Raw genomic sequence first — 285,955 nt, forward strand, 5'->3', positions numbered from 1 at the left:
ATTTAATTGTCAGGTAGTCAGCTTTAGTGCTTGTCTGTTGTCCTTCTGAAGTCTCTGCATGTTTATGCAGTTTCATTTTTTATTTTTAAGAGTAGTATTTTTGTTTTGAAAGATGAACAAAAAATAATGTCTCAGAAAAAAACGACCTGGAGAATCCTGATTGCAACACTGAAATTGCCAAGGGAATCCCAGTAGAACTGTATGAACCGGGTGGGATAGCATGGCTTTAATTTGGTATGCAGTTTAAGTGCAATCAATAAAAATCACCTTCAATAAAGCATGCTATTATGTCTTCTGGTTCTGATTTGTGATAGCATTAATGAGCTAATTCTTGTGCTCTCCTTAAACTGGTTCATCCTAAATTCACTGGTTGTTCTTTATGCTTCTTTGCAAGCCTAGGACTTGATGGATTTATTAAACGAAAAAATCAGCAAGATGGCTTTTCCTTTCCCACTCCCCACTCTGCACTGGGATGCTATTTTGAAAGCTTAACAGCAGCAGTAATGAACGCCTCTGTGCGTGCTTAGAGATGATTATGTGCAGTGTTTTCAATCTATTTTTCCAAGGCTTGCCATCTGATGCCCATCTTATATCTAGCCTCTCTCTGCTGGGAGAACGAGCACAACAGATCACAAGGGAAAAGTTCAGTTCAAGAACATATGTTTCAGCAAATAGAATGTACCCTCTGTCTGCCAGCTGCTTCCCTCTTCTTTGCTGTGTTTTTTGTTTTTTTCCCCCCTTACTTTGAATTAAGTGACATATTTTTGCCCCTGTAAGAAGCCATGGAGGCCTGGTCTGAAAGTGAACTCCCTGTTCAGTGTTCCTGTTTGAAACACTGAAATACACCTGTTTGCTAAGAACTTGGGTAACTGGAAGAAAACTGGAGAATATGTCCCAGCTGTCAGCTGGAAGAGGCAGTGCTGCTCTAAAAGGCAGGATGATAGGACTCAGATCAGCTCAGAATTCCTCTTTTCAGGAGGAAATGAGAAAGGATCTCATTTTTGGAAATACTGAAATATGTCATGGCACTGAGATCGCTTCTCTTGTAGGAGTGTTTACTGAACTGAGAGTAATTTGGTGTAGGACTGGGCCCAAAATTCATTAAAAAGGTGCATGTACTTGAGCATGTAAAAACTATGTATGGGCATAACACATTACTCTGCCTGTCACTAAGAAAAAGCAGCTTTGGCTAGTGAAGAACACCCAGCATTAGGCGGCAGTGACTTCTGAGTGCACACGTCAGCTCTAACACTGAGCCCTGTCCATGGTCTCAAGAAAACTGTCTGACAGCTCTGTTTCTCGGCTTCTGTAAAATAAAGCTGGTAACGCTGTCCAAAGGTCTCATGAGGTTTCATTTACCTATATCTGAAAAATTCTTTGAGATTCTATGCTGAAGATATCCTAAAAATATCTATCAAAGGCTATGTAGCTGGGACTAATACAAGAAGATGTAGATGACCTCCTTTCTACAAATGCTCATGTGGCATACCAAAAATTATCCTGTGTTCAGAAAGAATTTTTTATTTCATTAAGGGCACTAACACATGGTGTTCTAAAATAAGACAGAAATAGTTGCAGCCATATTGCTTATCCCAGAAATCCGATGTTTCTAGAGACAATGCCAAATGCTAGGCATATTTCTCAGTTGTTCCGACTCCGATGTCTTATGAAATATGAGATCATCTCTCCCGAGGGACATAACATGATCCAGCAAAGGGCTGAGCACCCTTAGTTGCTACAATAGTCAGACAGATTTCTATGGTTGAAAACAGCTTAAAGTGTAGGAAAAAAAAGGATAAGAACTAAACTCTGCATGTCCTACATTGTTGGTATCTGCTTAAAACCAAAAGTAAAATTTAAGACTGAACAAGAAAAGGAGGGAAAAATTGTCAAGACCTGAAAAATCTGTTCAATGAGGGAAAAAAACCTTCTCTGAAATTTAAAAATAGAAAAATTTAACTCTGATCCTAATCCATGTCATAGCTGTACATGACTTTATTACAGACTTCTATATGTTCTTTCTAGAGGCATTGAAAGAGATGAGAACATTTAGACACAAGGAAATGTAATTATTTGCAATTGAAATAGAATAGCAATCAGTTTATGCATATACTCTTCCTGTTGAATTAACATTATTCTACTGAATTAAATTATTTTCACATGCTATTGTACTTTCAGAGGTAGCCATATGTTTTTCACATTTCATTTCACATGCTACTTTTTTTAATCATCAGAATTTAATGACATAAAAATTGCTATCTGAGTTGACACAATTATTCCCTCTTGATGATAGTCTTTAAGTAGAAACATAATTTGACAGATGAGAGTGCTGCAGCTCACTGCTTCTCACAGACTTAAAAAAACTCTTCCTGAAAAACTTTGAAAACTAGTCGATGGAGGAACAATTTGTCTGCTCTATAATTTATTTGCTTTTCTTCTTTCTTCTTTTTTTATGCCTAGAAACATTTGTATGAAAACAGGAATTTAGTTGTTCAAGAACTCATTTACTCCTGCTGTGCAGTCATCATAAGAAATCATAACCCTCTCTTTTAATAGCAAATTAGGACTAGGTAGCAGCGTAGATCAAATAAACATTAGAAGATCTAAGAGCCATATTAGATTTAATACTAGATTAGATTTAGAGGGCTGGATTTAACTGGAAAAGTATGCAGAGTTCATTTCAAAATCAGTAAAATCTTGTTGATACATATTTTTGGCTGAAAATGAGGAAAGTATGGTGAAGACTGAGCTGTTTAACGGCAGGTTCATCACAGCCGGAACATAGATACAGAGATGACAGTAGACAGAAAAAGTATTCCTGGAGTTTCCTACAGTCTTGACTGGGGAAAAGCCGTTCTCGCAAGATCTCTGTCATTCTGGACGGAGCTCTCACGGAAACAGTTATTCCTGGAAAATTTCAACAGCATGTAAAACAGACTGAAGTGAGAGATTCCTTTCCATTTCGAGACACTAGCTGGAACCCAGATGGAAATATGAACTTGTGTTCAGGAATTCATATCCAAGACTCTTACCATCAAAGTTGCCAAGACTTCAGATGTGAAGTTTTGGGTTAAACCCATTTCGCATGTTCTCTTAATGTTAGATTAATCTGTTTTAGGTGTGAGCATTACATCAGGCCTCAAAGAATTATGAGAGTTAGTTAATTCTTTAGGTATCAGAGGCACAGAAAGTTTTGCATTTCAGGAAATGTCTTTTTTCCCTTCCAACTTTTTATTATTAAGATAATTTGCATGAAAACAACGTCTTTTTGCTTGTGAGCTTCTGCCCCCACTGTTTTATTATTCACGCGGAATAGTCATTCGTTACATATGAGGTCATTGTTATTTGCTATTGAAATTATTTTAATGTCACAAAAAGGATTAAGACTTCAAGTGAAGAGTGAGCAATAGGAAAACCTGATCACCTAAGCAACAGAAGTCCTATTTTGTGCCTGTATGTCTAATAATACCTAACAAGGCAAAAAAAACCCCAAAAACCCACATCACAGAGGGAATGATACATACTCTTTTTTTCCTAAATGAAATGCTTTTTTATGCCTTGAAAGACTTGCAAAGCTGGTGGGTTCTGCATTTTTAAACATTTAAGGTGTAATTATTTGTTAAGCATCAATGACAGGTTCAAATGAAATGATCTCGTTGTGACAACGACGAGCAGTCTGGGGTCTTGGTGCATCATTCGGGATCTTTCCCTCGTGCAATCCCATGTTTCGGGAGCTTTCTCGGGAGGATAACGGGAATGGGGGTGGCCTCGCGAGCGCTGCGGCGGCCAAGGCTATGGCGACAGGGTGGTCTGGTCTCCGGTCTGCCACCAGCTCCTTCTCTGACCTTCTTGTTCCACCTCCCCCCCTTCGTTTATCTCAAACCGCAGCTTTTCGTGTCACTTAAAGCTGAAAAGCTCCTAATGCATCTCCAGCTCCTCTGCGCTTTACTCCAGTGTCAATATTACTGCTTTAGGGCTCTGTCAAAATGAGGGAAGGAGAGGGCTGGAAAGGCCGTTTGGGGCATCCGCGCTGCGCTGCCCCACGGCTGCCCCAAGAAACCCGAAAGCTTTGTGTCGCCTGGTGAAAACCCCCGGGAGGCGGGAAGGGGCCTGGCCCGTCCCTCACGGGAGAGCCTCCGGCGGCCACGCAGCCGTGCCTCTGGCACTGCAGGCTGCCCCTGAGGTAAACCCCGCTCGAAATCTGCCCTTGCCCCAGAAGGGAGCCTAAAAAGGGTGTTTCCCCCCCAAACGCAGCCCACCCCTGGCTGCTTCGTCCCGCATCGCCTCAGCGCCTCAGGAGCGCGGCGCGGCGCGCCAACGGCCCCCCCCGCGCGCCAACGGCCCCCCGCGCGCGCCAACGGCCCCCCGCCGCGCGCCGCGCCCCGGTCGGCAGCAGCCGTGGCGGCGGCGGTGAGGCGCGGGGCGGCCGCCAGAGGGCGGCGGCGGCGCTGCGCGCGGGGCGGCGCGGCCATGGGCGAGGCGGAGGGCGGCTCGGCGGGCGCCGTGGAGAAGCCGCCGCTGCCGGCGGCGGGGCCCGGGGCGGCGGCGGCGGTCGCGGCTGCCGCCGCCGCCGTTGCGGCCGCCGCCGCGGCAGCCGCGGCCGCCCCGGAGCCCGGCGTGCCGGCGGAAGAGGCGGTGGTGGTGTGGAGCCCCGAAGTGGAGGTTTGCCTCTTCCACGCCATGCTGGGCCACAAGCCCGTAGGTGAGAGCAGGCCGCGGCCGAGCCGCGGGCTCGAGTAGCGGCGCTGGCCGGGCAGCAGAGCCAGGCGGCGGGCGAGGGCCGGGCGGGCGGCGGAGGAGGGACCCCGGGGGCTGGCGGACCCGGCCGCGCTGCGGTGCTGCCCCTAGCGGCCTCGCGGGCCCGGGGCGTCTCCGAGCGAGCGGCGGCGCTGCACCCCCTGCCCCCTCCGGAGCAGCCCCAGCGAGGCAGGGTGCAACACTGGCTGTGCCAGGCGTGGCTGCCCGCGTCGGCATACGTCCCTCTCTCTCGTGCTGTTTGATTCCCCCTGTAACCATATATCTATATATATATTTTTTCAACTGTGTAGCACAAGTAAAGCTGTCAGTAGTGTTGATTGCTCCAAGTTCTTCCCCCAGGTGTGAACCGCCACTTCCACATGATCTGCATCCGAGATAAATTCAGTCAGAATATCGGACGGCAGATTTCCTCCAAAGTCATTTGGGACCATCTGAGCACCATGTACGATATGCAGGCTCTTGTGAGTATAAAAGCGATGCAGGAGCGCTCTTGTTTCCTTTCTTGTTTGGGAGTTTTGATAGGCCCAAATCACTTGGCCTCTCATGGTGCTAAGAACTAGGTGTCATTTCGGTGAGTTGTTGGGAGTTTCCTTGTATGAAAGTACATTAGGCGGGAGGCAATGGAACCTGCGATGATTTATTTTTTCCATGCTCAATTCTGACTTTTCTGTAATTTTTAGTTACCTAAATGCAGGTCCTGCAAACCTTTACATAGGTACTTTTCTCCCTGTTTGGCAGTTAGAGTTTATAGTGTGTATAAATAAGAATTTGTCAAGATCAGGTTCCAGGGGTACCTCGTCATGATTGCATTTGTCTTTATATTAACTGGTTTGACATACAGAGCCTCCTGATTCTCCAGTGTCTGAAGCATTTTTTGAAGAATTATTTAGCTACTAATTGCACATAAAGTAGAGATTGGGGTTGTATTTCTAAATCTATATTGAATGTTTTATCAAGATCACTCATAGAAATCTTTCTTTTCTTCCTAAGCACGAATCTGAGATTCTCCCGTTCCCTAATATAGAGAAGAATTTTGTTCTTCCTGACGAAATGATTCAAGAAGTGAGAGAAGGTAAGATGTGATAGCAGTCCGTTATTCCTGCTTGCTCTAATCTCAGTTCAGAACAGGTAGCTTAACAGAACTCCAAAAAAAAAGAAAATAATAACGTGATAATCCAAAGCCATTCTTGGCCATTCACCAATGGTGGTGTGCTAGGGGCATCAAGGAAAAGTGTTAAATAGGTACAACTTTATCTCATGAATTTTTAATCTGCTCACAGAAGGTAGCTGACAGGGAAAGGATCGCTCTGCTTGTGCTGTTCATATTCTCTGTATCAGCCTCTGTGATTGACCACTGTCAGAGATACGCCAGTGGACTACACAAGCCTTTGGTCTGATTCCACACAGTATTTCTCATAGTATTAAGTATCAATTAGGATTGGATGCTACTAATGGACAAACAGGTTCTATTTATACTGCTAAGATGCAAAGTCTTGTCTGGGTGTATGCAAGATGTTTATTCCTTTGCAGGCCAGTGTGTATGTCTGACCATGTATAGTTTGCTGTGAATTTCTTGCACCTTTGTGTGTTCAGTATTATGTATGACATAATTTTGCAAGAGATGATCTGCACGCTTTTATGTGGTTCACTTTGTAGGATCTTTCAAGAGCAGTATCTGTGGAGCTGATGAAAGTAACATTTCTGAATGTTATTTGTGTAGATTTCCTGTATATAATCTATATATAATAACATTTCTGTGATAAAATTTTCCATACATGTAATGAAATAAGGCAGTTAAGTAGCAATTTGGCTAATTTTTAAAAGTATGCTCCAGGAATATACTCTTACTGAATATCTGCAGTTAAAATAGCTAGAGGAGCTTGCTGCTTGGCCATGGACTTTACCAAGTACTTCTCGTGCTGGTGTAATCATTTCATTTTTATTGTTAGGGTATTGGGGTTTTTTTAAGATGGTTCATATGTCTTCTTTTTAAGAGCATTACTGCTTTTTATGTCTGAAGACAGAGATTTTTCATGTTTTTGTTGTGTAGTTGCAGCACGTACAAATTGATTGGAAAAAAATATTAAATGCTTAGAGATATTTGTAAAGGTTCAGTGTGGTTTCACTGCAGTATAAAATAACTTCTTCATGTTTTTATGTTCTTAGGATTCAGTTACCTCGTACTTCCAAAGCTCACTCACTCAAGATAGGCATATCTGTGTTGTCTAATCTAGTAGAACTTTGCACCAGTTTGAGAGAAATCTTGGATTAAACAGTGCAAGTTGCATTTTCAAAACTTAGCTGTGTGTCTGTTATTTAGTACTTGTTATCCAAGGTAGGAGCTAGGGAGCTCGAGCATCTGCACCGTTAATCAGACAGTTTTGGGGATGTATTAAACCACAGTCGAATGCTTCTCAATCATTAGGTACAACAAAGCTTACAGTAATTGTTCATTACAAAATCATAATAAATCTAAGATACCGCAATGTGTTTTGCCTACTTAGCATTTCACTCTGTTTCTGTTAATAATTTCACTGGAATATTTGCTGTGTGGTATCTGCCTTGGTATCTTGTTCAGTCCACTTGCCCTATGTGGTGCTCTGAGTATAGTTGTTTTTTTTGGATGTTTTTCAATCATAGTCCTGAGGAACATTTCTAAGTTTAATATTAGAATGTTGCACTGAATGTTTGTGAACATTGTGCCCATATGTTGAGGTGACTAACCTGAAAAATGTATATATGGCTCTTTAAAACCACCCAACAGTTGCTAACAATGCTTTCTGTAGGAAAAGTAATGATCGAAGAAGAAGTGAAAGAGGAAATAAAAGAAGAGATGGAGACTCATGCAGGCCCAGAAGAAGGTAAATTTGTAACTCTACTGTGTAAAGTGAGATTAAAAAAGCAACTGTAGTTCTGAGAGATGATGTTAAATTGTAAACCCTGCACTTAGTGTACTTTGATGTGATTTTGTACAGACTGAGCATATGCCCATTGCCAAGAACTAAAATAATTTTAAAATGAACAGAGTAAGCAGTTGCCAATATCTGACACTTCGGAAGATTTCTCCTTTGCTCCTAATTCATCTGTGCGAAGTTGCATAGCTTTGTTTTTTCTATTCAAATATGTTGTTGACAAAACCCCCACGAGCCTGAAATAATCTAAGGATCTCTTTAAAAAAAAAAAATTGAGTCCAGTTAGTCACTGGAAAAATTGAGGACCTACAAAGCAAAAAAAGATTGCAAGAGTATATGCTTAAATGGGAAGAAGGGGGTGTCTTTTTTTGTCTGTTTTGTTTTATTCTCATTATCTTGCTGCTTTTAAATATGAGGCTTATTTTTGTAACACTTTTCTGTAGAACAAAATCAAATGTAAGCAGTAGAGATCCTGCTATTTACCTTAATGGACCAAGCCAACTATTAACTAGATAATTTCATAATTCTTATACCATAGAATAAGTGGTGTTTGGTTTTAAGACTGAACATAATAAATAATCTAAAAATGTATTTTTAAAAGATACTAAATCTCACATTTTGGGTACTCAGTTTTAAAGTCCATGAAGTGATCTTTGCTGACTGTGAATTTCATAGGTTGGTCATATGTTCTGTAAATGTTCCTATTAAGTATTCTGATTTTAAGTGCTGTTTAATTCCACTTAATGAATTTTACTTTTAGCTTATCAAAATTCATGCTTGGTTTTAAAACAAACAATAAAAGCAAGAAATGCTCTTTTACAGAACATTTTTCCTGTAAAAATTATAATAACAGTTTAAAGATCTTAAAGATAGTATGAGAATTGATTGGTTAGGAAAGTTTTAAATAATATAAGGAAATGTGATATGATTTTTTTGCCTATGTGTATATGTCTGATTTGGAATCACACTCTGGTCCTATTTCAGTTTTTGCACCTTCTGGAAATTTAGGAAAAACAAGTGAAAAGCCAAGCGGCAAAGAAAAAGAGAAGACTTCGTCAGACTCTGGGTCCAAAGAAGGACCCGATAAGAGGAAGCGCAACAGAGTCACTGAAAAGGTCTTAAATGCAAACAGTAATCCTTCCAGTCCAAGTGCTGCAAAACGACGCAGAACGTAAAGCCCTGAAAGAGAGAAGTATTTAACTATGGAACATGAAGAAGGAACGTTTAAAAGTGGACACCAGGAAAGACATTACTTGGACTTTCTAAGAGAGGAAAAGGTATCTGAGCCAGGTATTTGAAGAATCTGCACATTGGCTTTATACATGCAAGAGTTTGCCTGTCTTTCCCGATTTGTTTGTTAGTCAGCACTGAGTAGCTGAACGATAGCTACCTTCTCAGGGCATTGAGAGAGGACGCTGGCAGCTTTATAAGTTTATGCGTACTTAACAGTTCCAGTGGTTGCCTTTTAAACCACTAACACACTGTGTCAGCACAGCTCATGAAGCGAGTGCTCAGTGAAACAAGGAAGCTCGATTCATGAAAAGCTTAGGTTATTTCTGTAAATTTTGGATCTTTTTCTTGCCTTTGTTTTGTTGCTTTCTTTGAATATTACAGACCCTCTATGGGTAACATTTGGCTGTTTTACTTATTGCAGACGTAGCGTTTGTATCAAATGTCTGGCTTTGTTGGTTCAGTAAAAGTCTTTTAAATCCAGATTACTAATGAGTTGCATTTTTCTTTCATATTGTTATTTTTGCTGGAGGCAAAATAACCTGGATCCTTGGTGGTGTAACTTTTTTTTTTCTCCAGTCTTTATAAATATATATACTTTAAGTGAACTGAAAAAGACAATGCCTCTAGCCAGAATAATTAATCAGTGTCCTAAATAAAATATCTGGTGGTGTCACATGATATTGAAAGGGATCAGCTGAGTTGTGCATAAACCTAGAGACGCTGTTTTATGCATCTGTACTATAGTAGTGTATATAATAGTGGGTTTTGTACTTTATTTAACTTTTTTAAAGCAATTTTATTAGATATTAAGTATTGCAAAATTCATCCTGTTCTACAACTTAAATATTCTGAAGTAGTTTTAGTAAAAAATTTACTGATGTATTGTAATGCTTGTCTTTTATATGCTACAATATTAAAATTTGATAGACGTTACTATTTTTGAGTTGCCAAGAGGTGGTTTGCACTTAACAAACACATGTTAAATGGTGAATGAAGCAGGCTGAAATGTTACTCAATTTGTTTCGCCATATTAACTGTCATTTGATAAATAAAAATAATTCTTAATCTAGTAGTATTGCCTTCAAGGTTAAAAGCTAGAGACTTACTAGCTTTTGTTTTTACTCCAAGTACATAGCCAAATTCTTGTCTGTTTTATTCACATCGCTTGTTTTATACCAAGAATAAATCTGACACGTTCATTTTACTAAATGGTAGTCGTTGCATAACTTAATTAAAATTTGGCTTGTGTGGTAGTCGTTGCATAACTTAATTAAAATTTGGCTTGTGGCTTATTTTTTAGTGTTATTTAGGTATCTTCTGCTTCTAGTGAAACTACTCAAAAGCACGAATCTGCTCTGTAGGAGCCTAAATATTTTTACTGATCTATTTTTTAATGACTGTATCTGGATCTTGTGAACTAGTACCCTAGAACTTAATATGTTTGATAAGAAATCCTGGCCTGATAGAGTCCGTAGAGGGTTTGCTGTTGTTTTCCAAAATGCAGGATTGTCTCTGTTCTGATTAGCGTAACACAGTTGTGAAGTATTGAGTTCAGAGCATGACTTTTTTTTTTTTATCTTTTGATAGTTCATCTGTTTACCGTCTCATTCACACTGGTGAACTCTAGAAAGTTAGAACACTGCCAGGATGTTACTGGATGGCTACTGCAGCTGCTTCCACATGTGCTTTTACAGCTTGACGCAAGCTCCCTGTGTCCAAGGTCTGAGGTAGCTGGACATGAACAAATTCCAAACCAGAAGCCATAAAATCCCATTAATTTATTGCTGTGCATCAGCTGCTAAGCCCAGCAGAAGGTCAGGTGACATAGTTATCAGCTGCAGAGCTCCACAGAGCTCCAGTTTGTGGGAGAGATGCCACAGGTGACTCAGAAATTTTCCAGGTGGATAGAAATCAAACTGTTTTATAACCTTGTATGAAGAAGTTTCTGCTTTTAATTTTGAAGTTAAAAAAAAAAATCCTCAAGTTAATACATTGGTTGGTACTATCAAGTTGTTTGAAGTTATCATATACTTCACTTATAGATGTGTTCCTAAGTGAGTTCTGAAAGTTAACTTTTGTTAACTCTGTTAGCTTTTGCTGTTTCCTTGAGAATTAAAATGCTCATTACTTTGTAATGATCTGTATAGGTCTTAACCATAATGTGCAGATTTTTTAACTTTAAGGTCTCACGGCCTTGCGGGTAAATCCTTTTCATCTGAGGGATTCTGTTCTAAATTATTTGCTATATCAATGCAATTTTTTTATAGGTTAAAGTACAAGTGTGTGATTATTGACGTGTGATGCAATTTCTTCATACTACCCCTGAAGCAGGGAGTCCGCCTGGGATTCTTTACTCTGCCTAGCAAAACGGATTTTTAGCAGTTCACTGGCTGTGGAGTTAGATATTTGAAAGATGTAAATGCTGTGCATGACCTGAGTGCTGCAGCTCCCTTTTCCTGCCTTCTTGTTCTCCAAGTCTTGGCTTCTTTGGAAGATTGTTCTTCTCTTGAATTTTTCTCTAAGCAGGATATTATCCACTGGAATGCACTGATATGGGGTCCCCTGTTGCTGCAGCCCCCCGTTGCCTGGATGGTTTAGATTTTGCTGTGCCGAGGAAGCTACGCGCAGAGCCCTCGCTGGATCCTTCGCCCCGCGGGAAGAGGAGAGCTTCCAGCATCCCGTCTCCTTCCCAGCAGCAACCCATGGCTCCAGTTGGGGCAGCAGGATGCGACCCAGCCGGGGCGCGTATCCTCCGCACCCGCCGCTCTGCCCAGTGCCCGGGACTGACAGGCAAGAGCAAAACGGCCTCTCGTCTTTTATTGTTTAATTTATTTTTTATTGTTATTTTTATTCGTTATTTTTATTTGTTAGTATTATTTCTTTCCACCTGTCTCCCGGGGGGGAGGGGGGGAGCAGCGGTGGTGCTGCGGGGGGGGGTTCCGCACCGCGCAGCCCCCGCGCCGGCCCCGCCCCTCCCGGCTGCGCGGCGGCGCTGCGCCAATGGGAAGCGGCGCAGGGCGGAGGGGGGCGGCGCAGCGCCAATGGGGAGCGCGCCGGGCGGAGGGGGGCGGCGCCGCGCCAATGGGGAGCGGCGCCGGGCGGAGGGGGTGGAGCGGCGCCCCGCGGTGCTGCGCGCGGGGCTTTGTGCGGCGGCGGCGCGCTGCCATGGCGGTGTGGTTGGGCCCCGCGGCCGCCGCGGGGGAGGCGCGGGACGAGGCGGCCCTGTGGCGCTACGACTCCACCTGGGAGGACGACGACGAGGACGAGGAGCAGCAGCAGGAGGAGGAGGAGGAGGAGGAAGGCGGCGGCGAGGCGGCGGCCCGGGCCGAGCCGCAGGACGCGGCGCCGAGCGGGTGGCGGAGCTGCCGGCAGGCCGGCGGCGCCCAGGTGGGTGCGGGCGGCGGCGGGGCCGCGGGACGGGCCCCCCCCGCCCTGCCCTGCGGCTCGGGGCCCGCAGCGTCTCCCCGCCCCGCTCTGCAGAGGCGGCTCTTGGGGCGCTCCGTGTCGTGGCTGCTGCCCCGGGAGGCACCGTAGCCCCGGGGGTTTCACCGATACTTTTTTTATTTCCTTCCGCTCGCACCGGTACGTGGTATCCCTCTAGGCCGGCTGCTTTGTTATACTGCCTGTATTTTGGGGCTTTTCCATGAATATCCTAATTTCCAATCAGGAACCGGAGCGGCTTAAAACACGTAGGGGAAGTCGGGATTCGCCGCCGCGCTCGCTGGCGGGACGTTGCTTGGCCTTGCCGGGGGCAAGTGCAGGTCTCGGCGGGAAGAGACGGCCGAGGGCCGCCGGAGATGGGCCTGCGGGGGGGCCGGGGGCGGAGGCGTCGGGACTGCGCGGTCCGCTCCGGTGTCGTCGGGCTGCCACGTGCTCCCGGTGTTCGCCCCACCATTCCCTGTAATCGGGTGCTTTATCCCATAAACACAGGTTCTGTCTGTGGCAGCCGCCCGTTCCCTGCATTTCTGATAGATCCTGTTGCTGACTTTATGAACCATTTACTGATATTCTTCTGCAGCTCCCTGTATTTATTTACTTATATTTTTTTACATTATGCACATCTTTGTATGGTGTGCTTTCATACGGTCTTTCATGCCATCGGTTAAAAAGCACCACATAAAATTTGTTCACTTTCGAAAACGGACCGTCACTTTCCATTTCTTCCAGACACATTTTTCTAGCGGGGCATGTTACAGAACAGCCCTGCAGGCAGAAAAGATCCGTCCACGTTTCAAAAATGTTACATGTGCAGTTGTAATGAATGCGGTAGTGCTGCAAAATGTGAACACTTGTCTCTGGTGCCTTAAAATGATGTCAACTCAACTCCTCCCATTTTGGGGAAAGGGAAACTAATGAGTTTCACATGAGTTTCACTTCAGTGACTTGTTTGTGTTCTCAGACTATAAACGGGCAGATAAAGCTTTCTAATTAATACACTTGAAGAAGTTTAGTATTAAGCTTCAAAGCATTTTATAAACATAAAATCCCCTTACAAAATGGGATTTTAAAGAAGTTCACATTTAAAATTTTTTTTTCCAGCATAGTATTCCAAGCGCTCATGACTTCCCATGAAAACACATGTGCTATATTTTGCAAACAAAACCAAGGTTTAAATACAGCAGATGGCCATGGCCATGAATGTCTCTGCACCTTCATGGAGTTTACTTCAGGCCTTAGTTGTGCACGTAGATCTGTGAAAGGTCACCGGTATTTTAGGCCTATAAGACTTAAGGGACAGACAGGGACTTACTCGGGAATGGTTTCTGTTACTTCCTTGAAAGCACACTGTCAAAATTTTTTGTTCATTACTGGATTTTTGGGTTTTTTTATGAGTTTTAAACTTTGGCAAATGCTTCTAGAATTTTCAGATTATTCTTTTCTCTCTTTTCTTCTTTTTTTTTTTTTTAAAGTAATTCCTCCTGGATTGAGACAACAGTAAATGCAATGACTGTTTTTCACTCCAGTGAATGGAGTTTTCAGACTTTGCCTTACAGTGGAGGATGTTGTCCCTGAGACGTGTGGCCTTGGAATATTGTTCTGCATCTTTAGAGAGCAGCTCTTCCTTCAGTGCCGAATGTGTAGCCACCTCTGTCTGGCGGTGCCTGAAAAATCTTTGAGGGGGATGAGAAGCAATAGGAAAAGAAACTGCAAATCTGGTCTGTTCATGCCTCTACAACTGGCCAACGGCTTGCATCAGTTTCCAAGACTAGTTCCTACTTCTGTTTTTATTACACTAATTCCAATTCTTCTCCCTTCAGTCTAGATGGTATTCTTTATTCCAGAAGCTATTAATGTTTTTATGCAAAACTCAGGTTAGAGTTTTTTATTATTATTTTCACTATGCACTTTCGAAAATTACCTGAAATTCTCCTTTTATGTTTGCATGTCATTTGTCTCTCTACAAATACTGCATATTTGCAATCTGAGATTCTTGCAGGCGTGTCTTTTCAGCTTTTTTTTTTTTTTTTTTTTTTTTTTCCCATTTCAGTGCCTATAGCTTCTTCTAAGAAAGAGTATTGAAAATCTTGGCATTCATGATCATTTTAGAAGGTTACCTTTTAGCCCACTGTGAAGCATGGGGTTCATGTTCTGTTGCTCAGAGCCACAGGACAACAAGTCCTGTTATCTTCTGTGTTCCCATAACTTTCTATGAACTAAAGATTTCAGTTACTCAGCTGCACTTCTTGGATGCTGTTTTCTTTCTCATTTCTGTGTCTTGCTGATAATCTGCACATTGTTTCATCCCGTTTACTTGCAGCTGGCTTCCAGTTCTCAGCCAAACATAGTTCACGTTATCCTTTCCTGGCTTTGTTCTCTGCTTTTTTCACACGCTTCCCATGGCAATGCACATTGTGACTGATGTGTTGGGGAGAGAATCCATCTAATATTTCTCGCAACACTGATAAGCAATATGTAGGTCTAACTTATGCACACAAATTTCATAATCTTGCACTTCTGTTTGTCTTTCGCATCTGGAAGGAAAGAGAAGGTTATGTTTTCTGTGTGACTTGGGCAGAAGTTTAGACCCAGGAACACCTGCTTGGACAGGGGGCTGAGTTTTCTCTTTGCTTCTCCATCCTATTCCCTCTAATGCTTTGCTCCAGAACACCTCTGTCCTGGATCCAGCATCTTTCCAAGCAAGCTTTGTTACCCCTCCTTTATATTCTGCGTTCCTTGCAGCCTTGTCCTACATCTGTCACTGCATCTACACCTGCTCTCCTGCAAACCAATACTACTTCAAAAGTGGAGCTTGCCTGCTGTTAGCCTCTGCTACCTACCTGCGTTAAATGGCAGTATCTTGGAACCTTAAATATAAGGAACATCTGGAAGTTAATTCATCTGCAATTGGTAACAAAACTCTCATTAATTCTGGGGGCATCAGCATTTCGTCTCTGAAGTACAAAACTTTTATCATCAAAAGCATAGATGAATTTGCTAAATCCTATTTCCTGTTTACAAGTTGAACAAAGAATAATATTGACCTTTTCTGGCTGAACATAATTTTCAGTCTTGTTTGCAGCCTGTTATTTTTTTTTTCCAAGTGTTAAGTTGGTAGCAAAGTCTATTTTTATGTTTGTGTGAAATTTCTAATTTTTATGTTTGTGTGAATTTCTGCATTGGCAGTTTGGGTAGATTATGTGAACGGACATCAGTGCTTGGATTTCTAATCATGTCTATGTCATGGGCCATGTGGTTGCGGAAAAGTTCTTTCACCTGTTTCAGCCTGCGTTGTCACGTAAAATGGAAACGTGCTGCAATATAGACAGGCATTATTTTAGATATTCATAAGTTATTAGATTAAAAAAAAATCCAGCAGTATCTATTTAATTCCTGTCACAGAAATATGAGAGGGTCATAGTGTGTAAGTGTATGTTTCAAATATAACTTTTTAAAATTACGTATCGATGACCTCCCTCTATGGACAAAGCTTTGATCTCCCAAATGTTCATGTCTCATGAATTGAAAGTACTAAAAATCAGCAGGGCTTGGGAGTGTATGACTTCATTACTAGGAGATGTTACAAAATCTAATCCAGTTCCTGCCTTAATAATTAAACTAGTGATCACTATTCGCTAGATGTGGTGGTTTTGTTTTTTATTTTTCTCTGGTCAAAGGAGATCAAAGTATCAAATGCAGTTCATAAATAACTTGGGAGAGCATTTGCTGCTTCTTTCTTCTAGGTTTCTGAAAATGATTATTTTGCAAGAATCTGCCCATCTTATCCCTATTCCACAGAGACCCTGCCCTCGCTGCCAGCTAGCACTGAAGGCTCTAACTCCAGTGTGCTTTGCATCGGGCAGGTCGTCTTATTCACGAGCAGGCTTCTTCGTTTTGGTGGTTCTGCCTTGACATTCCAGAACACTTTTAAGGGTTTCATGGTTTGGGGCAAGAGGTTTCAGCAACCCAGCAAAATTAAGCCCATCTCTTCTGCCTGTGAATTTTAACAAAAGCTTTCTCATCGCTGAAGTAATCCACTTTAAAAAAAACAAAAAAACAAAAAAACACACAATTCCATTAAAATGCATCTTAAATGATGTCATACTCACAACTTGAGGAGGTAATGAAACTGTTCTTTGTGATTTCTGTCTAACTGCTACATTTGTAAACATGTTTTACGCTTCCAGGGTCTCTTGGGTTTGCAGGTGCTTTATCCCTACTTAACTTCACTGATGTGAGATCTGGAATAAACGTAGCACATCTGGGTAGCAAGAAGAACCTGACACCTAATTGTCAGATGAACTTGGCACCACAGTGTTTTTTTAATAGTGATTTGAATTATGAATAAAATCATGTGAATTCAGCTGTAACTAGGTAAATCTGTCACTTGGCAACTAATAGGAATCATGTGAATCTCTGCTGTGGGTATCTTCATTTTGTATGTATCCTTGTTTTATTTGACAAGTTCGGTTGCCTTTCAGTTTCCTATTAAATGCCTTCTCTTTGTGTGTGCAAAGAAGATCAAATCCGTCACTGTTGTCTCAGAGGGGTTTTCAGTTAGGCTTGAAGTAAAGCTTGCTTGCTTTGGAAAGATGAACAGTAACCAAGATGATGGTTGTTATGGGAATACAATAAAATAAATATCTCATGTAACCCTGCAGGTCTGTTATCTTCCACTGCCTAACTGGCATGAGGCAGGAAGACTAGAGCACAAAGCAAAGAAAAAGAAAACTTCACTTCAGTAATGTCTAGAAGGAATAAGAATCCTGATTTTTAAGTGATCTTTCTACATTTTGAATTCTACAATTTAAAGTATGAACTCTGTCTTGACTAGGGTATATAGTGACTATTTCTGAGAGACAAAGGGCTTGGTTTGTCTTTTTAAAACCTTAGAGTTAACAAGGAAAATGGCATTTTACAAATCAGGGCTTTCCAGGTAGTTCTGACCATTTCCATTCTTATGGCTTGTAGGAAAACACCCATCTGCAATAAAAGATAAATATGAAACACGAAGACCATGATTAAGAAGACCAGAAAGTAAAAGAAATCTTTTGGTTAAAGGAAATGGTGTGAATTCCTTTTAGTCCAAAATTACCTTCAAGAATGCAGGGAAACAAGTGCAGTAACAGAGTGGCTGTGCTCATATGGGTGCTGGAAGTGCACGGTGGAGGGTGCAGGAGGGTGATAGCCAGAGGAACAATTGTTAGAGATGTGGAGTTCAGCCAGTGGCATTTTTGCAGGAGAGGTTTTAATTCTGGATCATTGATTTGTCTCTTTTCTCTAGTTCTTAGGCAGACGCAACTGGAATGCAGCGAAAGACTTGCAGAGATACAGACATCATTACCCGGTATGCATGTGCTCTCATGGCTCTTCCTCATCAAGTGCTAAGTTTAAGATGAATTCCTGGATTTGAGGACATGCTTTTGTCTTTATTTTCACAGGCCCAGAATTTCTAAGAATTTAATTTGTGAGGGGGAAGGGATAATGTGCTCGTGGGTGCATCAGAAATAAGCTGTTGCCCAAAATGTGTCTTGAGTATTCAGCTGATGCTGGAAACATGAGGGAATTCAAGAAGTGTTCAAGTGGATACTGCATTTTAAAAGACTGCTGCTTTTTGATTGCTTGTTCTCATCTCCAGGGTTTGGTAGAACCAGAAAATGACGAGGAGGAAGAGATGTGGAACTTAAGCTTTTACAAAAATGAGATTTGTTTTTTGCCCCATGGTGAGTACCTTGCTTGACTCCTCCTTGGTACAACTGTACTGTGACTATTTGAATTGGTGGAAGAGTAGCTTTGATCCATGTGGGACAACTATAAAAAGCACAGAGGAGTTTCCATTTTAAAATGTAGAATTTGCCAGTTCTTCCTTGTTCCTGCCACATGTTCCTTCATTTTCTGTTTGCTGGTAGAAATCTAGCCTTCCCCCTCCCTGTCTAATTAGATGAACTAGTACCTGCATGCTAACATCTGGCTCCGAATAATGGGCCACCTTGGATCTCTGGCTGACTTTAAATTTACTTTTCATTTGTTGTCATTTCTTTCTGTCTCACTCTTTCCCTTTCTCTCTAGGTTTACATATTGAAACTCTTCTTGAGTCTTGGTGGGACAACTATGAAGTTCTTGAAGAAAACCATTCTTATATTCAGTGGTAAACTCCTGCATGCATATAGTGTCTCTCTTCAGATGTGCCTCTTAAAAGAATTGATTGTATCTGTATTCCTGAATTCAGCTTCCCAAAAGGCCTGGAGTCAAACTGCACTCCGTAGTCAAACTCGCACCCGCTTTATTTTTATGAGTTCTTGTAGAAGCAATGAGCTGGATATCCTGAAGGCACAGGTTTCCAGTGCAGCTGTGGTGCCAAATCTCAGTCATGCTTGGTTTTCCAGTGTACTGCAGGACAGAGTACTATGGCAATGAGGGAGATCCAAATAAGCAAAGGCTGCTGATTGCACCTTTCTGTAGAATAATTTTTTTTTTTATGAGCAAGACTTTTTTGTCATATAGTAAACTTCTGTGTCCATAAGGGTGTGAGTTCTTCTAGAGATGCCTGTGATATCACAGTTATTGGAATCTTTGTTAATTTTAATAGAATGGGTACCCCGGGTTGGCTGTCATTTTTGCTTCTGGACAGAAAATTTCTTTCTCTTCAGGTTATTCCCTTTACGTGAACATGGGATGAACTGGCATGCCAAGCCACTCACACGTCAAGAAATTGAGGTATTTATTTTTATTTTTTTAAACCTGAAGGTTTAAAAAGGATTTTAAGGATTTTCCTTAGGTGCCTTTACTTTTCTTTCTCCGATCCCTAGTGTAAACAGAGCTCACTCAAGTGCTTTCAAGTGCAGCATTTGAATGTCTTGACTCTCTGTCAGTAGCTACAGCAGCAAATCATGTGTTTACTGAAATAACCAACCCTTGTTTATTTTTCGAAGGCCACTTAAAAAACTGATGCAGATAATTAGGTAGTTGCTACTTTTATCCACTGGTGTCTCTTGCCTTTTAGGCCTTTAAGAAGTCCAGTGAAGTTATGCAAAGGTTCGAACGTGCTTATCAACTCATGTTGAGATTTTATGGAATCACTCTGACTAACCAGAAAACTGGAGAACTTGAAAGAACAGAGAATTGGAGTGAACGATTTCAAAACTTGAACCGGTGAGTCTCTATACTACTGGGCATTTACTATGGCCAGACATGTTTTGAGAAGAAAAGTCATACAAAGCTGAGAAGACTGTCAGCCCTTGAGGAATGGGCACTGTTGTTGATACAAAAGTCAGTTAGCCAAGGTATTCTCATCTTGGCTCTGTCTCTGACATCAGATCATCACAATCTTTGCCACTTTAATATTACATGAAATGTGCAGAGGTTCCAGCTGAGACTGGTGTTCTATATCCAGCGCGTCAGTTAACAGCAGGCATTTTTCATCTTGGTCTTCTGAAGTATGCAGTGTAGACTTAGAGACACTGATATTGGCTATTGCAGGGCTTGTGTCTGAAACCGTATTTTAAGCTGTAATCTTAGAAACCGCTGAAGCAATTTTTACAGGTAGCCAAATTGCCTTTGTAGTGTTCTTTTAAGCTACAAAATAGGAGTGTTTCCATGTGCTTCCCTGATTGTTTATAAAGCTGCCTTAAGGCTGGTGAAATGCTTTGAATCCTTGGTTGAAAAGTGCTCTGTAATTTGATGGTGATGTTGTATTATTGTAGGTCTTATCATAGTGAAAGTAATGACCCTTAATATTCCATACTTCCTAGTGATATTAAAAGGGGCTCTAAACGGACTGCGCATACCCCCAGATGAAAAATCAATTTGAGGACTGTAAAGTACAACAACTCTGTGTCTAGCTTAAGTCTCTAAGTCATGAAACTCTGGAATTATCAAGGGAAGCATCCTTACATGCCTGTGTTTTTATACTCTTCTACAGGCTTACCCTGCAGGCCACCATCAGGGACAGGATATTGGGCTGCGTGGACTTATGTGTCTGACCCAATATGGTGGCTGTTATCTTCTGATGGATGATGCAGAAAGCCAGAACCTTTCCAAGCAGTTGAAATGTTTAATGCAAGCAGTCCAAGAAGGGCTAGGAAGGTACTTCTGAAGGTAGACAGCTGCAGTAGGTGCTTTAAAAGTAAGCCAGCCTATACTCCCATCCCCATTGCCAAACATTCTTTAATAGATCATTATTAACAATACACAAAATACTTTGCAGGTACCCCCGAGGTTCATTGTAACTCCAAGCACGTAAGATTTTCCCTAAACAGCTTTGTGTATCTGTTTCTCTCAGGTTTAGCCACAACAATTTGCGGATTACTCGCATCCTGAAGTGCCTGGGGGAGATGGGATATGAACACTATCAAGTGCACTTGGTGAAGTTTTTCCTAACAGAAACTCTTGTTAAGGAGACGCTACCAAATGTCAAGAGAAGTGCCTTGGATTATTTTCTGTTCACTATCAGAAGCAAACGGAAGAGAAGAGAACTAGTCCACTATGCCTGGCAACACTTCAAGCCTCAAAGCAGCTTTGTATGGGCGCCACAAGACAAACTACTGAAATACAGACCCTGCTCAGTCAAGACACAGCTGTACCAAAAGGACGAAAGTAAAGAGGAACCTCCTGGAAAAAGAAGTGATGATTCTGTGGAAAAGGATCAGAAGGATCAGTTGCTAAAGGAGGAGCAGAAAGTTGGAGATAATGCAGACTTACAGCCTGAAGAAGTGAATGAAGAAGATACAAGACAGAAGTTAAGTGAATGTGTTTCGGAGGGAGGAGATGGTGAAGGAGAGAAAGACGCTTCATTTGCCCAACAGGAGGAGAAGGATTTGAACAGTGATGCTGAAGTGCAGAGTACGGCAGAGAACGATTGCACAAAGGAGAGCAAGAAGAGAAAACTGGATGCAAGTAGGGCAGACACTAAACACAGTGAGCCATTGAAAAGCCCAACTGATATTGAAAAAATTTCCCGTAATCTAGGAGAATGTGCAATTGATGCTGAAATCCCCTCCTCGGTTCCAGTCTTGCAGACAGAAGAGAACCAGGAAACACTTAAAGAAGACACCGTAAGCACTGAAGATACAGCAGCACCAGAGGCAGCTGATGCGGCTGTAAAACGGAGGAAAGTTGATAAAAGAACACTGAAAGGCAAAACATGCACCTTGGCCATTAATCTGAACATGAGACCCCCTGCCCGGTTAAATACACCTGTTGCAAACACTGAGACTGAGGAGGGAAAAGTTAGTGAAAAAAAGACAGCTGTGGAGGAGACCAGTGAGAATGCTGGTGGTGATGCAAAAGGTGGGACTGCGGACTCCACAGCTGAGTGCAAGGTCCCCAAGACGGACCGGATTTATCCAGTAAGCAATGACCTGGAGTCAGGTGGAGATCAGGTCACCGCCAAGAGTGACCAGCACCACTGCAATAGCATGCTCCTGGGATGCAAAAGTGAGGCAGACAAGTTAGAACAGCGTGAAAAGGCAGAAGAAAATGCGAACGAAAAAGTGGAAGCAAAAATCACAGACAAGAACCAAGATCAAGAGAGTCTCGAGCAAAGCATGGCATCAGTTTGTCCTGAACAAGACAGTGCTGAGGCTGCAATACAAAAAGCCGATAGCTGTCAGCATGTGGCAGAACCTGATGAAGAGCAGGCAGCAACAGAGTGAGACAAGTGTGGCAACAGCACTCGAGCAAGCAGAGAAGAGACTGCTTCCACTGCTGGGAGCCAGCTTTGGTGTTATGGATAGCTGAGGTACATGGAAAAATAAATTTCCTTCGACTGATCCTGGTTAAACCCAGTCTGACCTTCACCTTCCACCCTTTTTTCTTTTTTAAATGTTTGTAGTGACTTTGTTGAGAACCAGCCCTTGCTTACCCTAAAAACTCTGATTGAATCATCTTCATGGATGGGCTGTGTCCTATTACTGTTTTTATCCAATATTCAGGACTATTTGGAAGCAACAGGGATTTTTGCACTTTGCTTTGTTTCTGGTATGTCCCTTTTTTAAAGAGAAGAAGAAAATTTATTCTGTTTTCTTGTTGGAACTAGTTATGCATTAAATACAACACTTTTAATGCGGGACAGACAGCATGAGCTACTTTGCTTTCTTTCTATATAACTTCTCTCTGTTACTTTGGAAGTCTGCACCTTCACTGAAGGCTTATTTACTCCTGGCAAAGGTGCTGTGTTTCTGCTTCTTAGGGCAGAAGTTGTAATTTTTGTGGCATTTGCCTGAAAGAAATGAGTACATGCATTTTGCATGCATGTAAGAGTGTAATTGCCCCTCTCCTCCTGTAAGAAAATAGGTTTGAGCTTAGCCTGTCATGAAGAGATACCTTTAGACTATATATATTATGACCTGTATCAACCCCTATGTATAGATATTGTTCCCCATGATGCAAAGTGTGGAGTAACTTGTTCCCTTTGTCCCCAGCAGAAGTTGCCTGGTAGCACTTGTCAAGAGTTGCTGAGAGCATGAGTTGTCTGCCAGTTTTTAAAAGCAAAACCTTCAGACTTTGCTTAAACCTGTCTGTAGCTCTTCTTTCCCAGGGTTTTCCAGGCCTTTGATAGTCTTCCACACACATGTATGTCCGCTGCTGGTTCAAAGGCCTTTCTCAATTGCCAAAATGTTGTTTATATTTGCATCTTTTCAGACTTTGCTGTTAATTTCGAGTGGCTTTGGTTATCTTTTCTGCAGGCCCATTGAATGAAGTTGGATGTGTCAAATTTAAACAACTTCCTGGTTATGGCAGATCTTTTACCATTAATGATCAGGATGTCAGACAGCAAGGGCATGTTTTACTGCAGTGTGTCTGGAAATCACTGGGGCTTTGTTGTGGAGCTGTTAATTGAGACCGTTTAATTGGCGGGGGTAGACTTGTCTGGTTCATTTATTCACAGTCCTAGAGAATTTAATCTGAGACCTTGCCAGCTATTTGCCTGTCTTAATGTTACTGACCTCCCCCATTAGCCATTCTGCCTGACCTATACGGTATTCAGCCAAGTCTGAAGGAGCATTAAACAATTTCGCACTTTTGCTCCTGGAGATTTACAACGGGGGATCTGTTTCATGAAGTAAAGGAAACCATTTCTAGCAGCCAGAAAGGCTGGACTAGATGTTTGCTCAGATTGTGTGTTTTAGTCTTGGGGTTTTTAGGTGCTGTTCACTTTGTGTAGGAGAGGGCTGGTGGCTTGCCCCCTTGCCAGAGAGCTGATGCAGTAGCCCATGCAATGTTAATGTTTCTCCTCTCTCTGCTGCAGCTCTTAAGAAGCTTCGTCTCTCCAGGAATTTGATCTGTGATTTGCCTTCCCAGTCTGTAGGCCCTGATCGAGCATGCTGCAGATATATGTGGAGGAATAAAGAGTTCGTAGTCGCACGCAGGCTGGAAAAAGGCTTAAATATTTTTAAAAACATTTCTTTTTCTTTTATGGAAAAATGGTGTTAATAGCTACTAAGAACACAGTTAACTACAGATATAAATACTTGAACATGTTGACTGAAAAATCTTTCATAAAAGATTCATAAGAAATTGTTAATGATAGTTTTTTGTACAGATTTACAGGTTTTCTTATTTAATGAAGTTTCCATTGTGAATATGTGCTCAGTTGGGGCATAGATCATGAATCTTGTATGGTGATGTGCACCTTGTTTGTTCCTTTTAATGAAACTTCGGTGAGAGCCTTAGTCTGGAGTGTGCAGGCTGTTCCCTGTCATGATCAGGTTTAGAATTTTGGCTGTAGACGTTTGTAGTGGGTTCACAGGATGCGTTTTCCGTCACTTGGAGCTGTATGATGGAGTCTATTATATTAATGTCGCCTATTAAAGCATGATTTCAATGCATACTAGTTTCCACTTATGTTTTTTCATCATTGAAGGCAGGACATGACCATGTATTGGTCCCACCGCTGCACCCTCTAGCTTTCTGCTGTTGCTTGGGCACCTCCAAAGAGCCGGTGCTTGGGGCCGTCCAGCATTCCCAGGCACAGCTGGTAAAGCAGAGGTCAGGCTGGACTCACCTTGAGGTAAACCTGCTGCTTGTACCATCTGGAGATGACGAACAAGCTCCCACCCTTGCTGTAGCACACAGCCAGTAAATGTACGTGGGGAAAAAATGCTCCCCCCCCCGCTTTGCTTAATGATGTACTCTTGAATGTTTTAATATGACCCTGTCTTGGCTCTGTGCTGCCACTCTCCTAAATGTGCGTTGTGGAAAGCTGTGTGATGCCTGGCCTGGCACATGAGAACTTCCCTTTTGAACCTGGCCAAACAGGACTTCTCAGGACCAGCGGGCAGGAGGGCTTCTCTGGCTGGTGTGCTTATGCAGGAAGATTTAGCTACAGTGGGTCTATTCTTTCAGGATGCAAGCGCAACAGCTGCCTTTGTGGTACTCATTTCCGTAAGTCAGTGTGTCCCTTCAGCTGTGCTCCATGTGCCTGGGAATCTGGAGAGAGGAGGACTGTCCATATTCTGCTTCCGTGGAGCAATGGGGTGGCTTGGAGATGACACCCTCCCCTATGGCTTTTCCCTCTTCAGCCGTGTACAGGCTCCGCTCATAGCAGCCCTCCAAGCCCTGGCTTACTATGAGCGATGTGCAGCGATTAAAGCTGCTGGAGCACGCATCTGTGTGTGTGCTCATCACTTTGTCTGTTATGTCATCACTTCAGTAAACTCTTCAAGCTGGAAGTATCATCCCTCCCTCATCTTGCTCAATAAATGCATGTTGCTACTGTGTTGGCAGGCTGCAGTTCCTGGCTGGCTCCCCCAGCAAGTTGAGGCTTTGCAGATATTAAAGCAGTTTATTGTGATTTTTCTGAGGTGGGAGAATAAGCACAGATTCCCTGTTCTGCTCCTCCCATCATTAGTGCCACAGGATCGTGCACTCTCTGAAAGGCGCAGGAGTTCATCCTCGAGGACGGCTTCAGCGGTACCATGGGAAACCAACCATCCCTTCAGCACCAGAGCCGAGGAAGTTGGCTTTGCTTTGCTTTTTCTCTTGCCATCAGTTGATCTTGGTGTCGAAGACGGAGGTACAAGCTCTGTGTGAAGCAATTCCTGCGACTTCACCGCTCTCCCTCCTCTGCGGGGTTTGTGGTGCCTAATAAAGCATTCGATTTACTTTGAAGCCATTTGAACATGTGGACACACACTCTCTTTCTGCCCCTGGCTGGCGGTCTCACAAAACTATGTAGAAACTTGGTATCTCTGAGACCTCCAGCCCTCTGTCAGAGTTGGTGGAATATTGGCTGCCGGGGAACTGGGCAGGCCACACTGTTTGCTCGCGTAAATCTGCTTGCTTAAGGATGCCAAGCTGTATTCACTTGTATTCAAGTATTTCACTTTCAAAGCTTTACTTTTCCATTTCTGCCCTTCTCTCTAACTGAATCCTTGGTCTGTGCGTTCTCCTGCGTCTGCCTTTGAGCAAGCCAGTTGTCAAAGTGAGATTCCCTCCTGTGTTGGAGAAAACTTCCTGCTGCTTGAAAGCTTTTATTTAAAAAAAAGTATGTTTCTTTATCAAAATGAGCTGCGTGATTTCAGTCCTGATGAATCTTTCCACTCTGCCTCTCCGCTTCCAAGCTCTGCTTTCAATGAAAGTGTCTTTAATTGATAAAGGGAAGCGTGAAGCTATTTATGGGAGGTGATCCTTCATTAATGTATTGCTATTTGGCATTGCCTCGCTGAGAACTGTGTCGTCATGTTCTTTTCTTGCAAATATTTCAAAGGTAGATCTTCCTTAGCTTTTTGTGGCTCTGGAGTGTTTCTTCTGCTTCCTCCTTCTTATATTTGTTTGTGCTTACCTTCTTCTCTGGACAGGATTCATCACTTCTTCAAGAAATCAGTCTAGTATTCTGTGAATATTCCTGAAAACATACAGGAAAAAATACAGATGTGAAGAAACGTCCGGAGGTAATAAACCATCTCACAAAGCAAAGCAGCGAGCACATTTCTCCGTAGTGCATGTGGCGTTCTTTACAGGTCTATTAATTTCTCTAGTGAAATCAGATCCTTCGGCGCTGAATAACTCCATTTGCATTGCCTTTTATCTGTCCAGTACTAAGGTGATGGCGGGCTTTGAGAAATGGCCCAAGCGAGACCTAAGGAACATCTTTATCTCCAGTTGGAGCAGCTAAATTTTGCTCCTGCGATGTGTCCGCCAGCCTCTGATAGCTTAGCGAAGGCAAGTCCGGCCCTTCCTTAGGCTCCCTCCCTGCTTGCTCGAGGCTGGGGCTGTCCAGCGGGGCATGAATGAGAGCCTCTCTTCATGACTGCCCGCTGTTCTGCGGCGGGCCCCCTCCTTCTCCCACCTCCTCCCCGTGAAACCTGCTCTCTCCCTCTCTCCTCCGAGCTCGGCCCCTCTTGCCTGCCTGTGCTCCTGAGCTCTGCCCCTCCAGCTGGAGACTCAGGTTTATCTGGAGGCCAGGAGTCTCATTTGTAAGCTGAGATCTCGGAGGAGAAGGAGGGATCTGCTGGACCCTGGAGGAGAGAAAGGGTTTAGCTGCCCAGGAGAGCTGAGGAGAGGCACAGCCTGGGCACCATGGCTGGATTCTCCGCTCTTGGGCTTCTCTTCCTTTGTCAGCTATTAGCCGTGTCATCGGCTCAGGTAAGGATTTTTATTTATGCCTTGTGCTCAAAAAACAGCTCTGTAAGGGAAAACTACATTACAATCTGTGTGTGTTATGCCTGCAGGATGCATATGGCAATAAGTAGGTTATTAAAGTCTATTTAAAATGTGCACGTTGCTTGTGCTGTTACATACAGAGGAGTGCCTAGCAAGCGGGTTTGTTTCATACCCGCATAGATAGGCTTTTAGATCATATCTGGCTGTGTAGAAACAGCCACTTTAAACTTTCTCTAAAAGTATCGCCTTCCCATTCAGGACTGCAGCTATGAGAGAAAAGCCTTGGGAAAGGGAGATCTGTTGGCTCAAGAGAAACAGTTTTCTTTTTCAATGAAGTAACGAGTTGCCAGTGAGAGTAGGATCTCCTCTGATCTGGTTCATCTGAATCAGATAATTTCTTAATCCCTCCCTCAATCAGCCAATTTTTAAATTTTATGCTTATGAAATAGCATATTTAATTTTTGTTCATTTAAAGCATGTGAAGCTATATTTAACTTCCCTACATGGCATTAATATGTTGCCTGGGGAAGTAACTCCTGAGATTTTTCATTGTGTTAGTGAGGAATTTTTGCAGTCTGGCTTGGGAATTCAGAGCTGCCCTCATCTGCTGCGAGCAGAGCTGCTTCCACAATGAAACCTTTGTTCGCTGAAGCTACGGCAAGTTACTCTCTGGAGCCCTCTCCATAGAGAAGTCATTTATTGGACTTTTCTTTCCTTCCCCCCACCTCAGACTTCCTCCAAAATCCCAGATTTTCTTTTAGCATCCTGCTCGGGGAGAAGAGGCTTTCCCTTTCTCCTTCGCTGAGCTTTTCTTCACCTTATATCTTTCTGTCTTCAGCTGTGTCCGTCTGGCTCTTCCATCACCCCGTCAGACAGGCATGGTGAATGCCATTTTTAACACCAAGCACTCTGCACCTATTTTCCCTGAGCTTTGCATCTCCTCCTCTGCCAAAATGAAGTGTGCCTATAGGTGCTGAGAACCAAATCATATACAGCCAAATCCATTTGCTTCCCAGCAACCAGGTCTGGTTCACAGCATAAGCCTTCTGTTGAACGGACTGGGAGCCCTGAGGTTATGCTCGGATTCAAAAGGGTTTTCCAAAGAGCCTTGCTTGAGGCCTGAGCTCCTCTAAGTCTGTCCGGGATAGAGGGTGGTCTGAGGGATGGAGCTTTAGTGCAGATCTAGGCTTAGTGCTGTAGGACTCCCTCGGTTGTTGCTTTAGCCTATGTATTTCTTCTGATGCAAAAATAAACCCTTCTGTCTCTCTCTCTTCCTAATCCTTTCAGAGAGTAGGACCACAAGGCCCTCCCGGACCCCGAGGACCCCCTGGACCATCTGGCAAGGACGGCATAGATGTGAGTGCCATACGGCAGAGGGCAGGCTCAGCCGAGGGAGGGCGAGGGGTGGAGCAGAGGCGCAGCAAACTGCCTCTGGCTTAGAAGAAGCCCTTCTTGTTCCCCAGACCTCCAGCCTTTGGGCCATCCTTCAGAGACGGATGGACCTGGAGAACCCGCCCACCTGCAGGAGCTAATGGAAGTGAAGAAACCTTTTCTGCAAGAGGTGCTGAGGAGCCTCAGTTTTTAGCACTTTGCAGGATCACCCCCTGTTTCAAGACGGTGTTCAAGCTAGTTTATGCACAGGGGTTTATGACCCTACCTGTAAAGTTGCATATTTCTTTTTTAGTGTCTAGGGAGGAGGAGGAATGAAATATGGAGGGTCGAGTCCATGGGAAAAGTGTAGGCCAGCATTACTGCGTGTTCTGTAGTTCTGAGAGGTTTGTTTGACACTTCAGAGGATCCAGGTTTCTGGAGAAGCCCTGAGAAACTGAATTTAATATGCAGCCCTATGTTCTGCTTTTACTTATATTGGTTTTTATTTCAACAACCTCAGTGTGGTTATCCCTAATTTACATCAGTATGAGAGAGGTCAGATGGTCCACGTGTTTCTAGACATGCCAGTATCTTCAGTGGCCACGAGGCAAATGAAATATTCGGGCAACCTTTATTTCAGTGGGCAGAAGATTACTTACCAGAGGACTTAGTGGAGGAGGCAAACTTATCCTATTACTTTGGACTGATGTTTCTGTAGGAATGAAAAGTTTTCCTTCAGTGCATCTGTTGGATAAAGATTGTATTGTGTTCTGTAGTCAGTAGTGGCTAAAAAGAGCATCAGATGAACTTCAGCAAGATGATATTGAACATGACAGGCCAGGTTTTGTTTTCGTTATTCAGTTTGAGTAGTGCTTGTCTCTATAGGCTACTTATAGAATTTTTTTTTAAACACATTTAATGTAACTATTTTGGAATTGGGCCTTTAAGCAGCCTTGAGAAATTCTATTCATTCCATGCAGGCAATTTTCTTTTGGATGAGAAGGTAAAAAAGATATATTGGTTCCCTGGTAAATGGTGAACAAGGAGCTTTTGTGTCTACAGTAGTGCGCTTTCATAGTGGCTCTGTAAGCAAGGCTGATCTGAAGAGAAAACATTGATTTGCAGCTATTCCCTCTAAAGTGTTCCTTAGACTAAAGGAGACAGTTTACTGCAAATTGCACTCTGGTTTTGTAACATGAAAAGTTCAGAGCTGGTACATTGGCAGTTTCTCTCCACTATTTTTCACGATAAAAGACTTAAGGGGGGACGTACGGGAAGAGGGCAGAGGATACTCTTTCAGGTTAGTCACAGTGAACGTGGGGAACTCACTGCAGCAGGACATCTGTGTGGTCAGCAGACTTCAGCAAAGAGTGGCTATTTGTGCAGATAGGGAGAAAAAGAAGGGTTTGGGAGGGATAAAGCCTTCAGGTTGTACAGCTTTCAGGGAACCAGAAAGGAACAAATCCATGCAATTGTGGTTTTTTTTTTTTTTAATTCCTACTTTCTACAGGATGTTTTACCCTTTTTTCTGGAACTGCATCACTTCTGATTGCTCTTGGAAACAGGAACTCAGGGCAATGTTGGTCACATCAGCCTAGGCTGTTTTGTCCACTGCTGAAAGATTCAGAATGTTCGTTGCAGTGCAAGACCAGACAACAACATCTAATTAATATGAAGAAGTTGGTCCTAATTAATCAAGTAAAAGTATTTAACATGCTAAATCTTGCAGTCGTAGTTTGAGGCTTGGTGTGTTGACTAAGCAGGAATAGTCTCTCTTGTTGAACAGGCTGAATCTACATCTCTCTTATGGATATAGATTGAGCCAGGTGTCCTGTTAATGTGAGATGGTCTCAGCTGTTCAGGGACAGACTCCAAGACTGTTTCTGGTATTCAGTAGGATCTTTAGGTCTTTAAGGAACTGCATAGGATAAGAGATCCAGAGCTGAGCTTTCTGTGGCAAGTGCTGAGCACATTGATGCAACCTTCTTGTTTAAGGGCTACCATTTTTCTAGGAGTACCCTCTGAAAAGTTCATGACATATAAAATCCGGCACTGCTCTGCATTTTCATAGCACTGAGTGGGGAGGAACTTATGGAGCCAGAGTGATGGTTTGAATTCTACCACTGCAAAGAATGGATAAATGAAAACATTATCTTATTCTTTAACAAGGAGACTTTTTAAGCATAACCAGAATTTTTCTGGACAGTATCTCTGCAAGTCTCTTGAGTTCTGAAAGACACTCCAGACGTATCTTCACAGATGGCTTGGATGAATGCTGTGTAGCCAGAATCACTGAATGTTTTTTTAGTTAAATGAGGGCAGCCAAGGTGTTCAACGGTCCCCTACTCTTGGCCTTGAGGCAGTGAGCAGTGCATAACATACAGCTGAATTATTCAGGACATCTCTAAACAAACCTTGGATGAACCCCATAAGCACGATTTCTAGAAGCTGCTGCTTTGATTCCTGCCTTTCGTTGGGAACTGCATCATTCAGTCTCTCTGACATCTCTTGTAATTACAGCCTTTAATACACTTCACATCCCATACTCAGTAACAAGCAAAATATCTCCTTCCCAAGAATAGAAACAGCATGTTGTGATCGAAAGAATTAGCGACAAGTTCCTGTGAATTATTTCTGGGGATGTAATTCCCCAAATTGCTAATAAGCCATTGTCACTTCTCAAAAATCACGCTTTTCCACTCCCCTGCCCCCTGGTTTGACTTTAATGCAGACCTGCTAAGAAAGAGTAAACTTCCTTCCTTCTCCTGTAACACTCAGGAGAGCACTTCCTTTTGCTGACAGCAGCTGCCTCTAATTCCCAGTGATCTGGCATTAGGGATATAAACACTGATTAGACGTTTGATTCAGCTGACTGAAATCCTAGTGCTCCTGCCGAGTTCCCCAGGGGTCTGTAACAGCAGGATGGAGGTTTAAGATGGTCTTGAACAGCCTTCGCTAATGCTGTGGCCTTGCTGTAGGTATGTATTGCCATCACGCAAGCCCGAAAAAATGCAGGGGCTGGTAGTGTAGAGTAATGAAGGGAAGGGGGTAAACCACCTATTTTGCCTTTTCTAGCCGCTTTTCCAAACCATCCCTTCCAAATGAACTGCCCCTTTCATTTTCCTGCCAAGGGACCTTCCCCACCTATGATAATGATAACTATTTATGGAACATCTGTGGGCAAGGGACAGCAAAGGAATTGCTTCATGAAGGCAGCGCACAAAGATCCCTCTATTTAATGACCCTCTGGTCTGTGCCTTCGCTCAGGCGCTGTGCGGTATGTAAATCTGTGCCTGCGCAAATCAAGGCAACCAGTCTTGCGAGAGATTTGCCCACGGACTTCACAGTTGCCGACACATTAAATATAGAAACGTGCTATAAATTCCACCGATTTGCTTCCTGCCTTATAACTCCTAATCGTCAGGCCCACAGTGCGGATAGTGTTACTTCTAGCCTTGCTCGGTTAAAAACTATCCTGTTTCCATATAGGTTTTCTTCTTCCAGGGTATCAGCGTGCCCTCCATTCGCAGTATGTGAGCCTCTTGCAGTATGTGAGCCTCTCGCAGTATTTAGTGCTCATATTCTAAAGCCAGAAGGGAGGGCCCCATCCAGAGATCTGGGACACGGAGAAGCAAAGTGATTTGCCTTGGGATAAGATAGGGAACCGAGCCAAGGTCTTTGGCTTTGCAGCCAAGCTCCTTTCCTTTTTTACACAGATGGTTACCTCTTTCAGGAACTAACAATAAAACAGAAATATCTTGTTGTCCAGGGGCCACGCAAGCTCCTGAACAAGAGCTGCTGAGCTGGAAGGAGTGATTCAAAGGCTCTTTAAATTTTGTTTCACAAATACCTTTAATGCTGTTCTTACAAGTGACTTTCCATTAGGATGGGGAAAAAATGACCACTGATTCTGTGGTGTAATATGGTAGGTGGGCTTTGGAAGCCTTTATAAAATCCAGATTGTGTGACTGGATTAGGTAGAAATCATCTGGGGGGGGTTGTGCATTTGCTTTTGCTTTCAAAGTTTAATGGTATGAAGAAAGTGTCTGGAGACAGTTTATTAGCTCTTCATTTGCTGATAGTCTCCAGCTCCTGGGAGTATCACAAATTCATAATATGTCCTAGAGCGCTGGATCTTATTGCATCTCTCTCTCTTTCATCAGGAAGATGTGTGAAACCTTGAGTAGTAAATCAGCTTTCTGTCTGCCCCACCTGCAGGCAAGCCCAAGTGAAAATAAATTCCAAAGTAATTCTGGGATAAATTGCACATGTTGGATGCCATTCAGAATTGACTGATTCTCTTTGGGAGGCTGAGGAATTATATGTGGGTTTCACTGGGTCTACTATTGTAAATGTAGAAAAGGCTGTCCGGGTTTTTCCTGCTTTAGGGTTAGCAGGATCCAGAGCATAGCAGCTTGATGAGGTGCTAAGTGTGGTAAATCTGAGAGTGGGCATGAAGGGAGACCTGAGCTCTAACACAGCTGGGTATGCAACTGTTGCAAAAAGACAAGAGCAGGGAGAGGTTTGGCACTAACATCGGTGTCTTTTCTCTTTCATTTAGGGAGAGCCAGGCCCTCCTGGTTTGCCTGGTCCACCAGTAAGTATTTCTGATCAATACCAACTTGTTTGCTCTTGCGAAGGAAACAGTACACAAGCACTAGCCTTATACCAGGCTCACTTGCGTCTTGATCTGCAGTGGGATTCCCGCAAGGGGCTCGTGTACCCGGGTGAAGATACTCGGTACTGACCCTGGGGACAAACGCATGCTCCTGCTTTGATGCTAGAGGAGGCCATGTCTGAAACAAAGCTCACCCGTCACCAGCATAACAAAAACTGGCACCAAGCCGCTTTGGTCATTTTTGGCATCAGACAGAGTATGCCTCAGCTGCCTAGTCTGCCAGAGGGTGCTGAAAATTGTCCCTGGTGGCATGGCTCTTTGCTTTGGGCCGCACTGTGCTGCATATACCCGGCTCATGACAATTTTCATCTCTCTGGAAGAATTGTTCCCTGTTGGATGCTTAAAGATTAATACATCAATAAATGAACTTCCATCTTCTAGCCTGTATCATCAGGTGCCATGTTTCTGTGGTTATAACATTAAAAATACTTTCCTGTTTATCTGGTTTAGGGGCCAAAAGGTGCCCCAGGGAAGCCTGGAGCAGCTGGTGAAGCCGGATTACCTGGCCTTCCTGGAGTGGACGTGAGTATTTTGCCATCTTCTCTTAGACTTTAAGTATTTTGCATAGGCACGGGTGTTTTCCCAAGCATCTCATCAACTTTCATTGTGTCTACTGGAAAAGCAAAGTGGGTATTGGATCTACATATGTCTTGTGTGATAGAGAAATTTTAAGAGATGAAAGTGCAGTTAGCACGTTGGAAAGATCTCTGTTTTTTGAAATGCCTGGATTTATTCATTCTGAAATCAAAACCTTTGCGTCACAGGTCAGTTATAGGATTTGTTCCAGGTGATCTGTTTGGATCACATAATAGAGTATTTTGCATTTTTATGGCAACAGTGAGGAGAATGTATGTTAGCTGTCTTCATCGTTTTAGCAGGAGAACATTGTGTGCTTACTATGCTAACCATGAAGCAGACCTGCCCCTTAAGCAACTTTTGTCTAACTTAAGAAGCAAAGATGTGAGAAATAACCAAGTAAACTGAAAGAATTCAGGTTTACTTCAAGTTCTACTATAAATACATCCAGCCTCCTAATCTGAGTTCAGGATAAATGTCTTAAATCATGGGGTACAGGTATGGAGCAGCATCGTTCAGGAAGCTGCAGTCCCTAGAACCAGATTGCTTAAGGCTTCCTCTCAAATAACGTCTAGTTAACTGACATCCTTCTCCACAGCTCTTGACCAGATCTTCACATTATAGCGCTATCAATGAGAACGTGGAAGTGAGAGTTGCCAGAAGTAGACTGTCTGCTGCTGTTCTCTTTGCCAAATGAAATTTGGAAGGTAGAAACTAGAACTACTGAGTAAATTTTCCTAGTGGAGAAGGTTTTACAGGATCTGACTCCACAAGGCTATGTTCCCAAAGTAAACCCAAGTCTTTAGAAGCTGAAATTTCACAAGTTTCAGAAACATATAGCTATTTTTTTTTCTTAACATTTGTTAATAAGCTCCAAGTCACAGGTAAAGCAAGCAATATAAAAACAGTTTTCAGATGCATAACTGGTAGGATGGCACTCTTAGAATAAAACATTGTAAATCCTTAGAAGTGCACTGGAAAGCTCTGCAGAAATATGGGCATCTTTTGGTATTTCTGGAGCAAATCTATTGAGCATCCTCCTGGAAATCCAGCCTCATATATTAGCTGAGGCTTGCAGGTCACTGGCCTGGGTTTTTCCCTGCAGATCTGGACAGATAACTGTGTACAGTCAGGTTTTCACAGCTTACCAACCTGCTGCCATGGTAACTGAGTGCGTGTAAGTTTTTAGCTAGCACATTTTCTTTAACAACAGTCCAGGAGGAAGCATTCAGCCAGCTTCCACAGCTAAGCTGAGAGACAGCAACTCAATAAACTGCAGTAATATGACTACTTTGTGGTTGTTCATCCACACCTAAAATGCATAGGGAGCAGCAGAGATTGATTTGCTTCTGGTCCTTCCTATGAAACTGAATACAGAGCGAAAGAACGTGGCTAGGCTCTCCTGAGAGTTGGGCATCCAGGTGATTCGTGATTGTGTCAGTGACTGGGATTCTCTACAGCTCTTATTACTGTGTTTCTTTTCCATCTTCACACTTTCCTTTCATTTTCACAGGGTTTAACAGGAACTGATGGCCCACCTGGCCCAAATGGGCCTCCGGGAGATCGCGTGAGTACCACATTAGACTCATTTAAATGAACATTGTCATCACTTGTAGTGACTTCTGGTTTCTTTGTGAATTGGTGATATTGGGGGGTTGATGACGATGGCTTATTTATCTGTAAACCATTGCAGAATATTAGGACCCTTGAAATGAAGCTCCAGATGACTTTCCTCTAAGCAGGGCATGAGATCCATCTGTCTTTTGTAGGGTTTTGAATGCGCGTGGATGGCCTCAGTGGTGAGAATACCAGTGCAGAACAGATCTTGTGATATTCTGAGTGTCTGAAAAGTTCCTTGAAGCATTCAAGGAAACAGCATGAAACATAGACTAATTAAGAAGTTTATCAAAGTGAAGCTATTTTGGCTTTTATTTGAAGTCTGAGTACACAACCCTGTTACATTTATAATTCCTGCTGCTGTGTATTAACTGTTTAAACTTTTGCCTTTCATTAATTCTGGGGCTGTCCATATGGTTGACTTTATCAGTTGTTTTAGTGTAGACTTTCCCACCCAGCATTGCAAAAAAAAAAAAAAAAAAGGATTTTTTTGCCTCCTGCATACTGCAGCTCTGCCAAAGGCCAACACAGGGATAGAGAAGCAACTGCCTGAGATTTTACAAATGCCCTTCAGATCCTCTGTGATGGGTCCAGAAAGGCACTTAAACCTCTATTATGGCATTAAGAACAAGATGTAAGACAGCCGTTCAGCATACATTTTATTCAACATGACTATGTCATTGTTTCCCAGTGTGGCAAGATAAGGCTTGCATCTCGAGCTTGTTCCATTTAATGACTCATTGGTCTCTTGAATTCAGGGGCTGCAGGAGATGGGCTGAACAGAGATCGCAGCATGGGGAGATAAAAAGAGGTAGTGCTCATAGTGGACTTTTCTAACATGTTCGCTATTTCCCAATAACCCCTTTTTTTGTCCCAAGCAGTTACCCAAAGTTCAAGATTCCGAGTTGTCTCCTTTAGCTGAAGAAATGAGTGATAGAGCCACATGTCTTTGATACAGTCTCCTTCCTTTCCAGTGTGCAGGGAACAGTTTCATTGACCGCTGGGAAAGTCAAATGGCAGGACCCAAGCATCTTAGTCACAGGTCCAAGCCTTCATCCACCAGCACTGCACTAAAAACTCTCTCCTTTGCTTTTCCTCAGGCCCATCTTTCTCCCCAGAGATCCATGACTGTGAAATCTTGACCACTCTTAGGCTGTCTGTGGCAAGAGTCCAGCACCTTCTGGGAGTTGTTCCCTCGTTTTTAAAATAGAGAAGTTCAGGACCACACGCAGAAGACTGTGGGCAGTTTTGTGCCTGGTAGTAATATTTGCCCACTTTAGCACACAAGCTCCTAGTCTGCAGAGTAACTGAGCAGAGTTACTGTAACTACATGCTCAGATTTGATGTGCTTTCCCATGTCTTACAACTTGATCTGTCAGCATGGGGCAAACTTTGGACCTGTTGTCATTTATGGGAGCTTTTCAAGGTCAGTGGTCCATCTTGAAAATTGTTTTAATTGGTCTAATAAAAGCCTGGGAAAAAAGCTCTAATGCTCTAAAAGGACAGTGTCATGATCCTGACTTTATTTCTTCTGTCCTGATTTAAGAATGAACTTCAGTCTTGCAGGAATCACTGAAATATAAGCAGGCATTTACTGACTCCTGTGGGATTGGGTTCATGCTTAACACTATGACTTCTTGTGAATAAGCATCTTTTTCTGAGGTGGAGTGCCTGAGTGTTTGGCATATGGCTGTGTGCTCATAGAAGATGGTCAGTTTTTAATAAAACATTAATAATAAATATTTCTTTTGGTCTATATGCACCAACTCAGCAGACCAGCAGAGATTCATGTCTGACCAGGGATAGAGTACCATGAAGGTGGCATACCAGAATGGTTTTTATCGTAAACACTTCTGTCACTCTCAGAAAACTCAAGTTTTCTCGTGGTTCTGTTTACAGACTGGGATCAGATCAGGCCTACTTAGTCTTTCAATAAAAAATGGCTCATTTTTAGCCAGGAGGAGCTGAGTTCTTACCTCGCTGCTGGATGCTGGTGTCTTTCACTGGAGAGTTTCTTAAGACTATTTTGAAGTTCAGCACTTAACATTATAAGCAATGCTGAAAGCATCAGTAAATCAGCGGGTTTCTAAACAATTGACAAAGTGCTGGTTCTTTAAGAGTACATAATTACTTGTATTTATTTATGGATTCAGAATGTCTTATTAGTCAATGATTTCCCATGCTCCATAATTGTATATGCAGAAATTATATTGCTTTAGAGTAAAAAATTACATAAAGATTGTTTTCTAATCAAAAGAGAAGGAACATTGTTATCAGGAGAATGAGTTGCGAGTCAGACAATAAGTTATTAATGAACTTAATGGAGTCGCATGAGCTTGCTCAGGGAGTGAATGATCATTTACAGTACCAGGAATGTTCACTACTATGTGCTCTATCTTAGACTCTCAAATATCAAAATTAAGGAGTGTGAAGTGCCAGTGCTTGGCACTTTGGGTCTGCCACAAACCTTCTGGCATCTGGGCCAAATTAAGGGGTCTCCGCAGCTGGTTTCAGTGGGGGCAGGATTAGGGTGTAAGTCAGTAGCTGCCAGGAATTCAATGTTTTCTTTTTACAGAAAGAGATCCCAGCTTATTCCATAGGCATTAGTGATTGTAAGGACTTTGGACTAAAGATGAAAGTGACCAGAAGAAATGCAGAGTAACATGCAGCAGGAAAAATGAATGAGCTGACATTTGCAACGGAGTTGATTTTTATTGGATTATGGTCCTTTCCTCACAAGACTGTTCTTAATGAGGCACTTGTGTCCTCGGCATCTTTCTCTTTAAGTTTAACAAGGGAAACATTTCTAATCTCATTTGGTATGCAGAGAGTTAGGAGAGGGCTGGAGTCATCCCTGGGATCACCAGCAAGTGGGTAGTGGTCTGCAATACTTTCCAGGTCTGCCCATCTATCTGCCTTGTTCTTCTGGGCCTAGGGAGGGCCACAGTTTATCTCCACCTCAGGAAAGCATTCCCCAGATGTCTTCTGTGCAGCCTTTTGAGAACCTGTGGGAAACCGGTTTGGAGAATCCAGCTGGCCAGAGTCGCTGTAGTCGCTCTTTGTTCCCTGTGTAGGGAGATGATGATTTTTCTGGCCGGAGTTTAACACAGTCTGTAAATAACAGCATGACTTCTGTGTTTGAGTCTGTCACCTTCTCACTTACGAAGCCTGCCTTTATCACAGAATAACATCAGCTGAGAACAATACGAATGCAAGGTAAGAGCTGTATTCAGCAGGGCCTTGAGAACAATGTGGCTCTTCTACAGCTCCCGAGCATCAGCGTAGCTTAGAAAGATTCTCTGTGAGGGCTGTGTTGGTGCTGTTGAGCAAACTGTTATTTCATTCGTCATTCACCCCAAATTAGACAGGCACTTCTTCACCTTCACCACTCCTTTTTTGTGCTTTTTGAAATGAGTAACAAAACGATTCTGCTCTCATCAGCTGCCTGCCTTTGACGTTGCATTCCCCATCGCGGCTAAAGCCGTTTCCTGACTAGGCTCCAAGACCTGAGGACGCCAGTCGGCAATGCACAGGCAGCACCTCTTGGAAATACCGTAGCAGGTCCCTGTGCACAGTCCCACAGTGAGACTGCCAGTCAGTCAAAATGCTCCTACAGGGGCAGGACTTCTCCACGTGTGGCTTTTGGGTTGCTTTCTTCAGACAACCCACTACCTGGTATCCATAATGAGCGTTGTGGAAATGTTTCCGAGTTTTTTATCCTCTAATGGATCCACTTTTTAGAGGCTTTGTGTTATTTTCCTTTGAGAATTGTTATCGGTCTACAATGGTTTGAATTGGGTCGTACTTTCACTTCCTATGCTGCTGTTGCTTCTGCTTCAGGAGTACTGAGCAACTGCAGACTATCTTGTTAATGATGCTGATTTTTCCACCTGGGAGTAGCAAGCTGTAAATAGTTCATTCCAGGGCCTCTGACAGCTACTAGCTGCAGTTTAAGGCCCTGATGCATTGTTAGTTTGGGTCCTGTCGTTGTATTCTGGCTTCTCACAAGAAGCCCAGAAGCTCAGCTTTGGCAAACTGAATTCAGATTTTGAGCTCTGATCCTGCCAAGATTTGCATACCTGTTTAGCATTAAGCACTAAAGGGGTTTTATTATGCCATGCAGGAGCTATCATAAAATTTGTTTCTTAGAAAACACCTTGTATCTCAGTGAACTGGTTTTGCCAGGCTTGTTGACTAAAAGAAGATATATATATATATATATATTTTTTTTAAATCACTCCTTCTATCTTCATCATACAGAATTTAGTTAAAGCTCCAGGTTTCTTTACATCACACACACTTGACTTTTGTTATGGCATATGATAGTTTTTTTTATAGGTGGTTCTTTGAGTGGGATCAGTTTAATACAGAAATTCTCCCAGCCTGGCCCAGGTTTTTGAACCACTCTGAAGATGTTTCCACATTTATCTCTCTAAGTAACAGTCACAAGACAGCAACAAGATCTGTAGCAAATGGCCTTTTAGACCCTCGTTCTGGTGTGCTGTCACACTTGTGTACTTGCCTGTGTGTGTGTATATATATATATATATTTTTAAGGAGGAGGGAATGACAAGCTTCTTAGTCACTGCAGTCCCAGAGAGTGGCATTACAGTTGTTGATCACCTCTACATTGTGATTTATCCTCTTGCTGACTAATGTTTTATTTATAGTGAATGCTGCATTGTACTTATACAAAAGCTAATCCTCTAATTATTGAAGTGAAGGGGTCTGGGGATCATATTATTCATCAGCAACCACCCCGAGCCTGTATAGTTATTTATTTGATTAGGGAGGAAACACGTAGAAAAAAGCTTTTCTACAGCACCAGTGTGCAGCAGTCCAAATCCTCTGTATGACTTCACCTGCCAAAACAGAACTGTCGAAAGCCGGTCTTTCCATAACCGGTTGTCTTGCTCCATCTTTCTGTAGGCTCAGTGACAATCAAATACTTCGTATAATGAAGACTCTTTTATTTGTTCATTTTATACTCCCATTCACTTTCTGCTTCAGAATTACTACCTATAATTAATTTTACAGTCTACTGTCCAGAGCTGGCGTATTTGCAACATAATAAAAGATTAAAAAGGCCCGTCTGTCATATTATCTTTAGTTAAGCAGGAACTGAATAACTTCAAGAATTACTTCATTTTAGACTGAGACGTAAGATCACCAAACACTAGTCAAGCTTAAGAGTTAAGAATGCAAATTGGAAAAAGCAGATTGGGGATTTGCCAAGGAAGCTAATGAAAAGGCAGAAGCTGCCAAATCAAGATGTCTTTGCTTGAAGGGAAAATGTATGAGTTAATAAAATTCACTAGAACAAGTCCAAAGCTTGTAAATAGTTTCAAATAATTTAGTCATCAGATTTACTTCATGAAATCATTTTAAATTTTCAAATGAATGAGATTGACTTTATGAACCTTTAGATATTCATGGAGACTAATCCGAGGCCTGCTATGATTTGCAGAAATGCATGTTTAGTCTTTTAGGAGCAGCTTGTGATCTAATCCTGACTCTCGGATGTGCTTGGCAAATGATGAAGAAAGTTGCTGAGGGCCAGTTCTGAACATCCATCCTTTTTGTCTTAAAATGTTCTTCAGTCAAGTAATAAATCAGAAACGTCAGAGTCGTTATCCAGAAGTTTCTGTCTTTTTATCTGTAAATTCAGCTGAGTGTCTGAAATCGTGTGCTATTTCTATAAGACACTGCTGGACTTTTCTAGGAGAGCAGATATTGGCATCCTGCCATGTGGAGTTTGTTTTGTCTGTGATCGACCTGCTAATTCATATTCCGCTGTTTGGTTCCTGTAGGGTGGATTAGGACCTGCTGGACCACCTGGACCAGCTGTAAGTAACTTTTAGAGCTGCATATGTAAAGATGATGTGTAATGTTATGTGAAAACCATCACCGAGAAAAGATAGAGCCTAGTATCCTAAATAAAGGGATCAAGTTGAAATGAGTGAAAATATTGATCGAGATTGTTAAATATGTGTGTTTGACCTGTTGTGGTAACCCAGGGCCTGTTCTGAGACCGAGGTGATATAAAGCAATCCAGTTTGGGATAAAGACTGGCATGTCAAATGCTCCCTCTGTTAGATAATGTTTTTCGTATTGTGTAAGGAAAAAAAACTAGCCTCGTTCATATATTGACCTATTCAGCTGCATAAAAATTCCTGGTCATTCTGTGCTTGTTTTGAAATCCATATAGCTTTGTTAAACACCTCATTAACACGTTTAATGTTAGCTGTCTGGGTCAATGGAATAATAGAAGAATCACGCTAAGCTGATGATGATCAGAACTAATGTCTTTTGTAAAAACAACAACAACAAAAAACTCAAATCCCTTCCTTCAAATTAAATAATGAATATATATCCACGTTCACTATGAAGCCTAATGATTTTTAAATGTAACTTCTCTGATAAATCTGTTCCTTAATGTTGCATCTAAAAAAGATAGTATCTTAAGGCTAAGCAAACTAACAGCCTTTTCCAGCAATTATTAATATATCAGTTTCTTGATGAAGTGTTCAAGCAAGCTGAGCCTAATTGTGGAGCTTGCTGCACCAAGTCAAATACTTGTGTTCTTCTGGTGTCATGAGCTGGAGACAGAGTACAGAAGCAGTCACCACACCTTGTTTCTTGCCTGTTTAAATGTGCTCTCCAGACACAGGAACAGAGCAGGAGAGAAAGACTATTGAGTCCTCACAGATGTGGCACTGCAGCAAGTCTAGATGTCTTTTGTTGGATGGCCATAGTTAACTTGATACCCTGCTGTGTTGTCACCACTCATAGTTCTTGCATCATGGGGCTTTTAGCAGGTGTCAGCTGAGGTGAGGTCTCAGGAGGAAAAAAAAAAATCAGGAAAGGTAGATTAACAAATTGGAATTGTCTTCATAAGTGTTTGTGTCCCACTGTCACGTCATATGTGGCTTTCTTTAGAGAAGAAATATCTCTTAGGTAACAGGGATGTAAAGGGAATATGAATTATAAGAGGCAACAAAAGGATTCATTAAAAGACTCCAGCTCTGCTCTGATTGCAAATTACAATAACTGGGGGCAGGGGAGTGCTAAGGAAATGTAAAGAAAAAAATTAGAGAGACATTCTCTAAGGTGCTGCTCTTCTTCATGTGTTCACTTTCTAAGTCATCTTTTCCTGTTTTTAATGTTGATTCCAGGGCAAAGGACTACCAGGACCTCCGGTAAGTAATGAGGCTCTTTTTCAGAAAAAAAGGGTTTAAATTATCCTATTAACTTTATTGGGTACTCTAAGATTTTTGGCCGAGTGCTACACATCCACCCCAAGCCTTAGCTCCTTCTCCTGCGCTGGGCAGAGGGATATGGAGTTCTGTACGTGGGTAACATGCTTTTTTTTATGTTTACCCTGACCCCAGAGCAGTTGGCCACTGGTGTAAATTCAAAGCATGGCAGCCTCACAGCTGCTGGAGGTGGCCATTTCTGGAGCAGCTTTTGTTCGGTGGGTTCTGGGCTACCTCAGAGCTGCCCCATGCTAGAGAGGAGGGAAGGTGTTAGTAACGTGTTGTGATAACAGGAGCATGCTCCGTAGGGAGATGGAGCAAAAGAAAAGAGTGTGCATCAGCAAACTGATTGTTTGGGTGCAGGATTGGGTTCTTCTGCAGGATTAAACAAATTAGTACAGCCAAACTGTTTGCCCCTGGACTTTGGAAGCTATGTGAGGTCACCAAGGGTGTAAAGCTCTTCTCTTTCTTCAACAGGGACCTCCAGGACCCAGTGGACTCCCAGGCGGAAATGGATTTCGGGGTCCTTCTGTGAGTTTCTCCCATCATTTGATTCCCACTTACTGAACATGCTGCAGCCACGGAAGAAGGAGGTTCATTTCTGGCCCATTTTTCTGTGAGCATGATGAGCAAGACACTGTGCAAGCTCTACGAAAGCCCATACTATGCTATTCCCTGTATCAGCTTGAGTAGGGTCACTCCAGTCTACCAGTGCAATGCCAATGGTGTACAACTGCTTGCAGCTGTATCTTCCTTTACTGACTATAAGCAATAACAAAAGAGCAGCCAATGTCACAATAATGGTGGTCAGTTACCAGCTGTCATGCACTTTCTTTATTGAGAGCTTTATTCCACCTCTTTCAGTACCCTTGATATGAAGCAGCTGAGCAAAATGGGTCTGATCTTTCAACCTGACTGGGCCCCTTCTGCAGAAGCAAACACTCATTTTGGGTGCCCGCAGCTCCACTGGAGGTGCAGAGCCACTGAGAGCAGGAATGTGGATGCAGGATGTATTCTCCCATCCTTCTCCCTACACTTGCTCATGTATCTGCTATTCCCTTTGCAGTCACATAATCCTCTGCAGAAGGAGAGGTGCAGTTCAGCCACCTTAGAGATATCTTGTCCCTCATTCACAAATATGCAATGGTATTTGATAATCACTCTTCCTCTCCCTTCGCATTTTCATTCAAGTGGTTCATATGGGAAATGCTTATTTTTTCCTCACTCTTTTTAGGGGCCTTTTGGTCTGCCAGGTTTCCCAGGGCCTCCTGGACCTCCAGGACCTCCCGTAAGTTGAGACTTGCAAATGAATGTGAGAAAATTCCCCATGGGGAGTTCAGGATTTTCTCCTTACTGCCAGAATGTGCATGTTTTATTGGCTGTTATTGCTGTGAGCACTCCCTTTCCGGGCTAAATTTCAGCAGGCCATAAACACTGTGCCCCAAGGAGAGCAGTGACTGTTCCTGGGCTGCACTTCTGCGTGCTGATTATATCCTCTTTGTTGTTTGTGCTATAAGGGGTAGAGGAATCAAACAACATCCAGGCTTTATGGCGTAGACAGATCAGAGTGGACTTTTTGTCCTCTAAAGTAAGAGCTGATTGGATCATTACAGGATTCATCTTTTTGTTGTGCTACACCTCTGAGAGAGGCCCCTCGCAAGAGCGGTTGAGCCTGGCTCCTGTAGTCAAGAGTCCAGCTGCACTAGCAAAGCCCTGGGAGATGTGTTGGGCACTGCGCGTGGCCCAGCCCCGACACGGAGCAGGAGAGTCCTGCCAGAAGGCAGCACAAGAGCAGGTCGCTCAACCTCACAGCAAGCAAGGCTTGAGACTAGCAGGCTTCCTTTGGGTTCGCTGTGGTTTCTCTGGAGAGTCAAATAGTGGTATTGGGAGGTCTTTCCCTGGGAACTTGCCCTGGGCCTGGAGGAGGACCAGAGATGGTGCTGCTTCTCAACCACTGCCTTCACAACCTAAGACTCAAGGCTCATGTAGCTCAGCTATGGGTCTCCAGGGGAGTAGATATGACTGACATGTCTGGTTTGAGGACTGGTACAGCTTGTAATGCTTGTGACGGCTCTGGGTTCAGGGGCTGCAATTTGCACTGTGTGCCTAGGTATCTAGGGTGCATTGATTCAGCTGTGTCTGTAAAGTGCGTTTTCTAGAGATCGTGCTCCCTCCTGGTGTTCATCTTGGTATATTTAAAAGCACATTTTATGAACTGCAGGGTCTTCCAGGCATCCTTCCTGATGGCGGTGGGGATCTTCAGGTAGGTTTTTCTTTATGTGGCATGAAAATATTTTTTGTTTCAATCCCTGATGAGGCTTTTTGTTGGCAAATTTGGATGAATGTGAAATCATTTAACATGCCCCAGTCAGACCTGTAGACACAGATCTAACTGCCGTATCATACAAGCCCCCTGCATGCATAACTGTTTACAAAACTGAGGTGTTCTTTCAAGGAGCTAGATATAGTAGGGCTGATTTTGTGCTTGATCTTGCTTTCCAGTTTGCTTTCCGAAATGCAAGTTTTGCGTACATTCCTCATTTACCAATTTAACAAAAACAACTTTAGTGTTTGACAAACGACAACAGCTTTTCACGCATCTGTTTCCAACCCTGCTTTGTAAAAGGAAAGGTCATGCGTGTTGCACTGTTTATTTCCATGGATGATGGTACTGTGTTCCTATGGGCATATGCTTTGTTTAGACATTCTTCTATTGCAAAAGTCTTGATTCCTTTATTTCAAGGGAATAAAAGGAGTGTTAAGCCAATGAATGATGGAAGTGACATTTCTAGATTTCACAGCTGTTGTTGTGACAGCATCTTTGGTTTTCTAATTGGTGTGCCCCAAAAAAGCTCAGAGTCTGTTTAGACTGCCTTATGGCAAGTCACGTAGAACTTAATAGAAAATGATGCTATTTCTGCAATTTTCATTTAAGTTACCCTGTGGAATATACTAGAAAATTGAATTCCTGCTAAAGAGGCATAGCCTGAGGTTTTATTCAAAGAAACAAACAAACAAAAACTGCAGAAAAAAATCTCCTTCCCTATTTATACAGTTTTTGGAGTACAGGCTCTAGAGCCCCCATTAAATTTCCATGCATGTTCTGTTTTGTTCCCAGTCAAAGTGGATTTCCACTAGGGGCTCACTCAGCCCTAGACATCTGCAGATACCAGCTTATTGGTATTTGGATTAATTTTTCACTAGGTCCCCTTCCCATAATTTCTAATTTTTTTTTTTTTTTGATTCAGTGAGTTGCATCATGGAAATGAATGGTGGTCCACATGAGCATAAAATTAAGTATGTTCCTAATGGTTTGCAAGACACAGGTCCAGCTTCACTGAAAGGCTGTGATTCTCCAGCATTTTGGGCTGTGGACCACTGTCAGCCCTCAGAATTTCTCACAGTCCAACCTGAACCTATCCAGCAAGCTCTGGATTGCAGTCACACTCGAAGTGAAGCAGATCAGTTGTAATCAGTGATCTAGTGGGTTACCTGTGGCCTGAGGACCAGTTTGGGACACCCTGGTATAGCGAAATGCCAGTGAATACATCATTCTGTGAATGAATTAGTTATAGTGGATGTAGAGACAGAGCCTGCTAACGCGTTTCCAGACATGACCTTGTCTCCTCTCCCTAATAATGAAAGTAGCTTCCCCAGATGCATGTGTGTACTTGACAAACCAGAGAATGCTTCTGTTTCTTGCAGTGCCCAGCTTTGTGCCCACCAGGTCCTCCGGGTCCCCCAGGAATGCCAGGGTTCAAGGTAAGAAAATCCCATCTGCAAATAAAAGGGCTTGCCTCCCAAAACAAATGCTTCTATGAGCCGCTGGACTGAAAATATCACTTGAGCTCAGACTGTTTAACATACAGTCCAGCCTCTCCTGTATGCACTACACCTGTCAAAACCAGCCAAGCGTTTTCCTGGGTATATGCTGTTGAGACAGAAACCCCCTAAAGCAGTGAAGTGTGAGACGAAAGAAGGATGAAGGGCCTGATCCTGCCCTCTTTGTAATAGCAGCTCTGCTGCAGAACTCAATTCTGCAAAGTCCTTGGGCCCAGCAAAGTTCACGAGCACTCTCCCTTCAACTGCAGCAAGAAGTTTTACATCCTTGAAGTAAACGTATGCATTTACAGGTTGCACAGGTTTGTGGCTCCATCCCCTTGTAGATGGCAACCTTTGTTAGGTACAAGTTTTGACTACTGATTTTGACAACTGCCATTCATTCTGAGAAGTGAAATTTAACCCCTTGCACAGGGTGAGCATAAAGATAAAGCAGCGTGAAAGCCTTGCAAGATGGCCTTGTTTTTGGACTCAATTGATGACTAAGGAAAAAACAGACAGTAGCACTATAGGATTATCTCAAGATCAGTCTGCTGCCTTTTCAGGGTTCAGAATTGTAAAAAATCTCTTCAGCTCTCAAATTGTGCTCACAGGCCTTGTGAATGCAGAGACACATATTTTACCATAGCGAGACACAACTCACATGACCAATTACAATTTCATTGTTATTTTATTCCCTATGTAGCACCAGACAGCTTTCTGTTTATGTTGTTTGATGCTCGTACATAAATTCTAGGTTGCAACCCTCAAGAAACCTCACTTGGCAGTTAAGCCGCCTCTTCTCCATCCCCACCATGATTCACGTGAGCTCTGTATAGTAGGTGCCCCAGTAAGCAGCTGAAGTAACAGGGACTGGGGTCTTTAGCAAAATTTAGCAGAAGTTGGCAAGGAGTGGAATATATCCTGGGAAGTGCTCTGTTTCTTGTGAACTGGGCTTTTTGCAGGTCTGTTTGGTCTCTGAGCTGAGTCACAGATATCTTTAGAAACACACAATATTTAGGCCGTAACTATTCAAAATTCGTAGCTTATGAAATGGAAAGACCTGTGAAGGTCTTCAATTAGGATGCAAATGATGCATAAGACCTTCTGCATGGTGAGGAATAACATCTGCCATGGCTGACATTAGTCTGAGTCTCTCCCACAGTAACAGGAAGGGAGCCAACACTCCAACTGAATCTGAGTTTTATATAAAAGAGTTCAGAGACATGGATTTCATCGCATGCCTGATGATGCAGACATTAAAGATTTACTTAAATAAAAGGGAGGTTAAGGATGCAGAATGTGATTTTTTTCAGAGCATCTCAGCCTTGTTTTCAAAAGTGCTTGGAACTGGGGTTCTGGTCACTGACCTGTTTTTGAGAATCATATCCAGAGACCTGTAGCCTAGTCTCTCTGCAAGTCACTCCTGGAAACTGAATTTGGATATTTCTTGAAATCACATCAGTTCTGACACAGTGATACCTAGCACAACAGACAGGAATGGTTCATGGCTAGCTAGCCCCAAAACAGGTCTTTTCACAGCTTTACAGCACAGGTACAGGTTTTCCCCAGTAAGTTCTTTGTATGTTACTTGGGTTTAGATCGTGCAATTATCTAACAAAAGTTAAATTTTAGAGCGAGTACTGGAACATGGATCATTTGGGCTCTTATTTCTAGGGACACACTGGTCACAAAGGAGAACCTGGCGAAATAGGAAAAGAAGGAGAGAAGGTAAGATTCATTTTGAGGGGGGTGGGAGAGGATTTTTCTCTTTAAAAGCACCATAACAAAGTGTTTCTTCAAGAAAACAGGAAGAAATGAGGCAGTTGGCTGAATAACAAAGAGGAATTGAGTTTTTGATTGGGTTTGTCATATGACTGAAGTGTAATTGCTTCCATTGCTCTGTATGTATGTCTGTGTGTTAATAGTTCAACAAGATTCATCTTCCCAACAATCATAGTGTTCGAGATTAGCTTCATAAGTTAACTCCTATTGTTTCATATGCAGGGATGTCAGCTCAGGAAAAAGCCCTGCATTAATCACTCAGGTAAATTCCTGACTGATCAAGTGTTCTTGCACGTAAAAGAAATTGTGCGTAATGTAGAAGCAGATTCTGAAGCTTAAATCTGAGTGGGAGGGAGCTCAAGGAGACATAAGATGGGAAGATACCTGGATTTGGGTTGGCAGGCTCAAGCTGTGTCTCTTCTGATCTAATTCATTTTTCTTTCTCAGGGTAGTCCTGGCCCTCCAGGTCCTCCAGGCATTCCTGGCAGTGTTGGCCTACAGGTAACACCTGCTCTTCAGACTGGTTCTCATGATCTTTTTACTGTGAAATTGAATGGCAGCATTAGTCATTTTGCATTGCAAAAACAGCTGTTGCCTCTGTACGGTAAGAGATATGAAAGTCAGGTCATGCTGGTGGGAAGAATCCTGCTGACTTCACTGAGCTTTGAATCAGGTCCTCATATTGGCACATCACTTTGGATAAAATATCCAAGCAACAGCTGCTTTTTTGCTGGTATTCTTTGTCTGAGTTTGAGACTGAGCTCTGGACTGGCTTGAAGAGAGCATGCTCTCTGAACACATGTCCTGTACGGGGGAATCCATACAGTGTCACTTGCTCAGAGATTGCCAATGGGCAAAAAGTCTTGCCTGTGCGTCAGAAGACTTGAGTTTTCCACTGCTCCTCATGTTTCTTAAATATTTCCGCGTTGATGAGTTGCTATATCATTCTGTTTTATATTTTAACAGTTTTGGCTGGGTTTTAATTGATTTGTTTTCTTAATTAGGGTCCAAGAGGACTAAGAGGATTGCCTGGCCCAATAGGTCCAGCTGGTGACAGAGTAAGAAAAATCTTCTGATTTTCTCACCCCACCATCAATTTCCCCCTTGTGAAGCCCAGATGGTGGGTGTACGTTTGTCCTTACTTAGACCACTGGGGAACATGTAAAGATGCCAAGTGCAGGCCCTTTCCTGCACATCCTCCAGGCAGACCATCCCTTCAAAGGCAGGAAGAGTCTCTGGCTCTGAGGGATTCACAGGATCAGGCCCAGTGTTAATTTGAGCATTCAGACAAGGACAAAAGTGCTGCCCCTGCAGGACTGACAGTGCTACAGAATCTTGCAAAAAAGTGAGAAACATTTTGTGAACATTTAACACTGTTCCTGTCTCCTTACAAGAAAAAACCAAAGAACCACTGAATGGACAGAGATTTTCAGGACATAGAAAGTCTCCAGAAACACCAGGGTTGCAGGTCTAATGCTGCACCAAAGACTTCAGGGAGAACTGGATTAACCTCTAGCTAATCATGGCCTTGATCTTTTGCCAGGGTCCCTTGACCACTGGCCTAGAGGTCGAATAGTTTGAGTTTGAGAAAGCTGTGCCTAAATCTAGGAACATGTGTGTTTTCAAGATGGCAAGGCAATGAATGGTATCAGTTATATCATAGAGATAATGGTAGGGAGATCCACAGTAAAAAAATGCTCATCCAGAAGGGAATCTTTTGCAAGACTGTATTACAAACTAGCAAGAAGTATGGGGTGTCTTTCCAGGGTGTGATGTGTTTTCTTAGACTGCAATGTAAGGTAGGGACTTTATCCTGTGCCAGTGACAGCATTACAATGATGTATATTACTCATTGCAGGGTGACATTGGTTTCAGAGGGCCACCTGGAATCCCAGGACCTCCAGGGAAAGCCGTATGTATCCATTTCTTGGTGGACTTGTCTTCCACAATCAAAGCCTAAAGTTTACCTTTTCTGCACTAAGCTCTTTCCTGTCAGTGAACAGTAGGGATGTGTTGACCATCTCAATCAGATTATCCCCTTTGCCTTTTTCCCTCTGGTTAAAGCAGTATCATCTCACGTGACCCAGATTTCACGATGTATTTCCCTCAGTCATGCCCCATGCCCATTCTGCCAGAATAAGTTCACCACATTTCCAATGCTGTCTGTTCTTCACTGCTTTTCCCTGAACATTAGCAGCTGTGAGCAAACCCATGTAGACCTCTGTTTCTTTGCTGTGTTGTACCTGGGTAAAGTTCTTCTTGGGAAGAAGAGATTTGGGGAAGACTCAGTAAGTGCTGTCCTGAGGCTCCTTCCTTTGGGCCTGATCTGTGGTTAGATCACAGCTCACAAGAACTTTTGCTACAAGGCAAAAACGGTCAGTTGTGCATTAAAGATGCAATCCATATCCATTTGCAAAGCTCTGGGGTGAAGAGAAGTGTAGGAGAACACAGAACCTGCACACTTACCTATGGGCAGACCCCTTTACCCTCCTTAATGTGCCCAAATATGAGACTACAGCTGCATCTGCAGAACTATGGACTTTCTAACGGCATTTTCCACTGCCCACTGGCCTGTCACCCAACCTCTCCTTAGTGTGGTTCATGTAACATCCATTTTATAGCGGACACCTTCATTTATTCGTGTCAGGCAACACACCACAATCTGTGATGACCCCAAGGCACCACCCTCTGGGGATCCTTCCCTAATCTTTACAATTACAGAAGAAATTGATCTGAACTAAAATTAAATGAGGTACTTACTGTCCATCAAACATTAATCATGCCAAGAAGGACTGAGACAGTAAATATTTTAAGTTTTTCTCTGACCGTGTTTCTATATTGGTTAAAGAAAATGCTTCAGAAAATGAAGGGGAACATGGTCTCTGCTCTGGGAGATGGCTAGCGAAGCCCCCATTGCGATTCGTCTGTGCATCAGGAGTTACAGAGTGTAACTGAGAAATTGCAGCCGAGCTCTGGGGGATGTGTATGCTTGTGCCTGGCAGTAGCAATGCCAGCAAACAACACAAAGAAGACTTCATCATTCACACGCTTGAAATATTAGTCTTTGTCACTGTGATGAAGATGCTTAATGGCTTTTCCTCTATTGTTACAGGGAGACCAAGGAAACAAAGGACCTCAAGGATTCAGAGGGCCCAAAGGCGATACTGTAAGTGCAGCAAAGCACTAGTCTGCTCAAATATTGAACGTAAGATTCAAAGGAGTCTATCTTACAGCTTTATTATGGCTTGTCCCCTTAATTTATTTTTTAGTGCTTTACAGCATCCTTTCTTAAAGCAGAGTGGAATTTGAGAACTTCCTTGTTACCAGCTGAGAGGCAGGTGCAGGGAGATAACACTGGCAGGGGCTAGCTGGAAGTCCTTGCTGGAAGATAGCTCTTCCGTGTTTTGCTCTCAGCACTCTGTGTGTTTTCAGTTGTTTTATTTGATTCTGCCTGTAGAAAGGGACTAATTGTTCTTATGTATCCTTCTAAATCACTTTGGGAACTGTGAGTGAGAAACACTAATTAGTGGAAATGTTATTTCTAAACATTTTACAATTTTAATTATTATTTTTCTTCAAAGAAAATCAACAAACATACTTAACCAATAGTTTTATGGGAAGCTATATTTCCCTTCATGGGAAATTCTGCATTCCAGGGTGTATTATTATTGAGCCAGAGGTTTTGACAGTTTATTGGATGCACCATGGCTAATCTGCTGTATCTTTTTGCCTGAGGTTCAGGTCAGAAGCAGACTAGAGGTTATCAAGAATGTGCTTGCATCCCTGTCCTTTAACCTATTCTGTTGATCAGATATTTAATCTTAAATATTTCCTCTCAAACACAGCCCACGTGAGAGGGATGAAATTATTCCTCTCAAAAATGAGATATTCACGTCATGTTGGTGCTGAAGAGACCTAAACACTTTTTACAGTCTATAGCACGGAGCTCAGAACAATAAAGAATTTTCTCAAATGCCGCAGCCAGCATTACATCAGTTTACTGGTGTGCCCTAAAAGAACCACTATCCGTATATGAACAAGTCAAGAGCCTGTGTAGACTAGATGAAATATCCCTACAGAGTTTGACTGTTATGTTTGTTTAATGGAGATTTGTAAGGGCTGTGTCCTGGATAACACAGGATTTGTTACTGATTTCTAGGGCAGACCTGGACCAAAAGGAAACCCAGGGGCTCGTGGACTCATAGGAGAACCTGTAAGTCAGTTAAGTAGGATGCAAGTCCCTCTGTCTTGCTTGCAGATAACAAGATAAGACATGATAGGAGAGGTCTTGCAACTTGTAGTCTGTATTATCAAACTTCTATCATGCATGTCTATTTGTGTAACCTTCGGTGTGGTCCTCGTTGGACCAAACCCTAGCTGTCCTGCTGTTAATGACAAATCTCCCTTTCTTCCAATTAGCGTAGAGCTGGGCCCATTGCCAAAAGGTTCTTTGATGTGAATGTACTTTGCAAACCGCAATGTCTGTCATGACCTTAACCTGCCCTGTGCATGGTTGCAGGGCATACCTGGCAAGGACGGACGAGATGGAGCTCCTGGACTCGATGGTGAGAAGGTTTGTAAAGTCCTACTTAAACACTGTGCAGAAAGATTTCTGTTATTGTCCCATGCGTGTTGTGAAGCTACTGATGCTTGTGAGGAGAGAGCATAGCTGGAGAGCTTTTGCTTCTAGAGAGTTTTCCAGTAGTGTAACTAGTGAAGAAGAGAAAAGTTGCTCTCATTAATTAATCCAAAGGAAATTCCCTGAAGAAAGAAGATGCACGTATGGGCCATGCACATAAGATCTGAACTCAGCTAAGTCTCTCTACTTAGTTGTTCCTGTTGGCTGACTCTAGGCCTTCAGGGATGCTTTTTCAGAGCTGTTGACAGAGGCATCTGTTTATTCTAATTGCCTGTAGACAAAGTGCTGTCAGGTGCTAGTTGCCTGATTTTTGAATGATCCCACAGGAACATGCTCTCTGAGTTGCCAAGGAGGGAAGGGTCCTGGATTATTAAGATGGGGAGCTGTGAGAGGACTAGGGAAACGCTTACAGGCAGTGAGCACCCAACTGCCCCTTTTCTTCCAGTGGGTGCCCAGCTCTTGTAGGCACTGTTGCAAGCTCACCCCAAGCACTGCTCAGTGCAAGGCCCATCTTGCACTCTGCAGGTACAACAGGCTCTCGGATCTGCACATACTGGGGTTGGGGGGAGATTTAAAATGCCTGTTTGTGAACGTGGCCCCTATCTTTGTCAAACCATTTCAGAGTAACGGGGGTCCCTCCTAACCTCTCAATATCTACAGGGCGATGCAGCTCGCATGGGTGCTCCTGGAGAGAAGGGGCCAAACGGACTTCCTGTGAGTATGGCAGCACAACCGATTGCCCTCGAGGCGTAACAGCAGCTTGGCCTTTCACAAAGATACCTTGTGGGGAGAGGAGAGGTTTGTTTTGTGCACTGCCTCCCAAGGGTGCCCATTTAAACCAAGACAAAATATACTTTTCCCACAATACAGAGGGGGAGCAGTGTACAAGATGCAGTGGAACACATCCGGAGTAACAACAGATAGTAGCACTAAATAGTAATATAGAAGTACCCTGGCCTTTGGCCAGTCTCGCTCAGTTTAATATCTGAATTTGGGAGGGACTTTCCTTTCCATGTCCCAGTGATTTGCATCCCGTATTCAGGGAACTAAGATCTGGGATACAATTGACCAGGATTCAACAGTACTCTGAGCCATGTCCTTGGCTTACTCAGTGTTCACCGGCAAAATATCTCTCTCCAGTCTTCCAACTGTTTAAATGGAGGTAAAGCATTCCTTCCTTCCTGTCTTGTAGAATATCTTTAACATCCTTGGAGGGAGATTTCTGCAGTGCAAAATGCTGCTGCTATTTTATTTGAATATTCCTCTTCTTTGCTCTAATTACCAAGCAGTAGCATATTCACTGCTAGGACAGTGAATGAGGGAAATTGAAGCCATCATTTTCATGGCAAAAACTGCAGAAATGTAAATCCTCCATTACTTCAAGCAAACATTGCTCCTTGTATGTCAAATCAGACCAGAATAGCAAATTTAATAACTCCACTTCTTCTGACACTGCTTTTTTCTTTTCTTTTTTGCAGGGATTGCCTGGAAGAGCAGGTATTAAAGGCTCAAAGGGTGAACCAGTAAGTGAATCTCTTTAATGATGAGTTCTGATGGGGAAGCTATTAACTGTGTTGTGTCAAGACTTTTTGGCTTTGGGGGATTAGTGCCCCCAAAGGGAGGGTTTACCCTGAAGTGAGGGTGCCCGTGTTCCTGCCCAGGCGGAGTTCCCCGGCAGCGATGAGCAGGCGTTAGGTACAACAACAACTGACAAGGGCCTGCTCTTGTTGAGACAGCTCTTGCAGCTATTTCAGAGAAGACATATCGGATACATAGCCGGGTCACCAGTGGTTTGGTGAATCTCAGAAAGGGAAGCGTGCCCCTCTGTCAAGGTCCTGAGAGCAAGATTAATTTTCTGGGTTTTAAAGGGCTCTAGCAGAGTATCTGCAAGAGTATCTGCAAGCAGAAGCAGGATTTTCTCATCTGTCCTTCTGGAGACTTCTCCCCCCACAACACACACACACATATACCAGGAAAAAAGCCACCACAGAGCTCTAGATTGGCACCTACACGTGAGATGAAAGAAAATCTCAGACAGACCAAGCAGTCTGTCACAAAGCAATTCTGGAAAGTCTCGTCTTTCTGTCCCTGCCATTCCTTTCTGTACTTCCCCCCTCTGCACCTGCATCTTTATTCTTGCTAATCCTTGTGCATGTGAGATAGCTGCAGGAAGACGTTTCTCCTTGCACAACAGTGACACAAGGATGAATGAAGTGGGGTTCCCTGAGCATCCCTCCATCAGGGCTTCCCTGTCTTGCTGGGCCACTTCAGCCTGAGACGGGATGTGGTGGCACCACCCTGGGGCTGACAGCCCTCCCTAGTCACTGATCCTGGGGCAGAAGGTACAGCTCACCCAATCCCTGAATGTCTGTTGTATAGTCTTTTCCCTTCCTGGTCTTAAAACTGTAAAAGTTTAAGTCGGTTTTTATTTCCTCAGCCAAGTTTTAACTCCCTCTTTCACTCCCACGTTGTTGCCCAGTGTAGGACAGAAGTGACTGTCTGAAGATATGCCCCAAGTGAGTGTGTGCTTTCTCCTCTGCAGGGCAGTCCTGGAGAGATGGGAGAGGCAGGTCCCTCCGGAGAGCCAGGCATCCCTGTACGTAACCCTGCGACTTGCATCTGTCATGAGCTCTGCTGAGTGTGTTTTAAAAAACATGAAGCTGGCGCTCATGTGCTGCTCAAACTTAGTAACAAGATCAATGCTACAGCTCCTATAACACACGCCTGCCCGCGGTGATGGGTGGTCTCAGGCATCCCACGCTTGTGGGGAAGCTGCTCAGTGAGCGCGGTGCGATCCAGCTGGATGGACGCTTCCAGGCATGGATACACGTACCCTGTGCGGAGGTGCAAGCCCCCCGAGGCGGGCTGCGTAGCCTAGTCGATGCAGCAGCGGGCAGGGAGTTGGGGATTGAAATAACCTGGCTGCCGGCAGCGTGCAGCGGCTCTGTGGTGGGTTGGGAGGGTGGATTTGCTGCTCCCCAAGGGCATGGCTGACTTTGGTGTTGTTGCCAGGGTGATGCCGGTATTCCTGGTGAGAGAGGCCTGCCGGGGCCCAGAGGAGCAACTGTGAGTACATAACTGCTTCTTAAAGTGTAAATCAAATAGATACTAAAATAGAGTTTGGTACGTGGGATTACTGCCTGGCTAAAATGAAAGGCGGTATTCTCTATGAGTGTTGTCTCTGGGGAGTTTCAGCAGACCCATGAGTGGGTCAGATCCTGCTCTCGCTGACAGCTCTGTGCAAATGCGAAGTGGTTCTTCCCCTTTCATGTAGCAAAGAAAGCTGAAGTTGTCAAGAGGCTTGTGGGGCTGATACAGTCAGCGCAGGAGAGCCTGGACAGCCAGCAATTCCCTGATCAGATAATAATGTTCAGCTTGTGCTGAATGTGAGTTAATGAAGTAATACTCCTATTAAGCTGTTCCAACACACATAGCCACCAGCACATGAAACACGAAATCCTTCCTGTTCCTGTGTTGCTTTCCTTGGAGCCGTAGCAGTTTATTGCAAAACCTGAGGCCGTATAAGCAACAAAACTGGACAGCCTGCATGTTGCTGTATTGAATGACAGGAGCTCGAAATGTGTTAAAAAGTTGGTAGAACTGTTGACAACCTTTTGCCTTTCTTGCACCAAGCTGCACACTTTTCACAACTGCTTGGAAACACCCCAAAATTCACAACCATATGGAATGAGACCAAAACGATTTTCAGATGGGGAATCTGTTCACACATCCCCTATCTCATCTGTCCCCGCTTCCAGCCCTGCTGTGGCATCATCTTGCCAGGAGTTCGCAAAGGAAGCGAGTGTGGGTGAGAGTCACTAGGAAACATAACCCCTTGTACAGCCGGACAGTTTTCACTTTTATGCTGTGAACTGATGACATTCTGAAGCTTCAGGTTTAGAATCCATTGAGGTCCTCGATGGAGCGTTTTATTCCTGCATTCATTCCGTTCCCTATGTCGTCTCAGAGCCTAAGAGATACAGAGCTACAGGAACTGCAATGCAGACCTTCCAAAAAGAGCTACATGGCTGCTTATTGTGTCCCTACTAAATGGCATATGATAAAAACATTTTTTGTTGTTGTTCACAATATTAAAAATGCTAGGATACCATTTATTTTCTCACTTCCCAACTACTGTTGCTATTGTGGTTGGACCTGACCTTCCAGGGTTTTTGTGCCTTTTTTTTTTTTTTTTTTTAATATCTCATTTTGAAATCCAGAAGCCTACAGCAAGACTAACATGATTTCTGGTACGTGTCACTTGGAAGAAATTGAACAATATAATGATTTATTGTTTGTGAGCAGCTGCTCTTTAAATGTCCAAGGAAAGGGAAATCAGCCTTAGAAATAAACTAAATTAATAATATTTGCTTTCCTGTCTCCAAATTTTTCATCAAAATTGGATGCCTGAGAAAAGGTACTGTATTATTATAGCCAAAGAGCAAACATGATTGATTTAACTGTACTGGTGCAGACTTCCGCAGTGGAGGCAATAGCAATCAAACCAATGTTTATTTCTACTGATCTGTGTTGTTAGATTCCTAAGTTATATGAAATGTATTTAAGCCTGGGCTATTAAAATAGAAATTGTCCAGTGTTAAGACTATTTGGCTTAAACTAATTAGACTTTCCTTATCATACCAAATCCAGGGTTATTTTATATTCAGGGGCCATCAAGATCTGCCAAATGTCAACACTTTTAAAAGCACTAGAACAGCAAAGTAATTTTGACACATTTAATGTTACTTTTATAGAGCTCTGTCTTTATAACTCTTAATTTCCTTGTTGAATTAAAAGCAGAAAGCAAAAGTGGAAAGAGTAGCCACAAAAATACCTGAGTAGCTGACTGGTTCTTTGAAGACAGTAGTGTTGTATTGAAGCAGTTAGGCTCCTAGTTCTGGGCTTTCCATACAGAGTTACAGCCACACTGATCTGGTCAGCCAAGCAGGAATAAGGCGACTGATTTAGATCGTAAATTTAGTCACACTTCACAAATGAATTTCCTCTTCCTCTTGGTGATGGCCTGAAGAAATGAAATAAGACAGTGGAGGTTTGGATGCCAAGGTGAATTTGTAGGGCTAACAATTAGGGGAAAATGCATATAGATGCTTTTGAATTTTATTGTAAATAAATCTGGAAGAGTTTTGCAGGCAAAGCAAATACAGACACCTTTTTTAACACAGGGTGGGCCTGTCTTGTAGTCCCATGGATACTTGGCTTTTTGAGTATATTGGAGAGTCCATGCTGACTGAGGTGGCCAGTTTAAAGTTTATTGGAATCCCTCTACACTGCAGCTGGCAGAGGTGGCTGCAAAAGGAGACAAAGCTGAAGTCCCACTTTGTCACAGAAGTTTGCCTAAGGCACCTATTTGAAAAAGGCACTTTAGAAAATTGGATTTAGATGCCTAAATTACTTAGATTTTTATTTTACCCAAGATCTTTATCATATATCTGATTTTTCTCGATAGAAAACAATAGTCTCCTAACAGTAATGTTCATGTTCTCTCTGGAGTGCTGGGCTTTTAAAAGCACCTGCACTAAGAGAAAGCCTAAGAGGCTGTGTTTCCTATATTGCAGGTACAAAGCAAGTGGATGCAATTGCCATTTTTTATGTCTAAGTGCATGCAGCACATGTTTTACAGCAGTTTCTTCCAGAACTGGACCAATTAAATGCTTAGTACTGAGATGGCAGATCCCCTTTAATGTATATTTTCCATGCTATATCATAGTTCCACCTTTTGCTGTCACTGATCTTTTCTGCTCGTGAGTGCGATATGTTTTTAAGTATTAATAATACAGAAATAAGCATTTTTGTTAATAGTAACTATTAATAAAGTTCAGCATACCCCAGGCATCACTGTAATGGCTCTTCATCAGCATTGCCACTGGGAAAAACTGTTCTGCAGTACAAAACTGCATGTTTCCTCTGTGTTAGAACTGAGTCAATTTAATTGCAGGTGTGACTTAACTGTCCCTGAATTATCTTCTTACAAGTGCTTATCCTTCTCATTTCAGGGCCCACTTGGTCTTCAAGGTCCGATAGGCGCTCCAGGTGTGAGAGGCTTCCAGGTCAGTATGCCGGTAACAAGAGTCATTTAATATGCATCACGTTCTGGCAGGCCACTGCTTAATGCAAACCTCTGGCAAGATAATGCCTGATGGCAACAAGTGATGGGAAGAAATGTCTTTCCAGTTGTCAGAACCTAGTTAACACCTTCATTAACATAGTGCGGTAGCAGGAAAACAGAGCCAGATGAGCTGCCTGCTAGAGCAAATGGTATTTAGTGTTTATTTACAGAAAATGAGTTTGAGTTTGATCTGCGTAAAGACATTCTACTTTCTTTTAAACCTAGATATCCTCAGCCTATCTGGTTGAAAAAAGTGTTCAGTGCTAGCTTCTGAGCATGACTATATCAGTCAGGAGTTATAGATGTGATTTTTTTAGAGAAAGAGCGAGGCCAGCAGCAGACTGGAGCACTTTGGCAGCATGGTTGACTGTGGTTGGGAAAGATGGTGGGGCAGAAGTCAGAATAAATCGTACCAACCAAAGCAGAGTTTTGCCAGTGGAGACTGTGCCGTCTCTAGGAGTACTCTGCAAAGCCTTCTGGTGTTAAACCAGGCATTGGAGGCATTGTGGAGCCTGAAGGCTGCTTGCCCAGAAGGTTCATCTGCAATAAGACAGTGTTTCCTTGTCCACAGCACAGGAGATGAAGTCAGAATAAGCAGGAAATTCCTGGGACCTGGAGTCAGGGGACAGTCAGCGAGCAGTTATGGAAACTGGTGAATTTTGGGGATGTCACGGTTTTCTTGTCACTTTAAGCTCTAGCTCTTTTTTTAATTTTCCTAACAGGGTCCCAAAGGTGCCAGTGGGGAACCTGGCCTTCCTGGTCCAACTGGAATTCGTGGAGAGTTTGGTGACAGGGTAAGGAAAGGAGGATGCCTGTTTCTAATTCCTGTTTTGGAGACGTGAAAGAGGACCCCCAAATATTGTGTGGCTGGTATCATCCCAGAGAACACAAGTAGGCTGGGAAAATGCCAGTAGATTGGGCATCCCAATCCATCATTTGTAGCATTTGAGTGCCCAGGACAGACCCTACAGAAAAGTAATCCTGACCTTTGGGGCCTTCAGCATCCAGCCTGTCTCCAAAATTTACTTTTGGGTCTGTGTCTAGCTTTGCTCACATCACTTGGGGGGGCCAAAGTGATGAATAGTTTAAAACAATAGAATTCCTGTATTGAATTTCACAGGGAAGAGAATTAAACAATTAAAAAGTATCTGAGGGACTGAAGAGAATGGAGGCCCACCATGGCCAGCTCCATCCAAAGGAGGGTGGAAGTGCAGGAAAATTAATCCTCAGGACTCACTGCTGAGGAAAAAGAGGGACTTCTCTTACCAAAGGCCTTAGTAGCAGGATGGTCGTTCAAGTCACTGATTTCCCCTGTGAGCTTGGATAAGGGAATTCATTTATCAGGGGCTCAGTTAACTACATGCAAAATTGGGGTTAACAATAATTTCCAGCTTTCCATGAATATTGTAAAAATTAATACAGTAATGATTATGAGGTGTTCAGATAAGGCAATACAGAGGCCAGACACATCCTGAAGAAAAAAGATCCACCGAAGTCTCCCATCCATTCCTATCCTAGAGCCACCCTGCAGCAGCTCTGGTGGTGGATTAGGTGGGCCTGCTCTGGTGTGCTTCTGCATGTCGGTGGGAAGGTCAGGACACATCAACCTTTTCTTAATTTGCTCTATCTTTTATATTAAAAAAAAAAGTGTCCTGTCTTTTTTTATGGTTTGACTCATGTTCCTGTCCATGTTTCCATTCCAGTTCCTGGAAGTCCTATTATTTTTAGACAGAATGGATTATTTTAAAGAGACTTTTGGGATCATATCCTAGCTAGAGTAGCAACCGTTTTTTCCTTCCCTGTTCTGTATATTGACTTCACTTAAGTCTTGCTTCCCATAAGCACAAGAGAGCTGATTTGCCCACTCTATTATTCAGAGGTTTGATTAGGGTTTCTGGACTTTTTAAAATTTTATTTTGCTCAGTGATTTTTTTCTGAACAGCAGCACACATGGGTCCCACACCTCAGGATAAATCCAGCTTTTTATTTAAATGAATTCATTCTCATTTAAAAGAAGCCAGCAGGGCAGAGCGCACAGTGCTCATTTGGGGTTTGCAGGAGAACAGTGGCCATGTGTTCGCCGGCTGCCTTGACTCCAGCTTTAAGGTGAAGTTTCTGTGTAAATAATCACTGCGGCACCTTGGGGTTTCACAATGGCCCTTCTGTGCTAGGCTCCAGGCAGGTTTCAAAAAGCCTCTCAGTCGGGAGGACCGCGAATCTGGAAGGGTAAAACAGGCGGGTTATTGTGGAGCCGCAGGGTCCTGCCTGCGCTCAGAGCATCGCTGCGGTGAGAAATGTGTGTTCGGAGGGGACGTGGCCCCCGCGCCGGCCAGCCCCTTACGCAGCGAGCTGCTCCGAGCAAAGGGAAGGAAAATCTGACGCTTAATGCAAAGGAACTCGCAGTAAAAATATCTAGGTTTTATTCCTGGCTGTGAAGTTAAGTGCATTTACTCTTAAATGTCATTGCTGTTTCTCAGCTCCCCAGTTCATTAACAGCTTTCCCCAGGAAAACGTGCTGTCGTGAGCTCAGGTAGCCCCGGAGACTTTCCGCCTCCCCAAATGCAACCGGCACTTAGCCTAACTTCCATATAGCCTGTACCATCCCGCTGGTGGAAGCGGCAGCCGCCTGCAGCCTTAGTCCTCCATGCAGGCAGCGGTGATGGCTGAGCCGGGAAACAGCCTTGCAATTTTCCGCCCTTTCTGCTTGGCACAAGGTTTGGCCTGGGGAGAGGCAGAAACCTCGGAGCACGTCTCTATAGCTTAAGGAAACAGCCTTTCTTGCTGGGGGCGATGACACCCGCTGTGGGCTGGATGGAGAGCACGACCGAGCCGGTTTGCATCACAGACAGGATGGCACGCCGTCCTGACTTAAATAAAGATAGTAACAGCAAATGCAGGATCAATACAACCCTATCGTCCCGGCTGCCTCTAACCCTTCACGCTCCCCTGAAATCAATTGTGGCTGGGTTTTTTTTTTTTTACTTTGCAAAAAATGATTCCTACCAGCCTGAGTTAACAGGTACTGGCATGTTTTTTCACAGTCCTCAGACTGGCTGTGTCCAGGAATATAAACCAGCATATCAAGAAGTTTATTGTTCTTGCATGAAGAATGTGTGAGTTTAGCGCAGTGGACCATAAGATACAGAACATCATTGAGATTATATAGAAACCATCTTGCTGTTGATGTGGGATATTGGGGAGAAGGTGAATTTGACAGTTATTGCTGATGGAGGTGGCAATGGGCAAACATTTTTTCTGAGGATTTTTATTATATATTATATATTTATTATTAATAAATTCCTGGGAATTCTGAATGCCGCAAGTCTGGGGTAACGTCTCTAGCAGTGATTCTTTGCTACATGCTGGCATATGCTAGATGCCCAGGGAAAAATGTTAATTATGATTAGCTGGTAGAGTGGCAAAGACATGAGGATGGCCAGTGAATGTGGAACTGGTTGGTCTCAGGGCCCTTAAATTCTTGTCGCTCTTTCCCACTGCTAAGAATTATTACTGTGGCAAATCACAGAGTTTTGAATCAAAATATTTAGGGCTAAGTTTTTCTCTAAGAGAGCGTTACCCATAAGTCTTTGGTGACTGACCTTTATTTTATTGCCATAAACTGCTATGGAGCATTGGAACTTCATGAAGTTGGAAGTATAAATCTAGATGACAATAAAATAGTCAGAAAATAATATATTGTATTTGCCATTAGTACACATAAAATGGGAGTTATAAATGGTCTATTCATTCTTGTATTTCTACCTCCCACTGTCTGTTTTGCAGAGAACTTTTTTTTCTTTAAGAGAAATCTCTTTCTTTTTTTCCATTTATTCAGTGCCTGTCTAGAGCAGAATGACATGCCCACACTGCATGAGTTTGTCCTCCGTTAACACTGTTCTGCTGAGCCACCTCTAGGTCTAGGTATTAAAAAATGGTCAGTTTGGAGATGCCAGACCGATGAATGTGCCGTAGAAATCTGTTCAAAGGGTAAAGTGGTTGAATTTGCCCTACAGATTCTGCACTAGAGAAGCAAGTCTCGGGTTTCCTAGCTAACTCTAAATACCCAGGAAAACTGACAGTCCAAGGGGGCCTTGAAAAACCATCCTGACTTTTTGCCCTTGTGGTACAAAAACATTCTCGTCCATTTTATACCATGAGTAAATTGAATCCACTTTTCCCATCATCAGGTGTGAAAGGGAGAGATCAATCGCCCACCAGTCTCATCCTGGACCTTGTCCTGTAATTTGTGGATTTGTAAAATTGCTGTTTCAGGCTTGATATCGAGATGACAAAAATGAAAAATAGATGGGCAGAAGGAAAAAAGGGTTTCTGCCCCTGCGATGTCTGGAAAAAGAAGGCTTTTGTGAAACTGGTTTTAAAAAGGCAAGAAAAAAGAGGATTAAATGCACAGAAGTCATTTTAGTTTTATTTAGGGGCTAGGGCAGAAGATGGCCAGTTCCCGGTGGGAAGTGCTGCTCCTGCAGCCACCCTGCGCTGTAGCTGGCACGACGTGTGGTCGGAGAAACTCTCCTGCACCGCACAAGCCAGCAACTTCAGAGTGCCACAAAACTAACAAGAAGGCTTAAAATCTCTTCTTATTTCTAAGGAATGGGAATGAGACTTGGTCCCTCCTCCTTGATGTTTAGGAGGCTAATTTCCACCCTCTGCCGTTGGAGGGAATATCCGGCCACACCAGGAGTTTACAGGAAAATAACAGTTTGAGCTCACTTGCTTTCTTTTGCTTATTCTCAGGGTCCTACCGGTGTCACTGGTCCCAAAGGTAACCAGGTAAGCGAAGCTGATCTTCCTTCTAAGATAATTTCATGTTGTGATCAACGTTCAACTGTACTTTAGCCACAGCCTGCTTTTCCCTCCCTTAAAATGAAAGTGGAGCAGATACCAACAAAACACTTTTTGTTTCAGTTTTACCTGTGTTGATGAGAGAGACATATAAAAACGCTGTGATAAAAAAGCTAGACTTTGTGCTGTTTATTTTGTAACCATGAGGCATGAAGTATGTAAGCTCCTCGGAGCAGCATTCATTCCCCGAGTAAGTTTAGAAGCACAGCGTTTCACTGGGGCTATTCAAGTGACTAATGAAGAGGCTTCATCCTAGCCACAAAGCTTAGCAGACTAATAGACTAATTTAATCTTTTAATTTTTGCTGCTTAACTTCCATATTTGGATTAATCTCAGTGATGAGTGAGCCAATTTTCATTAAATATATAACTTATGCTAACAAATGACTGTTTTTTTGCAGAAAATGGAGTGCTTTTCCAGCAAGCGTTGCTGGTTTTGCTTGCAGATTTCAGTTGCTGCATTTTGTTGCTAAGGGAAAGATCAATCTAGCCTCCACTTGTCTTGAAATAACTTCCTCTCTAGAGCCGTATGGTCACCATAACAATGTTCATTATCTGCTCTAATTGCTGTGTAATGTGCAAGCTCTGCTGCTTCGGCATAAGATCGGGAAATGCTGCATGCAGCAGCCCGTGGCGGCAGCGTGCAATGAATCGTGTCGCTCCCAGCGATGCTCAAATTGCATGTGTCTCTGTTGGCTTGGGGAAAGGCGATCGACAAATTGATGCTCCTTGTTGCCGCTAGTAAAAGTCACGTCACCGGAGCTTTAGCCACCCTCACGTTAGGGGCTGAGACTGAGCTGCTGCCAAGCCTCTCCCCAGACCATGCGCAGAGAGAGGGTCCTCACCAGAAGGTGATGGATCATGTCTGTTTAAGGATGGGATGAAGCAGCTCTGGAAAGGACTCTGTGCTGAGGACAAAGCTGCACTGGACATTGAATATTTAGCAGCCATTGCAAACCCACCTTTTCTGTGAGTCCCAGAGCTGGGGAACCTGGAAGATATAGATTCTCTGGAAGAAACTTGTAAAAAGTGCCATTCCAGACACTTCATGTCAGAGGCTGAGTGGGGCTGGGTAAACTGCTCCCCCTGAGGAGTGCTTGTTAAGGAGCCTCCGCCTGCCTGCGGGTGTCTGTGGTGATTGACTCTCGTCTCTATGAATCTGGCTTTTCATCCTGCATCTAAGTACCAGCCTGCCGCAAAGGGCACCTAGGCCTTGTGCGAGCTGCCTTCCACCGCGGGTTCCACTGTCAGCGGGGGAGCAGCTACTGTGGAGTTCGGCTTTGGGAAGAGAGACCTTCCTTTTGCAGGAGGAGCTGTATGAGCTGCTAGGTGTGCCTGTCTCCCTTAGAAGCTGAGGCTTCAATACATGAGGTGTTAATGGTGGTGTCTCACTTCCAGGGCATTGCTGGAGCAGATGGCCTCCCAGGTGACAAAGGAGAACTGGTAGGTGTCCTTAAATTCAGTAGAACTGACTCCTCACATAGATGGGCCTAGAACCAAGAATCAAGAACGAATGTGGCCAGTCAGAATTAACCATGCGAGAGCTCCAAGGGCCATCGTTATGCTGCTGGTTGTGAAAAGGCATCCCAAGCCTTCCATCCACCGTGTTCACTGTGTCCATTAGCTCTCCTCTTGTCTTTAGGAAGCCCTGAATAGCCAGCGGCATATCACCACAGAGCTGTCATTTTGCTCCGCAGAGCAGCAGGGCACAGGGAACACTTGTGTTCCTGGAGAGGCGGGGGAATCGGGTTGGGTCTAGACCATCTCAAAATGTAGCCAGGTTGCCCATGCCTGCATTCAGCATTGGTTCATACCACAAGCCTCTTATCAAAAAGTGCTCTGGCCTGTTGTGTGGTCTCTAACATCCAGTTACCATTCCTGGCACCTTTACTAGAAAAGCCCAATAGGTGCTAGGTACGTGTCTTCCCTGCTTCCCAAAGTTTAGCAAGTAGAAGATTTGATTCAGATGTGCACTTTTAATGGCTCATTTTTTCATATTTTCCTTTTATTTCCCATAGGGTCCCTTTGGTCCTCCTGGCCAAAAAGGAGAGGTATGTGTCAGACACCGCAGGCTCATGCCCTGAAAGGTTTGGGAGTAACATGCTTACTGCATCTCTCGATGAGGTATCTCCATAAACTACATCGTGGCATCATTTCCTAGAAGCATGTTTTCCTCACAGCCATGCTATAAAACCTGTGACAATGAGGATTCTTTGTGGCATTCGTATGGTTCAAACTAGTTTTGATAATTTTGTTGCAGCACAGACATAGACTCTAATTATCATGACCTTCATGTCAAACCACCCATGTAGTGTAAGAAACACATGTGGTCAGCCAGCTCAATTAGGGAAACAGGAAGAAAAGCTTAATTAATCCCCTTAAGAAAATAATGGACCATATCTTCCTTTTTAATCTTTTTTTTTTTCCTTTTCTTTTAATTCATTACAGCCAGGAAAAAGAGGAGAGCTTGGTCCTAAAGGTGCCCAAGGACCTAATGGGACTACTGGTGTACCAGGGATTCCTGGACATCCAGGGCCCATGGGCTTCCAGGGCGAGCAAGGTGTCCCCGGCATCACAGGAAAACCTGGCCCTCCTGTAAGTATTATCTGCTTTTGGGGCACAGTCAAGGAGTCGCTAAAGTGAATAGATAAATCGTGGATTTTGGATGCAGATTAAAAGCATAAGGTTTTGTCCTGTGTTTTAGCAGACAAAAAGGTAAACGCACACGCAGCTAACAGTCCTTCAGCAGTAGTTTACCAGTGCAACAAGATCAATGCAGTTTGCAGGCTTCAGAGTTAAAAGCAAATCCTCCAAATTCATACCTTGGAGAATTAATCTTCTCTCACAGTGATATACTAATAGATTTTCTGCATTCATTAGAACGGGCTGCGTTAAGTCACTGTTGTCATTAGAAAAGTGAGTTAGACTAAATTGGTCATTTAAAAATAAAACTCCTATTCACTACTCCAAATGTTAGGTATCTATCTTTGTCCAGAGCTAATGTTTCATCATTCAGGAAAGGCCAAATAACCTTTAAAATTAAAGATTAAATATCTGGCCTCAAACATTAAAATTAATCCCTGCTATTAAGGTCAAGCTATCATGAGGGGGTGTGGGGGGCGGCAGCAGCTCATCCTCATGAGGGACCTTATGCTTCTCAGAACTGAGCTGCTGGAAATGAGTTTTGAGCCCCGAAGTTTCTGTCAGGGAAATCAATATGTGGGTTTGTACAAAATCAGCTACAAATCAATAATGTGGATTTGTACAAGGCAGGATTATTTTGTTAATTGCAGGGCAAAGAGGCCAGTGAACAACATATAAGAGAACTCTGTGGGGAAATGATAAATGGTGAGTATTACTGGGAGAAAACTGACTTTAATTACCAAATTTAGCTGAAGATATGGAGATCCTGAATATAAGATGGCCCCGATATTTTTTATTTCTCTATTTTAATAGGGAAAAATATGTTGACCTTTAATGTAAGGCAGTTATTCAACAGGTCATCTTGTTGTCTGGGACAGTCTTCATTTTTCTAAATTGATTATTTTAAAATCATTTGTCATGGTAACATGCCAAATATACTGAGAGCAGCTTTGATACAACTATCATACGAGCATGCTGGCAAGCACTGGATTGTGGGAGCATCTCCCCTAACCTTTGTCATTCTGAACTCCAGCCCCCATCTTCTCCCCCATTCTCCCAGCTCTTCTCTCCCCTCTGCCACACACTTGGAGCAGGACTCCAAGCTCCCAAGAAACGTTCCTATTTCTTTGATGCTACTGTTGTGCATTTAGAGGTTACGTTCACCACTTGGGATGAAGTTAAACTCTGAAAGCTTGTTTCAGGAAACTTGTTTCAATAATTTAAGTATCGTTCTCCAGAACATTTAAAATCTTTTAATTGGTTTAGGAAGCAGGAAATATCAGTGGCTTAAAAAACCTACAGATTGCTGACCAAAATCTCCATCTGTGTCTAGAGATTTATTATTTAAAAAAGAATAGAAAAAATACGGATGAGCTGGCATGACAGATTCTGTAATGTTTAGTTTCCTTCTGCTAGGAGCGGTAAGCGTGTAGGAGTGGCAGAGAGGAAGAATTCTGCCTAAGCATGCAGCTCGCCTGTATTGTTCAGCTGCTCCCTCAATTAACCACACTTGGTGGCAGATGACAAAAAGCCAAGGAAAGGATGAAAATGCTGGCTGTGCAGTTTTACATTTAATGTTTTTTTTCAGATCAAATTGCACAGTTAGCTGCTAATCTGAGAAAGCCGTTGTCTCCTGGAATGACGGGTCGCCCTGGCCCAGCTGGTCCCCCGGGGCCTCCTGGAACAATGGGAAGCGTTGGGCATCCTGGTGCTCGTGGTCCCCCTGGATACCGGGGGCCAACAGGAGAACTTGGCGATCCGGGTCCCAGAGGTGAGACTAAACAAGTGTTTCCCAGAAATGTCCTCAGCATTTTGAGTTCCTTCTGACCTTTTCCCTTCCTGTGCTCTGATCTGGCAGCAGTATGCAACTTGTTGTTGAAATTCTCTATTTACATTAAAGGTGATGCTGGTGAAAAGGGAGATAAAGGACCAGTTGGTCAAGGTATTGATGGGCCTGATGGAGATCAAGGACTTCAAGGTAAGGCTGTGCAACACTTAATAATCCACAACTAAATTAAAGGCTCTTAATTAGAGGGACAGCTCTGCATATTGTTGGCAGTATATTACATTTAATTTCTCCCTACAAGTATTATGCTGGGGTTCTTTTCCTCTGGGTGGCGTGTTCCAACACATGGGGGACAGCAGGTGCGTACAGCTTGAACAGTGCAACTTCATTAGCACATCCCCTCTTTGTACCTCTCCCATTTCGTCCTAATTCTTTTAGAGAAAAGGCTGCTGGGGACAGCAGGACTCTGTCTTGGCTCCTGCCGACTAATGGCTGTGAAAGATCAGGAACTCTTCTAGATCTGAAAGTCAGAACCCCTCTTAATTGCTCCCAATTAGTTGTCAGTGTCAGGAGGTTACTGTATTCAGTGATACTGTATATACAGTAATTAGATAATGAACAAGTAGTACTTTAGTTCATTTAAAGGTGTGTAACACCTAGGGAGCTCTGGCTCCAGATTAAGACAAAGGAATCATGCCTGTTGCCCCTGACTATTTCCTGCACGCTGTGTCCTGATGGACACTTGTCTTTTTGATGCTGGCAACAACACAGACTACCAGCTATATTCCTTCAAAATTAACTTAATATTTCTGGATCAAACAAGACAGGGTCTGCAGAGGAATCAGGGACCAGACCTTGTTTGTCAGAAACTAACCCAGCAACTTGTGTAATGATTTTGAGAGTACAGCAGTGTTACTGCTCTGCATCTGGACACAATCCCAGTTCCTGAGGTCATGAATCCTTTATCAGAGGATACCATTTATCTAAATTAATGAGTATCTATTAGAAACTCTGAAAGAATATTCTTTATTTTGCTTACCCATTAAAACAGTTTTCTAATTGAGATTACATCTGCACAATGAATATGTTACAGGCACCAAGAGCAGGTTCTCCATCCATATAATTTCAGAAAAACAGAATACTTATTATACCTAGTTGTCCCATATTTCTCCATTAAAATAAGTGCATTAATCCATAAACATGTTTTCTTTTTCCAAAGCTTGTAAAAAGATGCTACTTTGCACATATTAAGATATTGAAAGCATCTGTCCTACTCATGAAATATAAGCAGATCAACAGCAGCTGCAATACTTCACTTATGAATAAACAGGATCAGGCACTTCTTTTTATCATAATTAAGATAGGAATGCAGGTTTATGGACTACCTGATACACCTGTCCCTCAGACGGACGGATCTTATTTTACAGGATTTAAGGAAGTTTCAGTAGCTTGCACCAAAGTTATTCTTGTTATAGAATTGAGAGTTTTGTGAATTATGTTTGGCTTGTGAAGGAAAAAAGAAATTCAAAAATAGTAACTTGTGTCTGTCCTAAGCAGAAATTATTTTTGCTAATAAACAAAACGTACATTTCAACATGAGTAAATTTCTGAAATTAAACACAGGTGTAAAGGAAGCTCCGTATTTGTAATGTCAAGGGGATGTTCTACATCATCGTTCTTTCTGCTCTTCTACCCCTATTCAGAGTCTTAATTACTACTAGACTTTGGGAGGCAGAATGAATTGAAAGAGCTAAGCCCCTCTGCCTCAGTCTTGGACCACTAAGGAGCAAGCTGGGGGCCAGGGAGGAGAGACAGGCATGAGCACTCTTACAGGCACTCTGAGCAAGCCGTAAGCTCATTCCTCTAATACATCCCTTGAGCACACTGCTCGGGGACCGTGCAAAATAATTCTGGTTACAAATTAACTACTGTTATTCATGGAGTGATATACTAACTGAGGTAGTACAAAGATGGAGAACCCCCCTCTAGAATGGTCAGCAGACCTCAGATATATACAGTAACAAATATGTAACACCAAACATGTGCCTATACCAAGGTAATTCTAGTGAATCCAAAGGTACTCTAATAAATCCAATGCACATACTCCAAATCTATGCTAAATTTATTGAACACCTTGTATTCAATGGGCCATAATAAGTCTGATGTATAGACATTCAAAGTATTTTAACAACTTTGAAAATAATAATTTTTTTCTTTTTAAAATAAAGAAGGAAGGAAGATAATATTTCATGAAATCTTTTTCCCCTTCTTGTTTAGGACCACCTGGTGTACCTGGAATAACTAAAAATGGTCGGGATGGTGCTCAAGGTGAACCCGGTCTTCCAGGGGATCCTGGTACTCCTGGTACTATTGGGGCTCAGGGAACTCCAGGAATATGTGACACATCAGCTTGCATGGGAGCTGTTGGAGCATCAACTTCCAAAAAATCATAAAACAACATTATAAGAAGTGGAAAAGTGACTGAATATTTAAGCAAACAGTGCATTGTAAGAAAACAGAGAGAATCCTCCTAGTGATAAATGGACAGATGTTCCTTCTATTAAAATGAATTAAGTGGAGACTTTGACATAGTAATTCAGTTCTATGAAAAAAAAAGCATCAGACAAAAACTTTTATTAAAAGATGCTTTGTGAGTATTTTCTCCTCCCCCTAATTATTTTCCAGAATCTTTACTGCTAAACAGTCTCACCTTCCCTTTCTCCCTTTGTTGAAGAGACCTGCAAGAGGAAGCATTGTTCCTTTTTACCATCATCTCCCTAACTCTGCTAAAGATCATGGCTATTCTGTACAAGCGTTTGAGCCAATTGAATTCCTTGGTACTGTTCCCACTGACTTCAGTTACGCAGGTTCATGCACTAAAGTCCAAATTGTTAAGTTATCTGGGCTCTCAAATGCTATTTACATCAATGGAAATTAGGCATTTAAATATCCAGTGTTTTTAAGACAATGGCCTAAGTGAAGATCATGTGTATTTCCTGTCTACTCTCGATTTTCTGATTGCACCTCAAATATTTGAGACTAGTAAATAGTAAACCTCTTGCAATCAGATTCTGCAAAAGATGTAATGTATATATTTTAAGTTGCAGGGGAGGATTTTTGTATAGTTCCATATAATAATAAAGGAAATTAAGTAACAGCATTCTCATGACCTCTACTGAAGCTATTTGCACAGTGATTGTGAATGAAACCCCAAATAAGAAGGGATACTCTTCTAAAGACCAGCCAAAAAAACCTGTATGAACTGTTGTAAAAATAAAAGGAGATTTTTTTTAACCTTTTCTTTGTGATGCTGTAAGTGTCATTATACACATCAATGCTTTGATGAACTCCATTTACCTGAACTGTTTTTACTAGGATTGTTTGGAAATAAATTGCTGCAAAATTGTGAATATCCGTGATTTAAAACAGTATTTATTTTGGAGACATTTTTGTACTTTAAAACCTGTTAGCATCATCTATTTAAAAAAAAAATTAATAAAGCCACTCTCAGTTCACAAACTATTCTATTTCTGTCCTAAATGCTGAAGTTTATGAACAATTGAGCCATATTAATCTTTAAACATGAAAATAGTTTGTGCATTTAAATAATCTACTGTTTACAATATGCCACTTTTGGACTAAAGTAACAATACAAGAAACTGTTGGACAGTTGTGAGATAAACATTAAAAATAGTACTGTACTTTAAAAACAATGCTAACAGCATTGTATTACTCTTGGGGGGAATGTGTTAAAATATGCCTATCAGTACAATTTAGAAACTATGCACTTATTCAATTAACTAATACAACTTTTAATGGAAAAAATGGACATTATAATGGTACTTTTGCTTTCTTTTTACACTTAAAGAATGTATTTGCATCTAGTCATTAAAGGACTGGTTGATATTCTACAACAATCCGTAACTGTACCACGCCATATTAAAAAAAACAAAACAAAACACAAAAACACAATGCAGAACCGTAAACAGAAAAAGAGAAGATGTTTGCTAACTAAAGGGGGAAAATACTCAGTAGGTGTTGTGACGTTTTCTTACTGCCTCTGGTCCCTAAGCCCCTTTATCAGAGAACTGACTGGTGCTGTTGGTAGTTAATTTTCATTTCCATTTTGAATAAAGAATGTTTTCATTAATGCTCTATTTATGTATTTCTACACATTGTATTTTGCAAGACAGTCCTGGAGCCTATCATATTAATCACATGAGATGAAGCCCAGCACATAAACACAGAAAAAAAGAAAGTACATTGGACCCCTGTTAGTTATCCATACTTTTCAAGCAATTCAAGGTGGTCAGTTCAGACTACTTGATCTCCATAGCCATGCGTATTTTCCTGCGCTGGACATGCTACAAATGAGTCTGATTTTGTTATTTTTAGTCTCCTGCCTGTTTTACCACAGAACACAGTCTCAAATTCCTAAAAATCAAAATACAAAAATGATTATGTTTAATGTAGATATTTATGCAAGATAGTGTTTTTCAAGACACTAGTGAAATGAAAACATACATTACACCTTTAACAGGAAGTGATGGGGCCATACAAGCATCTCTGCAAGCAAGTTTTCTATACACACACCATCCGCTCTCTTAAGATAATTAGCAGAGCCAGAATTACTCCTGGGCTGCAAATACAGATGTGGTGGCATGGGAACTGCTTATAGGGCATGTAGCCCTCTACTACTCTCACAGGCTTTGAGATTGTGAGGGTAATGCAGGTGTGAATTAAAAAAAAATTTTTTTAAAGGAATGTTCAATGTTACGTTGGTCCTTTATAAAGTAAATAGCATCCAGCAAAAGCCTTGCGTGTGCTTTTAGCTATGTTCTGATGGATTTAGAATAGTTCACATTTTTATCAAGAACAAAAATGAAGTTAGATTTAAAACCTTTTTCAGAGAGTCTCCATGTCTTTCATGAATATACTTCAGAAATGCAGTTGTCCATTGTAAAGTTGTTGCCTTATCAGTGTCAGCAGTACAGAATGGAACCAGAAGATTCAGTTCATCACAACAAATCCGAATTCTGCGCCTACAAAAAAAAAAAAAAACAAAGGTTATCACCCTGATGGGAGAGAAGAAAGGAAAAAAGAAGAGGGGGGAAAAAAAAAGAAAAAAAAAAAGAAAAAAAAGACTACTCACATGTGCTACCAGTCATGGCCTTTGGGGGACTTTTCTTTATCTTTTATTAGCTACAAACTTCATGTTTGTGTATTAGCCATGTTATATGCGAGTTATCTTTATAGATTTGTTAAACATTTTGAATTATCTCCTCTTTTTCTCACAGAGTAAAAAATAACAAAAAGCCCACCATCCATTTTTTTCCTCTAACACTTCATCCCCTGCACTGCTTTTTCTTATAAGTAAAACAAAGTATGTCAAATTTACCTTTTACTCTGGATAATGCTGGCAGTATTACAGTATCAGTATTTTAGGCTTCAAAAACTTTGTCCTGCAGCTCCACATAGAAATTTACCTTCTGTCTCTCTCCATGCGGTTATGCCTTTCCCTTCGCTGAGAGATTCCTTCCTGGGTCCCACCTTGTACCTGTACACTTGAATTTGACTGGGCTGACTGCCAAGGACCCTGTGCAGATGCAGTACTTTGGGTATCACGCATATTTTGAATTTCACTAAGAGGTTTTCGATCTACATTTGTATCCAGTGGGCTTATTCGGCTGCGACTTCTCTTATTTATTGCTTGCTTGCATAAGGCGTCTTCTTTGTAAAATAAAGAGGAAAAGAAGAACCTTTTTTATAACCCTTCTATTATTGTTGTAATTCTGATCAAATATTGATCACTTAAAATTTATTTTTTGTCATTTTACTTATGTGGAATAATCTTTGAAGCTTTATTTCCATCCTAGATTGACTCTTATAGCAACATACGTCATTAGGAAGCCCTAATCCTAATGCACTGCTTTCTGATGAAAATTCACCTTGTTTCTATTTTCTTGGGGAACTTATTGAGCTATGCCTCCTGTAATAAACATTTGAGGAAGTCCTTTAAATGTTCTCAAGTTTGATATCAACTGGATCTGCTATACCAACTTTTGGGTCAAAAAGTGTGGACAGAATTCAATTACTTAGACAAGGCCCAAATTTTCAAAGGTACTTTGCAGCCTCAGGTTTTCTCATTTCAAGCTAGCAGCGCTTAACAATTTTGAAAGTAAAGCTAAATTTTGTGTTGAACATTTTTTTGAGAAATCTAGTCCCATATTACCTATAGCATGTCTCAGACATAGTGACATCTCATATGAGTCAGTAAAATCATATTCATTACAGAAAACACACAAATTATTCAGAAAAAAATGCAGATTTGAAAATGAAGGGCACAGAAAGCAAAGTGAAAAGAAGCTAAATGGTTTACCTCCAACTTTAATCCAAACTTGCTCAGGCAAAGCTTTACTCCTAGCACCTACTGTCTGTTTCGTGGATTCAATTTCCTGATGATAACAGAAAGAGAATGTTCTTGGTAACCCAAGGTCTTGATGTTTGGCAGCTTCTAAAATAGTGCACGATGTTCCAGAGGTCTGTGAAAAACAAAAAAGAAAATACTTAGAGGATTTTATATATACATACACACAGAAAGAAGAGATTATTTTGATATTCAGGTGAACTTCTTAAGTCCATGATTCAATGTATTGTGTCAGAACAAATGCCAATTATTTCTGCATCCCAGTCTTGGGATTTTTAACAGCATTTTCTGACATTTCCTGAGTGCCATGCTATTATTCTTGCTGCACAGGTTATTTTGAGTGGGGAAGAAAAAAAAGCTTTTTTTCATCAAAATGAGTTAGAAGAAAAGGAACCAGAAAATTGTCCTTGCTAAGCATTTCCTTCTTGTCTTGTACAGATGAAGGTTATACACACACAGACTCAAGAAAAAAGATATCTTCCTAGTAAGACATCTAAAGTATTACTGATCATGTTACCTGGATGCACATTATTACAAAAAATGTAACTGCCACGCAGTTGGTTGGAGTAAGTACTTTTGATGGTCTTAAAGATTAACGTAAGAATAAACAAATTACATCACTGTAAATCATTCTTATCATGCCTATTCAAACTAATCAAAAACCAAAAAGCATTCAAACATTTTCACACAAACCTCTAGAATTATGTTACACCTAAAAGGTGTAAGTTAACATTGTCAGCATTGGAAATTAGCGTGGTTGTTAATGGCGCTGACACCTGGAATACGCAGAGGTAGAAGACACCACTCGGGACCAAGGTCATTAGATGTTTATCACCGTGAAATCCCCGAACCGCAAGGGAAACGCCCCAGGCACCTTGCGGGAAAGCGACTGGGCTATCCCAGGCACCACAGAGCATCGGCCCATGGTGAGGTTCAGGGGGGCGAGGGCTTAAGGCAAACTAATAGGCTACAATATGGGGTACTGTGCATGCACTGCAGATAACAAGGGAAGCGATAATTCTTTAGGAGTATGTGAGTCCAAATTGACTCCTATGTGGCACAAGTCTAAGGGTCGTGACCTGCCCTCCCTCACGGATTCTGCACACTAAGTGTTTTGCAGCTGGAATAGCTCCTGTCTCCTCACCCATCCTCCACCGTTTACCCACTACAACGGTATAACTAGCAAAGGAAATAGTACCTACCTGTATTTGTGAAGGATTAGCACTTCCAGTACTAGAACATGCGTTCATAGTAAATAATGGATATGTGAACTGTAAAGCAGTAGTTGCAGCTGCAGCCTTACTTTTCACTAATGTAGCACACTTACTCTGGTGCTGGTGAAGAGGAACACCCACCAGTTCTGATGGCTGCCGGATCAATGTTACTAAACTTAAAAAAATCAAAAAAACAAAAAACACACACACACATGCAAGATTGACTACTTGAAAATGAGGAAGGCAGAAAAATATACAGGTACACACACATCTAGTAACTATCATCAAGAAAAAAACCCTTCATTTACTATAAATACAAATCATTATTATCGGCTAGCACCTACTTCGGTGACAAAATAAGATCAGCTGAGGAAAGTATTCTGTACAGTAACATTTCTGCTTTATACTCCAGTAAAATGTTTTGTCAGCACACTAATACAGTTACAGGGCCAGATTCTAAAACAGGAGTTTTGCAGGAAGATTTTCCCATAGCCAGGCCTCCAAACTACATCGTTAATCAATTTCTAATACTTTGTTATGATCTAAAATCTACCTTGCTTTTAGCAAGTAACATGTTAAAACTAGGCAATGTTCTTCTCTCACCTTTACCACTTTATTTTTGATAACAATGGCAATGTAAATAAAGTAATTCATTTTGTATCTATTTTGTAACTATTTTTATTTATGCATTATACAGATAGGCCTAATCTGAGGTTAACAGAGTTGCAGCTGTGTTTTACTGGCACAGTTTAAAAAGCCCAACTCCTCATTTTGCATAGAAGAAACAGCACTGCTCATAGGTTTAACTCAGCAAATCAATTTTGAGCTATATGAACATACATAGCTTAACAATATAAACTAAAATTAATTCCAACACACTTGTTAAGAGTTACAGCAGATTCTTGGGGTTCTTGGCATCTGGGGTTTTCTGTCTGGATGCTGTTGAATCTGTCTTCCAGTCGAACTCTGACTGCAGACTTAGCTCTAGACTCTGGTGCCGGTGCTGAACTGTCAGCAAGGACGTTTTCTTTATTCGTCCCAACAACATTGTCACCGTGTTTAACTCTTACTAAACTGCGTCCTGGGACTTCTACAGAGCTACTGTTAGGCGTTTTATCTGTTTGGTTCAGAGGGAGACTGGATTCACTAAGTAACATCATTCTGAGCTCCTGAAAGTCAATATGGCCCATGCACGGGTTTGAACTGAGCAAACTGCTGTCAGACGGTACTCCTGACTGACAGATCACTGGGTAAAGTGACTGGTTCCCAGCGCTGTTTGACGAATACCCATCTTGACTGGTGTTCAGCGAGGCCTGGTGCAAAGGGGGATCTGCAGAATTACCAGCTGAGAAGAAAGCAGAATTGAGCCTAGCTTCCACTTCACCTTCGCTAGCTTGTGCCTCCATATGGGAATAAAGTATGTGCTGCAGCTGGGTGTACTCTATTTCCGTCATCTCCACCAGGCTGAGGTCTGTGGTGGTGAAGCTAAGATTTTGCTCACCAAAGGAGACGTCACTCGAGCCTCCAGGTCCAACAGCAAGCGGAGCAGGATCGGCAGCACTAGCTGTGCTTGGAGGGACGGAGGGCTGAGCTTCCTCCGGGGCTGATCCCGACATGACTAAAGCAATCCTAATCAGTTACCAACGTATCTTTCAACAGCAAACTGCAAAACATGTAAAAGTTATCTCTAACATCCATTAAAAAAAAAAAAAGGAAGTTGCACCTAATACTGACTCCGTAACTGCAACACCACAAGGAAACCAGGTGGGGAAGGGGCTCCTCACAGAGCGGGACCGCTCGGCCTAGCCGCCGGCTCCTCCGGCCCCTCTGTGCCCGGGCGAAATCCTCCCCCGCCGGCGCCGGCTGCTCGCAGGACACCGGAGCATCGACCACCTGCCAACGCCAGGCCTCCGGGCGGGGCGGGGCGGGGCCCCCTCAGGGCCCCCCGGGCCGCGAGGGCTGACAGAAGCCGCGGGGCGCCGCCCGTCCCTCAGCCCAGCAGCGGGCTCCGCCGCCCGCGGGGTGACGGCCGCTTCCCTCCACCCGCCCCGGCGCTGCGGGGACGGGGGGAGGCGGCTCCCTCCGCTCGCCTCGCCTCGCCTCGCCTCGCCTCGCCGCCGGGCAGCGGCCAAACGCCGGCGGCACCCCGCGGGCAGCGGGAGCGGGGCCAGGGGGGCGCGCGCCGCCGCCGCCCGCAACCGCCGCGAGGCCGCTGTGCGCAACCGCCGCCCGCCGCGCCCACGTGACCGCCGCGCGCATGCGCCGAGCGGCCTGCGCCAGCCGCCCTGCGCCGCGGCGACCGCGGCTTCTCGCCTCAGGTGCCCCCCCCGCCCCCCGGCCCGGCCCGGTCGCCGCCGACGGCCGCCGCCGGGCTCGGGGTGGGCTTCCTCGGCGTGGTTTTGGGTTTACCGTTTCCCTCCGTTTGGGGCTGTGGCAAACCAGCGCAGCGGGGCGACAGGAGAGGCTGCTTCAGCGTGGCACCGCCGCGCCCTCACCCATGGGCACAGCGGGGGTTTCGCTGACGCAGGGCTTACGACTTTGTCAGCACACGGGCTTTTTGCTTGTGGGACCAAGTTTTATGTCCGTAAGGTTATTTTAGGAGTGCGGCAGTAGAGCTCAGCAGGGCCCAGCTGTCCAGGAGCACAAGGCGTGTTGATTTTCAAGGCGGGGTGGGCTAAGTCAGTCCTAGTGTTGTTAAAAAAAAAAAAAAAAACCAAAACAACTCCGTTGGGACTCAGAGATCTTGGAGGGCGAGTAATCCTCTGTCCATGTTGTTCTGTTTTCTGAACTTAAGCTACTGCTCAGTACTCTCACCTTCTAATTGGCACTAGTGGGTGATAGCACGGACAGTATAAGGGAGGCTTGGAGGGAAAATTGTAAGAGAAAAAAAAAATGTAACACTTCCACCTTGTTTCCTTGTTCCAGGATATACTCGTCTCCCTGCTTTATTTCCAGCAAGAATTGTGCTCCGAAGCAGGAGCGTTTTTCCCAGTGTCCTGTACACAGGTTCAATGGGGATAGCGTAAGAATCCATTGCCCTGGATTTTCTGTAATTTGATCATCTAACTTTACAATAAACACTTCAGTAGTTCACCAGTGTGTAGAAAAGTTCCAGTTTTCTCCATCGCAAGTTTTGCTCGCAGACATCATGTGAATGCGTCCACAGTGAGTCGTTCTCCACATGACGAGCATCTAACGCCTGCGAGCAGTGCGCTTGTACATTCTGTCTCTATTATGTATCTACTCGTGGTTGTGCTTTTCAGTATTAAAAACAGATGCCTAGTATGGGAGCCAGATTATAGAAACAAGCCAGAAACAAGGCACAAAAATAATATTCTAATTTTTAAAAGGAACAAACCAAAAAAAAGCCAACTTTCCAAAATCTTTACTCCCTTCAGGAAGTTCAAAAATCAGTTTTCTTGACCTCATTCCTTTAATGAGGTAAGCACTCAGTAAAGGTAAAATATGCCAGTGTTCTCCATGCTGAACTGTACCGTATCACATGAAGTATAGCCAAAGTCTGAAAGTTACATTTGTGACTTCCCTTGAGAAAAAAAAGCAGAAATTTTAAAAGCAGTTTTGTGCATGTTGGACTTTATGTGCACTTTTTCCCTCCACAGTCTCCTTTAGTATGTATGAATTTTGTATATTACAGTCTTTTATAGATACACTATTCTTTGTATTGTTCTAGACGTTTCAGAGGCATTTACGTAAGAATTTAGCAAAATACACTTTCAAAAGCTAATTTAGCTAAGTATACACAAAGGTCAAAATAGTTGTTTCATGCTAATCAAAAGTTTGATTAAAGCTATAGAATCCCTTATTTTCCCTTTCTTGCAATGAATAATAATAATAACTCAGTACCATTTTTAGTCTCTGTGACTAGTTAAATTGTTACGCTCATTTCAGTCTAGATTTTGATGTCCACTGCAGTGCAGAACATAGGAACCTTGCTGCAAAATCCAAGTGCAGCTCATAAATCATATAAAGCTGTGGTTAAGAAATAAAACAGCAGTATTTGTGTATACAATATAGTGTCTGTCTGCATGCAATTGAATTTTCTGCTGTTAGATCTGTAGGAGAATGCATTTACTGTTCCTAGATCTGTGAACAGATTCCCAAAACTGATACGTGGTAATGGAATAGTTGGTATCAATGTCCTCAAAACATCACCTTTCCTTAAACAATTAGGAAACAAAATCTGCATACCATCAGTTTCTTGTTGTGACTCCTCTGTGACTTGTTGAGAAGTAACAGTGATATTTAGAAAATAATATACAGATACAAATTTAAGAAAAAGACAATAGTACTCTGTAGATGTTTATTCTACTTACAGTAACAAAAACCTGTGAAGTCCCATATTTTAATGTACAGTGATATATTCTGCCATATAAAATACAATTTACAGAAATTTCTATCAAGTAAACCTAAACAAACACACTCGATTTTTGCATACTTTTATGTATGTCTTTAAATTAGAAACATCTTATTAAAAAAAAAAAATCTTACACCATAGTAGATGTTTGTATTTAATATCACCTCTCTGCATTTTAATGTTTTGTTTACAGGTTCAGAATACAGATCATCATTTCAACCAGCAAATCCTTGATGTGTAAGGACTTCGAAGATGCACCAGTATAAACTGTAAAATCTGTAGTGACATACATGGCATAAATGCTACTTGTAATGTAGACTTCAAGATGCAAATGTTTATAGGAATCTAATTTTACATTTGCAAAACTATTTTATAAAAATAACAAAATATTTACCCAACTGTTAATTTACATGGTCAAATAAATTAGCAGGGTTTTCTTTATTTCAGACTTTAGAATTACGTACTTGAAGAATACATGAAAAGTAGCAGTGTACTGTATTTCACAGTGAAAACTTCCCCTCTTGAATCACAACATTTAGCATTACCACTCTTTCAAGTTTTATGCAGTTACACCTTTTTCAGTGGACAGTTTTATATACACCATCAGCATAAGTAGGGTCTGACAAAAACCAGTGACACGTTTGTTTTCAGGAGCAAAACACTTTTAGACTGGAAAGTACAAGAAAAATGGAGAAATTTCTTAAGTTTCTGGCAACATTCTGGGAAAAAAAAAGATCCAACTAAATCAGTATAACCAAGTTAGAGATGTAATGGCCTATTTAACCACCTTATTTTTCTTTCCTTTGATACACTAATTCATTTATAGTCTTTAACTCTTTGCCAATAAATGTTTGATGTTTTTAAAAGTTGCTGGTTATAAAGGTGCTACTTTTATATGCTCTTTAATTATAGTTTTGTAAAAATGCAACATTTAAAACTCATCAGCCTCGTGAAAAAACTAAGTAGGACTTGTTTCTTGGTTGTACACTTAACAGATGGATTCCAAAACACAAAATACCTGTATATAAAAAGGAAGATAGTGCACTTTAAGCTTATAACATTCCATTTTCAAATTCTCCGTCAGTTACAAATAATTAATAACACTGTTCTTGTGCAGCCTTGTCCTAAATACACACGACCCATCCATTGTAAAATAAACAAGACGGCAATATTGGACTCCTTTTATAAAGTGTGTGCTGTAGGAACAACTTTGACACCAAAATATCACATAAATGAGATGTAAAGGTATGGCTCCTAAGGTCTTGATTAAATTCTCTTATAAAATTACAATTCAAGTTACTGGAAAACATAACTTTATAATCTTAAAAAGCAATATGCTCTTCTTAGACTTTTTCCATTTCTGTATTGTAAATGGAAATTTTAAGATAAAGATGCAAGTAGAAAAAACAAAGTTTCAGAACAGGTAACGCTGTGAATTTTTTTTGTAAGAAAAACATTATGCACAAAATGCAGCAAGTGAAAGTCCAGTATGTTCTTGCCTTTTATCTATTTGAACATTTTCATTCAGTTGTTCAAAAACTGCTAATTTGTCAGTCCATTTTGTAAGGCTAGTATTACAACAGCATTTTTGTAAAGGTGAGAATATACAGTATACACAAAAGACCCCGAGTCAGTTCTTGTTATGTAATGTAAATTATTTATGGAAAATAACTTCGAAGTATTTCTATGACTGATTAGTGGAAGATGAAGCTTCTGTTTCTGTTGGTTTTTGACCTTCCTTCTGTGTTTCTGGCTTCATCTCTTTACCAGTTTCCCTACTTTTACTCCGATCCTTGCGATCTTTACCTCTCTCTCTCTCACGATCTCGATCTCTCTCTCGTTCTCTTTCTTTCTCCCTGCTTCGATCGCGGTCCCTGTCTTTATCTCTGTCACGATCTCTGTCTCTGCTTCTTGATCTGTCTCTATCACGTCTTCTGTAGGATTCTCTCTCTCTGGTTCTTGCTCTCTCTCGGTCTCTGTTTCTTTCCCATTCTTTAGCCCGCTCTGAATCTTTTTCCCTGTCTTTGTTCTGGTTTCTGTCTCTGTTTTTATCCCACTCTTTGTCTCTGTGTCTCTCCCAGTCCCTTTCCCTGTCTCTATTCCAGTTTCTCCCACGGTCCCTTTCCCAAGGTCTGCCGTGTTCTCGATCCCTTCGTCTCTCCTCAAAGGATCTACCTTGTCGATTATCTGCTTGCTGAGGCTCTGACTGATCTAAAACCTTGTCTTTATTTCCTCCCTCATATCTCTCTCTCTGTCTCCCTTCAAATGTCTGGCCTCTAAACTCAAGATTTTTGCCTTCTCGGAAATCAGATGCTGACCACTGTGCTTCTGACTCAGGTCCTTGTCCAGACATATTGGAAAGAGATGCAGATGGTCCAGCTTCCTCCCACATCTCTTTTCTGTGTGGTGGTGGATGACTTGGAAGGTCCAGGAGTGGTCTTGGGGTTGGCTTCATACCTTGTGATGACTGACCTTGGAAGTGAAATCTAGAAGGGGGAGGCTCATTTTGTTCTGGAAACAGTGCAGGTGTGGCTCCTCTTGGTCCTCCAAACTGAAGCGGTGCTGGACCTCTCTGGTTGGCAAATCTGGGCGGTGGACTCCCTCTCCGTTCCTCAAATGGCTGTGGCAAAAGTCCCCTCGGGCCTGGTATGTGATTTGTAGCTGGACCTCTTTGCCCTTCAAACTGATTTGGGTGAGGCCCTCTTGGTCCCCCAAAATGACCAGGGGGTGGGCCTCTTGGCCCTCCAAATTGAGGGCCTCCTCTCTGTCCTTTAAACTGAGCTGGTGGCGGTCTTCTTTGACCTCCAAACGGAAAAGGCGAAGGTCCTCTATTTCCCATAAACTGAGGGGGCTCCGGTCCCTCAAACTGTCCTGAAGGCCTAATCATTTCATTATATTGGGAATCTGGGAATTCCCTTTGTTCCATGTGAGGTTCCCTATGATCTTCAAACTGAGATGGTGACATTCCTCTTGGAACGCCATGATAAGAAGCGGAGGGGCCCCTGTTCTCACCAAAAAGAGATGGTGGTCCATGCTGCGTGGAAAATAAGGAAGGAATGGGTCCCTTTTGACCTCCAAATCTGCCAGGTGGAGGTCCTCTTTGCCCATCGTTATTTGGAGAACCATGCTCTTCTGAGAACTGTGGTGCTGGTCCTCTAAAATTAGGTCCATGAGGTCCTACAGGTGCATTGAGCATCAGTGGTGGTGGAGGCCCTCCTTTCTGCCCCGACAAAGAAAATGGAGGCCCAACTCTGTTTTCTTCAAAGTGCTGTGGGAGAGATCCTCTTTCTCCCTCACTTTGAACAGCTGCAGATTCAGTTTGTTCTACAAATTGATGAGACTGAGGGTTTCTTTGTTCTTCATATTGCACTGATGAAAGACCCCTCTCTGGTTCAAAGTGACCGGTTGCCTTTTCCTGAGAAGTAAATACTGTATTTGAAAAAGAATCCCTGCCTATTACTTCCTTCGATTCATTTGACCATGATACTTTATGCATATCTTGCAAAGACTGGCTGTCATTTGATGTGGAGAAATTAGGCTGAAAAGATGTACTTGGAGGTGTTGGAAGCAGTACTTTACGTAAAGGTTTGGATGTAGAAGGTTCTCCAGAAGCTGTTTGACTCACATTTTCCAAATTAACTTGAGCAGTGTTTTCAAATTTGCTGTTAGATGCCTCTTTCTGAGACACTATAGAAGCTTTTTCACTTGAAACCCAATTATCACCACTATAACCTGACTGAGTAGTAGAAATTAAAGTTTTATCTTCCTTACCAAGTGGAGTCTGCAAAGCATTTGGGAAACTTGCTGGAGGAATTTCTCTTGTGGATATCTCATTCTGTACCAACTGTGGCTTTATTCGAGAATCAATATTGTCATTAGTCTCTGTTGCCATTCTTCTAGCTTGCCGAGGATCTCTGTTTTGTCTTGGGTCACAGCCCTGGTTTAAAACTTGTGCTTGCTGATTTAAAGATGGAGGTAAATCTACTTTTTGTGTAGTTTGCTGGTTCTGATGGAATAATTCAGTCTTTGTTAGGGAAGATTTTGGTGGTGGTGACATTAAAGCATCAGACACTGAAAAATGTGCCATTGAAACACCAACAGCCGCTCTTTGTTGTCTGAGGGCTTCTTCTTGTTCCTCTAGCTGTCTTTTCTGTTCTTCTATTTGTTTGTTTAATTCTTCCAACATTTTTTGCTGTTCTACCAAGGATGAAGTTGTGGATATATCAGCCACATACGAAGCAGATGTTTCTGAAGAACTGCTTTTAGTGTCTGCGTACATTTTATTAGGTAAATCATCAACAGTAACTTTTGCTTCTTCCAAGATAGTTTCATCCTCTGGATCATAGGCCTCATCTTCTAGTTCTGCTGTATTACATGGCTTTTCCACATCATATAGTTTCTCGCTTTCACCAGTCTGTGTTTCAAAAGCTTTCTCCGGATCATATTCTTCTTCAGGATCATATGGTCTGTCATCCTCCTCCTCTTCTATAGCTCTGTCTTTTGACATCTGTCCGAACTGTTGTACAATGGGATCTAACAGAGGAACGGCTGACATTCCTTCATCAACAGCAACTTGAGCTTCCTGATTTGAAGACTGGACAGTTTCAGAATCTTTAGCAAGAGGCTCAAAAGATTTCTTTTTTCCAAAAAGCGTCTGTAGGATGTGTTCAAGAGGCGTGGCAGTTTTTGAGGATGAAGAATTTGTAGCGGTAACACTTGCAGAAGCAGTAGTTGAAGCTGGTGGTGTTCCAGTAGTTGTGGTTCCAGTTTTAATCGAGGATAGTATTTTTAATACTGAAGATGTAACTGCTGGGGTTTCTGGAATGGGAAGTGGAGGTGGAGGTGGAGGAGATCCAGGCGGTGTTGTACTTACAGTTGAATCTCCAGAATAAAGCGTGTATTTTGGAGTTTTCTTTTCTTGCAAAGAAGATAGTGGCCCTTTAGAGAACAGCGATGTTTCAGTTTCCTCTTGTGTTTGACTTCTGCTTCGCTTTTCTTCTATCTTTTCTGTCTCCAAGACAGTAGTAGCAGGACGTTTCCCTTTTTGACAGATAACTAATCCAAGAATTAAATTTGGACGAGATGACTCAAGACCTGAAAGGGAACACAAAGACTGTATGTGTAAAAAAATATTTTTTATTTTTGCTTTCAGTAGAAACTCCTTATTATACAACGGCAGCTACAAAAATCATAAAGATAACAATCTTTCTAAGTTGCATTAGGTAACCTATTGGCAATTTTCATTAGTCCATAAACATATTTCTCTAAAGAAGTGTTTTAACTCTTCCCTGAATATTTTTAATAAAACATTGCAATAATAGGTGCAATTATTAAATAGTGACTTTGCAAATATCTCTAACAATTCAAATCAAAAAGTTTTTATATTTTTTGTATTATTACATCCTTTTCATTTCCCTCCCCTCAGAAAAATCGTATCTTAACTTTCAAATAGTCTGCAGATATGTGATATACACAGAGATATTAAAAAGTAAGAAAATCTGGGGAGGCAATCTAACTTTCTATAGGGTAAGTCAAAATTTAAGAACCAAAAATAAAAAAAGCAGCACACTGACACATCCATCTAATACTATTTGGGAAAAAAATCACTTTTCTGTTGCAAATCGAGCATACAGCTTTGCTAAACTTTAACTGTATTTCTATTATAATTTGTGCTGTTAGACTATGTCGACATTTATATAGGTCTATACATACTTTGCCTATCTATAAATTAATCAAATAACAGTAAACGCTATAAAGAGAGTCTCAGACAAAATGTGTTTGGAAACAGTATTAAAACTTGTAACACACAATGATTTTTTTTTTCCCCAGTTAGGCATCATTTTAAAAAAAGAAGCAGGAAAACTGGTGACTCACTTAACATACCAAACAAGCAAATAAGAACTTAAGGAGATACGAGTTCAGCATATGTGAAAGGGGAATCTGGGTGTATTTGCTTTCTCTTCAAGAAAAGGGTTAGTTCGGTATGGAACTGGCATAAAGAGGGAAAGGTGATTTTTAACCCTTGTTTTAGGATTCAGTCTTAAACATGGTGCTGTAAGGCCTTTGGATAAATAAGAAACACTATGAATAGAATCACTCCTTTGTGAAAGTTTCAGACTCGAATCCTTGGAGAAGTATATCTAAAAACAACAGGAAGGTTTCCAGTAAAGGGAAAAATAACCTTCAAAGGGCTTAGGTCTATTTCATGGTGTTGTATTTCTTCCTCTTATGTGCACAATTCCCACTGGTAAGTGTAGAAGATAATCATGTCCAGAACAAAGGGCAGGGGAAGAAATCCATTTACAAACAGCTGGCAGGAAATACAGAATTTCTTTACAAAGAGAGGGTTTTTTTTAACTTCTGCATTTAGTGACTTCTGAAAGGTTCTCATTTAGGGGGACCTCATTATTTGCATCCAGCTAGGAAGCAGTAATATAAAAACATAAACAACATGTAAAGTAACATAAATATTCCCTGTGTTAAAATGGCAAGGCAATGATTCTGAAATCTACACTGTTTCTTCTATTCATAATCCTGTAAGTAAGTTTTACAAGTATATTATGCTTATTTATGTATATCTGCATTACTAAATCAAACCAACTACCATTAAGTAAAAATTTTAAGATATCTAATTATTAGCACCAAAAACTTCTTGATACCAGCAAAAAAACCCTAAAACCCATAGTAGCAGATATATTCCATTAGTGAATCACATTTACAGCTATATTACTTTGCTCATAACTACAAGAAAGTGTAAGGGGATTCTTAGATTTGCCATCTAATGGGAAAATTGTCAGCTTTTTCCTTAATTTGGTATAATAAACTTCACCTTTTCTAATTTCTTTTGGTTACTAACTTTACACTGAGAAGTCAGTAGAAGAATTTAGCATATTTTTAAGTTAAATACGAAGCTTTCTCAGTGAGAGGATACTGTCATTCTTACAGTTTAAGCTAAGTTCAGTTAAAACCTACATGTGAATAAGATGAAAACTTGGCTCAGTTAACACCAAGGGAAATCCCAAATAGGAGAACCAATTAAGTAGAGTTCATCTTTAATGAGAGCCTATAACTCCAGGAATTATTTACCATTTATTAAAACAACAATCCCAGACCACAGCTGTTTTATGTTTTTAGTATTTCCCTTCAGTACTTACTATATATTTCATTAAGCAGTAACTTTTGTTCACAGAATGCCCAAATATATAAAATCATCAGTGCTTCCATTTCTTATGTTCAAATCTTATCCCATATAAATCTTGTTTTCCAAATAGCAAATGACAGATAATAAGACAAAGATGGTAATTTTTCAAAGAAAATGAGTTAACTTGAAAGTCTTATGAGATCTCTTGGCAACTAAGGGAAAACAAACCCTCCTCTAAAATTCTGTGTACTTCTGATGGCAACTGGAAATAGTACAGTGAATGTGTTTTAAGCACTTAATGAATAGACCAGCAAAATCTGTTTAGTCACTTGAAATGGTCTTTTCAAAAGGCCAGACAAAATTATAATGGAAATTCTGAGCCTAATCTAAAATATTTGCTTAAGAGATTTCCTGTTGGAAATGGTTCTCATTGTAAGTATATGGAGAAACAAGAATAATGAAATTTAAGTGAGAGTTTTTGGAAGACAGTTGTTTTGTATAATGCATTCTAGTTCCAAAGTGGAATTCTAGAATTAGAATTATTTCACAGTTTCAGTGTTTTTAGTTTTACCTAATTCTGTGGTTGGACATCCTGTTCTACATAGTCCACCACATGCATAAATTTGCACCCACAGGAGGAGCATGGATGCTGAAGTAGGATCAAAGTAGGTAGGACAGGAACTAAAGTAGTAATTATTTTCAGTGAATCTAAAATTATAGGGGAAGAACTGCCTAAATCCTCCAAATATAAACTCACTTGCACCCACTGCTTAAAAGCAATTCTAGCAGTTCTGCTAACTATAATTTACTACCTCAAATGAAATGATATTAACATACACCATTAATGCACAGTTCAAAAGTAAGGCAAGTTAAATTAGGAAAATAATTTATTCACAAATTGAGTCTACTGAGACTGTAATAGTTACATATAGCTCACTGTGTGTGAGAATTTCTCCCCCCCCCCCCCCTTATCAGTATGTGAATTATGAACGCACATTTGGTCAGCGTTGACAAATGCAGAGTATGTCACAAATCTGTGTTCATCCATAAACTCCTAGTAGGCATTTGCTCTTTCTCTGTCTTTAACATTTTGGTTATCTGCTTGTAAGCAGAGATAGTGACATGTGACTAATGTGACTAGTCACATGAACCTCAAATACTGAATAACTGAAATGAACAGTTTCCAAAAAGCTATCAGACAGGATATCTAATGAACAGCAGTTACTGAAAAATTAGTTTTGAATCCCTGTCAGAAACACAGACCAAGTCACTAATTAAAACAAAGTGAAATTTTAACACATTTCCAAGACAAGGAACTCCAGTAAGTGAGTTCGTATCATCAATTATAATTTAATCTGTATAGAATTTGGTCATCATGGAACAAATCTATTAAAATTGTATATTTTGATACTGTAACTTTATACAAATATTAGAATTTACACCTAAACTTACTTTTAAGTTTACTTGTATGAATTTTCCTCAAAAATATCTCTCTTGAAAAAGTTCATGATCGTCTACAATCGTTTTCATAACCTGCAGCCAAAGAGGTATCTTTACTAAATTCATACCCAACCTCTCAATCCAAAGCGATGAAGCACTAAGTGCAGGGTGCTGATAGCTTCTTTTGAATGAAAGCATACAGCTAGACTAGCATTTCAAAGGTCAGTCCTATTCTATTTCAATATCCATAAGTAGGTTATCTGCCTAACTTTAGGTAGTAAGAATGTAAATGTTGGCTGCAGTCTCCAACTACTGGTTGATGACTGGCTTTCACAAGGAAGTGTTTTAAAAGTGCTACAAGCTGTGTCAGCAGAGTTAGCAGTCAGTGCTAAATTGTTTATAAAGCAGTTATCCTGTTGTATATTTGAAGGCCAGATGCTGGTTTTATTGAGTTACATTCTATAAAACTAAAGCCATGAAAATATGGATAAACTAAATATTAGTGTTTGCTGAATATTTTTCTTATCCTTAAATACATTTTTTATTAAATCAATTTTACTGTATTTGCACATGTAATACCCACATCTTCATTCCTTACCATCAACAACTGGTAACAAATTCCCTGTACTGTTAAAGATAGATGCCTAATTTCTGTACATTGATGGCACAACCTGGGGATTAAACCCAGAATACCTGACTATAGTATACATTTTTCAACTTAAAGAGATCAAAACAAGCTATTCTTTAATCATTATCAAAACCATTTAAATACTTGTCCCAATCAGAAACTGAAAACTATCATTCAAGTATCAGTCAAGGGTATTTTAATTTAGGGATCTACATCATGTCCAGCACCGTAACACTGCTGTACATGAAGATACATTTGCTGAATGGAATTGTTTGACAGAGAAAAAAAATGTGGTTCTTATGCCATGTTCTTTTACTATTTCCGCTTTTCTTCATAATATCTGCTGAGATGAAGAAGCCTAATTCAATACAGAGTATAGTTACACTTGTTTTGTTCTACTTGCTGCAATTTTTAAGAGTATTCTAAATAGCATGAAGGAATTTCATGCCTTCATACTTTAAGAAAAACATACTCACTATTGTAAGCTACCAAAAGAGAGATATCAATGCTTGTGGAACGTCTTTTGCTGATACATGACTATTTTATTAAACTATATATTTTTCCATGTCCAACTTTGCCACTAAATCCTTCAGTAAATCACTCTTACTTATGTTCTTCCCATTGGTAATTAAGGCTGATTACACTATCTTTTACAAACTGCTTTGAGATGTTCAGATGAAAGTGCTAGATAACACATTATGTGCGTGCCTGAAATAGACAAGTAAATTCGCAGACAGTAAGCTACTACAAAAAACACCACAGAAGCCTGCTGGTATAGTAATAATTAATCTCAGATGATTTAAGTATAAATGTGGAATCCTTCCTCTTCCTCTATTTTAAAAACACCAATGTGCAAGATTTTTGTAGAGCTTCTAGGTACTATAGCCGTTCAGAAGTCCTCAGTTGCGTTCCAAATCCAGCCCATCAGAAATAAGAGAAATTCACAGATCATATTTGCCTGGTGGAACTGCCTGATACAGATGGAATAACTCCTAACTAGGGTTTACAGAGTGACAGTGTTTGTTGTCCCTCCCTCCCACCCATCCAGTCATGTTTCAAAACACCTTTCACTATCTAGTATAATGCTTTTTGCGTTCTTACTAAATTCTATTTGAAAGTACACAATTAAATTTAAGGAGACAATGACCACTTTCTGTAAAATATTTTTTATTGATTATGTAAGAAAGAGCAGTAAATTCCATCAGATAGCATTTGAAAGTATGGATTACATGTCTTTTATGCTGTGGGTTCAATGCATACACACAAACAGAAAAGCAACTTACCTGACTTTTTCTTCCTGCCTTATACTGCATTCTGGTTTTAAAATATGAATGCCATTTAGCACAACTACAAGGTAAATACTCCTATGAAAGCTTCCAAGTGTGAATTGATGGCAGAAGTCTAAGTGGGTCTTCTATTAATCTTTTAAAACATATGGCCTCTCTGCCTTTGGAACCTCATATCTATTGCTATCCTTTAATCCATTTTGCCTACAGATGTGCATTTCAATTTGAAAACCTGACTCATAAGATTTGCCTCCATGAATAAGGCCTGCAAATTACACCTATGTTTCTTCTGAGTAATTCCCTCCAGTCTTGAAAAATTTCTCCAGGTCAAACTCAGTAAGACCAAGCTGACATTACAAGTTTCTATACTAATACTTAGTGGAGTTTGTCCATATTTGCCAACATTCTAATCTGAGATAAAAGTTTCATTTAAATTGAAACTTATCATGGAAAAAGAAAAGGAAATGTAGAAGGAAACTTACAATGCTAAACATGGCTGATGTTTTCAACAGGAATGTGAGTAGGCAAAGATTGTGTAAATGCCTCCCTGAAGCATGTTATTTAACAACACAGCAAAAGACTGCAGACATTTACAGATGATTCAAAGGCCAATCCTATTCTTGTGTGTCACTGTTCAGAAAGGAATGTATTTCTTCGTTCTGGCTGGAAAAGCTGGTCCAGGAATTAAGACACTGCCTATGTCCCTATGCCAAAAGCATTCTGCACTTAGTTTAATTTTTTGGCTGTGAAATGGAAACAACAGTTTTTGCCTACCTTTCAAGAATAAGTATCAAGGAGTATGAGGTGCTCGGATTCAGCAGGTACAGAGCCCACATGAGTATACTTAAAGCAGTGATCCCACCTTTTTAGCCATAGCCAAGAAACAATAATCTAGACTATGCATTGTTCAAGGACAGGTAAGAGAGACAAGATTTTTCTCATATACTCTTCAGTCTGAGGATGCAGAGCAAGTATTCTTCACAATCTCATTCAGGAAAGAAGAACATTTTACTAATAGTATATAGTTTGTCAATATTATTTTTAAAGTCATATACTACTAATACACCAAAACCTGGCCCAGACAGAATACTCTGTTACTTCTGAATATAAACTCTGAGAATGCTTTATTGAATTTCATCCTGGATTTGTGCTGGGGAGCAGAGGTCAGTCAGCTTCTCAGGAAGGTCAGCTCATTGCATATTGGCTCTTTTGTACTCACTTTTAAATATTTTGCAAATCATCACTATGACAATGAAGCATTGCCTTCATTGTAACCTGTAGTTCTTCAGCTTCTCAACTTTTACTTTTTATATATAAAACAAAAACAGATACTTATTTGGAAACTAAGAATATGTACCTCCTCCACCTGCAGATGGAGATGACCTCAAATTCTGTAGCAGAAAGGTGTTTGATGGCTGAATTCACTCTTGATTCTTCTGTCACCATGTTCAAGCACACCCAAGGAGCAAACTCAAGTCAATCACTACTGCTGGTCATTTTATTAAGACCGTAAGATTGTAATATAATCCACCTATACCAACTACTTTCTGCCACCTACTGACCCAATGGAATATAGATTTTATTTATTCATTTTAAACAAACCAGTTTTCAGAAGTCAGTGCTTTGGCTAGTTTGCTCCAATAGAACATAGCATTTCAAATACCTTGTGCAAGCATATTTGCACACATAGCATCATACCTGATATAATGATAATGTAGGGAAATCAGTATAATTTTTACCTTTGTCTTTGTAGATATCCACTCCTTTGCTAGCTAAAGTAAGAGCTTCCTGCTTGCTTTACACTACAGTGCATAGCTTGTAGGGTTCCGGACAAATTTATCTTGACACAGAGTTAACTTTTGCAATTATTCCCCATTTACATACTTTTAAAATGTTTTTCACATAAAATCCTTTTTTCGAAAATACTTATATTAAACATTCAACAATATTTTACCTCTGACTGATTCTTTTCCATGATTTTACCTACCATTTAACCTCCCCTGTTTTGTTCTTACCTGGTCCCTCAAAGGGCAAGAGTTTGGAAGGAATTGGGTCCTTAGCACTCAGTGGGATCAGATAGAGGTCCTTGACATGTCTGTTGTTATTAGCTACAACACCAAAACGACCACGACTGCTAAAATAGGAGTAGAGAGAGATATAGGCAACTTCTTCTTCTTCTGTTGCAGGATGGAAACGAATCAAACATAATTCCTGAAATACAAAAACAAAGTGGAAAAATTCAACCTGTAACACCCCAGCAAATAAAATGGTAGCTGGCAAGTTCGGGGTGTGGGCGGGAAATCACTCCATAAATTGTATGTTTACCACTCCAAAAATGTTTTCAAAGCAATATTTTAGGTTTAAGAGAATATTGTTCAAACTGTAATTCTACAACAGAATTAGGTTCATCAGTTTCAGAAATACACGTGTATCTTATATCAAAGTATACATCTTGAGGCTCTGAATATTTGAATTAATATGAAAGAAACGAAAAATCCTTAGTTTCATGACTATATCTGCACAGTGTGCTTCCTTTTTTCACTTTTGAAGTGTTTGAAATAGTAAAATCTATTCACACACTTAATGATAATTTCCTATTTTTAAAACTTGTATTTAAATTTTCAGTACTGAATAAATAAATTATGTTCAATTATTAGAACTGAATAGATAATAATAAGCCATTATACAGGGAAGAGATCAAGATGATCAGCAGCTCAATGGACAAACACATTTCTTCAATAAATCAAAAATTTTAAAGGAATAAGTGGTATCATCTAGGTATCATCTCTGACAGTATTTGCTGTTTATTCATTTATATTATAAAAAGTCGTCATTTTATATTGCTGTATTTTTCTGCTAGGTTTTGCATAGGATTTTAAGTGAATACCTTAGAAAGCGAAGATTTGAGTTTGCCAACATAATCCCAGACTGTCTTCGGTGAGATCCTCCCACCAATATGAATTGTATCTGGTAAATCCTAAACAAAAAGTATTACATGGTAGTATGAGAAAAGAGACTACTGTGTAAAAGCCGTGCAGATTGCCCCATCCCAGTAGCCTAGTGGAGAATGCAGCATTATATTTTAGTAAGCTTTCATACATATTATTCTAATTCAGACAGTGTCTTTCCAAATTTCAAAGTGACTAAATTATGGCATATTACTGGAAGGGTAATAGCACACATAAAACAGAGAAGGCAGTCTCAAACAAAGATAGCAGTAAGTACTTTCATACACGCATCAGCTAAATATGTTTCTTAGCTTTGTTTTGATAGGAAAGCCATTATTTGTAATACAGATCTTCTTCACACTTCCAGTTTATCAGAAAGCACCCATGACTACAAGCTACAAGAATTCTAGTTAGCTTCCTGTCATCAGGATAGTGAATTCCATTTTAGCAAAACCAGTCAAGAACTGCCTGCTTTACTATTCAAAGTCCTAAAACAAGTGTTTGAAACTTCCCATAAAATCTACTTTTTAGGGGAAAAGAGAAAGAAAATCTCTTATCTGTTTTAGCACATGCCTTTATACTATCAGATTATTTGAACATACTCCCCACAAAATGCAGTCACCCAACTGTTTTTATTTTGAATTTAATAAAAAAACAGTAATTTTTGTTTTAATGAATGACCTCACAAACTTTTATAATAGATCACATCAGTGATCTATCTAGTGTGAGAGCAGACTATTTTTAAATAATGGCTCTAAGACATCTATTTTTAAATATTGGTTTTAAAACCTCTTTTCAAAGAATGAAGCTGAAATATAGCTATTGTTCCATGTTAGATACTAACATATGTACAGGCATATTAAAAGACATAACAATTCTTCACAAATTTGTGAGGAATTTTTAAAAGGCTATTTTTTAACTACTTTTCTTATTACTAAAGGGATGCCATTTAGCACTGTCAAAATTCCAATACAGCAATATATACAGTGACCACAATCTTCATAGCAACAGGAACTGCAGTATAGATTTATTCTAAACACAAACACAATCAGTTCTAACCTCACTAAGATACTCAAAACACCCGGAGACAGGATATGCTTTAGTGACAAATTTGGCCACACTTTGCATGTTGATAAATCCTTTCCAAATGGTGTTGAGACGAGAGAGAAAGAGAGAAGTATCTCCATCTTGAGGTGAGCGTGACTCTGCAACACTGCAAAACAAATCCAAAATGAAAAGGTTATAGAATATAGTCAGAATGCTCCCTTCTTTTTTCTTCCTCCCTCCTTCTACTCATCAATTACTGTATTTTAAACATGTAAATAAGAGAATTTTTACTAAATGCCTTGTCAATGTTTTCCATTAACTGCATACTAGTAAAAAGTGTAAGAAGCAACTGAAAATAAAATTATAGGTGCAGAGAGGCAAAGACGACGCTAAGAGATTTTTTTTTGTTTTGGTTCTTTTTTTTTAACAAAATTAGGTTAACACTATAATTATTGTGATCCTGACTCTATAGCACTATAAATATTGTGATCCTAACTCTACAATAAACTAATCTGAATTATTTACTTTCCACTAAATGAGTCAAAAACATGCATCTGAAAAGATTCTCATGTTAAAGGATATGACACAAACAAAAATCTTTTAACTGCCGTTTCATAAGCACATACTCCGCAATATTTATTCTTCCTATTGCATATACAGAGAGTATGTAAGAAATCCACTTCCTTTCAAGCTGATCAATTGGTTATATTTGACTTATGAAGTCAAATATAACAGTATTTTAATGTAGGATGAAAATCTGGAATACCTTTACACGATCTCTCATATACTTTTTATATATGAATATATAAACAGACTTTAAGGTCAAATACTTTTATGTTTATGTATCTGCTAACACACATTGTAGAATCTTTGCTGTTAATATATTCTGATGGAAAGTTTTAACAACTAGACAAGGTAAACAATAGGATGATAAATTAAAAATCCGAGTGAGGTTACCTGAACTATGAAGTTGATTGTGCCTTTTTTGGGGGGGACGGACTGACAGACGGACACGCACGCACGTGCACACACGCACAACAACACAAAGACTTTGAAGATAAGCACAATTCGGTAGTTTGGCTTACTATTAAATATACGCACTTGATATTGGGTGATTGAGGAACCGCCAAGTATCTTGGATCTGGTGAGGAGGTTGGTTTTGTTAATATTGATTTGGGGACAGTCATGACTGGTTTTGAGATTTCCTGTTTTGCATCCCCCAAGGAAACTTTGTCAGATGCAGGACGCAGCGCTGAAGTTGTAATACCGGAGGAGCCGCTCATTGCTGTCCTAGGGTCTCTGCCAGAAACTGTTACAGTTGTGACAACTCCTCCCACGCAAGTGGCAGGAAAAGCGGAGGCCTCTTCAGATACAGAAGAATCTGTATTGTTATGGCCCTGTGTTGCAGGAACGTAAGTTCTTTCTAAGCTTGACTGAGAAACAGTTTCTGCCACAGGTCCAGCTTCAGGTTCCACTGTGTTTTCAGAGACTGCCTCTTTGGCTGGCTCTGCTGTTGCTGTAGAACTTTCATGCTTTGGCTGAACTTCTGGTTTTGATTTTGACTCCACCTTTTTAACAGGAGCCATTAGTTTTGACTTCTTTGGTGGTGGTTCATCTTCAGATGCTGAAATCTGACCTATAAATTCATATAAAATGTTTCTGATTATTATTTGCTTTAGCGATGGAATAGGTTGAAGAGAAAAACAGACAGACAGGCAAGGCCCTTAACATAACAATTCTTTTACTTTGCACAGTCAGCACTGTAGATACCTGTACAGATTTTGCAGTTCAGGTCAAAAAGATGGGCTCGATGTTGACTTGTTGTATCCTTTAACATACTGCTAAAAACATCTAGAGAAGGGGCATTGTTTAAATCCGGCGCAGTTCGGGCTGACTCTTGCTGCTCCTAAAAGTGAACACACAAAAAAACCCCATTCTAGTTGATCATTAGTTTCAACCATAATAAAATACTTTGGAAACTGTTAATTAATTTTGGTTCTTTAGAATAAAGGCCTTGCAAAACCACTTTCTCCTTTGAGAAGCACTTAATTAATATTTGTCCTCCTTTCATTCCACTATGTTCTAAAAGAGATACTATCATATTAAGTGTTTCCCCAGCACACTAAATTGTGATATTACGGTTTCAGAGAAAGGGGGGGAAAAAAGCCAAAGGTCAGCTATTAGTCAGAAGTAAGAGTTTTCTCCGTAAATTGAGAACAAGGGCTGAGAAATATACAGCATCTGATTTTTTAGAAGCGTATGCGATATATGTCCATTGTTAGTTTGTTGTGCTCCTTCAAACTACAAGGAAAATATTCATAGCACGCCTACTGTTACCTTACAGTCTGTTGAAGCAATCTGCATTTCTGATAAAAACATGAGGTCCTAGTTACTATTTATCTCCCTCAATGTCTTTACGCTTGAGCAATTCCTAATACTTACATCAGAATCAGACACTGGTGGAGAATCTTCCATATTCACATCTGTCATATTTTCCTGTTTTACAACTGATTTCTTGATTTCATGAGATTTACTTCTTGACTCTGCCATCTAAGAGAAAGAAAATAAGAAAGTTTGGTAAAAACTCCACTTATTTATTTTATAGTACTGTTGTGCACTTTGTTATCTGTTATCTCCATATTTGCTGGTGGTGGAGAATGAATCTAGTCACTGAAAGTTATTAGTATTTGATTGGAAAGAAAACGATGTATAAACATAATACGGGAAGTGATAAGGGTTGTTAAAATCACCCGTAATTCATATCTAAGGACATAATGGAAAACTGTATCACTCACTGCTTTGGCTGGTTTCTCTTTCCATACAGATAGTTCTTTAGACAGAAGTTCTTCTGGTTTCATTCTCACTAGCTTTGACAATGAAATTTCCTCACGAAGAACACGATGAAAAAGTCCCTGAAAACAAAACAGACTTTGTTGCCATGCTGAAGAGAACCTGCTTAGATAACTAATAAGATTTGCATTGCAGAACAGTCAAACCTCTTCCAATTTCTTAATTCCCTATTAAAAACACCAGCTAATTATAAGCAAAGATGAAAAAGTGCAGCAACCAGAAAACAACAATCAAATAAACGAAGTATGAATTTATCCTCATTACTATAAATAACTCTGTGATATAACTGGATAGGAATTCCAGAAACCAAACAGCCACTCCTGTTTCATATCTATTCTAGGAATTAAAGAAAGAACACAGTTTCAAGTCTTCCCTAGTCAATGTTTTCATCTGCATTGGCTTCCTTCTTTTTCTCTTAAAGGATAAACATGATTACATACATAGGTAACATCCAATACACACTACAGAATGCCACAGGAGGAGAAACAAGTAAAATCTCCATTTATTTTAAAAATACCATTCTGCCAATAAGTATTTCAGACAAAATGTCCAAACTTAATAAATATAAATGATCCAACTAAAGTAGACTTTGAATTCTCACTGGATAATTTTTTTTTCAAGATATGAATAGCTTTGGAATAATTTTTTATAGTAAAATTCATAAATCTTTATCTTAAAAACTCTAAATATTGATGTTGGTTTGACAGATATCATTAAAAACTGAAAGTATATTTAAGCATATGTTTAGTTTTTAAAAGAAATTCCAAACCTGATTTTTTGGGTCCTTGAGATTGAACATGATGCTACGGTATTTACTCTTGTATCGGTTGTCCGTAACTTGAAACAAATTAAACATCTCCTTTTCAATATTGAGTGCTACTTTCCCTACTTCGCTCTCTGTCATGACCAGATCATCACTATCATTGACTCTGTTTAAAAACAAACAAAAAATCCCCCACACGTTATTATTCTACTAGGTAAAGCACTATCCCATAATTTTGACTATATGAATTGTAAATAAAACATCTGTAAAACTGAATTAAATGGGACTACTTATTTGTATTCACCATGTGTTTAATGTTGGGACACTCAGGACTTCAAAGATAATCTTTTTTGGAAAAGAGCTACACTGTCCCTAGTTCCCCCAGCCCCACATAGTAAATGTTAAAACAATTTTTTTTCCTCTACTATTATAGCCATTTATTTATTTATTTATTAACAAAAGTTAGCAAACCTTTGAAATCACATAATGTTTTACCTACAGCAATGCCTGGATTGCAGCCACAAGGCCAAGCTAAGGATTTCAGAGCTGGCCCATAAAAATCACCCAGACGACAGCAGAGGCCAGACAAAGGAGCTAACTTACGCTCCTCTCCAACTCAGTGAGGACTATCTCAAAGCCAAATTCTATCTTAGGATCTTGAACTGTGAACTACAGCAACTTCTCTCTACTGTCCACAGAGGCCATGGAAAACAGCCTTTGTGAACTGATGTCAGCCTTTACAACTACTCCTGCTCACAGCACTGAAATTAGGAGTTTCTCTGTCATGAATGTCATAGTGTGCCTATGCAGTTAAGCTTCAATCCTAGATTCCCCCCTGTGAATAGCATTTCCATTTGAGAGACAATACCAGAGTACACGGATCGATAGGAAGCCTTGAGGGCTGCCAATAGCTTTAACAATATTTGGAGGGCACTTTGTGTTTTGACTTTTAGTGGTACAGTTGTCCACTGATGAGAAATTTCTTTCTATTTTACAAAGGGGAGGAGGGTGATTTGTATCTCAGTGAGCCTTTGACCTTTACCATGACATACTCTATACTATGTTCGCCGTAACCTCTACACTTCCCAATGCTGCCATCACGAGATTTTAACTTGGGAGCACCTGCAATATAAATGCTTCTATGCTGTGACTGAACTCTTCAAACTATAATTGCCCTGATATGATCGGGATAGGGAGGTATCTTTTTTAAGAGTTTTTCACATGGACAGTTATTTTGCATCAGGATTTTTTTTTATAAACCTGAAATGCCACAGATTACATTCACAGCATAAGTTCAATACCTCAATATCCCTTGTCAGGAAATAAACAAAACTGTTCAGTCTAAACATTTATTTCCAGTTGTAGATTCCTATGTAAAATAAATGTTTTGAATTCCCACCTCTTCCATAAAATTTCTTTGAGGGACCGTCGAATGTTTTGTCGAATCTGAGAGTTGGGTTGTGACTGGCTAGGGCTAGCTGATGCTTTTACTTGACTACTTCCAGCTGCTGTTGAAGAAATGGAAGACAGTGAAGGCCTTTTGAGTCCTCCACCCAAACTGGAAGATGTAGTTGGTTTTTTGGAAATTGATGAAGCATGAGAAAGAGACGAATGTTTTGAAGAAACACTGCCTGATGAAGGCCAAGTTTTCTTCGGAATTACGCCTTTGAAACTTCCAGCAGAAGGTTTAACTGGGTGTTTAGTTAGTGATGTGCTAGAAAAGGATGGGGACTTCTTTGGAGTAAGATTTTTGGTGAGGGAAGATGTCTGTTTCTCCATTGTAGATGCTGAAGCCACAGCTTTCTTTGATGCTGGTGTAGGTTCTGCTGCTTTTTCTTCATTCTTCTTCTCTTCCTTTTGAGCTGTTAAAACAAAGAAGAAAATACAGTAATGATATCCTATTAATGACGGCTAGGTACCATTCTATAAAGAAAAAGTCTAAGAAATAACATCCTCAGAGAATAGATATCAAGTAGAAGTTTAAGCCATTTGCTTTCACTAGCTTTTTAAGAAGCAATTTTAAAAATTGTGCAAAAGTTCAGTTTTTCAGAAGAAATTTGTATTTGATCCTTCAGAGAGTACTGCTTCTCCAAAGCTAACTGAAAAGTTAAAGACAGCTTCACTTCAGCAATAAAAGTTGAAAATTTATTCACAAGCTGAAAAAGGCACCACCTTCAAAGATTCTTGAATGGGGTTTCAGGATTAAGCATCAAAAAATGAATAAATAAATAATGCAGGTAATCTTAAATTTAAACAGAAAAAAATTCTCATAGCAACATACAGTACCTGTTTATTACAATAGCTGAGCTGGCTAGAGTCCACGAATTTGAGCTAGAATTAATCTGACTCAAGCTCAGCATTACTAAAGTTTAAAAAAAGTCGTTTTCTCCAGACTTTTCGTTTTAAAGAGCAAGCAAAGAGAACCAAGTTATGTAGCATGGAAGTTGCCTAAAAAATTTAACAGAGGCCTTGATCTAATTTTCAAAGCCAGTGATTACTAGCATGAATATCATACTGATGGTACTGCTATAAACTATTATTAGAACTTCCTATTCAGCTCCCAGCTAAACTCTAGAATAATCATTACAATCATTGCTCAGACTGTGGCCACCTAATTCCCATCATTCTCAAACTATTCCATTCACAAGATCCAAATTTGCCATTTAAATCAAACCATTTTTCTAACCGATTGAATAACAGGTACATGTAATGTATACGAAAATGCACAAAGTATGCAAGTAAAGGCTCCAATTTTCACACGCGATGTAGTTCTGCTTGCACAGGACTTTAAAAATAATGATTTCTTTAAACTGCTTTCCATCTGTCCACCTTCTGGCACTTACAGGAATAATTCAGTACAGCAAGGCAAAAAAAAAAAAAAAAACAGTCCAATTCCATTTTAGCTTATCAGAAACATCACTTATAAGGTATTAAAACAAAGTCACAATGGGCTAACACTAACACAAATTTATCAACACAGCCTAAACAAGAAACGACTGTGAGGGAGATTACTAAAAAACAACTCCTGAAGTACAATTGTTTCAATCAGTAAAGCCAAATTTCAACCTTCTTTTTCTCCCAAATCTGTAGAAAATTACTGACTAGTTAACATGTGAATTTTTTACCTGATATCTTTTCAGACAATGAAGATTTGTAAATGAAAGAATTAATCCAGAAGCCCCAATAGCAAAATTTAGTACATTTCCTGGGAAGAAATTTAGTTTACCAAGTGACCAAATTCTCCCTTTTTAGCTTCCAGGTCTGCTGCAATCAGAGCACGAATTATTAAGAAGCATCTTAAGTGTCCTATCTTTTTATATCTTTTCTGAAATGGATTTACAGGGGAAGCAGGCAGAAAGCACACCTACTAAGTCTGATTCAAGAAACCTCAAAACTTTAGCTCAAGTACTCAATGGAAACATGCACTCTTCTCAAAAAGGGGACGATTTGGAGTGCTTAAGAGACATAATATGAATATTCCCTCAGGGGCATATATTGCCAGGTTAAACCACCTTTTTCTCTAGGTCAAGTTCCAGTGTATCCAGAATGCCTGCATATGCTTTGGGCAGGAAGAATGCTCATTAAAAAAAAAAAAGAGACAGAAAAAAAAAAGCAAAAAAAAAGAAAGCTCAGGGCTCCATTAAATTGTCTCTTCTTGCTAGCAGCTTTACCACAAATACAGAAACTGGTGCTAAGATGAACTAAGGAGCAATGCTCTACTTGAACCTCCATATGGCTAAGCTGAAGAGTGTGTTGTGAACTTCTACTGGAACACAAAGAGAAGAATCCAGAAGATTGACAAACATTATACATTTATCCTGTTTATTTTTCCTAAAATTATATTCCAAGTGGACATCTTCCTGAATTTTTCTGAATGAGATCAAAATATTTGAAATGTAAAATGAAACAACTGCCATAATACATTAAATAATTTCAAAGAATGTCAAGATTTTGCCATGAAGTAGAATAAAATGATTTTTCTCACACTATTCCCATACTCCTCCCCAGACACAGTTCTTGGTTACTGGCAGAGATTGAACACTGAGCTGGAGACATCTTTAGTGTAACACATAGTGACTTCTCTCATGTTTCCCCCCTCCCCGAAGTCTATCACTAACACTGCACTATTTGTCAGGACGGTTTTACCGGTAATGAGGAGGTACAGTTTCTAAGAATAAAAATGCTGGGAAGAGAGAGACCAGGAACTATTCCCAATGTTTTGATTTGGTCAAATTAGGCATCCCGGAACTTAACAGAGGCAAAAAGCCGAAGTACTTTGTTTCAGTTAATAGTTTTGAGGAGAGAGAAGACAAATATCCAGAAGTTACGCACTGACAAGGCTGCAGAAATTACTCTACTTCCATTCTCTTTCCTGGTTTATTGTATAGCAGATTTTTATCTTTTCAGCCAGGTAGGACAGAAGCACTTTTCTGTGACTCACTACAAAAGGGAAGGACGGCACATCTCTGGTTTCAAAATAACCACTGTAAAATCGAGTCCTCAGTGCTAAGACACTTTGTTCCTTTGGTTTGCAGAAGTAGTATGAAATTCTAAACTTAAATTTAATCCTCTGTTCTGTATCTTTTTAGTGATTAGTTCAAATTACTTAATAACTGCATTGGTAAAACTAAAAATAGCACAGATGTGGTATATATGAAAAACATATCCATATCAAAAGCCTATGTTACAAACAACAGCTAAATGGTAGTAAGAACACGTTCAGAAAAAAAAGGGGGGGGGAAGGTACAAATAGGCAGACTGAAGTTCCCAGGGCTGAAGTGCAGCAGCATCTGTAAGGGTTCAAGACAAAAGATGCAGAAGCATCCGTTATTCTGCAAGTTGGCATTATGATTACTTAGAAAGGCATGTAATTCTACATTTCAGTAGTCAACAGAAAACATGCAAATATTTCATAAGCTTCATGAAAGTTTAACAATCCAGTAAGCTACAGTAACACTTTATACCAACTAAAACTGTCTACCTGGTAGGACTTGTTGATTACAGAACTTGGCAAATTTTTTTTTTCTACAGTTCAGGTTTTGGATCCTAATGATTAATTCAGTCATATGCAGGTTATTCAGGGTCTCAAAAAGGTCTACCAACTATTTTCTCAAACTTACAGGATATCACACTACGATATTTGGAGGACAGAATCAAATGTGGACGTATTTCAACAAAGCATCAAGGGTCCTTAAAGTCCTACATATGCACATAACCTCTCATATCAGTAGATGAGCTCAATCTTAAATGAAACTCATACCTTAAATTTGACAGTGGGACACCAAAATTTTTGTCCTGCCACATTTTTGTTTTTACTGACAGGATTAGTCTTCTGCCAGATCATCCAGCTGAACCTACTCCCCCTCTGTTGTTGCATGGGTCTTAGGTGCAAGGCATGGGAAACCGAACACGAGGAAGGAGCAGGATTGCCTCTTCTGGTGGCAGCTTGCTATTCGATTGACCTGGCTAAATGTGAAACCACACCCCAAGTCTTACACCATCTTCTGACATACACAGAACTGTGGCAAGTGTGTACTCTTCTCAGGGAGCAGCATGCCAGCTACATATGTGCAATTTAATTTCAGAACAGATGTTACAGTTGGTCAGCAAACTGATGAGACATACAAACGAACGGGTATTCCCTCAGAGCGGGAAGTTTGAGATCACTTTGTGCACGCTGTCCGTGAACAACGGGAAGAGAAGACGCAGTCAATGCCTACTACACATTGGCCACTGTATTTTATACTGTGATGTTTCCAGTTCTTTCAGTGGTCGCTCCAAACAGTGTACCGATGATAAAAACTCCCAAACCACTTTTAAAATAAAAGCATAAAGACGTCTCCAGAATGTTAGTTTATCCAGCCTAAAAGAATAGGGATAGTTTCACCACAGAAGACAGATCAGTGCTAGAAGGCGGCACCCGGTGTTTCTATTCCGGCACTTTTGAACACATAGGTATACCTCCCCTTGCTTGATGTTAGGAACAGTAAAAAAAGGTGCAAAGAAATGCCACTTTCCCCATCTTGTCCTGTGCACCACGTAGGAGGAGGACAGCAAAAGGATTCCTATTGACTGAAGAGGCATGTGCTAAAAAGACCAAGAGGTACAGTTGGAGCTAATGAGTCAGCTCATCTCTAGGGTGAGACCCACAGATGAATCCTCAGGCAGAAAAAGCCACATTCCTTGCAGGGCTTAAGAAATAGCATTACTATAGTATGTCCACCACAGACTTAACTATGATCTCTCCCACTAGATGTCCAATAGATACAGAACCCTTCCCCTAAGGAAGTTCCCATTTAAAGCCAAGCCAAATACTACAACATGTAGAAAAGAATGAAATTCTTTAAGTGGAAGACGACATAACTGCAACATTATCTACTGTGTCACAGCATCGGCTTTTTGGATGCTTGTTAGCTAAATACACTTTGCTTCCATGGGTCTCAACATTAATGTTTCAGCATTGTAATATGGTCATTGAGGCTTAATCTGAGGATGGTGTTCACAGTATAGCACCGTTTACTTTTGTGTGAAGGACTTGGAGGATGCACTCGTATCATCAAGCCTCACCTACACTGGGAGGCTGTGTTTTGCACCACCAACATGGAAATTATCAGAAAGAAACTTTGTTCTTCCTATGAACTCTCAAAAATATTTCTATATAGCATGCAACTCTATTCTGGTTCTTCCCTCATTCCCTCCCACATCATCTCCCTTACTTAGGAATAGTAGCTTTAGAAAATTATCCTCCCCTCCCCCCCCCCCCCAAACACCCCATAGAATAGTCTTAATTTAAATTATCTCATTTGTGACGGGTTATTTTGCTGGTGACATTACCTAGCTACTGCAGTTTTTAAACACCTGAATAAAAAGTGTGCTATTCCTGTTGCTGTGCTTAAAGTTTTCTGAATTACAGTCCTGTAAGCTCTTCAATTTCTTGCTCTAGTTAATGCTGAAAATTTTAAAATGTGCTGTAGATAAGCTGTATGTAGTTATATGTGAAATCTGTTTTGCAATGATGAGTTTGTCGGGCAGTTTTTTTCAGAACATCTTTGCAATGAGAAATTAAATACCACAACTAATAGTTCAGAACACTATTAAAGATTGTGAAAGGTATCTTGGAATCATGCAAGTTGATTGTTACATACTACTAATTATGAGAAGTTTAACCACAGAATTAAGAAACTTAGCATAAGGCTATTCATAGACTAAAACTATTGCCTCTGGTTTCTAATACTCTCTTAAAGTTTCCCTGTGTCCCCCTCCCCCTGCCCATCTACACTTTCTGTAGCTTTTTTCATGCTAAAAATGCCTTAAGGAAGTGTCTGGGGAGGACAGGTTGATGGGTGCACCTTCTTGTCCAGCTTGCACAGCACTTTTTACAGTGTAAGCATTTACATAAGGGAGTGTAGCATCACTACCCTAACACTTCAGAACATGTAACTTTTCAGGTTAGTGAACATTTACAAGACTGACAGGTGGAAACTGCTGAGGCATGTAGGTATTCTACATATACTTTTGATTCTCCTCTCTCCCTCACCAAAATAGAGATTTTTAGCAAAAGTTTAACTTTCAAATGTATGCATGGGGCACACATTCTTGTGGAAGCAACAAAAAAAGTTGGTAGTCAATTACTATTCAGTAAGTGGAGCAGTAATTTTGGTAAAACTCTACAACATAAATAATAAAACCTAAGTAGTGGAGTATAGCAATTTGTGATCTACCTTTTAAAGTGAATCACTTACTACACTTAAAAGGATTTGGTGTCCTTTAAAAAAAAACAAACAAACAAAAAAAAAACACCCACAGAAGTCAAAATTAGAGGGAGCAAATTCACTACACTAGTGTAGCTCTGCTGCTTTTAAAAAGCAAAAGATATGGGTTAGAAGGTATCCTCCAAAAGCCTGTGTAAAGGCTAGCCAGAGCTGACTGATCATGTATTTTGAAAAGAGCTAACCTCCAAGGAAAGGAAACAGCACTGCCCTTTAAGGTCCCATAAGCCCTATAAGGGTCTGATATGAATGCAGAAGTGTGCAAGGACTGACAGAAGCAGTAGTTATTTTGAAATCACAAAAAATAACCAGCAATTTGAGTGTCACTCAAAAACTGGCCAGCATTCTGTACTGTGAAGTTTCGTGTGGTCCTGCTGCTCCATCTTGCTCAGAGGTAGGTAGCTGCACTGTCAGCTTCTCCGTGCAACCGCTTCAGCGCGCAGCAGCTGTCCAGGCTGAACGGTACAGAAGGTGAGGGCAGCCCATTTTGACATGTATCACATAGCAGAAAAGCAGAATCGTTTTGCTTGGAGAGGAAGAAATACAGCACTGTGTTTGCCAATATCGAGAATTTAGGAACAGCAGATCTCTTTGCAAAACTGTTTAAACAAAGGACGGGCAGGATGCCTCGGCTACATGTAAAATTGCAGTTTTTGTAACAGTATCCCCTCTGCCACTCAACCTCAGGAGGTCTTATACGGACTTACACGACAGTTGTGGTACGACCACTTTCTGCATGACGACTAGTGATAGGAATAATTAAGTTAAACTAACCCTCCCACCCCAATGCAGAGGCTGTTACAGAACTTTCAGCCAAGAGTTTTAAAAAGTGAAACCCTTCAATGCATCATGACTAAAAACTAAACAAAACCAGGAGTCAGCTGGTGCTTTAGATGCCAATTATAAAGTGCTCCACAGTGGGAAGTTACTTACCAGTTAAGAGAAGTTCCTCAAGAGTAGCCTTTGCATAGTCACAGTGCTGGGATGCATGCCTGACATCTCAGAGCCTCAGAAACTTGTCGAAGTCAAGCCTGTTAGGTGCCACTGAAGCACCCTCTTGTGGCACTAAGCATTCAGTGCCCAAGGCTGTGAAGGTGAGGTGTAGTTCGTAACCGCTTCAATTCCGTGGCCATGCAATTGTTGCTTTCCTGAAGCCTGTTTTTGCCAACCTTTTTGTCATTTCTCACAAGGATAGTTTAACATTAGTTCTAAGTCATTCAAAAATGTTGAACCGCTTTTGGCTAGGTTTCAATGTTAGTTCTCACTGTTAACTGTCTACACAATATCTTGGAGATCTGGGTCAGTTTCCACTTTCAAGACCAAAACAAACTTTATTATTAAATACTAGTGTTTAAGAGGTGTGCCTCCTGCCCTACTGCCTCCCTTAAAAAGCCTCCGTCAGTTCTAATCTGCACCACAATAAGCAGCTCATAATTAAGGTATATTCTGTGTGCCAGGCACATTCAGGCACACAGAGAAAGTAAATCTGGCTTTAAAGTTAACTGATTTAAGAAACCCTAAGACAACAGCCTTTCCTGCAGCAATTTGTTTGCATTAAAGCCAACACTGTAGTGATGCTCACGCAAATCTGTAGCACACACAGGCAAAGCTTCTTCTGTTTTAAACTACATGACACTATAGTGATTTATCTACATTAGGTGACCACATCTTCAGCAACTATTCCCCTCCTGAGTGAAACAGTGGCAGTGTCCACTGTAATAAAACGGGCCCCTTATTTTTCAGAACCATTTCTGGATTGGCATCATCATTCCTTGCAGGGACAGGCCATCTTCAGGTTCCAAGTTCGGTACAGACCGGCACAGCAAACTGTCAGCACCAAGATCAGCAGCAAAACTTGACTCCAAAGGGTAAGAGTTCACCTCAAAAAACTCCCTTTTATTCAGGGACTAGCAGAGAAAGACCTTTTTCACTGGCTATGCAGGCAAGTGAGTAAGTTCAAAGAACTAAAGTAATATTAGTAAAAGAAAGCAAAACAGCAGTAGAGGGTGGTGAGTCTTTTTTTAATCAAACTTTCATCACTTTCAATGTCGACGACAAGAGGTAAACCACCCTAAAAATCATACTTCATTCAGAATTGTATCAGATTTCTCCCCTCCCCATCCCTTCCCCTCTGAGTGGTTCCTCATACTGGAGCCAAATCCCCATCACGACAAGAGTGCTGGCTTTTTGTTGTCCAAGCGCCATGGGGGTGCTAGGTGCTTGAAAGGTAATACATGAAACGTGCTAGCAGCGGGGACCAGCTTTCCTAACCCAAGACACAGGGCAAATATCTTCATGTGGCTGAGAGCCACAGGACACATGTAACATACCTGTAGAGCAGAGAAGGGGAGCTCCAGTAGTTCACAGGCAGATGATAATCGCTCCCCAAGGATCCCACTGCTCCTTTTAATAGGCTGGGTCCCAGGGGATGTTGGCTCCAGCAGCCACTACCGGTCTGCCTCATTGCATAGCCAGGCTTCAGGTCACCCAGCAGCCCCTGTGCCAGCATGACCCCCTGCCATTCTCGTTCAGCACTGGAGCTGCACTAGCCGGCCACTCCTGTGCTATATTCTTTCCAAAGGCAGGTCTCCAGCATGAATTTTTCAGAAGCTCTGCCAGAATCATCTTAGGTATTCTGACCATCATTTGGTCCCTCAGCAGCCTTTTTGAAAACTCCTCTAATTACAACGGGTTAAGTCTAGACCTAAATATATAGCAATAATGTGCCACAGAAAATTGCTAATGATGTGAAATATATAGTTCCTTTTATTCCCCAGGTAGTATTCAGTGCTTAATGCCTCTTCGTATAGGTCCACTTTGCAGACTACAGCATAAAACAAAGATACCACAGCTTTCAAGGAACTCTTTCAGGTTTTACTTATAACAGTATGGAACTCAGCACAGGCTAGTTTATCCTGTGGGGAAGCACTCCAGCTAAAATTAAGGCATCTGGTTCAACTACAATCAGTCTTTGCAGACAAGTAAACTCAAGAGTTAAGAACGACTCCCCAGTTTAGGTTAACTACTTTTCTAACAGTTAAGCTGAACCAGTACCAGCATATCCATACACACTGTACTTAAGAGTCGCAACTTAAGCTGGTAATCATCTTGCCTGGAGAGAAGCATTAACTAGGCACCAGCCTGTGTGCAGAGAAGGCCTTATTTTTCTTTTTACAATAGTATTTACAGCTTTAAACTTTCATTCTCTCACTCCTACTTTCGTCTACCTCCTGAGCCATAACTCCTTCAGTCTTGAGTACACCACATTTTTCTCCTGCACTCTTTATAGCAGTGTATTGTCTGTTTTTCCCTACCTTGGTACTCTATTATAAAAATCACACAAGAAAAACTACACAAATGACATAGGCTATAATCCATTTTTGTACACACATCACATTTTTTGATTATGGGCTCATGTGGTAACTGTATTCCCTTGACAAAGTCTCTAAATTTTGTTATAGGTGTGTAGGAACAGAGCAGCCCAGGTGCCCTTTATATCTGGAATCATATAACTGTACAAGCAAGCGCTATTCAGTTTGTGAATAGGCCTTGGACGCAGAAAAGCTGAGCTGCAGAAAAAAATGAAGAAAAACGAAAAAAAAGGGATCAAAGTGAAATCTATATAGTCAGAGGTAGCGCGCTACAAACCTGGCCCCCTCGCTTCCCAGTAGGTGGCAGCACAAAGCTGTCTGTCCCTAACTCACTGCCGCAGACCGGGGAGAGCTATGACAGACCTCATGTTTATCATCTCCTCTAAAGAAACCCTTCCCCTTCAAAGTCCCACTCATTAACAAGTTCTGTGAACTACTACTACCAAATGTGGTATTATAGTGAAAGGCTGTAAACTCATATTATATAACTATCTACAGCTAAGTAGATAGAACCTCTTCACTATCCTGTTTCAATCAATAAATGCAGATGCTTAGGATCTTCAAGCAACTTAATACCTTAGCTGAGTAAATAATCAGTTCATATATTTAAGTCTAATATGAGAAGTTAACTGAATGTCAATAAAGATTTAAAGAACTGATGCATACTCAGTGCCCTTATGACTGGCTAGTTTAAAAATCAGGTTACTACCAATGTTTATCTTCTTCCCCTCCTTTGGGCTTATCTTCTACTCTAAAGCAGGTGAAGTACTTGCTCCTGACTTCTACTTGGCAATTAAATATTGCAAAAACAGAGAGGAAGGGGGAAGAAAAAAAAACACGTCTTAAGTGTTGTTCTATCAATCAGAAAACCTGCACTGAAATGCTTCAGACACATATATGCTGATATTGCTGATAAACCTTTGTACCAGCAGGCAGTCCAACCACAGCTGATACTTTCACAAGAGGAAAAGAAAATGATGTCTGAAGTGTTCCTTCACCCAGATGAAGAAAGGTTTCCTTTGATACAGCAGCTTTTTCTGAACTGCTAGTGAAGCACTGTAATTGGTTTTCCTGTGAAATGGTAAGCAATCATGCTGACTCTACATGCAAGGTGGTGATTTTTTTTTCTACAGAAAATAATGCCATATTTGTCTGAGCATCCTACTTTTTGTACCTCCTAGCCACCATTAACAAGAAACTTGCTGTTCATTAGTAGCATTTCTGTGCAGTAGCTGGTTATATCCAATCTGCTCTATACTGTTTTCTGCTTTGTAAATTCCCTCACTGCATTTTTGCCAGTTTTTTTTCTACCATAATTCGTAATTAGCTAATTAACTGAAAAGAGAGACAGAAGCTCTCTAAATCCTTCAGAATGTTTTTTAATATTAAAGAAAAGTACTGGAAATTAAAATGTTGTGTTCCTAACACACTTGAAATGTGAGGGTCTCAAATCAAAAACAGAAAATAGCCACATCCAATCAATTATTAAATCTTTGTAAAAAACGTGTCCCTAACAATTATCTTTTAGAAATCTGAACAGACACCAAGAGTAGTCTAGAACACTTGACAGAACAACTTAAATATTTCATCTTTGCTTAAAAATACAAGAAAAAAAGCAGTGCAGGCTTTTTGAAAAGGGGGGAGGGAGGAAGGAGGAACGGATCCAGACATCTTTCACGTGTATTTCTTAATTCAGGATCCCTCCTGTGTCAAAGTCTGACTGCAGTGTGTTTTATTATGAATCTGTTCTGTCCAGTTTTTCATTACACAGAGGGGCATATCACACTTGAAAATACATGCTTAATTTAAAACTTGTTAATAAGCTTCATGATTTAACAGTGCCATTTGATTTGCACTTGTACCTTCCACTGCCAGAACCTTTTCCCCCTTTTTAAAGGGCAGCAGTGACAATACAGAAATACATTATTTGCATTTTTAAGAATCAAAATAGAATGTATGGTATTAATTAGTATAAAATTAAAACTATAAAAGCTCTCAGTAGAGTCAAATGAGCAGCTGATGCAAACTGCTTTTGTGGTTCCTTATTTCTAATGCCAAAAATTTTGAAGGGTAGGATTTCAATATTTTGGAATAAATGTGTTTTGGAATAAATTATGTTGATTATAAAGTTTCTCCTCCATTGTAATTAAAAATAATGTTTTCTAGAAGATGTATGTTAGACTTATACAAAATGGAAATGTTTAACAAGTCATTCTGGATGGCGTTTCCCCTCACACAACTAAAAGATGCTTTTGGATAAATGAGACAGTCTATTTTGCTTTTGTTACTAATTTTACCTCTCCTTAGACAAGACCTAAATATTGATGATTAACAATGGCTCACATAACAAACTCAAGACTTGCATTACAACTTGAATCTTTGAACAACCACATTGTCTGCTCCTAAACCTCAACAATCCATATACTTGTATCAATTTGAAAGCTAGGGTAACTTTTGAAATTCAATATAGAAGCTGAGCATTGCAGACTAAACGAATACTGATTTTCTTAATGAAATTAAAAGCTACATTTTTGAGATAGAAAGTGATGTATGCTTAATTTGCTCTTAACTATGTAGTTCAAATACTGTCTACAACTTAAAAACTATTTGTGCTTAATATTCATTTATCAATGTATGTTCAAGATATGTCCATTCCTAGTAATTAAATGAATAAACAGGATCATTTTCATTGGAAACATCAAGGTGTTAGTGTAAATCAATAATCAGGCTTCAGGTTTTGGTGTACAAAACTTCTCCAAGTAGGGCCCTAACTCATTCCCCTCCCCCCCCCCAAAAAAAAACAGTAGGAAGAAAAAAAATTAATAACTAAACACCAGCTACTGTGGTAACATGCCAGAAAAAAAAAAAAAATCACTGCTATATATAGTTGCATACTACTCGCACAAAATATCCTTGTTATGTTTTTAATGCAAAACAGATTGAGAGGGGGAAAAAAAATAAAGGGGGGGTGCCTTGAGTGACAGGTTGGTATGCAAATATACTACATGCCCCTACCACCCTGTATATTTGTAAGAGTGGCTTGATTTTCTTCCTCCTACTTAATAAAACTACTGTCATACGTAAGAACATCAAAATCTTGCATCTGACAGGTGGGACAATGGTGATAAAGTAAATATATACATATATCTCAATCAATCATATACTTCAAAAGTGTGTTCGTGTGCGAGTTTGTAAATATTAAAAAACTGGATGGAAAGAGTATTAAACAGAGTAATTCTGCAAATGACGCTAAGGTCACTTAATTCCAAAAGGGCCTCATGTGCACTTAGTCACATAAATAAGGATTTGCAGAACATGGTGTTAGGCTGTGGAGAACGCAAGTGGTATTCAGAAATACTGCACATGGAAGAATCTCATCCTTAGCTCCCTCAAGGCCAATTTTAGCCCAAACACAAGACACCTAGAAATCTGAACTAGTCATCTTAAATGCCTCTTATAATCCACGTTCAGAAATGGACATTACTTAAGAGCTAGTCACCTCATTCTAAGATTAGTATCTAAAACAGATTACGTTTTTGCCTGTTCAAGATATTTCTTTCTCTCCGCAGACTAGCTCAGACTTAGTGCTCTAACTTTTAGATATCTGAAGTCAGAGGACTCTCACTGATTTCCATAATGCCATGCTTCTGTATTTTGAATATCTAAAAATTTTCTAAATAAAGTCCTGTAGAATACTCTAAAGAAGATGTAATAGCAGCTTCTGAGAAAGATTACAGATCAAACCTATCCAACCCAAAAGAGGACTATCTTTTTCCACAAATAAACAAACAATTTACCTCGTAATTTAATAATAGCACAGAGTCCCCACATATTAGTAGAACTTACCTTAATAACAGCAATCTGAAGTTCTTCCTCTCATTTGATATGAGAATTCTTCATCACACAAACTAGGTTGTTTTGTATTCATTATTATAGTCTAGTATACGCACAGATTTTTCCACCAATTTAACTATTTCAATTAGAGGAATCCAATTTTCTACTGTAACTGATAACCTCCAGTGATGCAACATTTAAAAGTAATTAGATGTGCCTAAAACAAAAATCACCCCCCAAAACCTATATTCCTGTCTCCTAGAAAAAAAAATAAACTTATCAGTGAGGAGATTTTAAGTGATATGGTTAAGCTGTAGATATAGCTACATTGAGATAAAAAGAATGATAAAAATTTGACATGCAAAATAAGTGCTTGTAATTTCATTTAGAGCTTTTAATTTTTAGCTATGTTTAAAACGCTAGGATTTCTGACAAAAAAGCTACACTTTCTTTAATAGCAGCTTAAAATGCAGGTTCATAAAAATAACTATTTTAAACATTCACTATAAATAAAGGGCACAGGGCCCAAATAATTAATACAACAAGAATAAATATATACTAAGGCTATAGATCTAAAAGCCTCGGTAGAACACTTAAGTTTAAATGATAATTATTTCATGTGGGCAAATAAAATTAAAATATGTTTAGTAAGTCTAATATGTACTACAATAATAAACTGAGCAATTTAGGGTAGCTTGTGCTCCCTCAATGTTTAAAAATTATATTATTTTAAAAAATCTAATCCTAAAGATAAATCTACATGGTTATAAATTTATCTATCAGTTATTTATATATAAAGTAAGTGTTTAATAACTTGGTTTATTTCTGAAAATAAAGTGCAAAACTGGCTAAAGTGTGGTAAAGAAAGCTGGGAGAACTGAACTTCTGAATTCACAACACTTCAAGTGAGAAAATATTAGACACTAGGTCATGTGTATTGTACATGTGGAAGGCAAAATTTCATTTGTAGTTCCATCACTGCACTATAAAACTACTCAGCTGGAGTCAATGAAAAAACACGTCATTAGTAGAAAGGCTTGTTCAGACTACAAAGCAGCGTTTACTTACCTTTATACGAGTTACAAGGATGCTATTCAAAACCTGCAAAAATATGCAAGGCAATATTTCTGCCTAATATCCACTTAAGATGCGTCCTTCTTTGTGTGGATAATGTGTGAAGTATGAACATACATAAATAGAAAGGAAAAAAAGAGCACTGCCTCCCCCCAAACTTAAGAGTAAAGAATGGTCCTTAAATTATTTCATGTAAGGAAGAAAAGCGGCAGGAAGAAGAACTTGATATACTTGACAGTTAAAAGCTGTTTGCAGAAGTGTAAAGTATCGTTGGATACCAGGTTGAAGATTTCATTCTCGGCACTAGCAATGAAAATGCAAGACCTGAGAGGCAGGTGCCAAATCTAAATTACAAAAATACAATTCAGATTAGTACAATCAATTGCTGATACAAGGTGCACACTGTGCAACCTTTTTGTTAAACTTAACACAAGTGTATTGATACTCACCTTTTCTAGATCAGTAACAGTTATTGCCTTTGTAGGAAAAAATTTAAAGCTTAATCAGGAAGTTTGCATCCAGAAATCAGCTGGGTAGATTGACAGGCTCTAATTAAATCATACAACTATTGTATGATACAAATAAAACTTCTAAGTGTCTCCCATTTGTGTGTGTATATATGTATGAATCTTTGAAGGTGGAGATAAGAAGTTTGGTGCCATATTAGGAAAAAAAAAACCCAAACCCTAAACTCCCTAGTCTTGCAGAGCCAAGAATGGATGGGTATTCAAAGAAAATGTAAATGATTATTCAGGAATATCCCTATGCGATACATACATTTGAACAACAGTGAAGATGAAATGGCAGCAGTCTTTTCAGGCTTTACTGCATTGTAATTATGATCGCTTGCCCAGGATGGTGTGCTGTTTTCTGATGCTGGCTCTTTAGCAATAGGTTGAGTATTTGCCTCAGTCTTGGCAGTTGTCAAAACAGTCTTCTTTGCGTTCCCCTCTTTTTTCTCAGGAACTTGTCTCTTCTGGATCGAGAGAGGCTTAGTACTTGCCTGTGTAATTAAAAGAAGCTTAATTAATAATACTCATCATGAACACCGTATTTTACAGACACATATATACATACATAAACAAATTTATTAATTTGTTATTAAGATAATACAAACACTTGAAATTATGTAATTTCAAATTCAAGTCTTTAAAGCTAAGATAATACATTGTAACTTCACAAGCAGAGTATGGTAAAGAAACCCTCTCAAAACAAGTGTATTTATCAAGTCTTTTTTTGTTTGAAAAATTGACCATTTTACAGCTGTTTCAAAAGGGAAAGCTAAAGAAAGAAAGGATGCAGAAGGTGATTTTTATTTAGTTGCATTTTTTTTGCTTCCCAAAACACACATACTATGCAGCAACATATTAATTCACAAGAACTCCAAATTATGACCAAAAAGAGTTTCAAAAAAGTTGTGCTGCTATCAGAAAATCCTTTCAAGAACCCATCTCTCTTTAGGGGAAATTACTAAGATTTTTTTTAAAGGTAACATGACACAAGAAGTAACATAAAAAGGAAAACATTTTATAGTCAGAAGAATTAAACATGGCCTTACCATAAAAAAGGCAAAAGAAAGAAAAAGAAAGAACTCTTTGATACAGAATTTTGCCATTTTTTTTCTGTCTCAAAAATGAGGGCGCAGGAACAAGCCACTGTGCTTCAGCACAACTGTTTCTATAAAACTGCTCAGAATTAAGAACATAAGCTTACCTGTGGTTGAGATTTTGGCACACCAGGTTTTTCAGATTTTGGTTTGATCTTCTCTTTAAGTTTTGGTTTTGCATCTTTGCCCGCACTTAGAAATTTCATTGTGGCTGCAGCATGTTTGAGAATGCAGTCATTGCTGCAATACACAGAATCAGGCTGAGCCACCTTAAAACAGCCAGGACCAATGCACTTGGATGCACCAGGAGCTTCAATTACCTAAAGATTGAAGTAGAGCAAGTTCAAACTTCAAAAAGACAACAAAAAAACCCTCTCCCTACAGCACTAAGAAACCTTTATACATCATATGGGCAGACTACAGCTATGACTGTTAGTGACATGAGCAATTGCCAGCTTTAAAACAATTTTCAGTCTTGAGATGTCAGAAACAACTACTCATAACAACCCATACAAATTTAAGGATTTCGCTCTTGCCACAGAAAGACAAAAAAAAGTGTTTTTAGGATACTATTGTAGTCTAAAATGGCTGGTCTGCTGGCACTGAACTAAAGGAGGTTGGTTTCCTAAATTTTCAGATCCCATAAGCACACAGATGCTTTCTTCTGGTCCTCTGCACCACATAAGAGAGATCCTTGTAATAATGCAGAACTGGTTTCTCAAGAACAAGGTTTCTAAAAAGCATGTTGCTCATGTATCACCACCAGCAGCTGTCCCCAGCCATGTGTGCATGCAGAAGGAAGCAGTCAGCTATTCGGGTGTTCAGATAATCCTTGCTCTAGAGGTTTACCGGTTTTAGTTTTTAGAAGTCCCCAACTCACATAAACGCAACCATTCTCCTAGACAATTCTGCCATTGCCTAATACTTCTTACACACTGAGTAAGAAGTTCACATATGCAATCTATTATTTTCTTCTATTCCACTTCTCAATTTATATCAAAGCACTTTATACTAAGCACTTCCCCTTCAATATTAAAATTTAAAATACAGCACGTTCCTTGAAATAAAATACATTAGGTCAAAGTCTAGAAATACTGAAAGTTCCTTAGGCTCCAGCATTTCACGTCTAGGTGCTATGTCTTTAATCTCATTTGCTCCCTCTTTTTGATTATTCATAAAAGTGTTATACAACTGACCTAATTCCCAAAAAACTACTGTATCTTTAGACAGCTTTCCCCAAATCAATAAACCACAATTTGTGATTACCAAAGGTAACGGCTTTTCAGCAATATTTCCATAAAAAAAAAGTTATTCACATAGCTTATTTTTTCAATCAAAAGTCAGTAAGACAGCATTAGGCGCTGTGATCTGATGAAAGTGATGTTGGGATTTGCCATAAAGATAAAGATTATGCTTTAGAATACTTTTCCATGATGTATACACTTTAAGTGTGAAGTACAAGAAAAAAGGGTATCAGTTATGTTCCCTAGAAGGCACCTCATACCTCAGACAGCTGAGCTGTCATTTCTAATTAAGGGCAGTTACTCAAGATGATGACAAAATTCCATGGTTGATGTTTGTAGCTATACAATCCTAGGAGCTTTAACCATAGACCAAACCTCTGCTGCAGTAGATGCTGCATGGACAGCAACAAGGAGCCTTTCTCAAAGTGCTTAAAATACTGGTGTAAGAGAACACACTAACATAGGGATAAACTGAATAACGAGACTGTTCAGTCAGCATAACAGAGTGTTTTCAGAATGTCAACATGCTAAATACCAAAGATCTTTTTTGCCCAGAAGGGACAATTATGCACAGATTAAGTGGTGCTTGTTTATATAAGCTGTAGAGGGATCATTTCTGAAAGATGAAGGACAGCATGGAATAAAACACAGACTTGACTGCTCACTTCTCCCAAAAAGTAGTGCCATCTGTCAAACACAAGGAGAGTAGTTCTATTATTTTTCCAAATGCCTAAAGAAATATCTAAAATGCAAGTAATGCCTCCATAAGAGGCGATGAGTTACTTGAGGATAATTATATGTTTTCCTTTTACTAAAGGAAAGATGACTACCATATTCAAGTAACATGTCAAAATGTTAACATCAAAGAGGACCTGGAGATATTCAGAAGCAGAACTTAAAATTAATACTAACACTGTCAAGTGAAATGCAGGCCACCAAACTCAAAAGAACAAGTTGGGCTTTCAGATAAAACTGTACACCGCAGGGGTTTTTTTGTTTCTTATTTTTCCCCGAGAAAAGTTTTTCACACATTTAACTTCAAACAGTAATTATTTATATATTAAGCTCATTTAATGTTCCGATTTATACATTAAGCTCACTTACTTTGCTGATACAGATAGCCCTGCTATTTCAGTAAACTAAAAAGTGTTATTTGATAAATACTTAGTAGAAAATGTACTACGCCAATAGAAAAAAATCTCCAAGAAGCAGCTTATGCTCAAACTTAAGATTGATTCTAGTGATGATTCCAAAGTTTAAAGCTTAGGCACCAACAAATTCATACAGAAAAAAATATGAACAGCTGTAGCATGCTGACAACAAATATGCAAAACATACTCTTCAAGGCATGCTAAGAAGAAAAGGAAAACGTTCAAGTTATTGGCATTACTACAGTAGCTTTAGCAGTACAAAGTCAGTCACTGTGGTATAAAGTTTTTAAACTTGTGTACATTCAATTGAAGAAGCTTTTCTGCCTGTATTTTGAATTAGGCATGAAACTTGATATTGCAGAACTTAAGTTTCTTTTACATTCCATGCCAGAATTGGCAATAATTTGCAATAAACATTTTATGTTACTGTTTCACAAGGCAGCTTAAAAACAATTCTCTATGTATTAACAACTTGAAGGAGCATCAGGACAAGTATCAGAACTTCAAAGACTAGAAGGAAGGACAAGAGGCTGTAATAACAGCTGGAATTAATTCCAACATTGCCACTTGCCAACGCTAAGTAAAAAGTTTCACTGTCATTGAAAGTCTCAAAAAGAATTTTTTTTAAGCAAGAATAAACCATTCCAGAATTCTAAATATTTTTATGAAAACAAGAGCTTATTATTTGATTTCCAAAGTATTTTAAAAAGAGTAAAAAATACAAAGCATGTAATGGGATATTTCCTTACAGTACATACAATTTGTAAATCCCTTATTTCAAAATAGAACTCTCAGTTTTAGCTAGTTCCTGTACTGATAATACTACAGATAAACTTCTGCTAAATAATAATATTTAATGGACTGTTCAGCTTCATTTTTAGTTTTCATAAACAATATCAGGAGATGTACAGACAAAAGTAACCAATTTTCTCAAATATACTTAGTGAAGTATAAAAAGTAGAAACATAAAAAAAAAAAATACTTACAGGTTGAAATATCTTGAGTTTTTTCTTCCCACTTGGATTTGCAGCTTTTTCAATCCTACCCTTGATTCCTTGGTCCTCAACAGACTTTTGTTCAACTGTTCCTATGCTTGTGAATTCTGTGCCATCCACATTTACTTGCCTCTCTTTAGCTTCCTGCTGGTCTGTTTCTGAAATTGTCTCATCCTGTCCCTGCAGAATGGTGCAGTTTGGACAAATATAGTCCTCACCATTCCTTTCCAAAAGCCGCCCTCGAGCCTCAGAAATACCCACACAGTCACCATGAAACCATTCCTCACATCTATCACAACAAATCATAAACCTGAAAAAAAGAAGGAACAGTAGAGCATTATGAAATGAAAGACAATTAAACCTCAACAGATACTTCAAGTAGCAGATCTTAAATACCTTGTCAACATATTAGTATGCTTTATCATCTCACTGTTCATTACTGTGTTCATTAGTTTATCTCCCCCAAACCCAAAAACTTTCAATAAACCCAACAGCTCATTTAGACATACTCAAAAGGTAAGCTTTAGCAGCTAGTTTGTTTTTCATCATAGAAAAATTCCAATTATTTGCATTATATTTTTAGTTGAAAGTTCTGCCTACCTGTTATTATGAGGCTGGCGACAAATACAATACAGTGCATTGGGGTCATAAATCTCACACTCAGGCTTGCTTCTTGGAAAATCTTCAGCTTCTTCACTTGTGATCCCTTTTGCTCCAAGGGCAGGTTTTATCTCTTGAACCTGAAGATCTTCAGCATGTTCCTCTGACACAACCACCTGACTTGCAACCTCAGTGCTGTCTGCAGTTTCAGGCTCTTGTTTTAGAGGCAGTTCAGTCTTGACTTGTTTTTCAGCCTGGTTATCAACTGTTTCTGAAGGACTTTGTTCTGTGTTTTTCTTCCTCAGGCGGTTCTGTATTTCTTTCAATGTCAGCTGTGCAGGTTTTTGCTCAACCCGTTTCTTTCTTAGTCGATTCTGCAGCTCCTTCAGTGTTAACCCATCACTATCACTATCAGAAGAATCATCATCTTCCTCTTCCTCCTCCTCTTCCTCCTCCTCTTTTGTACGTCTCCTTTTAGAGCCTTTCTGATACTTACAACTCCTAGTGCTACTCCTCCGAGTTCCAGGTTTTGTATCCGGAGCACTCTCTACACTGCCTTCTGAGGCAGTTTCAGCATCCGTAGCTGGACAGGACGCTGGTTCACTTGAATCTTCCAGAGCACTAGGAACATTCCTCCTTCCTCTACGTCTTACTGTTGTAAGAAATTCTTCCACTCGTTCAGTTCGCTTTGGTTGCCGTCCACTGCGTCTGAGGTTTAAGCTTTGTTGCTGCTGTTGTGGCTGTTGTTCACTAGAGTCCACATCAATATCTCCTGCACCTTCTCGCTTAGCAATTGTAGTTCTTCGAAAACCCCAGGTTTTCCTGAACTCTTTACTTGTAGGCTTGATAGCTTTTTGTTCCTCCTCATTACTTTGCTCACCTTTCTCATCCAAAACTGATGCTAAAAACAAGGGAATACTTATTAAACTGGTACTGAGGGAAGATGATTTTCTTAAACTTTTTTTTTTAATACAGTATTATTTTCTTTGTGGTAATAGATAAATATATATAACATAAATGGTGTCTATCCAGAAAAGGATGCGGTACATCAGTCCAAAGTAAGTAACGTGCAGCTCTCCACCTCATTTTATGGCCCTGCTAACAGGTAAAACACTTTCCTTTGAATACAGCAGAAGCAATTAAGTATGTAACTGAATGCTGAGCCAACATAATCCAGCTATTACAAACTCTTCTGTTAAAAAAAATAGGATGGACATATAAGCATAATTTCTGCTCAATTTAAAAGGAAGAAAACTTACCAGGGGAACTATTTTCCATGTTGTCAGTATTAGATTCAGATTCTAATGGCACAGGTTGTGAACTTACAACTTGTTCCATAGTATGGACACCACTGTCCCCACCCTGAAACACTAAAGACAAACATAAGGTTCAAAACTTAAGATTCAACAAGATCTATAGCCCAAGTAATTACTAAATATTCCGTTATAATCTCATTTTATTGTAAGGTAAGTAGTATGCAAAATAGCTTGAATTTCAAGCCACTAATGGTCACTGAATACCAACATAAAGATCACTGAATTCCTTCAAAGACAAAGCACTAAGTTGAAATGTACGGCTTTAGATACTATCCTGACATATTTTATTAAATAGTTCAGAATTTATGATGTTTTTCTTCAAGCAATACAAGCAGAGGGACCTATTTTGATAATCCCAAATAATCAATGCAATCAGCTTTCTCAAATTTAGTGCATGCACAGCATATGCACTTTAATCCAAAGCACACACCTTGTACAGATATTTTATAACAAAAGAACCCCAACCTTGTTAAAGCATTGAAAAAAGATAGTGCAAAAGCATGTTACTGAATCAGTTAAAAGAACAGAAAATGTATGCATCTACACTATTTTGCAGATGAGTGTTCAAATTCACTGTTAAAAAAAACTTCTTACATAGTATGAACCTACTGACTGGAATTTGTCTGGGGAGAAACTTACAGCAGTTCCACTCTGTAAGGGAGAACCAGTGCGAAAATCAGGGAAACTATACCATGGAGCAAAACAAGGAATCATCCAAACGTGTGAACACATTTACTGTTTTAAAGGCAAGGATGGTCCTTTATCCTTTATAAAAATATCATTTAACATTTTCTACTAGAAAAGTCTGCTCATGATCTGCAGCAGGATAAAACATGAAGTAGAAACAACAGTCAAAAAAACAAAAAAACAGAAACACACAAAGCTATTGCTGTTTAAATTATATAGGGTAGAGTGGAAAAATAATGAGTTTTCTGATGCTAAACAAAATGTCAAAACCAGAAAAAAGCAGTCTCTCATCATCAACAGCAGAACTGATTCTCACAAAGATTGCTTCTCTAGATCTAACTCTTGTCTATTAAATGATGTAGCTATTTTTAAAATTATTTCAGAAACACTAGTGGATACTCTTCAGGATAAAGCAATACACCTTCCCTTCACAACTTCTTTAGTAAGTTTCACTGGATAGAAGAAATGACATAAAAGAGAACAAAATCAAAACTTTTTCAAGCATGTCTCTGAGGGAAAAAAAAGCTGTTTTGAACTGAACTTGAGAAAGGCTGCTCCTTGATACGGTTATTTACAAAGAGGTTCTCAGCCCACATGATCTACCAAAAATGACACAAGAAAAAGATTCATCTGAGAACCTCCAACTATCACAGATAGAGCTATAAGAAGAAGAAAAAAGTCATGTTGACAACTGAGACTACTGTTTTCAAGTCTTTCCCAGCATACTAGGAGACTCTTATTTGAAAAGAGAGAAAGTACACAACAGAAATAAATATAAAATCAAACGCTAGATTTTAAGCAATTCAAAAATAACCTGGTCTGTGCAAGTATTAAAGTTAGTATTGCATCACATACAATATTTTAAAAGCAGCTGCACGCAATGTAAAGGTTCTACTCAGAGAATGTAGCAGCTAAGTTTTGCGGTTGTTACAACTACATTGCTCATGTACTGTAATATGTAGCAATAAATATACACCTGAATGAATTGGTAAACATAAATAGTATTTTAAAAACAACACCCCCCCAAACCTCTCCAAGCTCCCCTGCCCCCTCCCCCAACATACATTTTTGTAGTGGTTCTATACATCTTCCTGGCTCAATATTTGCAGTTAAGCCAAAAGGGAATGTTAACAGAATCACTAGAAAAGAGTAACTGCTGAAAGAATCAGAAAGATACTTCTAAAAGCTGTACATATTACAGCTACAAATTTTGAGAAGCATCCTTTAGCAAGCTTTTCCTTTTCAATCTCACTGTTTTTAAATCTTGCAGTGTACATTGGTTATGAAATGGCTCCTTATTTTAAATATTGTATCAGCTGCATTACCTTTTTGCCACATCAAACATAATCCCTCTATAGGGCAAACCCTCTGTTTCCTAATACTAGATTAAACAAAATGTTAAAACAGTAATTTAAGACCTGATGCTATGCAAACAATTAAGATAAAGAACTTTAAAATTTGTGCTATGTTTTGAAATACAGCACTTAAACCATTGTCCATAAATCAACTTAAGTGAGATACTATAAATGTATTTGTAAAGATAATAGACCCCAGAACAGTAACTGATTAATTTGAACAGTGCAGCAGGACTCAAAAGTAAATTTTAAGCCTGTAGTACAATAATAGAAAACCAAAACTACTTCAGTCTAATACAAAATGCCATTAAATTCTCTCTCAAAAAAAAAAAAAACCCACAGCATAATGTATTTGGACTGAACCGTAGTTTTTTAAAAAGGCAACACTAAAACTATAATCACACCCAAAAAAAGGCTACAATGGAAGCAAGAATAGAACGGGTCAAAACAACAACAACAACAAAAATTCACATCTTTGTTTACCTTGGAAGATGAAGAAATACTAAAAGTTACAGCAGAGGTAATCCAAATTCTGAGATTTAAGTTCCAGATAAAATGTAAAGAAATAAGAAGAGTCTTCAATGTCCTCTATATGCTTTACCTGACACAGCATTAAATGTTCGAATGGTTTCTCCTTGTAGAGCTGAATGAAAGGGAGAGCCAGAGGAGGGCAGCAAAGGATCAGAGTCATTCAGCATTATCCTTCCAGCACATGCTGAATTTTCTGATTCAGAAGTGCCAGATTGGTCCCGCTGACAACTCAGAGACTCAACTACCATCAATCCTCCTTTTTGTGCTGGCTCCTGCAAAAAAGAAAGAAAACAAGACATCAGTATATTTATGGGCTTAGCTACCACTGTATACTTAAAAGTGGGCTTGTTTTGGCTCTATTACATTATAAAGCAACTTTCATATTTTGCCCGTTTGTCAGTTTTTACTTTCAAAAAGAAACTGAAACAGGAATGAAAAAACAGAGCACCACTACCACCACTTATCAGCAGCTGAGGCCTTCAAATATACACCAAATATGACTGTACTCTCATAAATTTGTTTACAACTCATGATCTTCAGAACAGTAACAAACTATTCAACAAATCTACTTCAATTACAGTATTTAAAAGCATCGTGAGACTGAAATTCAACACAACTGTATATTATGCAATGAAAATATAGAAGTGCTTTTAACCATTAGAATACCCTGGTTTACCATAGGGAATATTTACCAGTTTGTATTAAATTTCACCACAGAAGATGTCTGCAGCTTTGATGATTTAAATCCAGGTGGCTACTCAGTGGTTTTGTAAGGTAGAGCTTCAGAACTGAGGAATGCTCCTTATCACTGTTTCCTTCACTAAAATAGTTTGCAATCTAAAGAGTTTCAGAAGCTTTGTTTCAAGGACACCACATGACATCAATAACCACATATTTTCCCAAGAATTAACCATATGAAAGTATTTCAGAATCAGGAAATTCATTTTAAGCCTCTGAACAAGAGTTAACTGTTTGGTCCAATTCACATGCCGAATGGCAAACTGAAACATGAACATCAACTGCTTGCTTTTGAGCTCATACGAGCTTGAAAATTAGTGGGAAATGCCTGCATCTAGCCTGAAGAAGTCTGCCAAAGCAAAAGAACGCTGAAAAAGAATCGGGGAAGAAAAGAAAGACCAGATGGACAGGATAGGAAAAATTGCTTTTAAACTGGCCTATAAAATAAATCAGTGAAGACAAAAGAGCAACAACACTGGAGCAATGCTATTGGCCACAGACTGTGTCAGGATTTTGCAATTAAGGATGCAGGGAAACTGCTATAGAGGATGTAGAAAATCATTACAACATGAATAATTATTTCAAAGCAGTAAGAACAGATTCTGCTAACATTCCAGGTGGGGAGACAGGCAAATTAAAGAACAAATTATATAATACTACAAAGACATGCCAATATATACTCCCAACTTTTTTCTCCCCCTTTTTAAAGAATACATCAAATTTTCAAATCTCACAAGTCCCCAAATCTTACAGCGTTTTTGCTATTTATAAACACTTCTATAATTGAATGACGATCTCTAGGTGCTCTCCAGTGCCATGTTACTGTCCCAAATATGGGGAGGTAAAGGGGGGAAATACCAACCCTCCCCAAATGTGACTGTCATCAGTGGATCACTTTATTATTTCATGAACAAAAACTCCCAAGATCTGCATGACTATGGAAAAGCAGAATCAGAAAAAAAAAATATGAATAAATAGATCTACATTAACATTTTCAGCTTTCTCTATCTTCTCTATAGAACATTACACACATTACGTGCATTCTTTCTCTCTGCCAACTATTCCCACTCCCAAAATAAAAAGTGGCAGGGTGTGTGGGGGGGGATTACACAGTAAAGAATAATCTGATTTAAAAGACCCTAGGCACTAGATCTCATGGCATTGAATACCTGCACTAATTCGTATTTTGCTCCATTGTCTGAATCAGTGATTATATCCAAGGAGTCAGTCCTTGACGGCTGAGGACAGTCCGAGTTTAAAGTGCCTTGTTCCACGATGTTGCTCTGTAATAACCTTTCAATCTCCCTGTTCAGAATCTCCAATTGATCACACATCATGCAATTTTTAAATGATACGCCTAAAGGAAGAGGGAAAGTCAGCTAATCACTTCTTGTTCAATTCTAATATTAAACTATGAAAACAAACTGTTTCTTGAACAAGTAAAGGCGTATCCTAATGACTTATTTGAGTAACTTATCCAGTAACATACTAAAGAAAGGACTGCCTCCATATTACAAAATTAAGTATCTGTGTGCTTCAACTCAAGGCCACGTGTGCAACATGCTCTTTACATTTATGTTTCAGGCACAGAGCTGATATCACTAAAGCATTCAAAAAAAAATGGAATCAGCATTTTTTCTTCTTAGGAGACATTCTGGTTACTTGAGCATAATATGTTTTACAGTCTACTACAGTCATACCCCACCCAGTGGCAAGACTGCACAGCACACAGACAACAGCTTTAATTTAACATAAAACAGCATTTTGGATACAAATAACAATCAAAAACAACTAAAAAATCTATGCAACTATCATGTTTTTTTGTATTAACAGTCATTAACTCACTGTTAACAGCCTCGAGGAGAAAACTCTAACAGAACTGCAATTTTAAAAGAATTGCAAATTTGATAGGTATACAAATTTAGTACACTAAAACACTAAAATTCCACCCCCACACACATTTGTTAGAAAATGTTTGGATTGCTCTTAACTATACTGAGTATTTAAGGCCTTCGTTTTCTCTCTCCTTAGTTAGTCCAGATTACACTTATTTATATGAATCTGCTCTTGTGGAATTACATCATAAAACATGTTAAACAAATGCCTAGAAGCTGAAAAATAAATTTTATCAGAATGTAAAAACACGAATCCCTAACTCACAATTACACTTCTAAACTTAACACATCTCCTAACACTTCAAGCAAAAATTCTACTATCGCCTACAAAAAATATTTCCTACAACATAAAGTAACTTTGAAAGTCTTAGCATCTCTTTCTCTTCCCAATTCAGTAGGATTTTTTTTCTTTTGTTCCGTTTGTTCTCTAGTTCAGCTATTCAATTATGATGGAGATACTAAGAGAAATGTGGGCTGAAGCAGCAAACTTCATCTTGTTTTGAAGGAACTGTGGGTTCATGATCAACTTAATCTCCTTCTCCCTAATACAGTTCATTAATCATACTCCTGAAACTTGAAAGTTCTTTCTGGGAACTAAGTGGTGTACTTTCCCTAATAAGAGATTTGGCAGAAATATGAATGGTCTATTAGAAAGAATATTATTTAACTTTGTTTTTAAAAAAAGCTGGGAAAAATCTGAAAATGAAAGGGCAGAAGGGCAGAACAGCACTAATAATAAATACGCATACTGTTGCTTATTCAGAAAGTCCTCTGGTTTTACTTAGGTTACTAGTTTCCTTTGATAAGCAATCTCCACTGTGAATATGTGTAATCTTTTAAGACCTATTATAAATAAAATAAAGTTGGAAACACAGAACAAGAATTTTATAAAAGTAAAACTTTCTCTCCTCTTCACAGAGGAGTAAGCTTTGCCTATACAAACCCTAGATTAATTGACTTAAATGGATACATAACATATACAACAGGTCCTCATTAAATGAGGGATTCACAGTGCTTATGAAATCCAAGTTTATGGACTATGGGGAAAAAAAAATGCAACCCTGATGTTACTTCAGCTGCTCCTGCTCCCTTCTCCCCTGCTCACAGTCTATGTCGCATGCACCCGCCTCCCAGCCCAGAATGCTCACCTGATTTCTTGTTAAGCAGATTCAGTTTATTAAGACAGCAGAAAACTAACCCACAAAGAGAGACCCAAAAGGATGAGATGAATATCAGAAGTGGTGCAAAGGCATGGAAGAACAGGGATGGAGAACAGAACCCCTTCAGGCAGTAGCAACCTGCTGTATCAGCTCAGACTTCAACCACACCATCATCCATGCAGCAACAGCTGACCAGATCTCAGGCAGTTAAAACTCTACCCATTCAAAATCAGATCAATGTTTTAAGCCTTGTACAAATTTGTGGTCCACACAGATGACATTTGGCATTTCTGAAAACTAATACAACATCAAACCTTTCAAGTCATATCATATGGGTTCTGTTGTTCAGCACGCTGCAGCTGGATATTTCAAGAGGCGGTACTGCTTCAATGCAGCATTAGAAACTTTAATAGGGTGAATGTTCCAGTGAAACAGAACAGTCACCTATTTAAAAGCGGAGCATAAATGTGATACAGAATGTCTTGAAAAAGAACAGTCAGTTAAAAATAATTTAGGTTTTTCTCCTTTGTTAATTTGGGGATCAAATGCTTCGTTTCCCCAAAACAATTTATGTACTTGAATGCATCTTGGACCCGAACTGCAGAAGCAATCAAAGCAAACATGTATCCTAGCACAGAAAAATAACATAAAACCATCAATAACAATGCATATAAAACCCTGATCATAGGCAAGGTTTTAAACTGAAGAGGAAAATATATTTAACAGAAAAAACAATGACGTTATCACATTATAAAGATCACATGACACAAGCTTTTAATTTCACAATCAGGTCAAGTATTTTCAAGCAGTAAGAAACATGAAAACATGGGGCTGCCCATTCTGCAAGACCACAGAGACTATCACTAACATTCAGCATCCCTGAAGATTCTGTAACTACTACAAACCTGTATGTTATGTGTATGACATTCAGTCTATGTGGTTTGAAGAAATTCTAGAGCAGTATCAGCAACCAATCTAACAGGAGTCAGAAAAGATACTCCCAAATTTCCAAATCCTGCTACTGCAGGATGTTCACAGATGTGTAATACACATTAAAATTCTATCCTCCAACACATCTTCAGTAATCAACAATAAACAAAACGGAGAGGGAAAGCCTGTAACCTAAAACCTCTTTTCTGTAAACACATCATCACTCTCACATTCAAAGAAAACCTTATCAAACGCATACAGCTATTTTCCGCCTTCTTTGCAACCTCAACGGTTTACAAGTCTCAGGCAAAACAGAAGGAAGAGAGATTATCATTTCCCAGTCCTATGCTATTGGCATAGATAATTACAGAATTGGCAACGTGAAGCTAACATTCAGCAGATCCAGGTATCTTCATTAAGCCCTTTTTAAGATGCCTCAGTACATCATCTGATGACGACAGAGTAAAGCTTTTGAAGAATGGGTAAGTTATCACTTTTTTATATCTCTAGTTTTAGACAAAGGCTGATTCAACATTTTACCAACAGTTACTTATGCCTTCAAACCAGTAACCCTACTTGTATTGTTCTCTAATTTGCCCTAAAGAAATAATTATGCATTTGGTGGACCAGCTGAGTGCATTAAGATTTTGTCTTTTTCCAGCTTAGAATTCTAAATGAATTACAGTTTTCCTTTCTGAGTTAACTGGGAAGATTTCACTCTGTAGAAGAGCTTTGAAAGACAGCTTACTAATAGAAACTTCAACTAAACACAAACAAATGTAAAAATTTAATTTCTCCTTAGTCTGAGTACTTGTATGCAAGCAAAGCTACACGATAAAATTTATGATAAATTCTTGATGCTCAGTTTCAGTCTATTAGATATGTTATTTATTCTCTGAGGAATCTATATGAAAGACTAGTGTTAGTTATCCTCTTCTTAACATTAATCTTTGCTAACGACATTTAGACGACAAATATGCTGCACATTATCCCAGGTTGTTGGATGACAGCACTCCAATACTCAGCAAATCTGCTGTACTCTGCACAAGTTCTCATACCATATACTTACCAAGTTATGTAAGCATCTTTCATGAATGCTTTAGCCAAAATGACTAATATCAGGCACCTATTAGTTCTCACATCTCCATACTTGCCCCAAGAACTGTATAAAAGGATGCATTTGCTTTTGAAAGATCTCTTACATGTACTCAGGCCTACAAATGCATCGAAGAAAGCAAGGCTTTCAAAGACTTGTGATGGCCCTTAGTTGCTGCCGGAACTGATTCAGTCTGCCAAGTTACCTAAGGAAGGGGGTTTACATCTCCTACAATAGAGAAAAAGGCTCCCTTTGCTCTCCTTTTAAATAAGCTTCATGCTGAAGCTCCAGTTAATGTTTTATATACATTATGGACATTCAATGGCCAGGGCCCAAGAACGGGACAGAGATCCTGAAAAATCACAAGGATCAATGTAAGGTTCCATGCACTTCCCAAAACTAGGGTTAGTGAGAAGAGCGTCTGCATCTGCAAAGAAATCCAAAGGAAAATAAGGGTCTTGCACTTTCTAGCTATTAAAAGCATGCATCATTCAGTGACCGGTTTCAGTTCCGCGTCCTGATCCAATCTAGACCATGCCAGGATTTAAGATACTAGTTTCAATCAGAATGACTTATAACTAGCCTTTAGTTGTATTTCTCCAAGAGCTCCTCAGGATTAGAAGGCTTGAGATGCAAGGTATTTGGCTAAAACCAAAATACCAAAATATCCAGGACAGTTATCTTAAATATTTAAGAAACTGCAGGATGTTATGAACGGGACAGAAAGCATCCTTTCTGGAATGATGTAATGGTGATTCCAAACACAATTGATACTGCTTACTCACTTTAATCCCTGTAAAACAGGTACAGACCTTGGCCAATGCCTCCTCTAAGTGTTGAAAAATTCCTAGTAAGTGAATGTACTAATATCATATAAAAATTTCTGATTGGCTGAGAATTAATAAAACGACAACATTCCTGATGCAAATAAAAGGAAAGGAGTGGCATCAACTAAGCAGTATCAACCAGTCAGAAGACTGATCCCATGAAAAATGGCTATATTCCCATTTGTCAAGGACAAGATCTGGAAAACCTGTACTGTTTCTATGAAGCAGCAACAAAATTAATCCCTTGAGTCCCCAAACATCACAAAAAGCAGCTCAAAGGAAGTCAGCAGGGCAAAGCCTTCTTTGTACATAAATAAGCAATTTTTTTTGGACAATGGGCAAAGACACAATCTATCCACCCCTAAAGAATAGCAGTAAAAAGGTTTTGCACCAAAAATTATAAAAGCACTGGAGAAAGACATGTACACACAGGACTGCAGTGCTATTCTCTCCATCTGCTCTTCTCAGAGTGATGCAAGAGTACACTCAAGCGAGAAGCAACAGAAAACTGGATCACAAAACATTCTAATGCTCCTCTGAGAAGAACCCACATTGTCCAAGCCTATCTTAAGGCTGGCACAGACAGTCTCTGACATTTGTAGGGGACAGGGGACACAAAGCACAGACCTGACAGAATAACCACATCCATGCTAAAAATGCTCTGCTGCTATACTGCACTAGTTTTTCCCATAAGTACAACTAGGATATAGTTTTTATTTTCATTTAAAATGTATCCACTGCTTACTGATTTAAGTGTCTTCTTTTTAGAAGGAAGCTATCTTTCACAAAGTTGTGAAATAGGAATGTTGTGAATTGGGGAGAAGTAATGAGGGTTGAAGAGTGAGAGAGGCAGCAAGTCATGAGCCTGGAGTCCAGGTCTGGGGAGATATAAGAAAACTGATATGATCCTAACGCCACGCCCGCAAACACTAATTTAGTATCTCAGTACTTGACCACTGTAGACAAGCCACAGTTCCGAGTCAAAAGTCCAGACATCCTTGATAATTACAAACATTTTACGCTAGTTAGAGGTTTAAATTCAAATGATGTTAAAAATTATAACCTGCATAAAATTGTAGCATTTCACTGCTTATAGCTAGACCTAGGAACATTAAAAAAAAAAGAGGAATAATGCTACCAAAACTGTAACACTATTATCTGTAAGCACTTCGCTAGCTATAGTTGAACACACTAAATTAATTCCAAGATTGTGACAAAACTATTAGCTCATATACCTGCAGTATTAACAAGTTAAAAGTTGCAGTTATTTTCTACCTATTCCAGAACCAATACATTATTTCCCATTAAAAAAAAAAGTATTTTGTAATTCGCAAGAATAAATGTAGATTCAGTAATATATAACTCAGTTATACAACCACGTTTCTCAGAAATACGACATCCTAATTTAAGAAGTGCCTACTCTTAAATACTGCATGAAGTAGTGATAGATCTAGGCAAATATTAATAACTAATATATAACTACCGTAGAGACAAAATACCACTCACAGCTAGTTTTAAGATAGCGTTTACTACCACCATAGTATTTCAGTCCCAGACATACAGAACACAAAGTGATATTGATTTGTCAGGGATGACACCACTAACATCTACAATACAGTCTCGTGTCACTCTTCCACTCAAACCTGCTCTTTCTTCCCTCACCTTCAATCCCTCTTTCCAAACACAGGTGGTAGTATCTGAAAAGCCTTATCTTTCAGCAAGAGTGTTGGATGGTATCCCATCCACTTTTCTACCAAAATAATGGAAGAGAACAGACTAGACCAGTATGAAAGATCAGGCTGTTCCAGGGCAGAAATGGTTACACTGGAGTACAGGGGAGAATTTGTACCCTCAGAAGATGGTAGAAAGAAAATGTGTCCTGGTACCCAGGTCACCGCAGCCTCCACCATGAGGAAAGAGCTCCCCAAAGAGAGACCTTAGACCATCAATGAGATCAAATCTACCAGGGGGAAAAAAAAAGGATTTCTGCACCCTGGTTGAGACTCCCTTACCCAATCTCATTGACCTTTACCTCAAAAAGGCTTAAAGGTACTATAAGAGTTGGTGGCATCACGATTTTTTTTTTTTTAATGCTGATATCATTCATGATTCAGTACCATCCATCACTACTACTTTTCCATTGTCAGACATCCCTGAAAACACAGAGAGATCATCTCAATGAAATTCTGTGGCTCACAGACTTTTTGACTTTGAGTGCTACTTTTTTTGTTTGGTGTTGAAGAATTACTGAATTGAAGAATTATTTCAGATGTCCAGTGTATGGTGCAAAACACTCACCCTGTATTGGCATAGGAGAGCCAGTTAAGTACACATTTACAAGATACTAAGTACTATACAGTGGCAGTGCTTATATCAATCACCTAATAAGATTAAAAATGTAAACGATAACTAGGCTTTTTATAATTTCCCAAGATGCAGAAACAAAAGTTCTGTTTTCTTCCAGGTTTATTCTTTAGTCACCCATTAATATAAACCCCCTCTGATGTGTGTCTGAAACTAGCATATACACCACTACCCTTTTCATCATTTTTGTCAGGCTATTCACTTACCTTGCATCGGCCTCATAAGAAGGCAACTGCCACAGCCTTGCAGGATGGATTAACTGAGCACACACAGGACAGCAATCCTGCACATTTGCAGTTAATCTGAGACCTCCTGGAAGTGTTGAATTTAAACTGTGTGCACAGAATCAGGTAACGATGCACACATAGCAGACTCCAGTACACAGTAACAGTTAAACAGAAAAGAAAATGAGCAACCCCACAGCATGACACAACTAATCCAAGCAAAAAAAGCCTAAGGCAGCTCCCTGGCTTATGAAGCACAAGATACACACTCTCTTTATTTTGATGTCTTTCAGACTACAAAATAATTTTCCCAAGCTAAACATTTTTTTTTAAATCTGATTTCAGATTGTACCATACAGGATCAGAACCATCAGAAAAAAATCAAATAAAAAGAAAGAAGCGATGGACTACCCAGTTGGTAGCACAGCAGAATAAAAACATCACCAAGTATTGTAAGTTTATTTTATTCTGGATAAGCAGCAAAAATATGCTTCTTTGAACCAAAGTGAAATTCCCACAGCTAAAATCAGCTAAATAGCAGTTTCTCATACAAATATTCAAGGCACTTTAGCAGCAAGCAAACCAAAAACCTGGCAAACATGAAAATTTTATTAATTAACAGACAGGACCATGATCATGTCTACACTACAGATTTTCATTGTCACAATTGCACAAGTCGGGAATGTGAAAGGGTACAATCCCTGATCAACACAGCAGTGCTGACATGAGCTACTCACACAGATACGATTATACCAGCAGAACTGTACTTTTACCTGTATGATTCATTCTGTTTACAGGGTAGGGGAGCAGGTGTGCACAAGAGCAGTGCAGTTCTGTTTTGTCAGTGTAGCTGCATACATAATAGGAAAACTCTATTAACACAGTAGCAGGACCTTCCAAGCAGAGAAGCAATTTGTGTCAGGAGGAAGTAAAAATTTAAAACTTCACTCAAATTCCCTGTATGAACAAAGCTACACTGGCAAATACATTTTATTGTATTTGTGTATATACGAAAGGTTTTGCCAGCACAGCTGTATCTGTTAATAGCCGGGGAAAGAACTATACTAACAATTGTACTGACAAAACTTTTGTAAAGGACAAACCTAAACATAAGGCACTTTCACACACTGTGCACATCCTCCAAACTGCAGGCCTATAATCCTGTTTGATAAACAAAGTTCATATTCAATTTAGTGTATTCTGCGTTTAAGGAAACATTAACTTATTCTTAGAGGAAAGAACGCAAATAGCATTAAATAGATTCCACCAGTATTTTCTAGTCCAGAGCTTCACTGTTACTTGCAAGACTAGGCAGAGAGACTCTCTACTGCCTTACTACCAGACTGACATTTCGCTTTTTCACCATTCCTATAGTATTTTCTGAAGCCTATGTTCACTTTTTTTCTCTGAATGGTCTTCCCATATCTGCCTAACAATGAAAATTTACCCAAAGACAGAAAAACAAATTTTTTAGTCAGTTTTATTTCTGCTCTTCGGATCCAAACAGTATGAGCAAAGAAAAGGCAGCTAACTGATTTTGCTCATTAAGAAAAGCGCTGCAGCATCACAAGCAGCGTAGATAGCTCTGCTTTTTTTCCTTTTTATATAGTAGAAGGAAAAAAAGGAGGCCTTCCAAGGTCAGAAACTTGGATTCAGAAGAAATTAACCCTCTCCGCCCAGGAAGCCTTCTAAAGGCCCCAGTACAAGCCAATTTTACAAGCCATGGTCTCAAGTTTAGACAACAGAAATACCAATTACAAACTTGTCATTGGATATTACTCAATATACAATAACCTTTAGCATACTTTGCCATTGCTTTGAACAGAAACACATTACAAAAACATACTACTTATCAGTCTAATGTTCATTTATCTGCTACTGAACTTGACCTCTTCAGCAGCCCTGAATATATTTTCAGCAACTGCACAGGAAACGGAGCTCTAGAAAGGTGATTGATACAACCAGACATTTTCCCACTGAAGTACCAAGGGAATTGGTTCTTTACCATGATTGTTAGGAACCCTCAGCTGTTAAGTGAGACAACAATTGTTTATTAGGTTTAAGTCTAAGAGTTAAATACTGTAAATATCTCAAACATCCCATAGCTTGTTTATTTATTACACACATAAGATTACAATCCTAGAGCTGTCAAATTCCAACTTGAATAGTCACACTGTACCTAACTGTCCTTCAACTGCTGTCCACAAACTAATAAAGTTGTGCAGACTTTTGTCAAGTTGGCACTATTGTAGTACATGAAGTAATTATACATATCTTAAAATATTCTATTACAAAAACAAAACCAAAAAAATTAGCTTTATATTGTACTTCAAAAACCTGTATCTTCTGGTAAATCTGGTTATTTTCTGTGCACATAGTTGTGCTGACAACGTGGACTCAGCACAAGTACTTGATTTCAATTTCTGACCCTATCAGCATACCTGTTGAAGAAAAGTCTTGTACTCTTCCATATATGATTATTTTCCCTCTTATTTTGTTTGCAAAGCTAAGATATGAAATCTGAAACCAGTTATCAGTTTCATTCTTATCCCATCAAGAAGGCTTCATAAAATGAAGTGAAATGAAAACAAATTTCTCCTTCGGAATTCAACGCAATAACATACAGTTATTACAGAATACTGATTTTGCTATTGCAAATGCAGGAAACACAATTCAGTTCCCAATTTTGATAAGGGCTTATTCTGAGAACATATATAATGCTCATTAAATATCCTTTGTCTTAGCTCCCCCAATGGAAAATTAAAGTACTTCTTAACCTCAAAAATCTACCAATGCCGTTGAGATTACCATCATTAGTATCTGTGAGGTATTCAGTTATTTTAGAAGCTGTTTTAGATAAAAACGTAATACTGATACAGGCCTTAAAGTGCAAATGACAGTGGACTAAAGATTCAACTAATGAAGACAGAGGCTTTACAGCACACAAATAAGCTACCAATTCTTGCATAAAAAGTTAGATTAATCTTGCTTATATTAAAATCCTCTCCTTAAACTTTTTGCCACTGTCCAACTGTTATAGCACTACAGGAGACACTAGGCAGAAGTGCACCAGAGCGTTAAACTAGTGCAGACATTACCACTTCAGTCAACTAGAAACCATCTAATCCTACTCTGAGTACGGCCCCTTCTTCTTCCCCTTCATTTTCATCAGTTAAGTTTTATAAACTGTCAAGTCTGTAATCCTTGCCTTTCCTCTCTCTCCACCTAATACTTGTAGCTGAAGTTTCAGACTGCACAAAACTAAAACCCCACAATTATAAGTTATAACTATAAAGACAATGACTATTTTTAACTGAAAACAAATAATATAATCCACTTCCAGATAATCTTAATAGTGAAGTAGGATTATGTAGAACAAACAGTATCTGCTGATGAGTCCACTAGGCACTAGAAAATACATATTCAATTTTATTTGGACTACTTCGGACTAACACAGTTCTGTTAGCACTGTTTCCAGGAGTTCCAGGGTTTGTTTGTTTTTTTAAAACATAAAAGACTACACATTTCCTCCTAGTTATATCAAAAGCACTGTGTGCATTATATATATTTTGTCTGAATATTTTTAAATCTATAAATATTTTATGGTGTACATGAAATCACAGCAGAACAAGATTATCTGCATACCAAAAGAAATTAACCAGAATTTTTTGTTTAAAAAGGGGGGCAGAACTCTTGAAAAAAACATTATTTAAGCTCTAGTTTTCAAATCAACAATTATTCTATTTGCAAATCAGTGGAGTCATGCAGTCTCAAAGTAGTCTGAAGACAACATGATCCTTTATTCTTCTACCAAAGTGCATTTAAAAAGCTTTATTTGCAATGTGCTTCTGGAACGGTCAAGGAAAAAAAATACAAAAAAAAAAAAACCCTAAGGCCTAACTCTGAAAAGCTATTTTCAGCACACTTCTATATTTATTCCTATAGAAAGCTCCAAATGTCAAAGAATGGTAATGAGCAGCTGGCATACATAGAAGTGGAGCATGACCCAAAATATCTATTACAATTAACACAGTATATGCTACACTTGTACCGTAACTAAACATTATCTGTTTTCACTGACCAGCAATTCAATTGTTCAAAAGGCTACTAAGTTTGTTTCTAGAAATATCAACAGGACAGGGTGAGAGCTCAACCAGTTCAAATCACCACTTATAAGAAAACTGTGTGTAAAACAGAAAGACAAAAAAGCAAACAGTGAAAGAGTTCTCAAAAAAGGAAGTAATATATAGTTGATCTGCTGTCAAAGAATTTACTTAAGGCTGTGTTCATTAAGTAGTCAAAAGAGCTATTTCTGCAAAATATCTAAAATAGATTAGCCAGCAAAAATACAAAACAGGAAAATTAGGAATCATATATTTACATCCTTTTAAATTATTTAAAAGGAATCAGCAATTTTGCCTCCCTCAAGTTCCTAGAAAAAGAAAAACGTGAAAGCCCATGCAAGAAAAACAGCATGTTACACTGTATTAAGCTACGGAACATACAAACACCATGAAAAGAAATTTATATATATAAATTTTGTAACACATTAAAATGATTTTACGGTTCTTTCCAAATTAAAAATGACAAACTATATTATATTATAGGATTTTCTTCACCTACTACTGAAATATAGCTATCACTTGGAGGTATAAACTGAAAACTACTTGACCTGTCTGAAAGAGAATTTGGTCACCATAAAATAACAGCTTTTGCAAGTAAATAAGCAGCAAACAGGTTTACCATCACCTCCAGGAGACAGCATTTAAATACATTAGTGCAAAAGGAGGGGGAGGAGGGAAGAAAATAAAGTTATTGACTGGCAAATTATTGAGTATTTAAAGCCAGCCAACAAATAGCATTGTCTGAAGTTTCAGGCCCTTGTCCTTTCCTGGTACAAGAAAGTCACCAGAACAGGATGAAATTCACCTTTTCTTGAATAACTCACCAATAGGGAGAACACTTCCTCAACCCAGGAGAGAGAAAAAGGAACTTCTGCTCAGGTAAGTTTTAGTCCCACCCATTGAAGACCCCAGACCCAGCACGAGCTTTCGGCTGGGTTTCGGGCATCCCTGTCAAGGGGAGCTTTGCCCCAGCGCCCAGACCCCCGCTCCTCAAGGCCCCCGCGGAGGAGCCCTCATCCAGCACTGGCACACGACGGAGAAACTGAGCGAGAAAGGCGGAGAAGTCGATCGTGACGTCACGGTGAAGTGTGTCGGCGTCAGGTTGATTATGACGTCGATCGCCTCAGCGCATAACCGTCATCTCGTTTCCCCCAAGATGGAGGAACCCGCCTTCTAGCCCGCTCCGCCCGGGGAGGGCGTCCTCTCCGCTCCGGCCCAACCACGTTATAGCTTACGGGGCGGCGGCTTTTAGCTTCCTTCGGGGCCCCCGCACTGAGTCGCCGACCTCCTCTGGAACCAGGCCAGGCCTCCGACGTGCCCGCGCCCTGGAGCCGCACCGACGGTGCCCTGGAAACAGGCCGCGCCACCCCCGCGGCCCTCCGGCCGCCCTGGCCCGCACCGCCCGCCCGCCTCCATTTTCTAGTCGAGCCCAAGGCGTCCAGGCCGGAGCAGGAGGCCGCCCCTTCTCCGCGACCCCTCCGCCGCAGCGACGGCCCCGCTCCCTTTCTCTTCCCGTCCCGGTGCTCCTCCGGTTGCCTCCCTCACTCACCGCGGGGAGGGGGTGGGGGAAATCTCGCCGCCGCCGAGGGGTCTCAGCCGAGTCGAGCCGCCATTTCCTCCTCGCAGCCGCTCCACAGCGCTGGGCGGGGGCTGCTCCTCCCCCGCTACCATAGAGACCGATATGGCGGCCGGCTACGGCCTAGAACGCCCAACGGCGGCCTAGAACGCCCAACGGCCGGCGCAACGCTCTCCGCTTTGCGCACGGCTCCTTGGAGGACTCGGCGGGCCCGGGCTCCGCCCCGCGGCCCAGCAGGCGGGCGGGGCGCGGCCTGGCGGGCGGGAAGGCAGCGCGGGGCGCCTGCAGGCCCTGCCCGTCGCCCTCCGCTGCTGGGCTGGCGCGCCGGCCCCACGGCCCGCGGAGCTTCTCTTCAGCTCCGGGCAGCCGCCCCTCGCCGTCCTGGGCGGCTGAGGGGAAGCAGGGGCCGAGCTGCCCCGTGCTCTGCTACGGCCTGGCCCTGTGGTACCAACAGCACCTGCTGCCCTTCTCCATGTTACCAAGGAGATGGGGGTGATCTTACCTCATGGGAACAGCACACTTTTATTCATTACTCGAGGCTCAGGAGGGCTAGGCAAAACAGCCCTGCAGCAGGGCTAAACACCATTTTGCTCACAATGACTTAATCCTGCAGGGCAAGTGCAGCTTTCTGACAGGATTAACATGGCGGAGGAGCTCCTGCATGGATCCGAGAGCTGTCCGCACGCTCCCCAGCTGGGCTGATCTCATTGTTTCCAATTTATTTTTTTTCTAGTCTAGTCCATCTGGTTTTGCAAAATCAAATAGCAATTGTTGCAGTAATGTTTTCCCCTGAGTCCAAGTTATTAATTGCTGTGGGAGATGAGTGTTCACTGCATTAGCTGATCCACCACATGGAGGCTTCCCCATAAACTCCATCTCAAAATGGTTAGGCTATTAAACTCTCCGATAGCCAAACTCGGCTATGAACGGGGGGGGCTAACTCCAGTTTCCACATTTTGTTCCTCCTGTCAGTGTTTGATATTTGTAAGGAGAAACACCTATAGCTCAAGATCACTGAGGGGGTCACAAAATTTACAGGATGACCCATGAGGCCATGCAAAAACTTGTGACATGAATATTTGAAGAGCCTTCTATTCAGAGGTGCAGATACAACATTTGGTTCTTTGACTGACCCTGATCCTGCACACTTTTCCTCATGAGCTGATAAATTAATTTCAGTTGGACTCCAGACAGATGCAGTGTTTAGTAGAGATGGTTTAAGGACTAACAACATACGAGAAAACAGGTGTAAAAAAAAATATTCTATAGAACGATTCAATTACATTTTACAGAAATCTACACTCTAGAGCACAATATATACAAGACTTCTGGTGGTAAAAGCTCAGGATAGTGTTAGAAAAGCTATTAGCAGCTGCCTTTTTGCAACAGTACAAAGTCAGCCTCTGCCTGTAAAACTGGGCAGTATTAATACTTACTTCACACGGGAACACCAAGAAGTAAAAACACTGAGATTGAGATCCCTGTGCAAAAGTACAAGACAGCATTATTAAGGGCAAGCAGTAGTTTGTTCTTTGTCTACAGAGTTACAATAAATGAAAGGCACATGGAGGGAGAATATCTTAAGCTCTGGTAGATCAAGCTTCACTGTGATTTACACCCTAGGAAAAGCTAATGGCATGTTGTTAATGCAGGGATTTAGCATCTCAGGAGTGTGCAAAACAAGGAATTGCACACCAAAAGAGTGAATAGGAGATGCCTGCAAATCCAACAGTAAAGCAGGTATTAAATACCTCATGGTCATTTGGTAAAAGGTTTACACCTTAATGTAATACTGATGCAATGTGCACAATCAGTGAATTTTAAGCTACATCTTTGTGTTAAAAATTGCCTTGTTTTCTCTAATCCCAAGCCAGAGTATCTACCTTTGCTGATTAAACACCTATGTCAACTTCAGTTAAATGGTCTCTTCAATATCTCAGCCCTTTCTCTGCCTCATTCCTTTTCCTGCCTCTTTTCTTTCCTGTATTAGAGCCTAATTTCCCATATTTGGAAATTTACTCCTGAGTTACTGATCTGAATTTCCATTTTGCTGGCAGCATATAGAAGTCACCCCTTCCTTAGTGATCTGTATTACGTGATTATTGACTAAGTTTAGGCCCCCTTTTGTATAATGTGATAATAATTTCTAACTGCTTTGAACTCAAAACACTGCTGGGAAATACTAGCAGAAAGATTAACAGCTATCCATCAGCTTCTAAAACAGTCTAATAAGCATCTTATCTAGCTCTCCTTAAGTCCTGGAGAGGCTTAGGCTTCACACATGCAAGGCCCTCATCACTACTCTCCTTAAAACGTCTCAATTGCTTTCCAAAATCTTTTCCACTATTAGGCAGTCAATGCACTGAAACTGTTCTGCAGCTGAGGCATCTTCTATTTTTTTTGCTCAGATTTCTCTAATGTGTTTTTTTTTTAATTTGGGTAGCTGCAAAATAGCCTTACTTATGTTTGTAGTGTGTCACACAAGGGGACCCTTGTCTATAGGCACTACCATAAAGCTACAATTTGTGATACACACTAAGACATTATCTCTGTGATGCAAAGAGAGGGTGTCCCCTAATCTGGGCTCATATGGTGAGAAAATAGCAGAGCTGTCAACTGTACTTTCACTCACCTTTCTCTTCACCAAGACTTTCAAATGTTAGGAGATGTAGAGCCCCAAAAGATGATACTTTATGTTCAGCCTCTTTTCTCAATTCTTCCTCACTGAACGTTCTGGGGAAACCAATTTCAGCAGCCAGGTAAAAACTAGAGATGGAGCTAGACAATGAAAAGAGTAAGGATAAAAGCAAATGAACAAGTTCCCTTCCCTCTTCCATCTGTTTTTTAAACAGATAATTGATCATTTTAAGTCAGGAGAGACTAATTTCTGTCAGCTGTGCTCAAGCTTTACCTTTTTTGTGTATAAAGGCCTTTCCACCTCGATAGTCCAGCATACCACTCAAAACCAGACATCACAGGTGTCAAGGCAGCATATCCTTTGGGTGCTTGATTCTGCAAGGTTGCCGATTCATCATTTTTCATAAGCACTAGGTGAACAGAGAAGTACTTTACCCTCAAGTTAATTATATTTGCATAAGGAAAACATTCCCCTTACTTGTCAGGAGACAGAAGTTGGCAGGGATTTTTTTCCCCCAGTTTCAGGTAAACTTTTCCCCTGAATATGTAATCTTTCACAGAGATTTAATGACTTCTTCAGGGATTAGTGATTTTGGTTTGAGGTTTATTGGACTCCACTCAGCTCTAAATACCAGCTACCAAAATACCTCTGAGTAAAACCAGGTTTATCAGATCAGAATCCAAGTAAGAACTGTATAACTTGCACTGAATTACTTTGGCAGATATATTATACAAGTTTCTTTTATTCTCAATTTTGTGGTCTTCACAAAGTCCAAATTCCCATGTCATTACTACCCTTATTACTATAAGATTATTGTAGGACAACGGCATATCAAAGACAAAGGCTAGTTTCCGAAGAGCAAAACATTTTGCTTCTGTGCATTCTAATCCAACTTTCAAGCCACAGACGTATCCTGCAAGGCTTTCGCTGAGTGATAAAACCAAGTTTTGGTTCCAAGTTTGGGGAGCATCTTAACAGAAGTTAGGATTTACTGCTAAGAAAAAGTGGAATGATGCAGAAAGCTTTTGCCCTGAATTGCTGCATAGCCTTGTCTTCCTACTCCCTTTTTACTTTCGTGAGGCTTAGTATCTACTAGAACAAAGTCCTGCAAGCCATGCATTTTGGTATTCCCAAATCCTTCAGTATTCCAGGCCATGAAGCTCAGGGAACATAAGTGTTTCTCTAAACATATACATCATTAAAGACAGCAAGCAGGTATAGATGGATTGCTAAACATTTACTCAATAGGATGCAAGTTAAAAGGAGGGGAACACAGAAGGTGACTAAACAGATTTATATCAGGAAAGAGTTAGGACAAAATATGTGTCATTTTTCACTCAGGATACTGTTGAACCCCTCAAACATGCAGAATTTTCATCGTATCCAGCACACTAGTAGGGAAGACAGGTCTATATCAAGATAAAGTAATTATAGTTTTAAAGTTATTTATATACTTGGGATCTTACCACATTGGGTTAATGCTACCATCAAAAAAAGTGTTACTAGGAACAATACTATTCAATATTATTTAACCACATAAAACAATTAATGCATCAGAAAAGCACTTTGTTTTCAGCCTCAGTAAGAAAACACTTCATTAGCAACATTCAAAGTGTTTTTGTTGCAACTAAAGTGATTATAAAACCTCTTCTCCTCTCAAATACAGCTCAGTCTCTAAGAAGCTTTGATATTAGCATAAACATAAAAAACTAGAAAAGCATAGGAAAGGGAAAAAGAAGAGAAGACAGCTGGACATTGCAATCTATACAGATAGATTAGAAACTTCTTTTTGGTAATCCTGGGGTCAGAAAAAAAGCCCATTCTGAAAAAAAAAGTGGGGAAAAATGGTATTTTTCATGAGAAGCAAAACCACAAACCAGGATCTGCCTTTAGCCCCTTTTTACTTTTTTTTAGCCCAGAGGACATTAGAAGGATAAATGGAAACTTTCCTATTACAGTTGGTTGAACATCCCAACTTGTAAAAATATCAGCAGTGCACAATCACACATGCTGCCAAACAGCTGCTCATAACTTTTTGATTTGCTTACTCAGTGTGTTATTCTACATACTAGAAAGCAATTACACCTAGTCTCTGCTCTTTACCTGTAAACAGCAGCTGTGGTATGAATTACACTCTGGTGTCTCCTCTCTGCCTGGGTGTGGTCTCCTATCTAGCAAACTCAGGAAACCCTCCTAGAGAGGGGCCTCTGCCTCCTCGCTCCCTCTTTATGGAAGTCTTCTGAGAAACCCCACCTTTCAGGGAGGAGCTGATAAAACCAGACAGGGCATCAAAAAGAAACAGAGATTTACAAGCCTGCTGGTTCAGAAATACGAGAAATACAAGTCTGAATATTTAAGAGAAAAGCTATGTTTGTCTAAGAGTCAAATTCACTGAGAAGGGCTTTTAGATTAAAGCCTGAAGAAAATCCCTTGTCAAATCAGCAGGAATACTTGCCAACATTGTAGCTTTGTCATATGGCTAACGACAGCTGCTGGCATGTATGATTAAATATGGGGTTTTTTTGTACAAATTCTGTATTGTTTACGAGCATAGAGGCTTGTTTGGAGAAGGAAGTTAAAATAATGTATTATTGATAAAATGTAGAGATTCTCCATTTCAATGGGGACACAATTTTAATGAAACAGTTTTGGAGGCTGCGATTATGGCATGGTTACAAAAAAAGAGTGAAAAAATGACCAACTGCATCCTTATTATCACTTTCTACAGTTATATTTTCTAGAAAAATATATTTTCTGGGGGACTACCATTTCTGCTATTCCACACAGAAAAACTACATTTCTTAAGCCCTGCTTTCCATGTAAATATGCAAACCGAGGTTTTTTTTTCTTTTCTACAGTGCTTTCATTCACCAACCCTATTGTATTTAGCTGCACTAACTGGAGTTTATCACTTCTTTTCAGCTGCCAGTGCTAATTTCAACAGCAATCACGAAGCAGAGCCCTCAGCCACGGCAGCTCGCCCTCCAGCAGACCAACATCAACGGAAATTGGTGGCATTTTACATTAATGTACCAAGCTGTGACCTACAGGAGCCAAGGAGGAGACCCAGTTCCCTTTGTGCGGCCCGGCAGGATCAGCAGGGCCGACTCTGCGGGCGGTAACCCCAGGCTCAACGCCCGGCACCTGCCACCTCGCCCCGGCGCCTCAGGCGCAGCGCTGCGCCGCGCAGCCGCCTCCCGCGCACCTGGGCCGCCCCCACTCTATGGTCACCCTGGCGGGGTCTCGCTCATCTCTATGGTACTGGAGAGCCCCCTCTCCCAACCCTCCGTCTCTATGGTATCGCCTCCCCACTGGACGCGTGTGTACATACAGGGGCGGGCGTACACTCTGTCCCGCGCCCCGCCTCTATGGTTGCATTTTCTCGCCGCTCTCTGGGCGCTGATTGGCCGAGCGGGCAGTTCTCGCGAGACCCGCGAGCCAGCGGCCTGGCTGAGGCGGCGGAGGGGGCCCGGGTTCGTGCGTCGGAGCCGGCAGCGCGGCGCGCTCGGTAAGATGGCGCCGGCCGCCCCCTCCCTGCCCCGGGGCACGGGGGCTGGCGCGCCCTTCCCCTGGCGCGGCCGGTCGGGCCGCGGCCGGCCGCTGCGGGCGGGGGGAAGGCGCTGGGCCTGCGGCGAGCGGGGCCGGGCGCCTCGGGGGCCCGGGCCCTGGCGAGGGCCGGGTCGGGGGGCAGCGGCTCGGCGGGGCGGCGGCGGGAGGTCGGGGCCCGGCGGGCGGAGGCTGGGGCCTGTACCCCGCCGCCCGCTTGGGAGCGGCGTGAATGAGGGGCCGCGACCGATCGGCCCCTCAGCCGGCGCCGGGCTGGTCCGGGCTCTCGCCGCCCAACTTTCCGCGGGCCGGTGGCGGCTCCGGCCGGCAGCGTTGGGGGAGACAAACCTGTTGGAAACGGGCTGGCGATGGGGACTCGCGCGGGTTCGCCCGAGAGGGGTGGCGGTGCCTGTGGCTGCTGTTGCTCTTCCTCCTCCTCTCGCTGCCCGCGTGAGACGCAGATAGGTGCCTTTAAGTGATTAAATGCCAGCTTAAATTTTAGCAAAGTGCTTTGCTTCCAAATCTGAAAAAAGACAGTCGAGAAAAAAAACTAGGCAATAATATTTTAGAAGTGGTGTCAGGAGTACTTTTGCTGTCAACACCCAAGCAAAGTTAGCGTAAGTCTTTCATTTGTACATTGGATAACTTAACATGTACTGTTTAGTAGCTATCCCATCGAAGCTTTGAGGAAAACTTTGAAGTGGATGTTGTACACAAGGGCTTTGCTTCAGATGTTTGTTAACAAATTTTCTGTTTTGCTTTCAAACTCTTCGATTCATTTGTGTCATACTGTGATGCTGTGTGTGATGTATAATTGTACTATGGTGATTTGGACTGTGTCTAAGAGAAATATGAAAAGATGTTGTTTAAATCTTGTTTTGATGATCAACGAAAGCAGCTGTAGAGACTGGTCAGTATATGTGAAAGTGCAGGAAAAAGGGGGATGAAAATATAAAATAATGGTTTGGGATAAACAGGCATCTTTTGGAGTGTTAGTTTAAAAGATCTCATAAAAAGATATAAAGGTGGTAGTGACACAGTTCTTATGCACATTAGACTTCCTTTGTCTGGAAATGTGTTAAATGAGATGCTTTTCTTTCCTTGTAGTAAGAGTCCAGGATGAGTTATGCAGAAAAACCTGATGAAATCACAAAAGATGAATGGATGGAAAAACTTAATAACTTGCATATTCAGAGAGCAGACATGAACCGCCTTATCATGAACTACCTTGTTACAGGTAATAACAAGTAATAATGCTAGGAGACTCTTAAATGAATGCCATTTATTTTACCAAGACAGACAGTTTTTGCTAGAATGTGCTACTAGGTGGTGTAAAATTAAGAGTGGTAAGGATTTTGTAATTACTAGTGGCTTCTCTTAGCAACATACTTCTGCTCCTGTATTCTGTTAAGTGGAAACCAACCTAATTAGCTTCAAGTGAGCACTCAGCAGATTGCTAAGAAATAGAAACGACACTTAGAATAGAAACGAACAATAGAAACAACATTTATTAATCCTAACTCTTCTACTAAATGGTATAGAAAAGAGTATTTTTTAGAACACAGTGTTAACAAACATGACTTGCTTCCGTATTTAGTCCTTTGTGCCATTAAAACAGAGTTCAAGGTATGTTGCTGCTGTTAAGTAGCACTCTCAAAGCTGAACAGAACAATTGTCAGAAGCAAATTTTAACTGGCTAGAAAACTCAACTGTAAAAGGACACTATTGTCAAAATAGTCTGAGACCAAAAACATTTACCTGTTTGGCATATAGCCTAACTTAATACTTGGAACAATCAAAAACATTCAGAAATGGGCCCTAGCAATTATGTTGCATGCCATCCCTGTAAGCTATACTGGGGCGGAGGCATTTCTATTTGATCTACACCCCTGTTTACACTGCTGTGTAGCTGAAGCCTCTGGGATAAAGGAAGAGCATCTCAGTGGTATAGTTAAGTATCATAAATCATTTGTGTGTGTTTGAAAGCAGGATTTAGGATTTAGAATAGCTCTTGTAACTTTTTTCCGAAGAATATAGTGTTGGTATGTGAAACAAAATCCATTTTCTTTTTCTGCTTGTTCTCAATAAAACTGTTGGGTCTGTGTAAACAGAATTGGGAGAGAGGGTATAGGGAGAAGGAAAAATATCCAAATTTTGAAAATGGTAATATTTTGGGATAAATATACTGCTCAATTTAAGTGTAAAACAAGTTTTGTATTTAAGAGATGTCGCGCTATAACTTGCATGCTTCCTTAGAGAATGAGGATAGTTGAATTAAGAATTCTAACTAATAACTAAGCATTATTAGATGCCTATTATAATTAATAGATACTTATTAAATAAATAAGAACTTTTCAGAAGTTCAGAATTAATCTTTTAACTGCAAAAATGCACAAGTAATACACCATTCTTTTCATTTAAGCTGTCTTTTTTTTTTTTTTAAGGTGCTTCATAAAATAGATTTTATGGGTAAATTTTTTCTATTTCAGAGGGCTTTAAAGAGGCGGCAGAGAAATTTCGAATGGAGTCTGGAATTGAACCCAGTGTTGATCTGGAGACTCTGGATGAAAGAATAAAAATTCGAGAAATGATACTGAAAGGACAGATTCAAGAAGCCATTGCATTAATAAACAGCCTCCATCCAGAATTGTTAGATACAAACAGATATCTTTATTTTCATTTGCAGGTATGAACAAGTGGCAGATTTCATCTTTATTTTAAGGGTTGCTGAAAGACTGGGAAATGAACTACTGTAGGTTTTAGGAGTGCATTGGGGGGGTTCTGACTGAATATGCCTGCAATTTCAAGTGTTCTTGACATCATTTTGTAGCAAGGGGAAACTTTGTGGCATGCCATGCAGTAACTATCATATACAATTAGTAACATGTAAACTTCTGACAACAGCAATCCTCTGTGATGTAGCAACTTCCAAATTACTGTTACTCTGGATTGCTGGTAGTTCTGGTAGTAACACATCTTTCAAAACCTGTTCTTCACAACTGTCAGCCTTTTCAGTAGATTTTGCAGGCAAGTCTGCTCTTTGTCTCACACGCTTAGAAGTGACCTCAAACTGTCAAATTATGGACTAGTGTTTGTCTCAAATTACATATTGATGACTGAAAGTTACAGTCTTGAAATACTGAAGATTTGCTTAGTAGTTTAGCTAATATTGCTGTATTTCTCATATGTAGCAGCAGCATTTGATTGAACTGATTCGGCAGCGTGAGACAGAAGCAGCTCTGGAATTTGCTCAGACCCAATTAGCAGAACAAGGAGAGGAGAGCAGAGAATGCCTGACAGAAATGGAGCGTACGCTGGCTTTGCTCGCCTTTGATAATCCTGAAGAATCACCATTTGGAGACTTGCTTAACATGATGCAACGACAGAAGGTAGTACTTTCTCAAAAGAAAATTCTCGTCTTTTATTCATATGTGGTGAAACTGATGTCTAAATATTTTTAGAAATGTTTAGAAACATGTATACAGTGGTATGCAAAAGAACAGAAATATTTCTGAAGTGAAATTCAAAAAAACTGTTGCTACTGTAATCAACTGCTTGGCTCTCTTCCATGTGTTCTCCAGCCTCATAGTATATGGAGCTTTTTCCTGACCATATTCTGAGGAATCAACAAACTGTGTGTGATGTTATCGATATTTGTGTGACGTTACTGGTGTTAATCATAGGGAAACTACTGCTAAACTCCAGTGTTTCTTTCCCAGGTATGGAGTGAGGTTAACCAAGCTGTCCTAGACTATGAAAATCGTGAATCTACACCCAAGTTGGCAAAATTACTGAAGCTACTACTGTGGGCTCAGAATGAGCTGGACCAGAAGAAAGTGAAATATCCCAAAATGACAGACCTCAGCAAGGGGACAATTGAAGAACCCAAGTAAAATGTGTGCAGATGGACATCATATAATCTTAGTACTGCACAGTATACATTTATATCAGTCTGTGACTGAAATATTTTTACTACAGTACAGCACTCAATTCAGATTTTTTCAATGAACATCTAATTTGAAGGGAGAAAAGTCCCTTTTAAATGCTGCAAAAACTGCATTGAAAGGCGCTGTATCTCTTTGAAAGTCTGACTTAGGCTATGCACTATAATACATTTTTAAAAAAACAATTAAACAGGAAAGGAAAAATAGCATTTTTAAAAGTACAGAACTCAAGGTTTCTAATTGGCTACTGATGCCTAGTTTAGTGGCCAGCGAGTTAATATGGAGTTATATTGGCAATTATTCAGTTAAGTTTAACTGTCTCCTGTTTGAAATGTGTATATAGAACAGTGAATATTTTCTACCTTTAAGTTATAGCCAGATATACATTCCCCTTAAAAGTAACTGGTCAAGTTTTCATCTATAAACTTTGCAGTAAGGTCAACCTTTTGCCTTGGAAATAGTGTACAAACTTGTAAATCATAATTTAAGGACTTTTTTTTCCTTGTTTCTGACTTTTTGGTGCTTTATATGGTGAGAGCTATGTTCATAATGGATCAGTGACCCATCTTTTTTCACAAGAAGTATTGCTGGAAATAAGTTTTCTCTTAGTTTTCGTGAATGACCAAAATGGCCCCCAGAGGCAGGTAAGGTTTTTTGTTAAAAGGGGCTTTCCCCCTTAAGTGAAGCTTGCAGCTGTAGACACTGCAGTGATTCCAACAGGTTAGTAAAGCTTTGAAGACCACCGGGTTTTTGTAAGCTGAAAAGACGTACTTGTGTTAGGAGGTGAAGTGGGGGGGAGGTATGCTCGTTGAAGCTTCTGATCCATCATCTTGTGCGGGATCTGCCTTTATGCTTGCTGGATAAGAGTCGTAGTTTTAGGGCTACTTAGGGCTATTTTTATGCCTTGAGCTGAGCTGTTTTTAAAAAGTGAAATTTCCATTTTCCCAATTCTTCCATACCTTTCTGAAGAGATGCAGTTCATCTTCACCTGTATTACTTTGTTTACTGACTGTCCTCACTCCAGTTAGGATTATAGTTTTAATGTTTTACATGTGAAGTCCAGACTTTCAAGTCAACAAATTGTGATCTTCTGGGTATGGGATGTTCTGGTTGACTTAATTTTGCAGCACTGTATACTGGTGTATCCAGTAGTAATAAGCACTAACCTTGCCAAATCAGTTTCTAGATTTTTAAGCCCATATATTGAGTTATTACAGACTTGCTGAACAAAGACCAGTCTGATGGAGGAAATAGCTTAACATCACGACGCACTGGCAATTGTCATACCAGTCCCATACTGTACATAATCTAGTCTTGTATGGTAGATATTACCCTGTAGAATGAAACTTAGTTTTCACTTAATTTTACTGGAATACTTATGCATTAAACTGTATAAAGCTTTGCAGATACACCTGACTTAAGGAAACTAACAAAACCTGTTACTGATTGCATTACTGTGAACACTGTTTACTTGTGTAGCTATTTTTTGTGGAGGAGGGAAACCATTGTTTGTTAAGCAGCTATTAGAGATGCAGAGCACCAAGGTTAAGCTAGATGATGGATATAACAAAATGATTTTTGATTTGTTCCCATTTATTACTGATGGTTTTGTTCTACATTTGAGGCTTTCATGGTATGCAGGTCTTAAAGTTCATACATAACCAACAAGCTATCAGTTCCCCCCACCTACAACAGTGGTCTGGCTTTACTTCATCCAGACTGGTTATTCTGACACTTACCAAACTGTTAACTGTTGTGGGGTTTTTTTTTCTTTCTTTTTTTCCAGTTGGTTGCTGTCTAAGAACCATGTATAACTTTTAGTTTGTGATAAACTGTATGGTTAAATGTAACTTTGTTTAATAACAAACTACAGAAACAAAACTGGAATAGCTCTAATTTCTTCATGTATAACTGATCAGCTTTTCTTCTGTTCTGACATTTGCGTGCTGAATCTCATCTAAAGCTTCTCCCGGATGAAGTGGAAAGTGGTGCGTTTTTGTGGCATGACTAGCATTTTTCTCCATGAGAAATGCAGTATTACGGTCCTGGTTGAGAAGTTCACTGTACTTCTAGAACGCTACGTTGATTTCATATAGTATTTGGGCAAAGATTGTGCATAGATTACTTGAATTTTCACTAGCTTGTTTTTTCCATTTAAAAATAAACATGTTTTTTAAGGGGTTTAATATGAAATTAGTATAGAACTATTTCACTTTGTTTTTATGAACATGCCACATTGATAAGCAGCTTTAATCTGTAAAGTTTTTCGTAACTGCAAGAAAATATTTGAAAGCTATGCATTTTAGAGAAAGCATAAAGGTAGTCATAATGGTACTTCTAAGGATCTTTATATTAGTGTATATAAAATAGTTTGCATATACAAATATAATATATAATCTGTTTGAAATATTCTTGAATGGTAGGGGCTGTGAAACATATTATAATTTATGGAAATATTGTACACAGTAAACAGACCTCTGTCAGTACACGAATGAACTTTTGTCATATGCATGAGAAATGTCTTATTTGGTGACTACTAATGAATGGGATTTTGCTGACCCAGTTTTGTTAGATAACCACTTTAACAAATATTATTAAATGCCACTTTGATCAGTTTGCTTTAGTGTAAAAATACATATTTTGTTCAAATTAATTTAAAACAGTATGAAAATAACTTTTGTATGAAGATTTGTTCCAAACTCAGTGGTGGCAAACAAATCTGGTAATTAAATGCGATACACTACACTCATTCCCCCAACCTTTCCTTTGTTGAAAGCAATTAAGGTTTTATCATTAATGCAATGAATATAAAGAAGTTGGGTTGTAAAATATCTTGTCTTATATGCCTTTGCAAAAAGACTTTATCAAGTGTGTTTTGATTAGGCTATAAATTTTACTCATTTTCCAAAACTTACCACCTCCCTAATAACACTGTCTCCTGACTGTTACTGTGTTTCTTTTGTGACCATCAAATCTAAGCTGAACTATGGTTGCTTCTGTTGTACAATGGAGTCATTTGTGGAGGGTAGGGAATAATGGGTGTCCATGAAGATAAAGTACTGGCAGTACTTTCTGAGAAATACTTACCAAACTGTTTAATTTTATATAGCTGGAAAACCAGAGGTTGCTGCACAGAAACTAACAGCAGAATTTAAATAAAGCATTTCCTCTCACGACTTTTGAGGAGGCAAACAGATACAGCTTGAAACCAGGTGAAGTACCTCTCTCTCTTTTAAGATGATTTCATTCCAACACTTTCAGCTCCTTCTACCCACAATAACAGAAAAATTGAAATGGATGTGGAGAGCACTTATGTAGCATTAAAAATGTGTGAAGTTACCTGGAAAGAATTCTGTCTCCTTTCTACTCTTTGTATGTATAGGGGAAGCCATTACATTATTCTAGGATGATTTTTATTGCTTTTTAATTTGTAAAATTTATGCTTTGTATGCTTGAGTATAAGCTTAAAAGCATTACTTAAAAAAATCCTCGACTAGTAGATGAGTGTTGCTCGACTCACTTCAAACCACTTTCTGTCCAAGTTCGTTATGAAGCTTATTAAATTGAGTCGGAGCGTGATCCCTGTGTGTCTTATCTTTGCGGGTAACTGGGCCTCCCGCTGTCCACAGTAGCCAAATGCATCCTTCAGACCCTTATCTCAAAAAATAAAAAAGGATGCAGGGTCATATTTTTGCCCTAACTCTGCCCTTAAACTACACAAGTTGAGATGGGTTCGCAGCTGTATTGTAGACCTCTATTCCATTTAGAAGCAATGTGACTGGTTAGTATATGTTCCTGCCACAATGTTCATAATGAAAAGGAACTAGCAGGGTCTATAGTTGTTGCATGAGCAATGCTGTCCCCAGCCCTGCTTGACAGCTGGTTGCCTTTACATGCTCAGCTACACAGAGATAAAAAACAAAGCTTATGAGCAGTACCCTCACAATGATCTGTATTTCTCAATGGGCACACGTTGGTGGCAGGACCTGTTTCTCTTCCTTTCCTCTCCCCTCCTGCTTTCATATGATGAAGTTAAGGCTAAGGTTGGCTATGCTACTGCTGACTTGCATGCTGATGTCTTCGGGCCCTTCAGAACCAGAAAGCTCTGTGCTTTCCCTGTTGTGCCCCTTGTCTTAAACTGGGACTCCAAGCACGTGCTGCTACCCCACACCCATCTCCTGGAGGAATTCCTGCATGGGAGTCACTATTCATTTAAAAGCAATCTACCTTTTATCAACTTCTCTGCTGATTTGCTTTATTTTTTAGCATATTGCCATCTGCAGCAAGTTTACATTGTTTGGCACTAGAAGCCACATACGTTTTCTTCAAAGTGTGGGCAAGTTGTGTTTAAATGGCTTCTAGATAGCAAGAGGCGCTCAAACTACAACTGCACTGTCCTTTCAGAAGACAACAGTTGTCTTCTGCGGAGTGTGAGAGACTTTCGTGCTCCACTCCCCTCAACCACAGCATTTGTTTTTGATCAGTGCTTAACAAAATCTTTAATATAACCATTCTGTTATTGTGGATAAATTTTAGTGATAGATAACTCAAATATTAACCCAATAATCTTTTGTTTGGTTTAATCTTTTGGCAGGTTAAACTGAGCATATGAAAAACGAGCAGACTGTGTTCTCACATAAGATTATTTTCTTAAGTTAGTGCCTGTCTTTTGAATTGATTCCATTTGCCATTTAATCAGCTCAATGGGAGATTTGCTTTCAGAAAATTATGCAGCAGTGAAAGGAACAATTTCTGTGCTTTCACTTTTTAGACTTATTTATGTGCATGTGGTAGATGCTACAAGCTGGCTGTTAACTTAACACTCAAACGCATTTTTTAACCACAGCTATTTTTGAAAGTGAAACTTGCTTCTTACGTGAGAGGCAAATCAGTCAAAGCAGCTATTCATTGAAGAGACGTTGAGTAGCACAAGGAGGGGAATTGAAGGAGTGCAACAAATACAGAAAGCTTTGTATGCCGTACTAAAATTATGATTTGATTTGGAAGCTGAGCAAGCTGATAGCCAATGGGGTAGTATCAATGCTTACATCTGCAGTAACGGGACTGTAACATAGGCATGTTAGCTCGTACCTGGGTATGAGCTAATCTGTTTTATCCAGCTCTGGTTACTGTATCATGCCTAAGATCTCAGCTCTTGAGTTCTGTTCTGAGCTTGTTACATGCTTTAACTTGTGTAGTTACATCAGCATTCATCTCCTCTCCCACCTAGAATTAATTAATTCCAAACACATATACCATTTAAAAGATAAGGATATATATACCCCTAATTCTCCTAATCCCTCATCACAGATTGAACAATGGTTTCAATTTTAGGCTGCAGTTCTCCAGGACCTGGCTCCCTCTTCTGGAAACGGGCATGTTAGCAGAACGAATAAAAATACTTTCTTTGCATAGTTTCCTGTCCAAATAACTGAAGGGAAGTCTGCAACCTGATGATGACTGAGCCCCACGGTTACCACACAGGGTCCCCTCAGTTCCCCCTTGTACCTAAGCCTGGTGGTATTTGCTTCCTCTGGCAGCAGGAGGACTGTGCAGCCGTACCTGAGGCCTTTTGAGGCAGATCTCCTTCCTCGGAAAAGCTGAGGCAAAGAACAGTATGATTTTGCTTTTGTCATCAGCTCTGGAGACCTCCTTGTTTTGGAGTCATCTCTATGGTGTGTGAAGAACCTTTTATTAGTTCCTGGTCTAAAGTTCAGCTCAATAACGCTTTTACTCATCTTGATTTCAGTTGCTAGCTGCTCTTCAGAGACTTGCAAAGTATTCCTGTTAGGAGAAGAATGGGTGAGGTAGCTAAGCATTAGTCTGCTACAGGCTTCATTTGAATGAGCATTTACAGGCTGCTGGTTTTCCTGGCTGGAGGAGCAGCAGAGGGGAGAAGCTCTGCTCGCTCTCCCGAGGGCCGCGGACGACCTTGGTGGGGCTGTGCCGGAGCTCCTGCTCCCTCCTCCGCTGAAGCGGAGTTTCGCAGTGCCCGTGTCCACGCTGCCGTCGGCCATGCAGTCACCTGAGCAATGTCTTAGCAAAGCTCTTCCTCTTGCTCATTCATAGTCCTGAAGTGAGTCACAAATCCCCTTGTTTTGGACTAAGATAACTATTATTTTAATTACCTCCGTAAGTCTGATTATCTCTCCCACATACTTTAAAGGAAGGCAAAAGCTCTTGTTTAAATCAGGCTGTAACAATACTTACTCCGGTTTCTTTTTTCCTTAAACTCTTCAGATAGTAACATCATACTCGTTTTTAATCCTTAAAACGAGCAGGCAGAGGCTTTCCTGCAGCCGCCCCTGCGAGGGTGAGGGGGCAGGAGGCAGTCCCACAAACCGTGCTGGTGGCATTGCGCTTTCCAGGTGCCCGAAGGAGGGTGACGAAGGCCAGCGAGACATGGGGGAGGCACGCGAAGAGGTGGGGGGGACCCCGCTTCTTCCCCCTCTGTTTTTTTGAACCTGCTCGATTTTGCCGGTGATGCAGGTGTAATTATTTACCGGGGGGGGGGGGGTGGATAAAACGAGGCCCTAATTCTGCCCTGGCCCCCCCCCCGCCCCGCGCAGCGTGGCGGCGCCGCGGGTTCGAGGCCGCCCGGGGGCCGGTGTCGGCGGGGCTTGCCGGGACTTCCCGGAACGGCGCGGCGGGAGGCGCTGACACGTGGCCGCGCCGGGGGGGCGGGGGGGAGCCGGGGCGATGTGAGCCGGCGGGGCCGGGAGGCGCTGCGCGCATGGCCGCGGGCGGCGGCAGGAAGGTGCCGCCGTGCAGCGCCGAGCACGGCCCGCGCCCCGCGCAGCCCCCGGGCGTGCGGAGGGACGGCGGCGCCGAGCCCTACTGGTCCAGGTAGGGCTGCGGAGCGGGGGCCGCGCTGTGCCGGGGCCCGAAACCGGGCAGCGGTGTGGGGGGACAAGGGGAAACCTGGGGCTCCGGGTCCTGGTTGGAGCCTTCGCTCGGGGAGCTGCGGGCAGCGCTGTGCCGGGAGCCGCGGCGATCCGGGCAGAGCCCCAGGAGCAGCCGGGCAGCAGCGAGGCAGCGCTGGCTGCTCTCCAAGTCGAGTAGTTACGGGACGCAAAAATGAGACTCACACCCACTTTTTAAGTCCAAACTGACTGCTTTTAACAGCACGGGCATAACCTTCAAAACCGGTGTTTGGCACCGGTGTCGCTTAAAATTTTAAGATTTTTTTTCCCTCTAAAGAAATTGAAAAAAATCCCTCTCTCTGTCTTCTCTTTTCTAATTGCTCTCTCAGAGTTAGTAAAACCTGGGGGGGGAATTCCCGTCTGGATTTGCATGCAACAAAGTTTCCATTTAGATCTTGTTTCCTCTGAGAAACGTTAACACGTTTTGCCAGAAGAAAACCTCGGTTTTCCTAAAAACGCGAACCATAGATAGCCGCTTTCCGAAGCAAAAGAGACTGCTGGCGAAATACCCACAGAGAAAGATGTGTTTCGAAGTGATTCGGACCGTCGTGAGCAGCGACCGCGGGTAATTGCGGGATTTCGGTTTGCGCAAAGGAGCAGCGGGATCCCCGGAGCTGCAATCGGCCTCTTATCTATATTGCAGCAATTCGGCACAGCGGCGGTCGCGGCCCTGGCGCTGGGCACGTGCATGCGGCTGCGCCGCGGCCGGGTGCCGTTTCGGTCCGGCGGGCGTTTTCCGTGCGGCGGGTGCGAATCGGTAGCTCTCGGCGTTTGCAGCTGCCTCGCGAGCTCCTGCGCGCAGGGAGGTTTAGTCGAGCGGGGAAGCGATGCGGCCTCGACGCCGGCGGCCTGAGGAGAGGGAAACCCGTATCTCAGCGGGTTTATTTTTCCCCCTTTGCTCCTGCTGCTTCTCCTTTCGTTCTCTTGTCCTCCAGCTGCTCATCCTTCCTTTTCCCCCGCGGTTTATCCTGCCTCTCCCAAACTTTCCCGTGGGTTTCCGATGGCTCCGCTGTCACCCGGCTGTTCTCGCTCTTCCAAGAGCAACGTGTTGGGGCTGGAAAAAGCCCTCACGTTTGTGTGACCCATCTGGCTGTTGGATAACGCTTTTTGTCGGGAGATTTTGACGTGCCAACCACGACCCTGTAGCCCGTAGATACGTGTCCGCACCTCCGGCGTGAAAACGGACGCACCGAGGAGAAAAATCCCTTGCTGAAGGTCGCCGACGAAGTTATCGGCGCTCCGGAGATCGCGGTTTGGACGGCGCTTCTGGAGGAGAGATGTGGCACGGAGAGCTCGGCACGTCCCGGGGCGGAGGAGGCCCGGAGACGCGGGGCGTCGCGGCACTTTCCGGCGTGCCGTGCCCCGCTCCTCTCACCGCAGCTCGTGCCCTTTAGTTGCGGGGTTTATTTTTATTGCACGAAGCACGCGTGTGTATTACCAGCACCTTTTCCCGCTTTCTCCGTCCGGCTTGAACGACTCCCTCCAGCTCGTGTGAGCTGCTGAAATCTGCCAGCGTCTCTGCTTTTGCCGAGAGCAGGAGCTGCGGAGGGGCCGGTGGCGGGGCGCGTGCCGGGGGGCAGCGGGAAGGCGGCCGCGGCCCCGGGGGACAGCCCCGGCGAGGGCGGCACGTGCCGCCGAGGGCCGACGCCGCTCGTGACGGGGATGCGGAGCTGCTTCTCCCGCAGCCTTTGCCACCGCCGCTTTGCGCTGAGGTGGGTTTTCCCGGCTGGATATGCTCCCTCCGGAGCAGGCTGCGGGCCATGGCCTCCTTTCTCCTCCCTGCTTGCTTTGTGCATCAATCTCCACCGATGCATCGAAAAATACAGCGGAAGCATATGAGCGTACGGAGCGGCGAGGAGAGTGACTCCGAATGCCGAGAAAGCTTATGCAGAAAATCTCTATTTGCTTCAGGGGGGAAAAGTGCAATTTAGGTCTCTCAGCAGCTAAATAGTAGCAAATACCTACGCACGTTGCAGGCTACTGCGTTTTGCTTGGTCACCGGCTGGGGGAGAAAGCCATTACCTGCAGGCGATAAAGCGATTGCTGCCGGTTCGGGACCAAATTGACATGTTTTTGGTGCAAATCGTCCTTGCGGTGCAAGACCAGGAGGGCCCCGAGGGCGTCCGGTGGCCGAGGCAGCCCTGGCCTGCTCCTTCTCCCAGGCAGCAGATGTAAGGTTTTCTGCTTGCCGCGCTGGTTATTCCATACGTTCACAGGTGCACGCGGTGCAGAGGGCTCCAGCCTTCGAAGCACCAGCCAAGAAGCTTCCCGTTACTCCCGCCAGACATCGGCGCTGAAGCTCCTTATCGGCCTCATCAGGAAATAGCAATAAATTAATTTGCTGCGGGCAGAGCTGCCCGGCGTGTTTGCCTCTGCCTTGTGCCTCCGTCCCTCTCCGTGACAGCCCCTTTGACACCGTTATAAACGGGCTTGTGCCGGGCCAGATTAACCTGCATTTATCATAATTCCAGTGCAGAGCAAAAGGTGCTCGTTTCAATGTAAGAAAAGCACCCGGGTTGTTTCCCGGGCAGAAGGTGGGTTTGCTCAGCGGCGTGGAAAGCGCGGCGGTCCGTGCCCGGTACAGCGCATGCCGCTGCTGCCGGAGCAAAGCGAGCCGGTTTGCTCAGGGCTTCGTGCTCTGGCCATAAATATAATCAAATAAAAGCAATGTAAAGAGGGCGTGCTCTCACTAAGCCTTTAACTCCGTAGTTTGTGGGCAGAGCGGGAGCGAGCTGAGGTTAGCGGGGCTGCAGGCGGAGAGGCGTTTGCCTCCGCGGGGGCCGCGGGTTTGCAGTGGAACGAGGGTCTCGGCGCTGGCGGCAGGAGCAAATCCTCTTCCTCCCCTTCTTCGCGGTGCAGGGAACCAGTTCTCTCACCAAAACTGTGTTCAGTTTTGGTATATGGTATACTAAACCTGGTATTCATATGCCAAAACTGCACCCACTTTTGTTAGCATATTGTTATTAATTTTATCTTAAACTTGCCAGCTTCTCTCTCTGGGCCATTTGGCCACAACATGTCTTGTCTCTCACTGAAGCATTGCTCCTTCTCCCTCGTATTTCGGAAGGGTAACAAGCCATCTCCCTCGGGAAATGAATAGGCAAGCCCAATAACCAGTGTTATAGCAAATACCTGGATAGGGAGCCTCATGCAAATGCCTCCAGCCTCGTGTGCTGACCTTTCCTTCCCTGTCCTGGAAAGAACAGTTCCTAAAGCTTTTGTTTGCGGAAAAAAGTCAAGCAAACCGGCTTTCCGCCTCGGCGCTCGCCTTGCTCCGCGGCTGAGCGGCCCGTTGCGCCTTGCAGCCTGCAGACGGACGCTGTGGTCTTGCCGCTGGGGTCAAACGGTGCTTGCAATAAAAGTTAGCGTGAAAAAGTCACCGCGTGAGATGCGCTGCGTGTCTCGGAGCAGTGGGACTGCTCTGACCTTTAGTTTTTCAAGGCCAACCCATCCGCCCTGTAAGTCCTCGCTGTGCGCGGAGCTGCCTCTCACCGTGCCGCTTCCCCGTCGCCCTCTCGCCCTCGGCAGGCCCGAGTCCCGCGTGTGGACGGTGATGCTGCTGCTGGGGACGTGCCTGCTGTACTGCGCCCGCGTCGCCGTGCCCATCTGCGCCGTCGCCCTCAGCAGCCGCTTCGACTGGGACAAGAAGCAGTCCGGCGTCGTGCTGAGCAGCTTCTTCTGGGGTTACTGCCTGACGCAGGTTATCGGCGGACACATCAGCGACCGGTACCGGAAATTATTTTTATGTTTTCATCTGCTTGGGCTTTTCCAGTGATGCTTCCTCTGCTGTGACCGTGCAGTTCAGGTCTTGGCAGTGGATGAAGGGGAGCAGCTTTATGGGGCACTGCAGATTGCACCGAGCATGCAATTCCCATTGCTCTTCCCATCAGGGCCCCCAGCCGTGATTCACACGCAGTTTTGACTATCCCACTAAATTCCTGGGTCTTAAAATTGCTGCTATACTTACAGCTAGGTATGCACTGAAGAACTTTGCAGAGGCAAAATCTCCAGCAAAGGTGGGGAGTGCCTAGATGATGATCACTGCTTTAACAATTCCTGCACAGCCACCACAGTGGTTATATTAATGGACACTTAGACCAACATAGCATTTTTCACCTGCATAATGTTTCTAATGGAGGTAGTTTTTAGTAGTCATTCAGTTGTTGCAATAAAAATAAGAAAGCCCACATCCTAAAGTGTTAAGCTGATTTAAAAAAAAATAGCAGGTGTAAAGCAGATCTTATTTTAGAAAAGTGATAAATGGCAGTGCTCTTGCATAGTTCACAGCCGCTGCTCGCAGGGAGTGTTATTTGTCCATTAACAAGCAGTTAAATACACGTGGTGTTGCACAGATGCTTGGAAGGGTTTACAGCCAAAATTGCTAACCAGAGGAAGAAAATATTTCTTTTTTGCAAGGAATTCAGCCTTTTTCTGTTTGATCTGCACGGCCTGTGTTCTCGTTCTCATTTCAGCACCTGCGGGTTTTCCACCCTGTGTTCTTGTGCAATCTTTTCACAAGCAAGCCCCCATCACCCTTTCCAGCCACATCTGGGGAAAGCACATGCCTCCATGCGACTACCCCAGTTGGCTTTAAGGAAAGATCTCAGTAATTTCCTGCTTGAGTTACTCTGCCCAACCGCCCTGTCTTTAGTGAGGAGCACTTTCCTACGAAACCTTTTGTGAGGAGCACGTACCTGGAAGGAGTTCGTTATCCATGCAGTGCACTATGCCATTTCGTTACGCTCCTTCATAGTTTGCAAGCAAATGCTTGCCAAAAAATAAAATGTTAACGGACAAGCATGGCTGATGCAAAAGAGCAAATGGAAGCGAAAACAATGGCATTGTTCGAGGAAGAGGGAACAGTGACAGCAGGGCTGAATTCCCCGGCGTAGGAGACCTTCAGCCTTGCTGGAAAGCTGTCTCGCGGCCCTTCCCGGGCATCGCCTCCTCCCGTGTGCTCCCGCCGGCCGGCACACGGCTCCGGTGGAGGGGCAAGGGAAGGGCTTTGCTGACCCTCGTCCCCAAGGGGCTACAGAGGAGAAGAACAGGTTGGACTGAAAAATCACTCTTAAAAACAGGCTAAACCGGGATGAACACTCCTGGGTCTTGTTTGGGGGCCTTTGCCCTTTTGGCCTTTGCTCGTTTTTGACGCACGTTTTCTGTCTTCCAGAATAGGAGGCGAAAAAGTCCTTCTCCTCTCGGCGTCAGCCTGGGGCTTCCTCACGGTCATCACCCCGCTGCTCACCCACGTCAGCTCTGCCCACCTGGTCTTCATGACCTGCTCCAGGTTCCTCATGGGGCTGCTGCAAGGTGAGGCGAGACCGGCCCCAGCACGCGTGCGCTTCCCTGCCAGGGGCTTCCTTACGGGGCAGCGCGTGGGCGGTAACTTCGGGTGCAAGTTCGGTTTGCAATGCACAAACTCTTCTCCCATGTGTTCGGGCAACCACCTGGCTCAAAACTGCCTCCACATCTAGAACTTCTGCAGGAAAAAAGTGCCATTTCTAGATGATGTCACTGCTAAGTCGCTCCCCTGTAGAAATCTGTCTGCAAGGTGTGGGCTGCCACCGAAAGAAGCTGCAGTTGCTTGCTTTGGAAATCATAAACGGTCCTGTTTGATCTTCTATTTTTTAAAACTCCTTGAAAACGCTTTGTGAAAATTGGTCCTTCTCAAATCTTTGACTCCTTTGGGATGATTTTCCTTCCCTTTTGCTGAGCTGCAACAGTGGGGGACTATGACAATAAGTGCATTGGCAGTGACAAATTTACTGTAGTAACAGTGATGCTAGAAACAAAGTGTTAGGGAGAGGGTGCAAATAAACCTTGCATGGACATGGATTCATCCATTTCATTTTATATCCCTGTTTTGTGTTCACCAAAAGTCTCGTTGCCTTGTCTGGGTGTTTAGCTCCCATGGGATCTTTTCAATTTGCTTTGCTTTGCTCGTGAGCGGGTGCCGGGCGACTGACCCGTCCTGCTTGCCTTGCTCCCAGGGGTGTATTTCCCCGCGCTGGCCAGCCTCCTTTCGCAGAAGGTGCGGGAGAGCGAGCGCGCCTTCACGTACAGCACGGTGGGGACCGGCTCGCAGTTCGGGTAAGTAAGGCAAGTGCCGCGTTGGCTTTGAGCCACGAGTGCCAGAGTCTAAGGACAATGTATGTGATGAAATGCCACTAAATAGTTGGAGGCAAAACTTCCAGCCCAAAGTACATGTGGACTCCCGGGTCCTTGAGGATGTTGGCTGCAGCTGAAGAAGCCTCAGGCTGTGGCTGTCGTGCACGCTCACGCACACGTTGCTGAAGAGTTTGTGTTCTCTGAAATGCAGTTTGCTCTTAACTCTGTCGAGGATTTATTTGGGGGTTTTTTTTCTTTGCTTTTGAGCCAGATTTGAAGAGCCTTTGCAACACTTAATGTCTAAGGGGAGCAGCCTGATGCAGCGGGAGGAAGAGGGTCAGCCTGAGACGAGTCACCTGTCCTCCCTGATAAATGGGGATAATAAAACTTTCCCATCTCTTTTAATTTCCGTGAGAACTTCCCTTCTAAATGGAAAGGTTGTTTAAAAGTCAAATAGAAATATTACTGCGTTTAATCACCTAGAATTCCAGCGTCCCCATGTCTCTTGCTGATTCATCCCTTCCCTGAGATGCTTCCTGCACAGCCGGCCCCGAGAAGCACTGCTGATTCCCGCAGTCCGAGTGACCTTAGCCGGCCCTTTCGCAGGCCTGTACCTCGCTCTGTGGTTTCCCTTGCAGCACGCTTGTGATCGGCGGCGTGGGGTCTCTCCTCCTCGACTGGTACGGCTGGGAAAGCGTTTTCTACTTCTCCGGCTTGCTCACCTTGCTCTGGGTTTACTGCACGTGCAAGTACCTCCTGAACGAGAAAGGTGAGTTCAGCCCCGTTCACCTCCCCCCGGCTGCTGCTCGCTGCCGGCACCCTGGGGACGTGGCAGCTCTTTTCTGCCGGTCCCCTGAGTTCCCCAGCTTTTACACAGTGAATTTTGTTCAGGCGTCTTTGTATAACATACAGTGTGTCTGATCAAGGTACTAAACCCAGAAACAAGCTTTTGAAATAGGAGATCAGCAGTGTGAAAGGTCCAAGTCCCGCGCTGGATCTCTGCTGCTGGGAGTCCGATCCAGCTGCTCGGTGCTCTTCAGCAGCAGTGGCCACACCAGGCAGAGCATGTTCTCCAAAGTGGATTATGCTAAAGCCAAGATACTTATTCCAAAGTAAGAGCATCTACACACAGAGTTGTTCAAGACGGGTTAATCTGGAATATCTGCTCCGAATAACTGTCAGGGAGTAATTCCACATATGGGCAAATGCTGGCTACAGCATCATTTGAGTGTGATCGGTCGGAGCCCTGCTCGTAAGGAGCCCGGTGTGTGCCTGGTGCTGCACAAAATTCAAACCTGGCCCCTGTCCAAAGACATTACTGTCTAATTATAGCAAGAGATGTAACAAATAGGGTGAAGGTGGCTGGATGGGGGAGTGTAGGGACAAAGTGAAGGAATCTTGGCCAGTGTAGTAAGCCTTCCAGTTGCACAGGACAGTGCTGATCATCACTTGCTTTGCATATCTTCTTCCCCGCAGAGCTCATCATCCCCTTGGATTATCTAACGAGAGGCCTCTCCGTATCCAAGCAGACCAAAGTGCCCTGGAAGCAGCTGTTCAGAAAGGCGCCGATCTGGTAGGTGGGTGCTGCGGGGCGAGCGTGGTGCGGCCGGCGTCGTCTCTGAGCCGAGGCCGCAGGGCTCGGACAGCACCGTCCCTCCAAAGGCTTTTCCGCCTCTCTGTGCTTATTTGTTCTGTGTATTTGCATTTTTCCCACTTATTTAGATATGTGGGAAAATATTAGCGGGTTTTCAAATCCCTTCTATGTAAACGAAGAACCCAAGAGGTGACCTGGAGAAAAGGTGGTTTATTGCTCTGCGGAGGAACGTTAACCTCGAGTAACCATGGGTGCTTCCGCCGGCGCCGGGTCCCGAGAGAGCCCCGAGCAAAGCCCTGAGCAAAGCCCCGAGCAAAGCCCCTCGGAGCGGAGCAGCTCTCGCGGTGACGGGGACACGGCTGGGGACGGCACTCGCGTAATCGCGGTGGCGATTCGCCTTGCCCGAAACCGTGAGCGGGCGTCGGGCATCCGTGCAGAGGGCTTGGGGCAGCGAAGGGACTCGTGCTGCTACCTTGGGCAAGCCAAGTGCAGTAGTTATCTATGGAAAAACCTCAGGAAGCAACTCCAGTGCCGCAAGGGATTTATTTATAGGCCAGGAACTGAAATATTGGGTTGCCAGAAAGCCTGTTTTTTACCCGGCATGACCTGTCGCTGTCACTGGTTGTTTCCTCCCCGCCGTGTGTTTTCAGGGCTGTCATCATCGCTCAGCTTTCCACGGCCAGCACGTTTTTCACCCTCCTCTCCTGGCTGCCGACTTTCTTCAAGGAAACTTTTCCCGAGTCGAAGGTAAGTCGGCTTTTTGGCAGGCAGCAGAAAGCGATCGCCGGTCTCCGCACAAGTGAGGGAACGGGGGGGATTGGCGTCCCCCCGTGCACCCCGTCTGCAGAAAGCTTCTGCACGCCTCCAGAGCGGGGGACGGGGCTTCCCTGGGATTTGGGGTGTCTGGATCTGGCCCGTGGGATCCTGCACGGCTTACGCACCAATTTAATGCAGCGGCCCCTCCGCTCGCCCAGACCGATAGAGGGTGATTTTGGGATCCTCCATTGCTTCTTTTCGTGGGCACTTTCCTGGCAGGGAAGAGGGAGTCGTGTTTGGTTTTTAGGCTGCTCTTTGCTGAGGGAAGGATGGTTTGCAAATGGCACAGAGCTCATCGCGTTGCAAATGACCACCAGCCTGTTCATTCCTATCTTTACATGGTTTTTTTTTGTTTTTTTTTTTTTAACTGTACTGGCATTGTAGAGCTCAGAGCAGCCCAAGAAAGTTGTAATTATAGTTAATAACATGTACTTTAAAAAACGCTGCAGCGGCTTCCCTCTCCTCAGCATAAATGATGTCCCCATTTTCCAGAAACCTAGTTAATACCTGGGCTGCAAGCTAATATTTTGGTGTCTCCTTGTTCTCAGACACTGGCACAATCTTTTCCACAACGGCTCTGTCAGGTTTTTAAATAACTTCCAGAGCCGCTTCCAAATGCCTCTTAATATTACATTTGTAAGGCGCTTTATGGCATACTTGATATTTATATTAGAATCATGTATTAAACCAGCAAACATATTGTTGTGACAAGATCTGTGCACCTCCGGTAATATGCTTGTGTGGCAGCAATTTGCCATCTGTTAGGCATTATATCGCGGTGCTCTTATGTAAGATGCTCCCTATAATGTTCCTGCATCTGATAATCGCTCCCTAGGTTTTAATAAAACGCGGCTTGCTGGTGCTCGAGCCCCAGGGTTGACAGTAATCCCGAGCGTGGTGAAACCGTGTCACCCGCTGCTCGCGCTCCCTTTCTGGAGGAGGGGACGCCGTGCCCCCGCCGCGCCGGGCGGCCGCTCTGCAAAGAGGCGGCGCGGATGGAGGTGGCTGGAGGGACGGCGGGGTGAACCAGCTCGGGGGAAGCCCAGCCCCGCTGATTTCGGTTCGCGGTGCATCTGGGCACCCGAGCATCTTGAGCAGCTGCAGTCCAGATGCCCAGTAATCATCGGTGATTACAAACGTGGCAAGCTTTCTTAATTGAAAACAGACCAAAGTGTGTTGCTACCCGTAACGTTACCTAATCCCGGCATTAGAAAACCCTCGGCTTCGCAGTAATGCTGCTAAGGAGCTTGAAGCTGGTGTCTGAAATTTTGCTGGCGGTTTTACTGATGACCCACAAGGCAGAGTAACAGATCCCGCGGGCTTCCCGTGGCCGCGTGGCTCCCCGCCCCGTCGCCCGGCTGAGCAGCGGGCTCTGCCGCGGCCGGTCCCTCCGCGCTGCTGCCGGCAGAGCTTCCTGCCTCTCCGCCCTGGAGGTGGCACCGCCGAAACCCAGTTAAACACAGCAAACTAAACACTGCGAGCCGTGGGAGGCGGTTCAGGATCCTGCAAGGAGTCCTGCTCTCTGTTTTTCTCCTTTTTACGGATAGCAAATAAAGCAAACAAGCTCGGCTCCGGTAGCATGCTCCTCTGGGTTTTTGCTCCCTTTTAGGGCTGGGTGTTCAATGTAGTCCCGTGGCTGGTTGCAATTCCAACGAGCTTATTCAGTGGATTTCTGTCTGATCATTTAATCAACCAGGGTAAGAGCTCTTTTGGCTTTTCCTCATTTTTATCCTAAGTTACGTTTACCCTAGACTCTCCTGGCTGGAGAGCAAGGTTAACTGTTGAGCTGTCCTTGACTGGAACGCTTCCTTTCTCTTTTCCAGGGTATAAAACCATCACCATTCGTAAGTTCATGCAGGTAAGAGAAATAAAGCCAGGCGAAGGCAGCTGGAGCTGCCTGCCAGCCGTGGGTGCATGGCAGTCTGCTGGGGAAGGGCGGGCTGGGTCTCCTACAGAGCCCGGCTGGTGGTTAGAGATGGAGAGAAAATAGGTTTTATAGCTTTGCTGATAGATTAGTGATCAAACAGTTTGTCTGCAGAAGGAGCTGCTTTCTTTGTCACAGAAAAGCTGCTGTGGCATTTAATTTTCCCTTTCTTCCAGGTCATCGGCTCAGGTGTTTCGAGCATTTTTGCTTTGTGCCTGGGTCAGACATCCAGTTTTTGCAAAGCTATAGTGTTTGCCTCGGCCTCTGTTGGACTTCAGACCTTTAACCACAGGTAACGAGAGTGATGAGGACACTAGCTGTGGCGCTTAGCTCGTACCCACACTCGTCGTGTTGGGGTCCCCAAGCAGGCTACCTCCACCCTTATGTCAGTGCAGAAACCAGCACCGGTCTGAGTGTCGTACACTGGTCCCTGCAAGGCTGGTGGAGTTTAGGGACCGCCGGGCTGGAGATGCTCCAGCAACACCTGTGGACCTCATCTAGCTTGGGGAAGGGCTAGACACATTGAGGAGGGCACATCTGACCGAGCAGATAGTAGCACGTGAAGCAGAAGGTGAATTGCGTTTTGATCCTTCCAAGTGCTTTAAGTGAGCTGTTTTGAATTGAATCCTTTTCCTTCTGTTACTCTCTTGTGTTGCCCAACGCTCAGCCACTTTCTTTCTTTTCTTTACTGTGACATTTCATGTCTAGGATCCTCTGCTTTTGTCTAACAGACCGAACGATGTGTAAACAATGAAAAAGACAATCATGTTCCATTAAAACAGCCTTTTTTTCCTCTCTGTTTCTCCATAGTGGTATCTCAGTAAATGTACAAGATCTGGCCCCCTCGTGCGCTGGCTTGCTCTTCGGTAAGGCTCCCCGAGGGTTTGTGTCCGTGCTGGGAGGATGCCGCGTGCGCGGGGGGGGCACTGCCGTGGGCACCGCAGCGTTCGCAGGAGCAGCACCGTGCACCGCTGATCTGCATGCGCAGCCCCAGCTTCCCTGTCCGCACGGACCTGCGGCCACGGGGAGTGGGGAACGGCAGGAACGTGCCCTTTCGTTAGTGAAGTGATTGCGTGCACAGAGGGGTGGGAGGAGGATAAGCATTTTGGCCTGATCATTGTCCCGGCCGTCAGCAAGGCACTTTGCTCGGTGCACAGGTCGGCATCGGGTGGGAACCCCGGTGAAGCCCTCTGCGTCCCTGGATTCCTGTGAGCCGAAGCAATAGGGCAATTTCCCTTTCTTTCCTTCCCAGGCGTTGGAAATACCGGTGGAGCCCTGCTCGGTAAGGCACCTTCCTGCAGCTCTTCCTTTGCTGGGGAGCCCCTCGCAGCTGGCGGGCAGGATCTGGCCCCAGCCCTTGCATCCGTGTCTCCTCTCCCGCGCGCAGGTGTCGTTTGCGTGTACCTGGCTGGCTACCTGATCGAAACTACCGGCTCTTGGGCTTCCGTTTTCAACCTGGTGGCAGTTGTCAACAGCGTCGGCCTCTGCACGTTCCTGATCTTCGGAGAAGCCCAGAGGGTGGACACGGACTCCGCTTATATAGACTTGTAGAGACGAGCTCAGCAAGCCAATGAAGGATAGCAGGGTGTCACGTCTATGTGTCGTTGTCGCACAAGTGCCAAAGAACATATTTTCTTTTTGTAGATGTTTAACAGGGGAAAAAAAAGTGCCAAGACCCTATACTTAACGGGTCTGATGAAACCCACAGGAGAAAAGAAATCTAGCGTTCGCTTTTTGCTCAGGGGATGGCTGATGGCCTGGAGAGCCGACCAGCTCAACATCACCAGTGAGAATTGGGGCCATGTGGCTGGTTTGCCCCAGTCCATTTCTAGTGGGCGAGTATCCACGTGGCCAGAACAGCTTATCCCGCTTGACTCTGAGCGATGCCGCGATCTGCACCCTCGCCGTGGACCACCGACCGCTCCTTGAGGGAGAGCTGCTTTCCCTGCCGGGAGCTGCTTCCTCTGTGCTCTGCTGTCCTGAGACCACGCAGAGGATCGCCAGCTCTTGGGCTGCCGGTCCACACATTTCGTCTGAACTAAATGCGAGGAATAGTCCAAAAGAACGTACCTCTGCCCTAAACTGTCCCTGTGTGCCTTCCTTTTGCAGTGTGCTCGACGGGTACAATCGGGTGTAGAAGAGAATGGGTCGTGTGACGAATTCAAGGCTTCCCTTCAGGGGAAGCGTAGATTTCTGGCTGGACGTCTACTGTGGACCCTGGGCGTGAGGTTGCATCTATACTGCCTTCACCGTGCTTGAGCCGAGACTGGAGTTTGCAGGCCAGACTGCTGGATCCAGTTGGGTCCATCCTCGCTCAGGGGTTGTGCCCGAGGGCTCCTCTTCGCCAGCAGCTGGAGAGCAGACCCAAACCGAGGTAGACAACCTCAGAGCTGAGAGCAGAGGACCACCCAGAGCCTGGGCTCGCTCACCCAATGGTGACGTTTGCCATTATATATACACCTGGCAGTATAGACGTAGCCAAGGAATCCTCCGGGAGTTGTTTTGCTGAATGCCGTGAATGTATATGAAGGTCATGTTCTGTACTATGGATCTATAATCCCCAAAGCTTTCTGCTTTAAGTGTCCTCCATGTGCCTTCAACGGGGCGCAGGAGACGTTCCAAAGAGCCTGCAACGGGCATGTTTTCTTCCTGTATTACATGTAAAGCTAATTTCTGCATTGTGGATCCATAGTACCGGATGTGGATCCGTGCTCTTCCCCGTATCAGAGGGAAATATTTGGCTGTATATGCCTCTGAGCCTGAATGTCTTAAGTTATTTATAAATATCTTTAAATTTAAAGTACCAAATTCTATAGTCTATTTTCTGTACTTGAGGCCTGATTCTGCATGCATATTTCATGGAGGACTCCCACCGAAACCCACAGCATTTCTAGAGGAGAAGGTTTTGTCAGCCTACACTCTTTGGTTTTGTGGGATCTATTTTAAATGTGACATTTCGTATTAAATTTGCTGCTTTTCCTCCCACGCCTTGCTTGCAGCCGGAAAGAATCTCTTTGCTTCTCTTGCACTTACTGCAATGCTTCTGCTGGGGCTTGGGCCCGGCTTTCCCGAGGGCTCACTCGGGTTTCGGGCGCAGACGTGTTGGCAGGTCCGTTGCGAGTGCAGCCGATGGGAATCGGGGCCAAGCTTGCGAGCCGGGGGCAGCTCCAGAGCTGCTCGGGTGCAGAGGGGAGGCAGCTAAAACCACACTCGCCACACAGGAAGGCTATAGACCACATTAGTTATCTGCAAAAAAAAAAAAAAAATCCTCTGCCCCTCTTTTTTTTTTCTTTGCCAAATTTCTTCTTGGAGGATATCTTGCAGCCGTATTAAGCTTCTAAATACAGAGGTTTATAATGAAAATACAGACTTTTAATTGCAGAGACACTAATGGGTGCCGCTAATCTAAGCTGAGCTACTTACAGGGGGTATTAAGAGATAAAGATGCAACTGCCTGATGCCTTCACAAGAGAATATAGCATCTGTGTGGCCTGATTTGGGGCCAGAGAGATGGCAAAGAGCATTTTCTCCCTCTGCTTTTCCCCCCCTTGCTACCGTAGGTGCCACCTGTGTCTGGGCAGAGCCGGGACACGGGAATGCCGCTGGGAAATGCCTTTAAAGCAGTGGGTAAAATGGGAGGGGGCACACGGCAAATGTAACCCCGGCCATCGAAGCATCTCTTTGGCAGCACTGTGTCTGGTCCAGCCTGTGCAGATTTTTTGCACGGCCTTTTCCTATACTGACACACACAAAAAGAAAAGTCCCGGATGACCGAACCGGTGTTGCTGTGCCTTCTTTGCTGTTCCGAATAACGCTTTGGTGGGTCATCAGGACTGTCTGTCTCTGTAAACCTGCTAATAAGTTATATATTTGAAGGACATTTGAGGCTTCGGTTTCACTGTGTTCACCCGCCTTTGGCAAAGTGCTGAAACCATTTTGCATACCTCTGCTATTATTAGTCTAAGCGACGTCGCCAAAGCTTGCCGTCCGAGAGGTTCTGTTACGGAAGGACCTACCAAAATAAAGGAAGACAATCATTCGGGAGCGTCTGATTTTCATTTGAGTGCTAATTTGCATGCTCGGTAAGGGACAGCAGAGCCCAACTATACTTCACGTGGCCACCTTGACAGTGCTGGGGAGCAGCAGGCTGGACCTCAGCACACTGCGGGCTACCTGCTCTTCCCCCTTATTTTGCCCCAAAAAAGGGAACTGGAAAAATGACTGAAAACCTGTTCTTCAACAGAGCTATGGTCACTACAGCACTGGGGTCCAGTATAGAGCTAGATGTAGATGGATACGGCCCGGTCTGTATACAGATGGGTGCAGTCCAGTATCAGCTGTTAGGGTGATACTGTAAACGGAGGAAGTCCTCCGTCAGGTGGGATGTGCACCTGCATCGAGGACTTCTCTACTGCTGAACTTTCAGCCACGCTTCGGAGAACTCGTGGTCTTATTATAACAGTGGTATTAAAAGTGCTCGGCTAATGCACACGGGTAGAGAAAAGAAAGGGAGAGGCGCGTGGGGTTGAGAGGCAGCCAGCCGAGGAGGGCAGGACGCCGGGGGGACGTGTGGCTAAACGTCCCCTTACCAGCTGGCCCGCGCTGCCCCACACCTGGGAGGCGGCGGTGGGGGGTGGTTTATGGAGGATGAGGATGAGGAAGGGGAAACGCAAGAGCTGGGCACGTGTCTTTACGCTTTTCTTTCTCACTTGCAGAAACCGCGGCAGGAACCCTCTGCCCGGGTAGGAGACCCAGTGTGGTCTGGTGCGCTTCGCCCTCTGCAGACAGGTCCCCTCCCACCTGGGACGGCCTCAGAAAAATATATAATAATAAAACTGCCGGCTTTTGGGCAGCCTGGCTGCTAGGTGCGTGCAGATGCCAACAGAGGGAGCTGCGAGATCTGCGATGGGCGGCGGGTCCGGCGGCATCCCCCCGTCCGCCCGGGTGCCCCTTGGGCCAGGGCCCCACTGCCGGGAGCAGGAGGAGGGGCGACGAAAGAAGGAAGAAGAAAGCTTGGGAATACATGTTAAAAGGAGAAATAGCCATTAAGGGAATTTTAAAACCTCATCTGCAGAGTCAAGCAGTTAACAGAAAATCTTTCTAACTTCTTCGTGGTACCCCACAAGCGTGCAAAGCCCCGGAGACGGGGATGATCCCTGCCAGGGTCCTCAAGCTGCCACGTCCCGGGCGGCAGGGCTGCGGGATCGCGGCCCCGCTCTGCAGCCCGCCCCGAGGAAGACGCGATGGGGACGGTGCGTCAGGGACCGGGCGCTGGGGATGGTGTTTAAGCGCTGATTACTTGCAGGTATGTTGCGTTGTTGCTGTTGGTTGGAATTGATGGGTCGATTTATATTTAAATGGTTTAGGGCACATTCGGTGCTGGCATAGGCTCTGCAGCGTCGAAAGGATATGGGTTTATTGCAGTTTGCATAACACAAAATCAATAAACACATTCAAGCAGATGGAAAGCAAAACACAGGAGAAAAATAGCACTATTAGGAAAGAAAAGAAACAGCAAAGAGCCCTTTTCGCTGATACTTTCCCACTGAAAGCAGAAGCAGATGCTCTCGCAGCGGAGAGACCTGATGCAGCATCCGCTGCCAGCTCCCAGGGGCCGGGACGTGCCCCGAAGACGGCACCGTCTGCAAAGGGCACCTCGCGCCCGCCACCGTAACAAGCAAAATATCACCCTTTATTGCAGCCGTGACCTATTGCGCGGCACGTAATGAGGAATTTTCCATTTCAAACTTTAATGCAATAATTAAGATGTCCATTAAGGTCTTTACAGTTTGACTGCTTTGTAATTAAAACTAGGGGGGGTGGAGGGTGGCCGGGAGTTGCAGTGGAAGGCGTCCAGCTCCTGGCAGCAGCTCTAAATGCTGCCGGCCCCTTTTTCCTTCTCTGCTCCATTTCTTTCTTCAAAACCATTTTCCTGTTCTTATTTTAACCGTTTGTCCTGGAGGCAGGTGGCTTCGTCGAGGCGACAGTGCAGGAAAATTTCAACAAGAAAAACAACCTGAGTTCAAGCAAGCACGATTGCTCCTAAAAAAGTCTCCCTTCCCCTGGGCCAGCCCATCTCTGCGGGCAGCGGGTGCCGGGCTGCGGGGCGGATGGGCAGCATCGCGCACTGCCACGTCAGCGTCAGCCACAGGAGCTGATATTCGCCTGAAATTTTGATATTTGCCTAAATTTTGTTCCCAGGTTGGCAGATTTTTGTAAAGGATCCAGGAAAGCTAATGATGACTGTGGAAATAGCTGCCAGAAGAGCTTCGGCTGATCCCTCGCATCCTTCCCCAAGTTGCTTCTCCCTTGTCCGTACAACTAGCAATTCACTGGTAACTCACTCTTGTTCTTCCAAACACGATGCTTGGTGCAATCTCCTGGCACTCTGGCATTAATTATTCTCTAATAAATTGTTTTTAATTTCAGCTCCAAAGGAAAAAAAAAAAATCCGCTTCCACGGGAGACGAGGGAAAGGTACACGTGTAGCAATTATCTGTAGGATTTTACACAAAGAATTAGAAACCTAGCGGAGCATGTCCTGCATTCTCATTAAAGGCAAACAGCCAGCGGTTGGCAGGGGATTTTCCTGTGCAACCAGTTAGGCTCATTGCAGCTGTTAAATTCCTTTCATGTTGTCTTTTTTTTTTGTTCCCCTCTCTCCAGCAAGTCTCCTATAAAAAACGCTAATTTATAATCTCGCCCGTGTACGTGTGCAAGCTAGGAGCGAGGTGAAGGCTTGCACGAAACGCATCCTCGACCGCCCGGGCTGGTAGCAGGGGCACGGCGACCACCTCCAGCCCGGCCGGGCCGCGGGGCCGGTGACTCTTCGGGGACGGAGACTTCGTGTCTCGTGGTGGGGGGGAATCGGTGCGCGTGGCCGAGTGAGAATCGTTGATGATTCGAGGTGAACTTGAGATCGTTTTGCAGCGTGCAATTGCTCTTCGTAATAACTCATTATAAACGACTGCGCGGCACTTGTGAGATCGGCGTTCTCCAGCTGGGTAACCGCTTCTAGATTCCTAGAAATAGAAAAAACCCACACACAGCTTGTATTATAAGCAAGGATACAATCAGAGGGGAAAGTGAAGGGATTAGGAGGTCTTCAGATTAGTCATTTTGTAATCTGTGTTATTTCATTCTGATTTATTCTATTCCATCCTGTCCGGGACACTACTACTCTTTCAGAAGCGCTGCAGGCTGCAGTTCCCACCGCCGGCACCTCCGGGATCAGCAGGAGCTCGGAGCGTAAAACCTCAGTCCTCGCGGTTGCCCTTCTCGGCTGCGCATAGGTGGGACGCGCCGCGGCGGCCGGGCTGCCCTGGGAAGCGTTTGCGTGCCCGCGGGCTGGACTTCAGGAGGAAAGGCCACGCTGGGAGAAACCGGCCCTCCTGCACCCGGCTCCGGCCATCCCGGACGAAAGGCTTCGGATCGGGCGACCGCAGCGCTGCGGCATTGCAGAGGGATAGCCGTCCGGTGCGGTTTTGTGCCTGGAGGCAGCGGGGAGGACAGAATTCAAGTTCGTTTCATTGCTATGTTAAGCGATGCATTTCTGAGCATTAAAACTACGGGGAGATTTGGATTCACCTCCAAACCAGGACATTTCCCCGGCTCATGTCTCTGTAATGAGCTAAATGAATAGCTTTAGCCTTGATGTCTCCAAGCTCTGGGCACAGCTCTTTGAGACATACCAGATATCAAGTGACCGCCCTCAGCACCTCCGATCATCTCAGTGTTTTCAGAAACGCACTCACTGAATCGCCTTTGATTTGAGTTAGAATAAAATTACCGAAATCTGGAAACACAGAACCTCTCTGCAGAGCCTCAAGATGGACAAACTCTTCTTGGGAGGTTTTCGAATTCCTTCATAATAGCCTGGGTTTGAAAAACCGCTTTCGGGAGCTGGAAGATAAACACGCCTGGAACCGGTCACATTTTAAAGGGTTTAAGACGGAAACCATGGCCGAAAGAGCCTCATTAAGAGCTATTAGCCACAGGGTTAGAGGATATGGATAAAGCGGTGCAGGATGCAAACCGAACCAGAAGCACAGTTGTTGCAGAACCGGCTCTGCTGATACCCGTGCGGTTGCACGTGGCAGTCCGCCCCGCCGCGCAGGCGACCGGGCACCGCGGCCCGGGCTCCGGGTTTGCATTTGTGGGCCCCATCGCGCTTCACTGGCTCAAAATTTGCCTTGTAAATGCAAAGATAATGCAGTTCAGGGTATTACCAGGTGATTTTTCTCTTCGAGTTTAGTGAGGGGTCCATGGCTGGCAGCTCAAATACAGCCTCTGCTTATGGGTGTATCCGGGGCCACTGGAAACCCAGGGGGGTTTCTTGCTGCGAGAGAGCTGTAGAATTTCCTTAGCCAGAAAGCTAAGGAAATGTGGTACAGAGGGGACATAGCAATGATGCTTCTCCTTGAAGAAGCATCAGAACTGCTATTTTGGATGAAACTTTGCTGATTTTAAATGGAATTTTTCTCCTGCGGCCTTGGATTTTTCTGACACTTGGATTTTAGCACCTACCATTTTATGATAGGTTTAATGCAGAGCCAGAAGCTCTAACACGAGTGAGGAAGGGCATATTGTGGCATTGCTCAGGGTGACAGTGTTTATAGGCAGTATCTTTATCATCGGGCTGGTAAGAGCGCGTCGTCCTTCCCAGCCAATTTCAGACCCCAGTTTCTCCCTTTTCCTTCAATACAGTGTCAATTTTTGTTCTCTTTTGATGGTGCCTATCAAACCTTTCCCTCCTCCTCCTTGGAGATTTCTGGATTAAAGAATAAAGCACAGAACTGATTTCCTGGGCGTGCATTAGCGAGGATTATTCCAGGAGATTCCCCCGCATTTGGTGGATTACTCTTTCCAGGGAAGGGCATCTCAGATCTCCGCCGATACTTCCCTCAAAACGTCCCGGCACACTCGCGGCTTTTGCAGACAGTGGGAGCATCTGGAAGGGCGAGAGCCAAACGGCCGAAGTTCCCAGTGCCGATGCTGATGCTCCAGCGTCTTTGCGACACAGACGTTTCCCATAGAAATGCTATTGGGGCTGTTTCGGGTGGAATTCTGCCTTTGCTTTGAACCAAATGGACCATCGCACATGTCAAACAGATGGAGAAAACACTACTGGCGTCAGCGAAGTCCGATATAAGTCCACACGTATAACGGCATTGCCACCAACCACAGTCCCTGAAAGTGGGGCATAGTGCTCAGGCCATGTCCAGTTAATTAATTTGGCCTCCGTACCCTGTGCAAATATAGCAGATCAAGGGCCTATTACAGTATAAGAGCAATCTGTGCAGCCTTTACAGCAACATGCGCCTCTGTATTAGGCTTCAGAGATGGCTAAAGTCTAAGGAAAGCTCCTGATCCGTCCTGTGTGCAGAAGAACCGCAGTGTATAATTGAGCAGAACAGGCAAAAGTGCTTCCCGGGAGAGGAGGAGGTGAGCTGGTGCTGAACCAAATTGAGACCTCGGAGACCAGCCTTGAGAAGTCAGTCGGGCACGTGGGAACCGGTTGCTCCTCGGTGCTGCCCGGGCGCATCAGAAGGGCTCCCCGTAAGCTCGGCATCGGCAGGCTGCGGTTCAGTACCGGCAGCAAGCGGAAGGGGGAAGAAAAGAATAAAAAAGCAGACTTTATGGGGGCGGAAGGGAGCATTCAGGAGCACTCTCCGTCCATCCTTGGAAATTTTCTGCTGAGTGCCAGCCTTTTCGTCTGGCTGTACCTTGTCATGGTGCCAGTTTTGCAAATGCCACTTCTGCAAGGCAAAACAGATGCTGTAAAGCAAGCCAGGGAACAGCCTCTGCTTTCAAACCACCCTCCAAACTCTGGCAGGCACCGGGTGTTTCAGCCACACTTTTCTGAGTGAGTGAAACACTTGGTTTCAAGAGCGGGTATGATTTCTCCTCCCAGCCTCAGCCTAAGACGAGAGCAGGAAACCCTCAAGCGTCAAAGAAGAGCTGTTTGGCATCACCAGCAGCCGTGCGCAGGCTGGCTTCAATGTTTTGACTAATCTCCAGGGATGAGGAAGGAAACATCAGCTCACCCTTCCTCATAGCACGTGTATCACCTTGCTTGCCGGAGGCCCTTGGGTGTGCTTCTGTAGGTGACCCATCCCTCTCAGATAGTCCAGGGAGGGCAAAGCAATAGTTTGAAGTGCACAGGCAAGATAACTGGTTGACACTTAGCCTGTTTCCCGAACAGTGTCATCCCATCGGCCGCTCAGCAGCGCGTGTCCCTGCAGCACGAGGCTCAGCCGGCTCCGCGCAGCGACTTTCTGCATATTTCTTCTGCAAAAACAGGAGTGTCTCCAAGCAAGGCTAACGAATTACCTGGTCTCACAACTCTTTCATTTCATCACCATTGCCAAACACCAACAACAGCAAATGGATTTGCACTTTCTTGATTCAAGCATCACCAGGAGTTCGGAGGAACAGTTTTGCCAGGTGATGCTCAGTACAGGGCAATAAGGGCACTTTCCCAGGCATCACAGCACTATTTGGGGTGTTGAACTGCAGAAACACAACCCAAAACAAGCAACAAACACAAAACACATGATTTATTTATTAATCCCATCGTACGATGTGCTGTTAGCTAATGCCTCAGCAATGCACTGCCGACGGGCAGCGTAACGCCGAGTATTGCTGTCCTTGATTTCAAAGTGCCTCCTTGGAGTGGAGGCATGGATTGAAACGTCTCCTCGTGGTGCCTCTCGCTTTCCTCTTTTTCCTCAGCATCCCATGGGAATCACAGGCACCTCGATCTTCCCTCCCTTGGCCCCTGTCGCCTGCCTGCGAGACAAAAGCCTCGGCAAGCCCGGTCACAGCCTTTCCTGCTTCGGCAACAAATAGTATGAGACTTCCCTGCATCTCCGTGTACCTAAACAACGGGGACATTTGGGCAATATTTTTCCCTTTCTCCCAATTTCTTCTTTTCTGCAAATGATGTTCTCTCTTTAAAAGATCCCCCCCATCTAAATCTCCTTGGAGACAACAGCTGTTAGAATGGAGCATTTTTGATTGCATATGGATATATTCCACCAAAATTTCTCTCTCAACGAGAAGGCTGGTTTTATTTTCCAAATAAGTTTTGAAAGTCACATCTCACCCAGATGGCACCCAGGAGTACGCAGTGCCGCTTTGCAGCTTTTTAGGACCGATGTGGGGTGATAACCCTCCACCCCGCGCCGCTTGCTCGATAAACCACGCTCCAGCCGGAGGTGTCAAAGGGGAAAAAAAAAAAAAAGATTTTTCCCTACTTCTTTCTAGTTGTTTTTGACAAGCTGGAAGAGAACGGGGAAGGGGGGGGGGAGAGGGAAAAGCTGACGCATGTTTGATATACACTTTTGACAGAGATTTTACTTTATTATGTTTAATTGAAAAGTGTTAAAGCCGTCCGACATGAATATTCAGCTGATGGCTTCTGGTGCCGTTCCAGGAGTTATGATCGCCTGTGATTCCAGCACGGCTTCTCAGCACGGAGCCCTGTCAAAGCGAGAGTGACAGTGGGGAAGCTATTAATTGAAATAGCTTCATTAATTAGTAATTAACAGCAGGGTAATGACTATGTCACACATCGTATTTCAATGAATGCCCTTCATGTGTTATGGGGCCTTTAATTAAAGAATATGCATTTTAATTAAAGGCAAGTTTGGCCCTTTGGCCTCTGGAATACAAAAGATGTCTCTAACTTTCCAGGCTCAGAGGAGGAAAGGTTGGTTTGGGAAAAAAGAGGCCAAGTGCAAGCGGTTTTGAAGGTAAAGCCGGGCAGCTGTGGTGCCCGGAGCTCGGAAAGACAGTCCTCAGGCTGCCAGCGTGCGAGCGATACGACGGGCGTCGAGGGGCAGCCTGGGCAGCAGCCACCAGGGCAGGAGGTGCCAGGGGGCTGGTTACTTCCTCAAGCAAAAAAAAAAAACCCAAACCACAAAAAGCCCCTAAAACAAGCCAAAAAACCCACCCAAGCAACCTCCAAAAGGGTTATTTTGGGGTGTGAAGGGCCAGCAGCAGCTCCGCATCCTCCCAAAGGCAACGGGGACCCGACGTGGGCCAACGGTGGAGAGCGACGTGCGTTTTGGAGGATGGCCGGGCTGATGAGCCTGCCCGCGGTCGGTGCCACCAAGGTCCCCCATGGCCTCACCAGCAGCTCTGGCTGGCTCAAGTCACCGCGATGGCCATCCCGTCCCATCCCGCCCGACCCCGCTGCTCGTTGGCCTCCCCGCGTCGGGGTCCTGGTTTTTTCTTCATCACCTCCACGCATTGATTGAATCCAGCACCCTCCTTCGGCTTCTCCGGGCAGACGCACGGGGAAACCAGGCGGCCGCCGAAGTTAAGAGTTAAACTTTGCAAGCGGAGCTGGGGGAGGGACCCGTGTGAATCGCTCCGAGTGTGGTAATTGCTGTTAATGCCATTAAAAAATTTAAATGCACGAGCGGTGTTTTATGCTGCTGTTCTGCGGTGTTTTTACTGGTGTCACACTGGGTTTGTCCTTGTGTCCTGGATCAGCCATGGCCTGTTCCCCGCAGGTAAAACCAGGGGTGACTTTGGGGCAAGGGGTCATTGTAAAGGGCTTATTTCCGCTTCCCGAAATAAAACCTCAGGGGTGAAATTCCCAGCCAGGTGTGAATGCAAATTGTGCATGCCTAAATGGTTTATGTATTTTGCAATGGCAGGAATTTGGGGCGACTGTGGGAGGATAGGACCCGTTTCTGCTCACCGCCAAGGCCTACGTGTGCACGTTTTGCTGGTGCATCTGCTCAGACGCTAAGAGTATGTTTGAGGTATATTTTCACCTCCAGACCCTCCATCCCTCCAAGGCCCCTTGGGTTCGGTTTCACAGCCTGGGCTAAAGCTGCGACCCAGCTGGAGGGGAGAGTGTCACCACCGCCTTATGTCAAAGAAAGGCCTTTGATGTCACCACCTTTGGTTGCTCGTATGCGATGGCTGCACTGATGTTGGTGCACTTGGCCGTGGCTAATACACGGAGCCCTGGGTCACCTCCCGAAGAAGGCAGCTTGGGAAACCACGGATGACATTTTAGAAGGAAAACAGCTCTTCAGGTGAGCAAGTTTCGGTGTGATGAGAAGCAGCACAAGATGTTATGACTTTTGTAGAAAGAATCAAAGACTCTCGCTTTTCCAGATTTTTAGTGCAAGGATCATCTCGTTGGGGGAAAAATACATAAAAAAAATCCTCATTGTCTTCAACAATTCTGAAAAAATAAAACCTGATTTAGAGCCTTGATAGACTAAGACTAGATATGCATAAGGCTGGGACATCTCAGCCTCATTCTTATTTACAGACCCTGCCTATTTACAAGTTTAAGTGAGGTCCAAACATCCCGGCGATGCAGGCGGCAGCCCGTGTAGACGCCCGACCTTGCCCTGCTCTCCCCGCTGTGCCACTCCAGGACGGCCGCCAACTTGTCTCTTTTCCCCTTTCTTTTTCTTTTTTTAATGCCTTGTTTGTTGTGTACCAGAATTCGCCTCATCATTTTCAAATCAAACGTCTTATTCCTTTCTGCTCCCAGAAATTAAAACGTGGCAAGGTCTTTTTTCTTTTTGAACCGCAAGATTAAAAGTTGTTTGAAGAATAATGTTTTCCTAAGTTTTAGCTGACATTCAATTTTAATGACTTTTTAAACAAAGTAACTATTAACTGTGCATCGTTTTATAGTTTCCTGATGTCTGACAGGTGTTTTTGCCCATGTGGGAAACAGATGCTAATAACATTTTCCCTAATAGCTCATAAATAATAAGCATTTAGCATTTTCCTTTGTATACTGCTCTGTCAATAGCCAATTTACTTTTCAGAAGCCACAAGGTTTTCCTGTCAATCAGTTTTAGCCTCGGGCACTTTTTGGTGATTAGAAACCCCTTGGAGAGCGAGAACTCCAAATTAGTTTTAAATAAAAAATAAGAATATTCATGCTGTTGAACATCTAAAGGTAAAAAAAAAATGATCTGGGTACATAAATATCACTGGTGGGGTATTAATACTTCATAGGAATAGAGTGACCAACTACTCTCTGGAGGAACACAGCAAAGACAGCCCACGACACAAAGAAAGTAATGTATGCAGGAGAAAAATAACTTTTTGTTTGAAAACAGGGAGTATTTTGGGGGGCTGCTGAAGAGCTTTAGCCGCAGGAAAGCTACCCCACCTTCTCGTTTGGAAAATAAGCAGCAAATGCAATGCAGCGCTTAGCCCTTGCCACGGTCTCGCTCCTTCGGCAGGCTCTGGAGCCAGTCCTGACGTTTTTCCCGCTTCCAGAAGAGGAAAGGGGGAAAAATCAGGAGTTTTCCTGCCTGGGTGAAGACCGGCTGCAGGTGTGGGAAGTCTGCAGTGTCTGACACCGAGCCGGGTGCCGGGGGACCAGCGGGGATGGCTCGGAGGAGGCACCGTCGTCCCCGCGTCCCCGCGCAGGCACCTTTTCTGCAGCCCCAGCGCGTGTCAGATGAGGGTCACTGGCCGTCTCCTCTCAGAGGTTTTAGGCTTTGCTGTAATATCTATGCACCTCCCAGGTGAAAACAGTTTTAATAAATTCTGTTTAAACGGCATTTTTCCCAGTGAACACAGTAACCGGCTCTTTGGAAGAGAGAAGAACCTGGTGCTCCCGGATTCAGACCTGTTCCTCACGGTGGGGTGGTCGGATGGTGCAACAGCTTTGCCACAGCTGACTTTATCGAGTCAGGATTTCGGGAGGTTTTGGGGCCTTCAGCAGAGCAGCTGGTTCCGGTCGCTGCTGGAGCTGGGATACCAGCGCGGATGGAGCGCGGCTCTGGCACCGTTTGGCCTTTTCTGCGGAAACGAGCTGAAACGCATTGATTTCACTGTTGTTCATCAGCCTTGCATCACCACGTTGCGTTTTAGTATTCATCCCTTCTGCCAGATAGATTTTTCTCATAACAAGTAATTCATTTTGCAAGAGAAATGGAACGATGCAGCTTCCCCGGCCAGTACAAAAGGCATTTTTATTTTTTCTAGAGAGAGTGGCCTCATCTATCCTAACATATTGACCTAAAACTTCATGGCATGCTGACATAGCTGCAGCCACGCTGAATACCATTAAACCCCAAGGGGCTTTAGTTCATCAAATGTAAACATGAATAATGCAGTGATATAAAAAGCAGGTATCACATCTATACAAGACAAAGGGTCAGAAAGCGAGTTGGTTCTTCTGGTTGATTTTTCTCTTTGAATGAAGGGAAAAGAAACTTTTGCCCTCAAAAGAAGTGTTGCTTCAATCCCTACCAGCAACCTGACGACAGTGATGTGACCTGCGTTCCTTCCTCCCATCCCTCCCGTCTCATTTGGCACCAGCAGCAGCGACACAGCCGCTCCCTTCGAAGGGACAGCAGTGAAATGGTTAACAGCACCGTTAAGTGACTATCCTCCAATTTAGCATTAGCACCGAGGGGAGGAAGCTTCGATTTCTCCAGGCAATCCAGGCTGGTTGCAGACGCAGACGGCAAACATGCTTACCGTTTCAGCTCACACGTGGCGGTTTCCTAATAACAGGGGTGTTAACTGAAAACAGAACGGCAGTAACAGCTGAGTAACAATTACCCGACACTCCTGCTTTTCCACAACGTACCGTGGACTATCCATATTACGTGGATTATCCAACATAATATGGAATATCCACAAATAGTAGGTTGGAAATGACTCTTATGTATCAGACTTCAAAGCCAAAAGTTGGCTATCTGGGAGCAAAGGGGCTTCTGGCACCACGCCAGGGCGCTGGCTGAGCGCTGACTGCCCCGGGGGAGTGGTAGCAAACAGCCCCCCACCACTTACGGTGTTTGCTCAAGACCTGTTGAGTTCCCGACGTGCCAGTCTCCTTGCAGAGCATTTGCTGGGATAGTCGGACCAAACCAAAGCTGGTGCTCGGTGTCCACGGGGTTATAACCCCCTTTCATGGGCTGCACGCTGGTGAGCATCAGAGATTGGGGGGATTTCCGAGGTTTTCTCGCCATGCTGCCGCGTGGGAATTTCCTCTGCCGAGTGGCTCAGCGCTAGATATAAGAGGTTTGAAGGAAACCTGAGACAGTCCCAATACTTTTCTGCCTGCTACTTTTGATTCATTTGCTTCTTGGTAATCTTCTCCCACCAGTGCTTCTGCCAGCGCAACCAGTCCCAAACCTGCTGCTCCCGGTGGGAATCGCTCGAGTCGGCCTCCCTGGACAGCCCCGAAGTGATGGTGATGCTCTTAAAACACACACACATCATTAGGAAACTTTCTCCTGCGTGTCAAAGTGGCAGGGAGGAATCAGGATAATCCCAGCAAGCTGTTTCAGCGTATTTAACCCCGATTCTTTATGCCCTTGCGTTAGTCAGGAATAACGCCTGGTTTTCGTCCTCTCGGTTCCCTTTTTCGGCTTACTACACACCAAACGGAAAACTGCCCCGACCAGCTACCTCGCTAGTTTTTCCTCTCCGAGCAGTTGGGTTCAAACATATGCCATTAGACCTGATGTCCCCAGTTAAAACCCCTGTCACATCACTAAATATTTTAGCAAATAAAAAATTTTTTAAACACGCGGCCAGATGTCCACACTGACACAGTGCTTAAGGCGTTTGACTGATAAAAAGCCAGGGCCCTTGGTAAATGGGGATTTAAAAACATGTCCTGAGGCAAGTGTGTGATATTAAAAACATCCTGGGCTCTTTTGTATGGAGATTTGCATACGTTGAGGTTTTAAAGAGAGTGTCCATCTGTCACTGAGCATTCTCACCACACAACAAAGCATCGATAAATATTTTGAACCACAGTCACTTTTCAGCAGGCACCAGCAAGGAAGCAGAATGGTTTCAGCTGGGATATCCATTGCTTTGTGCAATAAAAGGAGCTGCGGTTTCACTTGGAAGCGGTGTTTAATATTTATGAGGATGACAGCCCTGTACAATTACAGAACTACAACCTGGCCCTCAAGTGGCTCCATAAAAAGTATCAGCCAGCCAGAGCGAAAAACTAAAGCTTTTGTTCCGGAAAGTCGGCTTGTTGGATTTAGCGACGTACATCGCTCGCGCTTCACCAACGGTGGCACATGATTGCCACGTACGTGGCAACGGGCCTGCTCCAGCATCTGTTGGAGCAATGGAGAGGCTCCTGCCAGCTTTAATGAGCCCTGGACCAGCCTGGATGCGTTCAAAGTATCACAGAAGTGGATGAAATGCATCATTCGTGGTGACATGTTGGAAAGAGAGGACCAAAAATTCAACCGGCTGCAGTCCCGTTCAGAAGAGCTGCGTCAGGGGTCATTGGCTGCTTGGGTTTAAGATGATATCTTGTCTTAAGGCTCAGTGTGGGGTGTGTGAGGACACGCGGTGGCAGCGGGGAAGGGGATCGGGACATTCTCGCTGCAATACAAGGCCCAGCGGTGTGCGAGGTGTTTTACAGAGGGGAAAAGGCGAGCGAGGAGGCACGGCTCTGTGCCTTGAAGAGCTTGCAGCAGTGTTTGGGACAGCACAGCGTGAACCAACGGTGACCGACAAGCAAACAAGGTTTCCCATCAAAACACCTTTTTTCAAAGTGTAAAAAATTTCTGACATTTTAGAGAAAGATCAAACTTTGATTTATACCAAAACTCTCCAAATTCAACATTTTTATGTCAGTTTTGCTTTTTGGGGGCTGACGTTTTTCAAGGGGGTGACATATTCCTCTTATTTTCCAACTGTCTAGGAGATCTGAGGTGTCTGACTGAGACAAGACAAAGTCACAGCACAAAATACACTCGCAGCAACTATTTTAGCTAATTAGACAATTGCAGTTTAAGCACGTGTGCATCTGAACAGATTGGTGATCTCGGTAGACTTCCAGTCTGTCCTCCTCATAGTCTGTCTTTCCTTTAATCTGCATCCAGTTCTGAACTCTTTCTGCCTGACCACTAACCCTTTCAAAAAGCTATTTGTAAAATAGGCGGTTGTTTATTGCAGGTTTCTCTGTTTCTCTTGCAAAGCTGGTTCGAATGGGGCAGTGAATATTACGGTGTTTATGGTGCGAGATGCCAGCTGGCAGATGGATATTTTCGTGGGTGCATCATGCTGGTCCTACATATTATAGGAGCAAGTGACTGGATATCTGTCTTGACTGAAAAAGATGAATCTCTTCTTTACAAGCACATGTTTGGGGCATTTCTCTAAGTCTCTTGTTCTGATCCTGTATCGTGGTGGAACTCTTAAATATCTGAGGAAGGGAGAGTTTCAAGATAGCAAGGCAGCAGTAAGAAAGCATCTCTGTTTCATTTGTGGAGTACACATTTATTGGGAAGGCATTGATTTCTTTCTCTAGCAGGCAATGCGTGTTTATTGCTGACTGAAGGCAGAAACACTTTATTTGCAAGCATATGCTACTAAAAGAAACTCTGACTTTGCTGTCTATGGATACAGCAGAGCCTCCACCCAAGCACGGCCACTGATACGATTTGGGACAAGTCCTGTGTGTCTGGACTTTGAATGGCTGCAACGATTGCTCCAGTGGCCGTGGTGTTAAACGCACGATCGCTTGGGACAGCAGCAGGACGCGGCAGAAGAAAACGTATTGACCATATTTTTCAGCAAAGACAGTGGATGAAGCAGATAAGGATATTCAAAAAGATGCTAGTCCTAAGGCTAGACTTTGGAGCAAGTCAACGCTTACCTGCTTGATTAATCTCTGTCTGAAGCCCAAGCTACCTCGTACGCAGCCTGGGACTGCATCCTGCAAGGTCTCCACGTGCTCCCACCCCCGAGTGCTCAGGGTGATTCCCAACCGGGTACCAACCCCCCGGATTAAACGGGGATTTCTGCAGGTCTAGCTTGATGACTGCTGGAAAGCAGGGGAAAGGGCTACGCCGGGAAAGAGGATGGGCTCAAAACTCGCCACGTGCAGGAGGTGTGCGAGGGAGCGTTACGGCTTCCAGCGCAGCGAGGAGCTGGTGAAACAGCTGCTGATTTTCCAGCCTCCGTGGATCGCCCTGGCCCCTTCTCGCGGGGTGGCTGGGCTTGGTTTGCCCCGCCAGCGCGGGCTGGGCACAGCGGTCCTGCAGCACACACGCTCCGGTGGCTGGAGCTGCGGGAGGAGGCACCAGCTCTGGAAGCAGGGGTAAAAACCCCCCAAACCCTCCTAAATCCGTATCCCAGCTCCTCGAAGCTTGCTTACTGCCAGCTCCCTAATTTATGTAAACCGGTCGTCGCGGCTGAATTAAACCCCACAATTAGCAGCCCAGGAGGGCACAGCTGTAATTCAGACAGATGTGCCACTTAAAAATATTTACGTAAAGCTCGCCGGATAAGCAGCGCTCCCGCGGGGAGCCGGCGTGGAGGCAAAGCCTCGTGGCGACTGCAGCCACGTCGCCACCGAGCAGCGACCACCAATTTGCAGGTGCTGGCAGCCACCGCGACAGCCCTCGGGATTCAAAAGCATCCCGATCTAAAGAAGTTAACGGGAAGCGTGATGTTTTCTGGCCTTTTTCTGCAGGCCTGCTCCGAGCCCGGGGCCCCGTGCAGCATCGCCTTGCTGCCTCGGTGGGAAATAGCAGAATTTAGAGATTAATCCGCACTTTGGAAAAATTGGGATTATTTACCCCAATAAAAAGTTTTGCTCTGGCCGTGGGTACAGCTTCCGTCTTTATTTTAACAAGCTTGTGCTGGAAACGTGCTTGTGCTGAAGAAGCTTAGAGAAAAAGGTTTGGTCTGCAAAGATCCATTGCTCTAACGTTGCAAAATCCGTCCCCCTCCTGTGCAACCGGGAGAAGCCAAGGTGCTGCTGCCGGAGCAGCCGGGGCGCGGGACCCGCAGCACCATGCCCGCTACGTGTTTGCTGACCGCTCCCACCGACTCACTCGTTTTTTAATATCCCAAATCAAATTCGAGTGGTTTGCAGCCGTACAAGCCATCTCTGCAAAGCTGCACTTTCTAAGTTTCAAGAAACTCTAAATCAGAGGCTTTGTCTCCAGCTCTGGAGGCACGGGAGGATTCCTCCAAGGGGATCCCTGCGGCGGCATCTCCGGCTTTCTCCGGAGGGCTCGGGAGCCCGGAATAATCACTGAGTGTCAGAAAACTGGGAAAAACGTTTCTAGCAGTGGCTTATCGAATGGAGCCAGTTCCCCCAGATGGTGAGGACAGTCACGCTGCTTTAAAGCCATAGAAAAAGCAGTGACTAAAACTGGCTCAGACCTAGTTCGAGCAGCACCGGTAAAAACTATTCACAGATGTCAGGTTACGGAGTGAAGCTTTTTTCCCCCCCTCAGCACTGTCCTGGCTGCTGGCAATTACCAGTTTCCACCTTTCCAGTTGTAGCAGTTCAAGTTTCATGTGCACTAATTGCAGCATGATGGACGCAAATGCGTTTTTGCAGCTATTTCTTCGGCGTTTGTTGGCAGTCTGATCACGTGCGGTGTTTTCTGCGGTCTTACCGGGGAACCAGCACCTCCGCTGCCTAACGCTAACGTATATTCCAAAGTGAAAACAAATTTCTTTCAGATATTGTGGGAACACCCAGAATGAGCATGGCAACAGATGAGAGAGACTGAAATACCAGATTCACCCGTTTATGAGCAAAAACACGGGAAAAAGAAAAGTGGTTGCCAGGTTTCGGCTCCATTGTACCAGTGATTTGCCCAAAAACTTTCCAAATTCAAATACACTTCATTTTTAAATGAAAGTGCCTTAATCCAGCTTCGGTTAGGCTGTTGGTGCTGGCACGTGGATTGATGGAGCAGTGGCTCTGCTTTGTCTCTGCACAATGGAAGTTGGGAAAAAAAAAAACCCACTGCAGATGAATTTTATTATTGCAGCTTTTATACGGGGCACAAAAGCGTGTGAGTTTAACGCAAAGTCATTACTGCAGTTAAAACCATTAAGTTAATTAATATGGACATTTACGGCTACCGATAAAAGATAATATCAGGGGATTTATAGAAATGATATATCTGTGTATTCTTGCTCCTGAAGCCGCTGGGAAGAGGGGACTCGTGACGGGGTGGCAATGGCACCTGTTGGGGCGAGGGGACGTTTCCGAGGGCATCAGTAAGAAACCCCGTTCCCGACAGCAGTGGAGCTCCAAAAACAACCCCTAAACTTTGCTAATTACGTTGTATTCAGAAGAGCTGCAGGTCCCTTGGCCCTGGCAGTCCTTGGAGGGTGCCCTCTTTGCATCGCCTATTATTTTAACCGTGGAGAGCCCTATATGGGCCCAAAGGCACCAGATGCCGTATATATATGGGGGAAAAGTCCTCCGCGGGTCCTTGTAGCTGGAAAACCTCAGCTTGTCCCTGACTGCTCTTGGGCATCTACTCGCGCCGATGCCGGATAACAGTTGGGCGACGCGGTAATTTAATAAAGCTTTGCAAACGCGGGACTGCAGCCGGTGATAGAGGGGCCGTATCCATCACGGTAATGACAGACATTAGCAGGGTGCCAAGTGTTTTGGGCTCAGCAGATCTGTCACCGGTTTGCAGGCGGCGGCGGTGAGCGCAGGTCTGTGCCACGGCCGCTCTAATTTAGTGCTGTCTGCAAAGCTGTCATTGCGGGAGAAGATTTATCGGGCTGATACGTGTGATTTATGTCAGACGGTCAGCTCCGCACGCTCGTCTGCAACAATAGTAGTTAACAAGCAATTAAAATCTTTGGGCTGCTGTGCTGGAAGCTAGAGCAGAGCGACTTCGAGCTGCTGTTTAACCATATCCCCGCTTAAAAAAGTGCTCGTGTCGGGGGTGAGGGATTTCAGGCCCTCCCGGGCACGGACACTGTCTCATGCTGTTTAAAACAGGGGGAACGTGTTTGTGGGTGTTTTTCCCAGCCCCGGGCAGCTCCCGCGGGGAGCGCAGATGCCAGAGCATCGCTCCCGCGTTCCTCCCGCTCCGCTTTCCCATGGAGACGTGGAAAGCAAATATCCTGCCACCGAGCCGAAAGGCATCGAGGGGACGGCGTCAGCCAGCAGCACGTGTCCGGGCTCCGGCTGCTCCGATGGAGCCGTGGCAGCGCACCGAGCCGGCCTGCTGATTTGCGGGAACCGAACTCCTTCCGAGCCCGCCGTGCTTTGGAGCTAATTTGCCTCATTGCACACACACGGCAGCTCCTCCGTGAGTGATGCCGGCTTAATTGCTGGTGATGGGCCGGGGGGGGGGGGGTTGTCCTCCCACTGCCACCCCGGGCCGCTGTAGATGCGCTCCGTCGTGGGCATTTCCACCTGCTGAACGCCGCAGTCGCTTTTCCTTCTGTCTTTTTGCGGCATTTGAGTTTGCGTTTGAGAGATGGGATTGTTTTTTCCCCTGGGAAATGGGTGCAGGCGCCCGGGCACAGCTGGCGTTTCCCAATGCACTCATACCTAGCAATACTTTATTATACACCAGTATACTGATACCTAAATACATTCAAATCCCTTTCCCTTGTTTTGAGCACACATTTTGGCTCCTATCAGAGAGGGTACATCAGGGTTTCTGTGCTTTTCAACCCGCCGAAGCCGGGATGAAGCAGGGGTGTCCCGCAGAGGGGCGATGCCCGGCGCCGGGAGCAGCCGTCAGGCTTTTGCACGTCTTCTCTCGCTTCGTCCTGCAGAGACAGTGTTTAATCGTCACTGGTGTCTCTCTGGGGCTTGAGGAGCAAGGCAGCTCGGCTTCCCGGCTCCAGCCCAGCCTCGCTGGTGCTCAGCCAGGGCTTGCTGGTATTCACAGGCCTCCCGGCCGTCCCGTCCTCTCCCACCATCCCAGAGGCCGGATCCCCCCCGCAACCACCCAAGAAAACCCTGGGATGCCACCAGCCGAGGCATCGGGATGGGTTTGTGGCTTCTCCGGGGGAGGAAGGTCGAATAAATGTATTTCTGCTCCTTCAAAACGTGGAGCGGTTTCCTCTTTTTGCGAGGCAGGAGCTAGTCCAAACCCTCTGGAAAACCTGCTGCTGCGTAGAGGTGATCCGAGCTGACATTGAGAATTGTTTGATTTACAATAACAGAGAGATAATATTTTGCTAAGCCTCCCTGTAATATAATGTGTGTCATTTTAAATTTCCCATTACACCGAGCAATCTAATAAATAAACGCCCGGGCTGCAATAAACATGAATCACTCAGCGTGGAAAAGCTCTCAGCAGTGCCCTAACAAATATCTTCTTCCTAATGTTCCTTGGAAGTCACCGATTAATTTGACTTTCAGCTCGCCGGCAAACTCTGCCGAGATTTCACGAGAAATCAGGTTTCCAGATCAGGCGTGTGCCGCCTTGCTAAGGCTACGGCTCGAGCCTGGAGGTTTGCAAGTTCCCACTCAAATAGACTTGGCTACCGGGATTTTTCTCTCTCTCTCTTTTTTTTTTTTAAATGCAACAAAAGCAGTTGTTCTACATGTCGCCGCAGCGAAAGCCACCTTGCGAGAGCAAGCAAGCAGCTCGTGCGACTTGTCCCCTAATTCCTGCAGTTAGCCTTTCGCCGGATTACGTGCACGTGAAGGTATTTTCACTATCTTCTGCCCTCCTGCCAATATCTGTTAGAATTTGCCGTCGAATGTAATATGAGTAATGTCGGGAGAAACAGGTCAGGGTTTCAGATTAACACCAATAACCATAATGAGAACAGATGCTTATATCCATCTGGAATGTAGATTTAATATGTTAAATTCATAGCTCAGCCCATGAAATGCAATCATCAGATGTTTACTGGTCCCAATTTAATGAGCGATTTTGGATTAAACAGGGGCCAAACAACAGGCCACCAATCTATATTAAATCTCTGCAAAATGAAAATTGCAAAGATTTACTTAGGGTCATTACACAAGAAAATTTAATCACAACCTCATCCATAATGTCACATCGTCATCAGACTGATAATTGAAATGCCATGTGAGGGATTATGAATAACCCTCTGTTTATGAAGATAGCTTTCTGATTATCTCTGTGTCCTGTGACTAACATAAAATATGATTTGTGTTAAGGTACGTAGTCCTTGCCTAAAAGAAACCCGTCGGGGATTTGCGGGAAAAGTCTGATGTTTCACTTTCCCTGCTGCTGACGGGAGAAGGCGGTTGGGCACCGTCACTGCCGCTGTTCTCCGGGGCGGCGAGGGGCAGCCGGGAGGAGGGACCGGCATCGCGCGCCGTGTCCAGCAGCATCCCTGCGGCCGGGGGTGCTCGGAAGTACTCGGCGCGGGGTTTTAGCGAGCAAACATCGATTTGCCGAGAATCAATATTAATTTTTCAAACTGTATGTTCTCTGGGGCAAGAAATGTATCGTCAGGTGTTTACTAAACAGTGTGTTTGGCATGTTAATAAGAACACACTCTTGATTTTGGTATGTTATGAAATATTAAACTCAGATATCTTACAATTATATGACGTCCATATTGTACTGCGTTATACAACACAGCTCTAAGGAAAGAGCGCATAAATCACCGAATTTCTAACAGCAGTTGGTTTCACAAGCGCATCTACTTGCTGTCTCCCTTGCAGCCCTGAAGCCGAATGCTCAGTTTTAAGGGTCAAGAAACGGCGCAAGTCAGCGACAGGCTCCTGGGGCGAACACGTGCACGTGCTGTTGCTGGGTACATGCTGCTCCTGCCCTTGGCTTCCAGACTTACACCCGCTTCGTAATTAAATTCCTGACCCCGCCGGTGGTACCCAGGCCGTGTCCATGGCCTACAGCCCAACACTCCCAGGAAAAAGATGCTACGCGTTTAAAATGTGGATCTGATGTATGTAAGTATAACGTATAACTGGGGAAAGCAGCGGAGCAGCCTGATGCACCCGCAGGAGTACGCGGGGTGGCTTCTCCAAGCTTTTCCATCAGCTTGGCTCAGGTCAGAAGACGCCAGGCAATGTGACAGAAGTGCGGACAAAACGGATGCTGCAAGTCGTCACTGAGAGCATTTCAGGAGACGCACGCTGAGCTCCCAGCCCGGAGAGCACGGCCGGGGTGCCAGGCCGTGGAGGCCGGACGAGGTGCTAACGTCGCCCCGAAAACGGGCTCGAGAGCGAGCGAGCACAGATGGAGACTTTTCCACCAGCCCGGATCAATGAGCGGACCCCGGCTTTCATTATTTACACAGGAGCACAGATAAAGCTATTAAAAGCAAGACATCCGCAGAGAATGGGGAGCCATACGCTGTGCGTAATTCACATCAGAGCATGCACCAGCACTAACATAACCAATGCAATTAAGTGCAGATAAATAGGTAAGGAACAGTGTAATAAATGAACGAGTAGAAAGGCATCTCTCTCTGCACCAAGGGAAGAGAGGCTGGTAGTTTAGAAAAATTCCTCGTGATGGAAGGCTATCTGAGCATTGGAAAACCAAGGACCAAACCCTGCTGTTATTTCTGCAAGTCTTTGGACTTCAGGGAGAACAATTTACAGCATTAGCTGTGGGTGAAGTCTTGCCCAGGATGCCAAATGACCAGCTAAATTGCAGGAGACAACCTGCATAAAGTGGCTAATAACGGGGTGGACGTCTTATCTTAGTTAGACCTCTGTTCTAATGCCCCAGGACTTGAGCGCACAGCGATTTCCATCTGCAGGTGTTGGCTGCCCGCGTGGACGGGGGACCCCATGGGCAATGCCACTGCCTTGGGCACCCCGCTTCAACGGGGGGGGGCCCCGGAGCTCTTGCTGTGAGTCGGGGGGTCTCCGAAATCGCCAAGCGCTGTGGAAACATGAGTCGTGAGGATCGGCCCGGCCCTTGAGAGAGAAACGTGTTTTCCGCTAAAGCCACAGAATATGCCCCGAGCCTCATTTATGTGCTGATTAATTCCTTATTGGCTAATAGCATTTTTATGGGAATTAGTAGGAAGGAATGAAGCGGGTGATATCCCTAACACGCAGAGTTTGTGCTTGCCATGCCACCCAAAATACCGAAAGCTGAGGAATTCAGAAAACTCCTGCTACTGGAGGCAGCACGACCCCACCTCTGTCCTCGATCATCGAGGAGCCCCTCAGCCCTTGCTGCCCTCCACGGAAGGTGCCTTTCCATCAGAGACCACGGATGGTTGGTGGCACATCTCGTGGCACACCAAAATGCCACCTCCCAGCTGTTTCTTGGTGTCACCGTGGAGCAAGGTCCTGCTTTTCCACGGTGATGGTGGTGTGCACCCAACATGCGCAGGCTCTGCACATGGTCTCCGCATCGGGAGAGGGCAAGAAGCAGGTGACGGCGCCTGCAAACGGGCAGCTATGGGCATTTTCTCGGGAGCTGTGTGTTTACCAGGCTTATCCAGGGTCACATTTCCCCGGCACCTTCTCTCCAGCGAGCTGCTCCGCGGAAGCACAAACACATCCTACTGCTGCCAGGCAGCCGTCGGCTTTGCAGACAGCTGTCCCCGCGCGATAGTCAAACTCCTGGGCTCTAATCCTGCAATTACCCCTTAGGGAGGTCATTATACACGCACCGACACAGCAAACCCGGGTGTAGATTGATTGCTTTCGTTAGTCCCTTCCTCTTCCCTAAACTCCGGGTATCTGACCGCGTTTCTCTAAGCAGGAGGTGTTGGGGCGCATTCAGATTTTCGGTGCCGGCAGGACGGTATCTGCGACTCCTTCATTGAACAGTTGGGCCGTGTTGTGCGCCTTGTTGCTGAGAGTAACTTAATGATGAATCATTATTAATGATTGCTGGCATGTGGGAAAAACGCAAAGGTATTAAGTGAGGGCCAAGCTATGCACGTGCTGGTATGGACACACACGTGCTCTCACCCGCGGGTCTCCCTGTGACTGTGGGAAACAGGAATGTAAATTCAGATAGAGCGACGGGGACCGAGCTCTGCGGGGTGCAGCAGGGCTGGAAGAAGGCTGGAGTGAATCCCGTGCTGCAAAAGTGCTCGTCTGAAGGTGACAGCAGCCACGAAATGGAGGTGCTAAAGAGAGCTGACGCATCGGATAAACTCCAGCTGTCGCCTCCAGTCTGTGCAGCTCCTCCTTCCCCTGCCTGGTCCTCTCCTCTTGGCTAATATCCCTAATGAGGAAGATTGAAAATATTTTTTCTCCTTTTGCTTTCAGCCTCAGAGGTTGGTATTTCTTTTTTCTTCTTCTTCTCCTTTAAACCTTCTCTTCTCTCAAAGAAGAGGCAACTGAAAGTAAGGAAGAGTCAGTGGTTTGCTGCTTGACATGTTTTTCTCTAGAAAGCCTGAAAGATCCCTTTTGAATGCTTTTATGTATCCTCCAGGTAAACACTCTCCTGCCCCCGAATTCAATACTCTTTTTTTTCTCCCAACCTCAGTTTAAAAGATTGGATTTGAAGTTTTTTTTCTTGCTCCGAAGAGCCTTATGTTGCAGAGCAAAGGACCACAAACTGCAGTCTTTAAGGTCACACTTGGACCACATCAATTCTGAGACAGATTATCTTTGCTGTATTTTCTGGTTAAAAGTTTGGTGAGGTGGTAGATAGCAGTCTGCAAACAACTGCAAACCACACCAGTGGTACCTAGTCCAAAAATGAATTGAATGTAGCAGATTTTTTCCCTTAATTGTTTCGCAGTGTGATTCTCTCATAGCTTAACCTCAGCCAGGGCAAAGATGAGGTCTGTGTGTGCAGACACCGTCCTCAACGGGTCAAAGGATGCTGCAGAAGGCGAGGTGGGCAGCGCAGGACGCAGTTATCCACCTCAGCTCTCCCGGCAGGGTAAGGGGGTCTGCCTTGCCCACGTGCAAACCTCTCACGATTCACTCAAACTGCTAACAGTGATGCCCATCTCCTCAAAGTATTTAGGACCCTTTGGGACACTTAATTTTGCCTCAGTAAGCCCGACCGTGTAAAGTCAAGCATATGTGTGCGTACAAGATCGAGGGCTTTAAACGCGCAGTCGTTGCCCTTCTGCTGACAGTGACTGCATTACGTAGCTGTGTCTCCATCCATAGCTGTACCGAGCCCCTGATCAGTCCGTCACTAGAGCTCACGATGCTGTTTTGTGCTGAAAAATGCAAGCCTTTTAAACTGATTTCTACTCCTGTCTCAGGGGTGCTGTGGAGAGTTACCCAAAAGTGAAGAATGTCACTTCTTAAAGTCTTAAGTTGTCCAAGTTAAATGGTTGATAAATTAATGGAAATAATCTACCCTATTTTGTTTGATATAGTCCACTATCACTTAGAAACCTCATAAAGAAAATAAAGCAATGACAAAATGTTGTAGATCTGGTCCCTTGACCCTGTTTTCCTCCAATAGTAGTTATTTTGAAAACATACTCAGCTTACTTACATGAACAACACACACAGAAGAGTTGAAAGTGGCACATTATCTTTCCAATGACATATTTAGCCAGTTATTCAGGCTATAATGAAGCTGCGTAATGAAGTCAATGTCCTTGAAAGTTCTTCATCAATTTTTTTCTCATCTGTCAGCATATCCACTTGCCGACACAATATTAATTAAACACAACATTTCCTGGAGTGTTGAAGTGAAGTCCCATCACTGATAATGAACAGGTTTAGGAGAGTCACATCCCAACAAAATTACTTTTTAAACCAGCCTTATTAAGCAGAAAATTAGACCTAAATCACCCTACAACATCCTCATTAAAAGCCACTGATCCTTGGCTGCTTCTATGTTCTAACATCTTTAATTAGCAAACTGCTAGTCTATCTGCCATGATAAATGCTATTAATCTTACCTTTCATTTGCTTTCTCTTAACCTATCATTTGCCCACTTCGGGGAGACACACGCTTCCACCAGAATTCATTTTATTGCATCTAACGTCCTTGTAAGGATGAAAAATGCCGTAGTCACGGGTTAAACACAATGACTCTCTCCGCCCTCACTCCATCACTGAATTTCAGGATCGGTAATCTCTGGGATGGCAGAGCTGTTGTGGTTTGGGGGACGTTAAGGTTGTTTTCCCATAGATATTTATGGAATACTGTTGTCAAACTTTGAAAAGAAAAATCCAGGGCCACTGTGGATCAGTTCCCAGAGAATGCCCTCTCTGCTGCCCTGCTTAAAACTGGGCAGAGGTATGGACTCCAATTAAACAAATCTTCTGGGTGTCCGTGAAGGTGCTGCCCAGGGAAAATAAATGCTTTAAAAACATCGTTGCACTTTAGAACTGCAGCAACTACAGCTCTAACCTATGCGTTGCCTTTACAAAGTGTGACAGCTTCCCAGCTTCCCGCGTATTTGTTCACAGATGCTCCAGAATATATCAGGACAAATAACATACTGCATTCGGCCACTTTCACATTACATTAGTCAGATGTACACCTAGAATGCAGTGCCATACTATGTATTTCAGAAATGCTTTATTAATTACTATGTTCTCAGGTACAAAATGCCATTTTATATGTGCAGTTATTTTTTCCAGTTTATAACTGTGAAAATCAGGAGTTTCACTATACTATTATTCACTGGATGATTTTTACAATGTGCATCATCTTCATATTGCAAGAAATACCATCATATTCAGCTCACTCCAGCGCAACAGAGAAGAACATATTTGACCTTAGCTAACCAAATATTTTGTGTGATTAATTCAGTTCACATTATTCAGTAGTTCTTTTCAACAGACCTCCTGAAGAGCGTTCTGATCTGGACCTTGTATGTACTGACTGCGGAAACTGTTTGTTGCAACCTTTAAGAGCTTGACTCCAGGGCTTGTCAGCACAATTTACTCCATTTACCCCTGTTCATGGATTTCTCTCTTTTTTTTATCCCATATTATTTAGTGACCACAGTTACTTCCCACACGTATAAACACTTCCCCTTGGAAGCTTTAATGAAAGCTGCTTTTAATTTCACATTGCCTTGGGTTATTCTTGCTGCTGATGGGCTGCTCCTTGTTGGGCACCAGGTTACTGTAAATGCTAAGAAACTGCAACCTTTTAAATTCTCGTGCTAAGACCTAATTCTAGCACCAGGCATCTACTCTAAGCTACCTGCGTAGCATCCACAGGCAATGTCAAGAGATAAGCGTCCCCAGAAGGCAACTTGTCCGCCGATTCTATGGTGACATGAATTACCCCTGGGAAACAGTTATCTATTATCCCTCAGCACGGAGACAGCCTAAGCTTAATTAGCGGTCTAACTTTTAGATGGTGAGTTAGGTAAAATAATCTGTCTTTCAGTGATTTTTTTTTTTTGGCCTGGAGTGGGTGAGACACGATTCACATGCAAGAATCATATTTGTGAAGCTGTGCTTTTCTCATGAAATCTTTTCTCTTTGCCCCGGATAAGTTTCCATCATCTTTCCATCAGAAATATTTTTTTTCCTCATGCTCACAAAGACACGTGACGCTCACTCGCACCAATGCAAAACCAGAAAAACTACTCCATAAATTAGTTAAGAGGTTTTCCCAGGGAAAATGAAGAGGCAGAGAACGAGAAAGAAAGAAATATAATTTCCCCTTTTAAACTCTTGAATGAATGAAGATACCCTGTCCACGACCGCTATGATCTAGACAGACCCCAGAAATCCAGATCACTGAATTGTGATGAACAAGTTCACAGGAATGGTGGGTCTCCAGTCTGTCCCAAACAATTCAGGTCTTGATCTCAAAATTAAGGACCACACTATATTTTTATATTTGGGTTAAAGACCTGCCGTCCTGTGCCTCCAAACATGGGGTAAACCAAGCTTGAATTTTAACAGCTGGTCCAAACTAAACCCTGAACTTGGGGTAAAATCAGGTCTGAATGAAAATCAAGACTAAAACAAACCTTGGGTTGAAATCAAATAGAGCATTTCAGGCCAGCAACTGGAATAAAGGAGAATGAATCACAGGCCAATGTAGGAAATGGACTGGACTCAGTAGAGAATCAGCAGATTTTTTTGGTGTAAAAAATCAGACTTTTCCAATCAGACCGGACTGGTCACAAGGCGTCCTTGCCCAAGAGGATGCCCTCGCACCGCTGCCAGGCTGAGCCCCTCTCTGCTGGCCAGGCCCCAGCCAAACCCCGGCCCCCAGCCCCTCCGAGGGGCTTCAAAGGTTTTGGATAATATCCTGAAGTGCCTAAGTGGAAAAAATGAGCCTCGCTGCTACAGCAGGACCTGATGGGAATCACACCGTGCGGAGCGGACACGCCACAGCCAGCGAACGGGTGGCTTGCAAATGAGCACGGAGGCACAGCTGGTGCATTTGCCTGTGCATCTTTGTTAAAGAAAACACCTCCCGCGCCTCCCCTCGCCACTCGGGGTGTTGCCTCTTGGCTAGAGCACTTCTCATGTCACTTCCGAAAAGCCTTTAATACCATGGAGGAGGGAAAAATAGTAGTTTCATTTCAGGCAGCTAAAAACAACCACTCGAAGTGCATTGGCCAGTCGAAACGTCCCCCTGCCACCAGCAACGTGGGGCAACCGTGGCCAGGGCCACGCGCAGAAACCAAGTGCTGGAAGTCGCCTGCCTGAACAACGCTGCTCCCAGGAAGGGAATTTTGTGAGACTGGCCCTTGTCTCCCTGGAAAAGGAGAAGGCTCCCCGAGATCGGCAGGGATATCGATGCAGAGCTGGTGCAAGAAAGGGATTATCTCCGTGGAACGAAAACCAAAGGTTGGGTATCAAACTGAGGGGGAACGCAGATGTACGAATAAAAGCACCGCGGGACAAGAGAGCAAACAGGGGCAGGTTCAAAACCAAAGGCTAGGCTAAAGCAGGGATGTGACTACATAAATAAAAAGACGCCTGCTAGAAGCACCTGTTTTCCTTGTAAAAAGAAAAACAAAGGGTGGTTAAGGCAGTAATAGCACCTCCTCCCACTGTGTATCAGTCGTTCGCATTTCCCGGGGTTATCAGCTTTGTGCAGGACTCTTGCTGAGGCAGAAGCCTGTGGGCTGAACGGTGCCAGAGATGCAGAGGAAGCAGCAGAGCACAGCCCTGGGATGACACTTACTGTTGCAGATCGGCGTTTTCACAGACAGGGCCAGACTCTTGGTTGGAGTCTTTGCCATCTCCCCGTTGCAGAGCTAGAAGCAAAGAGCATTTAGACAGAAGCTCAGAAAAAAGCAGCAAGCGCGTTCTGCAGAGAGGGCAAGTTTCCACAGCAAAGCATTTCATAAACCCTGGCCCAGATTCTCCCCCATGGCTCGACTGCACTCGGCGCAAGACAAGGGCTGGAGAACAAAGGTGGCTTGAAGCCACCTTTATGCTTCTGCACTCTGGAACCAGCCAGGGACCGGCTGGTCCCTGGGGCAGGTTCGAGTCGCCTCGGGCTACTGTAGCGGCAAGAGATTGCTAGGAAATAGCCAAGATGCAGCGACACCTCTTCTTGCATTGGCTGCCGCTGTCCCAGAGGGAAGCAGGAGGTGATGTGGGTGACCCCACCACGGCAGCGGAGGCTCCATCCTCCCAGGGACTCCGGGCGTGCACGGAGAGAGCAAATGTCAGCGCGGGTGTCGCTGAGGATGTAGCGTGACGTGCTGCTCATTTAGGAAAGCAGCAAGCTGAGACTATCCGAGTCCAAATATGGTGAGCCACTCACTCGAGTCAGTGTGTGTCCACAGGCAGATGCCTTGATCTTTTCTGTGCCTCAGGGCAAGGCGACTGGGGAAGGAGGTAAAAGGCAATAAGATCTCACTAAAGATCAAATGCTGCTTCCAAATTTGTTTTAACTGTAAAAACAAAAACAAGTAAATATTTACAGACATACACATGAGCATGCAACTGTCAGGATGGTTGAGCATTAATTTTTTACATATTTTTATAGAAGTGATTGTGTTTCTGGGCTGAATCAGAATCCCACCGAGGGTAAAGAGGGGAGATTACTCGCCAGCCTGAGAACTTCCACAAGCAGCCTGGTCCTAACAAGTGCGCACAGAAGCTCAAAACGGAAAGGGAAACCTCTTGCCGGACAAGAGACTTTGGTTTTGCTTTTAATGAAATAAAAAGCAAGACAGACCCCAAACATCTGCAGAGGAGAGAAGCATTTCAGAAAAGGTGCTCTTTGCTATACTTCTCACCCTCCAAAAAAGGGTATTTGTGAACTGCTGCAAGAAAGTTTAGTGCTTCTCTTTGCAGGCACCTGGAAGAGGAGTCAAGCGACTGGGGAATAAGCTTGCCTATGCTGTGCAGCCTCCCAGTACCGAGATTATTCTATCCAGTGCCACATCCAATTGCAAAAGGGAATGTTAGGAGTAATAGAGCTCCTGTAACTAAAGTGTTTTCTGTCCTCAAATCTTTCAGGAAACTGATTGAGGCAAGAGAGGAAAAAAGCCAAGGGGAGAAAACTTGTTAGAAGTAAAATTGTATTTTCTTGGACATTGGAAAGGATGTAAAACTAACCCGGGGCCTCCAAGTCAGCAGCCATTTTAACATATTGCAAGAGATTTTCATCTTTTTCCCCTACAGCCTCAGTTTGGCTGTAAACACCGAGCACACCCACTACGGCTGTCAGCTGTGTAGTCTGCTTTACACTGAAGCTGCCAGGAGATAAGAAATACTTAAGGTAGTATAATTCTCAAATTGGTGGCATAAGGATTTCTTCATGACATCTCTGCGAATGGCGCGATGCGTGACACTTACTTCAGGTATCAAGCAAGACTATCAGGTATCAAGCAAATCAATAAAAATACAACCAATACATTTGTAATCCATTCAAAGGAAAGATACACTGGTTCTGCGTCGTTCTTACTACAACGTGGCCAGTGACAGAATGGGAAGCTAACAACCTGTCCTGTCCCTTCCCAAGACCCTGATTTTTTTTAAGACAGTCAAATGTAACGATTTAAAATATTTTTGATGGATTTGTCATGTTGAGCAGGTCAGAGCAATTTTCCAGGAGTCCAACAGTTTGTATGCAATGACATTTGCTGTGCTACGGTCAAATGATATTGTACAAAGCTTCATGACAGCATAATAAAAACATCCCAGTAACACTACCAATGATCAGTGGAAAAAAACCCACATTGGAAAGACAGATATATTCATGTGTGCACACATGCATGGGTGTGATACATGTGAAAGCACTACAAATGCACTACATCAGCATATCATGCATGTGGATGTGCATTTTCTACAGATACACATGCCCACACATACAGCCAGCTTTACCAGCGTAACCTAATTTTGCATTTTTTTTCAATAATCAATTGACTGCCGTTTGCTTGGAGGCAAATACAAGCACAATAAATTTCCCTACTGGTATCGGAAAAGAGGAGAAAATACTACCAGAGTATATGGAAAAGTTCAGCGCCAGTAAATGGGTAGGAACACCATTACTGTGATTACTGCTTGTGCAAAGATATGCCTGCCTCAGTGTCATCTCCGATACTACATCAAGCAAAGGCTGGTGGGGGCCTAGTAGTCCTGTCGCCCAACTGAATGTGACCTTTTTTGGGTGACCGCGTCGCGGTTCTGGTGGGGGTTTTCCTCCTCCTATGAGAAAGCATGAATAAATAAGAAGCGCAGATCCTAGGATGCAAAGTGAGGTATTAATAACGGCAGAAATTAAATAAAAAGCTTCCCCCCCCCCCTTTTTTTAAAGGTCAGCATTACAACTTTTATGGCATTTGCAGGAGAAAATGGAAGGGGCTAAATATCTTTGGATGTGGAGAGTTTTAAGCCACGTAATGATGGCGATAAAAATCTATAATGTCAGTTGCCTTGTGGCAATCAACAAACATTTCGCATTATGCTTGCATCTTAAGGTTTGCGGCCAAAAAACAGATTTGCCTCTGTCTCATTAAAATAACGAATGCAGTCCGAATGGATCTGCAATGATTCACTGTACGTCACACTAAATCACAACGCTTTTTGGAGCCAACTGACTATGGCCTCATTACTTTAGACAAAAGTGGGCTTGGAGGAAAAAAATGGGGTGATGTTTTTTTGCTCAGCCATATTTTTCCCTTTGATATACTTAAGGCAAAAGAGCAGACAGGTTTTTTCCCATCGGTGGCTGTGGAAGGTTGGGTTATATGCATAGTACAATTCCATATTAATATATGTAAACACAGGCAATGTTAGTGCTAGCGCAGGGAAACAGAAATTAAGCCAATATAAATGTCATTGATGAGGCAAATTTTAATGAACATCAATCACTGATGAAATTAGAGACTTAAAAATGAAAAGAAGCTGTTAAATAATACAAAAATACATATTTAACGGTTCCATTTGGGCAGGGAGCTTGAAAAGTAGCATGTTTTCATTCCCTGTTGTATAAGACCTTACGTATTTGTGGTTTGCCTTCTGCTCGTCTTTGCTCTGCATCTTCACTACCTTAAGTATAACATAAAAAAAATTACAAATCCCTTTTTTCTTTTTTGTCTTAAACAGCTTGCATAAATACCGCTACAAATCGCTGTATTCTAATACTAACACTTCAGATTAGTCTACTTAGCTTTCAGGAAATTTTGAGAATTATGCTTGAAACTTTATCAATTGGGGAATAAACATTAGCTCAAATTTTACTGTTCTTAATTTTGGTTAAGAAGATTTAAAAGATTAGATTGCTTTAAAACCGTATGCATTTATAAATACAAATAAGAATTTGAGGTAACAGGTAAAAGAATGAACATTCATGTGAGTTTTGACTATGAAAACACTATATAAAGGTCATGGTGAAAATCATACTTTGAAATGTCTATAAATGAATGGCAGAGATCTCAAATACATTCTTCGTTTTGATAAATATCTTCATTTTCTTTTATAAATATATGCTTTATCATAAAGAGAAAATGCTTGGTGCTAAGCTATTTAAAAAAAATACATGCAAACATATCACTAATCTGATAGCAAAATATTTTGATATATACCCATTAGGACTTTTTTATTTCAGAGAGGAGAACAACTGAATGAGAATTCATGGAACAACTGATTTAAATGTTACAAATCCCTGAATTTTTCATCTCCCTTTGAATGGAATGCCAAAGGGGATTAAAGACTAAAGATGTATCACAAACAAATTTACATTATTAAAATTACTATAATCAGAGTCTTTTCTAGCATTAATCAGGATTAGTGAAAACAAACAAAAAAACTTTTCTACTTTGCAGTACTAATCAAAATTCTATCAAATGATGGATAACAGAGTAAAAGTAGTTTTAAAAATTAAAAATACCAGTTGGCATATTATAATATTCTTTAAAATATTTTCACCCGCTTGGGATCAGAACAGCTCTTGCAATGTTTTACATGCTAAGTCATATGGCAAGCAACAACACGTAAAAACCATGCTGATAAATTTCAATAATGGTGTAAAGTCCAACCTCTTGTATTTGGGAGCATGTCGAAGAAACACACCATTTCGGTTACATGCACATCATCCACAACCGTGTCTGGTTTGCTAAGAGGAAGCAGAACACCTTGCTTTCGATGCATTAGCACTACATTTCAAGAGACTTAGTATATAGAAAGATGCAAACACTTTTCAAGCTATTTCACTTGCCCCTTAAGTGTTCCAAATTATAAATACGCGGTGTTATGTCTTGGTGGTCCCTAGTGCTTTGCAGACTAGCCTTATAAAAGCAGAAGGGAGAGGTATAAAACCAAATGCTGGATTTTGTCTTTTTAAATTATATGCTAAATTTATCTGAGTTGTGGAAAACTAGAGTAGAGCCTTACTGTCCAGAATGTGGTACGTGAGGAGTCAGCCTGCCAATACAGGCACTATTACCCTTACACTACTGAATTGGCAATAGACAGGTTTGCTCTAAAGAAACATGTAGGCTTTTAAGAGAGGTCTTCATTCACCGGTGCCTTACTCATGACAGTGAAGCTACAAGGCTAGCACAGTAAAAGGATAAAACTTGTACAGATTTTTCTGGTCCTCTGCAGTCTTTTAGAGGGCAACATTATGCTGGTTTCAGAAGCCGCTGCTGTGCTCTGGAGCATCAACCCCATCTTGCTTTCACCAGAAATGCTGTGAAGTAGTAATACAGCAGCAGGATTGGTCCCTACATTCATTTCATTCTTCAGCTTCTATATATACATTTCTATGATTTGTTTTCAAATAAAGAACAATCCTGAACACAATCTGCGAACAGTGACCATCCGCTTTGTAAAGTCCGGGAAGCAAGCTCAGCAAGGCAGCAACATTTGGATATTCTGACTTTCCGTCAGAAAAGCAGCTATACATACTTAAAGGACAAGAGAGACAACATGATTCTCACTACTTCTTTCTATAAACCGCAAGTGATTGAACAACTTTTTGCTGATACCCAGCACAGATAGCTGCCTTCCGGGCCCTCCGTCTTCAAACCTGTTGCTTCCCCGTATTTGGTTAAACAAGATTTTACCTTGCAAGCTGCTCAAGACTGCTAATGTCAAATCTTGACTGATGCAATGCAAACTGAAAGCAGTTTCCAACTTCCTATTAATAAGATGAGATTGATGAGTAAAACGTTAGTTTTGGTTAGTGACTAGAATTATGTATCTCTCAGAAGCAGACAGTTGAGCAGCATCTCCTCTTTGCATCTCTTCCTAATGACATCTCATACTGATTATTCTTGAAGTTTAAAGAAACACTAAATGAGCTTAGAAAACAATATATTATCTTTAATTAAAAGTTGGCATTTGGTGCGTTTTCTATGAAGTATGAACATACCAAGATATCCAAGATAACAAGGTTAGACAGAATACATGATCTGTATTTCAGTTCCATCTGAGCATACACCATAAATCCTTCCTTAAAAAAAGAAAAAAAGCAGCATATTTTACAAGAATATTTTAGCAGAATAAAAGATTTTCAGCATATTGAAGTCCACTCTTTATATTCTCTGAAACAGCAACCAAAAGCAGACAGTTAAATCCTAACATGGAATACAAAATCAAAGTTTTTTCATACGCCAGAGAAGGGGAAAACCAAATGAGAAATTACAGGATCTCATCCCCAAGACAACCATGCACATTTGCACGGTTAACACTGACGGTTCGCACACACAAATGCAATAGTCAGATGCTGGCTTATCCCCTCCGCACCGCCCCAACAAAACCTTCTTTCCTGCAGTTTTAGGCATTCACTTGGCAGCGTTTTTAGCAGCAGCACAACACAAAGCGCAAATCATACTGAAATTGATGCCTTCCTGTCAACAAGAGATGAGAAGGGCTCAGTATGGGTTTCAGCTCTGTATAAAAATTAGAGTTAAAATACTGCAAGTCCATGGTGGCCAGAAACAACTCGCAGAACTGAACTTTCAGATTAACTGAGAAGTTAGTCAAGTTTGTTTAACATTAATTGGGTATCTGTTGCAGGAAAAGGAAGCGTTACTATTAGACTTTTTTTAACATTTGAATTAATAGAACTGTACTTCTTCAAAGTACATTTAAACAATGTTTTACGAGTTACTCCAGTATCGCTTTGATAAGTTCTACATTTTTCCTTTTTAATATCTAGCCCTTTAACCGTACTTAGATACTCAAGCTTGCGACTTTCTCTATGCAATTTTCTTTACTGCAGGTTTTATCTTCTGTATTTGAAATTCAGTGTTTTAGCCTTCTGAGTACAACATCATTTGATTCTAAGTGGTTTCCCAAAAGAGCCTTTTGAATATTTCAAGGACTCTCAGAAGGTAGATTTTCTTTTTTAGTCTCCAGATAGATATGGTAATATAAGCAAGCTTTCTTCTCATGGAAATTGTAGGAAAAGAGTTAAATAATCACTGTACTAAAAACATAGTTCCAAAATATAACTTTTTTCTAAGACTGACGATTTTTCCAGGCTCTGAAATTACAGGTGAGTCACTTTTTTGGTCGTAATTATTTTAAAAAGAAGCAATTATAAAAACTGTTATTAGTACAAGTCTTTGACAAAATGAAATCCATATTTAATATTAAACTTAGGTAATTTATTTTCCAGCTATTTTAAGTCTCAGTGAAAACAGAACAGTTAAACTATTCTCCATTTAAATATCCCCAACTGCTCAATTTCCAGTAATTTTAACCAAAATTAAATATTTACCTTAAAATCGTGATTCTGTGCTAAACTGACCCTGAATTCAGAATAGTTTTAGGCAGCAACTCAGTCTGCAGAATTTTAAGTGACCTTTGCTGATTTGCAGTTTCCAGTCATTTTTGCTTTAGTAGGGGATTTGGTTGGCTTTAGCTTCATCAGATGCCTTGCAAGAATATTTTCAAGACTTTTTTTATGGAAAGAGGTACAACAGATAAACTGTTCTGTAAAACTGTTCTGTAAAAAAAGACAAAATGAAGATGTAAAAATGGAAATGAGCAGGAACCAGTTTTAAGCATATGTCTTTACGAATGAGGCTTAATCACACACTTCATTTTCCAAACACAAAAAGTCTCTTGGAAATGTATTAATTAAAATTAAGTGCCATAGACAAGCAGCTTTAGAGGGACGGCAGTCCTTTTCAAATTAGCATAACAGTAGCGACAGCCATGGAAATTGGTTTAATAACCTTAAATAGTTACACCCCAACCCTAACACAAATGGCCACGGACAGCTCCAGCCCCTGGGGCTGCGGCTGTACCAGTTTACGTGGTTGTTCTGACATTGGGTGGGTAACTCCGAGCTGAACACAAATCACTGAACGCACCTCAATTATGATTATATAATGATTAGTGAAGCATACAAGGCACCAAAGCATTAAATGTAATAAAACAGAAAACCCAAGCAAACCAACACAACAACAAAAACTTAGCCGGTATGGGACTCACTTGGTAACTCGTAGCAATGCAGCCAGCACTTGGCAAGAGATTATTACTTTAGTGATGATATTTAAGTGGCCCGAAGCCCACACAAGTCTACAGTCAAGTTGTAGATACAATAGAAAACCAAGCAAAAGGGAAAAGCAGTCTTTAAGCAATTTCCTTCCCTGCCGTGTTTTAAATGGGTGCCCTTGGAGCTGAGCTGAAAGTACAATAACCCCTTTTAAACACAACTCCAGCTTCGAGGGCAAAGCCCTCCCCAGCAAGTGTCCAAGCGCACAAGGTCAGTCTCTACCTACGTAACTGTAAATGCTGGGCTTAAGTGACATTTTCTGTGTGCTCAAGATCCATGAGACAAACTGGAGAAAAGGCAAAATCCTGCTGATAAGGAGTCAGATGTCCAGAAGCTTTTTAAGCTTTTTCATTTACCTAACTACCACGCTGACCCTCTGCAAAGGACTGCTTTGCTTTGCTGCCGTCCCTGTTCAACCTTACTTCAGCAGGAGCTTTGCTTAGACTGCCAACTGGATTAGAGACATGTAGGACAGAGAGCAGGTATTCATGTCTTTTATTTATTATAAATACATATAAATACGTTAAGTGACCTTTTGTTTTGTTTACCATGATGAGAGATGACTTTGGAAAACATCCGAAAACTCAACCAAGCTGAGCAACAGGCAAAAAAGCAGGCAGCAGAATACAATCAAGGATTTCTCTCAGTTCACGAATGGGTTCTTGCTTTGTTTTAAAAGAAAGAACACATAAATGCATCTTATTCAGAAGCACCTGTGGTTTTATCGGTACACCACGCTCCCCCCTCCCGTGAGCCGACCGACTGACATTTGGGATTGGCAGGTACAGTCAAATCCCAGCTGGGTGCACAGGACCCCCCTGCTCCAGATGCGACTCTGAAACCTTGCATAGCTCTGGGGCCTTTTTGTTTTTTCCCTTCCTTCTTTTTGAAAAACTTTTTACCCAGGTCGATCATTCTAAAGGAAACCAGCTGAGGTTTCTTTTCCAGCTCCACCTCTCCCTTTCTACAGTTTTGTTTAGAAACTGCTGGAGAACTGTGCGGTGAGAGCAAGCGGCAGGGCAGCGTTACGCTCGCAGTCTGTTAACAGGCTGGGAAGGAAATAACTCTACACAAAGTTGAGCCGGGGAGGGGGGGGGGTTAAATTAAATGAATTTTAAAGTGTGTTTGAGTCCAAATAAACTGCCAAATATTTCCAAACCGGGGGAGGGGGGGTGTTGCAGTTATTTAAGAAAGACAAACAAAAAGAAAACCCGGACTTAACTGATGGTAGGAAGCCAGCGGGAAGAAAAGCGCGCCGAAAGACAACGCGACCCGACGGCCCCCCCCCGGCGGGAGTCAGGGCTTGTCGCTGCAGTGTTTGCAGAGGGCGGAGGCGGCTCCCGTGAAGGCAGTGCATTTCTCGGGGCAGCCGGGCACGGCGCCGCCGCCGAAGGGGTAGACGGCCGACTGCGCGAAGGGGTTGAGGGTGGCGGGCAGCGGGGCGCCCAGCGCCTGCCCCTGGTTCAGGTAGGCCACCAGCCGCCGCATCTCCTCCAGGGCCTGCGCCTGCATGAGGATGTAGTTCTTGGCCAGCAGCAGCGTGGCGATTTTGGAGAGTTTCCGCACCGAGGGGCTGTGCGCGTAGGGGATGACGGAGCGCAGCCCGTCCAGGGCGTCGTTGAGGTCGTGCATCCGCCGCCGCTCCCGCGCGTTGATGCTGAGGCGCAGCGAGCGCTGCTCCTTGGGCTTCTTGCCCAGCGCGCCCGCCTTCAGCTTGCCCTCCCGCTCCAAGGCCGCGCCGCCCTTCCCCGCCGCCTCGAAGCCGTCCTCCTCGTCGCCGCTCTGCTCGCCGCTGCTCTCCGCCGACTTGCCCAGCGCCCCGCCGTGGAAGTCCGCCCCGCCGCCCCCCGCGTAGGCCCCCCGCGGGCCCTCGCCGCCGCCGCCGCGCACCGCGCCGTAGGCGAAAGCCGACGGGCCGTAGCCCGGGGCCAGCGCCAGGTACGCCTCGCCGCCCAGCGACTTGAGCTCGGCCATGGCCGCGGCGCGGCCGGGGACGGGGCGGGGGGGGTCCCGCCGGCGCCGAGGAGGAGGAGGAGGCGGCCGCGCCGCGCTGCGCCCGGGCTGGGGGCGGGCTGTGAGGGCGGCGCGGCCCCGCCGCCCCTTATATCGCGGAGAGAGGCCCGCTGGGATTCCCCGCCGCCCAATCAGAGGGGCCGCGCGCGGCAGCGGCGCCGCGGCGACGGGCGAGGGGCTGCCCCAACGGCCGCGTAACGGTCGCGTAACGGTCGCCCAACGGCCGCCCGCGCGGCCCTGCCCCCGGCGCCGCCCCGAGCCGCGCCCCGGGAGCCCCTTCCCTTCGTGCCCGGCCTCCCTGTGCGCTCGCCCCGCCGCTCCTCTTGGAGCGGCCCCGCTCCGTCCGCGGGGAAGCGCCGAGACGCAGAGAAAAAAGTTTTCTCGCTGTTTTCAGCCGCGCTTCGGTCGTGTTCCTGCCTCATCTCGGCCATCGCGGGATGAGAACCCGGCAGGAGCAGCTCCGGCCTCCCCTGCCCTGCTCCCCGGGGCAGCGCGTCCTCCGGGCCCCCTGGAGCATTTCCCGGAGGGGCTGGGGGCACCGCCTGCCTCGGGACAGCGTGGGGGACTCTCAGCCCTGCTTGCTGGTCCCGGTGGGCGGCGGGCACTGGTGGAGGGGGAGTTATCCCGGCAGCGGTGCGGCAGGCTCGCTGGGCAGCTGGGGCTGGGCAGTGCACTGCGTACAGTTGTCCAAATAGAATAAATGGGAGAAAAGATCGTCACCATCAGCAGCCTCCACACTCCGACAGTTTTGTCCATGTGTGACGGTTTCCATGAAAATGATGGGCCTCTGGGGACGAAAGGAGACCCTGTCTCGGGAATCTCAGAGAAAAAAGCTGTGGAAAGTGGGAATGAGTTACGCACTCTTATGATTTGTGTTTGCAGGCTGCGACAGACTGCGGAGTAGCAACTCACAGTACCACAGCCGAGATCAGCTCATGTAGCACAGCACATAAGCAAGAACGTTATCTCTGCCTCATCCAAGTTGCAACTGGGAGCTCGAAGGGAAGAGAAAGCATCATGACTTCCTAGTTTAGTATCTGGCTTCCAATATCAAAGCTCTTTTGAGATGTGAGAGCAGATTCAGTTCTTAGAAGGTGGCTTAACTGAGCTGAAAGTTTCCTCTTCTAAAATTAACAGGAAAAGGAGATTGTTGAGCCCAGCCTGTGTTAGACCCAAAGCAAATTAAGCACTTATTAGGGATGAAAATACATTATGGAGAGCTTTCCAGTCTTATGCTCAGAGAAAACCAGAGGAATGAACACCCTGACTTGGGACCAGCAACCGCTAACTCGTACATGTTGCAATAGGAGGCAAAGTCGTGCGAGGTCTCGACAGCTGGGGGTATGGCTTGCTGATCAAGTCGTTTTGATTTAGGTAAGGATGACAGAGGAGGCACCTGTTGTGTAGAGAGATTTCCAAGGCAAAGGCCCCGTCAATTTTTATTTTCTTCAAAGACTCACTTTGTTCCTTCATTCCACGTACTGGAAAAAGAAATTTGATGCTTGGTGACTCCATCCAGTTCTGAAGGGACTCTCTGTCCTTCTCAGTTGTGAGTACCAGTAAATGAGTGCTAAGCTCAGAAAGGAGACAAATCTCCTTTCCTAAACCATTTTGATAGCATGGTGGCCTGCAGTGCATGAGAAATCATTACTCTGAAGGAATCTTTGCCAAGACTCGGAGAGTGTCTGACCCACAGAGAAGTCTCTTGGAGAATCCAGAGCAGTGACTGGCAGTGTCGCAGAGACCTGCATAGAGAAGGGTAAGCAAGGTAATTTGCCCTACAAACTGCTTTGAGATGCTAGAGAAGGCCTAATCTTTACATTACAATAGAAGATATGAGTCTCAGCTTTTGTTTTAGGAGTCTGAGACCACCCTGTGGTACTGAGTTTCACTATAAAGATGATACAAGAACATGCCAGGCTTCATCCAGACATGATACGTGCTCTCAAGCCTCAGACTAGAAAGGATGGGACACACTGTGTGCGGTGAGGTACAGATGTGAGCAGGTGGATATTGCCTAAGGGCATACACAACCAGTTGATGCAGATGCACCTGGTAGCCTGTTTGCTGTAGTAAACAGTAGCTTGGGTATTAAGGTGACACAAGGCTTTTTCCAGAATGTGGTTTTTAGCAGGCCCTCTACAAAGAGTAGTTAGCGTGTTCTTTTCCCATCACCTCCCTTTATGCCATGTGCTAACATGAAATGACAAGCTTGTCTCCCTTCCTCCTCCACATCAGGGCCACGAGTGCTGAGATCTGCAGTGACACATGCACACTCACCCGGATTGATGGAGCTCCTGCCGCTGCAGAGTGAGGCTGTTCCTGTAAGTTTAAAGGGTCGCATTCCTACATTATGGGTTAGTGGAGCACATAAAGCTAGCTGCTGTGCAGGCCTGGCCCTCAGTGCGTGCACAAGCTTTGACCATTGTACTTTTCCCTGATCTCTTATCACACCTCCCACATCTAAATCTGTTGCAATATTTTCATGTCTCTCTCTTTCGCTGTGCTTATCTGGCTTATCAGACCAGGAAGACTGATTACTGGTTTTAGTCACTTGATTGTTTTATGAGAATTGGACCACTTAGACTACTGATTGGGCAGATCACTGTATATATTCATGGTGGCTTTCAAATACAGGTGACTGGAGCGAGACTTCTGCTTGCTTCTGAAGGCAATCCCATATTGGAAGCGATAATAGACAAATAGAGGGATGTACTAGAAAATGATCACTGGCATAAATCTTTCTCATGAAAAATGACGAGCAGGGATTGTTAAAAGCAGGATTGTCCCCTGCTAGAAATGATTTACCTTTTTTGTAATGTGTTCAGATCTTGCAATGAGAAGGACTAGCAGTGTTATAACATTTTAGGAATTCTGGTTGTACAGACACATTACAAGTAGCGCTAGATTCCGAAGCATGCCCTGTATCTAATAAGGCTAATCCCAAGAGAAGCAGTAGGCTGAAAATTGGATGTAAACACCTTTCAGACAGGCTGTCTAGCACTTTGATAAATAGACAAGTTCTGCAAGGGCTATTTCAACACTGAAGGGCAGCTTGGGAGGTGTATCAACTACAAGAGGATGGAGCGGAAGGATTTCTTGCTTTATATGTAATCCCCAAATCCACAGTTAAAAGAAATCATTTGTAGCCTATATGAATCTGAAATCAAATCTGGTTTAATGTGCTGCAAAAAAATGCATGTGTAAGGATCCATTTAGAAGCTCTACCTCAAATTTCAGCTGCAACCGTGAATATTTGAAAGTATTTGACCTGATTTCTCTCTGAATACTGATGTAACTGCAATCTGAGAAACAGGAATGTATTACGATTTGGCTTTTGACATGTTGGACAAGAACAATAACTAAAAAGGAAGATTAGAAAAAAAACAGCAGACGGGAGTGACTCATGGAAGAAGGTTGCAGGAGATAAAATCTCTTCCAAGTGCTTTGGGAAAAATGGACATGTGCAATAGGAAGTAAGTTCATCAGGTACTATCATGTGTTTGTCAGTTTTAAAGTGGCATTTTTCTTCTACTGTTTTACATCTTCAAAACTTGGTATGAATATTTAATAGTTAACAGCAGACTATTATAACTTCAGTTATACCCGTTATTATAGCTGTAAGTTCCTTAAGGCAGGACTCATTCCTTTATTAAGACTGAAAGAGTCACAACCGTTTTATAAATAGTAAGTAGTGCCAATGATTTGATTATTGCATTCCCCATGTCTACCTCTATGAACTAAAGGGATTTCTGTTACCTTGACAAGGCAAGACTGCCTACAGACAGCAACACTTGCAGCTTAACTGAGTACAAGGACCAAACCACAAGCAGCGCGGAGTGCCAAGGCTGCACTGACCCTCGTTCGCTGCTGGGGCTATTTCAGGACTACAGCTCCCATGCTCCACTGCAGCTCGGAGACTGCTCTGATCCCTCTGGGGAAAAAAGTGAATTTGGGGGGTTGTAGCACCTGCTACTACAGGAGCTTAAGTACAGTTTATTTCAGTTTTGGTACGAAGAGGGGGAGAAAAGGATCAAAATAAAGTATTTTTTTCCATTTTCAATTTTCTTTTTAAAGCCACACACCTGTGTCAACCAATGCATCTTATGATGCCGCTGCCTGCAGTCTGAATCTCTAGAGAACTGGAATGAGATAAGACTAGGCTATGGAGCCCAAATCTTTACTCGGGGGCAAGTGTTGCCTGTCACATTGCAGATAATGGGACCTCAGTTTTTAGCGTGGACCTATTATCTGAATGATTAAGAAAATGTGTTGCAAAGACTGTCACATTCTTTTTAAAAAATGATGGTTGTCCTGCTGGACATTACATCAGGGACATTTTTGTCCACCAGGATTGTCTGAGTTCCCATACTGTCAGAGGTCAGTTCACAAATGGGTATTTGCCGGGGAGGCGGGCAGCTGCGGGGCTGGGGCTGGGCAGCCCTGGGCTGGCAGCGGAGAGCCCTCGCCTCTGTGAAAGTCCCATGCTGACACCTAGCGACCGCCTTCTTCAGAGCCTAGAAGTCAGCTGGGCACCCACCTCCTCTCCCCACAAGATCGAGACAGAGGTAATGCAAAGTGGAAAATGTTCAGAGAGGACCAGAAAGAATAAGGGGCACAGTAAGATCCATGAGTTTTTATGGGTCTGGGGTTGTAATCCCACATCCTCTGTTTTGGATACCTGCCCCGTAAATATGACCTTGTTTCTGGTGGCAGCTTTTGCTGCAGCAAGCCTGACAATCTTGACTTTTTCCTTTTATTTGGACAAATAGATGGAGAGTGGAAAGTGAAGTGGCATTCAAGCAGCAAGGCATGAGTAGATCATTTCCTGTGGAGTCCAAATGATGCTAGGGCAAGAGGAATAACTAGGTGACAAGCTCAGCTGGAACTGCTTGGAATGGTGGGTGAATACAGTCTGCCTCTTCCCTCAGGTGTGATAGAAAGAATCAGCAAGAACAAGCAGGTAGAAAAAGCACAAGCAAAGGCAATGCTGTGCTGCTTCTGACTCTTTGGAAGTGATGGAGTAGGTGGAGGACAGAAACTCAAGGCAGGGAAAAGCAGGCAGGGCTCAGTCTGCTGAGCAGCAGGCTGGTGTCTGGCCAAACACATATATAGGACTGGGCTAGCTGCAGGTTACAGCTGTCTTCTGGAAGCATCATAGGAATATAATGAGAACTGGAGCTCACTCAGGTACTAACAAGAAATTCGATCCTCGTTGCAAAATCAGCCTGAGAAGTTAAGGGATACAAAAGGGGTCTGTGTTTGTGATCTTCTGCCTTGCAGTGGCTATACTAATTACATATGCACAATCATATGAAAGACAGTGTAAGGTTCCTTTATTGACTGATCTTGCAAAGCCCACCACTATTCCTAGAGTTTGTAAGAGCATCCCAAAAAATCTCAGTAGAGTAAAATGAACACCATTGTGTTGCTCTTTAGGCACAAATGATGACTCTAGATAAGGCCTCTGTAAGAAGCTGTCCCTTCAAGGACTGGCAGGGAGCTTTCTGAAGGGGACCTTCCAACAGAGAAGGTGCAGAGATGCATACAACTTTGAAAGTTAATTTGAGGCAGTTTCTTCAAAGTAAGAGTCTATTTCAGAAGTACAGGCTCTTAGGTTTTGCTGTGCTTATGTCAGATATTCATACTTTCTCCTCTTCACTAGGTGGCAGCAAGAAGATGGCTATAAGAATCTGGAGGATTTTTATTACAATAAGCAGAGAGTTTACAGCTGGTTTCCTGTTTGAATGGTTTTTCCTTGAGCAATCCCATACACACACAGTCCTCAACAACAACAGCAACAAAAAAACCCCACAGCAAGTCTGTCAAGAGCACTGGCACAGATGCCTGAAACATCTCTCTTCCAGACAGGAGAGGACAGACTGCAGAGCTATGGGATTCGCTGCCTGTCTCAGCACAGAAGGTGAGATTATTTGGTCTGCAGTTCCCTCTACTGGCAAGTTCTCTACTTGCATCAGCCAAGCTCAAAGGCAGCCTGGTAACTCAGGCAGAGCTCCGGCTGCCTGGAGCAGCCACATTACTCAGGGGTACAGGTAGAGCTGAGGAGGGTTAGCACAGCAAACAGCATGGGGAGGAGAGACAGGACCACATGGTGGTCATGAAGTAGCTTTGTATTTGCTGCGTTGCCTGGCCACAGTAGCTTCTGCCTCTTATGAGGGCAAAAGGGAATCGTCTTTCCTTTCCCAGGGCATCTAAACCCAGCTTGAGTTTGCAGCTAGGGTACTGGATTTACAGACCACATCCAGTTCTTTCTTCCCCCCAAGTCCCATTCTCCTTTTCCACTTCTTCTGTCCCAGCCCCCTCAGACTGCCAGCTCTTCAGCACTTGGACTAGATTTTTTTTATGCCAGATAGCAATGCAAAGAACCCTTGGCTTCGGCTGCACCCTCTACATATTTGCTGAAGAGTCCTCATCATTGCCTCAGCTAAGGTAAGGGACATGCCTGGAAATCCACTGAGCGCTGCAGAGACACGGGAGAGCGTACATTTTCAGGGAGAGTTTAAATACTCTTATGCAGAGCTATATCCTAGAACACAAAACCACTACTAAAGAGAAAAGAGAGAGTGAAGAGGGCCCCAGCTGTCCCTGCGGAGCCCAAGCAAAAATACTGCTTTCTTTTGCAGAGATCAAAGCAAAAATGCTAAACATAGCCCCTTTAAGGTAGAAGGAAGGCTCAAAGCCTGCCTCCTTTCCTTCTTCACAACACTAGCTGCCTCAGAGCAACGCTTACAATGTGACAGTGCCTTCTGGTAGCACTCCACAGCTGGGCCAGCAGCTGGGAACCCTTTCTTTGCCAGAGCACAGGAGGTAGCCCTTCTAGGGCCCTCCGTTGGTGCAGGGGGCTGCGTATCACCAGAAAGCTGGTGCTTAGTTTGCCAAGAACAAGGTATTGACAGATGCAACAGCAGGCTGAGGGCAGGGATGGGCTGATGGCTTAGAGCTGAATGACTACGGTTATGGCATGGCTAGCGGGATATGCAGTGTGAATAACAGTGCACTGTCAGGTGGATGCAACCTGGGAATCGTGGATCTTCGTTCTGTGCTCAAGGGTAATACCAAGGGCCTGTTGCCATATCCTCAACTCTCAGTAACATTGAGGGAGGTGTATGGGACTCTACTGCTAAGCACTGTCTAAGACATTGGCTTCTCCTGTTGAGTGTGCCCATACGCCTGTTCCCTCTCTGCAGAACTAACCCATGCATTAGGAGAGGTCATAACTTGAGAGGTCTGGATGTGCCCGATGGCCTTTAAGAAAAATTGAGGTGCAGAAATGTGCCAGTCTGAGGCAGGGCTTTTCTTCTAGGGCATCCTGACAGTGCATGCAGGACATGTTACTGTTCACAATGCTGAGTATGGAACTGGGGCCACATTTTTTTTCAGAATGGTTTTGGAGTAGGGATTTGAGTTCAGAATAAGGTCTAGACTTCTTTCTCAAAGACAAATGCTATACTCCCTTTCCTGCTTTTCACAGGAAGGAGGTTTCCACTTGTCTAGGTGCTTTCAATCCCATCGTGCAACCTGAATATTCCAACCTAACGAGTGTGGGAAAAATTGGCTGTTCTAATAAGACAGGGGAGCAGTCGAAAATGGATTAAGTAGGGATTGAATGTGTCTTATGAGAGCCTGGCTATTGATTTCTAACCCTCCCATTCTGACGTTATTGCAGAAATGATTTTCTTCTGCACCATGCAGAGATTAAATATTAATAAATAGAAAATTTAAAAAAAAGGAGAAAGAAAGACCAGATCCCAAGGCATCCCACTGAACAATTAAAAAGCAAATGAAGGATTTCTAGAATGAAAAACTGTTTCCTCAAGTTTTCTTGAGCCCAGAGTAGAAACATAAGGGGTTTTGGTGAGATAATTTGTAATATTTCTATTTAGTGTTTTGTAGCAGAGTTCTGTGAGTTTGAGCCACATCCCATTGCAGTAGGTTCAGTATAAGCATAGAACAAAAAAGATGCAGATTTACTTGGATCCCGTTTACCAGTGACCCATTTACTCACTGGTGATGAAGTAAGGGGGAAAATGCTCTCCTCTGGCTTCACTTACGCTGCATCCTGCAGTCAGACTCAGTTCCATTAGGTGTCTATTTATTATTTAACATGGGGAGATGGAGAGACAAGGCTGACCAAGATGATTTTTATGTTCTAGACGTTTCAGTTCTCAAAAACATTGCACAAGCTGCTACTTCGCATGAACTCTGTGGCTCCCAAATGAAACCCACGTCCTTGAGTCTCTGAAGCAGGAGAGGAGCTGACAGGCAACCTTTGCATGCAAATGAGGACTCCGACTGTGCACAGACCTTCCGAGGAAATCTGCTCCCCACTTTGAGTTCCCCTGTGAGAACTGTGTTTCTCATTCTGCCCCATCTCTCCCCTCACTTTAGGGGAGCTGGGCAGTAATAGAATGAAGAAAGGGCAGTATTCTCTCTGCAACACGATACACATGGAAAACGCAAATGAAGGTTTGGAGATGGTTAATGTAGAAGACCATTCTTTTTTAGGAAGTAGTTAGTGTGAGAAGGAGGCTTGCTAGGGTCTTATCCAAAGGCTGTAGAAGTATATGTGTGTCTGCCACTCATCATGCATGTTTTCTCCCAGCATCTTAAAAGGTGGTTCGTGTTGCCACTCTACATCATCCAACAGAGAGAAAATCAGATCTGTGAACTATCTGCCATTTCCGTCATGCATTTCCGTCAGATGTTTGTCTTTCTCTGCAGCATCCATAGAAACAGGCAAACAATCTGCCAAAATGTGGGGCTGCAGGAACCAGCTCTGACCTTGAATGATATTGCTCTCTCTGTCGACCTTCATTGCAGCGTTCCTACCTCCAATGGCAGCATGCTATATTGCAGGATTTTGTGGTCATCACATAGTCTGCAAGCCCTAGGTTGGGGACAGCTGGGCTGCATCAGGCTTGCTTTACTGTGTTGGTTCTTCTTGTCCCCACAACCCTAGCTATGAATGTTGGAACCATTCCATGCTGCTGACGATGTTTTCCTGGCTGTTATTTTTTTGAAGCAACAAATTTTCATTCACGCTGATGCAAATTCAGAGCAAAATTAGTGACTGGAGACAACAGAGGAAGGAAGAGGGACTAACTCCAGGGTTTTGTGAGTATAACCAAAGGCAGGATTTGGCCCACTGCATTTCTGCACTCCCCGTCTGCAACAGTCAGCAGTGTTGCTGGCTGGTTTCCATTCTGATCTGATAGCTTTCAAGCTGCACGAGATATATGATCAATGCAGTACATCCCAAAAAGGCCCTTCTAGGACAGGCTTGTAGCTAAACGTGCCTTCTGTTCCTGTCTCTGTTTTTTTTTTTTTTTTTTTTTTTAATGGTCTCCCTTGAATTGATTGGCCTTGGCTGGTTGTGGCAATGCCAATGTCAGTTCTTTGTGGCCTCAGTACTCAGCCATTTGAAGTCAGTGCATTGACTTTGGATCATGTCCTCATGTTACTCACCTCGTTATGGTCCTGTGGCCTATTCTTTGTTTCCTCAGCAAAGCAACCCCGGCCAGGACTTTCAAGACAAATGGGCAAACCTGTGAGAAAAGAAACCTACAACTTGCACAGTCCTTGGATGGCAGAAGTGCTGACCACCTTCACCTGATAGAGGAGGAGGAAAACAGTTGCTTCTCTGGATTTAGGAAAAGATGGTAGATAAAGTATGTGAAACACATGGACAAATGGTAGCCTGGCCCTGTGCTTCAGGTACTGGCATAGGGCTGAGCAGATGGGGCTCCAGTCTTTACTCTTTTACAGGTTCCTTATGTGCCTGAGGTGACCCAGATGCTTGAAATCGGTGGGAGTCAGGAAACTAAAGACTTGTGAGATGCAGACTTTTAAAGTGCTAGAGCTTCTGTGGCTTAACAAATGACAGCCCATCAGCAGAGCTGGAGTATCTAGTCATGTATACTCTTAGTCTGCTCTGAAAATAAAACACCCTAACTTGGAGAGTAGTCCAAGAATGCTTCTATGGACAGTTACCAGGAATCAGCTGATGGGTGGTCACAGAGTAAATCAATTGCTTTCTGTTGTATCTCATACCCTCAGCTACTTTCCGTGCTTCGGTAGCTCATCTTCAGAGTAGCAGTGTTTGCAGTCCTGGGGCCTGAGAGGCTCATACAGAAATGATTGTAAAGCACTCTGATACTGTGGTAGTGCTAGATTCCTATCCATATTCTCCAGTGTTGCCTGGTAAGATGGTACAGTAGTAAAAAAAAGGGAGTAAATGCCCTTCCTGGATGTGTTAAAAATGTGTGTGTGCAGATTATGCACCACATCACACCTAGGTTTAGAAGCAACATACGGCATTATTTGGCAGACACTAGGCAATATTTAGTGACGATGCTAGCTATATATAATAGAATTAAGGAGGGTGTGAGAAAGCAGTACCTCCTCCCATCTGCCCCCTTAAGGGAAGCAAATGCTTTGCTATAACACTGTTCCCCGAGAGCTAGAACTTTAGCAAATAAGGGACTTTATTAAGTTGTTAATAAGATTTCATTTTCTCACTAATGCTACGGTGCTACATTATTAATTTAAAACTGTATTTAGCCTGACATGCTAAAGTGCTAGGCCTCATTATTAATGCATAAACCCATGCCTCTGTTGTTTAATTAAACACCATGATTATGAAGTTCTGATGTGGTTTAATGATAGCAGGCTGGAGTGGCAGTACATTCCTGTGCTCAGATCTCCCCCATTCCCCCCCTCCTGCTACTTTCTCCTTTCATTTCCCTTTAAAAGCACAAATGCAGTTGTTCTGCTGAATAAACATCACGTGACAAATTATGTTGATCTTTCCAAGGTGACATAGAATTACATTTTTATTTTCCTAGGCTTAGATTCTTACTGACCATAGATTTCCATCCTCCATTTTTTTAATAGCTGTAAAGATAACTCTGTTTCTATTCCCCAAAAGACCATGTAGTCCTGGCTCCCAATAAAGTCAACAGGAGTTTGTGACTGATTTCAAGGGGGCAGAATTTCACCCAAACGAGAGAAGGACCTAGAGAAGAAGCCCAGACCATTGTTGTACTTGTCTGTTTAAACGTGGTAGTGTCTAAATAGTAGTTGTCTTGGAGATGGAGCTTGGTCAAGGGGAAGATGATGAGTCAGTAACAGAGCACCTAAATTTTTTTTCAGAGCAAGACAAAAGCTGTCTGCTGGGTGGCACAGATCTATTTGAGCTCTCCAGACAGAACTATGGGCTGAACAGAGTTTCTGAATTGCCACTGTGTTGTACTGTATCATGTAAGAATTACATGGATCTAGACCAGGATAATAAACCCTGTAGACATTTCCCTGCCTCAGTTTCCCCACTGAGTTTCCCCATCCTTTGAGTAGGGCTCAAGTGTTTTGGAGTCATTCATGACTGTTTCATGCAGTCCACTGTGTTCTCCTTGGAGTCTCTAGAAAAACCATGACTTTCTGGGTATTTTTGAAAGACTTCCTGCTACATATTCTCTCCTTTTTCCCCTCAAAATTTGGCTTCATCATCTTATCCCTCCGTGCTCCTGGTAGTGGTTCTTTCTGAACAGCGGCTCACCCAGCCTGGTGTGCAGAGCCTCTTACTTTATTGACTAGGAGTAAAATTAAACATATTCTTATGTACTTTCCTGCTTAATAAGGGATTTAAGCAGATCAGCCCTCTGTGCCTTTGTTTCTCTCCACAATCCTTGCCTGCCTTTTCTGTTCTAACATGAAGTCCTTGGCTTTGGGGCCTGCCATCTCCCAAACTTTGAAGTCCTTTCTCTCTTTTGAAGTCAAAAGTGGGTTTTGCTGTGGACTTTGTTCGAACCAGAGTTTTACCTCAAGCGTTGTTAAGTCAAGGCAGACACTGGTCTGGCTAGACGGGTGGGAGGGAAAACAAGTTGCATGACTACATCCAGGTGTAGGAGCAGTCATCCTTCTGGCCGTTTCCAGTGAGATGGGCAAAGTCCCTCTGTATTGCCATCCAGGTGAATTCAAAGCTGACAACTTGTGCTTTGCTCAACAGAGCTCAAACTATGTTTCTAAATGGGCATTTGTTTCAAACACAGCTTTGATTCTTTTCGTTGTACCTCTCTAAAGAGAAAATTCGTTCGTTCGTTCCAGTCAATCTTCATTCCCATTCTTACACTGAAAGTGAGTGTACAGATCCATTCTCTGCACGTACAGATACAACAGAATTTTTACCAGGCTTAATTTCCTTTAGTAGATTATTTTTTTAAATGTGTGCAGCAAAGTAACCTTCTTCTAACAAAGAGATGACCTTTCTGCGTTTATATGGTGCTTGTTGCTAGGATTTAGATCTTTGCTGAAAGCTGTTATTTCTCTTAAGTACAGGAGAAAGTGCATTTTCACCTCCATTTGGGTAAACTGTCATTTTCTACTGTTCGCTGCTTTTCTCACCATGGAATAATAATTTGAGGTTCAGTGGTTTTTTTGAGAGAAATGCATTCCAGGAGTGTTGTGGGGCCTGGGAAGTTCTCTATGTTTGCTACTAGAGGAGAAAAGGAAGAGGAGGGAGAAGGTTTCTGAAATATTTAAGGCTTCTGAGTGCTGCAGTTGCTCAGCTTCTGCCATCAAATCATATTCAATTTAGGAGGGTCATGCAGGTATTTTATAATCGTACACAAAAAGCAGCCGGTGGGTAGCTGAGAAGCTATACATGTATGCATAATATATTATTTTTCAGTGGTAGCACGAGCATCCATGGGAAGCCACTTTAGGTAGATTTAAGAGGATTCTGTCCAACCGTGATACTGATGAATAACAGAAATAATCTAATATATCTCTTTGTATACCTGTGTTAGCAGTGTTATTACAAGTCATACTATTAATACATGATGCAGTAGGAACTAAGCCACTTCAGATGCAGTAGGCTGTAACAGAGTGAAAGGGAGACTTAGGTACATGTATGCAGATCACTTCATGATACATAGAAATGAGCATCTTACGCTTTCTTGAACGTTTTCTTGGATTATTAATTTCTGTAGGTAGTGAGAGACTAGAAGAAACTGGAAAAACGACTTCACTACTGTCAGTTCTCTTTTCTCTGCAAATGAGCATGGGCAAATCCTCCAATTCCTTTGGTATTTGAAAATGTTTTTTTTTTCCCCACTTTATTTTGTGGCTGACTTAATTTGAAAGTCATTTACTAATGTGGTTTGGAGGTCATTTGTAATTCTCAATTCTTAGTAAATTGGTGAGTTGGTAAGTGATTTAAGTAATTTAGTCATAGTCATTCTTATTTAAGGGGGGAAATTCACTGATGACAGTTCAAAATTTTATCTGGTTTTGATTAGACAGGAAATTGGCCTTGGCAAATGGGACCATCCAAGTCAACATGTGGATCTGGGAGAATTTCCTAGCAAAGTTCACTTGCTAAAATAGTAGAAAAAGAAATAGAAAAAAGGAATGAACAAAATGCGAATCCACTAAGCATTAATCCATGCAAATCCATTTAAACATTTGAACAAACATCCCAGGACATTTTTCTAAGTATTCATGTGGAAATAGTGCTGACAAAAGCAAATGCATTTTTTTGTGCATTTGCACAAAACTGCTCACATTACCTGCACTTACTGAATCAGATTTGCTGTCCTGATGTGCTGTTAGGGTGATATTCTGGTTCCCATGAAGATGGTGAGAAAAAAGTCCTTTTGACCTCAATGAGACCCATCCTGTCTTTCTCCTGCACACACCAGTTCTATTAGTAAGAGTCCAATATGAAAGGGAGGCAAGAGGCATCTTGTTACGTTAACCATAATTAGATTACATCATTCGAGCTGATTGCATTTTTCTGACACTTTTCTGTTAGCAAGCACAGTTTGTTTTCCACAGCCTGTGGAAGCAGCCGGAGTTCAATGAAAAAAGTAGAAATTAATTGTTTCCTTTAAATATTGTTTAAACACTTCATCCTGGTGCCACTGAATTGTTTAAATTTGCTTACCAAAAATACTGTCTTTTGACTTTCTTGTTTCAATGTGTATATGATATAGTGAAACATTACTGCTCACGTTCTATTGCATCTAATAGAACACATAATTTGATGCTTCATGTGTAATAGCAATAGCAGTTATAATAAACACAGACATTCTATTTCACTATTACCAAAATAAAATAAAACGGCATTTTCAAAGTGAAGCATTCATAGTTCCCTGTACTGAAAAACCCCCCAAACCTGTTATATGGAAAAATCTTTTAATTTTGGCTTTTTGTTTCTATTCAGAATGGAAATGAATGTCTCAGATGTTGGATATCCCATGACATGGAACTTCTCTTTCCTAACCAGCACTAAGTCTTACCTCCCAAACAGCACAGAGGATAACTACAGTTCATAGCATCACGAGAAGAAGACATTTCAGTTTCCGCTTCAGTGAGTAACCATGATGGGTTGAATTATACCAGCAAACCGTGGCTTTGCCGGATGCAGGGGTCTGTGACATCATTCATACCTTTATTCCTGTGTGGCTGAACATTTACTCTTCCCCGCATTGAGCTTGGCTCCCTGGGCTTTTCAGAATTTGATCAGACATGAATTCTGCTCCTTCTGCAGTCTCACTGTTCTCTTATCCTTCAGGGATCTGGTTCTGCCATTCTGTGCCACACACCACCTTTTCTCCATTCCTGATTTCCTGTTTCTCCTTGCTTTGCCCTCACCTCCAATATGCTCCTTCCAAAAGTCTCAGCATGACTAGTGCAAGATTGTTTCCCTGTAGACAACCTAAAGTCTGGAACAGCTTCCCTGTATTCCTTCACTACACTAACCCATTGCCTTCAAAGCTCAGCTGAAAACATCATACCTTTCCCTATGCAATTATTTCTTTCTGGCAGTGCAGCTGCTTAGCTCTCTTGAATGCAGACATGTTCATACAGATGCATGAGTAGCATTATAGAAAATAAAATCTTGTGGCTGGAATCTGCATCTATGAGGAATTCTATTTTCTTCTGTTAAAAAATTCTATAATTTCAACATTGAAGTAGAAGAAAAAGAGTCCATGTTAGAGGGTCTGATGTGTAAGCGGTTTTTCCAGTAGTAGAGGAAAAACAACAGAGTATGGGGACCCTGCTTACTGGGGAAGGATACCCAAAGATTTCAAGTATGCACAGCTGCAGTTCTCTCCAAACAAAAAGGTGCAGGTGAAAATGTTCCTTGAGCATATTCAAACTTTTCTTGGTCAAAATTACTATTCAAACACTTTCATAAGTTGGATATGCTGTTTGCCAATCTCATAGTATTTTAGGAAATGGGAAGTGGTGCATTAAGCATTATCAGTCCTGTAAAATAATTGAATTGAATGTATTTCTGGGGAATGGCACAAAATTACACTGCTCAGTGCTGAGTGTGCTGGATGCTGTGATTTCCAAAAGGTCAGCCAGGCCAGCCAAGTTAACAGGAATAGTCCCACTTTACATCCTCTCTCTCTCACACACACACACTTGGAAGAGATAGAGCAATCGACAGTTTCATTGCAACTGAAACAACTAAAATTAATCAAGTCCAAATCCCTCCTGTCCAAGAGACCATGAATTCAGCTGGATCAGAAGCCCTTGGTTAAGCAGCCCCTGAAAGTCTATCAGAAGTTTATTAATATGGTAATTTATCTGGGTAAGCGCATAAAGATGCTAATTGAAATGTTTTTTTATGCATTATTTTTTAAAGGCAGAAAGGTTGGGGATTTTCTAGGAAGGAAAGTGGAATTGTCGCTTATGTTTCATCATGTCATAATGTTACAATTTCATCATTTGACTGTGCTTCATTTTAATTTTTTTTTATTTTAAGCGCAAAGAACAAAGAACTTGATACTCCAAAGATTTGGAGCTCGTACTGTGTCTGGTTCTGGTCTTGATGCATGGAGATAGATTGAATTAATCAAACTTCTTCACACTGCTATTTAATCGGGTTTACAATTAGCTGAGGGCTGCAGGTCTCCCAGGCCTATCAGCTTTGCAAGCAGAAGCTGTAATACAGCAGCTCTGCAGCCACACACTGGGAGTGCCTTACAGACCAGATTGTCGTAATGTGGCATGAAATTAAAGCGTGATGTTACTTGACAACAGAATTTCAATTTCTCCCTCCCCCTCTTTTTTCTCTTTAACAAAGTCTCTACCTAGAGATAGGCCTCCCTGTTGAGTTGCACCCACCTGCTCTGAGCTACACAGCTGCCTTCAAAAGAGTTTCTGATACTATTAAAGCAATCTGTGTTCCATTACAGTCATTCTGATATTCTTCCCTGTCTGCTTTCAGTGGCAGATTATTTTGCTGTGAGGAGCTAATAAGCATACAGCTCTTAACTTGTTTCAATTCTTACTCAAATGCATTGATTTCTTCTCTCCCTCTCTTCTCAGAACACGGAGGATTTTCGCTGGTGTCTGTTCTCCCGAGTCCTGCATGCACAGTTATGTCAGTCCTCCTCAGCTGTCCTGCTGCCATTTAGAGTGGTAAAACCAACTTGCATCCAGATAAACAAACACCTAGGAGTGAAGGATCTGGATAGATTTTTCCTTCCGTTAGCCCTCATCTCTTGAGAAGCAGGCAGAGTACACACTTAGGAAATGGGGTTCAGTTTTCACCTCCCACCAACAAGTCAAGATCTTATGAGCATAATCGCAGCACAAATTAATTATCTGGCCGTTGATGAATGGATTTGTGCTATTTTAGAAACTCTGTTATGGGAAGAGTTCAAAGGAGAAACATAGTGATCCCAGAAGGGCTGGGAGGAAAAAGGTGAGGATCAGGTCAAGTTGATAATGGGGGATGTTTTTCCCTCCTTGACCTGGAATCTGATCCAATTCAACATACACCTTAGAATCAATGGGCAGATGATGAAGAGTTCCCTGCAGCTATAAAGGAAAAGGTTGAGCATATTTTCCTGATGGTGAGATCAACTGTGGAATAAGCTCCCAAGCTACAACATTTGAAGCCGTTAGAGTTACACTGGGCGAAGGAAATATAACCCTAGGTTGAGAAGCCTGGCACAGGGGCGTGCATGGGGATCCATCTCTGGTCCTGCTGAAGGGAATGAGTGAGGCTCCTGTAGAAACAGGATCAGGCCCTTGATGGCACAGGCGGGTGTCTGTGGGCCACAGTCACTGATTTCTAATGACTTCACTAGATCTGGGAAGTCATCGGTTCCACTTGCAGTTTGGACCTTCAGTTTTGTAGCGACAGGTTCTGTGTGTTGTCTGTGCTTTTTTCCACCTCTGAATTATGAAAGGTGTTTAAATTCCATCTCTTTTAATATCAGATACTGAATGAAAAAACAAACCACATCCACAGAGCAGCACCCATAAATGGACTGCAGGGGGGAGGTTCATGCAAAAGACAGAATTATGTCTTCTGCATTAATTTTAACTGTATCTGCTGTCTGAAATGGCACAGAGCTACAATTCTGAGAGTTATTTAGACATATTTAATCAGACTATCTTCCATTTAGTTATCAAACATAGCAACAAAATGAACTTTGCTTGTAACGGAAAACAAATTCTGTGAACTGCTGTCCCCCATTGCTCTCCATTCTTTTTTCCTTCCTGCATGGTGCTGAGCATCTCCCAAGGATTAAGCGATTATTCAGAAGATTGATTCTGGTCCCATTGAAGGTGATTATTTCCCCCCTGCTGAAGTCCACGAAAGCACAATCAGGTACAAGACCAAGGTAGTTTTAAGCATTTGCATCTTATACAGGTTGTCCCGCAAACACCTGTAGTTTGCCTGGCTGATAGCAACCATTTGTGGGCTTAGGGGGTAAGGAAAAACTCAGTGAATTTTAAAAAGCAAAATCAAACATTTTTCTTATTGAGAAAAATCAAGCTTAATGAAATGAGATGAAATCATTTCCTCAATTTGCCTGGACATTTTAAATTGAAAGCAGAGTGTAACCTCTGCTTGCAAATTACTGTAAACATTTCAATCACTCTCTAATTCATGGTAAAAGACAGGGAGGGTTGGAGTATGGAATATTAATCAATGATCATTACTGGGAAGTCAGACTCTTTGTTTTCCCCTGTTTTTACTGGGCCAGAGTCTCTGGGATTTTGCAGAAAAATGTTTATATATATATATAAAAAATATATATGAATATTTATGAAGAGTTTGCTAGTGACAGACCAGGCTGGCCCTGAAGGCCCAAAGGAATTAATGTAAATTCCAGTCAACCATGAAAGCTCCCTAGAATTGAACTGTATTTCAGCATGGTGGATAAAGCACATCAAAGAGCAGAATTTCTATAAGATAATTACACACAATGCAACTCTAATCACAGACAGACTGTGGATATTGCTGATAAAGCGTAATAAATCTTTTATGACTATGCCTTGTTCTGCTGAATCAGCTTCTGTTTCTATTGCACTGAATTCCATATTCTTGCTCTTACCTATATATTTACAATTTTTAAAAACATATCAACTAATGATTTACTGTAGCTTCCATGAAAGGTTTGGGTTTATTTAGTTTTTTACCTTGTTGAAGTGCAGTTAGATCAACAACAGCAAAAAATTCATCTCTCCTGCGTGGCAGATCTGCAGAAATAAATGATCTATAAGCTGAGAACCTGCCTTTCTGTTGTATTTTAAGAAATTGGAATAATTTCAGTTTTGACAGTTCCATGTTTTCAAAATTCAGGCTCCCTCCCTCGTATTCTCCAGCATCATGAATTCCTCTCACAGAGTCACAGAATGGCTGAGGCTGGGAGGCATTTCTGGAGATCGTCTAGTTCAACCCCCCTGCTCAGAGCAAGGTCACTTAGAGCAGGTTGCCCAGGGCTGTGTCTTGTTGGGTTTGGAATATCTCCAAGGGTGGAGACTCCACAACCTCTCTGGGCAACTGTTCTAGTGCTTGACCACTCTCACAGTAAAAAAGGTTTCCTTATGTTTAAATGGATTTTTTTGTGCTTCAATTTGTGCCCATTGCCTCTTGTCCTGTTACTGGATACCACTGAGAGGAGTCTGGACCCATCTTCTTTACTGCTTCCCATCAGATATTTATACACACTGCTAGAATGTCCCTGAGCCTTCTCTTCTCAAAACTGAACAGTCTCAAGAATGATGAAAGTAGGAATAATATACGTGAGTTTACATGTAGTTGCTTTTCAAGTCTTTAAGAATTCAGAACATTTTCTGGGTCATATGCTCAACCTCATGAGAGTTCTGATTTTAAGTGTGTCAATTCTTGTGTAAGTGCACGTCTCCAGCAGCTGAGACTTTCAGGAAAATAGCATTGTGATAGAAATGGGAATGTTTGCAATGTTGTGTCAAACTGATCAGTATTCAAAAGGAAAAATGGTGGCTCTTCCCATGACTCAAGGGATGGTTATTTTTAAAAGGGCACCAGAACCACAAGAAGTAAGAGGGATACTTTTTCCCTTAGAAAGTGATGACTGGATCCTAACTCCCTGTTGCTCCTGTCCTTTTACACACAGGTGTAAACCTGGTAAGTGAGCAAGCCCTAGCATAGTACAGGGCCCTGAGCAGGCGTAATCTGTGCCGGGAATAAGGTCTGATGCAGATAACGCCCCATTCCTGGAGCAGTGGGGGAACTAGAAACCTAGACTCTGATCACCATCTGTTTCTGAAGTGTTCTTGGGCACTCCTTGTGTCTCACTGTGAGTCTCGCTTGTATAGCTAAACATCATCTGAGCACCAGCAGGTCTTTTATGGAAAGTGTCTTTACTGTTCGCTAATCAAGAAGCCAAAGTTTGTCTTCTTCGTGTGAGTTTTGCCCTTCATTTGTCTTTCTGGCATATGGGCAGCAGAAGGTGTCTGCTTCTAACAGAGTGAAAGAACTTTACATATGGTTTAATTACAGTAAACTATCAACAAAGGGAAGAGTTTGCAGGGGGACAGCTGAATCCCACTCATGGATTCAGTGGACGTCTGCTCAGGATTTCAGTGCTCTGCCACATTTCACAGTGACACTTTGCTCCACCCCAGAGAACAACCGTTCCAAGAAAAGTCCATCTCTTAGTGTCTCTATGCACTGGGGACCTTTCTCAAACTGACAACCTGGGAAATGCCTGGCTTCTTGGTCTGTTGTCTGAACTTAGCATCTCCTGTGCTAATTTCAGAACTTGCAGGCTGATGTCCTCCCTGACTGTTGGCTTTAAGTCTACTGCAAGTTTGAACATTAGCTGATATATCCTCTGGCAAGTAGCTAGATCTTCTCTTCCACATCTGTTATGCTCTCCTGATCCTGCTGACAGGTACATGTTACTCAAGATATACTTAAGGCTTCCCACAGCCCTTGTGAGCACACCATAACCTCAGAGCCTTATTTATATTAGTAGCATCACCCTGGTTGTTACCCAATGGGAAGTACTTTTGTATGCAATCCCCCAAACAGACATGAAAGACCATGTCAGGACAATGGAGGGTTGCAGAGGATGTTCTTCCTTTGCATGATCTACATCATGTCTTTGAAAGTGCGTACCTCCTGTGACAGTCTGAAGCGAATAAACAAAGTTCCTGGGGAAATGGTATGCCGTGTTCAAACACTTTGCTGAACTTTAATGTTCTGTAAGTTGCAAGGAAATGACTACAAAAGCCTTGGAAGAGCAAAGGAAGAAAGTTAGCTCAAGGCAAGGTGATATTCCCTCATTAAAATCTATTTGTGCAAAGTTAAGACGTCAAAGAAATTTCATTTGTTCCAAGAGGGTATGAAAGCCCATGTTATTAATGATCAGAAGGGATTTGGGAGTCCTGTTTGCCAAAGAGGAGGGAGTAGTGAAGGAAAGGGAAAGAAAAGAGAAAGAAAAGAAAAAATATGTATTGTATTTGAGCATTTACTGTTATCTGGGAAGAATAATGAATGCAACTGCCTTAAAACAACAACAGCTTCTGTTTCCCCAGTATGGATCATAGAAATGATTTTTAAGGAAAAAAATCTTCAAAATTCAGCTGGAGATTTTGCCTGCAGTTCTTCAAGCAGTACTGCTGCCTACACAGAGACCCACAAGCCAGTTCCAGGGCAACCTGCTCTTGCTTGCCGGTTTTTATGGAAAGTGAATGAGGCTGCTAAAGACCAGATTATTGATTCTTAGATTATTGAGACTTATGCTTGTGTGGATGGTGTGTGCCCAGAATCATGATATCGCGGGCAAGGTTAGAACACAGTATTTAATGCTAAACCTTGCACTTGCCATATTTTCATAGCTCAAAACTTTGCCAGAGCAGCTGCCTCGGTTGGGCCTCCTTTGTCTGCACAGTCCTAGACAGCTCTCTTGCGTCTGACAACTTTGGGAATAGGACTGCTTGAATTTGGCACTTTTGGTTCTAGAACTAAACCAGCATGGTGATTCCTATGGCTTTTGTGCTTTTAAACCCTCGACTACAGGGGAGGGCTGGGGAGAACCTACAGAGGCACCCTCGAGCCTGAAAACAGCAGTACTGTGGCATCTGTCTCCCTTTCTCTGTAACCAGCGAGTACAGAGAGGGATGCATACAGCATTTCTACTCTTTTTTGTTTTCCCCAGCAGTACCTCATGTTTGGCCTCTTGTTCCTCCTGAGGCTCAGAGAAGAGACCCTGTTTTCCCCTGATCTCCCATCTGCCTACCTGCTTCAGCTGAACCATCAGCTGCTGTCTCTGGATTTGGCAAGGAGATGTCTTCCACAGATAAGCCTTTTGCTGTAGGTTAAGGTGGTCATCCATGGGTCCCGGGTTGTCCTCAGGAATCGCAAAGGTCCAGTTGCAGCATTTGAGTGAATATGGCTCCTTTGCTACATGGCACCATGCTGCTTTCTTTGTCCCTTTGCTTGTCTTTGAGGATATAATAGGATGCGGGTTACAGTTCCCTGCTAGAGGTAATTTTTTGTAACAGCTTCTATTTTTGCGTCCTTGAATTTTATTTTGAACTTTGAAAAGACAATTGGTGCCACTGACTGTTAGGACCAAGAGCAAATTATTAAATCATACTTTAGATTAATATTCAGTTGAATCCTTAATGATGACAGTATCAGGCACATTTACAGTCCAGGAACCAAATGCTCCCTAGATGCAAACCTCTTTGTGGTCGTTGAGGGTTTGGCCCTTCAGATGCATGGGTGTTGACAGACTCAGTATTTGCATCTGTGTGAGAAGAGCCCTGAGCAGAGTGTCACTGCTAGTAAGCAGGGCAGGAAATGAATCTGGGCCTCCGATTCTGCACTTCATGGTGTATTAACCATCTGCAACAGCAGGATAAACTGTTAAAAATACTAGTTTGAAATACCAATAAAACTGCCTCCAGGAAAAGTAGCTTTGGCCAGTGCTGTTGAAAAAAGGCCCCGTGAGTCAGACTGCAAAATCTTGCAGCAATCCTTGGCACCATGTGCTAGTTGTACCCATTTCTGTGGCTCTTTCCAAGCGCCATGCGCCTGGATGGGATCTGTGGAGGGACCGGACTGGGGAGCTCAGCCTGTGCTCTGGAGAGGGCAGCCGGGCTGTGGCGGGGAGGCAGTGACAGCAAACGGGATTGCAACAGCTCACACAAAACCGGAGTTTGGGAAGCTGAGCTTACGGCCCTCTGGGGCCCTGTCAGAGCCAGGATTGCTCCTTGAGTAAACTGCTGAAAATGTGCATAGCGCTTGCTGCATGGAGGGCTTTTGGTTTTTTTTTCCCTGAGAAATCAGCAGAAATCTCCTATCTCTGCCTAGGCCGGCATGTCCATCTGTTTTTGATGGCTTCTTTTATCACTAGCAGCCAAGTGAAGGATGAGCACATTAGGAGGTACGGCTCTCTTTTTGTGCTGATAGTGGCCGAGGCCCTCCCCCAGTTTTGCATTAGCGCGGAGTGGCGATGTGGCCATGGGCTGATTGCATTTGCTAATGTTAATCATCAAGGGGCCAGGCGAGGTGAATAAGTGAACTATATTTTATTCAGTTTGACAGAAGGAGGAGTCGAATGGAAATGATTCTTATCTCTGGTTGTGGCCGACCTAAATTAATGCTCTCTCTGGTGCTGAAAGGCTCTGGAGAGCAGATGTCTGTATTTTCTATGTTCTCCTTGGTGGGAGTACGACTGTAGCAAACCACACATCTGCCTGTGTCTTAACTTTGGGACAAATCTGATCCGTGTCCCCAGTTGCACGGGCTGGGCAGCCTGAAAGATGACGGTGTAGGAAATTAAGTCTTGTTTTGCCTGCTTGAAACAAAGACAGGTCACTAAAGCTGAATTTCAAGTGCCAGAGAAGTGGATGGCAGGTCCTTTACTGTGCCACTTACAGAGGAAAGATGAGAAGGGACAAATTCTTTAGCAACTGTCCAGAAAAACACTTATTAATTACTGAACATGAGTGCTGGTTACTCTCCTGCCAGCAGTGCAAACCTCTGTAACCATTGCTCCATCTGCCTTGTTTTCCTCGGGGGATGCTGCTGGGCATCTGCACTCCCAGACCAGCTAAACAAGATTGCACAGGGGGGCTGCTCCCCAGGCACGGCCAAACAGCCTCAGAAACCTCGCAGTCCAAGTACCGCTGAAACCTTTCCTTTGCAAGGCGTAGATATTGCTGCTGGTGGGATGGAGATTGCCAGAGGCCTGGCCAGGACCTTGTCCCCAGCGTCCCCCCCGGGAGCAGGGCTGTGGGCTCACGGTGGTGGGAGCGGGGGGACTGCTTGCCCAAGGTCTGTATGGAGAAGGGCCAAGGCCTGGCAGTACCCAGGCACCAGAAAACCCCTCCTGCCTTCATCATGCCTCTGCTTATTGGAGTGGAAAAAGAAAGGCCGTGCTCATGATAGGGTGAAAACAGAAGAATAACTGGAAAGAGAGAGGAGAGAGGAGGCTTAAAGAAATCTACCCGGAGAAAGGAAGCGAGATGGAGAGCGAGCAAGGAAGCGAATGTGCTAATTGGCAGAGCGTGGTAAGCAGAGCCACCCACGCAGCTCAGGGCGGGATGTTGGGAGCTAAGGCAAGAGGCACTGCAAGCACATTTCCATTTCTTTATTCTCTGTATCATGCTCTCCTCATTTCAAGGTCTGATCAAGTCTGACTATCTTCACCCCTTTTTGCTGTAAAGACTCCTATTAATGTTGACAGTTTAGGTGGCTGGGGGATGTGGTATTAGTACTGACAAATGCTGGTAATTTGCAAGCAATGTTTTCCCTCTAGCACCAGTGGGAAATCACCTAACCTTTGCCAATAATTCTCAACATAACTCACAAAGCCTCATCTTCTATCATTATGAGGAGCGGCATTTCTGAAAATTATCAGCCTCTTCTTGAATCCGTCCATGCTAGACTGTACAGAGGAGGTGATATTAATCAGTGTGTGAGGCCCACTGTAGTATTAAGGATTCTCTTACAAGATCTTTTTACCATATGCTCTCTGATATTAAGCTTAGTTGATTATGCTTTCAGATCTTTTTTTCCAACCTGCCACATCACTTGGCTCTAACGCTTTTTTATCTGTTCTTAGTGTATTGATTTTTTTAACACTAATTTGCTTAACTTGTCTGTGGAGACCACTTGTGTATGTTTATGCTTTAAAACAACGCTGATTAATCAATAGCTAGTGGACTGCTTTAAGTATGATCAGTCCAGGTCTGAGGGCTGCAATGGGGACAGCGAGCTGAGAATCTCACCCGCCGTCCGTGTGCTGAAGCATCAGAATCAGGTTTTCAGAAGAGCTGAGTTTACAGCAGCTTTCTTGGAGAATGCATCGAGCTGTTGGTCAGTAAAGTCTTTGGTAAATCTTACCTTACTTGTTCAACTGAGAATATACAAAGAAAAAGAAACAACACTGATAGAAAATATCCTGGCACCTACACTGAGTTGAGGAACCTCCAGAGTTCAAATATAGCCTGATTTCTCTCTTGCTTTTATTTTGCAGAAGCTGTAGTCAAATAATGTTGATTGCAACTGTCTTTAAAGTGAAATTAAAATGTAATGAGGGTGGGAGGCAGGGACAAGCTAGCATGGACCATCTGAGCTGTTGCAATTCTAGAATTCATCAGTGCCGCTGAAAGCGGAGAGCGGCTGTTGTGTTATTGATGCAGGGAGAGAGAGAGGTTATTGCATTATTGACATACAGGAGGTGGAGAAAGATTACCATGTTAGCAGCGGTACAAGAAGCGAGATTATCCAAATGCAATAAGCCATTGTTACAGCAATGACATTTTTCCACGCCTCCCTCCCCCCCCCCACCCCCATTTCTTATCCCATCCTTTCCACCTCCCGCCTGCATAATTTTAAAGGTCAGTAATATCCAGACAGATGGTTGGGAGGGTTTATGGCGAGGGGCTGCTTTCTTTGGTCATTTTTCTGAAATGGCGATTGTGCTCAGAAAAAAAAAAGCATTTGGGTTTTTGACTGGGATTAACTCATCCGAATGGTGTGGAAGGCAAGAGAGAATTTGGGTTAGAGGATTGTCCCTTTCGCTGACATCTGCGCTGCTCTGTATGACAGCTCTGAGGAGCACAGCTGCATCTGAGGCACTGGAATAACCAGGGGATAAATGCCACTGGATTTTGTCTTTATTTGGTAAATAACTTTACTACATGTGTTTTGGATGTGAAAGATGTGCAGTAAAGTTTCTGATAAGGGTCTCTGCCTAGTGTTGATCCTCAAAGGATCCTGCTTCCTCCATGAGAGAGTGTTTATCTGTCAGGTTCACTTTTTTGCTTTCAGATGACTCCTCTCTCCTCCCTTGCTCATATTTTCGTCCCTTGATTTACTTAGGTCTTCATCTGGGACTGCTCGTTTGTGTTAGAGCAGGCTCCCTAATTCTAAACCAGAGTTGAATAAAACCATTGCCCAGTGCAGAGTGACTCACAGGGTAAAATATCCCCCTTAGAAAGCGCGTCGAGCTGTGTTCATGGACCAGATCTGCAGTTCAAAGAAGTTAGTGTCAAGACTGCCCATGGATGGCTGTGAGTTTTGGAGCTGGCTCGAAGTGATCAGCTCGTATCCTCTTGGATTTAATTGGGTTACAGGGGTGACTTCTGATCCCTGGTCCCCAGGGAAAGAGCCACAAAGATTGCCGCATCTGCAGCAATCTCATCTGTCCATGGTCTCGGTCAGAGAGAGAAGAATGGCTGCTTAATCAGATGCACAATCTGAAAATGTCACATTATTATTTATGAAGTGTTTAATAATCACACCGCAATCATTGGACGCAGTGAGGTGGAAAACGAAAATGTATCTTTTCAAATAGTATATTTGAATTCTGTTATTTTGGGAGAAAAAAATTAAGTAAACGATTTCTTTTAATTTGAAGAATACAGTTTGTGTCAGCCTTGCAGCAATGCCTCATTTCTGCTTGGATTGGGAGTAATATGCAGCTGGGACAGTCTCAATTTTTGCAGCTAGGATCACACAGACATCCCCTTCTGCTGTCCACGTACGTCTCTCATTTGTGGCTGGGGAACCCCACAAAGTTTGCTCATCTATGAGCACCACAGCCTGGGCATTGGGTTGTCTCTGAGAAGCCCCAACTTGGCTACTGTGTCTGATTGCTAGCTATAATCTAAAAGCTATAGTATTATGGCATTTTCAGCTGGGATAGAGAAGCAACTGCTGTAGAAAACAGTTACTTAACTGTCGCGAGGGTGGCTGCAGAGAAGGCTGCGTTTGGACAGGCTTGGGTGCAGGAGCTGGGCTGGTGCAGAGAGCATTTCCACTGCACGTGCGTATTTACATGTTGCTTGAGAACGTGACTTGTCTCATAAGAAAGGCAAACAGGCAACTGTGCTTACCGAGGGAGAAAAAGAAATGTATAGTCTTTCTTTTCATCCAAAAACATAAATTGGTATAATTTGTAATTATTATACACCTGTGTCCATGTTTGCCTGTGTATTTCACCTAATATCTTTTTCGTCTTGCTGTCTTTCCCTTTGTGCCCAAGACAGCATTTTGTAGATGAGCGTAAAAAATATACTCTTATTCTCTCTTACTATTTTGCATCCTTTCTTTGCAGACTGGCATTTTTGTTCATGTATTTATGTCATGCTTCATTTTCGTATTTTTAAATCACGGCTGTTATTGGGGGTCAAGGCCTCTGAGGAGCATAGGCTGCTGTGTGGCCCATGGCGGGGATGTCACTGCCCCTGCGGCGTGCCCGGACCACCACCGTCCCGCAGCCCAGCCGGCGGGCGCAGCAGAGCCCTGGGGCAGCACTGCTCCGGGATTGCTGCTCCCTGTGTTGGCTGCCTGGCTCTGGAGCGATGGAGGAAAAACAAAGCTAAATGTCATCAGGTTATGTCAGGCGGAAACAATTTTTCTAGTTGTAATTGCTTGGTGAACAGGAAGGCTGGTGGACGTTACCAAAAAAAGGGCCGTTCCTTCCTTGACTACCCCAGCTGCGCTGGAGTTTAGGGTGTTGCGGATAACTCAGGGAATTTGGCACAGATATTTAATGCTTGGCTCTGGGGTATGTGCCTATGTGGGGGGACCAGCTGAGGTTTGTGGGCCCTGCCCAGCTCTCGGCGCAAATCGATGTGGCTCCAGGGTCGCTCCAGCACAACCCGGGAGCTGGGAGCAGTCACGGTGCACCCAGATGTGTCGGACGGTCTTCGGGCCAGGTCGCGGAGGTGCCGCGAAGCCTCACGCTCTGGACGTGCCTCTGTGGCCATGGGGCCGAGCTCGTCACCTGCAGCCCAAGCTCTGCCGACACGGGCGCTTTGCAGAAGAAATGAGACCAATGGTCTCCCAGGACCTCGTGCGCCCGTTCACACCTGCACCTCCCTCCACCGGACGTGTAAACGATGGCACGTGGAGGAACCCAACGCAGGCCCATATGGACATGTGTTTCGTATAGCTTCCCATGCGTCGTCTCTGCCGATTAATGCAGTGCAATCAACAGTTTAATATGTTACTACTAAATACGTTAATTATATTATTCCTTTCTGACATTGCAATCACTAGATTTTTATGCTTTGATGCTGAATCTAGTAAAACTTTAAATTAGAGTAATTAAATAATTAGCTGTAATGTGTGACAAGCCAACAAAACGATTGCTGTGTTTTATTATTTTGCCATGACATGGTTGCTCCTGTTTGTGTTCAGGCAGCCAGTCTTCGCAAGGGATCGTACTATCAGCAGCAGCATTTTGCACCAGAACAGCGATCTCATTCGGAGCCAGTTTCGACCAGGGAAAGTCATTTGTGTTGTTCTGAGTTCCAACAGTAGCTCTCCGTGTTTTTGTGACTTCTGTTTCATTGTCTTTATTGTATCCTTCAGCACCCCTTCTTCCTTAAGAATTATTTCTACTCTTTTCCAAAGCTCTCCTGTCCCTAATGGCTTTTCCCTCCCCGTTTAACCTTACACTTCACTGCACTTGTTTAGGCTTTTATCTTTGGTTCAGGGCTCTGGCTGTTTTCTGCATGCCTTTTTTTGTTAATTTATATATATTAGCTGCCTAACACGTCCCTGTGACAACTGGAAAAAGAAATACCTCTTTTTCTGCCTGAGGAGCTCCTGCTAGGGAAAATAGGTTGGGTGAGGTTTCAAAATGTAGCACTGGCAGGCTGAAATGTATTAAACTGGACAGCCCTGCGCGAGAAATAGATCTGTCAATGCCGGGTTTTGCAAGGCTTAGAAATCAAATATCAGTTCAGCTGAGCGGGCAGGATGGCCATCCCCGGCCTGGGCTTTTCCTCGCTCCCGTTCACCCCTCTGTCCATGCAACTGCTTGTGCCCGGGCAGAGCGCAGGGTGCTGGCGAGATCGCTGCTTGTGGCGATTGCTGCCTTCTAGATTTTATAACGCTTTTGGAGAACACTGAGATTTTTGAGCTGACATATGAACAAGGTCCTGTTATTGAGGATGTCAATTTTTAATGGGCCCTTTGTGGTTTATTTTTTCAAACCCCAGCTGTTTTCTTGCGGGTTGGTGCCAAGAGGACCTGCTGCTGCTGTGCATTATTCAGGACCCCGTCGTGGGGGTGGGAGAGGAGATCCCTTCCCCCTGCCCCGCTGTGGGGCTTTGGAGCTGCAGCCCACCGCCCGCGGCAAAACAGCGCGTCCTTGTTAAGTGGCTCCCTCCCATGGCAATTGGGCAACGTCTCCGGAACGGCGTCCAAAAGCGCTCCGTCGAGTGCCGTGCCAGCTCCTATCGCCCCGGCTCCAGCACAGCAGCTACCGGAGCTGCTCCCGAGTGGGCACAAGCACTTGGGGTGGCCGTGGTGGCAACGTCACGGGGCTGCTGGTGCCCCATCTCCGACGGCGGCCAACTGCACGTGCCGGCGAAGAGCAGCAGAACAGGGCAAGCGTGCAACGCTGCGACGGCCGGAGAACCTCCCGTGCTGCCCAGCCCGGGGACGTCCCAAGCCAGAGCTGCTGTGTGCAGATGTGGGCAGAGATACTCATTCTGGGCACAGCAACTCAACGCCCTGGTGACCTCCTAAGGAGACGACAAGGTTAGATGGACCGTAGCGGTGACCCAGGAGGGCTTTGCTTCTGTTCGTGGTGTCCGTAGGGGATCCAGCCCAAGCTTGCCGCAGGGCTGTGGGTCCCTCGGTGCCCGCGCTTAGCCTGGCAGCACCTGGGTGACGTGGCGACGGGCTGGGGGACATAAGGCTTCACGCGTCCCTAGGCACGTAGACATCAACATCCCACTGTGGTTACAACCCACTGCCTGAACCTGTGTGGAGGAAGAGGCAGGAGCCCCGGGAGGCACACGGGCCCGGGGACCCCGCTCCGGCGTGACAGGTCTGTCCCGCTCGCACACCTTCGCCTGTTCCAGCAGCTCTTCCAAGCGCTGAGAGCAGCAGTGAGGTGTTTTGCAGACCCGCAGAGTGCGAGGAGAAGTGACAAGAAGTTCCTATAAATACGACTTTAATCATACAAACGTGTAAACCCCTCGGGAGCGAGCCAGGTGACTTTCACACTCGCTGATAGTTTTTGTTGGTGGTGACGTTTTCTTTTTCCTGCCAGTTTTTACATCTCTGCGAGTTCTCGGCTGTGCCGTACCTTTTCGCGTGCGCAGAGCTTAGGCTATGTCCCCAGGAACACAAAATGGCCCCAAGCTAAGCCCTTCCCTGCAAGGCAGCACTTCAGAGCCCTGAATGAGCTGGTAATCCCCACGCTCCTTCGTGGCCAGCAGAACAACGCTGTCTCTTCTGAAACCGGGGGAAAACGAGCAAAGGAGCCAAGCTTACTGCTGCCCGGTGACACCAGGTGCTGCAGCGGGCTTACGGCCGGGGTTAATTTGATTTAGAGAGATGATGTTTTTTAAAAAGAAGCCTCCACTTGGTGGGCACAAAGCTGAGAACGGCACCCATGCCACTGATGGAGCTGCAAAGTCTTCTGCTGTCACGATTTGGCCTAGCAGCGCTAACCCCGTGTGCATTACTCCCGGGGCCTTTCCAGCGCTTCGCGTCGTGCGTGTACGTGGCAGCCCCGGGCCTGGGGTGCTGCTGCTGGCCGTCTCTACGGGACACGAGTTCTCTTAGCGTCCCATGGGAAAAGTCATCCTCACACTTGTTTAAATTCTCATTTTAATCAGAAAAAGGAGAGGTAGGGAGGAACCCTGCAAAATGAGAAGGGCATCTAGCAAAAAAGAAAGGCAAGAGAGTCATTGTTGACTTTGCAATTTTTTTTCAAAAGAAGCACTCTTTCAAAATGCTAAAAACTCAAATACACACACTCAAATACAGATTTTTAGCAAAATTAGTTGAAACACAAAATAGCACCATAAGAATAATTAAGTTACTTTGCTACTAACTCTGCAGGTATTTGATAGGCTTGGTCCGTGCACAGCAGAAGCTGGATATTTTTGCAGGGGGAGGTCTGTAAAGTGACTTACACCGGGTGCAAGTTTGATGAGATCTAACTGAACTGGGTGCCTTTTGGGGCAGGTTACATTAGCTCTACCTTCAGCCCGTTACGCAGCAGCCTGCGTGCGAACCAGTGGGATCTACTGCCCGTCACCTCCAGTGCTATTTATATGGGTAATTTAATTTAACTCCAGCAGGAGGTTTCCAAATAACTCTCCCCAGCATGGAAAGGAAAATAACCTCTAGCGCATATTCACACAAAATTTTTGACCTGCGGGGCTGACCAGATTTCGGAGATGTGCACCGTTTGCCTTTGAAGGAGAAAAGAAGGCAGATGGGTCTCTGCCACCTTTCCGCCCAAGGATTTCTTAATTTTCTTTCCTCAGAGCTGCATCTCTCCTTGCCACTCCTGTGTCCTGGCCCTTGCAGCTCATATGTTAAAGTGCAGAACCCGCCTCTGCCTTTATGACCAAGCCTCTACACTGTGTGTATATATATATATATTTTTTTACTATTACACCAGTCCAGTTTCAGCTAGAGCCCTATAAACAACTGCATCCACCCAGGTGCAGGGTGTTGGGTCCCTGGGGAGGGGCCCGGGCCGGGACCCTCCGAGCCCCATCCGCCGGCTGGCTGCGGCAGCCTGTGTTTTGGGTGCTGGTCTCTCTTGCCAGAAAACCCAGGCAACCTCCTTGAGCGGTTTCGGACGGACCTAGCAGCAACTCGAAGTGCCTCGTCCCCCAGAGTTGGTTCTCATGGGCTTGCGAGAGCCGTGCTGAGCGGGCAGGGTGCCCGGGGCTGTGCAACCCGCAGGAGATGGGGGCACCAGCAGCTCGTGGGGCCCCGCAGACATCGCCTTGCCTCGGGCCTCGGCTCTTCCTGCAAACATCAGCCCTTGCCCTGCGCTTCCCTCCAAAGCCGCCGCTATTCCGGCGCGGAAACCCACCCGGCGCCGTGCCGCGTGCTGCTGCCCCTCGTACTAACGCTCCGCGGTCCCCGAGGCCTGGCAGAGCCGGAGGCATTCCCGCCCCTCGCCCGGGCTGCTGAGTGCTGGAGAAACACGCGCCGCTTTTTTGGGAGCTGTTTTTTAATTATCGCACTCAATTAGTCATTTCCCCCGCCCCCATGCTTTATTTATAATTTTCCCCCCCCCCGTGAGTCACGCAGAGGTTGTAGCCAAAAGCTTTCGGGATGACGGATGAGTCACATACGAACCCCGCTCCTGATTTAGCCTCCCGAGAACTTCGGGAATGAGAAAGCAAAGTAATTTTTGGACTGATGCAACCGCTCATGCTGGGACCGTAGAGCGATAAATTACCCGGCCTCTCCCCCCGCCTCCCCTGGCGGCCCCGGCACCCGCGTGCCATGATTAACGCGGCAGAGCAGGTAGCGTTAAGCACAGCGGAGTGTTTCCGTGAGCCAGAGGCTATTGGGGGCCATTTCACGGGGGGGAACAGAGGCAGTTTGGGAAAATCTGGGCGTTGCAATTTCAGAAAATGCACAAGGAGCCGGCGATGACGGCAGACGCCCCTCTCTCCTTGGAAAGGAGGCTCCCGAGAGAGAAGGCTTGATTTTCTTGAAGCTTTCCTCTGCCTGCTTAAGGTCCCGAGCTGTTACAGAAAATGGGAACATTTGGGCCCGATCAGTGTAACAGCTAATAATAGCCTCACAATTTACTTATAGCTTCACGCCATCCCTTTAATAGACCTGGTTGCTCTCTAAGAGATGGGGAGCAGGTACACAGGGAAGCGAGCAGCCGGCCCGAGGTCGCGCGGGGAGCCCACGGCAGGGCTTGATCCCGCGTGAGCCGAGCATCCTCCCCGTGCTGCGCCTTCGGGGGGGACTCGGCGGACAGGGCCTCGCTGCATTGCAATTTTGCTCTTTGCTGATCCCTGGCCCCGCGCCGCGTCCCGCGGTGCTTCCGCCTGGCCCCCGCCGCGAAGCCCCCGCTCACATTAATTACAGCTGCATTTCCGTAGGAAGCGTCCAGCGCTTGGCGCTAAACAAACCGTTAATGTTTTAAGTGTCTTTCATGAGCCGGAGTCTAATTAATTAAAGGTTTATGAAAAACAATTAGGTTTGGATGGGGATCGCCTTCTCCCGCATCCCGCGTCGGCGCAGGGAGAGGCGAGGGGTTACCGAGGCTCGGGCTGAAATTCAGAGCTGCGGTGAATAAGAGAATACCCAAATCCCACGTGGCTTGGGGAAATTAGGACATTTGGTGCCAGATTGTCTGACTAATTAGATTTCTATCAACTCCTGAGGGACCGGCTGATGCAGCATTTTAATTTAAAGCAGCAGCAGCAGCTTTTTTCCTTCTTCTCACGTCCTTTATCAAATTGCCCGTGCTTGTTTCCCCGTGTAGCCGGTTTCTTCTTTAATGTCGCCTCTTTGCATGGGCCAAATCTTCTCGTTGGGGAGTTGGCGGTGCGGCGCTGGGGCAGATGCGCTGCCGGGTTTCTCTTTCGCACAGGGAACCGGGATTTTCCCATGACATGTGGCAGGACGTTCCTCGATGGACACCCGGGCTATGCTCGCACGAGAAAAAGCAGAAGCATCCCGGAGCTGCCCAGTGCTTTGGCTGCTCTTTAAAATCAAGAGCATCCTTAAAACCTGGTGCCTCGCACAGGGCAGCGGCCCCGGGCAAACAGCCCCGGCCGAGCGGCTCCGGGGCAGCAGCAGGGCGGCTTCGCCTTTCCGCCGAAACGCCAGCAGCTTCTCCGAGTTGGTTCATTTCCATCCTGAACCTCCTGAAATTAAGAGCGATGCTTAAGCGGCTGCTCCCCGCAGGGAGAGGAGAATGGCATCGCTTTCAATTATATTTTCGTTTAAAATATACTGAAGCAGTTGTTCTGCAGCCAAACGCAGGCTGGAAAATAGAGCATCTCGGTGCAGAAGTGATGCAGGTGCCACTCCGCGGTCTCTGTCCCTGCAGTACGCTGATGGTTCAGGCACCTAATTTACAGCAGGCTTCTAACTTTTAAGTACCTGAAGTTACACGGCCTGAGTTTGGGCTTAATGTATGTGGAGCCGCATGCAAATTAACTCAGAACTGCAGAATTGTCAGATTCCTGCTTAGCAGGCACCAAAATTTAGTGTTAATTGCCCCCAAATTAGTTAGTGTTATTGAAAAGGAGTAAGTGGAGTTTTTTAAAGCCTTTTCTTACTTGACAGTATGAGATTGCAAATATTCCCATGCCTTATTTAATGAAAAATTATTATGCTATTATTGCTATTTTATATGATGGATACGTAATTAATGGGGTCTATAGAATCATTTCGTCTCCCATTTTGCTTTACTTCTTCCAGATTATTTTATCAAAAAAAAAAAAAGATAATGGAATTATATCTTATGCTTCAATGAAACTGAAAACTATTATTCCTCTCGCTAACCAAACCCAGCAAAGTCAACCATTTCTGTGAATATTAAACACAAAAAGTATATTGCAGAGGTATTATGAATCTGCTGCTAAGTCTTTAACTCATTGCTTTGTGAAGAGAAGTTTAGCCGTGGAGGGAGCTGAAATGAAATGATAACCTCTAAAGACTTTGAATTTCCCAGCATTCGTTGATTGAAAGCAGGCCTGTAACATTACTGAAATGGTTTCACTTAACCTCATTTTCCTGTTATTATTTTGTTATGTGTTTTGGGAAGGTTATATAGTATTTATTTACTCCTGTCAGTGATCCGTAGATGCTAAAAATGATTTAACCCCGTTGTGTTTCAGCCAGATGCATCAGGCAGAAAGCAACAGGAGTCTTGCCAGGACACGGAGCACTATTTTGGCCTGAAATTTCAATTTACAGCATATGTGTTAAAGGGGGCAAAAGGCCAGCTATTGCCTTTGTCTTTCCTGTAAAAGCATTAAGAGCCCGAGTGATGGATGAGAGTCCCCAAAGCTGGGCAATATATAAATGCAGAAGGAAAAGGGCATTTCCAGCTGCCAAGTGCCCAGAGCTGCTGTTGGCTTCGGGAGGTGCCATGGGCATCACAGTGCACATCTTCTGCACGTGTAGCTCTTCCCGATGGTCCTAAGGGGGACATCAGGTATCTCCAGGGAAAAAAAAAAATCCCTAATTCTTTCAGCCACATTTATAGGCCTATAAAGTGCTCCTACAATTTTGTACTCATGCTTTTTGACCCTAGAAACGTTGGTAGAGGATGGTAGATGACAGAAGAATACAGAATGCTGATTATAAAATACACTTACAAGTAGCTGCCTCTGGATGGAGATGGGTTTTTTCTTTTGCTCCTCTCTCATATCTCCCTTCCCACCCAACAGAGAAATATTACCAAAAAAATACTTGGTTTAAGTAGAAATTAGTTTTCTTTCTTCATTTTTCTTTGCAGTGCAAGAGAAATGAAGACTGGAACAAACCTTCGTTTTGCATTGACCATACTGTTTTATTTCACTTTCTTTTGTTTTAAATCCTATTTTCTTTTCAAATGAAATGCAGACAGGTCCAGCGAATGATTCCTCTCATCGGAGGGTGGGGGTCTGAAATGTGAGGAGGGCATATGCAGTTTGTCTTCACAGCTTGTGGAAGACTCCTAAGCGGTCACGTAGCCGACACGTCCACTTTTTCAATAGCTGAAGCTAAGGGAGAGGAAACCCACCACTGGAGGCCCGAAATTAGAAAAAAAAAATGGTTGGGTTTGAAAATTATCAAAATGAGATAATTTTGACTTTCCCTAAAAATAATTTCTGTTTGGAACTATGCATTATGTCTGTTATATTATAAATTGGCTCCACCAGAAATAGAGCATTTTCTAAATAAATGAATTATCCAAAAATGCTCTTGTTATGGTTTGGGGTTTAACTCCACGCCATTTCAGGTGTGTACTCCGAAAATATTATCCTGAGTGACCACGATAACTGCGATTCACATAATTCAGCGGATAACAATATCATGACCAAGCTGAGGATTTATTCCAAATACAGCATAATAGGCCTAGCTGGAATTTTTGAACAAAAAGCCCAAACATCTTGTTCCAGCGATTTCCAAAACAAAACAGTTTTGTTTCTGATTAAAATATTTCTGGGCTTCACTCCTGATTTTGGGCTGGATGAGGAAGCTGAGACAGTTACAGGGGGCCGGGACAGGGGTCCTGCAGGCACCAGGGCTGGGCGAGCAGCTAGAGAAGCTCTGAAGAAGTAATAGGCCACCACGACACCTTACATGACATATATAGGAACATATACGAATATAGCTGAGCATGCATATGACACAAGGATGCTTTTGAGGCCAGCAGGACCCCTGCATGGTGCTGGTGGCACCTGAGGAGCTCAGCTCAGGTGACCTCCTCCACCAGACGGGCTGGCAGCGATTTAGCCGGCAGCGGGTGCAAATCCGGGCAGGAGCTGTGTCATCCTCAGCAGACCAGCTGTAGCCTCCCCGGGTGTCAAAAATACCTGCTCTGCAGCGGATGAACAAGCTAACAAAGCTGTCAAAATATGTGTATGTAAAGGAAGGGGATAACGCGTTACTGTTCCCACCCCCGGGATTGAGTGTTTCCCATTCTCTTGACCTGAGCCAGAAAAATGGGGGACTTGAATATTATTTTGTATCTGTGGTTCAGTCTACACAGAAATTACAAAAAAACTCTTGTTTTCCTGAAAGTAGCAGGACCCAGGAAAGGCCAGGTTCTGCCTTCGCAGCGTTGAGCCCCTTTTGGGGAATAACCAGCCCCAAACAGCTGCCTCGCTGCTCTTCCAGAGGCCGGAAGATGAAACCATCACCCAGGCCTGATCTGCTGGTGATTTTTTTATGACCCGCTCTATAGTTAAAGAACAGACTGCACCAATGGGACATTTTCAAAAGCAAGAAAGTTAAGCAAAAAAAGAAAAGTGCAAGGTTAGGCATTTGCGCTTCGGCCGCCGGAGAGAGCCCAGCTCCTGGTGCGGCGCCAGGAAACCGCCGCCGCGATCGCGGCCCCCGGCCCCTCCGACCGGCCACCTCCGCTCAGCGTGGCTCGCTTGCCTGCAAAGTGAAGGGAAATCTATTTTGTTTGTAATAAAGCTGATTATCATAGATAAATGTATCTAATTAGTCCCATTTGCTGACACACAAGCCTTTAATTGCAAGTTGAATAATTAGACATATCTGCATATGCAAATGAATAGGGTTATACTATGTCACTCTTAACGTGAATTCTCTGGAGACAAATAGCTCTCTATATTTCAGGAGAGAATATGATATATTAATTTACGTAGACAAATAACTTTATTTAGCACAAGTCACTCTCATGTTTGTTTATACAAAGCAATAAATGAAGAAATAGAAGGGATTTTATGCAGGAGGAAACAGCTGGAAGATACTAATTTATGAGGGGGAAATCCTTGCAAACTGTGCAGCCAGGGAGCGGGCTGCGGGCCCTGCCGTGGATACTTCGCTGCCGGGCCGAGGGGAGCCGCGGCCGCGTGCCGTGTGCCGTGGCGGGCGCCACGCAAGGCACAGCCACCGCCGTGGGATGGAGCGGCCCTCGCATGGTGGTGTGTCCTGCCACGTGGTCCTGTGCCTCCTCACCGCTGTCCCTGCGTCCCTGTGTCTCTGCATCCCCATGTCCCCACATCCTGGCACCCCTGTGTCCCTGCATCCCCATGTCCTGGCATCCCTGCATCTCTGCATCCCCATGTCCCCACATCCTGGCGTCTTTCCATCCCTGTGTCCCTGCATCCCCGCATCTCTGCAGCCCTGCATCCCCGCATCTCTGCATCCCCGTATCCCTGCATTTCTGCGTCTCTGTATCCCTGTATCTCTACATTCCCATGTCCCTGCATTTCTGCATCTCTGCATCCCCGCATCCCTGTGTCCCTGTATCCCTGCATCCCTCCATCCCTGCGTCCCAGCCCTTCCCGGCGGGGGCTGTGAGGCTGCGGCCGCCCGGCCTGCTGCTGTGCTGCGGCGAGTCCCGGCCAGGCGGCTGGGGCAGCCGCTGCTGCGATGCACCGCGTCCGGCCGGGACACTGCGGATTCGGCAGGTTTTTGGGAAAAACCCCGGGGACAGGCCTGGTGCGCGCGGCACAGCGGCACGGGGGGAGCAGCAGCAGCAGCAGCAGCAGCAGCAGCAGCAGCAGCAGCAGCAGATCCTCCCAGCGCAGCAGCCGCTCCGAAGCAGTGACATTTCCCCGTCTGCAGCACCATCCCCATCCTGACCCATGTTTAAGGTAACACCTGACACAGGAACGAAAATCTGCCCAAAACCCTATTTTCCGCCCGAAGAAAGACCACGGTAACAGCAACAACATTCCTGCATGCGCCAACCGGCCCCTGCAGGTGCGGGCCGCGGGCCGGAGCCGGTCACCGAGGCCGCTCGAGCGCGGCCCGCTGCTCCGGGAGGGGCCCCCCGCCCCGGCCCCGCTCCCGGCCCCGCTCCCGGCCTGGCCCCGCGCGGCCGCCGTCCCCGCGCGCCGCCGCCTCGTGCCGTTGCCGCGGCAACCGGGGCCGCGAGCGGAGCGCGGCGCCCCGCAGGCGGTGCGGTGCAGCGCGCGGGTGCGGCCGGCAGGGGGCAGCGCCGGGCCGGGCTGGGGGCGGGCAGCGGCGGGCGGGGGGCGTCTGGGCGCAGGCAGGGCGCAGGCAGGGCGCAGGCAGGGCGCATCTGGGTGCAGGCAGGGCGCAGGCAGGATGCATCTGGGTGCAGGCAGGGCGCAGGCAGGGCGCAGGCAGGGTGCATCTAGGTGCAGGCAGGGCGCAGGCAGGGTGCATCTGGGCGCAGGCAGGGCGCATCTGGGTGCAGGCAGGGCGCAGGCAGGGCGCAGGCAGGGCGCAGGCAGGATGCATCTGGGTGCAGGCTGGGTGCAGGCAGGGCGCAGGCAGGGCGCAGGCAGGATGCATCTGGGTGCAGGCAGGGTGCAGGCAGGATGCATCTGGGTGCAGGCTGGGTGCAGGCAGGGTGCAGGCAGGGCGCAGGCAGGATGCATCTGGGTGCAGGCTGGGTTCAGGCTGCATGTAGGCAAGATCAGTCTGAGTGCAGGCCGGGTGCAGGCAGGGTGAGTCCGGGAGCAGGCAGAGTGCAAGCTGGGTGCAGGCAGGATGCATCTGGGTCCAGGCAGGGTGCAGGCAGGGCAAAAGCAGGGTGCAGGCTGGCTTTGGGTTTGGTGCAGTCTGGGTGCTGGCAGGATGCATTTAGGTGCGGGCAGGGTGCAGGCAGCCCACCTGAGAGCACAGACAGTCTGAGCGCCAGCAGCACTCCCACCGCTGCCCGGCCACCCTGCGTGGGGCAAGGCCTGGTGCGAGCCCTGGCTGCCCAGCCGGCCCCGATGCTGGTGAGCAAACACCCCGCGAGCCCCTGGCAGCGCTGGGGCCTGCCGGCACCGCGGGGGTTAACCAGCCTCGAGGGTGGCGTCTGCGGGAGCTGGATTCGGGGAAAGAAAATGCAATGCAGCTCGCAGCTCGGATGCAAGCGGGGCCAAGCGGGAGTCGGTGGACGGCATTGCCAGGGGAACCTGCCCCATGCAGAGCGGCTGGGCCTGCGCCTGCACCACACCGAGCACCGAGCTCCCGGTGCCGCGGGGACAGCGGCTGCGGCGGAGCAGCAGGGCCTGCTCCTGCCCTCCGGTCTTTCAGGGATTCCCGTGCCGCATGCTTTGCCCTGCCCTGAGCCGCGTTTGGCCATCAGGATGCAGGATGCTCTCGCACGGACCCCATCGCTAGCGTGTGCCCGGCCATCGCTTCTTTTGCGGCGTTATTTCCTCCCGCTGCCGGGGGGGTTTGAACAGCCGCGGTTTTCCGTGGCTGACAACACACCCCATATGCTATTTATCTTGTCAGAGCTCTCTCCCTCTGCCCTCGGCTCCCATTTTGTTCTCATTAATAGTGATTATGAAAAATGGGGCTAAATACTTACTTTCATATGATTTATCCAAATGTTGAACTGCGTAATTGGAGAAGCTGAGACATTATCCCTTCAGCTTCTGTCAAGACTCAATTTCTGCATTTGATTTAATTTTTAAACTCATGACCCATAACAGTACATATATTTATTGCCTTTCCGGTGCCTTGGCCGAACAATATATCCATCAGTCAGAAAGGGGAAGCTGCGTATTATTTATAAGACTTTAAATAGTCGGTGTTTTTTAAGAACTCTGGTCCTTAGCGTGCAGTTATTAGCACGAGGCCCCTGGACACAGCAAAACCCAAAGTCAGCTGCAGGGAATGCCCTTGTAATGAAGAGATTTAATAACTGGCATCGGCCGCTGATTTGAGTTTCGCTGGCAGCGGTGATGCACGAGCAAACGCCCACGAGGGTTGTGCGATGCAGAAACTGCGCCTGCCCCGTCTGGGGCCTGATCCTGGCCCATGCCCGTCGCTGACGCAGCGCCGGGATCGTTAATAAACCAAGTAATCAAGCTGCTAATATCTGCGAGCACCATTTTGGAAAAAAGATAATAGAGCAACCATCAGGGAGTGTAGTTAATGTATAAAACAATTACTGTAGGCAGATGCTTAAATAAGAGGCATTGCGGTAACAACCGCGCTGCTGTACGGAGGAGCGGTTTGCAGGGCGCGGGGTGCTTTATTTGCAATGCTGGAATGAAACCGAAGGGTCCTACTGTGAGACGTGAGCTGCTCAGCTGCAAATTTGATCCACTGAGCTACGAATTTCCTCCCGCGGCCTTTCCGCCCGGCAGGACGGGGCCGAGCTGCGTGCATGCGCTTGCGGGCAGCCTTGGGGCCGGCGCTTCTCGCCTCGTGCAACCCTTGCGGCAAGCAATAAGAATGTCGATTTTTTTTTCTTTAACTCATAATACTGCAAAGATTCCTCCACCTCAGCCCGTGTCTAAAATGGCTTAGCAGCCCTGGGTTGTGCTTATTCCAAAAGAAGTTGGTGCATGAAGCTGTGAGACCTCTTCGGGAGAGAAAGAGAAGCGTTTTCACCTCCGCGCTTTGTATTAACACTCCGCTTTTAAGACTCCCGCGCTTCTCCATGTGAAATCCTGCAGCCTGCAGTAAATTTACCCCAGGTTTCCCACTGCATGCACAAGTCACGTTTCCCCACCTTTAGTTTCAAGAAATTCAAGAAAGGTAAAAATCCCAAACACCGTATCGGCTTTCGCAGCCCTGCATGACCCAGGCTTGGGCCGTACTCAGCATATTAGCAGAAAGCAAAGTGAGCAGAATGCTCTGCACCTCGATACAAAAAAGGCGATGCATCTCTCGCCACTGGCTGCCGCGCCCTGTGCGGTACCCGCGCAGCCCCGCATCCCGCCCTGCATCCTGCCCCGCATCCTGCCCCGCATCCCGCCCCGCATCCTGCCCCGCATCCCGCCCTGCATCCTGCCCCGCATCCCGCCCCGCATCCCGCCCCGCATCCTGCCCTGCATCGGGCCGCCCGCTCGCAGCTTTCCACTATCGCACTTGTCTTCTCCATGGCTGGACAGCCAACCGCCAGCATCAATTATACGAGTGAATATTGATGCGTTCCTAAAAGAGGCTTAAATATTAACGCGAGGAGGGACTAGCTCGGGGCTCGGGCTGCCCGGGATGTTTGTCAATAAGACCCTGGCTCGCGAAACAGTTGTCACAACGATTGCCTGTGTTTTGCGCTGACGTGATGTCTGAGCAGCAAATGTCACCGGGGGTTTTCAAATGAGCAAACTGCAGCTATTAATTATGTTAATAATCTTGACTCTTAAGATAGCTGTAAGAAAATAGCTAAAACTTCCTCATTTTAAAGAGACCAGTGGAAAAGCTGCGGTCCTTGTCAAATTTAAAGAGCATCTACAAAGGAAAAAAAAAACCTCCATTTCTGGAGAAAAAGCCATTCGCACATGTAAATAAGGAACCTCAATATGCATATCTTTCTTTTAACCAACACGCTATATATTGATTTTCCCCGCAATTATGCAGCACTGTATTTCTTTGCACCGGCGCTCTGCTCTGCCACTCGGACGTATATTAAACCGCCTTTCCGCCAGTGGCGGCTCGCAGAAAAACGCCTCTGATTTCCCCTCAGAGCGAGAGGTCGAGAGGCCAGAACTTACGCTTTTGAACCCGCAGCCAGACCTAATTTATGGATCATTTCTGGTTTCTCGTGTTTAACCGTTTCTGGGAGAGGGTTTCGGCAGGCAGACCGAGCGCGGCCACCGGCGAGGCGAAGCGTGCCGGCTCGGGGAGCTGGGCTTTGCGGACAAGCCGCATGTGGGATTTAGTAAAGCTGAGTGCAATGCTATATTTAATTCAGATCTGCTTGTCTATAAATTATGTATAGTTCTTCAGAAAAATGTTTGTATTCCCTAATACAGAGCTAGATTATCTCACTAACGCAAGGAAAATCAGGTTACGAGGGAGAGTCGGGTCTCACGTATCAGAAATTAGTTTTCATTTGCTACCTGCAGAATACCTTGCGTTCTCAAATTTGGTTTATCAGACTAATATTGACAAAATATGAATTTGCTCTTCTCTCATTCTGGCAACTTTAGCAATATTTGCTGTGGACAAACGGTTAAGGTTTTGCATTGCAAAATGCAAATGTTTGGAAAAAGCCTCTTGCTCTCCAGCAAATCGCAGCTCGCGGTGCCCAGCATCCGGGCCAGCTCCGAACGCCGTGATCAGCGCAGCGCTTTGGGATGCATGTTTAACCACAGACGAACACCTGAGCAGCCCATGCAGCTGGCTGCAGCTGGAAATGGGTCTGGGTGCTCCGGAAAGGGCTGCTCGCCCCTTTCGGCACGCTTTGGCCCGGCCCCGGAGGAGCCGCTCGTGCAGAAGGGGCTGCGGGGCGGCACGGGGGCTCGCGGCTGAGCGGCTGCCGGCCGTGCCGGGGTGCACTGCGTGCTGCGTGCTGCGTGCTGCGTGCTGCAGGCATCCGCTCGCTTTGGGCTTAGCCGCCTCGCCAGCTCCCGGGAGCGATGCCCTTGTGCTTTTCCTCGCCAAACCCATCTGCTAGAGCGGAGCCTTGAATCGCCTGGGCCTCTAGAGGCAGCAGGGAGAAAAAGGCAAAGTGAAATCCTCCCCTGGAAAGGAGTGGGTAGAGGGGGAGTTTAACCCATTCAAGGCGGGAGGATGGTTTTTGCAGCCCAAACGCGGGTCAGCTGGACACGGGCCGGCTCCAGCCCCCGGGACCCCAGGGCTGGCCGCGTTCGGTGCCGCGAGGTTTTCCAGGCGACAGGCAGGCGCGTTGCAAATGCCGTGCAGCGAGTACGTGGGTGCTCATGCCGCCCGCGGCAGGCTCTGTCCCCGCAGCACTGCAGCAGGGGCTGGAGCCAACCCGCAGCTTTTAAACCTGGATTTACGGCTGCTGGCGATCCTGAGCTAACCCCGTGCCATAACCGTGGCTGAATGCAACTTCGGGGATTAATAAACGGGAAAAGTCGGGACCTTAACTGTCAGGAATATAGTCGATGTGCCCGGCCCTAAAACCAGCAGCCATAAAGCATGCAGGAATCCACCGCACCTCAAGGAAAACCAGCTCCCTGGCGCGCAGGGTTAAGCGAGAGCGGGGCCTCGTCTCCGGAGCGGGAGCACAAGGAGTTAAAAGGCAACAAACCTCCTCCTGCATTTTATGTCACAGCTCCCCCCGTTTTGTCTGTGTGTGTGACCAAGCCAAGTTCTTTTTTAGCTCTACCCTTTTGAAAACTGCTGGTTACAGATAAATTAAAATGCCAGAACTGAAATTGCCCACGTTAGCCCCTAAGGGAGCCTGCACTGTCATCTTTCATTAGATGCTGATAGACCAAAAGCCCAAGGCAAAGTGAAAGCTGGTTCCTCGGAAAGGGCTGGGAGCCAGGAGCTGCATCGCTGGGCTGTAATCTTGCATCTCTGTCCTTTTAAGTTTAAGCTGAGCAATGCTTTCTTGGACATGTCTGTTTTCATACTGCAAATTTCAGTCTTAAAATCAACAGCAGATATGAGCAGAATATTCCACAGAGTCCTAAATTGTCAAGACAAGCCAATGCATTTTCTTCGAGCAATCTGATGGTTTTGTCTGGTGTCAGCCCCTGCATCCGCCAGGACAGATGATCTGTTTGGACGGTTTAATAAAGAGCTGTTTAGAAATGTGTCTGTTATTTTTATTGTTTTTTTTTTTTAGAGTCAAATAATCTTCCAGCAACAAATGCGGGATTTTCCCAGTAGTTCTTCTATCACTTTGAACGAGTGCCTGCCGCGTTGCAGGTTTTGTGTAGCACAGCACAGAGGTGAAATGGTTTTGTCAAAAAAAAATGTCTAAAATTATGCCTGCTCGAGGAGCCTAATAAACCATAAAGGCCAGTGGCTCTCCAGCGTCCCTTCACTTTGTGTTTGAATTGGAGATGTGCTTTGACTTCGGAAACCGTGGCTGGTCCTCGGTGTGGTCCGCGGGCTGCGCGCTCGGCTCGGGGGTCACGAGCCTTTCCAGAGGAGCAACCGACCCAAAGCCGTTTCCGTACGGACAACGTGGACCTGCACATCGCCGTTCTGCCCAGCGGACAAAGCCTTCCTCACCCCCCCGGAGCAGCGTTGGGCGAGGAAGAGGAGGGCAAGGGCTGGGCTCTGCTTGGGGAGCCGTGAGCTTGGTTAACGGCAGATGCCGCAGCGGGGTGACCGGCCAGCTGGCAAACCCCACGCAAGCATGGACAAATGTGTTGTGTCTAGTGTCAACGGCTCAAGCCAAAGCCAGCGTGTGCCGAAGGACGAGCAAGAGGCCGGTCCTTGGCTCCACTGGCCTCGGAAGCTGAGTCGGCCCTCGGACATCACCTCCTTTGTCACCTGAGCTTCCTCGTACCCTGCAAACGCTGCTGACGAAGCCAGGCCAGAAAACCACGATATGGCTGTTGGGTTTTTTAATCTTTGCATAGATGGCCACCTTGAAGTTCAATAGTAGGCAGCTGAATACAATACTTTTTAAGACATGCCAAAACGTTGAGAGACTGGAGAAGCCAGTGCAGTTGTTTTTGCTCATCTGTCACTTTAGGCAGTGAAATAATTCACTCCATTTCCATCCACCTTCTTTTATTTTTTTTTGTATTGAGTTACGAAGGGGAAAGGAACCATCTTAGAAGCCTCTTGCTTTCTTGGAGTCGGCAAGGTTTTAGCTTTCAGCCTCTTACACCTTCAGACTCCTAATCTTAGTGGGCTTTTCCAGCCGTTCCTGAATTAACTTTGGTCTGTGTATACAACGCAAAGCAAACAACCTCACGGCAAAGTCCGGCGCGCTCTTCTCCCCGCAGCAGGTAGTACTTCTTCACTGCGTGGCACCTGCTGTTGATTGAGTGTATGAAACCATAACACAAAGTAAAGACGACTGAAAAATATATTGTACCCAAAGTTATTGGGCACAGGCCAATGGGGAATTAGTTTTCATTGCCCTACAGCTCCAGAGGAGGCAATAATCATGAGCTGCACTTAGCTAAAGTAAATACCGATGACATCTCTATGTAGGCGCACGGGGCTCCGGCTGCCCCGCCGTGCCAGCCGCCGCACTGCAGACCTCGAGATCACCAAGCGAAACAGGCCTCACCCTTTTCTGGCTCCAGTTCTGGGGAATTTCTGCTATATTTGAGCACTTCACTGGAAGGCATTGTGGTAGGGGGGTTACGAGAGGCCTTAGCAAGAGCAAACACTGCTGCAACACAATGGTAACTTGGCATTTTGCCCATGGATTTTCTTTCACTGCATCCCAAAGACTTGCATCGAGCAGGCAATGAGAAAGGTACCACCACGAGCCTCACTAAACTGCATGGCCACTGCTCTGCCCTTCCAATTTAACTCCTTCTTTTGCACCCTTTCAATAAATTAATGGTTGTGCATCGCAGATGACGTTTCATCTACCCCGCCTGTTGCCAGAGGCTACTCAATTGGGCTAAAGCAGAGCTTTAATCACACACATGTGATCTAAATAAAATCAGAGGAGCGAGAGGTCGGGCGGTGTGTCTCACTTGTGGATACTTTTCATTTCTCTGTCAGGCTCGATTATACAAAAGATGCGACTACAACAGCAAACCGAGGGTAAGCCAAGAGCTCTGCAACGGGAATGTCACCCACGGGCTTTGGGGCAGCACGGCGGCAGCCTGCCCGCCGAGCAAGGACGCCCGCGTGCCCAGCGAGAACGAGAAGCGCTGCTCAGCTTCCCTGCTCACAAAAGAGGATAATCACGCTCCTTTTACATGGGTATCATGCCGTTTAATTAGTAAATGATTAATTTGTTAATGATTTCGCTGGCACGGAAAGCACTACTGAACAGCTTCTTTTCACGACCATGTAAATCTGAAGCATAAGGGAGGTACAGCTGCACCTTTCCAGGGCCTCGCTGGGTTGCTCTCCCACTTCTCTGCCCCGATCTACTCACTGGCTAGAGGAAGCAGGTGAGATGCACCTCTGAGAGCACCCAAGAGCCTCCAGGACTTTAATGAACACAAGATTTCTGGGAAGCTGAGTCATGTCACTACCCTCTCTGAAGCTGAAAGACCTAAGTCTTAAAGCTGGGCAAGAGCAAGGAATTGAGTATCAGCGCTCCTGAGGCCCCTTCTTGAACCTTACCCACTGAGCCACCTGCAGAAGATACGTTTGCATTGCAAACGCTCACATAAAATATGTCATTCTGCTCTATAAACACTTACATATCCCAAATTCTGTTTTATTCAAAGTTCAGCAAATAAGATTATCACTGAAAAGATGAAGAACCAGAAACAAACTGCAGCCTTGCTTAAAAAAAGAAAAAAGAGAAAGAGCCATTTAAGCCAATTTCTCCAATCAAGAAGAAAGACTGCTTGAAAAACACACGAAACCAAGCCTAGTTTCTTTGCAAAATGAGGAATCTGAATGTCACCAGAATGATATTTTCCATAAAGAGGGGTTGAGTGGGATCATTTGTGAAGGCAGGGACTGCTTCCCCGGGGTGGTGCACCTGGGGAGCTGCTCCGCACCCGTGGCTCGCACCTCTGCGGCACACTCCAGCTCTCCCACCAGCCCGTGTGCCGACTTCCACCTTCTTCTACTTCCCAAGGGGTTCATTTGCCACAGAGACAGATGAGAAGCTCTAGAAAGGTTTCCCCCTTCCTGACCCTGCTCCAAAGCTTCCCTGACCGAGGTGGATCTCTCCCCAGCTCCAGGAGCATCCCAGGTTTCCAGCAGCTCCACGGCAGCAGTGTTACAGCTCATGCCTAGCCTCCACTGTGGCCCTGACATTTTAATTCTCTTGAGTAGATTACCTGCCTTTCCTTATCTCAATCCTTTCCTTCATCGCAGTGCTGGTTCTTACCCTTGCCTTCCCGCCAGCCTTTCCCCCGATCCCAGGAGCCCCGCAGCAGCCCAGTCCTGCAAAGCCACCCTGCCTGGTGCTGCCCCTTTTGTAGCAGATCCTGCTTCCCACCTGCAGCCTCGTGACCCTCCACCGAGTCCTTGTTTAGGGCTCCTGGCCTTAGAGGGCTCCAGTTTTGGAGCTTAAAAGGGGTAATATGCCTGATGGTATATAACTCCAAAGAAATCAGCGCCGTGCACAAGAAAAAAACCTGCTGTAAGCATGAGCAGACCTGGACGCCTTGGATCTGTAGTGGCTTTATATTCCTTGGGAAAGCTCAACACACACAAACACACACACACAGGTAGAGCACTGCCTGTCGGGTACAGTCATCTCATCAGCTCCCTGCAAAAGGGTGAGACTGGCTTAAAAATAATGAGGTTTGAAAAGGGAATAAAATACATTTTGGGTAACTTTTATCTGCTCCTTGGCTTTGGAGTGGTTTGCAGCTTGGCTCTGGGGACCACTTCAATCCCATTTTCAAGTTCTCCTCTGTACCCTGGAGGGCCAGACATTTACTCGAAGAAATCGAATCAAATCTGAGATTGCCAGAAACCCCGCAAAATGCTGATGGCTTTCAAACCAAAAAAAAAAAAAAAAAAAAAATCGTCACTCCGAACGGAAGCCCAGTCCGGCCTCACAATAAAAATCGCAAGCTGCCAGTGCAGCCCTCCTAGGGAGGCATCCTTGCTGATTAGCGCCGTTGCCTCATTAACATGCAAACCGTCATCTCATTTGCTCCAGCACTGCTTTGATGTTAATTCCAGCGTTTTGGTGCAGTGTGGTGCTGCACTTTGTGTTTGCAGGCTAGCATCCCCCTCTCCTGCATCCCGCTCCCTCTCCGCCTCGGCCCCGGCGCGTGCTGCTCCGCTCGCTCGCCGTGCCGCCGCGCCGGGACCTTCTGCTCCCCGCGCGACCTCCTCGCGCTTCCGTTGCAGCAGCCCTTTCATGCATTTTTTCCAGCTACATGCAGCGTTTTCCCCAGCCCGATGGCTCCTAGCTAGGCGGTACGGTCACAAGGATCGCCTAGTTTGGGGACACGGGGACGAAAGCCCGGCGTCCCGCGCAGCACCGTGGCCGTTCATCCGGCATTTCCAGGCGGAGCAGCAGCTCCGGAGCGGCTGCCATCTGTCTGCAAGCCCCGGAGAAAGGCGCACGCTGGCTGCGCGCGGCAGATGCCCGGCGACTCGGGGGCACGGCGCTGCAGATGGGCCGGACCCACCCGGGGCCGCGCGCCCCGGACGCCCCGCGCCGTGCTCGCCGGAGGCATGCGGTGTCCCGGGGCGGGCTGCGCTCGGGGGGACGCGCTCAGCTGCACGTACGCCCTGTCCCAAGCAGCGCGTCCCCCAAACGCCTCGCGCCCGCTGCCCATCTCCCGCTGGAAACACCGCTTGGGTGCAAGCCCAAGCGACCTGCACAAGAAACCGGTTGTTGCATAAGTCCTAGAAAATTCCCTTTATTCTAAGGAGAGACTGAACGAAACGGGGTGTCTCTGGAGCAGCACGACAAGGACATCAGGCGCATGTCCAGCTAGACGGGGAGGACAGTTTAATGCATTTCATTACTGGTATCTGAGCTATCACGAGAGCCAGACGTGTGACGGGGGCAAGCTGGGGCGGCGAGCGCGGTGAATAGATCCCATTCAGAGCAAGAGGGGACTTAACCTCCCCGCAGACTCAATCACTGACCCACGTCTGCAGTGTGTCTGCCGGCTGCCTGAGGCCGCCGTGGCGGTGAGGGCTCCGAACGACCTCGACGCGTGGGCATCCCCGAGAAGCTCCTCTGGTTTATTGTCTAGGAGATCAATGACTTTAATAATTAGCATCTTACTTACTCATAATTTCTATACTCAATTTGAATCTTAATTAGAGACGGGGAGGGGGATTCCGAAAGCATGATGTAGCAGAACGCCGTGGGTTTCTCCTGGCTGCTCGGGAGAGGAGACCCTCCCCGAGGAGGGCTCCCAAGCCGGAGTCACACGCCGGGAAACGCCAGCTTGGCTTTACGGTTACTGGCCATATCAACCATTTTCTTGCTTCTCCGCGGCAGCCGAAGCCCTGTTTGCTGCCAAGCATGGAGGCCACCCGGGAAGCAGAGGATTTGGGAGGACGTCTTCACGCCGGCCAGGCTGTCTCCCACCACGGCTGCACCCCAGCTACGCTACCTTCTGCAGAGACTTTGCAGGGCGACAAAGTGCTTCTGGCGGGTCCATCAGAAACCGGCTGAGATGAACGTGCTGCCGCCTCCGAGGGCCTCGCTCTGCTGCTGCTTGCACGGGCAGCGCTGAGTCCCTTCGTGGAGGGCAGAACCTCTCCTGACCACGGAGAGCCCCACAGCCGAGCCGCCTACGCCCACTGCCCCGCGGCCCAACCCCACGCCTGGAGAACAGGCGCTGGCCGAAGGACACCACAACTCCAGCACAACACGCCACGTGCCGTCCGGTCCCGCGGGGTCACCCACCGCCTCGGCTTCCCGCTGCCGGAGGGAGGCTGCAAACCCTGCAGCCCGCCCTGGGCTGCACCGGCAGCGGTCAGCAGCCTGCCGCAATCCGGGACGCCGGGCAGGGACCGAGGGGCCGAAATGCCGGCGAGCCGCTCCGCCCGCCCCTCTTTGCCAGGGACGCGCGTCAGGAGAACGTGCAGCGCTCGAAGGCCACCATTTTAATTAAACCGCTTTAACGGGGGCCGGGGCCGGCGCGCACAATGGAGCCGCGCGAGCGCTCGCCTGCCATTGTTGACCGCCTTTTGCTCTCTGTTTGTACAATAACCTATTGAACCTCTCCCGACTGCCATTCAATACCGCATAGATCCTTGCAGGAGGCTTTTTTGGCAGGGAGCGCTGAAGGCCTTGAATCAATTTCACTTTTCCAGCGTGGCTGTTTAATGTATTGATACCAGCTGGAAAAAAAAAAAGGGAAAAAATAAAAAGGAATCGATGTTACTTTTATTTGTCCCGAGCCGAAGCCTTTCGGGGCTGTTCTTTGTGACACCGACACCACGCAGCGCGGGGCTTTTGTCCCACCTTCGCGAGGAAAAGCAAAGGCTGCTAATGTGAAACAAGCTGCTTTTTTTCATCAGTCATGCTTCCCCTTCTTGCAGAGCTTTCGACGCTTTTATAGGAAGACAAAAGTCCGGCGACGGCGCGATGCAGATGGGCACGGGCGCCCACGCGGGGACGAGCATCCTCCGCCGCCGCGGCTCCCCGGCTCGTCCGAGAGCCGAACCGCCGGCGGTCGGATGCTACCGCAGCGAGTCCTGCCGAAGGCAACTCGGAAACAAAGTCATTTCTTATAATTAGGTGCTGCAGCGCAAATCACCTCTTCATTTAGAGCAATTTCTGAAAGACAAAGGAAAACCCACCTGACGGGGTGTGTGCGAAGCGCGCTGCGTGCCCGCAGCCAGGCACAGGCAGCAAAAGCTCCTAAAACTTAGCTGCAAGACGGAGAAAACGGTGGCGGGGCAGAGACGCCCGTGCCATGTCCACGCCTGACCTGCCGCTCCCCGCCGCTCCCCTTCCCCCCGCTGATAAATCAGAGCAGAATTAATTCAGGCGCCGCGTTTTATTTGATAAACGTCAAAATATGTAAATACCGGGCTCTTTTCCTCCAGTCGCTAAAACAAATGGAAAACACATTTATTAGCATAGAGATGAGTTTAATCAAATCAGCGGCGAGTACAAATTAGCCACAGGAAACGTAATGAGCTGGGAATTAATTAGCAGCATAATGGTAATAACTTTGCCTGCTGATTACCTTGCGGCCACGGCTCGCCCCCAGGGCTTTGCACGGGTTCTCCGGCAGCTGATCTCTCCTGCTGCAGGAGCCCCGGGGCTGGAGCGGCGCGGCCGCGACTCCCGTGCAACAGACTGCGGCGGCAGCGAGGGAGAAGCAAAGCCATGTGCGATGCACAGCGCCTTCGCCTCCCCCCAAGCCTGGTGTTGCTTGTGCTATCGCTGCCCCCATTGATGCTCTGCACCGGGGAGCTCCCCTTCCCTCTGCATCCCGGCGCGCGATGGGTGCTGGCCAGAGCCAGGGTGGGGTATCGGGGTCCCCTTTGCGGCCGGGCCCCGGCAGCAGCCGCCTTTGCCCTGGGGATGAGCATCTCGGCGCCGGTCCAGCAGCTTTTAGCGTGATGCCGCGAGCGGGTGATGCTGGATCTGACCGCTCCGAAAATAAATGTGCCGGCACGTCTGGATGGGGGCTGAGGCTGCCTTGGGAAGGGCAGGAGCCGGTGACCCCCGGGACTCAGCTGGCTGCTTGGAGGAGCTGATGTTGCATGAGGAAGGGACAATTGGTGCTGCAGGGGCTTCGCAAAGTGCTGCGCCTGTAAATTAACTGTTTGACACCAGCAGTGATGGAGAGCGGTGGGGGGGCAGGGGCTGCATGGAGGAAAGGGGCAGTTTCTCTTCTTGATTTATTTGTATTCCTTCTGCAGTGCCTCTCCTCCTAACACCTGAGCAGGCCAAAATAGCTCGCGCAGAGCCTTCCAGCGCAGGAGCTAAAAGCACTTCATAAGCCTTAATGAATCAAGCTGTGCAACAGCCCTGGGAGGAATTATTATTCCCAGCGGAGCAGGAAGGTTAAGGGAAAAACGCTCGCTTTTGGGGGCCTGCATTCAGATGCTTCAGCCCATCTCCGCACACCTTCACACACAGCAGCTTGATTTTCAAGTGACGGAGTAGAAACTCGAGCGGTTAAAAAAATAAAGTTAAGTTAAAAAATAAATCAGGCCAGGCACGGAGCTGCTCTGACGGGGATTTGTGGGGGAATTAACCCTGAGCATCCACGTTCGCAAATGTAGTTCAAAGCGATTTCTCCAAATCTCAGGGATGCCGGAAAGTGAGCGCTCTGCTGCCAACCCCCCCGGCACCTGCAGCCCCTTCCTGCCCCTCTGCTTCGGACATTCGGCTCCGGCCTGTTCAAATGCTCCACGAAATCCAGAAGTCTCATCTGAAGGAGGACAATAAGGTGGAGGCCCAAGGCTGGCAAGGACACGGTGATTTTGTTTTTTTCCCGGGGAGTCAGTGTCACCTTGGACTTTTCCCCCCCCCCGTCACGTCACCCGGGCTGTCAGTGGGACCTCGGGAATGAGGCCGGCGGATCCGAGCCGCGATGCTCACCGCACCGCTCCCGCCGCTCTGGGCTGCGCCTCGGCCACGCCAGTTTATCGGGCCATCTAGGTTTGGGCAGACGTTTGATTCGAGCTGTCAAGAGCTGGCGGACTGAAACGGATGCAAACAAGGAGGAAGTCAGCACTTTGAAAAATCTTTCGGTTTCGGATGGGAAGGGGCAGATGGTCTTTCGTTTACTGCAGACAAAAGAGAGACAGAAGGATTTTCACATTTTATAGAGCATGGCTGCGCTAACGGGAAGGTGTCTGCGCTTCTGGGTTTAACTCCAGGAGGGTTCAGAGAAACACGGGTTTCTCCCTCGCTCTCAATGCTGCAACGAATTTGCACCAAAATGAACGTCCTTCCCTCGCACATAAAGAAGCTGCACATTTAGAGCTGGTCTTTGAAGCCGAGATTCAGCTCTTCTGCTTAGGGATCTTGGTGAAATCCATACCTGACCGTCAGATGTGAAAATAAGCAGTTAGGTGTGTAAAGTCCTGTTTAGGCACCCAAGATTTCAAAAGCACTGGGTGCTGCCATCAGTCTGCTTTTCCAGGCCTTTCTGGGGTATTTACCACTGCCTTTAATTCAAGAAGTGTTGGGTCAATGATTCTGCCAACATTTCCCTACCCAATTCGAAGAAACCCGCCAACGGCAGCAGTGCTGACGGCAGCGCGTTGCCTTGGCAGGTGGGTTGGTGGAAGAATTTGACATCTCGACGGTTGTCCCCGAAAAACCTAGCCAGTCCCTGCAAAAGCTGGAGAAAGTCAACGCTGCTGCACTCCAGACGGGGCCTGTTTTGATACAGGGACTGAAATGCCTGCTTCAAAGTACCAAAGCGCATTGCTTTGGTTAAAGATAGCTCCTCTGAATAGCTGCGGTTTTGCCTGTGCAAGTTGATACAAGGGATTTAAGCATGGCTTGTAGTTAAAGAATCGCAATTTTCATTATCACGGTTAAATAATACCTCACCTCGAGGAAAACGGGAGAACACAAGGTCACCCAGCACAGCTGCAGCAGAGCCCGGACCGGAGGTTCCCGTCCCCGGCGCCAGCCTCCCCGGCAGCCTGTGCTTCCTTCTCAAGGCAAAGGGTTTTTATCCTTCAAAGTGCCCCTTCCCTTCGCTACCTGCAGACAAATAGGTTGCTCTGAGACACATGCTACTAGCTGATTTTTGACTCATGAAAACCTGAACCAACACTGATTGCAAAAGAATCAACAGTGATGCTCAAACATGAAACGTTTCTGAGAAGGGCTCTACATCGTATCGAGGTCTGCTTTCGGCCTCAGAGCCAGAGGGCCAGATCCAGCTCTCCTGTATCGCTGCAAGTGCGGAAGGGCAGTCGGGGAGAGCAGAATCCGGCCCAGTACATTCAAGGCTACCTAGTCCCCCAGTAGCCTTTACGAAATCTACCGCTTCAAGCATAAACACAAGGCAATTTTGTTTTCATGCCATTTTCTTGCCAATGCTTTTTCTTAAAAATCTGTACGGCTGTCATATAAAATATGCCTTGGTTTGTTCTAATTTAGATTACGCATATTTGTCCTCAGTGAATGATTGATTAAGTGCTCTGATCTTGACTGCTATGTTAGCAGCAGGGTATCTGTGCAAGAAGATTGGAAATCTCATTGGATAAATTGTGGAGATGAAATCCTAGCTGTTATAGATCTGGTTTTCTTTTTCACAGCCAAGGCAATACTGTCTCCTTTGCAATAACAAACATGCTTTCTAATGTATTCCAGGACAGTGCTGCTCTTGACTTTGTTTCCTCGTGGAGGGGCTTGAAGTTGTCATAATACCATGGCACCAAACTCTTAATGTCAAGGATATCGCTGTGAAGAGGGTACATCAGAGTTCACTGGATCACTTCTGATTTACGCTGATGTAACCGAAAACAAAATGTGTCTCACTGACATCTGCGGAGTTACGCTGAGAAAACCGGCATATAAGCAAAACCAGGGAAAAAGATATCTCTGTGCAGCTCAGCTCATTCAGAGCATCAGGCTTGGCTTAGCAGGGCTGACCGAAATGGCACGGCTCCTCCAGGGCTGGTTACCCCGCCGATTCCCCCCGACACCGCTGGACCTGAGCTGTGTGCAGATACCTGGGTACCGACAAGAACTGGGAGATATTTTCTTGCTTATTTGTAGAATCTCATATGAGATGTTAAAAAATAAGTCAGCCTGCTTTTTGTCGTCTTTTCATTCGTTCGTATTTGTGATCTAGAAGTGACACAACTAAAGGTATTTGAAACATTAAATTAAAAAGAATATGCTCTGTTTTTCTTTAATATGACCTGATTTCTGAAGTTGGTCTATTAATGGAGTTGTCTTTAGAATCCTGTACCACCTAGAAAGAGTAGTAACAAGCCAGACAATTTTCTAAAAAGACACAAAAAGGTTGTGTTTTTTTTTTCTCATTTTCTCTTTCTGAAGCTTTTCTCTGACCTTCTTGGAAGTGTAAAGAAAGCTTTCAAGACCATCAGAATAAATGGGTTGCTCACTGTGATGTTTGCAGCCTTGGAAAAAAGAAAAAAAAAGAAAAGAAAAGCCCCATACCCACCATCTTCCGAATGGGAACAGATGAGGTGCGAGCTCAAGAGAAAATATCCCCAAATTTTAGCACGATGCTGTCACAGTACAGACTGCAAAAGCAGAGGCTTTGCAATACAGCCTGCAAAGCTAAGCAAAAAGGCAGCGATTCCCGGGGAATCGGCGGGATGCAGCACCGTATTTCTTCCCAGGGTGTTCAGTGCTTTGGAAAGGAAGGAGTAAGGGCAGATTGCAGAAATACCACAACGAGGAAATCTATAGCAGAAAAAAGGTGCCTTCTGATGGGACCCGCACGCTGCGCTGCCAGACCGCGAGCGGCTTCGCGAAGGCAACCGGGGCCCGCGGCCACGTGCGCAAGTGCTAAGCTGTGCTAACGACGCCGTGCTGTTATTGGGCCCTAATGCTGCCTCGCGCGGATGTCACCACTGTGTGTGTTGCTGCAGATCAGCCGTAATTACACTTGGATCCCAAGTAATTACCTCGAGACTTGCACTCGGGTTGCGGCGGCGGAAATAACCCCGCGCTCGCCCAGCCCCACACGCGGGGCTTGTGATGCAGTTTAACAGCCAGCTCCGAACACGAGAGCAAAGAGGTGTTTGTCTTGCATTTATGCCATTTTAAATTAAACACGGGTGTTTTCTCATCCGAAAGAAGCAGGGGTCTGCCCGCCGCCAGCCCACCTTTTCCCACTCAAGCGCCTTCCCCTTTGCTTTGCAAAACGAAAAACGCCGAAGCAAAATAAATATTAATAAGCTTCTCCTGGTGCGCGATTGTTCTGACAAAATAACTCGAGCAGGTCTTGCCTGTGCTCTCCTCTGTGCCCTATTTAAGTTTCCGACCGGGAGAAAGCAGCCCCCGAATGCTGCAGGGAGCCCAGGCACCCGGAGCGCCGGCTCGCGACCGCGCGTGTTTCGAGCTTTTCCAGGTCACAGCTGCCAGGCACCTCCTCTTCCCGCTCCGCGCACTGAACACCTGGACAGCTGTAGCAGCGCATTAAGCACGGCTTTCGCTGCCGCTGGCACCCGGACAGCACACAGGACGGGGCAGCCGCTCCCACGTGCAGCTGGCCTCCCCCACGGTAGCAGAGCATGACGCCTTTTTTTTTCATATACTGTCTCAACATACATGAATTTACGTCTTGTTGTGCATTTCCGAACAAGCCAGTGCTTCTGCAAACAGTCTTCTTCCTTCGGGGCGAGTGGCTTATTTTGGTTAGGGAAAGAAAGAGTTTACGGCGCTCTCTGTCTTTTGGCAATGTCTGGATAATCACTGCTCATAATAATGCCATCCCAGATGTTGAAACATCTCCTGTATTAATTTTACCCAGAAGATAATTTCCCTTAGAAATCATGTGCAAATCCCCTGTTCTAATTTAAGAATTAATTCAGTGCACTAAATCTTAGCACTTCATCCTAGAAATATTTGTCAGCGGTTGTTAACCCTTTACAACAACAACAGAAAGCCCAAATGGGAGATTTACAGATTTGCCTAAGCCTGTCTTTTACGCCAGCTCTGTTCGCGTCTAATACACGGTATCGGGAAAAGAGGGTCCCCTTGGACACCTGGAGCCTACCTGCTTGAATCATCTCCTTCTCAGCGAATCACAAAAATAAATTGATTTGTTCTCACACAAACTGTAAGGAAATATAGGGACTAATGCCCGAGTGGCGAACAAACAGTCCCAGGGACTGGAGACCCCCACTCCAGTGCTGGAAAATATGATGATCCCCCATTTTACAGAGCAAGATTTGAAGAATAAAGGGGAGCTGAATGGCTTGTCTGAAGCTGTAGAAGAAATCTGTGACAGTCAGGAACACAGCCCACTTCTTTCGAGTCCTAGGTACATGTCACAGCATCTGGCCATGCCTCCCTGCTTCGGTTATCTCACGCACACACAAATACACATCCATCCTCCACAAGTGTCTTGTGCATTTGATGGGGCTTCTTCATCTGGTTTATACGGGAACCACACCAAAATCGAGACTCTGCGCTCTCCTGCCCTTGCAAGTTGTGACCTTCGCAGTGTACCCTCCTTTATACTGAACACTTTGCCCACGAGGGAAAATAATCAAGAAAATAAAGAGGCTATTTCTATCCTAAATTTCATGCCTTCTGTGTAAGATCAGAGTGAAATCCAGCACACCTTTGGAGAAGCAGCATGATTCAAAAGGCATGAATACTCTGCTGGTACTAGGGCACCTTTGCTTTGCCTTTCTTGTCTTATTTCTAGTGGTATTTGGATCACAAAAGAATTTCAGGTATCAGGACATTTAAGTTAAAAAAATCATGCGAGGAATCGGTCTGCAGGTTCTTACAGTCACATAGCATGCAAATGCACAGAAACCATTTTAGCAAGATCACGCAGCCAACTCTGAAGTGTACATGCAAAACATCAGAGGATCACAGAATTGATTCAGACAGAGTTTTTACATGCATCTACAAATGTTCCTCGATTCATACCATAAAAGCCTGAATTTCTTATGTCTCAGCAATAATATCTAGTTGGCTACTTCATGCCACACATTGTCACGTTTTGGATTGCACGGATTGCAATCCTGGCAATTCTTGTGCTTGTAGCCCTTTGGGACGAACAGTACCTTGTGCATTTTCCAGAGCAGAAGCAGGCCAAGGACCTCCTCCTAAGCAGATTCACTCTGAGTCATCTTTGTTAATTATCCTTAGGTTAATTAGCGGTGGGACATGCCACCATATCCACTCTATCCTTGTAAACTCTGAGATGTTACAGGCAGACCGAGCAGGACCTGTGGTACCTGCGGTAAAGAATAGCGCAATCCAAAAAGGAAAGCAAAGGAGAAAGAACAATGTTGATAACAGCATGGTCTACCCCATTTTCCTTTCTCAGAGTCATCCACTGTTAATAGTAAATAGTGGCTGTGAGCCTGGCTCTAAGAGGATCCTGGAGTACAAAATCTGGCTTCTGGTTTAAAAATTTCTATACAGAAATGTGCTTGGAGAGATAACGTAGTTAAGTCACTGTAGGAATTGGACAAGTTTCCTTCAAGTTGGTCCTCAGACTGAATGCCACCCTGGCATAAAATGGTACAAATTCAAGGAAACTTTTCTGCCTTATACCAGCCAAGACTGCACATAGCTCCCAAGGACAGGAAAAATGAAAGAACTTGATGGTCACCTGTCACATCCCATCTGACCGTATTCAGGATTGCTTTCCAGGCCCTCCTTCGCCGTACCTCAATATCGCACTGGCCTTCTGGCTATCTGTCCTTCCACATCCATTCTGCACATAAAGTCTGCTATCCCGTCCAACAACGACAGGATATGCTGGAATGAGAGAAAACATTTAAAGCTTTTGGCTTTATTCGTGAAAGAAATTCTGTTTCACGCCACCCCACCCCCCTCGCTGGGCACTGCTACTTAGTCTTGTTTGAAAAGTGCTGCTTCTTAGAGTTCACATTTATTCTTTCTCTTTCATTTCAACAAAATAGGCTGGAAATATATTGCTGTTTCCTTCAGATCCTCAAGTAAGGCAGGCTACATTTATGTTGCCTTGAAATTTAGCACACTGACAACTCCAGGATGGATCTGCTGGCCCAGCAACTCACAGTCTCTGTTTCAGTTATTATTCCTCCTGATGAATTCACTGGGCGATCTGTTCCTTGAATGCAAAGCTCTAGGGTCAGGAGAAATGGAAAATGCATTACATGGAGCGTGACATAGTAAGAGTCCCAGAAATGAGTGCACGTTGAGATATGTCCATAGACAGTGGAATAAAGTTGTTCCTTTATCTCCACGTTGCTGCTGGAATTTCCTTCTAAAAACCTGGGTTTGAGCTATAGCCGTACTAATGGCTGTGTACAGTGAAACATCGCTTGTATTTATTACATATGAAGATTAAACAAACTAAAACCATAGCTATATTCTTCTGATTTTGATTAGTGGGGGTTTTCTGCTCCCTGTCCATGGTATTCCTGAACTCCCACATCTCTGAGCATTCCCTTCAGTCAGAGACGGGTCTCTGCAAGGCAACCAGTTTCCCATGGGGAGCTCTTTAGTTCCCTTCTCTTCTTTCGGCTCCCCCTTGGTGGGTTCCCCCTCGCAGGACCACACGACCGAAGCAGGGCCTTTCCTCATGTTGTTATCTCTGGGCAGTTCTCCTTAGCCTTGACATTGCTGCACCCATTCTACATCTGCATCACTAGACATTTTGTATTTATCTACCAAACCTTTGCCTCTCAGCCCATGTTCCTGTTTCGAGATGCAGGCTGCTCTCATTTAGGTTTTGTCAAGGAAATGACAAAAAGACCAGTATCAAATCTGAAATGTTTAGAAAGCCTTCCTCCAGAAGACCAGAACTGACGACATTGTCCTGACAGGAAAGGTAGCTGTAGCTTTGCAACAAAACCTCACATTTTCTGCAACTCCTCAGGATCTCAGTCCCCAAAAGGAACAGTTTGTGATGTCCAAGGTCCTGAATCTGCCACGAAACGTGCAGGCTGGCTCTGCGGGGATTTTCTCCTGTCTCCAGAGTGAGGTAGTATCGTGTTACTGAGTGAATTGTCGTAAGACAAGCAAGACACAGCAATTCTCACCCAACCCACAGCTCTTGTAGAAGACTTTATTTACTGCTTGCGTTCTGCTGCTCTCCTGATCTACCAGACGCTGTGGTCACATTCGGGTTGTTCACAGGAGCACCGTCAGTTTGGTGGGCTGGGAGAGGTGTTGCCCTGCAGCGTCTGCTGGGGATGGAAGTCCTGTGCAGCACACTGGCAGCAGGAGGGAAGAAAACGTCACAGCAGAAAATGATGCCCACTGTAAAACCAAGCCGGAGTAAAGGGTTAATAAGTGTGCATCTAGTCGGAAAGCTAGCTGGCAGGAAAAGGGAGGAAGGAAAGTGAAAGGAAGGTGCAGTTCTGGCTTCTGGGACGCTGGGATTGTGCCTTACGGGTGGGACTGAGAGTCAGTGGGAGTCTATTTAACTGCCTCACTGCAGCTGCGTATGCAAATACGACCGACAAGCATTCGCTGTGAACATGCAGTCCTCCTAACTCTGCACATTATTCCCAGGAAATGTCTCCTAACTCAGTGTTTTAAATGAGAACAGTGATCGTTTGCACAACAGAGCACTTTCTCTGCCCTCCCTTCGTTTCCCATCCTCCCCCCAAGCAAAAAAGTTGGGCTTAAAGACTGCTGTTGTTGGAGAACTTCCCTTAACTATCAGCTAAATAATACATGAACACAGATCCACCATGCTGACTGATGACTCCCTCTGCTGACCCTGTTTTATTTTTATTGCTTGGCTCGGGCCAGTTCCTTCAAGTCCTGAATCATCAGAACAGAGACCTTGAGGCATTCCAGCCAAATCAATCCTGGGCCCATTGACATATTGCTTTACCTAACCAACCATGCAACTTCGCTTTTCCCTGATAATTTCTCAATTAATTGCTTTTCAGCTCTCATTCGTTACAAGGTCAGGCTGTGACTGGGCTTGTACATTCCCATCTCTGATAAACTCTCCTGGTCCCCTAATCAGCCACAACTGGGATTTTAGTTCCATTAACTTATTCATCATCTAGACATTTTCATCTTGAGGAGCTTGACTTTTGATTGTATCAGTAGTATCTTCAATTATTTAAGAGGACTTGAAAATTCCCTCCTTACTTTAAAAAGAAAGTGCATTTTGAGCACCGAAAATTGATCGCGTTGGACTGCTGCGTTTTGGATGTTCGCGTGTGCAAGCCCATGTTAGGCAGGTCATGCGTGGCGAGAGCATAAGAATCTGCTGCTGCTGAACATGTGTGCATGGGGCTGACTATATTAAGATGTCAGCTATAGGGGAATGACAGTATGCTGATGACTCGTGGCTTACTAATGCTAAATCACGCCTGAGATTCTGTTCCATGATGTCAAACATTGATTCAGTTTCCGTGGGAAGTTATGCAAATGCCACAGCCCCTCAATGAGATCTGAAACTGAAATTGCTAGCAAAAACCGGCTTGTCCTCTCCTGGCAAAACGTCTTTTTGGAAAATCTTGAAGCTAGCTGCTCCCTGAAGGGGGGTGTTTTCTGAACATGCCCCCGGACAGAAGGACTTGTAGGACCCTTCTTCTGCTTCGGTCCTAGCTGTGAGCCAACTCCCTCTCTTCTGCTGCAGCCTTCTGTCTGCGTCTGTGCTTCATCCTTGCAGCAGCTGGTCCAGTACAAGGCAACAGCCCACTAGTGCTACTAACCGCAGAATTCGTCTTTTAACAGAAGCAGCAGTTCTATATTGCGCCACGAAATGCTCTGCACCCCGGCTCTTCTCAACGCCCCTCTTCCCCCGGTCCATATGCAGGCAACACTCCTAAATCTGGAACTTTCTCCCAGTAGGACAACTGGTGCCGAAAACTAAACTGGCATCGGCTGGGCGGGTGGTTCATTCCTGCACGGGGTGGAGGGACGTCAGGGCCTGCAGCAGCCGGGCGCTGGCCCCGAGGAGGCTGGAGGTCCCTCCGTTCTCCGCCCCAGGCTCCTGTGAAGCCACTAAAACACTAGTTGCGTGAAACCCACCTCACTGGCGGTGGTGTCAGGACCCTCTGAGACTATCCAAGAGCTTCAGGCTCTAAAAATATCCGTGCATAGGCGTCAATGGGACTGTAGTGACAAACTCTCCAAAAGAGAAGTGAGTTTAATAATGGAAAGACAAGAGCTGCTGCCTATTTAAAAGGAGCCGCTCCTCCCAGGCCATACGTGCTCAGGTCTCTGAAGATACCCACGCACCACGTCACTCGCTCCAGCCACCAGGCCATGCCTGCCTGCCCCACGGCCAAGCCTGCGTCGCGCGGCAGCTGCCCAAACCTTCCGGCGATGGTCCAGACGCCGCTGAAGTCGGTGGGATCCTGCTCGCGCTTAGCATGCCCGAGGTGAGACCGAGCTGCCGTGCGGGCTGGGGCGGCTGGAGAACCACGAGCTGCCGGGGCACACGTCCGTCCTGCCCGGATCCGCTCGCCCTTGTGCATCACGCGGAGCTGAGCGTAGGGGCGTTTTCACGGCTGTTTGCTGAGGGCGGTGGGCTTGCGGCGCAGGGCCACCTTGGGCACCTCAGAAGGACGCGGTGGCTCTCTGCTGCCCTTCCAACAGGGCTCTTCACTTCAGATTTTACTGCTGGAATTGCTCTCACTTTGAAACCGCGGAGGTAAGGCACGCCGCGGCTGATCCGTGGGGTTGGAGGCCAGCAGCTCCCGGCGTCCCTGCCCTGAAGCCCTGACACAGCCGCGGGGCCTGGGCAAGGCTCTCTCTGTGCCTCAGTTTCCCTTCTGCAGAAGGCAGATGGCAGCTTTTAACTCTCATGATTTCACTGCAGACCTCAGAACTGGGTTTTTTTGTTGTTTTTTTTTTTTCCCTAGAGCCCGGTGGTCACACTTCTGAGTACAAATCTTCAGCATTCGCTTAAAAAGAGAAGCTTGCAGCCCACATCATTGCTGAGAAGAGCTTAAAAAAGATGAAAAGTACAGAAAATCGAAAAAAAGAGAAAAACACGCCCAAAGGCAGCACGTTATAATAATGAAAGAAATCACAATAGCAACGACAGCATCGACGTGAGAGTGTTGCTTTGGTTTTCTCCCAGTCTCTAATAACTCACCCAGCCCGGTGGAAGCTGTGTCCTTCCGTGCCCTCTCCTCGTGCGACGGGAAGAGGGGCCTTTCCAAGGTCTCTGTTGCTCCCTGCGAATTATGTACCAGAAGGCACCAACACTTGGAAGACTTGAAGAAACATACAGTTCTCGCTCCTCCTGTTGCTAGGATTCACAGCTATACCCCACCGCTTTCCAGGGCTTCGGCTCCTATTTTGGCTGTAGGAAAAAAAAGAAAACCTTGTTGCTTCCAGGCTCTGCATCAGGCTAAACAGCTCCAGCACGAACCTTTACAATATTGCTGCAGTCAGACATAAAATCTTAATGTATCATAGTGCCTTGAGTCTTATATTCTTCTGAAAAAGGTGAGTCCCCAGTAGTAAATGAAATATTAAATATTATTAAATATGAAATAGCTAAACCTGGATTCCATTAAAATGAATCTTTCATAGTTTTCCTGTTTTTTTTTCTTTTTTTTTACTTTTTTTCCCAGGGAGTGATCTCATGAGCTTTTGTGTGTCCTTTAAAAGACAAAAAAAATCACAAGTAATTTATAAATCTAATCTATTCAGATTTGTTTTGGCTGGAGCACAAATCAAGGATGTGAAGATCTCTCACGGTCGCATCTACCTCACCGGACTATTTAACGGGCTCTATCAAAGGCTCCCCTAAAGACACTGGTGCAAGGGCTGCCGACATGTGCCACTATTCAGAAATCCTGTATCCCGTTACACACTCTACTTGCAGTTAGAATGGCTTTAATCTTCCTTCTGAGGATAAAAAACTCTTTTCATATAACACAGGATGCATTTAGAGCTGTTTTTGTTCTTCATGCAGGTTTGCTGGGAGCTAAACTGTGACTTACGGGAGAGTGCGGATTTGGGCGACTGGGCATCTGAACCAGCCACATCAGCATGCACCAACCTAAAATTCTGCAGAGCTGCCGTTTGTTTGGGAAAGGCTGATCCTGAGAACATGAGTGATACAGGAAAGCCATCAGAAGGCAGACCGCCAGGCCACCGGCGGGGAGGAAGAGACCTTTGAACAGCCATTTCCCACGAGAACCGGGCTCCTAAAACCCGCCCCAGCACTGCACATCGCTGGTCTCCGGACCATAATGCTACGTATGTCAGCAGGATGTTTTGAGGTTCAATTCAGTCGCGCTGTGAGGAGTTTTGAGATCTTTCGCCAGAAAACATGATGCATGAGGTTATGACTGCACAAGTAGCACAGGACAGTCAGCAGGATAAACCTTTACTTAGCATTATTGCTGCATTTTGTGACAAGAGTCTTTGCAGCTCAAAATTTCTAAATATATGGGCATCTGGCTGAGTCCATCAGGCTGAAATGGACACCAAGGTACACAACTCTCATTAGCTGTATTTGTGTCCTCGCATTCAGAATTTAAGCCTTTCCTGTTGTTATTAACTGCTGTATTTCAACAGGATTGATAGGGACTTTTAAGAGAGGATGGAAAAAAGTGCACTCAGACTTGCTAGCAGGTTCCCAAACCCTGGCTCAATGTTAGAGTATTTGCTCAGGCAGAACTGCAGGGACTGCGAAATAAGGCTGGGTCTGGGGGGAGGCTCCATTTCTGGTGCACGTTTTAGTTCTTGACTCTTCAGGCTGCTGCATTACGACCTCCAAAACATGCATGAATTAATTTATCAATCTACAGACACACATTTGGACTGGAAGGCAGTAACTACTAAGAAAGATGAGCTAAAATGACAAAGAAGGTGGAACACCATTAATTATTAATTACTACTGCTGCATTTTGCGCAGAAAGCCTTCCACCTTGCTTTCCTTTCTGCCTTCCCTAGGTCACTGCCAAACTTAGGCAAAGCAGGAGCCCCAAATGGTCTCCCCCCCGCATGAAACCGTGCTCGTGACTCTGCCGCTGCGTTCTCGCCTCCCTGGCTTTCGTATCTACCCCCTCCAGGAAGGGAGGCAAAGCGGGGAAAAGAAACCGGCTTCACAACAAAGTGGGAGAAGCCGGTTGCAGATTTTTTTGCACCGTTTCGCAGATTTCTAAAAAAAGAAAAAGAGCAAATTACACCAGATTACTTTCTGTGTTTAAATACCAGCATCTTCTTTTCCACGCGCTGCGACTTCAGCCGAGACGGCAGGAGCATTCAGCCAATTACAGTCTTCTCACAGCCTGATCAGCAGCATACGCTCTTCGTCTGCTTTCGTAAGGGCTTTCTGCTCCTACTTCTGCCCTGACATCCGCGGGATGGAGAGGAACGAATCCCAACTGCATTATTTACTTATTTTAATGAACTGCTGCTGGCTAGCTCACGTTTTTGCCACAAAGATTTCAAATTGGCTTGGAGCAACAGCGAACATGTTGCAAAGCACTACGAAGCTTAGACACGAACATGTCAAATAAGTGATCCGCATGAGAGTCGATAGACGTGACATTTAGTAATCATCTTTCTTGGACAAAATGGGGCAGCGCTGTCACTTTAAGTAAATCTCAGTCAAATTTCTGGCATTCTACCATAGGGCGAGCAGGAGGCAAAATAGTAAATTTCTCTTTAAAAAACAGAAAAGATCAACCTTGGAAAAAAGCAGTTGCCACATTTTAAGGTGTAATACCTCATCCTAGCTTGGTCAACCGTTTACTTTCTGCTGATATCAATATGTCACCCCTAATGTTTACTGATGTTCACTTTATAAATGACTTTTCCGAGCTGTCAGAATATCTGTCACCAGCATCTCTTCCCTCTCTTTGCTTCTCACCCCTTTAATAAAGATTAATATCTTTGGGGTTAACTAGAAAGATCAGATACTACATAAATGACACCGTGGGTCTGATATTTAAACAAGAGGAACATGTAATTGCTGAGATTATGTGAGCAAATTGGGTAATTTCCAGCATAAATGAACACAGTTGGCTTTTGCAGATTCAGAAAATACAAGTGCACATTCAACACGACTGTATACTTGAACACACTTTGGGGCTTGGGAAGGTCCATTCATTCAAGAATAGTAAATGTTCAAAGCAAAAATTCGTGAGCTTAGATTCTACAGCTGCGCTGAAGTACTTATACGTTTAAAAGATATGCAGAATAGGGATTCTGTTAAAAATATGGCATGTTGGTTTTCCACATTTATAGTCCACCAGTGACTTCTATATTAAATGGTTTCAGTCTATGACTCCAAACAAGATTTTTCAACCTGTCATTCCTGCAGCTCAACCTGGTGCATGAAATCCCAAACATGATCTGTCTGCTTTGTACATCTTTGACAAACACCTAGAATAATGATTCCAGAATGAAAATTTAGCTGGCAATGTTATGGATGAGGCATAAAGCAGTTATTTTGGCTCTGCAATGCCAAGAGCAGTGAATGTGCATTTGGCTCCTAAATTGCAAGGTGTGATTTGGAAGGCACAGTGGAACAGATCACGGGCTCTTTACATAAGCTACGCTGCCCGTGGTTCAAGTAAGGTTTTGTCTGACTAAGAACTACAGGATCAGACCAAAACATATAATCACACTTATGGACCAGAACTACAGGATAATACCAAATACTATCTGTAGAGGTCAAACTTAAAGAGTCACTGCTCCGATTGCCACCGTCGCTACCTGGGAGGACCCAACCCCACCTGCTCCGCGCTCAGGCCAGCGTCTCCTTTGCTGGCCTGGAGGGTATTTTGGATACGTGTCTGTGGGGTGGTGATTTGGCTCCTCTCCATCCTGGCTGTTGAAGAAGGGTCACTGGAAATAGCGAAAAAACTGAGGACTCCTTGGATCAGAAAGGGAGCACGGAAGGGGCCGGGGCTTTGACAAGGACACTTATTTAGGAATGCAGTACATGGCTCTGCGTTGTGCTTTATCCAGGGGCAGGTTGGCATAAATTGTTAGATTTAGCCCTTAAACTCTCTGAGCAAAATTCTCCTACAAACATCAAAGATAACATTCCCTTTGGTGCCAATACTACAACCTCGTCTCTAAACAGTCACAATTTTTCTGTGTTACGAGCACAAACTCATTGATAACTCTGATCCCGCTGGGATGGCTCTGATTGAGAGGCAGATCCTCAGCATCACACAAAACCTTTCAAATATTGGCAAGCTGCAAAAAATAGTAAGTACCAGAAGCCAATTCCTGGAGTGAGAATTTTATACATAATTTCTTTCTGCTGCACCAACAACACTATTGTGCTCAGAAGATGATTCTGAAACTGCCTTTTGTTATATTTTGCAAGAAGCAGGATTTCAAATCTGCAATAACCACCAGGTGATTTTATTCCTAGGAATTAGATTATTTTACAATAAAAGCAAAGACTCTCAGATTGGTAATTTAGCAATCATATTATGAAGAAAAAACACATCTAAACATTCCAGGAATGCCATAATATGTCCTAAAATCAACTCAGTTTTGATTCACACAGATTGATATTTGCACTACTTTAATGTGCAGCACTGGTTTTCTTATACATACGATTGTTCTTCCATCTGTAACTAACTTCATTCTTAATATAGCAGGATCTGAGACTAGGAAACCACAAAGAAATTCTACATTGCAGGATGCAGCAAGCAGAGGTCTCTCTAGTGAAGGCATTATTTTACAAAATGATGGATGTGCATATTTATTTGCTCTGTGACTTCTATGTCAGGTTTGTCATATTTCCTCAAATTACTAGTTAAAGCAAGGTTTTGTGCTTTGTTTTGTTTTTGTTTCTGCTGAAGCCTGCAGGCTCAACATACCTTATAAAAATCAAGCTGTAATTTATCTGCTCCATAGATCATGTGTAACAATAATCACTCCGGAATCCGAGCCCGGGTCTGATGTCTGGCTTTGTGGGAAGAGATGTATGAAGTGAACAAAAAGCTTCCTGATTTTCATACTCTGTAATAAACCTGAAATATGGAGAGAAGTGAAACATGTATTTAAATTAAACCTTGGAATCATGACAGAGAAGGAGTAGAGCGAAATATCCACATATGCAGGCACATATTATGCAATGACACAGTATCATTTCTCTTACCAGATGGACCTTTAGAACTTATGCATACTATATGGTGCATACGTATAGCAGTAGAACTAGCAAAACAATTTTAATCCTGAACTTCGGCTCACCAAAACTCTGCATATATTAACTTGCATCTTGCAGGGACAAAGCCCTTTGCCAGCATAAAAACATGTGTGTATCCCCATATGGGTTAATATTCACAGGCATTACATGCAATAGCTAAGCAATAGGACTCACTAAACTCACTGCTGAGTGTTCATACTTGTTTCACACACATATGGGTAATTTTGGAAGGGCCAAGAACAAAAATAAATTTTATTTGTAAATGTTTGCAAAAAATAGGCTAAAACTCTTAGATAAACAGTTTCATCTGTATACAAAGGGAAGATGGGTAGAAAAACTCGCTGAAGATTGTCTTAGCTTAGATTGCCCCCACAGACACCCCTGTGAGGGCAGGAAATCACATTCGCATTCAGAAGGCAATTCCTCCTGCCTGGCTGGATGAGCCAAATTGCCCTTTGCAGGCAATGCCCTCCCCGTTTTATTTATCGCAACAAGGCCTGCACAAAAAAAAAAAAAAAAAAAAAAATATATATACACACACACACACATATACATATATATATGATTCAGCTTGCAGATGTTAGAAAAGCACCTCCCCATCTGGAAATACGAAGGCGGCGGTAGACGCTGTGCACAGACGCCTGCCAGCGTCGTGCAATGCCTTTGTCGCTGCATGGGTTAACCAGCACTGAAGTGCTCTAACCACCGGGGCCCCAGGGAGGCTGAGCGCTGGGAAAAGATTTCTGGTCCACTGGCTGTAGGAATACAGAACGGCAGTGAGGCCCTATCATTAAGAACTGAATGCAATTTTAAAATTAATTAATTCTCTGCAATGCACTTAGTTTGAGAGGTGCAATCTCCTTCTTATTGCAGGAGGGGAACCTCATCCGCTCCCCAGGTAAATCTCTGCCTGCTCCTGGATGCATGAAAATGCCCCTGAGGAGGAACTTCCCAAAAGATCGAAGACCATTTTGTCTACAGTTCGCATTACAGGGCAAATCCGATTCTGCCTTTAACTCTCCAAAGTCTCTCTTGCTTTTTTTTTAGAACTAAATTGCAGTCATATAGTCATTAAGAGATCCAACAGAAGCCTGGAAGAAGAGATTAGCACATACCAGAGTGACAGGGCTGCTAGAAAGGGGAAAAAATAGACAACATCAGTGCAATGTACCATTAAAAGTATGGAGTGACAGATGACAGTTGGTCTGTGATAGGGTGATTCAGCTAAATGGTAAACAGAAGGGCGAATTCTGATCTCACGTATGCCAACAGCAACCTTAGGTTTCAAAGGAGCTGCTTCTCCTCTCTCGTACCAGAGTCAACCCCATAAAAGCTGTGACTCAGCCAGATAATCTCTGACAACTGTTAGTGCCATGGTAAATATGGCAATGTGGCATGCTGGAAAAAAAACCTAAAAAAAGTTTCGTTTCAACACTTCCAGAAAGAAATGTTTCAGCTCTTGCTCCTCAAAACAGCATTCGAAATCCACCTGCACTTGACAGTAATAACAATGTTAAAATAGGTCAAGATACATCTAGGTAAAACGTTACGATTTTTATCAGGTTGGATAAAATATTTTGATTAACACCAAATGAACGAGGTGGCTCAGCCAAGGCGTTGAAAAGTCTGTCATTCCCGTAACGCTCGTCCGTCATTCCCTTAACTCTGGTCCCTCCAGATCCGACCGGGTCGACATTTTACACAACTATCAGTGGCGACTTGGCTCGGCCCGGTGTGAAATGAGGTGGACATGGAAGGTCCTTAAAAGGAGACATTTGCTGAGAAAACCTTTAGTATTTCATTTCGCTTCAGAGAAAGGGACCCATATAAAACATATGTTACCCTCTCTGCGTGGGCGGCCAGGCAAACACTAACGTGGGACCTAACAAATTGCAAATTAGAGACGCGATCTTCCTGCAGACAAAGCCCAAACTTTGCTCGGTTTCGGAGGGGTTCGCCCCTGAACACGCAGCCTTCGGGCAGTTTTAACCCCATGGGGAAGCTGCTACCGCTGCGGGAGGGAACCACGTCCCCGCTGGGTCCCCTCCCGGCAGGGTTTTGGTCCATCACCTCGGCACAGGGATGGACCCGCTGGCCACGTCCTGCTGCTCCCAGGGTCAATCACGCTCCGGCTTGCAGGGAGCCACGAAACCCCCCGGCCACCTCCCCACACGCCAGATTTCGAGCAAAGCCCGTGAGCAACGTGGTCTCCAGCCGCTCCTCGTCCCCTTGCGGCGGCCGACCCGGAGATGGCAGGCTGTCATCGGCGCCGTTTGCATGCAGCAAATTACAAACTAACGAACGCTTGGGATGTAGACGTGTGTCACACCACGTCGGTGATTAAAAGCTCCCATTTTTCTGCCTGTGGCTTATCTTAATGAGGTATTGGGTTTTTTACTTCGGCCCACGTGGGTTGGTGTGTGGTTTCTCCAGCAAGCTCCTGCCGCACCCGTAGAACTAAAAATAAGCTATTTCTCATGGAAACCATCCGAGTTTTCAGATTTCAGCTGGCCTGGAAGGTGGCGATGCGTGAGCTGGGGAGGTCTGAGGTTGGCGAAAGGCGAGACGACCACCCCAACGCCTCCGGCGCGGCTGAGGTCGGTTTTGGTTTAACCGGCGCGAGCGTCTCACCCAGACGAAGGGCAGGCAAGCGGGCTCAGTGCCGCTGGGAAAACGGGCGAGAAATAAAGCCATGCGAAAGCCCTCACCTGGCAGGGAAGCCACAACAAATGTGCGTATCGTGGAATTACTCTTTGCTGAGATGGGAATTCGCATTTTATTCCTTTTATTGCATTTTATTTCATATGTCATTACAGAAAACACAAGCAGATTATTCCCCAGCGACAAAAGCAGTCGTAGTAAGATGCTCTAGCTGAAAAGCACAAAACAGGCAACAGTTCAACATTCTCAGTTAAGATAATTATGTTAATATTAATGGATATTAATTTCTGTTTATTTTACAAATATTGTATTAGGAAGCTAGCTTTCAAATTCACACCTCACCAAATGCTTTTCAACAGTGATTTGTTTCAGTAATTTTATCAGCTGCATTCCTTATTTTTTTATAGCATATTCTTTGCCGAGAGACAATAATCCACGACAGAACATCCTAAAAGTCTATTTAGAGGAGCTGAGCAAATAAATGTCGGTGTACAGGCTGCCTAACACTGTCAGGTTTTCAATTTGCAACATAGTTGGGGCACATAATAAATTTCTGAGGTTTTTATTTTTATTTTTAAGGAGTCTTGAAAAATTTCTGCGCATATTTTTTCTCCGGACATATGTTTTAACATACCTATGAGTCCTCAACATTCAAATGTCAAATTGTGTGTGATACGGGTTAGATAATGAACCCCGTGCTATTATTTTTAGAATAACTGCAGAAATAACCAACATGGTTTCAAGTCAAATGTCACAGTTAAATACTCAGCGCAGAATTAGTTTTTAGCTGAATTCGGTATCTACCACTTCTAAGTGTCTTGCTAGGAAACACAAAATGCTAATGGAGGGGGACAGGAACAGATTTTGAACAAGCTGAACTGACCTTGTACTCAAAACGCAAGTACCGATGGCAAAAATGCTTGTGCCAGTTGTTTAGTTAGTTAAAAATATGTAATAAAGTAAAAGGAAGTAACGTCTGCACCTGACTGAGAAAGAGCACAATGCACAAATTATTATTTTTTTATGTTTTCTTTAAAATCTCAGCTGTAGTAAACGCCATGGCCTTCTCTAGCATGGCGAGAGCAGGGAGATGTAGCTGACCCTTGCTGGGTTTTGCTTCTGATTTTGATGGAGATTCACTGCCATCGCAATAACTGCTCGCTCCTCCCCACCTTCCAGTTTATAAACTCTTCCCCCAGAGGAGCGAGTGCCGGGGTGTGTAATTCCCACACAGGTACGGCGGGCCTGCAAAATGTTTCCCAGGGCCGATTTTTCCCGGGCAAGGGCATGTGCGCGGTGCCGGTTTTGCAGGCAGGAGGAACCTCCCCGAGCAGAGTCCGGCCCCGCAGCCTGGGAACGCGGCTTTCAGCCTGCACTTCCCCGTCGATTTGTTGTGAACGCGCCACTAAATACTGAATTTCTCCACTAAATAACGGTGATGGAGCTAAAGCTCAGGTCTCCTGATCAAATCTGCTCGGAGCACGCTGGCTGCTGTGCCTGGCGAGCATCTCGGGCCATTAATCAGAGCGGGAACGTCGATAGCGAAGCATTGCAATAAAGCACGGGGGCGGATGCGTTCCCTCCCCGGACCAAAGCCTCAAAATGTGACTCAAAAGCACTGAAAACAACAGGATGACTCCAGTTAGCAGGTCACCCCCGGTTTGTTTTAACGCGGCGATGCCATCGGGTTAGCCCCGTCTCCGCTTCGGTGTACCTTGACCTCTTTCCCCGGCGCAGACACAGACTGATCTTTTTCTAATTCTTTAGCTGGACCTTGGCCAGCTCAGTTGAGGTCAAATATATCAAGCCGGGTCTAAACTACTGAAAAAAAAAAAAATAAGCAAGCTGCCCAGCCGCATTTCAACCCTTTCCTCCAGCGGCATGACAATATAATTCATGTTTGCACGGCCGCCTTGGCCACCGCCCTGCTGCGTGACCTTGGGGGAGTCACTTCATCTCCCGGGGCCTTCGGTGCTCCTCCAGCTCCATTCGTTCTCTGTATTTAACTAATATTTATGGGGCAAGAAGCATCTCGCGCTGCCGTCGACAATTTGCCCCTTCCCTCCAAAAGCGGCAGCGGGGCTGCACTGCGCCCGGCCAAAGCCTTCCCGCTGCTCCAAATGCAGGAACCCCAAATCCCTGGACTTCGGGCTAAGCCCATCCTCTCCTCCTCCAAGCAAACAAACAAATGGCAAAAGGAGGAAGAAATCATCGCTACAGTAGAGCGATAAATGTAAAGAGCTTTACACATTCAGCAGCAGCAGGAAAAATCGCAAACTCCTCCCACCGCACTGAAGTCAGAGGGAAAGAAAGGGAGCGATAACGGAAAAATAGCGACATCTGAGACAGGCAGACGGTAAGGAAAAGAAATATAAGGAGACACAGTAAAGAGCATTATCCTTCCGCCGTGCAATAGGGCTCTTGCAGCCCTGGTCCCGCCAGGCCCTGGCCGCGCTGGGACCTGGGTTATCCGGCTCCTCCAGCTCCCGCAGCGGCACCCGAGCAGCCGCCGGGAGGAAACCACGGAGCAAGGGACCCCCATAACCTGAGGGCCAAGCCAGCTCCTTCATCCCCCTCCCTAATTCACACGTTCACACCGATTTGCAAAACAAAGGGGATTTTTTGGGGTCCCCCCGGCGTGGAAGGAGTTAAAGGCACCAGGCGCGGGGAGGCCGGGGCCGCGCGGCAGCATCGCCCGCGCCGGGCAGCATCGCCCCCGCGCCGGGCTAATTTGTGGGCTTTCACTTGAGGCCTGCTGATTCAATCATTTTAAAGATGCCCATTTCTTCCGAGCCAGGGATTTTATGACTCTAAGGATTAGAAGCTGTTATCCCAACAAACCCTGGAGCTCTATATATTCCGATTTTATGGTAAGCTTCACTAATAAACTGTTTAAAACATATGCTAATTGTGTTTATTGTATTCTTTAATTATCATATGTATCATTAAAGATGTACCATCCCGTTCGGAATCTCAATACCTACCGCCCCCCTCTCCGTACCGCGGCACGGCACGGCGCTGCTTCAGAAACCGGACGGAAAACAGGGCGAGGGATATTTCAGCAAGGAAGCCTCTTCCCAATTTTCATTGTTTATTTAAAAGTAGATTCTTCGAATTTAATTTAAAATCTCTCCCCTGAAGAAAGGCAGGGAGAGAGTGACCTAACAAAACATGGCATTCTGTCTCTGCGCATTTTATTCCTTAATTTATTTTTTAAATGTGCCTCCCTATAGCCTATTATGCTTAGTTTTCTGTTTTCAGCCTGCTCGAAATGGTAATTTGTGCAGCCAGGATGGGTTACAAAAGATCAGAATAATTGTCCCCTCATTTTTGTTATTGCTCATTATTCTTATCATACGTACACACACCCATACGCACACGCGAGGATCTGCATAATAAATAAGTACATTATGTATATGTACACACACCCATGTATACATACGCATAGTCTCACTTATTTTTGTGCCAATTTTTTCCCAATTAATTAAGGGGCATTTTTCCAAAAATGAGATACCAGTCATCCCAGCCACATGAGCCATTTGCACTATTTCGGAGCCGGCGCCAGATCCCGACTGAGGTTTTATCGCGTCCCCCTCGGACGAGGCTGCCCCCGGCGAAGGGAACGAGCCGGTGCGGGCAGAAAGACACGGGAATTTATCAATCGGACTTCGTTATTCCAGCCAGCAAGGAGCGCTTCCTTTAGGTACCAGCTGCCAATGTCACATCATGAATGAAACAGCTCCTGCAGACTGAATAATGTCATTTGCATTTACTCGTTGGAAATAACGCTGAGAAGTGGTGATGCAGCTCTGTGTCACCGCGAGGATCCGTGGTCCCAGGCGAAGGGGAGCGTCCGCCGGGGCAGCGAGCCGGGTTGCAACAGCGGCGCTTGGGAACCACTGGAGGCCTTTGCCGCAATATGTATATTAAATAACTGTATCATTAGGCCAAGCAGAATGATAAAAAACCCACATAATTTTGGTTTCTAAGTACTGGCGACCAACAGCCTGCAGCATCCTTGCCGTATAACCAGAGACCTGTGTGTGGCCAGAGCCCGTTAGGCTGGAACAAGCCGATTGCGGGTATGATGTGGCTCCTCCGGTCCCGGGACCACTGAGAAGGCCATGAACGGGGTGTTTTGCCTTTTTGGAGATCTGGCCCACGTGTGCTTGCTCGCTTGACATCCCGCAGGAAGAAATAGGGGATTTGATCAGAGCAGACACCCAGGGAGGAGAGGTGCTTGCCATGCCGAGGGGTCCACGCCGTGTCCCTGCTGCAGCCGCTGCCTCGCGCGGGCCCTCCGCTCCCTGTCATATTAATGGATTTTATGCCACTTCTTAAATGAGGCTGTTTTCAAATCCGAATGCATTTGAATGTCAGACTCGAGCACCCAAATACAAATGTCAAGACCTCTGCACATCTCGGGCTTGTAGGAACTAATTTAATCATCTCGGCGAAGCGATTTCAGCCCAGACCATCACTTTGGTCAAGTGGATGGGTTATGCAGGGAGCGCGCAGTCGCAGCAGAGCGGTTACGCACCAGCCAGGGCCATGCTTTTTTATTAAAAGAAAGAAAAAACACCAAAAGAGTGTTTGGCCACAAAAGTAAACTTTCCCATGCCTTCACATGTCCAAAAAAAAGCAGCACAGGCAGTACTTTTTTGAAGGAGTAACTGCGAAGCAGGGCGAGCAGCGGGAGCTCGCTCTCTATACGGGCCGGCGAGCGAAAGCGGTGATGCCGCCCCAGGCACAGCCCGCGTCTCCCGGCTGTCTCAGCGAGGGAAGTGAGCAGAGCTCATTAAGCAGCGAGGGTGGCACGCGGGGACACGGGCCCACGCTGCCTTGAAGGAAGGCCGTAGCCCGGTGCAGGGGCTCGCAGCCAGGAAAATGGAAAATATACATTCTTGCAGCAGGAACGTACCTGCGGCATGTGCGTATGTACCGTCCCTGGTCTGGCACAGACAATTTTGCAGCCTGAGCCTGCAGATAAAATACACGAAATGCAAACACTGATCCAACCTGTCCAGGCATACGAGCAGCGTTTGACAAAGTGGCCTTTTCCCGAGCATGCAGCCAGCTCCCAAACCGCAGCTCCCCGCAGCTTGCATGGGAGCGGATCCAACGCCGTTGAAGGCGCTGGAAAGTCGCGTGGACTCAGCGCTGCCTGCATTCATCTGCCTCGAATTCCAAACACTCAGCCTGAATTCCGTGTTTGCAACCAGCGGCCTTAAAAAGTTAGAACAAATAGTTTTGCCACTGTTTCAAGCATCCCCAAACAAAACAAAATAATAAAAAAAAATAATCAGAAGCGCAATCCATTTTGGAGAGCTTTGGTGAAAGAGGCTTAATTCGCTGGATTACTCGTCACAATTAGAGGCAATATAGATGATATCAAATTATATTAATAGCGCTAACATTTTGTGAGTGTCAGTACGAAAACTACCCAGCCTCGCTAATGAAAACATGCACAAGTGAGCTTTGTAAAACAATCAGAAATCAATCCAACGTGTCGAGCTGAACATATCAACGAGACCGTTTGCAGGCAGAGGGTTTTCTTAGGAAGCGCTGTCGACAGTCAGCGCAACACCCGTCTCATCTGTCCCGCTCCGCTACGTGCAAAGACTTCTCTTTTTCTTTTTCACCCAGTAGAAGGGAAAGGAAAGGCAGGAAAACACAAGCCACAGCTATTTGCTTCTATTCTTAGCAAGAGGTTTGCGTGCTGCGGAGGGAGGGAAGCAGCGCTGGTGGTGCCGGCGGAGGGGATGAGCCCGGAGCGGTGCGGGCGCAGGGTGCCGGTGGGCACCGCTCACCTCGCTCCATCCATGGGACCATCGCGGGCTTGAAAAGGCAAGTGACAACGGGAAGGGCAAAATGTTGCAGGAATACGTTAGCTTTTTCCTCTCCGGCCTCGTTCAGGCACGCTTTTGCAGCTAACCTGTCTGGTGTGAATCACCGAGATTACGCCGGGTTTATCCAGCCCCCTCCGAAGCCGCACTGGCACCGTGGATGCCTGAATCCAGCCCTCCAGGTCCCACGGCGCGCTTCATCCTGGGCCCTTCCTCAAGCAGCCGCGGCAGCTCCGTGATGCGGCAAAGCCGAGCGGGAGCCCTGCCAGCTGCTCGGGGCCGGCGCCCGGCTTTTTTCCGTAAATCACCACGACGCACCTCGGAAATGGAAGGCAAACTCTGCAGATGTAATGGATTAGTAACTATCAGCTAATTACAGGGTAATCACATGATTATTTTTGCTTTGCAAACTGAATAGTTGTCATAAGATTGAATAATTGTGCAGGGCAATTTTGCACTCAGGCACATACTAATGCTGGGTAAAACCAGACAATCTGAAGGCCGTGCAGCTCGAGGCGGCAGGTAGTACCTCTGCATCGCTAGCGCTGCACGTTGCTGCAGCATTGCTACAGCATTGCTAGTGCTGTGTAAAGATCCTGGCATCCCGGGTTGGCTAGAGGATGCCTGGGCCCAATGCTCCAGAGCAGAACCACAAGGTAAGAAGCTCTGCCCTGCTTCTATGAGCATTACCGGAATTAAATGCAAAAGGCTCTGCAAAGCCTCAAAGCTGCGGCCCGGCAGCTCCTGCGCAGCTCGGCCGACCCAAACGGGCTCAGCAGCACGGGGGAAACCTCGCGCGCCCTCCTCCTTGCAAAGCTCCCTCGCCGAACGGCGATGTGCTCCTCGGAGTAACTTGCCCCTCCGTAGCTTATTAAAATTTTGGTGCTGGCGGGAGAGTCAATCACATCCCAGCTACGTAACCCAAATATTTCCACGCAAAGCTCAAGCGCCGCGTCAGTAAGCAATGTGAAGAAATGATTTGCTGTGTTGGCAGGGTGATTGGAAAGGCACTCTAGCTCCTGAAGGTCTCCTTGCCGGAGAAGACAATTAAACATTTCAAGCCATTTTCAATGTCGCTGATTTGGGTTAATCAGACGTCAAAGAGTTGGGGTTGCAGCCGGAAGATTTCATGCTCTCTTTGGCCTCTCAGTGTTGTGGCATCAAACCTGCGGGATAAATGTGCCCACGGAGGAGGCCTATGTTCTCCAAGTTTAATGGAAATACAAATGCTTCCCTTGTCGGGGGACTAGAAAATATATGTGTCATACAAATACTCTTTTTTTAAATACCTCTGCATTTGAAAATCTCAGCAGTTCAGTGAAGAACCCTGTTAGAAGAAGAAAGGAAAGGGTGAAAGCTGTAAGAGAAAAAAAGGAAGGGAAAAAAAAAAGGGAAAACCAGGGTCACCTGGTTACAGTCAGACAAAAGCCACATTTCAAAAAATGTACCCTGTAATTTAGTCAAAATGGAAAGGACGGGAAAAAGGTCAATATTGTTTTAAACGAGACTAACAGCTTCCTTTGTGTAAGGGGTGAACTCCGGCGTGTTTCCGGATGATTGGCAATTTAGCTGCTCGGAGGGAAAAAAAAAGGTTAAACTTATCAGCACACAAAAGTGCCGGCAATTTATTTCTGTCACTTTTCCACAAATTAACCTATTTTAAGGCAGGCGGAGCCTCCTCGGGCAGCCCAGGTGCGGCCGGGCACCCGCGGGGTGGGTGGGTGCCGGCGCACAGAGGAGCATCGCGGCAGAGGCAGGACTTGCAGAGCACCGGTCCGGTCCCGGCAGCACCTCCCGGCCCCTTCCTGTGGGCTCCCACCGCCCGCCAGGCATCAGCCCCCCGTGCTCCGGGTCCCCAGCGTGCAGAGCCCTGCCATGTTGCAGGATACAGCCCAAGGCACAGCTCGGGAAGGAGCTGCACCCTTGGCTTGGCCGTAAGCGAGGTCTCGCTGCAAGGATGGACTGCGGAGGATGGCGACGCGACCAGGAAAGTAAGACCTTTTCTCCATGAGCTTTTATGAGAGACACGGGCTTATAGGGGAGACACGGGCTTGAACGAGACCTTTGGCATCCACGTTTTCCCCAAGCGTTGGTCTTTCCTTCCCGTGCTAATTACGGCCCTGCGGAAAGGACGGGGCAGGGCCGCGGGCACGCCACGCACACCGCGTCGGGCGAAGGTGCCCTCGCACCCCGCTTTGCAGCTTCTACAGAAAAAAGCATAATTAATTTAACCATAATAGCTACAATTTCCAAAAGGAGCAGCACAAAAAGCATGTGGATTAAGGCTCCGGTACGACTTACGGCAAGAAGCCTGCAGGGCACGGACGGCTCGGGAAGCGCGGGAGGTACCCGTCTTCGGGGCGAGGGGCTGCATTTCCAAAATCTCACATTTTTACCATGCGCCATCTCTCAGAAGCAACATTAACCGCTTTGGTCTAAATCCCTCAATCTCACAGTTGACCACGCTTTTAATGGAAGCAGTGGTTTTCTCTTTAAAA

The 285,955-nt window shown here is 44.2% G+C and overlaps 8 protein-coding genes and 1 long non-coding RNA gene across 16 annotated transcripts; 5 read left to right on the forward strand and 4 right to left on the reverse strand.

The window, feature by feature from the left end:
• The first annotated feature begins 4,434 nt into the window (after positions 1-4,434).
• On the forward strand, positions 4,435-9,383 carry MRGBP (MRG domain binding protein). 2 transcript variants are annotated; one of them, XM_026092877.2, is made up of 5 exons: positions 4,435-4,702; positions 5,098-5,219; positions 5,749-5,830; positions 7,545-7,619; positions 8,655-9,383. In XM_026092877.2, the coding sequence occupies exons 1-5, from the start codon at positions 4,471-4,473 to the stop codon at positions 8,843-8,845; spliced, it is 702 nt and encodes a 233-aa protein (XP_025948662.2). In that variant the 5' UTR covers positions 4,435-4,470; the 3' UTR covers positions 8,846-9,383. The 2 variants fall into 2 exon arrangements, with proteins under 2 accessions (XP_025948662.2, XP_064377682.1); XM_064521612.1 differs by having other exon boundaries at positions 8,679-9,383.
• Positions 9,384-12,004: 2,621 nt separating this feature from the next.
• On the forward strand, positions 12,005-24,169 carry OGFR (opioid growth factor receptor). Of its 4 annotated transcripts, none has more exons than XM_064521614.1 (8): positions 12,005-12,290; positions 14,162-14,215; positions 17,626-17,688; positions 17,980-18,064; positions 18,411-18,489; positions 18,992-19,058; positions 19,345-19,493; positions 20,623-24,169. In XM_064521614.1, exons 1-8 carry the CDS (start codon positions 12,069-12,071, stop codon positions 21,992-21,994), a joined length of 2,091 nt encoding a protein of 696 aa, XP_064377684.1. In that variant the 5' UTR covers positions 12,005-12,068; the 3' UTR covers positions 21,995-24,169. The 4 variants fall into 4 exon arrangements, with proteins under 4 accessions (XP_064377684.1, XP_064377685.1, XP_025948632.2 ...); XM_026092847.2 differs by lacking the exon at positions 12,005-12,290 and adding an exon at positions 12,769-14,059; XM_064521615.1 differs by lacking the exon at positions 14,162-14,215 and having other exon boundaries at positions 12,006-12,290.
• Positions 22,210-71,395, forward strand: COL9A3 (collagen type IX alpha 3 chain). Its single transcript, XM_064521613.1, has 34 exons — positions 22,210-22,319; positions 25,192-26,233; positions 26,379-26,927; positions 28,233-28,301; positions 32,878-32,913; positions 33,445-33,516; positions 35,084-35,137; positions 40,998-41,033; positions 42,363-42,386; positions 42,921-42,974; positions 43,678-43,731; positions 44,665-44,706; positions 46,149-46,205; positions 47,940-47,993; positions 48,495-48,548; positions 49,052-49,105; positions 49,906-49,959; positions 51,160-51,213; positions 52,207-52,260; positions 52,567-52,620; positions 53,347-53,400; positions 54,165-54,209; positions 55,229-55,282; positions 55,699-55,752; positions 58,701-58,754; positions 59,536-59,607; positions 63,566-63,601; positions 65,071-65,115; positions 65,691-65,723; positions 66,121-66,267; positions 66,966-67,020; positions 67,904-68,086; positions 68,216-68,293; positions 70,379-71,395. Exons 3-34 carry the CDS (start codon positions 26,862-26,864, stop codon positions 70,552-70,554), a joined length of 2,028 nt encoding a protein of 675 aa, XP_064377683.1. The 5' UTR covers positions 22,210-22,319; positions 25,192-26,233; positions 26,379-26,861; the 3' UTR covers positions 70,555-71,395.
• Positions 70,473-77,976, reverse strand: TCFL5 (transcription factor like 5). Of its 3 annotated transcripts, XM_026092848.2 has the most exons (7): positions 76,622-77,976; positions 75,731-75,917; positions 74,481-74,643; positions 73,588-73,831; positions 73,002-73,143; positions 72,390-72,535; positions 70,473-70,537 (listed from the first exon to the last, which is right to left on the reverse strand). In XM_026092848.2, the coding sequence occupies exons 1-6, from the start codon at positions 77,356-77,358 to the stop codon at positions 72,416-72,418; spliced, it is 1,593 nt and encodes a 530-aa protein (XP_025948633.2). In that variant the 5' UTR covers positions 77,359-77,976; the 3' UTR covers positions 70,473-70,537; positions 72,390-72,415. The 3 variants fall into 3 exon arrangements, with proteins under 3 accessions (XP_025948633.2, XP_025948634.2, XP_064377687.1); XM_026092849.2 differs by lacking the exon at positions 70,473-70,537 and having other exon boundaries at positions 71,514-72,535; positions 73,588-73,828; XM_064521617.1 differs by lacking the exon at positions 70,473-70,537 and having other exon boundaries at positions 71,514-72,535.
• A 2,073-nt stretch (positions 77,977-80,049) lies between these two features.
• On the reverse strand, positions 80,050-138,898 carry DIDO1 (death inducer-obliterator 1). 2 transcript variants are annotated; one of them, XM_026092841.2, is made up of 17 exons: positions 138,661-138,898; positions 123,824-124,025; positions 121,124-121,234; positions 119,865-120,765; positions 119,256-119,574; positions 115,982-116,194; positions 115,046-115,271; positions 99,620-100,082; positions 98,227-98,386; positions 97,403-97,519; positions 97,050-97,157; positions 96,378-96,513; positions 95,709-96,243; positions 94,620-94,773; positions 93,500-93,589; positions 92,628-92,823; positions 80,050-85,211 (listed from the first exon to the last, which is right to left on the reverse strand). In XM_026092841.2, the coding sequence occupies exons 2-17, from the start codon at positions 123,999-124,001 to the stop codon at positions 81,802-81,804; spliced, it is 7,317 nt and encodes a 2,438-aa protein (XP_025948626.2). In that variant the 5' UTR covers positions 124,002-124,025; positions 138,661-138,898; the 3' UTR covers positions 80,050-81,801. The 2 variants fall into 2 exon arrangements, with proteins under 2 accessions (XP_025948626.2, XP_025948627.2); XM_026092842.2 differs by lacking the exon at positions 138,661-138,898 and having other exon boundaries at positions 123,706-123,962.
• A 1,761-nt stretch (positions 138,899-140,659) lies between these two features.
• LOC135330136 (uncharacterized) lies at positions 140,660-143,557 on the reverse strand. The gene is made up of 3 exons (XR_010391948.1): positions 143,429-143,557; positions 141,599-141,734; positions 140,660-141,465 (listed from the first exon to the last, which is right to left on the reverse strand). It is a non-coding gene; the product is annotated as an uncharacterized LOC135330136 (long non-coding RNA).
• A 1,154-nt stretch (positions 143,558-144,711) lies between these two features.
• GID8 (GID complex subunit 8 homolog) lies at positions 144,712-151,431 on the forward strand. The gene is made up of 5 exons (XM_026092870.2): positions 144,712-144,833; positions 145,979-146,108; positions 147,361-147,557; positions 148,063-148,260; positions 148,591-151,431. Exons 2-5 carry the CDS (start codon positions 145,991-145,993, stop codon positions 148,762-148,764), a joined length of 687 nt encoding a protein of 228 aa, XP_025948655.1. The 5' UTR covers positions 144,712-144,833; positions 145,979-145,990; the 3' UTR covers positions 148,765-151,431.
• Positions 151,432-155,446: 4,015 nt separating this feature from the next.
• Positions 155,447-170,224, forward strand: SLC17A9 (solute carrier family 17 member 9). The gene is made up of 13 exons (XM_026092851.2): positions 155,447-155,661; positions 159,267-159,464; positions 160,909-161,048; positions 161,729-161,828; positions 162,485-162,615; positions 163,323-163,419; positions 164,091-164,187; positions 165,866-165,953; positions 166,080-166,114; positions 166,357-166,472; positions 166,991-167,046; positions 167,433-167,462; positions 167,568-170,224. Exons 1-13 carry the CDS (start codon positions 155,549-155,551, stop codon positions 167,729-167,731), a joined length of 1,365 nt encoding a protein of 454 aa, XP_025948636.2. The 5' UTR covers positions 155,447-155,548; the 3' UTR covers positions 167,732-170,224.
• Positions 170,225-203,525: 33,301 nt separating this feature from the next.
• BHLHE23 (basic helix-loop-helix family member e23) lies at positions 203,526-207,795 on the reverse strand. The gene has a single exon (XM_064521618.1). The coding sequence runs from the start codon at positions 207,703-207,705 to the stop codon at positions 207,028-207,030; it is 678 nt and encodes a 225-aa protein (XP_064377688.1). The 5' UTR covers positions 207,706-207,795; the 3' UTR covers positions 203,526-207,027.
• Between the last annotated feature and the right edge of the window lie 78,160 nt (positions 207,796-285,955).

Source organism: Dromaius novaehollandiae, chromosome 16 (assembly GCF_036370855.1).
Source record: "Dromaius novaehollandiae isolate bDroNov1 chromosome 16, bDroNov1.hap1, whole genome shotgun sequence".
Classification (NCBI taxonomy): domain Eukaryota; kingdom Metazoa; phylum Chordata; class Aves; order Casuariiformes; family Dromaiidae; genus Dromaius; species Dromaius novaehollandiae.

Coding starts and splice junctions, on each gene's coding strand:
- MRGBP (XM_026092877.2), top strand. CDS start 4,471: ATGGGCGAGGCGGAGGGCGGCTCGGCGGGCGCCGTGGAGAAGCCGCCG. Junction 4,703..5,097: donor GCTGGGCCACAAGCCCGTAG/GTGAGAGCAGGC, acceptor TTCTTCCCCCAG/GTGTGAACCGCCACTTCCAC. Junction 5,831..7,544: donor GATTCAAGAAGTGAGAGAAG/GTAAGATGTGAT, acceptor TGCTTTCTGTAG/GAAAAGTAATGATCGAAGAA.
- SLC17A9 (XM_026092851.2), top strand. CDS start 155,549: ATGGCCGCGGGCGGCGGCAGGAAGGTGCCGCCGTGCAGCGCCGAGCAC. Junction 161,049..161,728: donor CCTCATGGGGCTGCTGCAAG/GTGAGGCGAGAC, acceptor CCTTGCTCCCAG/GGGTGTATTTCCCCGCGCTG. Junction 164,188..165,865: donor AAACTTTTCCCGAGTCGAAG/GTAAGTCGGCTT, acceptor GCTCCCTTTTAG/GGCTGGGTGTTCAATGTAGT.
- BHLHE23 (XM_064521618.1), bottom strand. CDS start 207,705: ATGGCCGAGCTCAAGTCGCTGGGCGGCGAGGCGTACCTGGCGCTGGCC.
- OGFR (XM_064521614.1), top strand. CDS start 12,069: ATGGCGGTGTGGTTGGGCCCCGCGGCCGCCGCGGGGGAGGCGCGGGAC. Junction 17,689..17,979: donor GATACAGACATCATTACCCG/GTATGCATGTGC, acceptor TCTCATCTCCAG/GGTTTGGTAGAACCAGAAAA. Junction 19,059..19,344: donor TCACACGTCAAGAAATTGAG/GTATTTATTTTT, acceptor CTTGCCTTTTAG/GCCTTTAAGAAGTCCAGTGA.
- TCFL5 (XM_026092848.2), bottom strand. CDS start 77,358: ATGTCGGGATCAGCCCCGGAGGAAGCTCAGCCCTCCGTCCCTCCAAGC. Junction 75,918..76,621: donor TCTGCTGTAACTCTTAACAA/GTGTGTTGGAAT, acceptor GATTTTTTTAAG/TTTAGTAACATTGATCCGGC. Junction 73,832..74,480: donor AGTTTGGATTAAAGTTGGAG/GTAAACCATTTA, acceptor TATTTTACAAAG/AAGACGCCTTATGCAAGCAA.
- DIDO1 (XM_026092841.2), bottom strand. CDS start 124,001: ATGGTAGTTGAGTCTCTGAGTTGTCAGCGGGACCAATCTGGCACTTCT. Junction 97,158..97,402: donor AAGAGAAACCAGCCAAAGCA/GTGAGTGATACA, acceptor TCTTTCTCTTAG/ATGGCAGAGTCAAGAAGTAA. Junction 96,514..97,049: donor CACCAGTGTCTGATTCTGAT/GTAAGTATTAGG, acceptor GTTCACTTTTAG/GAGCAGCAAGAGTCAGCCCG.
- GID8 (XM_026092870.2), top strand. CDS start 145,991: ATGAGTTATGCAGAAAAACCTGATGAAATCACAAAAGATGAATGGATG. Junction 147,558..148,062: donor ATCTTTATTTTCATTTGCAG/GTATGAACAAGT, acceptor TCTCATATGTAG/CAGCAGCATTTGATTGAACT. Junction 148,261..148,590: donor ACATGATGCAACGACAGAAG/GTAGTACTTTCT, acceptor TTTCTTTCCCAG/GTATGGAGTGAGGTTAACCA.
- COL9A3 (XM_064521613.1), top strand. CDS start 26,862: ATGGCTGGATTCTCCGCTCTTGGGCTTCTCTTCCTTTGTCAGCTATTA. Junction 49,106..49,905: donor TAGGTCCAGCTGGTGACAGA/GTAAGAAAAATC, acceptor TACTCATTGCAG/GGTGACATTGGTTTCAGAGG. Junction 66,268..66,965: donor CAGGAAAACCTGGCCCTCCT/GTAAGTATTATC, acceptor TGTTAATTGCAG/GGCAAAGAGGCCAGTGAACA.